Source organism: Staurois parvus, unplaced genomic scaffold (genome assembly GCF_062004578.1).
Source record: "Staurois parvus isolate SC_StPar_1 unplaced genomic scaffold, SC_StPar_1.0 ptg000262l, whole genome shotgun sequence".
Lineage (NCBI taxonomy): Eukaryota > Metazoa > Chordata > Amphibia > Anura > Ranidae > Staurois > Staurois parvus.
The window spans coordinates 6,300,105-6,588,462 of NW_028318058.1; the positions used below are offsets into that span (position 1 = coordinate 6,300,105).

The 288,358-nt window shown below is 42.0% G+C and overlaps 2 protein-coding genes across 3 annotated transcripts; one reads left to right on the plus strand and one right to left on the minus strand.

The window, feature by feature from the left end:
- The first annotated feature begins 33,786 nt into the window (after window positions 1-33,786).
- Window positions 33,787-79,731, plus strand: ECRG4 (ECRG4 augurin precursor). Its single transcript, XM_089681270.1, has 5 exons — window positions 33,787-33,941; window positions 64,136-64,251; window positions 70,901-70,948; window positions 72,344-72,507; window positions 78,561-79,731. Exons 2-5 carry the CDS (start codon window positions 64,164-64,166, stop codon window positions 78,720-78,722), a joined length of 462 nt encoding a protein of 153 aa, XP_089537396.1. The 5' UTR covers window positions 33,787-33,941; window positions 64,136-64,163; the 3' UTR covers window positions 78,723-79,731.
- Window positions 79,732-85,361: 5,630 nt separating this feature from the next.
- Window positions 85,362-172,297, minus strand: UXS1 (UDP-glucuronate decarboxylase 1). Of its 2 annotated transcripts, none has more exons than XM_089681272.1 (15): window positions 172,037-172,297; window positions 163,649-163,676; window positions 158,586-158,634; window positions 157,032-157,075; window positions 153,412-153,472; window positions 153,050-153,230; window positions 150,234-150,338; window positions 149,827-149,886; window positions 146,526-146,647; window positions 129,180-129,299; window positions 121,301-121,344; window positions 118,308-118,368; window positions 116,040-116,097; window positions 99,282-99,385; window positions 85,362-86,322 (listed from the first exon to the last, which is right to left on the minus strand). In XM_089681272.1, exons 1-15 carry the CDS (start codon window positions 172,128-172,130, stop codon window positions 86,191-86,193), a joined length of 1,263 nt encoding a protein of 420 aa, XP_089537398.1. In that variant the 5' UTR covers window positions 172,131-172,297; the 3' UTR covers window positions 85,362-86,190. The 2 variants fall into 2 exon arrangements, with proteins under 2 accessions (XP_089537398.1, XP_089537397.1); XM_089681271.1 differs by having other exon boundaries at window positions 158,586-158,637.
- Between the last annotated feature and the right edge of the window lie 116,061 nt (window positions 172,298-288,358).

The window sequence follows — 288,358 nt, forward strand, 5'->3', positions numbered from 1 at the left end:
CCCGGCCGTCATTTTCCTATAGGCCAGGCGGCGGGAAGTGGTTAATATTTTAATTCACTATCCCTATGGCTAGGTTTACCTTGCTGCGATTCGATTTTGATGTGACTTTCAGTGTGATTATGTAGTGCAACTTGGATGCAGCTTGGATAAGGTTCTGTGGGGACGCGACTGCTGAAATTGCACCAAAGTAGTACAGGGACCTTTTCCAAAATTAAGCTGTGCTGAGCATTGATGTGAATGGGAACCATTGAAAACAATGTGATTTCTATTGTCATTCGACTCAAGTAGCATCTGAAATCGCACTAGTATGACTGGAGTCTAAATAAGCACCAGGTGCTTTACTAAACAGGAAGCAGAGCTTACTTATGAAATTAGTAAATATTGCTTCCTCCATCTATTTATGTAATTCACAGGGTTGAATACATTCATAAAGTCATCCAGGAGATGCAAGTAATGTGCACGTTACACTTAATTCATTAGTGTCCTTTACTAGGTCCGATTCTGTAAAATCTCAGTTCTCTACTGTTTAGCCACTGCCCACATGATACAGCTTCCTTTACTCTGTCCTAAGATGTCAGGGGAAATATATAAAGACTTATATGGTGCTGACTACATAATATAAAAGATGGTTGGAAGAATGTGGGTAGTGGAAGAATTGCAGGGAAGTCTAAAGTTTTACGGAAGAAGATCTGGCAAGGATGTCACAGGATATCGCCAAAGCTGCAGAAAGTGCTTCCTAATACATATTTACCTTGTTTTTCCATGCACATCTTTAAAAAAAAATCTAAACAAACTACTAAACTCTTTCTGGCAATTTTATTTTTTAGATTTGCAATTTTAAAAAGATTTAAATTGCAGCCCTTTTCACCCACAAATGTGCATATTACTGTGCCTTCAGTTTAAAGGCTAAGTTCACCGTTAAGGAAAAATGAATATATTCACATATTTTTGCATTAAAAAATGTGCATATATTCTTCCTAATGATGTCTGCCAAGCATTGCACCCACAAACGGGATTTTGGGTGCAATGTCAGGATCCAGCACACTCTCCCTCCAGCTTTCTGCCTGAACCTCCATACTGGTTTTCAGTCAGGAAACTGGAGGAAGAGTGAATAAAGTATGAGCATGCTTATCAGCAGACTTGTATTCCTTTGAGAACTACAAGCCATCTGCCGCAGTGGCAGACAGGAATTGTAGTTTTTTTTATTCAGAGATCCCTGTGAATGAATGATGCGGGGATGTGTGTTGAGCCCTGCACAGCCGCACCAATTTTAAATGTGACAGCGGCTGTGGGGGAGAAGAATCCCTGCCTATTACATGGGGATGGAGGACTCTGGGTGGGGGAGGGAGCATGCTACCCCCTTTATATACAGGTGTAACATGTTCTAAAGATGAACTTAGCCCTTAAAGAGAACTAATTTGTAAGAATCTGAATTCTATTATAATTGTGCAGTCTTACCTCCAGTGATAGGTGCCATCTGTACACTTCTTTTCCTGCCATAGCAAAATTATCAGCCCAGTGTTGGTCTGTAAGTCCCTCATGGAGACTGTTTCTTGCCCGAGCTCAGCTTTAATAATTGTCACATTGTTTGGGTTGAGGGTCAAACTATCAATCAAAAACCTATAGCTTATTTTCATGTGATCCGAACAGCATGTTTGTTTATATGAAAGTTTTTTTTGAAGTGTCTGTTACCAGCACTGAGCTCAGGCAGGTGATAGGACAGCTTTACAGGCTGACATTTCTGCTTTAACATGGAGAATTCAAGTGATTAAAAGTAAGTCACTTTTGAGAGGCAGCCTGCTCTATTTTCTAGAGGGTAGATTTAGATTAGTACAGATGCTCTTTGGAGACTTATTCTCTGTAACCACTTGCCCTCCAGAGGATTTACCCCCCTTCCTGACCAGGCTATTTTTTGTGATATGGCGCTGCATTACTTTAACTGACAATTGCACGGTCATGCAATGCTGTACATAAATGAAATGTCATTTTTTTCCCCCACAAATAGAGCTTTATTTCAATGGTATTTGATCAGCTCTCCGTTTTTTTTATTTATTGCGCTTTAAACAAAAAAAACAAACCATTTTGGAAAAATTTTTTTGGACACTTTGCAATATTAACATATCTAACATATCCAATAAACAAAATTTAAAAAATCGAATTTTGTCATAAATTTAGGTCAAAATGTATTCTGCTACATCTTTGCTAAAAATAAATCCCAATACATATAAATTAATTGGTTTATGTGAAAGTTATGGTGTTTAAAAATGGTGGTATATATAATGGAATTTTTATTTTTATTTTTTTTTATACTAGTAATGGCAGTGATCAGCAACTTCTAGCAGGATTGTGGTGGTCATTCTGATACTGGGTGGGAACTAACTGCCACTGACATCCCCATTGACACTAATACAGTGATCAGTGCTAATGAGAAGCACTAACACTGTACTAATGACACTGGGCAGGAAGGGGTTAACATCTGGGATGATCAAAGGGTTAATTGTGTGCTGTGTGTGTTTTACATTATGTGCTGTGTGCGTTTTACTACGGAGACATGCTGCTTTGTATTTCTCTGATGTGCAGAGGAATACAAAGCAGCATGACCTTGCTGACAGGAGAGAGACCTGTCAGATTTCCCCAGCGATCACCAGGGAATCGACGGCCGGGACCCAGTGATTGACATCTCTAGCCACCAATAGCGGCGCGGGTAGGGCGGCGCACGTGCACCCCCTATGCTGAAATGCAAATTCTGTATATAAATGATTTCTGCCCTGTAGCAGTACTTCTACTATAGGGAGGTGGGCAAGCGGTTAAGTAGTCTTTGGGAAAAGTTTATCATCTACAACTTTGTGTGTCATAAACTTTCTTCCTACCTAGAATGGTTGAGATAACAACTAGTCCTAATGGAACAATAACAAGAAGAGTTATGATTGTGTTGCCATATATTTGACTCTAAACAGATTTGGCAATAGGTCTTTGGAAGCAAAATTAGGCATTTCATTCACACTTTCCTCAAGATGCAAAATAAATTCAGTAGTTGATTTTTGGAGCCCATTATTGACACAATGCTTTGTCGAAAATATGGATGTATCAGAAAAATGCAAGTGTTCATTATCTGTTCACTGTCAAATACTTGACTTTAACTGTACTGTATATGACCATCTCTCAGGTAATACAACATGTAAATTCTTTAGTCTATATTTGCTGGGTAGTAAAATACTCTGTGACACAGTAGAAAAGGAGCCTGCTGTAAAACCATGTCTGCACATCAAAACACCTCAATATTTTTTAACAATCATAGAAGTCACTGAAGCACAAGATATAATTTATAACTCTACACCTGAGCACCACCTATCCTAATTTTTCCCCAGCTTAATGAAATGATACTTCATTTCAGTTCCTACATTGATTGCTGTGTAGTGAATATAATTTAGCAAGCTTCTTGGACTGCATATCAATTAAACTGAGGTCTGCAAATGTACAGCTGGATGTAATTGCACATCAAAATGAGAAGATGTACTAGTCAAATCTCTTAGAATACTGTTCGCAATTTTTAAAGGGATTTATCTTTTTTTAGTTTAATAGATTTTTATCTCAAAAGAAGTTGAAATATTTAGGCCATTGCATAGACAGACTGATTGGTATTACATCTGTTATGCATATAATGAAATATTCGGATGCAATACATTGACAACCAAGATAATGTCAAAATGTTGGCCTGCATATCAGAATTTGTAATAATTGATAGAAAAAGAGTTAAAGGAAAAGGGAGAAAAAGAATAGGGCAGGAAAGAAAATATGTACTAGAGCCAACGTTCATATGTCGCATACTGTAGGTCCCTGGTCAAAGGAAGAAAATGAGAGACCCGTGGATCCCATATCTATGAAACTTGGGTACTATATCAATAAGTTTCACTGTCAGGCTTCTCATATAAGAGGTCCAGTGTAACCTATTTTTCATTGCCATTGAAGAGAGAGAGTTTGACTGCCAGGCTTTAGCTATAGTTTGCTTGGTTGGTGAGAGAACGTGTCATTGATTTGAATTCACTTTTTGAGAAGCTGTCCAGTTTGAGAGCAATGCTTCTCCAGGTGTTTCAGGACCAATGATACCAAGGTGGCCAAAATGTCATAGGTCCATGAGATGCTGGGCAAAGTCAAATGGTAGAAAATTAGAGATCCATGGATGCCATATCTTATCTATGGATAAACATAGATAACATGTTATTAATTTGATTTGACATGTTGAGAGACCGTCTGGTCTGAGTAATTCTTGTTGCAGGAACACTGGTACCAAAGTTGCCAACATGTTATAGACCTGAGTCCACAGTGTGTGGACAGGTAGGTCCACCATATATAGCTAAAGGTCCCAGGTTTTATCCTCTTTTTTTTTTTTTTTTGTCTTTTTTTTTTTTTTAACCTGATTGTGCAAATTTATGGCAAGTAAATATGCTGCTAAATTTGAACACTCCTGGCAAAATTACATTGTTATTTTTTAAATGAAAAGTAGTGAAAACTACTGCAAGAAAAACACATTAGAATAACATTTCCTGTATTGTCCAGGTTCATTTTATTTTATGAACCTTAAAGCATAGAAACAGAAAATAGTAATTGGGTATTGTGCAAAAGTTTGGACACCTAATTAAGTCAGTATTTACTTAGCCCTCCTTTTGACACAATTCATAGCTTTTTTTTTATTCCTGCTAAAGAGATGTTTTTCCACTTTTCTTTAGCTTTCAGTGTTTGAAGTAGCTCATGGGGGCTTTTGAGAGTTGATGTAGAAACCATCCCCTTTCAGTGTTTGATTTTTGACTGTTTCACATTGACATTCAAAATGTGTTTGTTTTGTATAATGCATTGTTCTCTCCACAAGTACAATGTGTCCTGTGTCACTGGCTGCTACACAATCCCAAAGTCCAATTGATCCACTCCCATGTTTAACAGTTGGCTATTTGTTTTTTTGTTTTTTGTTTTTTTTATTATTAAATACTGTTTTTATTTTTTCCAAACAAACCTTAGGTGATTGTAGCCATGGAGTTTCATTTATACTTTATTAATCCACAGCAATTGTTTCTAAAAGGTTGTGTTTAGACTTGCAGTTGGGGGGCATAAATATAGGTCATTCAGATGTGGTTTGATTGCCATGAATGAGCCAAATGCCAGGCTTGCAGTTTTAGCACAGTATTTCAATTCAAAACCCTGTTTGGCTGTCATGAAAAAAAAAAAAACACATTCAGGAGGCAGCTGTATCTGCATTTTGCAGGCATCATCAGAGGGGGCTCACAGGCTTATTAGAAGGTGTTTATTTCTTGATTAGATACACCATTTCTGGTGGTCATAATAGAGAATTGAGTACAGATCATTGCTTATTTTGATTTTATACTTGTTTTAGTGTAATTAATATCATTGTATCAGAGGAATAAGAGACATTTTTAATGATATTATTGTGCTAATAAAATGTACAGTATACTGTTTAATTACATGAGTGGGTAGTTTTACAAGCCCTTTTGAGTTATTTCTGACACAGCATGCAAAAGCTTCTCTAAAAGTTTTCTTTGGTCTTCCAAATTCTACATGGTCTTCCACAGTTCCCCTTAAAGCAGTAGTAAACTTAGTTTTTTACCTTATATCTACAGGTAAGCCTATAATAAGGATAACCTGTAGGTACTGTAAATATCTCCTAAACTTGTTTAGGAGATATTCACACTGGATGCAGCCAGTGACATTACTGGAGCATGCTGACTTTGCTCTGAGGTGACAGCACAGTGAGAATGCCATTTATTCAGAGTGTTGTGACTCCTGTGCGCATGTGCAAGAGTGATGTCATCGCGACCCAGCCATTCAGATGGCTGGAGCCTGCAAACCTGGAAGGAAGATTAGGTGAATATGGAAGCCATGTCAGCAGTGACAGTGTGCCACTGGAAGGCTTTGTTTTAAGCTATGTCTGCCATAGTGAGCTAGTATGCTAGCATATTATGGCTACATTGTAAGCTCCAAGGATCAGGCCCTCCTTTCCCTCTTGTATTGAACTGCATTGTTGCTGTATTGTCTCCCGTTATATTATAAAGTGCTGAACAAACTGTTGGTGTTATATAAATCCTGTATAATAATAATAATAATAATAATAAAAAACCACTTGGGGTGGGGGTGGCATGTGTTTTTTTGTTTTTTTTCTCTGCAAGAAGTTTACTACTGCATTAACTGCCTTTTTTTAAATATTTACATCAAAGACAGTGGAAAATGCAAGCTGTCTTCGTTGTGCAGTCTTTTTGTAGCCTTCCTTTGCTTTGCAGGTATTGACTAGCTTAATTTTCAGTTCCTCACTTGGAGGAGCTCACGGTTGTTGAATAACAGCCTAACGTTTGGTGTATAAGAGAATTTATTAGGCTCTACAATTGTCATCAGATGACAACTTCTAATAACTATTAAGCCCTAATGATGTAAATCAGGTCAGAGCTTGCAAAAGCAGCATTTATCCCTGGACAAGCGGAAGAGGGTCCAAACTTTTACACATGGCCCCATTTGCTATTTTTTTTGTACTTGTTTTAAAGCTAGATTTCTCTCCTCCTGATAGATTGTGGGTGCTTTAATACTGTGTACTACAGCTCTTCATGACTCCAGCCAAAATATCGTCTGCATCCCAACCCTCAGAGCCAGACAGAAATAAGTCTCTTCTCAAACTGGCCTTATTTTCACCACACAGCCAGTCACAGACTGAAGTCTATCCTTCCTCAACCAATCATTGTGGGAGATTGACAGAAACGTGTACCAAAAGTCTGTCCTGCCTCAACCAATCATTGTGGGAGATTGACAGAAACGTGTACCCTAAGTCTGTCCTGCCTCAACCAATCATTGTGGGAGATTGACAGAAACGTAATAATATTTATATTTATTAATATTAATGTCATCGGAAATGGAAGTTATGAGTGGGTAGTAGGATGTGGTAATTTGTTGCTGTAGAATTTTCGAGCAATAGGGGGAGCAGGAGGGGTGATGGATATGTTCCCTATATTTATATTGTTTATCCCCTTTAGGTTACTAAAAGTATGATTACCTAGGTGAATGATTAGGGCATTTATATATAGAGTTGTTTTTATATGTATTTTAATGTAATTGTAGTCCGCCTTTCCGTATATCGAAGCCGTATCTAGAAGGTATAGGAAGTGGTGGGTGTTGCCATTAGTTAAGATGGAGGCTCGCCCTCTTTGCCAGTGCTGAGAGTAGGATAAGAGGAGCCACACATTAGACGTCCGGAACCCTTGTGAAAAAGTCGGAAGTGACGAAACGCATCAGAAACGTAAGGACGTTACAATAGAGTTTCAAACTGGAAGGAGCGGCACGGCCATCATGGATACTGGAGTTCACCTATGGACTGTGGGAGAGGATGGACGTTGGCGTTTTCTATGTAAGCTGTGAATAAATTTGTGAATTCCTTTTTATATACTCCACTGAGTCTTATATTATCTGCCCCTTTGAGGAACGGGGAAGGTGGATTGGAAGCAGCAGGAAGCTTCCGGAGAGGGGGATATTTTGGATTGCCTTGAAGGAGTTTTTACTCGGTCTGCATTTGAAGAGGGTAATGGTATTTTATACCACAAGAGTGATGGCACTACTCGTTTTGATGCATGTGATCACTATTAGTCCTTATCATCCATGAGAGGGTAATGGTATTCATTACATTTGGATGGTGACATTGGTTGTGGAGTGTTGCACTGAATCACAATTTTTGGAGTGTTGATTTGTCACGGGTGGGAGTATAGGAGGAATCACTTTTAGTCTCACGAGTGTTCTTTTCTGTTGAAACGATAATGCACTATATTTAGTTTATATTTTTTTTGAGGTATCCTGATTTGGGTGTCTTGGATTGAAGAGCAGCAAAGTGGATTTGTCCTCAACGTTTGAAAAAGCACTCTACATGGACTCATATGTGGACATTTGTTGATATATGTTTTTGCACTATTTATGAGGGCAACTGTTGGGGGTGTGACAGAGAGAGCATTGAAAAGATTATATTTTATTTACACTTTCGAGGGTGAGAGTGATACTTTTCGTAGGGATATATAGAGTCTAAATTATATCTATATTTAAAACACCAGGGGGTGTTGGTCACTCTAGGGTGGGGTATTTGGTATTTGGTTTCTGAGTAATTATAATTTTTAGTAAAATGGAAATATTTAATTTTATGGAAAACAGGAAAGTAAATTTAGAAGAAGTGTTCACCACTACACAATCTGTTTTGGATGAAAATTTAGAAGTATTGGTGAAAAAAGTAGGCCATGTAATGGAAAAAAAACTCCAACTCTGGTGGGATATGGTGACCTTCGAAAAATATATTTCGGAAGGGATTGTTCCCCGAAGGCTTAGATGGGAGATAGGACCAAATGATGGTTTATTTGATGAGGCCTCTATGGCAGAGTGGAAAGATTTTCTTCATACATGTGAAAAACAATTGATATACTTACTAATTGAGAGGAAGAAAAGAGGAAGAAAAGAAAGTTGGTGGCAGTAGAATCCAAATTAGGGGAATTAAAGAAAAAAGTGGAAGTATATAAAGAAAGAAAGGAATACAATGATTTAATGAAAATTCTGCATGAACAACTGAACAAAAAAGATGGTGAGATAAAAAAGAAAAAACATAAGAAATTTGTTAGAGACATGGGAGATTTCCAATGTCAGAAGGTATATAAATGGCAGGATGTAAAGACGGGACAGTGTGTCTCAACTGTATCCTCTCCTGCTTCTTCACCTATGGGAGATAAAGCAGGGAATAAGGATGCCCTCCCGTTGGGGGGTGTTTCCAAAAAAGGTCCCCCACCGTATAAAGGCAAACAGAGAGAATATAGATCTCCATTGAAAAATCATGGAAGAAGTAACCAAAGAGGTGGGAGTCCTTCTAGGCAAATGTATAATGTCCCAGTATTTAATAGATTCCAACCTTTTGAAGGATGGAATGGGGAATACTACAGTCCTAGGTATAATCGGAATATGGGAAATGGAAATTTGGGAAATTTTCAAAGTGGATACAGAGGTCATCCACCCTGGGGTCCACCTCCTCAGAGACCACTCAACTTCCCACCTCCACCCCCACCCCCTCAGAGACCATTCAATTGTCCACCCTATTGGGGGAAAGGAGGACCAAGACATCCTCCAAACAATTACAAGGACAATTGGGAGGGACATGTTCCCCAAAATTGGGAAGAGGGAGAGAGGAATTCGGGAAACATGGAAAAGGTGAAAGAGAGCGAAAACAAAAGGAAAAGGAAAGAAACTTAGGAGAAGGGATTTACAATTTAAGTTCCCATCCGCTGACTGAAAATGAAATTAAGGTATTGGATAATGGCTTAAAGTTCGCTCCGAAGGCAAATTTAAATAAGTTCGAAACATATATTGATGTAAATACAGTGGGGATCGAAAGTTTGGGCACCCTAGCTAAAAATTTGTATTAATGTGCATAAAGAAGCCAAGGAAAGATGGAAAAATCTCCAAAAGGCATCAAATTACAGATTAGACATTCTTATAATATGTCAACAAAAGTTAGATTTTATTTCCATCATTTACACTTTCAAAATAACAGAAAACTAAAAAATGGCGTCTGCAAAAGTTTGGGCACCCTGCAGAATTTATAGCATGCACTGCCCCCTTTGCCAAGCTGAGACCTGCCAGTGTCATGGATTGTTCTCAATCATCGTCTGGGAAGACCAGGTGATGTCAATCTCAAAGGTTTTAAATGCCCAGACTCATCTGACCTTGCCCCAACAATCAGCACCATGGGTTCTTCTAAGCAGTTGTCTAGAAAACTGAAAATAGTTGACTCTCACAAAGCTGGAGAAAGCTATAAGAAGATAGCAAAGCGTTTTCAGATGTCAATATCCTCTGTTCGAAATGTAATTAAGAAATGGCAGTCATCAGGAACAGTGGAAGTTAAAGCAAGATCTGGAAGACCAAGAAAAATATCAGACAGAACAGCTCGCAGGATTGTGAGAAAAACAATTCAAAACCCATGTTTGACTGCACGATCCCTCCAGAAAGATCTGGCAGACACTGGAGTTGTGGTCACTATTCCACTATAAAGAGATACTTGTACAAATATGGTCTTCATGGAAGAGTCATCAGAAGAAAACCTCTTCTACGTCCTCACCACAAAAATCATCGTTTGAACTTTGCAAATGAACATATAGACAAGCCTGATGCATTTTGGAATCAAGTTCTGTGGACCGATGAGGTTAAAATTGAACTTTTTGTCCGGAATGAGCAAAGGTACGTTTGGAGAAGTAGGGGCACAGAATTTAATGAAAAGAACCTCTGTCCAACTGTTAGGCATGGGGTTGGATCAATCATGCTTTGGGGTTGTGTTGCAGCCAGTGGCACAGGGAACATCTCACGAGTAGAAGGAGAAATGGATTCAATGAAATTTCAGCAAATTTTGGATGGTAACTTGATGCCATCTGTGAAAAAGCTGAAGTTAAAGAGAGGATGCCTTCTACAAATGGATAATTATCCTAAAAACACCTCGAAATCCACTGGGGATTACATCAAGAGGCGTAAACTGAAGGTTTTGCCATGGCCTTCACAATCTCCTGACCTCAACATCATTGAAAATCTATGGATAGACCTTAAAAGAGCAGTGCGTGACAGACAGCCCAGAAATGAGAACAAGAACTGGAAGACATTTGTAAGGAAGAATGGGCAAAGATACCTCAAACAAGAATTGAAAGACTCTTGGCTGGCTACAAAAAGCGTTTACAAGCTGTGATACTTGCCAAAGGGGGCAGTACAAGATATTAACTCTGCAGGGGGCCCAAACTTTTGCAGACACCATTTTTTTGTTTTCTGTTGTTTTGAAAGTGTAAATGATGGAAATAAAATCTAACTTTTGTTGACATATTATAAGAATGTCTAATCTGTAATTTGATGCCTTTTGGAGATTTTTCCATCTTTCCTTGGCTTCTTTATGCACATTAATACAAATTTTTAGCTGGGGTGCCCAAACTTTCGATCCCCACTGTAGATATATTAGAAAATTGAATATTAAGAAATATTTTGCGTAGCTACCAGGCCCATCCCTATCCGCTAATCATAATAGTAGGTCATTATTTGTGCATAGTGATTTGAGGAATAAATCCACCTTCAATCCTATAAATTCGAAAAATCAGAATTTGGAGGTTTTTAAACAGATGGTGGTTGAGGATCTATATGGATTGAGTCTTCGAAAATTTAGAGAGGAAGAATTATTCCATCAGGGCCTTATGTCACTAAAGAAGAAAAATAATATAGTGATCAGACCAGCGGATAAGGGTGGAGGGGTTGTTATTTTGGATCGAAGCAGTTATGAGGAGGAGATGAGGGTAATTTTAAGTGATACAGAAACATATAAGAGAATAGCCAAAAATCCTATTAACCTCTTGCCGACCGCGCATAGCCGAATGACGGCTTCACCGCGGCCGGCCAGTTCTGAGTGGACGTCATATGACGTCCTCCCAGAACGCGCTCTCCTGCGCGCCCCAGGGGGCGCGCACCCGGCGATCTCCGTGATCGCTGTGTCCTACGGACACAGCTGATCACGTGATGTGGTGAAAGGCTGATCCCACCGGCCTTTTACCACGTGATCAGCGGTTTCCAATGACACGCTGATCACAGGGAAATGCAAGTGCCGGTTCTCGGCTGCACTTTCCTCACGCTGTCAGATCGTGAGGAAAGTACTGCCGAGAACCGGCAGTTGTCAGAGCGGGGATCGGCACCGATCATCAGGGCACTGATGATCAGTGCCCTGATGATCGGTGCCCAGCAGTGACACCCGCAAGTTCCGCCCAGCAGTGCGCCCACTAGCCCCGCCCACCCGTTCCCAGCAGTGCCCCCACCTGTGCCCAGCAGTGCCCCACCTGTGCCCAGCAGTGCACCCACCTGTGCCACTCTGCAGTGCCACCTACCTGTGCCCAGAAGTGCCACCTACATGTGCCCAGCAGTGCCACCCACCTGTGCCCACCCACCTGTGCCCACCAGTGCCACCCACCTGTGCCCACCAGTGCCGCCCACCTGTGCCCACCTACCAGTGCTGCCCACCAGTGCCACCCACCAGTGCAGCCCAGCAGTGCTGCCAGTCAGTGCCACCAGTCAGTGCCCAGGGGTTGTGCCAGTCAGTGCCGCCAGTCAGTGCCCAGAAGTGATGCCAGTCAGTGCCGTCTATCAGTACCCATCATCAGTGTCACCTATCAGTGCCGCCTATCAGTGCTGCATATCAGTGCCGCCTATCCGTGACCCCTAATTAGTGCTGTCTATCAGTGCCGCCTATCCGTGCCACCTCATTAGTACTGCCTATCAGTGCCCTTTAGTGCTGCCTATCAGTGCCCATCAGTGCCGCCTCATCAACGCAAATCAGTGAAGGAGAAAAAATACCTGTTTGAAAAATTTTATAAAAGAAACAAATAAACTTTTTTTTTTTTTTCAAATTTTTTGCACTTTTTTTAATTTATAGCGCAAAAAGTAAAGCGCCCAGTGGCGATTAAATACCACCAAAAGAAAGCTCTATTTGTGAGAAAAAAATGATCAAAATTTCATATGGGTACAATGTTGCATGACCGCGCAATTGTCAATCAAAGTGCGGCAGCGCTGAAAGCTGAAAATTGGCCTGGTAAGGAAGGGGGTATAAGTGCCTGGTAGGCAAGTGGTTAATTTATATAAAAAGCAGCTCCATAAAATAATAAATAAAGCCAAAGAAGATAAGATCTTAAATGAAAAAGAAGCGAGATATCTTATCCCCACATATTGTAAAACACCTTTTATGTACATATTGCCTAAAATACATAAGAGCCTTGAAAAACCCCCAGGAAGACCTATTATAAATGGCATAGATTCCATTCATTCAAGGATTGGGCAATATGTTGATTTCTTCTTGCAGCCAATAGTTAAAAACATGCCCTCATACCTGAAAGATAGCCAGGATGTGATTAACCTTTTGGAAGGAATGGAGGTATCAGAGGAGACCATCTTTATTACTATCGACGTGAATTCGTTATATACTAGTATAAAGCATAATGACGGAATTACAGCTATCAAATGGGGTTTACAGAAATATACGAATCTACATAGAAAACAAAGGAAATTGATCTTGCAGCTTTTAGAATTTAGTATGGGAAGAAATTATTTTTGGTATCAAGGAGATTTTTATGAACAGATAAGGGGTGTTGCAATGGGCGCGAAGTTCGCGCCCAGCCTGGCGAATATTTTTTTGGCAAGGTGGGAATGGAAGGAAATTTATGGAAGACATTGGGAGGGATTAAAGATTTGGAAAAGGTTCATTGATGACATCTTGGTGGTTTGGGAGGGAACGGTGGAAAATTTGGAAAGATTTTTAGATTTTATTGGAAGAAATGAATTTGGATTGGGATTTACACAGAATATTTGTGAACAATCGGCCAATTTTTTAGATCTTAATATCTTCAAATATAATAATAGAATATATTTTAAAACTTTTTTTAAAGAGACAGGAATGGATTTATCCCTTCAAACAGCTGTCATCACCCTCAATGGATTGAGGGAATCCCCAAAGGTCAGTTCTCGAGGATCATGAGGAATTGTTCGAGATTGGAGGATTATATCACACAATCGAATATTATTAAAGAACGTTTTATACAGAAAGGATATGATCCTATAAAATTAGAGAAGATTAGGTTCCAAATGAGTAAAAATTATTTGGGTGAGGGGAAGATCAGAAAAGAAAATAAAGCAAAAGAGGAAAATAAAAAAGTTGAATATGCTTTTATCTCTCGTTTTAATTGCCAGTACAGAGAGGTAGAAAAGATTTTTAATAGGTATTGGCCGATTTTAAAAAAAGATGTCACATTAGGTTCCTTTCTTCCGAGTAGACCACCTTTTATCTATAGGAAAAATAATAATTTAAGGAATAGTTTAGTGAAAGGGGTTATCTCACCTCCCAATCAGAAAAAAATGAGGTTGTTTAATTTGACAGGGTTTTTCCCATGTAAAAAGTGCAAGATATGCAAAACTACGAATATTAAAGACAAAAAGATTGTTGACTTTATGTCATATAGCACGGGGGAAAGATATGAAGTAGAAAAATTTATTACATGTGGTACTAAATATGTCACCTATTTGTTAGAATGTCCTTGTAAATTGCAATATATAGGCAGGACAAAAAGGGCTCTATCTGAAAGATTGAAAGAACATGTAGGAAATATCGCTAAAGGGAAAAGTAACCATAACGTGGCCAGACATTTCAAAAAATTTCACAATTCTGACCCTAGTGGATTGAAGTTCTGTGGGATTGACACGGTAGAATCTCATTGGAGAGGGGGGAATAGAATCCAGATGCTCTCTCGGAATGAAACATTTTGGATTTACCAATTACGCAATTTAAAACCTAGCGGATTGAACATAGAACTAGATCTTAATTGTTTTATTTCTGATTTTTAATATTGATATGGAAGGGGGTGGTTGGCTGTAATTGGAGCTGCGGGAGATAGTGTTAGTTTTTTTTTTTTTTTTTGGACAATTTTGGAATTTCTATGGGTTGTATAAGAATTTTAAACTGCTTTGTGTCCATATTATTTATATGGTGAGAGGGAATTATATATATAATTTTATAACTTTACTATTGTAGTTTATGTAGGTGGTTTCATCTGAGTAAGGTGACCTTAATATCTTAAGTGTAGAAGGTTTAATTTTATCCTGTTTGTGAGTGACAATATTAGGAAGTAATAAGGGAAAATAATATTTATATTTATATTTATTAATATTAATGTCATCGGAAATGGAAGTTATGAGTGGGTAGTAGGATGTGGTAATTTGTTGCTGTTGAATTTTCGAGCAATAGGGGGAGCAGGAGGGGTGGTGGATATGTTCCCTATATTTATATTGTTTATCCCCTTTAGGTTACTAAAAGTATGATTACTTAGGTGGATGATTAGGGCATTTATATATAGAGTTGTTTTTATATGTATTTTAATGTAATTGTAGTCCGCCTTTCCGTATATCGAAGCCGTATCTAGAAGGTATAGGAAGTGGTGGGTGTTGCCATTAGTTAAGATGGAGGCTCGCCCTCTTTGCCAGTGCTGAGAGTAGGATAAGAGGAGCCACACATTAGACGTCCGGAACCCTTGTGAAAAAGTCGGAAGTGACGAAACGCGTCAGGAACGTAAGGACGTTACACTAGAATTTCAAACCGGAAGGAGCGGCACGGCCATCTTGGATACTGGAGTTCACCTATGGACTGTGGGAGAGGATGGACGTTGGCGTTTTCTATGTAAGCTGTGAATAAATTTGTGAATTCCTTTTTATATACTCCACTGAGTCTTATATTATCTGCCCCTTTGAGGAACGGGGAAGGTGGATTGGAAGCAGCAGGAAGCTTCCGGAGAGGGGGATATTTTGGATTGCCTTGAAGGAGTTTTTACTCGGTCTGCATTTGAAGAGGGTAATGGTATTTTATACCACAAGAGTGATGGCACTACTCGTTTTGATGCATGTGATCACTATTAGTCCTTATCATCCATGAGAGGGTAATGGTATTACCCTCTTTTCTGTTCTTTTCTGTTGAAACGATAATGCACTATATTTAGTTTATATTTTTTTTTTGAGGTATCCTGATTTGGGTGTCTTGGATTGAAGAGCAGCAAAGTGGATTTGTCCTCAACGTTTGAAAAAGCACTCTACATGGACTCATATGTGGACATTTGTTGATATATGTTTTTGCACTATTTATGAGGGCAACTGTTGGGGGTGTGACAGAGAGAGCATTGAAAAGATTATATTTCATTCTGTATATATTCTACTCAATATTTGCTGAGACACATACAGCACATTAGATTTTCACATAGATCTTGCTGGTTAATGGCTATCATCCAGATATTGTATATTCCATCTTCGGAGTGTTGCATTCCAGTGGTCAGTTTTATTTTTTAATATGCACTCTGTGTAACAGGGATTTAAAAAAAATGTCTAAACCAGCAAAATGGCTTGGAGTGTGGCTTGTTTTTAGATAGGGCTTAAAGGAGAAGTATGGGTTGGGTTAAATATTTAGCAAATATTACCATCATCACACATCAGCTGCTATTTATTTCATAGCTCCTTTTGTGTTTCCAGCAAGTGCACAGCATCTTTCATGTAGCTACCAGTAAGTTTAGAGGGGGTGGATACAACTTCAGCAATCCACCCCTCTCCCTGTCCCTCATTCCCTGGGAGTTGTGGATGAGTTTCCTGCATGGGCATACATCCAAGCAGCAAACTAGAGTGAGCATGTGTCACATGGTTCTGTTTCCATAGTGTCACACAGAAAACAGGAAACAGAGACTGGCAAGATGGTACATGCTGTGCTGTCTAATTTACTGCTTGGACAGAAGTGTCATAGGCATGTCCGGATCTGGGGGTGTTGAGGAGGGCTTCTGCTCCCCCAGATTTCAGTTGCACCCCCTGTTCCTTCTGTGAACACTGTGGCTGCTGAGCTACTCCTCTCATCCTGTCACTGCACACACTCTCCTCCCCACACTGCAGTTATTGAATTCTCTTACAGACAGCTTGGATTTGCAAATGTGTATACAGACACATCCTAGTTCCTCCTATTCTTTATACAGTCACAGTCTATCTCTGCCCCCTTTTTATATAGAGAGCTTTAAAATATATTGTTTTCATTATGATTTTAGCAGAATTTTTGAGTACATACTCATACACAGCACCTGCAGTGACTTCTCTTACCTTATTGCAGGGGCGTGAAACTGGTGGCCCTCCAGCTGTTGTGAAACTACAAGTCCCATCATGCCTCTGCCATTGGGAGTCATGCTTGTAACTGTCAGCCTTGCAATGCCTCATGGGACTTGTAGTTTGGCAACAGATGGAGCGCTGCCAGTTTGACACCCCTGCCTTACAGTCACTGGAGTGCTGCAGTTGTTGCTGGCTTATGTTTAATGAAGTGTGTATATCTACAGGTGTAGATATACACTCTGACTTATTTAGGTATATCTGTATGTGTAAATTCCAGCTTGAACTATTGAGCTCTATAAACAATAAGAAGCCTAAAGTTCTACCATCTGGTTTAAGAAAGAAATACAGATTATTATGCAAGACTTTATATTTGCCTCAGAAGAACCAACCCACTCAAATGGAAAACCTGAGTCATTAATCGGAATACCTGCCTCCAAGTAAACTCTCTTCAAGGTTTCACTGTCCTAAAGCCTCATATATTTTCTGTCAATGCTTTTGGTTGTTTAAACCATTGGTTCAATGAGGAAAAAGCAATGAAAAATAATGTATTATTCGTTACTTAGCACTGCCTTTCTTAATGTAAATTGTATGAAGGCCATTCACGCAAAAGGCCCGATAATTCTTAAGTATTCACAATGTCTTTCTCACGGTATGTTTGCTCACACACATACTGTATATGCATGAACTATAACTCTCAGAAACCTTTGTCTTTATGCGGTAAGTGGTAAATACTAAGGTTTTGAGAGTATGAAAACCAGCCACACACAGTACAAGATTTTTCCTGAATAATTGAAATTACAATTTCTAGAATGCCTTGCATTTTCCAATGCACTGACTGGAATGGATTTTAATCAACAGCAGTATTAAAACTTAAGCAAATCAGTAATTTTAATAAATGCATAGTTGCTACATTTTTCCATATATATTACCATATCCTAGGCCTAAGTATATGGAATCATGGAGCCACATAAACAACTAAAACTTTTTAGCAGCCTATAAAGCGGTCATTGACACATAGCAGCATCAAGGGGACACACTCTACTTTCCAACATTCCAAATATATGTGGAAAAATTAAATCGGTCCACATCCCACAACCATTACAAAAAACAGATTTCAGATGGAACTCCGGAAAGAAAAGGAAAACAAATAATTCAGCTACAAAATAACTAAAATAAAAACAACCTGCGCCACAAGAACTATATGAAAAATTCAATGCTGCTGTGCCTTGATAAGAATAAAAAAGATTGATAAAAATAAAAAAATCAGTGAAACAATAAAACAGTGCAAAACAGGAAATGAATCAAAAATAATTATATACAAATCATAATAAATTCTGTGGTTATAAAATAAATGTCCAAAACCACCAAAATGAAAAAAAATATAAAATTTGTGTCCAAATACAAAAAGTGATGAAACCAAAAACAAAGTCCCCTTTAAACATGCAAATAGTACTCCAATAACTTTTTAGGGTAAGTGTAATACAGAGAAAAGACTCCATGGATCCACACCTTCCTGTGAATACTGATGTATTCCGCACTCACCAGAGATAAGAATATATTGCACTTTATGGATACAATATTATCCTCCAATTCCCACGGAAAATGTCCTCTCCATAGCCTCCTCCATATACAAGAGCTTCCTTACATCCAACTTCAAAAGGGATTTCCCTCATAATGATGTGTTATATAGGAAGACAAAGGAGAACCAATAGTGCAATATTGCAAAGACTTTTAATTGAATAAAATAGTGCTCAATCTACTCACATTATAACTTAAAATAAGTCACCAATTGACAAAATCCTCCAAAACAGACTTCCTAGTGCAAACCAGCCAAGCTTCACCTCATTTACTAAGCTCCAGGGAAAATTCCCTGCAATGTTCAACTTCCTTTGCAAAGTGAAGAGCCATTTATTTTTAATCAACACCATTGGTCACTTATATCTTAAAGGTTAACTCTAGGATAAGCAAATATTTTCTAAATACAAGAGACATGTATATTCTTACTTTATCCTTGGTGTGCTTTGTGTTTTTTTTCCAGATCTGTAATCCAATGTGAAACTTTCCCTCTGTGCAGGAACTTCCTGTAATAAAGACCGCTCACTACTGCTCTTTCTCCTTGTGCAGGCTGACTGGTCTTGTCTCCGCCCCTCCTGTAGTTTTCTGCAGGTAGCCTGTAGTGGGTGAGGACAGCTCTGCTCTCTGCACAGGCTATGTACAGCACAGTGATGATGTTGGTGCTACTTTTAGAAGGTAATATCTGGGTATGCAAAGTCATTTGGTGCATACAAAGGGGATTTATATCATTACTGGTTGTTGAGAAATATATTTAAATTAAAGATTTTTTTGCCTGGAGTTAAACTTTAAGCATTCAACTGAAGTAATGCAGGATATGTTTCACTGCTCTGCTGGCAACTAACTAGGAAAGCTTTTAAAATAATCCCCAAATCACACATTGCTAGTTTTAGACTTTTTTCATTGTCCTGCTTGCAAACACATCATCATACTCCTGCTGCTTTTGGAACTTCCAGATTCCTCTGCTGACCTACTTAAAGAGCATCTCTGTATTATATTTCCCAAGACCTGACCTCAGTGTGATTCTGCCAACATTTTATGCTGACAATAATGATTTTATAAAAATGTTAGATGCTGAATAAAAATGAATTTCTCTCGTGCCTTACTCCAGCAGAAGTCAAGTTTTATAAATAAAGTACATACATCTCTGTCCAGCTACAAATCTGTTCTTCATTAACAGAGCCTATCTGATATCATTGGATAACAGCATTTATTCTTTTTTTCCAAATGGTCAGAAAAAGGGATGATCGCTTGTGAAGTATGACTTCATCTGGATTTAAATATAGTTATGAAGGGATTTAGGGATAAAATAAGACAAAGAAGTGACAAACAGGAAATGCTGAGAGGGAAGGTTGTCAGATAAGTCAGCTTTCTATTGTGTGTAATGGATTGCTCTGTATTGGCATCCTGTCTATGGCAAAATTCTCTTTTTCCCAGCAGAAAGTGACAAATGTGTGCCCTGCCCTCCACTGTAGTTTACATGGCCTCTGCAGTGTGCATTCCATTTCATTACAGAATGTAAATAGGCTGCTACAGTCATGGATTAATGATGTACTCAAACATGAACATTTTAATGCAAGCTGACTCAGACGTTACAGTGGCATTCATCTTCCCCACTTGTCTGACCTGCTAGCTTAGAGCCTTATACCGGTACCCTCTTGGCGTCCGTCCGTTAGCAGTTTTACCACAGGGTAGTGCAGAATCACGTATATATATATATGTGATTCTGCATTTCTGAGTAAGGGCGCATGCACCCATCGTCCTACTTGCGATTTTATTGGCTCCAGTAGGTGTCAGTCACTGGGTTCCAGACAGCAGATCATGGCTGGGACTCTGCGATCATCGGAGCAGCTGACAGGAGAGAGATCTGAGTGTAAACAACACAGATCTGTCTCCTGTCAGTGGAGACATGCTGGTTTTTTGCAAAGCAGGGGGAATAAAAGCCAGCACATCCCCCAGTAAATCATAACAAAGTACAAAACTAAATCATTCCTTAATAGAAACTTAACCCTTTGATTGCCCCAGATCTTAACACCTTCCTGCCCAGTGTCATTAGTACAGTGTTAGTGCTTTTTTTTTTAGCACTGATCACTGTATTAGCATCACTGGAGATTTCAGTGGCAGTTAGTGCCAGAATGCCGACCATACAGTCCTGCCAGTATATCTACCCCCATTTGTAGATGCTATAACTTTAATGCAAACCAATTAATTTATTAATTTACACCAAAGACATGTAACAGAATACATTTTGGCCTAAATTCAAGAAGAAATGTTATTGTTTTAATTTTTTTCTTGGATATGTTTTATAGCAAAAAGTAAAAAACATATATTTTTTTTTAATTTTGGTCTTTTTTCATTTATGGTGCAAAAAAATAAAAAAAACTCAGTGATGGATCAAATACTACCAAAAGAAAGCTCTATTTGTGTGGAAAAAAATGATATAAATGCTATTTGTGTACAGTGTTGCATGACCATGCAATTGTCAGTTAAATTAGCGCAGTGCCAAATAACAAAAAATGGCCTGGTCATGAAGGGGGATAAATATTTTGGAGGGCAAGTGGGTACACTGCTGTCTTCCAAATGGTGTATATAAAGGTTCACACCTTGCCTCTTGGACCAGTGCACCCTAGACAACACATATTGGAACAAAAGAGGGGTTGTACAATGTCAGCTAACTGTCTGAGTTTTCCAAAAACATAAACACACCAAACATGGCAGGGCAATAAAAAATCAGGCAGAGGTTCTAACCCTTCCTCACTCTAGCCAATAAAACAACATTTTGACCAGAGTTGAGCTTTAACAATGAGACTGCTTTATATTGGGCAACCTGAGATACCTACAAACTGTGTTTCTTTTTTCTAGAACACCCCAGGGCCTCTTAATACCAGGATGCTCTGGTATGCAGCCAGTGTACTGGTTGCCTGCCCTGCTTTTGCTTCCTGTGCCTTACTTGATGAGGCTTCCTACTACACTGCTGGATCAACAGTAAGGCCCAAGAGGTAGGAGTGAATGGGCAGGGATTGCAACCTTGGCAGCTAAACGTTCTTTGGTGCTTTAGAAGAAAACAGTCCAGCATGAAGGCACCTAGAGAAGCGTATGTCTAAGTTTATTTTTTTTTTATCACAAACATAGCTTATTTTTATAGCTGAACTCAGGGCAAAACAAACTTCCATTAAAATATTTTCTGTACTGCATGTGTTTTTTCCCATACATGAACTCCTTTACTCACTATCTCTACTTCTGTTTTCATAAATAATATTTGTAAAAAGTAACATTTCTAGAACATCAGAAAACATGTTTTAGATTGTAAGCTCTCACGAGCAGTGCCCTTCTAACCCTCTTATCTTCTTTTGTATTATAACTGTGCTGCCTTCCTTTATATCATAAAACACTGCACAGACTGTTGTCGCTGTATAAACCTTGAATAATAAGAATATTAATGTTGGTTTTTTTTGTTGCTTGATAACATAATTTACATGCTTACTAAGTATTCATTATTTCACTATTCACTTTAGTTTCTATTTGGTGGCAAGTCATGTCCTGTAGAAAAGTTTTCCTCACTCCTAAGAGGTCATGATCTCTAATACAGAGACATGAGACTGAAATGTTTCCACCCTTAGACTTATTTTGTCTGGTTGAGGGAGAGAAGCCCAGGGGGGGGTTCAGGTGTTGCATTCACATATAAGAATGTTATGGAATCATTACATAGAACCATTAATGATGTTAACAGTTCTATAGAACTCTGAAATTAAAGTCAGGTCATTGTTTTAAAAGCAGGAATTGTTGAATTCTCTAAATCAAACCATTTAAATCAGTGGTCTCCAAACTGCGACCCTGGGGCTGGATGTGGCCCTTTGCTTGCTTTTATCTGGCCCTTGGGGCACTATTCCTTCCACTGATACAACACACTATACTGCCAACTGATACCAACAATGAAGCACCATTCCTTCCACTGATACAAACCAATGATACCAATGACGGGGAATTATTCCTCCCCCTAATACCACATGTGGTGATGTTTACTCCATCTGATGCCAGGAAAACTTCCACTCCCACTGGCCACAGTCTGGCCATCCTAAAGTTACAAGGACAATAAACTGACTATTTGATTAGAAAGTTTGGAGACCCCTGGTTTATACCTATTTTCTTTGTAATGAGTAAAGTCAGATCATTTGCAGTCCAGGGTGTGCGGCCTTGAAAAAGGTTGTGCATGCCCGTCTCATCCACTTCATGACTATGCTGACTGACAGTAGAGCTCACCCCAAGCACAGAAATGTATAATAGAGATTTTACTTTAATTCCTATTTCAAACCTATAATTTATGACATAGGAGGATGAAGACCAAACCTCTTCAAATAAGCCATGCATGAGATCCCTGATGTACAAGGACACCATAAGAAACAAGCTTCTTACAAAGGATTGTAGTGTTTCTAAATTCATGGTGTTGTTGGGATTATCTGTACATTTAGACAAAATACTATTTAGAGAAATGCTGGACTATGAAATAGAAACCCATGGACAGAAAATACTGTACATGTGTTTGTTGATCATGTCTTCTTTTTATTCACCAAGGAAAAAAAAAGAAAAGAAGGATAAACTACAGGTTCATTAAATTGATTTAATATATTGTATACATTTATTGTACTCCAATTTGTAATTTAATGTATACGTCATGCCCCAAAACCTTTTTTCAATTTTGGATATAGTGCTCAAAAGTTAGAACTTCGTTTTTTACTGCAGTGTGTCTCCTATATTTTTCCTGGTGAAAATTGTCACCAGGACTGAAAATGATGGGACAATCTTGAAAAATCACCTGTCATCACAACAGCAATAAAGGGGTAATCTACCAGTTTTACCTGTCTCAAAGACTACATTAAAAAAAAGTTTCAGCTTTACATATACTTTAATGTTTTTAACATTTTCCCTTCTCTTTTCAGTCTGCACTTTCATGTTTAAATAGATGATGGAGCAAGGGATTTGTCAGCACTTAAACTGCTCATATAATTTTAATAAAGACAAAGTACTAAGTAATTATCAATAGCACATGTTAGTAAATTATTTCAATAACCATGTATATGAAATTGTACATTTTAAGAGTTGAAATTAACATGGATGTTTTTGAATATACTTAATTTCTAAATTCTCCAATCAAAAAAAAAAAAAAATACATTTTAACAAGTTAAAAAGGCATTGCATTATGATCACATAAAAATAACTATTTGTAAATAATAATCTGTAATTGTAATTGTCTCCAAGTACCACCCAAAATGTACTCTCCGCTCCTCACAAGACCTCCTACTCTCCTGCTCCCTGGTCTTCTCCCATGCTCATCTCCAGGACTTCTCCAGGGCTTCCCCCATCCTCTGGAATTCCCTACCCCAATCCATCAGACTATCACCAACTCTGCTCACCTTTTGGCGCACCCTGAAAACCTATCTGTTCAGGGAAGCCTACCCCGCCCTCAGCTAATTACTGAACTCCTCCACTCTTCCTACCACTCCATCCCCCACAGCTATTTCCTCCTGTACCACTATCCCCTCCCTCCTAGATTGTAAGCTCCAAGGAGCAGGGCCCTCGAACCCCTCGTGTATTGAATCGTATTGTTACTGTACTGTCTCGTGTACTGTCTCCCACCATAATGTAAAGCGCTGAGCAAACTGTCGGCGCTATATAAATCCTGTATAATAATAATAATAATAATCCATTTCAAATTATTATTATTGTAATAATAATTAAATTAGAGTTGCTAATACCACTGTTTGACCTATATAGCTCCATACTTTCATGTTATTTATGCTAAATTCTGACCCTACCATCTGAATGACACAGCAACCAGCCTGCCCATTCTCCTCTGACCTCTACATCAACAAGGCGGTTTTGTCCACACAACTGCTACTCACTGGATATTTTCTCTTTTTTGGATCATTCTGTGTAAACTATAGAGATGGTTGTGTGTGAAAATCTTAGTAGATCAGCAGTTTTTGAAATAGTCAGACAGCCCGTTTGACACCAACAACCATGCCAGGTTCAAAGTTACTTAAATCTCCTTTCTTCCCCATTCTGATGCTGATTAGCAATTTGCATTACCAAGCAAGATGTACCTAACAAAGTGGCCAAGGAGTGTATATTTTCATGTTATTGCTTGCTACCTCTGAAATCACAAGATGTGACATCAATATGCAGCCCTGGGTGGGGGACAAAATAAAATTGATGACATCATATATCACATGGTCATTGTACCAACAGCTCTGTCACCACTGGGCTCAATACTAGCTAAGGCCAAGTTCTTTGCACAAGAACATTTGTTTTAACACATTTCACTAATTTCCATAAAGATTTCTGACTTTCTGTCCTGATGATGCAACAAGAAGTAATTGCCTTTGAAATTGCAACTGCTGCCCAAAGATTTATGTAATCTATTAATCTTTCAAACTTATTTCCCCTCTTTTTTTCTCTGGTGATCAGGTCAGTAGCACACCTCCTGTATTAGAGTGCCTCCACTCTGGGTGAAGGAGCACAGGAGGAAACTTTGGACAGCAGCATTGCCAATATGGGGGGAAGGGAGTGTTAGATGTACTAGCAGATTTAAATACACTAACAAATTAAAGCTGAACTCCAGCTCAAGCTGCATTTATATAAACAGTTTATTTTCCTTTTGGGATAAATGTTTTCATGAATAAATAAAAGCATTGTAAGCACCCCTGTCAGTGGTATGTGATTTGCCTGGACACTCTAACGTCTACTTTTTCAGGAGAGCTTGTTCTTTTGAAAAACAACAGACTTAGTGGCCAGATCACCAGGTGGAAAGAAAGCCTAAAAAAAGAAAACAAATGTATCTGTAACATCTAAAAACATCTAAAAACTGGTAGCTGCAATATAATAAATGTTTGCTTTTTGGTTTATTATTGCTTTAATACACAAAGGCAATGAAATCACAGGATACATTATTAATAGGTAGACAGGTTGGGAAAGGACATATGTAAATTAAAACTTGTACCCAATGAACCCTAGTTTTACAGCTGGTCCAGCACAGTTGCTTAGCGGTTTGTCCTGATCAGGACACAATCTGTGTGGAGTTTGCATGTTCTCCCTGTGCTTTCGTTAGTTTGCTCACACTTCAAAGACATGCTGGTAGGTACTATATATCGGCTTCTATCCAAAATTGTCCTAGTATGCATGTGTCAAGTATTCATGTAAGGTAGGGATCTTTGATTGTAAGCTCCTTGATGGCAGGGACTGATGTGAATTGTCAGGGTATATAAATACGTATAATAATTAACCCCTTCTCTCTGACAGTATGCATATATACAGTCCCCGTGGACTGGGTTTTTTCCGTGGGGCTGCATATATGCCTATCTGTCTTTGTGCTGGTCTCATCTGGAGTCCCTGGTCCCGTATTAACAATCGGGACCCGGAACCTGATCACTGTGATAGTCTCTGATTGGCCATCCCAGTGATCAGTCACAGTGAAAAGGTAGTCAGGGAGCGCTAAAGCATCGACCCAAATAGGGATTAGGCATTGACCATGGATGGATGCATAAGTAAAAGGTCCATTTGGATATGTAATCCAGGTCAATCTTTAAATGGAGGGCTTGGAGGTATGTAGTCTTGAAGGAGGAGGCAGCCATCTGTGAGAGCTTGTAGACACTCTAGTGCAGCGTTTTTCAACCACTGTGCTGCGGCACACTAGTGTACCGTGAGATATTGTCTGGTGTGCCGTGGGAAAAATTGCAATTTCATCCGTAACATGTGGCCTCGGCTCACAAATAGACCAATCATTAGAACAGCAATGGGCAAACTATGGCCCGCGGGCCGTATACGGCCCGGCGGACCTTTTAATCCGGCCCGCGGAGCGTGATACTGTCAGGATGATCTGTCCCCCTCGACGTATCTGCGCATGTGCCGGAGATCGCCGATCGGCTGCTAATGCCTGAAACTGGCACATGCGCAGATACGTCAAGGGGGACAGATCCTCATAGGAGACAGATTTTCATGCTATACCGGAACGGCGAGAGGAACGCGCGGAGCAAAGGTAAGTGAATTGACACAGGGGGGGCTTGGGGACTTAATATGGGGGATGAATTAATATGGGGGATGAATTACTATGGGGGATGAATTACTATATGGGGGATGAATTACTATGGGGGATGAATTACTATAGGGGGGATGAATTACTATGGGGATGAATTACTATATGGGGGATGAATTACTATGGGGGATGAATTACTATATGGGGGATTAATTACTATGGGGGATGAATTACTATATGGGGGATGAATTACTATGGGGGATGAATTACTATATGGGGGATTAATTACTATGGGGGATGAATTACTATGGGGGATGAATTACTATATGGGGGATGAATTACTATGGGGGATGAATTACTATGGGGGATGAATTACTATATGGGGGATTAATTACTATGGGGGATGAATTACTATGGGGGATGAATTACTATATGGGGGATGAATTACTATGGGGGATGAATTACTATATGGGGAATTAATTACTATGCTTACTATGGGGGAATATTACTATACTTACTATGGATGACACATACACATCATTCATCTACTCTTGTTCCGGCCCCCGGGTCCAATATATGAACCCATTGCGGCCCTTAAGTCAAAAAGTTTTTCAATAAATTTTTTTAACATTTTCTAATGGTGGTGTGCCTCGTGATTTTTTTCATGAAAAAAGTGTGCCTTTGCACAAAAAAGGTTGAAAAACACTGCTCTAGTGCACAGATAGGGGAGAAGAGTAACAGCTGCACTACTCTAAGTGTAGATGGTTATAAAAGCAAGCAGATCTAATGGTTAAAATGCACTCACAAGAGTAGGATATATACAGGCATGTTGTTGTATAATAAGGTCTGGTGATGCTGGCAGTCCTATGCAGTACTCCTGGTGTGTCCCCGCCGCTCCAGTGATTTCCAGGGCTCGAGGGGTAGCAGAGAGAAATTCAGTCCGCAAATGATGCCATCAGACAGAGCCTTCCTTTGCCTCTTTGCTACCCCCTGAGCCATGGAAACCACCGGAGCAGGGGGACACACCAGGAGTACTGCATAGGACTGCCAGCATCACCGGACCTTATAATACAATGACATGCCTGTATATATCCTACTCTTGTGAGTGCATTTTAACCATTAAATCTGCTTGCTTTTATAACCATCTACACTTAGAGTGGTGCAGCTGTTTCTCTTCTCCCCTATCAGTTACCGTGAAGCCTGCCCCTGTATTTTATCTCTGAATGGAGGAGAGAGATACATTGTCCCCCTCTCTTTCTCCTTGCAGAGAAAAAAAAAACATAACTGTGTGAAAAAAAATTAATAATTACAAAAAAAAATATAATAAAAAATAAAGAAAAAAGGCCTCAAGGTTAATCAAGGTTTGGTCAGTGTCAATGTCAGGGTCAGTATATTTTAGGCAGGATTTAAAAAAAAACATTTTTTAAATAGTATCAACATCAGTTAATGTCAGTGTCAGTGTGTTTTAGGTAGGATTAAAAAAAGCAAAATGCACACTAATGTTTCTGGGCTGTACTATGGGTACATACAACAACTAGCATACAAGTATGTAGTATTGATGTGTTCATTGGAAGCAGGAGAGTTTATTTTGGGTTGTTCTTTGGTGGTCGGCTGTGTTAGTAGCAAGAAATATGCAGCTAATTTTAAAAAATATTTTTTTTTACTATTGGGCCAGTTTTCCTTTGATAATAAAAAGAATATCAGGAGATATCCATTACCATTTACCAACAAATTAAAGCCCAATTTGTCCTGAAAAAAACAAGGTATAATCCACCTGGATACACAAAGTAGTTGTGATGATACATACAGTTTTACACATGTCAAAGTTGCAAAATTGTGCTTAGGCATTAACATTTTGTTTACCCTTAGGCACAAAGGGGTTAAAGAAATACACCTTCAGAGAAAGGTAAAAACAGCATAGTCTACTTAGCTACAACAGGGTAAAAGTTGCTTTCTGAACCCCTAAGACATATTTTGGGGATGGGATGCAAAATTTGGGGGACACTTCATCAATATATTTGGTTAATGATCCCTTAAGACAATGGATAATCCTTGATCAACAATCTAAGGTGCTATTTCTTATACGTATTAAAAGATACAAACCTTATGCTGTGTTTCTATGTCTCTCTTTGTGAAACCACAATGCTTGAAGAGCCCTGATCTCCTAAGGCAAAAGTCTTTTTTTAACTCAAGTGATTGTGTAAATTATCTATTAAACATTTGACAGAGGTTTATGACAAATTACATCATTTTTCTCTAAGGGTCAATTTGTTTCAGATCTCCCACTAAAAGCTGACTGCATTCTTTAGATGTCAATAACTTTACTCGTTTAAACTGGTTCTTTCTTGGGGTAGTTGTAAAGTTTCAGGAAAGTTAAAAAAAAATCTCCAGATGACCTAATAGTATTTAATCATCAGCAGGCTTGTTTAAAAACTCAGAATCCTTTTTTCAGATGTGACAAGGTTCTGCATTTCGGTTATATACTGCCTTAGGGGTTATGTGTTGCATGTAGCTTTGTGCTCTGATGAATTGTATAAGATAAAGTAATAAGTTATGAATTTAATAGAAGGGTCCTTAAAGAATTGAGCTCTGTCATTTTAAAGCCATTGTTTCTAATTTTTAGGGACTCTTTAATGACTGGCATAGTACCACTGGATTGGCATAAGGCCAATGTGGTGCCAATATTTAAAAAGGGGTCAAAATCTTTACCAAGCAATTATAGACCTGTTAGTTTAACTTCTATAGTTGGGAAGATACTGGAGAGTTTAATAAAAGACCACCTAGATAAGTTCTTGCTGGAGAAAAATATTTTAAGCAATGGACAGCATGGATTGATGAAAGACAGAAGTTGTCAAACAAATCTGATTTCTTTTTATGAGGGGGTGAGCAAAACCTTGGACAGAGGGGTGGCGGTGGACGTGGTATACTTGGATTTTGCAAAAGCTTTTGACACAGTTCCCCACACACAGCTAATGTGTGAGGTAAAGTCTACAGGCTTGGAAACATCCGTATGTAAATGGATAGAAAACTGGCTAAAAGATCGTCTTCAAAGAGTAGTGGTTAATGATTCATACTCTGAATGGTCTAGGGTTGTCAGTGGTGTACCCCAAGGTTCAGTGTTGGGACCCTTACTTTTTAATATATTTATAAACGATATAGGGTCTGAGAATAAAAATCCCATTTCAGTCTTTGCAGATGACACCAAGCTGTGCAGTGGAATAAGGTCCTTACAGGATGTCTTCAACTTACAAGCCGACCTCAATGCACTGTTTAATTGGGCAAATATGTGGCAAATGAGGTTTAATGTTGAAAAATGTAAGGTTATGCACTTGGGGGCTAAGAATATGCATGTATCATACATACTGGGGGGAGAACAACTGGGGGAATCAATGGTGGAGATCACAAGCTTAATAATGGCATGCAATGGCAAACTGCGGTTTCTAAAGTGAGCAAAATCCTCTCTTGTATTAAAAGAGGTATAGACTCCAGAGAGAGAGATATCATATTACCCCTGAACAAATTATTAGTAAGACCTCATCTGGAATATGCAGTTCAGTTTTGGCACCAATTCACAAAAAGAACATTGGGGAACTGGAGAAAGGGTACAGAGAAGGGCAACTAAACTGATATGAGGCATGGAGGAGCTCAGCTATGAGGAAATATTAGAGGAACTGAATTTATTCTCTCTTGAGAAGAGGAGATTAAGAGGGGATATGATCAACATTTATAAATACATCAGTGGTTCATATAGTGAACTCAGTGTAGAGTTATTCACCCTTAGGTCATCACTCTTTACATCTGGAGGAAAAGAAATCTAATCTCCAAACACTGAAAGGTTTCTTCACAGAGAGCTGTGAAAATGTGGAATAGACTCCCTCAAGAGTTGGTTCTGGCCAGCTCAGTGGATTGCTTCAAAAAAGGCCTGGATTCTTTCCTAGATATACTGAATATAACTGGATACTAACATTTATAGGTAAAGTTGATACAGGGAATATCCAATTGCCTCTCGGGGGATCAGGAAGGAATTTTATTCCCAGCAGGAACAAATTGGATCATGCTTTGCTGGGTTTTTTTTTTGCCTTCCTCTGGATTAACTGTGGGTATAAGATTATAGCTTTTTGTTTTTTTTCTATGGTTGAACTGGATGGACTTCTGTCTTTTTTTTATCCAGACTAACTATGTAACTATGTAACTGTCCATTGTTTACAGAATGTGAGCGGTCAGTGGGCACAGCAATAATAGTCAGGACTGCAACATTTTGGGGTTTATTTGCTAAAGCTGGAGAGTGCAAAATCAGGCTCTTTTCTGCATAGAAACCAATCAGCTTCTAGCCTCAGCGTGTTCAATTATGCTTGGACAATAAAACCTGGAAGCTGATTTGTTTCTAGGCAGAAGTGCATCTGATTTTGCACTCTGCAGCGTTAGTAAATAAACCCCATTGGGTCCATATAAGCTTTTCCCAGTCAGTAATTATTATTATGCTATAAATGTATGTAAAAGAGCTCTTATGAGTATACAACATATAAGTGTCAATTATTTCTCAATAATATTTACACATTTAAAATGATTCAGCAGAAGTAATAGGTACAGTTATTATTCTCTACAAAAGAATATTGAGTGCTATTAGAATTACAAAGTAACTTTGCCCCTAGAGAATATTCCTCATACTGCCCCAGAGTTTGGTTATACTATATATTTTTTATAAAATACTCCATGGGGTGGCCATCAATTTAAACCCTGGGGTGGGGGTATGTACATTTTTCAAAGGCTATTTATCCTGCTTTATCACAAAGCTGTGAATCCTATTTAGATATAATTTATTGCTTTATGATGTGCACAAAAGTAATACCATAGGAACCAAACTCCAGTCATTTGGGATATAAAAGCAACAAGGCATAAAATACTCCAGCGTACCAAAAGAGAGAGGCAAACCCCCCCCAAAGATTGCCCTAGGGCCAAATCGCCATTTCAGGGGGCTGATTAAAACTTACCAATCTAAGACTGACAAAATTATACATAATAGTTGATTGTTATTATATTGGACACATAAATCATTGTCAGTCATTGATTTCTCTAACAGATTGGTTTCCCTTACGCCAGAGAATCAGGGAGGAGTGCAGCATCTTGGTAATGGCGATTTGGGCCTCCAGGAGAGTGTTTGTCTCCTTCCCCCTTTTGGTACACTGGAGTATTTTTATCCCATGTTGCTTTTATATCCCGATTGGCTAGGGTTATGTTTTCATGGTTTAATTAAATGAAAAATGCCTACAAAATGTGTTGATGAATAAAGGGGCCTTCACCCCAGGATTCTTATTGATGGCGACCACATGGAAAAATAAATGAGTATCTTATAAAAAACAAATTTTGGGGGAGTATGAAGGGTATTCTCTGTGGACAAAGTTGATAACTTTGCAATGCTAATGGCTCTCAGTCTTCTTAATTGTACATAAAACTCCTGCTGATTCATTTTAAATGTGTACATTTTTTTTGAGAAATATGAGATAATAAAATGATTTTGTATTAATATATTGGCTTATGTTGTATACTGAAAAGCACCTAAAAAGTATTTTTGTTCTTTCATGGTCTTTTTTGTGTGGATACATACTGTACATTTTAGGGATGTAGTGCATTCACCTTGAAGGCCACCCATTTATAAGCTTTGTCATAGAAACTAAAAGTAAACTGCAGAGGAGAAGCTGCAAAGCATGTAGTAAATCCAGGAAATTGAGGAAAGCAACAGCCAGCAGACAGGCAGCACTCACAACATGAAAGGAGATTTCCAAGTAATCTGGATTGTCAAAAAATGTTTTTGTTTTCTATTAAAATGCTAAAATGTTATAAAATTAAAGAGTATGCTGTGACCATAGATGTCCCAATACAAATGAGTTTACAACAAATTAGATAGGGCCATAGCAGTATACAGAGGAGCCTTGTCATAGGCACTGCGTCTTCCACATATATGTATGATGGGAATTTTGTTTGTGATGTGTGTTGCCCATCCATGTGCATCTTACTGCATGGGCTACTTATAAATGGGGTGGTTGCCATTTTTCATATACCTTCTTCGCTGATTTGGTCTGGGGACACATTAGATGCCTTCAGCTGCCATTGTGCTCTTGCTGGGCATCCAGTGTGTCCCTGTGCTTTTAAGGAAGAGTGGGCTCCCTCCTGGCAAATCTGCCCTTAATGTATCCAACATTATATGTGCTCCAACTTGGAGACTCTAAAAACTATAGAATTAGGACCGCGGTGTACAGAGGAGCTTTGACATAGGCACTGCAGTTTCCATGTATAAAATGTATGCAGCAAAACCTTCTGTTTTAACGTGAATTGTTAGACAAGGTTAATTTGGTATGTTTTTAGGCTGGCTGGTAAGTGTGTTGGGAAATTTGTTTGTGACTTGCGTTGCTCTTCCATGTGTACCTCCCTGAAAAGGCTAGCTATAAATTGGGGCAGTTGCCATTTTTTGTATAGCTTTTTTACTGATTTGGTGTGCAGACACATTGGATGCCTTCAGCTGCCAATGTGTTCTTGCTGGGCGTCCAATATGTCTCTGTGTCTTTAAGGAGGGGTGGGCTCCCCCCAGGCAAACCTACCCTTAATATATCCATCCCTAAATGTGCTCCAACTTGAAACTCTCAAAACCATAGTGTTAGGACTACACTATACAGAGGAGCCTTGACTTAGGCACTGCGCCTTACCCATATATTTGTAAATTATTATTATTATACAGGATTTATATAGCGCCAACAGTTTGCTCAGCGCTTTACAATATAACGAGAGACAATACAGTAACAATACAGTTCAATACAAGAGGGTTAGGAAGGCCTGATCCTCGGAGCTTACAATCTAAGAGGGAGGGGCTAGTGGTACAAAAGGTAGTAACTGTGGGGGATGGACTGGTAGGAGGAATAGAAGATTCCATTATTAGCTGAGGGCAGGATTAGCATCCCTGAAGAGATAGGTTTTCAGAGATCGCCTAAAAGTGAGCAGAGTAGGCGATAGTCTGATAAATTTGGGTAAATGTGTGCAGCGAAACCCTCTATCTTTAACGCAAATTGCTAGACAGGGTCAATTTGGTTTGTTTGCAGGCTGGTTGATAAGTGTGTTGAGAAATTTGTTTGTTAGTGACAAATTAATTTTTGTCTTTGATGAAAATACAGTAGAAACCCCTGCTAAAAATATACTAATAAAATCAAAACTTTATGTTTTATTTATAATTGAAAGAAGGCCACTAACAGCCGAACATTTTAGTAAACAATCCAAATTTGAAATTACATTTATAAAAAAAGTTTAAAATAAATTAAATCTATGCATGCGACTGAGAGATATACCTTTTGTGCACATCTGCAAGTAATCCCAGCTAAGGATGTGGCATTTGTTATTATACAGAAACCTGATTCCTTAGGATGCTTAGCCAGACTTTTTACAGAGGGTCTGGTATTCATAAGTTAGGTTTTTTTTTATGAAAGTGCCTTTCATATGAGTTTTCCTCCTGTCCCTCTAGACACCATTGCAAGTCTTTCAAACACTACCTACAGCTACAGGGTATATAAGGAACACCTTGTGCAGAAGACGAGCACAAGACAGCTTTGTATACTGACAAGCTCTTGGAAAGGACGTAATTTCAGAGGTAAAGTAATAAATAAGCTTGCTCTTTTTTTCAGGAGTGAGAAGCACATTAAGAAAACAAACACAGTCATTCCAGAATAGTTTGGCACGTTTAGAAAAAAAGTTAGAATTTTACATACTGTAAGTTGGTGATGTGTTTAACAAGGCAGCAGTAAAACGGTGAGGGAAGCACTGAGCTGCCTTCAACACAACGTACTTAGAGTGGATTATTTTCTCTGAAATTGCTTATGTACCTATAATGTTTTGCTATTCATAATAAACAATTTTTAAAAATTAAAATAGGACATTGCAAGATTGAATAAACTTTAGTTTAAATTATTCATATTAATTATACAATACATCTAAAATTGTTTGTTAAAAACACTTAAAATGGAATAGGAAAACTTTGGACACATCCATTATGCAGTTTTATTTATCTACATTTATGTTGCTAAAACTCTCATAGAATTATATTTTTATATGTTATGCATGCAATATAACAAAGACCTTTAGAAGAAGATAATGGGTCTCTAATAAAAAAAAAAATATTTTATGTAATGGGTAGCACCAAATGATGGTAGATGACAGAGAACTGCCTATACTCCTATTGTTGTGCCACAACCCACTGCAACAATTACAATAACACTGTAGCTTAAGATTTGGTACTAACACAGTGACATATTCTTTCACATTTTGGAAAGTGCCTTTATACAGTTGTATATTGTGAATGGATCATGCCACGTTTCATACACACTGGCGATAATTGCTTGACAAAAGCGTTAACAACTGTAGTGCTGTATTGATGAAAGCTTGCTATAGGTTACAGCAAGTCATTGTCTTGCACAACATTGTTATTTTTATTATTAAATATTATTTAATTGTTATTATTGTTATTAATATTATTTTATTGCTTTTTCATAACACAATTTTTTTAAAAAGTTAATCTTTACTGGGTGAAATTTACATTATTTTTATTTATTTATTTATTACAGGTACTTGTATAGCACTGTCAATTCACACAGTACTTTACATATATATTGTATATTCACATCTGTCCCTTTAAAAACTGCATCATCCCAGTATTTTTTGCACAGTTCTGTTTGTTGTGTATGGTGTGTAGCTGAATATAAATTTGTCTTCTGAACAATCATGATGTCCTTCAGTCAGAGTGAAAGATTCTCTCTAATGGCCTGCTGTCAGGGATGTCATATTCTGCATTGCAGACTATCATTGACTGAACTGCACAGCAAGCAACACCTGCAGCAGCTACTTTACTTTCATGAGATGAACAGAAGGGAAAAATGCATAGCTAGGGGCAAGGAAACAACTTCAGTGAAATGTGCGTTAAGCAAATGCCTGAACATTGCTTTAGTCTCAATGCTCTTATATCTAGGTTATCATATATTATAAATGAAGAGTAAATGTATAATCTTTTCAATTAACTTTGAATGGCATTACATTGACACTTATTACCCAGGCTGGATTACTTTACACCACAGAGCTATGATGGGTAGTTATACAGCAGGAATTCATTTTGCGGGTTTCTTGTTGACAGGTGATAGAAAGTGGTGTCACCATTTTATAGCAAGCTGAGCAAATATTTCTGAAAAAGGCTTCTTAGATAGAATTTTCAGCTGGTCACAAAATCCCCACCTTAAAATGATGCTGGTGACAAAATGTAGCTGGTGATGCTCACGTGACGCTGGTCATTTGTAGGTTTCTCTTGGAAACATTTATCTGCAGAGGCATGTATTGTAGACTACCCCAGCAGTAATTGCCAGGTGAAAAGCATTAAAATAAGTACCATTTTCTTCTGCAAAATCACTCACCCAGCATCGAAGATCTCCCTTTTTTTTAAATAATTAAAATGTATCCTTACATGTTTGTAATTGTTGAACATTCCCCTTTATATGAGGGTTACCCTGTTTAAACTATAGGATAATCTGCTATGCCTGATTTGCAACAATCTGTTCTAGACATAGGCTGAGATTTCAGAGATTACAATGAAAATCTGATATTTAAAAGCATACAATATGTTTTCCCAATTGTTATTTATTTTTGTATGCACATGCTTTTGTCTTCATGTAGGTGTTTGCAAAGGTAACATGTTATCTTTTTTCTTCGTTTGCTGTCAAATACCTGGTGATCCTGCCAGTCCTGCTTCTTTCCTTTTGCAACCTTGCTGAGAACCATTAGCCAATTAAAGCAGAGGACCAGGAGCATGGATCACGGAAGGGACATCCCTTCTGTGTGTGACATAATTCACTGTCCATCTGTCCGCTAAACAAACACTTCTTCCCCCCGACCCGCTATGGGAAAGAGAGATATGAGATTGTGTGGTCAACTAACTGCAGAATAATGCAAAAAAAGGGTAAATATTTTGAACAAACTAACTGTGATTAGTCTAAAAATACAATTTGTTGTAATATATGTGTGTAGGCAGGTGTAGTTTTGCCTTCCTGCAAGGGTGGCACTGTTAGGAGGCCACTGTGCAGAGAAAACGGAGGAGAAGGGGAGCCCATGTTTCTCTGAGGCCTCCATAGGTGTCTTTAGGGGAGCAGCTGTCCAGTTGGATGCTGCTATCCTGGCTGAGCCAACTTTTGTGTGGCTAGTGCTAATAAACAGCACTATCCCCCTTAGGTAGGTGTGCATTTTGCGAGTAGTCAGGTCAGGGCCAGAACCCCAGCTGGCTAGGGACAAGTTCTCTAGTGTAGGGAGAGGTTCATGTGGAAGAGAGACAGAATAGAGACTGCCATTGTGTCTCAGGCAACAGTCTTCCCTTATTCAAATGCCCCATTGCCGGTCTGCCTTCCAGCTGCCTCCTTTGTCAGATCAGGGGCGGACTGACAACTCATGGGGCCCCCGGGCAATAGGGGATCATGGGGCCCCTGTGTCCTTGCCCAAACTCAAAAAAGCCTATGAAAAAGGTACCAGGGGCATCTCATGGGGCCCCCTACTGACCCCGGGCCCTCGGGCAGTGCCCGAGTTTCCAAATGGTCTGTCCGCCCCTGTGTCGGATGCTGTAGGGTGTCCATAGTGTGCATGGAAATCTTCTGTACGGTTCATTGTAAGAGCTTCGACCCATTGCTGTGCTTGCAAACTCTGTTATACTTCCTCCATACCCCCATGTTAACGTACTTTGCCGCATCAACTGGTCTGAGTTTGAGGTGTGAGTTCTCTTCCCCTGAGGGCATCAAGCCCTGAGCCAATCCACACGTGTATTCACATATACTTTAATTATTCTTTATACAAGGGCTCAGAGACAGAGACAACAGTGGATTGCGTCACATTTACAGCTGAACTCCAGGCAAATACTACGCAGATGAAATACATATAAGAGATTCATTTTACCTTCTAAAGGATTTGTATTTCTGTCCATTCTGTCCTAAAGTTTAACAGCTTAGCCCATAGCACAGCCCTGTCTAGCAGTCTATGAGAACTGGTCTTTCTTTGCTGTATTTTCACTTTCACATATACCCTGTGTCTGGACAATAAATGGAGCAGCAGCAAAATGATTGGCTTATCACTTTGGCTTTTTCACTGCACACCTGAGTAGCTTGTGTTGATCCTTCCTCCCACTCTATGAGCACCTTTTATACAATGGATTTCAAGAGGTTGATATCAAGTCAAATTCAGTTGCTTATACTCTTTGCATTGAAAAATACATTTATTGATGTATTAAAGTGGTATCAAACCCAAAAGTAAACATTCAATATATTGCAGCTTAACACTCCTTAGACTCTCATACAGTAGGCGTGTTACTGGCTAGATCACCAGGTGAAAACAAAGGGAAAAAGCCTTAAAAAAATAAAACTAATGCAGCTACCATATGCAAGGATAGGTAAGCTACAATATATTACATTTATGGTTTGGGGTTTAATAGGATTTTAATGAATAGAGAGCTGAATTAATTTGTGATTTTTTTTATCTGCCTTAACCCCTGCCCTCCACCACATCTTCATCTTTTAAGAGGTTGTAAATGCTGGGAGGCAGGGGCGGGCATTCCTATCATGTGAGCGCTATGATTGGCAGTCACAGCGGTCACATGATCAGAAAGCTCCTGACTGCAAATATGCATCTGAAGTTTTTCAGTACCTGCCTTTTACTGTGCTGGAAGGGTGCAGTTAGCATGCTCTCAGCACAGTAAAGTGTTTACATAGGGATGCATTTATGAGGCTCCTCGGCAGTAAACCCCACCTGCCGAGAGACCACATATATGTCTATGGCCAGTGGGCAATGGTAAAGTTCAGCTTTAAAACATACATATCTGCCTTTTTAAGGTTTAAAAAGTCAATGTCTTGCTCAAAGGCAGACACCACAAAGTACTGGATATTACCTTCATTAAACTGACCCCTAACCCCACTCAGGCTTTATCATTTAGGGCTCCAACTGACCTAATTTTGGAGATATGCCTTTTCTAGTATGTTCCAATGACAGTGCCATCAGAGCATCTGGAGTGATGAAGGGGACCCTTGGAATCCCAGAAAAACATAACATTTTTACAACATAAGAGTCTGAATAAAGTTGAATGTAGATTATATGTGTTCTGCTTTGGTGCTTTCTTCCTTGCACACTGAGCCCCAAATTCATTTTAAAGGAAGTTGAAATACCTGTTTGAGAAAAAGATGGAAAGTAGCATTCCAAAACTCATGGACCAGGGCAATGACTTCCTCAAAAATCTGAAAATGTGAAACCGAATAAGTTCCCCCTGAATGAATCAGAACTGGAATGTTGCACATGAGAGTAGCTGCTTCCATTATATACAGTAGCTTTTTTCACAAAGCTATTTTGGTTTAGGACAGATTCCCTTTAATGTACAGTATACCTGTAAAATAGTGGTAAACATTATGTTGTGAAGGAAGGTAAAGAAGGTAGACATTGTACTTGGTTCTTTTCATAATTAAGATTTAAAGATAGTCTATAAGTATTATAGTGAAACTGTCCTCCACTTTGACTATCTAAAAGTAAAACAACTGCCTACTATTACCTCTCTTGTTCAAAAAGACTCTTCTGTGCCCCTCTTGCTATGGTGGCCTCAGTTTATTGACTTGGTGCAAATACTACTCCCATCCAAGATGCCAAACAAAATGCAGTTCAGTGCAGGTAAACAAATCAGCAATGTAAAGACACAAAAAAGGGCTTATATACACACTCACTTGGTGACTATAAACATTTTAAAAAGCTAATGTGGTTTACAATACAGCCATGCATTATGGCTAAATACATTCAGAACTCATATTGTAGTTTGGCCTGAAAACAAAAGATGAAGTCATTTGATATCTTCCTCTCCTAAATTTCCCCACTGTGATCATTATTGGCTTGCTGAGCTTTAGGCTGTTTAAATTGTCACTCTTACAAAGCTGAATTTCTGTATGAGTTTTGGAGAATTTGGCTGGAGTTTAGTGGACTGACTTCACTCAGGGAAAGGCCAAGCAAAACAATATCTGACTTTGTCAGAGCAGTGGAATGACCTAACTGTTGGTCTTTCAGGAAAGATATAAGAAATTATAAAGAGATTCTCCCTACCTGTACCTACCCAGAATCAATAGTTCAGATTAATTATAAGTTCAGTTGCCAAATGCAAAATGAATGTGAACATCGAAATAAAAGACATACATGTTGGACGTGAACCAGTTTGGTGCTCACCAGGTAAAACTGGTATAAACAGAATTACCCTGAGAGCACTCCAAAGGTATTATACTAGTGATCTTCCTACCTTTAGTGAGCCATTCTCAACCAGGGTTATGTGGAACCCTAGGTTGCTTTCAGAGGTTTTTAGGGGTTCCTCAAGCTGTGACTGACTAACCTACAATTTTATATTTCAATATTTGTATTGAAAAATTGGTATACACAGAAATAGAAACATTGCCCACCGGCATGATGAGTTGGGGTGAACAAACATGTTCATAAAATATATAGGCACTAGTCGATGATGTTGTAAACAGGAAACACCATCCCCACAGGGTTGCAAATGTTCCATCAGTCAGTAAACATAGGTAGTTCCATATAGATATTTAACAACAATAAGAAAAACGAAAAAAAAAAAATTTAAAATAGAAGAATCGAAAAGAAAGATCCAGGATAAGTCAGAAGAGATGGGGGGAAGGGGGGAGAGAAGAGAAAAAAAAAGGGGAAAGAAAAGGAGAGAGGGTCAGCCGTAGTTCTATTAAGTGATAGCGATATATCTGATCCATGGTTCCAACGTCACCTCAAATTTAGAAGTATCATTATTGACAATGCGTGTAAGTTTATCATTTATCATTATCCAATTAAGTTTTTGTTTAACCCCATCTAGCGGAATTGATGATTGTCTCCAGCATCTAGCTATGGTAATATGTGCCGCTAGTAGGAGGTAAAGAATTAATTTAGTTGACTTCTTGGGAATGTCAGCAGGCAGCAAATTAAATAAAGCTACTTCTGGTGATCTACGAATATTAATACCTGTTACCAAGTAAATGAAGTTAAACATTCGGATCTAAAATCTAATCATTACCGGACATTTCCACCAGTTTTGGAGCATAGTGCCCTCTTGTCCGCAATGTCGAACGCAATTAGGTGATACTGATGGATACATTTTAGCAAGGCATGTAGGAACTAGATACCAGCTAAGTAGTGTTTTATAATTGGATTCGATAAGAGCAGTATTAATCGAAATCTTTGATAGAGTAGGGGCCGCATTCTGCCAAATGTCCAGGTCTAGTGAGCTGTTCAAATCCCTTTCCCAATGAGTCATATAAGATAATTTAGTAAGTGGATCGACAAGGGAAGCATAGATAATGGACAAATGACCTTTCATCATCCCAGTAGCCCCACAGGAGATCTCTAAAGGAGTGAGTGTGCAAGGTTCTACGAGTAATTTGAGTTTACTAGTGATAAAAGATATAAGTTGATGGTAGCGGAACAATTCACTGGGGGGCATCTGATAATTAGTCAAAAAGCACTGGAGAGAATGAGGACGAAATCCATCCAGGAAATCTCCAAAACGCAGTAAACCCTTATTTATCCACTACTGAAATGCAGATGGTGATAAGCCAGGAATAAACTCTGGGTTCCAAAAACTGGAGCTAATGGGGTATGTAGAGAGCAGAGAGGTTTGCGTGCCCGCCATTTATACCACACCGTTAACGAATAAGACAATGTAGGACATAGGATAGGAGGACGCAATCGACTGGGGAGCCACATGAGAGTGCCAATAGTGTAAGGATGGCAAGATAAGGCCTTGATGCTAACCTACCATTTTAGGGTGTCTGCATAGTTCCAGGTCCAACTCCACTTGACAAAGCCAACTGCAAGACACCAATAATCGTTTTAGCTGTCTCTTCTGCCCACCTTCTGACCACCTCTGTACATGGGGGCATTCCTCCCACTGGCCACAAAGGTAAGGGACATTTCCTCTCTCCTTCTTCCAATGTATTGGTATTACCAAGGTTCCCCATGACCTGAAAATTATTTCAAGGATTCCCCTAGGGGGAAAAGGTTGAGAGAGGCTAATGTAGAGATTCATGCTAAGTATATGTATATATATATATATATATATATATATATATATATATATATAATTATTATTATTATTATTATTATTAAAGGTACTTATATAGCGCCGTCAATTTACACAGTGCTTTACATATATATTGTACATTCACATCAGTCCCTAACCCTCAAGGGGCGTACAATCTAAGTATATACATATATATATATATATATATATATGTAATATTCACTATTGTACAAGCATAGACAAAGAGAAGATTGATTGTCTAAAATACTGTGTTACTGTTTCATTCCCTACGAACAGAAGAAGGTCTCCTTTGTTGTATCTTCAAGTGTTGCCATTTTATATCATCAATATCTAAATACATGAAGCTACTCATATAAATACAAAACTTTTGTGCCAAATGTTGCAAGTGGAAAGGACTCAACTGAAGGCAAAGTCACATAAGCAATGCACTTGTGATTTCCCAGACAACATAACTTGCTATGCACAGGTTTGGGGAGGAATGCTTAGCAATTGGGTGTCATGAAGATTCTAAATGACATCCTCATGGAAATATGCAATAACATTTACAGACCTGAGGCAGCAAGGTAGTAAAATTTGAATGAACCTACTATATCATCACTTGATGTTGCTAAAACACCAGAGATTTGTTGGTTGTTGGGTAAAATGGGAGATAAAAGGGACAGAAAAACAGGAACATACACTAGAAGCATGTTAAGGAAGGATTGTGTTTTGAAATGTGTTCTACAGTTGGCTCTAGAAGAGCTGCACATATTATGGCTGGATTCAGTCCTTTCAGTACATTTATTCTACCTCTCTGCTAGCCTGTATCTCTTTATGGCCTTTTCTTATGTCTAGTTTATATGTGTAGCACTACCTCCTTAGGAGTCGCTGAATTATTTTTGGGTTCCCTGTCACTTTTGACCCCACTCTGGAAGCCCCTGCTGACGCCAGCGTACACTTCTGGCCAGAGTAACCCTTGTGAATATTACCAGAAAATAGACACACACAGTTTAGAGTGATCTACTGTTTTGTTTATATTGGAATTGAATGTGAGCACAGTAAAGCAACAGAGTAATAGGTGTGCAAATAATAACAGTTATCACTCTTAGTAATTTTTTTACGCAAAAGTCAATACACACAGCAAAAATCTCAATCATTTTTAGATGTCTTGAAATTCAGAATTTGACCCAAGAGACCTCAGCTCTGAGATGTGTCCTTCCCTAGTGAGCAGAAAAAACTACCAAGGAGTAAGGCTAGCTCACTTTGGGGTCCTCAAAAGCTGGTGACCAGGTTCAATTCTGATAAAAAAGAAAGAGCTCTTTAAAACGGAAACGAATGTCCCTTTGACTGCAGTGCACTTGTTGGGCCCAAATTGGTGCACTACAAGAATTTAGATCTTCTTGGATACATTAGGCGGAAGTTCCTTAAAGGATTGATGCAAGAGCAGGCAATATCACTTTAAGCAATATTCAGTGTACAGTATCACTTTAATACACAAGCTGAGTATGAAGATTTCAAACAGGAGGTTTGAACAGTGGGCAGAAGCACTTATTGGTAAATGTTGATCCCTCTCTAGGCCACCATAGCAAGAGAAGCAGTGGTGTGGCTTGGCCCACAGAGGGCGAACACTGCAGTAGGCTCTGATCACTAGATTATGCTGAAGATGTGTTTGCTGATAAGCCGGGTGAACTAGGCCTCAGCTTGTGTAACTGGTGAACAATGTCAGTAACTAGATAGAGAATGGCTGATTTAAGAGAACGTCAGTGACAACTTAATTGGCTGGATAATGAGACTCTTTCACCCAATCTGTGGCATCATTCCGGTCACTGGCAATCTCTCTGTAGATAAGGGGCACCCAGTGGTCCTGCGGTTCCTCCTGCAGAGTTCATTTATGAAAGCAGCACCCAGGTAACTGGCCAACAGGGTAGTTCTCCAGACTCTTTTGCAATGTCAGTGATGTCAGAGATCAGCTATTCTTCCCTTTTTCTCCACTCTCTCTCTCTCTGCGGCCTGGTCTGTTCCTCTGGTGTTCCGCACAGCCTTCTCTGCACACCTTCCTTCCAACTCTCCCCTGCTCACTTCCTGTCCCCGGGTTCCATGGCTTCTACATATGCCTCCACCCACACACTAGTTCCTCTGGGAAATGTAGTCCCCCAGTTCGCTGCCTTCTAACAAAGTCAGCTGTGGTTCGGCCTACAAAATCCATTAAGCTTTTCACCAGAGTGTGGTGTGCCACTGAGTTGCAGGACACTGCCACCTTGTGTCTCTTTTAACATTCTGCAGTCTGAATAATAGCAGGGTGTTACACATGTATCTGACTTTGGTCTGATTATACTCCCTCTTCTTACCATGTGCATTGTCTTGGGAATCTAAAAGGGCAGACTAAGATTCTGTATACATAAATGGCTACTTGTATTGTACGATTTTTGTCTGAAAAGAGACTGTATATAGTGTGATACTGAAACCACTACATGGTCCTTCATCATGTGCCTATGGTGGACTTAACCTTCTGATCCTAGTTGGTGTCTGGGCTAGTTACTGTGTTTCCATTCTATTGTCTGTTCTCTGTTATCTTCAGCTTCAATATATTTTCTCTATTATCCTGGTAATCACTTGGGTGATCTTTTGATCTTTTATTGTTTTGCAGCCAGCTCTGATTTACTTCCTCTGTACTGACTCTACTAGATTGCTACTGGGAATGAGCACATGTCCTGAAACTGGTGATGCAGTGGTTCCTTGCTAGTTATTCTGGCTTCCTGAGTAGCTGAAATGCAATGGCAACACAAGCTGCCTGCCAACAGTCTGATATATTTTACACCCATGCACTGGAACTCAACATTGGCCATGCTGCATGGGACACAAAAGCAGCAGCAGGCCATCAAGGACTATCTGTGTGAGAATGGACCAAGGATAGGCTTTGTGACAGAGAAACGAATATGACTGTGCCCTGACATTGTGGACCTACTCACTTTCATAAAAGTGAAGCAGTCTTAGATCAGCAATGATTAGAAAATCCATGCTGATTCTAATGACCCAATTTTTCCTTGTAATCCAGCCCCCCCCCCCCAAAAAAAAAATGTTGCCTTACATCATTACCAGCACCTGCCACCTCTACTGGTCTGCTACTGAAACCATTACCAGCACCCTCCACCCCCTTCTGCTGCCACCATTTTTATCTCCTGCCACCTGTCTTTGCCTTCCACCATTACCAGCTACTGCCACCCTTTCCAGTTCCTGTCACCTCTGCTGGCCTACTACCATTACCATCTCCTGTCCTGAACATCCTCCATTACTACCCCCTAACTCCTCTCCTGGCCTGCAGCTGCTAACGCTACCAACTTTTGTCACCTCCCCTGACCTGCCACTACCACCTTTACCATCTCCTGCCACCTTTCCTGACCTGCTGCTGCCACCATTACCAGGCCCTGCTACCCTTACCAGCTCCTGCAGTTGCTACTGGCCCGCCTTCATTACTAACTCTGTTGGCCTGCCACTACCAGTGTTACTAGCTCTTTCCACCTTTCCTGACCTGCTACCATTACCAGCTCCTGCTCCTCTTCTGGCCTGCTGTTGCCACTATTACCATCTCCTGCCACCTCTCCTAGACTGCCACCATTACCAATTTCTGCCATCTTTGTTGGCCTGACACCAATACCAGCTCCTGCCACTTTTCTTGACCTGCCACTGTCACCATTACCTGCTCCTGCCAAACCTTCAGACCTGCCACTGCCACCATTACCAGCCTCTGCCACCTCTACTAGCCTGTCACAATTACTAACTCCTGCAGCTTCTGCTGGCCTGCCTCCATTATCAGCTTCTGTCACTTCTGCTGGTCTGCTACCATTATCAGCTTCAGTGGTCTCTGCTGCCTTACTCTAGTGCTCCGACTGTCAGGGATGCCGCATGCAGGCATCAAGCAACAACGATCAGATCAGTTGGCTGTGCCTCAAGGAATCAAGAACCAGCCTGGATACGTTTAAAATAAGTTTATTAAGACAAATTAAAAACTTCCTACACCAACACCAGTAAACCATAAACAATGCAAGTGACAAATAAACATGTTAGTGTAAAAAACCCCAAATAATAACCTAACTAACTAGATACAAAATGGGGGGAGCACACGTGAGCAGGACAAGGTTAGCACAGGGACAGGAGACAAGGGGAGCAGGAAGCAGGGTACAGGAAGCAGGCCACAGGAGCAGGTCTCAGGGTCAGGTAAAAGGATCAGGAACAGGAAGAATACTGAAGCATTGAACTCCAGTCAAGGGCAGGCTTATACACCACCCCTCCCCCTGCGGTCCATATCAGGTGCAGCCTAATGACCTGTACAGTTCAGCTGCTGGGAGACACCCACTGGTAGCCACCGGAAATACGTCCTTCTATTCCATCATGCTCTCATCTCCAAGTTAGCAGTTCACTTCAGTGCTCCAGCACTTAAAATATTTATCACTATTATCTCTTTGAAAAAATACACTCCAAAGTAAAGAAAAATACTGCCTTGCCTCGTCCTTTACATTGTGGCCTAATCAAGCAGCTTGCATACTATCCACAAATTGTACAATCTTTGTGGCTATTGTCTCGGAAACAATTGCACTTCAATTTTTGTCATGATAAAAACTGCCTCGTATCTTCCTATTACATTTTGGCCTAATAAAACTGCTTACATACTGTGCAGCAACTGTACAATATTTGTGGCTATTGCCTCTGAAGTCAAGTCATACACTTTAATTTTTATTTCATGATGAAACTTGCCTCGCCCCTTCTTCTTACAGTGTGGCCCAATAAAGCTACTTTCATTCTGTGCAGCCTCTATACAATATGTGTGGCTATTATCTCTAAATAGTACTCTCTAATTTTTATTTCATGATAAAACCTACCTCATCTCTGTCTCTGACATTGTGGTCTAATCAAGCTACTTTATTCCATGATAAAAACTGTCTTGTCTCTCCATGTTACATTGCTGTACTATACGTGTGGCTATAGTCTCTGAAATAATACACTCAAATTTTTATTTCAGATAAAAACTGCCCTGTCTCTGGAATTTATGGTTGTGGTTTTGAAGTGGTTTTGTGACATTTTAGTAAACTTTTAAGACAATACACTGTGGTACTTTGAAAATGAAGCTTACAAACTATACTATTAATTGTGTTGCCACTGGCCCATTGGTAAAAAGTTGAGGGCTTTAGATATATTCTTTTAAGAGTAAGATTCCACTGGCATCTCCCAAACATGGAATTCAAAGAATTGGTGTTTTTTCCATGTCAGTTTTGAAGTTGCATTAAAAGGAAGGCCCTTTCTCCACAGAACGGCATTTTAAAACTTTTTTTTTGCATTGGTTTATGTCCTCCATGGCAGTGCCAATCTCCCAATGCACTTGGTTAAAAACCTCTTTCCTTTCAGTCTTAAAAAAATGGCTAGAAATGAATTTCAAAATATGCCTATTAAGACTTTAATGAGTTTCAGATTTAAGTTTACAATTTTTTTTTCTACAAATACCCTGGTAATTGAACCCAGATACTTAGCTCATCCCTAATTTCTACCATCATTGACCTAGCAATTATATGAAGCTCTGTCTATTCATTCTAAATTTTGCCTGGTTATTACTGTATGTTCCTGCTTAATGCCCATTTGTAGTCATCAGTGGGACATAACCCTGTGAAACTGTTAAACAGCAAAATGCAAGCTTTTCTGTGATGGGGAAAGGATAACTAACAAGCTCTCATTAGATTCTGTACCTTGGCATGACAAATTCTAGCACCATAGAGTATTCCTTACAGTTCCTGGCCTGACTGCATGAACCATTACCTTCAAAGACAGTTTTTGTCCTCTCTGATTGTTCCCTTAACTTCTGACTCCAGTTTCTGTTCAGTTCATTGATTCCTCAATATTTATGGACACAACTACTGAGAAGGAGAAAGCATAAACTGGTATTCCTTAAACTGGATTTTTGTGCATGCTTGATTTGGGGATTTCAATATGTTACTACACTCTTTGTTGTCTTCCAACTGTAGCAATATTGTTAAACTTAATCAGCTCGTTATAATTCCTTTTTTTTTGTATACTGTTGATTTGATAGTTAATTTTTTCCATCTCTCTTGCATGTGATTAGGTATTCAAATTAAGCACAAATTTACGTTACTTACCATTAACTTATTGAAGTGAACAGCATTTGCTCCTTTAGTAAACCAGCCCTAACTTCAAATGCAAATACAGCATACACTATTGTTTAGCACTCTGCTTCTCTATATGTATTTGGTCCCATTTACTGTATGCTTGAGCTTTGATGTGGTTTATTCCTAAGTAACCCATATAAATTGCATTCCACGTTATATCAGTTCATTCCGAACTTCAGTGCCTTGAAAAAGTATTCATACCCCTTGAAATTTTCCTCATTTTGTCATGTTACAACCAACAACGTAAATGTATTTTATTGGGATTCTATGTGAAAGACAGACACAAAGTGGCACACAAATGTGAAGTGGAAGGAAAATGATAAACGGTTTGCAACGTTTTTTACAAATAAATACGTGAAAAGTGTGGCGTGCATTTGTATTCAGCCCCCCTGAGTCAATACTTTGTAGAAACACCTTTTGCTGCAATTACAGCTGCAAGTCTTTTTGGGGATATCTCTACCAGCTTTGCACATCTAGAGAGTGATATTTGTGCCCATTCTTCTTTGCAAAATAGCCCAAGCTCTGTCAGATTGGATGGAGAGCATCTGTGAAAACAGTAATTTTCAAGTCTTGCCAGAGATTCTCAGTTGGATTTAGGTCTGGACTTTGACTGGGCCATTCTAACACATGAATATGCTTTGATCTAAACCATTCCATTGTAGCTCTGGCTGTGGGGTTGATTTACTAAATGCAAATAGACTGTGCACTTTGAAAAGTGCAGTTGCACTCTACAAAATCAGTTCCTCCAGAGCTTAGTAAATGAGCAAAAGCTCTGCTGACTTCAATCATTCAATCATGTACAAGCAAAAATGCTGTTTTTTTTATTTTATTTTCATGTAATTGGGTATTCTTTGCAAAGTGAAGCTTTACCTCATTTACTAAGCTTTGGAGCAACTGCACTTGCAGAGTGCAACTGCACTTTGCAAAACGCACAGTCTATTTGCCTTCAGTAAATCAACCCCTGTATGTTTAGGGTCATTGTCCTGCTGAAAAACAAACCTCCGCCCCAGTCTCAAGTCTTTTGCAGACTCTAACAGGTTTTCTTCTAAGATTGTCCTGTATTTGCCTCCATCCATCTTCCCATTAACTCTGACCAGCTTCCCTGTCCCTGCTGAAGAAAAGCATCTGCACAACATGATGCTTCCACCACCATGTTTCAGGGTGGGGATGGTGTGTTCAGGATGATGTGCAGTGTTAGTTTTCCACAGAGCAATTTGCTTTTAGGCCAAAAAGTTCAATTTTGGTCTCATCTGACTAGAGCACCTTCTTCCACATGTTTGCTGTGTCCCCCACATGGCTTCTAGCAAACTGCAAACGGGACTTCTTATGGCTTTCTTTCAACAATGGTTTTCTTCTTGCCACTCTTCTATATACCGTGTTCCAAATTATTATGCAAATTATATTTTTCTCATTTACCTAAATAATTGATGTAAATAACAGTCAGCATAATTCTCATTTTATCAACTATTAAGAGTACAATTCAAATTTTATTGAACAAACCTCCTAATGATAACAGTATTTTTTTAAACATAAACTTCCAATGCACTGTTCCAAATTATTACGCACAGTAAGTTTCAAAACACTTTATAGGTTGTAAAGAACTGAAAATTGTCATTTGTTGTGTTTGCAGCATATTTACTGAAATAAAAAGCTATTTCAATCAAACTTTTAAGAACATTTTAACTTTTTAAACATTTTAACAGGTCACGTTACATTGTAACATAGGACCCCTTGTTTGATAGCAGCTTCACAAGTCTTGCATCCATTGAACTTGTGAGTTTTTGGACAGTTTCTGCTTGAAGTTGTTTGCAAGATGTCAGAATAGCCTCCCAGAGCTGCTGTTTGGATGTAAACTGCCTCCCACCCTCATAGATCTTCTGCTTGAGGATGCTCCAAAGGTTCTCAATAGGATTGAGGTCAGGGGAGGATGGAGGCCACACCATGACTTTCTCTCTTTTTATCCCCATAACAGCCATTGATGCAGAGGTATTCTTTGCAGCATGAGATGGTGCATTGTCATGCATGAAGATGATTTTTTTATGGAAAGCATAGTTCTTCCTTCTGTACCAGGGAAGAAAGTGGTCAGTCATAAACTCCACATACTTTGCAGAGGTCATCTTTACACCTTCGGGGACTCTAAAGGGGCTGACCAGCTGTGTTCCCATGATTCAGGCCCAAAACATGACTCCACCACTGCCTTGCTGACGTCGCAGTCTTGTTGGAACAGGGTGGCCGTCCCCCAACCATCCACTACTCTATCCATCTGGACCATCCAGGGTTGCACGGCACTCATCAGTGAACAGGACTGTTTGAAAATTAGTCTTCATGTATTTTTCTGCCCAATGCAGCCGTTTCTGCTTGTGAGCATTGGTTAGCGGTGGCCGAATAGAAGGTTTATGCACAGTTGCAAGACTCTGGAGGACTCTACACCTTGATGTCCGTGGGACTCCAGAGGCACCAGCAGCTTCAAATATCTGTTTGCTGCTATGTAATGGTATTTTAGCAGCTGCTCTCTTGATCCGATGCATGGATCTGACAGAAATCTTCCTCAATGTGCCTTTATCTGCACGAACCCGTCTGTGCTCTGAATCAGCCACAAATCTCTTAATAGTGCGACGATCACGCTTAAGTTTTCGCGAAATATCTAATGTTTTCATACCTCCTCCAAGGCATTGAACTATTTCACTCTTTTCGGCAGCAGAGAGATCCTTTTTCTTTCCCATATTGCTTGAAAATGGTGCTCTGCTTAATAATGTGGAACACCGTCCTTTAGTAGTTTTTCCTTAAATTGGGCTCACCGGCCAATCTAATTATCACAGGTGTCCGAGATTGTTTTCAGTGATCAAAAGAGCCCTGACACACAATGCCATCCATGAGTTAAACTGAAAAACAAAATATTTCATCTTTGTGACACTTAAATAGAATTTGCATAATAATTTGGAACGCGGTGTAAAGGCCAGATTTGTGGAGTGCACGACTAATAGTTGCCCTGTGGACAGATTCTCCCACCTGTGGATCTCTGCAGCTCCTCCAGAGTTACAATTGGCCTCTTGGCTTCTTCTCTGATTTATGCTCTCCTTGCCCGGCTGTCAATTTAGGTAGACGGCCATGTCTTGGTAGGATTGCAGTTGTGCCATACTCTTTCCATTTTGAGGATGATGGATTGAACAGTGAGATGTTCAAAGCGTGGGATTTTTTTTTTAATAACCTAACCCTGCTTTAAACTTCTCCACAACTTTATCCCTGACCTGTCTGGTGTGTTCCTTAGAATTCATGATGCTGATTGTCCTCTAACAAACCTCTGAGGGCTTCACAGAACAGCTTTATTTACACTGAGATTAAATTACACACAGGTTTACTAACTAGATGACTTCTGAAGGCAATTGGTTCAACTAGATTTTAGTTAGGGGTATCAGAGTAAAGGGGGCTGAATACAAATGCATGCCACACTTTTCAGATATTTATTTGTAAAAATTTTTGAAAACCATTTATCATTTTCCTTTGTTTTTGGTTGTAACATGACAAAAATTTGGAAAATTTCTATGATGACACTAATGCTGCTAGGCAGAATTATAAAGGTTGAATACCAACTATCACTCTTCTGTTTATTATGCTTGTTTCAGGGTGACGGAGTTTGCAGCAAGGAGAACAAGCTGCCATAGATCCACATATTTTAAATTTTTTCATAATCCTTAAAATAAAGTCAAAAGAAAAATTACACATATTCCAATTTAGTATAACAGATGTCCAAAACTTAGAATCATGCATGGCCTCTAAGGGATTTAAATACTAAACCTCACATTTTGTTTTTTTTAATGTGACATATTCCAAACCAAATCAAGTTTAAAACATGTTCAACTTAGCCACCTTATTTGAATGTTAAACAAGTAAACATACAAGTAAATAAACACAAAAACACCATAAAATTTAGCTACAACCAAAAAAAATGTCATCCGTTTTATTATGGTTATTGTTTGCAGTATACCTGTATATTTCAAGTTAGTGTGGAGATTTTTTTGCTCATTTACAGTGTGTGATATTAGTTTTTTTAACCTAGAGGACACCAGACTACAAATGCATTGAAAGATTAAATATATTATATGTTTTAGAGATTAGCTAATGTAGCCCAGTTCGGTTTGAAAAAATGTTTACCTTAATGGAGGTCTGTGTGGTCTCAGCATACACCTTCATTTTTTTAACATCATTTTTTTAACATCAGCATTGTAATAACAACACAAACAAATAATCTTACTTGAAAATTTTCCTTTCAGGTTATGAGTGCTGCTTGTCTGTGGGCCATCTCTATCCACAACCTACTGGATTCCCTGTATGCAGCTTCTCTACTATTTACTTTTAGTACTACATATCCAATGGTAGTTGGCTGCCTGCAAGCAGTGATTCCTGTACTGACTCCACCTTTTGAAAATCCTTCTTTCAGCACCAGGGAGAAGGCTCTGTGAAATGCAGCATGACCCAGCAGTGCTTATTCACAGTACATAGTGAAAACATGTCACAGAATTCAAGAAAAATGCGTGGGGATCATCACAAATTAAGTTTTCAAACTTGAAGCTCATTCAGATTAATAGAAGTAGGTTATAAATAATTGAAACATAACGTGGAAATACAATATGATTTTACATTTTGACCATGGATACACTTTAAAAAAGCTCATAGGGGTTCAATCTTAATATTCAATTATGTCAATTTCTAATGCCAGTAGGCAGGTCATGGAGAGCTTGGTACTGTAATGGGAACATGCAAAAACATATTTTTATGCTATTGGAGGATCCTCCTTTTAATGTAACCTCAAGGGTGACATGGGAAAAACACCAATCCTTTGAATTGCAGTCATGAGAGATGCCTTTTACACTGGTTGTGGTTTTTGGGGTTTTTTTGGAACAGTACAATAGCTACACATTGTTCAGTGGCTGGACAGTAAGTAAGCAGCTTTGTGAGACCAGGCCATTTTTATCTTTAAACAAAAATTAGAGTCTATGTAAGCAGTTTTATTAGACCAAAATATTAACAGGAGAGATAAGGCGAGTTTTATTCTGAAGTAAATAAAATAATAATGGTCCCTTTTCTTTATGGCCCAAATCCTGGGGTCCCTTGCACAGGCATTTCAGCATGAAATAGCACATTTACCACAAACTGCCTGGACTAAATAACCCTGAGTCTTAAATGTTCCTGAGTACAACAGTGTTCTTAATAATCTCACCCCATCTGCGTACGGCTCATTGAGTTTGGGTGGGGTGAAGCTGTCCCTCTGAAAGCCTGATGCTTTTCCTCCTCCTCCTTACTGCCAGCATCCCAAACATTCCCATCCCCCTTATACTCCCAGGGATGGAGGCAGCAGGGAAAGGGTCCTGCAAGGTCTGAGACAACAGTAAGTCCTTCTCTTCCTCCTGCTGCTGTGCCTCCAATGCTCGGTCAATCACACAAAGCTATGTGTGCTCCAGTAGGTGCATCAGAGGGATTGTGGCGCTACTGCAGAGCTCAGTGGACCAAACCTGGAAATATCAATGACCTGTACCTGTGGAGAACCTGTGCTGTCTGGTGGAATAGGATGGCTGCTCCCTCCAATCCTCTGCTAGTTTCCCTTGCCCCGAATGAAAGTTTCCCTTACTGCTGTTCTGCCTGTCCCTCACTTTTCTCCTCTCCAATCTCTGGCACCCACATACAGTCTGTCACCTCATCATTCCCATTTCTACTATCACTATAGCCCACTTGGAATATCACTGCTTCTTGCTGCTTCCCTTCTGATGCCTACTCTCTCTCTGTTCCTGGCGCTCTCTTCCTCATCCTTAACATCTGACATGAGAAATTCTTGCACATCCTCCTGTAGCATGTGCTGAAATAATTCCACAGACCTCTCCATTCCAGAGTTCGGGGCTGTTGTGGGATTAGCATAATAGGAAGAAGAAGAAGAAGAAGAAGAGGCCACATTTGTAGCACTTGCAGACATTGCCTGCTCTGTGCCTGGAAATAGAAAAGGAAGGCTTTACGAGTCACTCAACCAGCTTCTCTACATGTTCTGGTTGTATAGTGGGGCCACTCTCAGAAAGAAAATACAGAAGTGCCCTGTCTCTCAGTGTGGTCCAGCTACTGTATTGTCCTTCTAAACCTGCTTGCCCCCAACTACTTCTGTGTGCTGAACATCTGCCTCTCCCTTTAGGCCTGCCTGGTATTTTACATACAAGAGATTTCCTAACTTTAATGTCAGTTAAGACAAAAGGGGAAATAAAGAGGCGATGCTTTGGTGAACCAAACATGTGGTTTGGTGCACAAAGCTTTACCACAGAATACCAAGTAAGCAGCTTGTCTGTGGCCCGTTCACATGAAACAGACTGTTGCCGCACAATTAAACGTAGCAATTTTACTCTGCGGCAGTAAGTCGGCGGTAGCGGGGAGTGTAGTGTACAAATCAACGCATTACATAACTCCCTTTGTTTGTACAAACTTTATTTGAAGTGCACAAAAATGACACTTCATTTATGTTGCCGTACCTTAGCGTGGTGCCTTGCGCTGCTGTACAATGACATGCGATCCTGTCCCATGTGCTGCGATAAAATGCAGCATGTCTGTATTTTATCGCGGATCACTGCAGCACATCTCCAGACTGTGTTTCAATATGAATAGGGCACGTAGAAAACAATTTTGTCTTTTTTTTTTAAACAATATAATCTTATTATTTTTTTGTCAATACATTTTTTTCTGTGTGTCCTAGTGGTGATGCTCATTTTCCAGGGCAGTAAAATGCTAGTCACTTCACTAGTGTGAATTAGGCCTGTATCAGTAACAAGTTCACACTGCTGATCTTAAAATAAAAAAAGCCCCTATTAAAGTTAATTTAAAATAAAATTAAGAATGTCCTAACCCCCCCCCCAAAAAAAAATAAGCATCTAAAAAACTAAACAACAGAGACAAATGTTTTTTAACCCTATATATAAAATATGAAATAAATGAAAATGGAAAAAAACAAGATGCCAAAAAAAAGGCTGCAAGTGCAAGAGGGAAGCCAAAGGCAGCCAAATAGCTTCCAAAGTTAGAAGAGAGTTGCAAATATCTACCAAAGTTAGAAAAGGTTAAAAGAAAGTCTGTTAGAAAGAAAAAAGGTTAAAAAAGTTAGAAAAAACTAAGAGAGGGAAGCCAAAGGCAGCCAAATAGCAGCCAAAGTTGTCACTGACACACGCTACTGTTGGGTCCCTGTGAACACAGGGGGTTACACAATAATATGTAGCCCACCACTCTGCAATTCACAATAATGTACAACAAAACAGCACTATATAAAATCAATGCATATCAATATACAGTATGGCACTATATCTTTCTATAAACAAACTTTCTGTTCTCCCTATCTACTCCAACACACACTGAAAAATACTTTTATAGTAAGGAACCTGGCAGATAACGAAGCCTTTATTATTACGTTTAAAGGAAAAGCAATGCATTATTGGTAGTTGGCTGGTTGGAGAACAATTGCATTAGTTTGCCATTTTCACACAGTGTGATCAACCTGTAACTGTATTATTACAGTAGAACTCCAGTCTAAGAAAAAATTATATTTTCTAAATATTTCTTGACTGCTGAGGAAAAGGAATGATCCCACACACCTCCCAATGTATTTATTTATTTTTTTAAAGTCTTTCAGATGTGCCTAACTGTTACAGGTATGTTGAACTATAAAATGTTTTTTTTTTTTACATTATGTTACACATTCCACATTTAAAGCAAAACTAAGCTCTCTTCCTAACATTAAATATTTGTAATCCTTATGCTGCTAGCATTTAGTCAATAGATAGGAATGTATATTATATATACTTGTTTGTACCTTTTTCCATTTGCTTCCTGGTTTCTGGCCTAGTCCAAATGATGTCATAAATCCCAGGAATCTTTATGGGCATTTTTTTTCTTTCATCTTGGAGGAGGGTAGGAGGGGCTTTTTCAGCTAAGCACACCCTCATGCATGCATGCCTGAGTTAAGGGCAAACAGATTCTAAGAAGTAAATGCTACATGAATAATCTGCCCTTATGCAAGCTAGAAATGCTAGGGGGTGTTTTTAAAACTGATTTCTCAACAAATTAAAGCATGGAGACATGGGGGTTGATTTACTAAAGGCAAATAGGCTGTGCATTGCAAGTGCACTCCAAGAGTTCTAGATCTTAGGGGCACATGCAAGGAAAAAAAACCAGCATTTTTGCTTGCAGATGATTGGATGAAAGAAATCAACAGAGCTTCCCCTCTGATCTAAAACAACTGCACTTGCAGTGCACAGTATATTTACCTTTAGTAAATCAACCTCATAGTTGGATGGGTGAGTTTGCAGTGAATATTAAACATGCATTAAGTAGTGTTTTTGGTTCGTGGTGCTCAGATACAGTTTGGCTTTGCTTTAAACGGTGCTTAAAAGGATTTTTACGAACTATTTTAATTTGTTGGTTCAATTTTTGAAGATATGTTTTAATTTCTTAATTTTATATATATATATATATATATATATATATATATATATCATAATGGTATATATCAACATATCAAATGACATCTTGAATTGGGTTAAGCACCTCTTATGTCCATCCCTGAACTGGTCTCCTAAATTAAATCCAATTTGCCTGTTGGCACAAAACAAGGTTTCATGCATCAATTACTCTTTGCAATTTCTGGCTGACCCAGTTTCAAATAAAGGTTTTTGCAACAGTGCCATGTTTGCAATGGTGCCAAATCCATACAATCATCCATCCATCCCAAAAGAACACACACACACACACACTATATGTATAGGCTTATATGTAAATGCATTTATATATTTTTAGCTTTTATTATTTGTAAACAATATTAAGTTACTTGAGAAAACCAGTGATATAAGCTCCAATCTCAGAAAACAGACTTACGGAGTTTGATGATTTCAGGTGAAAAAAAGAAAAAAACCTGTGAACACATTGAATGCCAATGAGATCAGACACAGAGGATTAAAATTCAGAAATGACCTTGATTAAGAAAGGAGAAATTCACTTACTACCAGGATTGTCTTTTCTTTATTTCATGGCTTGTAGTAGTTCTAGAAAGATGGCAGTTAGCATTCTGTAATGACAAGAAAAGGTTGTAGACATAATTCAGACATAATAAGTTTTCTAAAGCTTTATATTGTCATTGATAAAGATGATAGATAATACTTTTATTAAAGACTTGGAGATTTCGGAAAAAACAGGCATGTCAGAAATATGAGCATGGTAGCAAATATGCTCATTTCTAAAAAGGTTTATTCTGAGCATACCTGCAATTTAAGTACTGTATTAAAGTATACAGTACGTATAGTCAAAACATTTTTGTTATGGATAGAGAGAAGGATTAAGAACATCTGTAGGGTTTTTTTTCCAAAATAATTTCTATTGAAGTTTTCAGTAAGTTAACCACTTGCCTACAAGGCACTTATACCCTGCCCAGGCCAATTTTCAGCTTTCAGCACTGTTGCACTTTGAATGACAATTGCGTAGTCATGCAACATTGTACCCATATGACATTTTTATCATTTTTTCACACGAATAGTGCTTTTTTTTGGTGGCATTTAATCGCCGCTGGGTGTTTTATTTTTTGCAGTATAAACAAACAAAAAGAGCAAAAAAATTAGCAAAAAAGTTTTTCTTTGTTTTTATTATAAAATTTAGCAAACAGGTAATTTTTCTCCTTCACTGATGTGCATTGATGAGGCTGCACTGATAGGCAGCACTGATGGGGACTGAAAGGCAGCACTGATGGGCACCGATCAGGTGGCAGGGATAGGGAGCACTGATGGGCACTGAAGAGGTGGCACGGATAGGTGGCACTGATGACGCTGCACTAATATGCAACAATAATGGGCACTAATAGGCAGCATTGATGGACAGCACTGATGGGTACTGATGGGCGGCAATGACTGGTGGCACTTCTGGGCTGCATTGCTGGATGGCACTGCTGGGCAGCACTGCTGGGCACTGATCATCAGTGCCCTGATGATCAGTGCCAATCTGTTCTATGGAGGGTAGAGGCAATATTCAGGAAAACATCATGGTTAAAAGAAAAGGGAAGAAGACAAATGAGGTGGGAGAATTATAATGGGGCTTTGGGATGCTGGGGAAGAGGATAGGTGCAAGTAGAGCTCTCTGCAGTACAGATGAATATGGAAAATAAGGGCCTCACTTAAGATGGCAAAGAGTACTGGGTGTTAGCTCACATGACAGTTATGCTGTGCTCAAGAATATGTATCCCAATGTTGTCTTATTCAGATTGAAACATTTTAAACAGCAGCCCAGTTTGTGTATTGTAGGTTAGAAACCATTATCTGTTTATAAGTGACAGTGATCGTGTGACGTATGCAGCAGACGTATGACATATGGTCCTGTGACGTATACAGCAGACCCATGTTTGGGTATATATCTAAATGATCTTGTGCTATAGATTTTTCCATTTCAGAGTTTTTTTTATTTTACATAATTCCATAGCAGAGTGGTATGAAAGATATTGGACACTAGCGTTTAGTACAATAAGTTGTTCAATATGGCAGCAACAGTTTGGTAAATTTTTGTCAAGAATGAGGTAAGAAGGGGCTCTGCCACCTTATGTGAAGTAAAGTACCTACATCTTTGTTACAACTCCAGTATTTGTCGGGTATGGAGGGTGAGCGATGGGGTCTTGTGCTATCTACAACAAAGTTTATAAGCAGTCTTCTGAGTATAAAGAGCATTTATGGATAGTAGTATTCATAATTTACCAGTCCTGCTATAACGTAAGATCTAGATCCTCCTCCCAAGCTTTGAAAGTTGGTCTCATATTGGGGGGTGGGGGGGGAGCCAAAAACATACTGGAGTATACAGTGGAGATTAAACATTTTTGGGGAGTTTCTTATGTGCATATTGATTCTAGGGGTGTAGATCAGGGGTCTCCAAACTTTCTAAACAAAGGGCCAACTTACTGTCCTTCAAATTTTTGGGGGCCGGACTGTGGCCAGTGGGAGAAGAAAATATCCTGGCGTCAGTGGGAGTGAAAAGTGCCCCATCGTTGGTATTAGAAGGAGTAATAATGCTCCATCAGTGGTATCAATTGGAGGAATAGTACCCCATCATTGTTGTCAGTGGTAGGAATAGTGCCCCATCATTGGTGTCAACGGGAGGAATAGTGCCCCACCGTTGGTGTCAATGGGAGGAATAGTGCCCCATTGTTGATGTGAATGGAAGGAATAGTTCCCCATCATTGGTGTCAATGGGAGTAATTTTGCCCCATTGTTGGTGTCAATGGAAGGAATAGTGCCCCATTGTTGGTGTCAATGGGAGCAATAGTGCCACATCCTTGGTATCAATGGGAGGAATAATGCCCCATCATTGGTATCAATGGGAGGAATAGTGCCCCATCATTTGGTATGAATAGGCAGAAAAGTGCCCCATCATTGGTTTCAATAGGCGGAAAAGTGCCCCATCATTGGTATCAATAAGTGGAATAGTGACCTTTTGTTGGTGTCAGTGGCAGGAACTATGCCCCACTTTGCTGACAGTGGGAAGAATAATGCCCCAAGGGCCACATAAAAGCAAGCAAAGGGCCACATCTGGCCCCCAGGCCACAGTTTGGAGACCACTGGTGTAGATGATCATATGTAACAATGCACGCCAAGGGGTTGTTGAAGTAGTGTAAAATTTTCAGATAAAACACCATGGGAAATGGGTCTTTGGATATGTTGCCCATTAACACTGCCCTGTTCTGGAAAGATTTTTTTTTTTTTAAAGAATTGGTAGGTTTAGAGTTGGAAGTGGAGCCATTTTTTTGTAAGTTTAAAGTCATTCAAAGTGCATAGATGTGAGAAGGCCTGGTATGGATGATATGGAGAGAGATTTTCAAGCTGCAGAAGAGATTGTCAGTGTAAGATCTATTAGCAAATGGTTAAAAAATTCACTTTTTTAACATGCTTATAGACCATCCACAGCAGGGATGCTGCATATTCTAAACCTACCCAATTTGTATGTACTGAGTGAATATTTCAATTCACTACCCTCATGAGTTGGCATGCCCAAAAGTATTTTTTCAGAACTAGGCTCCCTTTGGCTTTGGTAGTGTTAAGCTTGTGAGGCTAATTTTAGGAGTGGGGTTATTCCAGATAAAAGCAGAAAGGATCTTTGCATTGAAGGAAATAAAGATTTCAGAAGTATTGGCAGGATTTGAAAAACAAGTAGGAACCTTGGTATTTTATTTATCTTTATTATTATTTCAAGTACTTATATAGCGCAGTCAATTTACGCAGCGCTTTACATATATATTGTATATTCACATCCGTCCCTAACCCTCAAGGGGAATACAATCTAAGGTCCCTAACTTACATTCATACATACACATACTAGGGCCAATTTAGATAGGATCCAAATAACCTACCAGTCTTTGGAGTGTGGGAGGAAACCAAGGAAACCCACGCACGCACAGGGAGAACATGGAAACTCCAGGCAGGTGGTGCCATGGTTGGGATTCAAACCAATGACCCTAGTACTGCCAGGTGGAAGGGCTAACCATTTAGCCACTGTGCTGCCCATTATAGCCATGCCAGTGAACCAAGAAAGAAGTAATTTTGTTCAAATCTTGAAGAATGTTACAAATGAGCAGGGTATAGTTGCAAGCATATATTTCTGCCGATTTTGATGGAAGTTGTATACTGAAATATGTATTTGCATCTGCTCCAGAGTGAGTATAAATATTAAAGGAGGTAACAGACACCCCTCTTGGATTCAATTTTGTGTTGTGAAAGCATTGAAATGATGCCTGTTCACCTTTACCATGGCGCTGGGGTTGGAGTAAAGAGCTGAAATTCTGATGACCATGGCATTTCCAATACCATAGTATACTTTCATATCTTTGCAAGTCACCCTATTAAAGGCCTCTTTGACATCCACTGATAGAAATAGCCCTGCTTTGTGATATTTAGATGCTTAATAATGGATGTGTAAAGCTTTCAGGGTATTACCCCAGGCTTCATGCTGAGGGACGAATCCCACATGCATTAGAGTGATCAAGGAGAGTAGTAAAGAGAATGTGCAATTCACCAAAATATTGGCATTCAGCTTGATGTCTAAGTTGAGGAGTGAAATTAGTCTATAATTGGAAACTAGTGTAAGGTCTTTTCTTGGCTTTGGCAGGACCGTAAAGTGGCTCTCAAGAAGGTGGAAAGATATGGGAAATTCCAGAAGGGAGTTATAGGTTTTTAAAAATGAGTAACTAAAAAGTGTTTCAAAGTTTTGTAATATTGACCTGGAAACCCATTTGGGCCTGGACTACTGCCTGTTTTCATCTGTCAAAGTGCTAATGGGAGTTCTTCCAGTTCTGCCGGTCTAATAGATGTGCTTCAGCCTCAGATATGGCAGGGAAACTATATTGTGATAGAAATTCCATAATTTTTTGGTTTCTGGCTAAAGTGGTTCTAAAGCCTAAAGATTTTTACCTTAATGCATTCCCTGCATTACAGTAGAAAATGTTCCAGTATCAGTATCGCCCTTTCACCCTCCGTTATACTTCCCTGTGTCCTCACTTGATCCAGTGCTGTGTCCGTCTGTTGCAGCTCTCTCCTCTCTCCCTGCTTTCACAGGCTTTGTTGAGGCTGTGGGACCCATTGGCCCCTGCTGCTGTCAGCCAAATCCTGTGATGAAGGAGTGGGGGAAGGGGCCGAGCTGCACTGTATGTGTGTCTATGGAAGCAGGCATCATGGCTTGGGATTGAGCCTACACCTGTGCCCGCACAGGAAGCAGCTTCCCATGTGGGTACACGGAGAACAGAAGGAGCCAGAAGCTCTGGTGGTAGACCCCAAAAAAGGAGTTTTGGGGTTGCTCTGTACAAATCCATTGTACAGAGCAGGTTACTATAACATGTTCATTATTTAAAGTGGTAGTAAGCTCACAATGCATAGCTTTCTTCAACATAAACAGTGTGAAGTAACCTGCTGTCCCATGTCCTTTACACCTTTTCCACTTTAGCTTGTCAAATGATGTAGCCTGATTCCTTCCTTATTGATGTCACTGTCTCTTGCACACTTACTTATTCCTTCATCCACGCATGATTATTGTGCTGTCAGTTAAGATGGCCTCCTACCATTCTATCGTCATCCGCACTAGTGGCATTGCAGCGCAATGTTGCGAGAGTGCCGATGCTTGGCTGAGTTCCTGAAGCTTGGCTAAATCTTACTGCACATGTGCGAGATTATGGGCCAGCAGCAGAGAAAGAGGGTGGAAGTGATAGAGCGCTGGATGCAGGAGAGAGGTGCCAATATGGAGCCAGCGTCTGCAGGCATCCGAAAACATGAAAGTAAGCCAAAAATGTACGATAATAGCATATTTAAAAGGATATAGCGATGTATGTTGTGGTGCCTATTTACATACAGGTGGCTGAGTTTACTTTGAAAAAAATGCATTACAACCACTTTAAGGATGAGTGATTGCCATCTGTTAGGTGAGGTTAGTTCGATTGGCTCAGAGCATTCTGACTAATAGTCTCCTTATCTTATTGCCATGTTAATAGAGTAATTTATGGCCTGTAGCGAAATGGTGTAGTTTTTTCCTTAATTCACCAATACGTTTTGGCAGACCTCTGTGAGTCCAGCAATGATGTCAGCTGTTTGCGTTTTCTTATGGGTTTTCAGGAGTCATATGTGGTTGGTAAGTGCGGAAATGTGGGTTTGGTGTTTTTTTTTCTTTATTTGTGCTAAAATGGAAAAAATGGCCATATATGAGGCTCCACTACAGTCATAGGAGCCGTGTCGGGTGTATTATTAAAAATAAAATACTTTGTCTTAAATTGGACTCTGTCTTCCATGGTTTGATAGGGTATCCTAACATGCATGAACTTAGCCCTACAGCCTTAGCAGTCGTATGCTCTTGTTATGGAAGGACTAAGGTCATAGGTGATAGCTACATTTCTTAGGAAATTCCTATGATACTTAGCTCCATCTAGTGGTCAAATACTGTATTTAGGTCAAAGGAAAACATTCAGCCAGAACAGGAAATAAATTAATAACTAGACTATTTTGCGCCCTAGGCAAGACCAGCTACTTGTGCCCCCTCCCCCAAAATAAATAAATAAAAATATTTAAAAACAGTAGTAAATAGTAAGTCAACAAAATATGAAACTGATAAATTAATTTTATTTGCAAAAATAAGTGCCATAGGATGCCACCAGCACCAATATTAAAGACAAAATCAGTGTCACAGGACTGTATCTGTGGCTGGCAGTGGCAGGGTGACAGCTGCAGTGAGTGGAGGATGATGGATCCACACTCTGACTGATCCCAGGATGGAATTCCCCAGGCAATCAGAGGAGATAAAACTCTGTGACAGCAGGCAGCTGAACTGAGCGACCCCACACAGTGACAGATCCAACACAACACACCACCACCAACACTGACACAGATCAGTAGGCACTAGAAGAGCAGGCTGTGGGATCGTGATGATGTCACCACTCACTGACACATGCACATTTGATGGATGCCTGGCCACTTGGGTCACAAAGACACGAGACATCAGAGTCAGACATTACCTTCCTCCACAGGTGCAACTCCGCCTCCGCTGACAAATGGGAAGAGAAAGGCTGGAACTCCACAGTGATCAACAGCCGCCAGTCTGCTTGCAGTAAGAGACTGAGTCTGAGAGGAACACTGGAAGGAGTGGCAGCTCAGCTGCTACACTGGTTCCAGACACCCGGCATCTTCCTCTGTCCTTTCTTCCTTCTCTTTGCTGCCCCTCCCCTCAGCTGAAGGATCATTCATGATGTGGTGGCGTCCCACACAGAGAGAGTGCCAGCCTGTGCTCCTTCCCAGGCGTCTCTAGGGGAAAGTGTGCCCTAGGCAGCTGCCTAGTGGAAGTGTTTTTCCCCCATTTGCACTGGACAAATGTATATCCACTTTCACTGGGTAAATTTATGCAGAGTTTGGTACAACCCTAAATTTGACTTTTTACTGACTTTCTCATAAGGCTTACTTAGATAATCTCATTGATGAAACAGGCCAGGCAGAAAATTAGGTAGTGAACAGACAGGCAGCTAGAAATGATACAATTGGGAAAACTTAATTAGTAGAATCTTGTGATTGGCATACAGTATATAGTCTTTGGAGCCACCCCCTTCTTTTATTACATAGGGAACCACTCAATCACTGCCTTTCTTTTGAAAAAACAAAATCTAAATACAGCCAATGTCATTTAATTTCATAATAAATATTTGAACTGCATAATGATTAAAATGTGTGGTCGTTTATACAAATGTTAGTAACATAATTTGATGCTAAATTTTCCAGTTCAAAATCATACTGTTTGTAAACTGTATATGAATGACTGTATAGTTCCAAGAAAATCAACTACAAGATACTGTATGAATTTCCAGCCAGATGTCATCCGGTACAAGTTCATTACTGGTGGCATTCATCTGAATGGCCTGAAGTAACCTTTCACAAAAAGAGGTTACTACTGAAAAAAAAAAAAATAATTCAATCCTGTGCCTCCTCTTTATTCCCTCCTACTTAACATAGTTTCTCACTATTGCTGATGTTCTAGGTACAGTGAGAACGAGATCTGCCCCAGCATGATGGGTTTACTTACCTTCCTACAACAGAGATTTGGACTCTCCTGCGTGGTCCTTGTACTGCTTGTTGTTGTACTTACATGCCCTGGTGAGTATTGGAGTATTTAACTTATAATAGCAATGTCACTTATCTTTTACAAAATGCGTATACTGCACACCTGTACAAATACTAGCAGATGCCATAAATAATTAATACCCAGAAAATGTTATCATTATCAATAAGAATAATTGATATTAATTGGAACAGAGGATAATTGAGAGGATACTGTAGAATATTGCCCATTACTCTATGATTTGTTAAAGCACAACTCCTGTGTGAGAAGGTTTTGATAGATGCAGCTTTTTGATGACTCAGACCACATAGGTCATGACTTTCCTTACAGAGAAGTTGAATAGGTTTAAACTATTTTGTGGCACATGAGTCAAGCCAGCAATGCTTCCATTGAAGCCTATTTAAATTTGGGAGGCAGTTTTATATACTGAATACACGATTTAATGCAACTAGTAGTTTATTTTATACATTAGATTCTTACTAAAAGAGTCAAGTAAACATTTAAATGCAAATTTAAAAAAGCCTAATGGACAATAAAATACTTCTGAGACTTATTTCATACATGAGGTCTAAATAAAGCCAAAAATAATTTTTTGACTGAATAGAAATATTTTCTGCAATGCCTTCTTTACAGAACCAATTCTGCTTTTCATGTATTAACCACTTATAGCCTAGGCCATATTCTGACACTTCTCTCCAACATGTAAATATCATAATTTTTTGGTTAGAAAATGACTCAAAACCCCCAAACATTTTAGATATACACTATATTGCCAAAAGTATTGGGACTTTTGCCTTTACACGCACATGAACTTTAATGGCATCCCAGTCTAAGTCCATAAGCTTCAATGTTGAGTGTGCCCACCCTTTGCAGCTATAACAGCTTCAACTCTTCTGTGAAGGTTGTCTACAAGGTTTAGGAGTGTGTCTATGGGAATGTTTGACCATTCTTCCAGAAGCACATTTGTGAGATCAGGCACTGGTGTGTTCTGTCGGGTTGAGGTCAGGACTCTGTGCAGGTCAGTTAAGTTCCTCCACCCAAAACTCACTCATCCATGTCTTTATGGACCTTGCTTTGTGCATTGGTGTGCAGTCATGTTGGAGCAGGAAGGGGCCATCCCCAAACTGTTCCCAGAAAGTTGTGAGCATGGAATTGTCCAAAATGTCTTGGTATGCTGATGCCTTAAGTGTTCCCTTCACTGGAACTAAGGGGCCAAGCCCAACCTCTGAAAAACAACCCCACATCATAACCCCACTTCCACCAAACTTTATACTTGGCACAATGCTGTCAGGCAAGTGCCGTTCTATTGGCAACCACCAAACCCAGACACATCCATCAGATCAAGAAGCGTGATTCGTCATTTCAGAGAACACGTCTCCACTGCTCTAGAGTCCAGTGGCGGTGTGCTTTACACCACTGCATCCGACGCTTTGCATTGCACTTGATGATGTAAGGCTTGGATGCAACTGCTCGGCCATGGAAACCCATTCCCTGAAGCTCTCTATGCACTATTGTTGTACTAAGCTGAAGGCAAAATGAAGTTTGGAGGTCTTTAGCTATTGACTCTGCAAAGAGTTGATGACTTCTGCGCACTGACCATGCTCTGTCATTTTCCAGTTGCTGCTGTTCCCAGTTACTTCTGCTTTGTTATAATAATACCACTAACAGTTGACCGTGAAATATTTAGTAGCAAGGAAATTTCATGGATGGACTTATTGCACAGGTGGCAATCTATCACGTTACCACTCTTGAATTCACTGAGCTTCTGAAAGCGACCCATTCTTTCACAAATGTTTGCAGAAGCAGTCCACATGCCTAGGGGCTTGATTTTATACACCTGTGGCCATGGAGATGATTGGAACACCTAATCCCAATGAGTTGGAGGGCTGTCCCAATACTTTTGGCAATATAGTGTAAGTATATATATATCTCCCATGCTCATCAGTCACAAGGGAGACCCTGGAGAGGCTCTGGTGGGCTGCGGGAGGAGAATTCCCGGTGCTAGGATGGCTTTTACATAAAAGGGAATTGCTGGCTGAACAAAAAGATTCTGTAGTAATGCCTGGAGTTACAGGCATCATCCTGGAATAAGAGCTGAAAGCCAAGGACATCATATGACGTCCACCCGGGGGAAAGTGATTAAATGGTTCCAATTCCATTTGCAGACATGCAGCCCCAAACTTGGAAGGAATCTCCACCATGCTTCACTGTTGCCTGCAGACACTCATTAGTTTACCGCTCTCTAGCCCTTCAGTGAACAAGCTGCCTTTTGCTACAGCCAAATATTTCAAATTTTGACTTATCAGTCCAGAACACCTGCTGCCATTTCTCTGCAACCCAGTTCCTATGTTATAGTGCATAGTTGATTTGCTTAGCCTTGTTTCCACGTCAGGGGTATGGCTGTTTGACTGCAATTCTTCCATGAAGACCACTTCTGGCCAGACTTTTCAGGACAGTAGATGGGTGTACCTGGGTCTCACTGGTTTCCAGTTATGTGCGGATGGCACTGCTGGACATTTTCTGATGTTGAAGGGAAGTAAGCATGATGTGTCTTTCATCTGCTGCATTAAGCTTCCTTGGCCGACCACTGTGTCTACAGTCCTCAATGTTGCTGTTTTATTTATGCTTCTTCATCTTTCTGCTTTGAAATCTTTTTTTGAGAGAGGCCTTGCTGATGTAGCACAACTACCTTGTGTCTTGTTGCTGTGCTCAGTCTTGACATGGTGTATGACCTGTGACATGAAACAGTCTTCCACACCCCCACCCTTAGTAGCAGAGTTTGGCTATTCCTCACCCAGTTTTATGCCTCCTACACAGCTGTTTCTGTTTCAGTTAATGACTGTGTTTGAACCTACCTATGAAATTGATGATCATTTACACCTGCTTGGTATAACTGGTTAATCATACATGTGACTTTAATCCTACATAATCCCTGTGTGCAAGTGTAAGAAATGATGCTGGTTTGAATCCAAAGGGTAGTTGCATCAAATATTGATTTGAATTTGATTTTTCTTCTGTTTACTCACTTTGCATCTTGTAAATTGATAAAAACAAACAATTTTATATATATATATATATATATATATATATTTTTTAAAGCATTCCTAATTTTTGACAGTTCTGCACACTTGACTAAAACGTTTGCATAGTACTGTATATTAATAAAACAAAAAAAACCCCATCAGTATAAAAATGTATTAACTTAAAGCACAGCTGCGGGCTTAGTTTCCAGACAGCATATTGTCTCTCCCTCGAGTCCCCCAGGATACCAGATGTCTTCAGCTAAGTCACTTGCCACTTTCTGTAACTTTACAATGCATCCTCAGAGTTATATGATGATGGGCATCACTGAACTTGAAATTTTGGGAACATCTCGTGCATGGGAAAGCTTGGGATTGAAGGTAAGTATTGTGGCAAGAGTTGTGTTTTTTTTTCCTTTATAAACAATAAGTGGAAAATTAAGAATAGAAACAAATTAGTGCAAGTTAAACAAATGTAAATTAAAATTGACCCATAATCATTTTAGTTTTTCTTCAACATAAACTAATAGATGAGTCTGCGTGTATCACTGAAGAATTTATTTATTTGATTTGGATAAGGCATACATATGGCACCCAAGAGCTGTTGCAAGGTTTCATTTACTTACAGTTACAAAATCATTCATTTACAAGTGCACCTGGACCGGATAGCATACACCCACGGGTCCTTAAATAATTGAGCTCTGTCATTTCAAAGCCATTGTTTCTAATTTTTAGGGACTCTTTAATGACTGGCATAGTACCACTGGATTGGCGTAAGGCCAATGTGGTACCAGTATTTAAAAAGGGGTCAACATCTTTACCAAGTAATTATAGACCTGTTAGTTTAACTTCTATAGTTGAGAAGATACTGGAGAGTTTAATAAAAAACCAAATAGATGAGTTCTTGCTGGAAAAAAAATATTTAAGCAACAGACAGCATGGATGCATGAAAGACAGAAGTTGTCAAACAAATCTGATTTCTTTTTATGAGGGGGCGAGCAAGACCTTGGACAGAGGGGTGGCAGTGGACGTGGTATACTTGGATTTTGCAAAAGCGTTTGACAAAGTTCCCCACACAAGGCTAATGTATAAGGTAAAATCTACGGACTTGGAAAAATCCATATGTAAATGGATAGAAAACTGGATAAAAGATTGTATTCAGAGAGTAGTGGTTAATGATTCATACTCTGAATGGTCTAGGGTTGTCAGTGGTGTACCCCAAGGTTCAGTGTTGGGACCCTTACTTAATATATTTATAAACAATATAGGGTCTGAGATTGCAAATCCCATTTCAGTCTTTGTAGATGACACCAAGCTGTGCAGTGGAATAATGTCCTTACAGGATGTGTTCAACTTACAAGCCGACCTCAATGCACTGTTTAATTGGGCAACTATGTGGCAAATGAGGTTTAATGTAGATAAATGTAAGGTTATGCACTTGGGGGCTAAGAATATGCATGCATCATACATACTAGGGGGGTACAACTGGGGGAATCAATGGTGAAGGATCTGGGGGTTCTGGTAGATCACAAGCTTAATAATGGCATGTGATGCCAAGCTGCGGTTTCTAAAGCGAGCAAAATCCTCTCTTGTATTAGAAGAGGTATAGACTCCAGAGAGAGAGAGATATCATATTACCCCTGTACAAATCATTTGTAAGACCTCATCTGGAATATGCAGTTCAGTTTTGGGCACCAATTCACAAAAAAAACATTGGGGAACTGGAGAAAGTACAGAGAAGGGCAACCAAACTGATAAGAGGCATGGAGGAGCTCAGCTATGAGGATTAGAGGAACTGAATTTATTCTCTCTTGAGAAGAGGAGATTAAGGGGGGATATGATCAACATGTATAAATACATCAGTGGTTCATATAGTGAACTCGGTGTAGAGCTATTCACCCTGCGGTCAACACAGAGGACAAGGGGGCACTCTTTACGGCTGGAGGAAAAGAAATTTAAACTCCAAACATGGAAAGGTTTCTTCACAGTGAGAGCTGTGAAAATGTGGAATAGACTCCCTCAAGAGCTGGTTCTGGCCAGCTCAGTGGATTGCTTTAAAAAAGGCCTGGATTCTTTCTTAGATACACAGAATATAACTGGATAACATCTATAGGTAAAGTTGATCCAGGGAATATCCGATTGCCTCTCGGGGGATCAGGAAGGAATTTTTTTTTGTTCCCAGCAGATGCAAATTGGGTCGTGCTTTGCTGGGGGGGGGGGGGAATTGCCTTCCTCTGGCTCAACTGTAGGTATAGGACTATAACTTTTTCTTTTTTTTTTCTATGGTTGAATTGGATGGACTTTTGTCTTTTTTCAGCCAGACTAACTATGTAAGTGTAAGCAGTCCATTCAACTAATGTGAATAAAATAGTATGTGATATTACAAATGACATAGAACATATTTTCACTCTCAGCTAGCAATAGTTTCACTATTTTTAAATACCATAGTACACCATATCCAGTGACTTTTTTTGTACTTGTTTATATGTATGGATCTTTGAGAAAGATCAAAAGGATTCCTGTTACAGCTTAGTGCTTAATGCATGTATTTTTGTTTTCTTACCTGTTATAATAATAGAATATATGTGATAGATGCAACATTTATGTATTTATAATATAGCTAAAACTTTCTTTTTTGTTTTGGATAGAGTAGGGAATAGTTAAAATCATTTGTTTTTGTTTGTTTTTTTGCTGACTGCATCCCATTGGGAAGATTTCCCATAATTTCCTGTTTCAACTCCTGGAGTTGAGAAAGACAACACAACAGGAAATAATAGGAATTCTCTGTAACGTGAGGGAAATTCCTTTGACAATTGGCAGCAGAGCAGGGGCTTCAGGGGGGAGATTTCCTTTCATATCCTGTAAAATTGTGGATTTTCCCTCACCTTTCCTTCCAGTGACAATGATGTAGTCTACCTTTTGTTAAATGTCCTAGGTAGGTCAGCAGGATATACTGTAGGTTTAGCATGGTTGTTGCAGCTGGCTAGAACTAGAAATTCTGGGGGACGTCTGCCCATTTTAGCAACTAAGGGATAAAAGAAATAATGATGTTCAACCTTGATTCAACCTGAACAGCAGTTTATGTTTTGCTCTCAATGAAACCACAAAAGAAGTAAGGTTTACAATACAGCGGTCATAGATGGATTGAAATTTGTCCGCTTCAGCAGGTTCAAGTCTCACCTCTATCAATTGACTTCTCATCAATGATCCTGCTAGAAAATTTCCATTCAATCAGCAATTGCAACCAATTAACTGCAGTGCTGATCAGTGTGTTTTGACAGTGGGGAGTCCAGCCAATGACACAGCATGGAGGATTCCTGTATCTGCATCAAATGTATAGAAGGGGGGAATTAGGTCAGTCTTTTTTATTCAGCCTGCTGGATAAAAGAAAAACTGACCCATGTATGACCAGCTTAAGGGTTCATGCATATGGAGGTTTCTAGGCATTTAAGTATGCATATACTTAGCTTAAATTTCTCAGTTCTTCCTGTGCCACCTGCAGCTCTTCGGGTGCAGGAAAGCACCAGGAAATTTACGCTAAGCATATAAAATGCCTAGAAATGTCCATATGTATGAACCTTGATGAGCACCTGTTTACTGTATGTGTAAAGACAAAACTACTACATATTAAACGTGATCTTGTAATTTTTTTCCTTGTTTCTAGATGTTTCCAGTGGGAATAAACTTCGAATGATGCTACAGAAACGAGAAGGTATGTGAAAAGTAACGTAAAATAAACATGCATTCATTAAAAAAATGAAAAGCAAAGACGGGGATAGCTGACTGAAGGCATTGTTTGAACAGATTCTTTTGATTTTCTTTTATTTCCTTTTCACCCTCTTTATTGTTCATAATGTGTACTCAGATTTGTGTTAGTATTTTGGATGCTACTCTATATTATTTAGTTTTTCATGAGCTTTGAATTATACTTGTGGTTCTTCTTGTCTCTTCATTCAGTACTGTTAAGCATAACTAAGACGAAGATTGGCAATCAAATGTCCTTGGAATCTGAAATATTCCTTTTTATGATCATGCTCAGTGTCACAATTAAAATGCTGACAGTGCAGGAATATATCTTCTGTTCTTCCTTGTTGTCTTATAGTTGCCCTTCTCTTGTAACCCTTTTTGTATCTCTGCTACTTCCCACTTTTTTTCTTATATGTATCGATTTCTATCTTCCTAGATCTGTTTTTTTTAATTTGGTTCCCAACAAGTAGGAAAAAAGCCCTTTTAGCCTTGCAATGCTGAGGTCCTTGTTTTAATTTACTTTAAAGACATTGAGCCTGAACAATTGAGTTCCCTTCAGATGCTCTGGTTTCTTCCCACAGCCCTTATATTATCTGCGTAATTTGCATATGACTAAACTGGTCCTACTCTCAAGTTCTTACTCTGCCATGGATAATTCAACCTTTATATGGCATGATTTCTCAACCAGGGTGCCATGGTGGATTTCTAGAGTTCGTCCAGAGGTTGCTAGGGGTTCCTTGAGCAGTGAGCAATTTCTGTCTCTTAGAGAAGTTCCCAATGACACTATTGATCTTTTTCACCACTTGTAAGGAGGTAATTCTCCCCAATGACCACAAGTATAAGGAACATTTTTTTTTTCTATTGCCCATCACACTAATGTATAATTAGCTGTAGAGATGGTATTTTTAGGAGGGGTTTCCTGTTATTTCAAGGGTTCCTCTGTGTAGAAAGGTTGAGAAAGGCTGGGTTATGGTATTAAAAGAAGACGTTTGGGTGCTGAGATAGAAACCTATTCCCATAAACCTGAAGTGTTCTACAAAATCAGCACAATTGAAGCCTTTGTGCGTAATAGCCAAGGAGGATCCTCTCTTAAGTTTGATAAGAAAAACATAGCACTATTTATTCCCTATTAACTTTGCCCTGGAAGAGAGGAACCAAAGCCATCCAAGATTAATAATTATCTCCACTTTATATACCTGTACTCCTATATATAATTCATACAAGCCATTCTTGACTGAATAACTGCTACTTGCTTTTTGCAGTACCACAATGGAGTATCACCTGTTCTCTTCCTTCTCCACTCAATCCTCTCTTATTTTCTGTTAAGGAGTTATCATACAAATCTCTATTTCTACTTTAGCTGCATCAAAGGAACCAGCAAAGACTGTTGTGGCTGTAGAAGGAAACAAAGCCAACGAGTTTTTAAACACATTAAAGCGTTCTAAACGCCAGCTTTGGGACCGGTCTCGACCTGAAGTGCAGCAGTGGTACCAGCAATTCCTCTACTTGGGCTTTGATGAAACTGTAAGTGATGTCAAGTACTGCTTTTCAAACTAAGATTTTAAAAATACTGTTATGAACATTGGTGTCATGTTATAATCAACTACACAAAAAGAATAATCAAAATCGTTATCGAATCAAAGCACAATTCCAGGTAACAAGTAAAACCCATCAGTGGCAGTGAACTGGCAATGCCATTCAGCAATTACTATACAGTTACAAGAAAAAGTATGTGAACCCCTTGGGATTACGTGGAGTTTTGCATGGATTGGGCATAAAATGTGCTCTGAACGTCATCTAAGTCACAACAATAGAAGAACACAGTCTGCTGAACATAATACTACACAAACATTAGATGTTGCCATGGTTTAATTGCACATAACATGTAAACATTCACAGTGCAAGGAGGAAAAAGTATGTGAGGCCCTAGCTTAATGATTTCTCCCAGAGCTAATTGGAGCCAGGAGTGAGCCAACCTTGACTCCAATCAGTGCGATGATATTGGATGTGTTGCTGACCGATGTCCTGCCCTTAAAAAAAACACACACCTGTTTTGGGTTTACTGGTTTCAAGAAGCACTGTCTGATGTGAACCATGCCTCGCAGAAAAGAGCTCTCAGAAGACCTACGATCAAGAATTGTTGACTTGCATGAAGCTGGAAAGGGTTACAAAAGTATCTCCAAAAGCCTTGATGTTCATGTGTCCACGGTGAGACAGACGGTCTACAAATGGAGAAAGTTTAGCACTGTTGCTACTTTCCCTAGGCGTGGTCGTCCTGTAAAAATGACTGCAAGAGCACAGCGCAGAATGCTACATGAGGTAAAGAAGAATCCCAGAGTGTCAGCTAAAGACCTACAGAAATCTCTGGCACATGCTAACATTTTTGTTGACACATCTGCAATAAGGAAAACATTAAACAAGAATGGAGTACATGGGAGGACACCACAGAGGAAGCCATTGCTCTCCAAAAAGAATATTGCAGCACATTTGAAGTTTGCAAAAGAGCACCTGGATGTTCCTCAGCACTACTGGCAAAATATACTGTGGACAGATGAAACCAAGATTGAGTTGTTTGGGAAGAACACACAACACTATGTGTGGAGAAAAAAAAGGCACAGCACACCAACATCAAAACCTCATCCCCACTGTAAAACACGGTGGAGGGAGCATCATGGTTTGGGGCTGCTTTGCTGCCTCAGGGCCTGGACGGATTGTTGTCATTGATGGGAAAATGAATTCCAGAGTTTATCAAGACATTTTGCAGGAAACCGTCCAAAAGGATGAAAAAGTATGACCAGCTGTCCGCCAACTGAAGCTCCGCAGAGGATGAATGATGCAACAGGACAATAACCCAAAGCATACAAGTAATTCAACAAAACAATGGCTGCAACAGCACAGAATACGCCTTCTGGAGTGGCCCAGTCAGAGTCCTGACCTCAACCAGATTGAAATGCTGTGGCATGACCTTAAGAGAGCAATTCACACCAGACATCCCAAGAATGTTACTACACTGAAACAGTTTTGTGAAGAGGAGTGGTCCAAAATGACTCCAGATCGTTGTGCAGGTCTGATCTGCAACTACAGGAAACGTTTGGTTAAGGTTATTGCTGCTAAAGGAGGGCCAACCAGTTATTCAGTTCAAAGGTTCACATACTTTTTCCTCCCTGCACTGTAAATTTTTACATGTTATGTGCAATTAAACCATGGCAACATCTAATGTTTGTGTAGTATTATGTTCAGCAGACTGTGTTCTTCTATTGTTGTGACTTAGATGACGTTCAGAGCACATTTTATGCCCAATTCATGAAAAACTCCACGTAATCCCAAGGGGTTCACATACTTTTTCTTGCAACTGTAAGAGCAAATAATGTAAACCTGCCATAAATATTTGGCCTGCCACTGTGGACTCTCTTATGGAAATGCTATGTGATAGACTGTTATGGTGACCCAATGGTTTCAATACATTTTATGCTTTTGACCCAGGAGTGTGCACGTCAATATATTATAGAAAACTTCTAGGACCACATATCTGTGTTCATGTTCCTGGTTAGTGCTTTATATGTTTGAAGATAATAAGCACAGCAGCCAGTCAATTAGCATTTTCAAAATGATAGCGCAGCGATGACAACTTCCATGTTTTCTTCATGACAGGTAAACTAAGTGTAAAAGTTCACTTAATTTGAATCAATATTGACAACAAGACCTCTGCACTGGCCCATGGTGAAATCAGAAATGTTTGCATGTAGTCAGGGTTACCAATATTCTTTTTTTTTTTTTCTTCAGTGTATGTATACCCAAAACTTTTTTCAGTTTTACATTGAGGAGGAAAGCCCAGTCTGTGTCCTACTAAGGAAATATCCCTCAACTTCCTGTCCCAGAGATGTGAGGGGAAATCTCTAAAGAGGGGAATTCTCTACTTAGACCATTGTCAGTGAAACAGGTGTGCCCACTGGAAAATGTACCCTCACCTCTTGTTATGGCAGCAACTGTAAAATGCAGCATTTTGCAACACTTTTTTATTTGCTGATAATGGCCACCTGTTCAAAAAATTTGGAGAGGTGGAATATACCCAGCAGGGATGCAGGCAGCAATTAAAATCCTGACAGATTCACATAGTCTTTCCAATAATGGAAAAATGTTTTTTTTAGAAAGCTATCAGATCCATCATCTCCCTCTGCTTGCTCAGGGGTAGGGGTGGAAAATCACACAGTAAAGGGTCTTATTGTATAAGGAATGCTTGCTTGCTGACAACCTAACTGGAAATGTATGTCATTACTTTATATTTTAATACCCGAGTTATGGCTACAGCTAGATACTATAACCCTGGGATTACAATTTTCAAGATCCATCGCTCTCTTTCTGCTAAAAGTTTGAGCAGTTGATTAGCTACTGGATCACTTTTAGAAGCAGTTGGAGGGATTGCAGCAGCTGGCCATAGAGATTAGAAGAAAGATGGCCTCTGCTCATCTCTATGGCCTAGGTCGCAGGAAGAAACATCATGGTGTCACTTTCATTTCATGGCTGATGTACACAAGGCCATTTTTTTTTGTAAAGCATTAGATCAATTTTTTTTTTCTGATCTGATACTTTCCATTGTGATACTTGCCATTATAGAGGAGAGATGTGGTATCTTATTGACCCCAGGAACTGTCCTGCCTTATTTTTGTCACAAGAGATATTTACATTTTTTGTGACAGCACTAAAAGTGATAAAAAAAAAAATAAAAGGGGCAGTGTAAAAAAAAAAAAATATATTTTTAAAGTGCCCCCCTTGTGCTTGACGAGAGCAGTGGCAAACACATATGTAAGTCACGCACACATATGTAAACAGTGTTTGCACTGCACCTGGGAAGTATCGCCGTGAACGTTATAGCGGGAGCAATATTTCTAGCACTAAACGCCCTCTGAAAACTCAACTGGTAACCTGTAAACATTTTTAAAACGTTGCCTATGGCGATTTTTAAATACCGTAGTTTGGTGCCATTCCACAAACGTGCACAATTTTAAAGAATGACATTTACTCGGCGTAACATCTTTCATATTTTACAAATGTTTTTTTTTTAGTTCATTGTGTATTTTTTCTCCAAAAAAAAAAAAAAGAAGTGTTTGAAATACCACTGCACAAATACCATGTGACATAAAACTTGCAACAACTGCCATTTTATTTTCTAGGGCCTTTGCAAAAAATAAATAAATAATGTAGTATGTTTGGGGGTTCCAAGTAATTTTCTAGCAAAAAAAAGAAAATACAGATTTTTTTTACTTGTAAACAAAAAGTGTCAAAATAGTGGTTAGAAGGAAAGATGAAGGCAATATAATAGCTGTCGTTACAGTAACCAGGAGAGAGGGAGGTAGAGTGCAATATTCCTATACAAATAGAGGTGAGGAAGACAGATTTTTTTTTTTGGGGGGGGGGGGGGGGTCAATTACCAAAACTGGACTAATCATAATCTGGTGGAGCTGTGAATGGTAACCAGTTTCTAGCTTCAGCTTGTTCAGTTAAGCTTTGACAATAAAACCTGAAAGTGGATTGGTTTCTATGCAAAGATGCATGATCAATGGAGGTCAATGATCTATAAGACTTGGTTGGAAGGGATGGCAGTGTGATTAGTCGCTGTGTAGGGGAAGGTGTTTTTTGTTTCAATACACTTTCATAAAGAAGACCCTGGTGTGACGATCGCGGCATCAGACCCCAGCCCTTCTCACCAAACTCGTGACCAAAGGACTAGTCACGTGTGTAACAATGCCACGCCCAGCTGCGCCCTGCACAAAGATTTCCCAGCTAATAGACCACAATCTGTGTACTTGCAGCCTGGAAGTGATTGGTATTGGGTCAGGTTAATTATGCAATTAACCCTTCACACTGCCACCACCTCCTTTTTGTACAGAAAAAGAGGAAACTAGGCAATATTAGCAATACACTATGATGTTTGCATAAGAGTCCGTATACCACTGTCACCGCAGGCAGAGATATACAGAAGTTTAAAACACACACAGTAGCGCTCTTCAGAGACAGGGATTCTTAGTTTGCATTAAAGAACTTTAGAAACAGTTCAACACTTTCAGAAAGTAAGATTTATTACTAAAAGGTCAAAAGGGTGCAATAAAAATATTTACAGAAAAAGATGTAGCATATACATATATATATATATATATATATATATAAAAACAAATATACAGAGAGCAATAACACCGCAAAGAGATAACAGAAAGAGAATTAGGGAGGTAAAGTACTTGCCGTCAGCCTTGGTTTAAGCAGATCAAGTTTCAGAGCAGAAGGGCGCCTTATCTCCCAAAGTTGGTTGCTGATGTTAAAAAGGAGATTTCTTCAACTTAGCTCAAGTCAGCTTAGCTTGCTTCAAGCATAACAGCCTTTTTCTAGGAACTCAGCAGGGTGTCTCCTTAAAGCAGAGAACCAATCGCCTCATTTGGGGAGGGGTGTTGTAGGCGGGGAGCTCAGGCTATGACCAAATCCCTCCCAAATTATACTATGGTCAATAACATTTCCTAGGTACATGTAACATTCTATCCACGGGTAGATTAATATGCAGAATCATCTGCTGAACGTCTAGATATGAAATATGACATACCTGCTGGGATGGTTAAGGAGATATTTTCTGCTCTCCTGTTTGTGTCAGCTAGGGGGTGTAATATATCAGACGACTTGTATTAAAGTGACCCGTCTGAATATGTGCCTGGTTTTTATGTAAGTCTTTCATATTGCAAGATATGTAATCATAGGGGAAAATGGATGTTGAATGTGATGTCTGGTTTACGACTACCTGGAATGTCTTTGAGCTCAGTGAAGGGCTTGGTTTATGATTTTACGATCCTTTTCCAAGCAGAGTCTTGCAGACATATGGGGGCCAGGCAAATTGGGGTTTATAGCCATCAGCTCTCCCACTGGGCCTTGATGCCTTTTTGAACTCAGGATCCAGGGACCACGTGTCACTCAACAGAGAGGGAAGGGGGATGAAGGAAGCTGATTTGGGAGTAGAGAATGATAGATGCCTTTGCCAAAATGGAGGTTTGCATCCATCTCTGTGTGCACAATTGCTACACCTGGGACTACTCTAATATACGGTTTTATACTGGACTACTCCTTTCCTGAAATAAATTCAGCGTATTAAAAAAAAAATTGATCAAGTGAACCTCTGAGAATAGTTGGTGTAGCTCATTTTAAACGTTGCAGGCTGCAGGGCTGTCATGCAGATTCTCTAGAAATCAATACTTTCAGTCAGTGATCCAGAAAAAGAAGATAAGACTTTTCTTGGATATACCTGTGCTGCATACATGGTACAGGTCAGTAACCCAAAAGGTATTGGCAACAGGAAAAAAACTAATTTATGCTGCTTATTCCAGCACCTTTTCCCTTGCCATATTAAGCATAATAGTGACTCGAGGGTAGTAATCCCTGGAAAGTGTATAGCCTTGAAACAATTTAAATGTATCAAGCCTAAAGAATGACTCGGTTCATAATGGATGTGTGTGATGTATTGGTATGCATTGAAGATTTAAACCACCTAATGGTCTCCTTACAAAGTTTGACTTCACTGGCAATTTTTCTCTTAATTCCAGAAATATGAAGATGACATGTCTTACTGGATGAACCAAGGTCGTGCTGGTAATGAATACTATGGTGGTTTTCACCAACACCATTATGATGAAGATGCAGCTATAGGCCCTCGCAATCCATATACTTTCAGGCATGGGGCTGGAGTGAATTACGATGATTATTAGAACTCAGCATTGCACTGGAAATGTTGAAGGTTAGCTAAAGCTTTGAATATTTAGAATAAAAAATGACCTTGAATATATGGATAACTAGAAAAGTGCATTGTAGAAGGCTGGCAATTAGGCTAGGTTTACACTATTGCAACTTTGCGGGCCACGTTTGTGTGGGGATGGCAGTCTATTCATTTGAATGAGCTGCTGTGACTGCCTTGCATGCAGGTAAAAGGTTTCTGCAGCATTTGAAAATGCAGCAGCCAGGAAAACTGCCTGGTGCATGGCGCAGATTTGCAGTTCCCTCACCTGCAAGCATGCTGCATTTTTAAATGCATGGGGGTGCTCTTGAAAATGATTGGCAGCCCCACGTGTTTTTAAAGAGTAGCACGTTTTGGCTGCAGAACAGCTGTATTCCCCGCATCCGCAACCACCTGCAGTAGTGTGAACATAGCCGTTAGGAGAATAAAAAAAAAACAAAAAGTGAAATACCAGCCTTTTGCCTTCTCCTGCTGTAGTTCTGTTTAACTCCTTAAAGTGTACATAAACAAAATCTATTTTCTGGTATATTTGGCATCATGCCCCAGTGTATAAACCTTTATTAAGCTGTTCTTTTTTTCCATTTCCAATCTGTAGATCCTAGCAGTAATGAGATGGGTATACGTGATAGAAAGCCCATGGCCAACACAACAGGCTGACAACAATACTGCTAATTGAAATTGCAGGAGCTTAGCGTTGTCATCCTCAACAAGGCTGTGCTGTTATTGGCAGGACAGAAGAAATTCTGCAATAGATTCACAAAAAAAATCATTTGCTTAAAAAAAGACTGTATACAGTGACACAAGATGCCAAAAATATGGAAAAAACTGATTTTGGGTTTACATACTCAATAGTTATATTTAGCAGTGCTAAATACTGTTTATACATGTAGTTCTATTTTAGAAAAAGCATTGACTTATGACACAAAGAAATCAATCATTACAGCTTTCTTCTGTTACCTTAATAAAGTTTTAATTTGAAATTAGGTGACATTTTATGAAATGTTTTCTTTTTCAACTTTACACCTATACAACCGATCTTTACCGTATCCTAAATGCTGTATCTACTGAGTATATTAAATACACATGGTTAAACTTCTCATTTACATAAAATGTCAACATTCATTTTGTCTTGGCAAACCTTTCCTCAGCCTAAAAGGCCAAATTACGTGAAACAAATTTGTGAAGCAGATGTCATATCTCACAGTTTGTACAATTTGGAAGAACACACATTCAAGGTAACCTTTAATGCAAAATGCACATTTATTATAGAGAAACACAGATTTACACCTGTTTGAGCACCTTGGAGAAAACACTGAAAGCATCAAATAGGCAGAGAAGGGCGACTAGCACTTCTGCAACTTGCAAAGTTTAAAAAAAACAAAAACAAAATCCAAGTTAGACTTACCGGTACCTTTTCTAGTAGTCTTTCAGGACAGCACATGAGAGAACGCAGCTCCTCATCCTCTTGCAGGAAACACACACCCACTTAGACTTCAAATTGGAGGCCTCTCTCCACAGTCCTCAGTTGTCAAAGAGTACCTCTGGCCCATCTGAAAAACATAAGCACAATAGCATAAACAATATCAGGGCCGGCAATTATTGCTGTCCTGAAAGACTACTAGAAAACAAGTCTAACTTGGATTTTCTCAAAACCTCTTTCAGGACAGTACGATAAGATGAATGAGAATGTACCCCCTTAGAGAGGGACCACAGCTTGCAAGACCTTCCTACCGAAGGCCTGCTCTCCTGCTGACAACAAATCCAGCCTGTAATGGCATACAAAGATGGACATGTTTGACCACGTTGCTGCCTTACAAATTTGTTCTGGGGAGACACCGGCCTTTTCTGCCCATGTGGCTGCTAGAGCTCTTGTGGAATAAACATGAATGCCCAGCGCCAGAATGAGATCAGAAAGTTCATAGTTGCTTTTTGCCCTTTTTTTAGTCCCTGCAAACAAAATGAAAAAAAGATTCAGAACTCGTGAAATCCTTAGTTACTTCTAGTGTAACATGATTCTTCTTATGTCTAACGAATGAAAATTTCCTTCCTTCTCCCCTGAGGGGTTAGGACAAAAGGTTGGCAAAATAATGTCTTGAGAGCAGTGATAAACCGATCCTACCTGGATTGGTTCTCATTACAATCCTATCTAGATAGATCAATAGAAAGTGTTATCTGACTGATAACGCCTGTAGATCACGAATTATATGTGCGGAGGTGACTGCAATTGATAGAACTGTCTTCAGTATGACATACTTCAGGGTTGCCGAATCCAAGGGCTCAATGGGAGACTTTATCAGAGCTTGCAGGACTAGTGAAAGATCCCATTTAGGGAAAGCTTTTGCTTTAACCGGTCTGGATCAAGACAAGGCCTTGAACAATCTGATAACTAGGGGATCCAGGGAGATCAAACGCTCAAGAAAGACCCCCAAAGCTGCCACTTGGACTTTATGTGTGCTGATTGCTAACTTACTGTCAGCTCCTTGTTGAAGAAATTTCAGGACTGAATTGAGATCTTCCAAAGGACCTTGAATTGGTTAGGCACCAAGAATTATACTTCTTCCAGACTTTCTGATAGATAGCTCTTGTGACCCCCTTACTTGCTAGCAGAGTGTCTACTAAGTGTTTTGAGAAGCCTTTCTTTTCTAGCAGTTGCCTTTCAGATACCATGCCGGGAGGCGTAGATTTTCCACTTTTGGATAACCGAGAGGAAATTGTAGTAGCAGGTCCTTCCTGATTGGAAGTGTCCAATATGGTTTTATTGACAACTGGAGGAAAGCACGACTTGTTCGGCCAGAAGGGAGCCACGAAAATGACCTGAACTCTGTTTCCAGCTTCTTAAGAGACAGAGGAATTAGTTGGAAGGGAGGAAAGGCGTAGAACAGCATAGCTGGAAGATCCACCTTTGAGCGAAAGCATTGATCCCTCCTGCTCCATCTTCCTTGTTCAGGGAAAAGAACTGACTAGTTTTGGTATTCTAACTATTTGCAATCAGATCGATTTGCGGCTGACCCCATTCCTGAACTAAGCTGAGGAAAACTTCCTTCAGCTGGTGTCTGCTCAGGAAGTCGGCTACCAGGTTCAGTGAGCCTTTGAGATGGACTGCTGAAAAGAATGCCAAATTGACTTTCATCAAAGTCCTTCTTCTGCCAGACTTTGAAGACGCTTGCTTCTTGTACCACCTTGCTTGTTTGCGTAAGCTACCGCTGTGGCGTTGTCCGTGCAGACCTGCACATGTTGACCCTGAAGTTCCTGAGAGAAAGCCACAAGAGCCAAAAGCAATCTATTTTAATTCCCTCCAGTTTGGGGAGTTTGACCTTTGCTGAGCCCCTGTGCAAGCTGACCTCCCAGGTGTGAGCCCCAGGAGCTAGCATCCATGGTGAGGATCCTTTCCACTGGAAAGGACCAGGCTAGACCTTTGGAGAGAACCTCCTGCCTCCACCACAAGAGGGATCTCTTCACTCTGGAGGGGACCCTCATCTTCTTGTCCAGTGAGGCCAAGTCCCCATTCCAAACTCTCAGGATGAATAGTTGAAGGGACCTGAAGTGTAATCTTGCCCACTGGACCGCCGGTGTGGAGGCTGTCAACAGGCCCAGAGCTGACATCACATCTGGTGGTTGCCTTGAAGAAGAGTCAAAACCGCCTGTATTTTCTGCATCTTTTCTTCTGGCAAAAAAACTTTCTGCTCTGCCGAAGAGATGCAGAACCCCAGAAACAAAACCTTCTTGGATGGGGTCAGATTGGATCTCTGCACATTGACAATCCAGCCCAGACTTTCCAGATGACTGCAGGCTACCTGAAGGTCCTTCCTCAACTGCTCTTCTGAGATTTCCAGGAACAGAAAGATAATCTAGGTAGGGAATTGCCATAACACCTCCTAGCCTCAAGGGAGCTAGGGCTTCTGCCAACACCTTGGTAAAAATGCAAGGAGAGAATGACAGCCCCGAAAGGCAGTGCCCTGAACCTCGTGTCCTGACCTCAGAGCTAGCCTTAAAAATCTTTGGGCATGCTCTGATTGGGATATGCAGATAGGCGTCCCTCAGATCGACTGATGCAATAAAGCAATCGGGAAACAGCAGGTTTCTGACCGAAAAGATTGAATTAATTAGGAACCGCTTGTATCACTCTGCTTTGTTCAAGGGTTTTAAGTTGAGGATCAACCCAAATTTTCCTTACGGTTTTCCTAGTAGAAATATATGGGAATAAAATGCCATCTGTTCTGCCCGGACCGGAACCACCACTCTTTGGAATATCAGATCCTGAACCAGGTTCTTCATCGCAAGAGCTTTTACCGGATTCTTCAGGATATCCAACGAAAAACCTTCTTGGGGAGACCTCTGCAAACCATCTCGTAACCCCGGCTGACCAGATTAGAGATATACAGGCTCAAAGTTATCTTCTACCATTGTGGAAGGACCGCCTGCAGTCTCCCTCCCCCCACAGGGAGCATGGTTTTCTCTTCACAGGGAAAGACGTTTTCCTGTCTGCTGTGCGATCTAAATTTGACTAAGTCTGGCCCAAAGAGGAGATCTCCTGAAAAAGGGATTCCACACAGCTTAAATTTTGATGTAGAGTCCCCCTACCATGTTTTTAACCATAAGGCTCTTCTTGTTAGACAAGGCAGCTGAGCGAGCTGTCATGCGTATGCATTCCGGACGCATCGGCTATATACCCTACCAGCTCTTGTGATTGCAGCGAAGGAATCTAAAATCTCATCCTTTGGGGTCCCCGCATTGATCAGCACTTTAGCTGGTTGAGCCAATGCTCCAGATTTCTTGCTATGCATGTGAATGCCATAGCTGGCTTCAAATTCTCCATTTTGGAATGCCATGCTCTCTTCAACAGCAAATCCATTCTTTAATCCATAACCTCTTTCAGGCTCCCCCATGTCTTCAAAGGCTAAGTCTGTGCTTTTTGAGACTTGGGAAATTGCAGCATCAACCTTCGGCACTTTGTTCCATAGGGCAGAGGAGTCCTCTTCAAACGGGAACCATCTCTTGTGGGATCTAGAAAAAAAACTAGTTTCCTTTCCGAATCCTGCCATTCCTTTTTTATCATATCTGAAATGGCCGAATGTACAGGAAAACATCTCCCTTTTGGCTCACTAAGACCCAGGTACATTTTATCATGGACTGCAAGGTTGCACTTCACTCAGCCTTCATGGAAGCAAGAAAATCACTAGAAGTTGATGCTGCCTCCTCTCTCACTTAAGCAGAAACGCACTCCTTGCATAAAAGGCTTTTTCCAAGCATCTGACAATTTACACTTGCATGAAGGACATCTCCTCTTGCTAGATTCCTTTTTACTGCCCTTAGCCTACGACAAAGCACAAGGAACATAACCGCTTAGCCACGGTCTGACCTTAAAACACACAAAAGCACCCAGTGCAACCAGGGCCCGAACGTCCACACCACCAGTGCACTGACCCCACACACCCAGGATCCAGAACACAAGACAGGCCCTCAGCCACTAGGGGGAAAAAAAAAAAGAAAACGCAGCATAATACAGTTTGCACATAGGAAGCTCTCTCCTACCTGGGCTTTGCCGATGCCTCCGCCAGTCACTCCTGACTCCTCCCTCCATAGCAGAGCCTGCAGAGGTCCATGTGGCTGTCTCTTGGTTCCAGCACCCTGGAACGCCCGCTGCGCCGGCCCGGGACCGGAAATAGGCACTGGGCTGGGTCCTGCCCCCTCCCCGTGGCCAGAACTGATGCTGCATACCCGACCAGAAGCTCCGCCCCTGCCCGGAAGTGACCACACGGGCATGCCTAGACAATGCTGGACACCAAAAACATGGCCACCGACATTGCGCACACCTGGACACCAGGGCTGCAGGCTACCTGGTTGTACTGGCACTGAAAGGGGAGACTGGAACAGACCTCCCCACCAGGGTCCCTGGAGGACCCCGCTGCAAGAAAAAGAAAGAGAAAACAAAAAAAACAAAATGTAAAAAAAATGGCAGCACCTGAGAGAATGCAGTCCCCACAATTCCTGTATGTTCCTACCTGGAAACATAACTGAGGACTGTGGGGAGACGCCTCCAATTTGAAGTCTAAATGGGTGTGTGTTTCCTGCGAGAGGAGGTGGAGCTGCATTCTCTCATGTGCTGTTCCAAAAGACATTTTGAGAAAAAAAAAAAAAAAAAGCTTACGTTCACATATCTAAAACCATTGTGGAAGTCTTTATAGTGGGTTTTTTAATTTTTTTCTTGACAGTAGATACGAACAGAGTAATCTCAGGTGAGACAGTTCAGTCTACAATAACATATACAATAAGCATTTCAACAGTTTTGCTTTTAACTTTGCAAAGACCCATAAGAGCCAATTATTTTGTAAGTGTTTCCATGCTAACAGTCAAATCTCAGTAGTCCGGTTTGGATTTAGACTAGCTGTTAAAATTATAAAGCTTGCTCATGCTTGGACCTGGCCTACTAAACAGTGAAGAAAGGAAAACCTGTGAGCATAAGTATGGGAACTCACACCCCACCACCTGGAATAAACAGTACTGACAAGTACACCAGTTCTTTTCCGCTCTCACTGTGCTTTGACTGGCACCACTGGCATGACAATAAAATGGAAATCCACATTTAAAAAAAAAATAGCATAAACAAGCCCCAAACAGTAGATATTTTTTATTAAAATAGCATTTTCAACCACCATAAACTGATAATACTTTATTTTTTTATTCAATAGTACACGTGACAACACCATAGTGATTCAAAATAATCTTAATAGCTGCTTTAAAATCCAAATTTACAGCTCAGTGAAACCTTGAAGAAAATAATCATCTTTACAGTAAAAAAAAAAAAAAAACCACATACAAAAAAATAACAAAACAAAACAAAAAACAAATAAAGCTTTCTGACATACATTTTAACTTTTCATCCCATTACTCTTCAAGGGATTTACCTTATATCAATAATATTTCAGAGAGGCTCCACTGGCACTGTTGCCTCCATTTTCTGCATAGAATACATCTAAAATGTAAAAGTACCCATCATACTATTATTACACATAAATAATATTCTTAAACATTTTAGCTTCAAAAAGAAACCATTTATTTGAACCCGTTGTACTTGGCAGGGTCGAAACGACTGAATGACAATGCTTAGCTGGCCCCACCACTGGCAACAGGGCTGACCTGTCCAGAGACAGTCAAAAACAGTCAAAGCAAGATATATAAAATGTTGAGACTTCCATGTGTTCTACACTACTGTACATAGATAGACAAATTTTAAAAAGTGCAAGGCAATATCTGCAGTTCTCATTGTTATTAGGCACATCCATTCCTTTAAAGCAAGCTTTGTAGGGAAATTCCAGTTTTTTTTGTCTTCATGATGCCCTCTCAGAAGTCTTGTTCTCTTAGAAAAGGACCAAACGGGAGAGGCAGAACAAAAATTACATCTTGTAAACCATCAAGTGATCCCAGTTTATTTTATGGAGTGTTCAGCTGTGTCGCATTCTGCTTTTCTTTATCCTTGCAGGTTTAGGCTTGGGGATATATTGATTGTTTGCTTGATATTCAAGTTCCTTCCTAAAGTAGTGGATAGTTTTGTTCAAGCCTTCCTCCAGTGGAACCTGCAGAGGGGAGACAAATACATTTTTATGATATACACCTTTTAACAATTGCTGTTCTTGAGGCCACTGAGAATTCTATTAACAAATGTCTACAGGAAAATGCCAGAATAGGTGTTGGGTCTTAAAAAGAACTTGTGCTGCCACTGATGACCTTGCTGCCTGGTCTCAGTACTTTCCTACTGACCCGGAAAAAGTATGAAGAGTGACAGCTGACTTCACTGGCTGCATACTTGCTCCCGAACATTAAAGCCAGAGGAAAACCATGCAAGCCACACAGCTACAATTCTCAGAATAAGGTCAGTGCTTCAAACCTCCAGATTTTTCTTTAGGTTTCCGTTCACTGCTTTAAAAATCCAAACTTTTATATTCCATAAAAATATAGTAATTTGAAAAAGATTTACAGGCAATTTTAGGTAATAAATATGCTGGTTAAATAGATCTAAATAGTACTTCTAGTTTGTGAACAAAAAACACAAAACAGCTTTGCTGTATAAGTATACGTGAACTCTGATGTTGTAAAACAACCCATTCACTTAAAATAGAAAAGCAGTGGAAAACATTTGTGTGTGTATATAATAAATAAAATAACTTATTCATAAGTGATCACATGAACTCTGTTCTCAGCTGCATAAGAAGTGGGGGTGGAGACTGCAGGATGCATTGAAATAGCAATAGACTGCAGGTGCGGAAGAGGTTTCAGCACAAGCTTGGCCCCTGGAGGACAGGCAGGCTGCTCTTCCAGCACAGCCAGAAAACTGACCACACTGGGAAGGATCTGCTTCTATGCCTTGTGTGGTCAGTATAAAATAGGAAATCAGGAGGAGTGGAAGGATCATGAGGTATTTCACACAAAAGGAAGTAATGAAAACAGAACAGGATATCTTTTACACACAAGTACATGGTACCTCAGGCATATATCAGGAATATTAACCGCCTCCCACCCGCCATATAGTCCAATGACGGACGCAAGGCGGTTCTCTTGTTCTGGGAGGAAATCGTATGATGTCCTCCCATTCTCACCGCACAGGCGCGGCTCCGGGAGTGCGCAGCGTCCCTCGGACACAGCAGATCACCGATCACGGAAAGAGCCGAAGATGTCGGCTCGGTCATCCGATCAGCTGTGTCCAAATCACAGCTGATCACATGTAAACAGGGAAATGCCGGTTATCGGCATTTCTCTCCTCTCGAGCTGTCACGCTGACAGCTCGAGAGGAGAGTAGAGCCGGTAATCGGCATTCCTCGGAGGGGACATGTACACTGATCATCAGGGTACTGATGATCAGTGTGCCCTGATGATCAGTGTAGCGCCAGCAGTGCCACCTGTCAGCTCTCATCCACGCCACCTGCCAGTGCCCATCAGTGCCACATCAATGCCACATATCAGTGCCTACCAGTGCACATCAATGCCACATAGTGCCCATCTGAGCTGCCTTTCAGTGTCACCCATCGCTGCCAGTCGGTGCCGCCTACCAGTGCCCCATCAGTGCCGCCAGTCAGTGCTGCATTTCACTGCCCATCAGTGCTGCCTTTCAGTGCCCATCAGTGCCACCTACCAGTGCCTCCCATCAGTGCCCATCACTGCAGCCTATCAGTGCCCATCACTGCAGCCTCATTAGCACACATCAGTGAAGAAGAAAAATCACTTATTTACAAAATTTTATAACAAAAACTAAGCAAAACATTTTTTTCCCCAAAATTTTCAGTGGTTTTTGGTTTAAGAAAAAACCCAGAGGTGATTAAATACCACCAAAATAAAGCTCTGTCACAAAAAAATGATAAAAATGTCATATGGGTACCGTGTTGCATGACCGCACAATTGTCAAAGTGTGACAGCGCTGAAAGCTGGAAACTGGCCTAGGCAGGAAGGGGGTATAAGTGCCCTGTAGGCTAGCGGTTAAATGTTGGGGTATCAAACACTATCATAGATACCAACTGTATATTGTGATCTTAACCAACATTAGATCCCCTTAGTGCAAACCTAAATACAGATGTGGGGATCTGACTCAACCCTCAGTATGTGTTCTTGAAAAGTCTTTTCACCCAAGATTTATTAACAATTTCTGTCTCACAATGACAGAACAATGAATCTAACAACAAAAGTAAACAAAGTATAGGTATATCCATGTTGTTTTAGTTTTGGATAGAACATGTAATGGTTACCTGTCAGTTTTTTTTTTTGGTGACTGTTCCACTAGTGAAATTTCTGTTCACTTCCTGTCCCAGACAAAAAACAATTACAAGGAAATCTATCTCATGAGGGGGGAAAATCTCTTGATATCTGATAACAGCCGAAATTTTTTTAGTATGAATCACATTTTGTCTTGGTCACAATGATCACAAGGACAATAGCAAGAGTATATGTCCTCAGCAGAGGACATGGATAGCAATAAAAACCTAATAGGCTCTCTAAACCTTTCCTGTTCTATTCAAAGCTGAAAAAGAAATTGTATCTGATTTATATTATTGCAGGAGTTTTATACAGGGAACAGAATGTGCAAGAGTTAAAAGACATAGCAATACATTTACTAACTTTTAATATTTAACATATGCCAATTTGTAAAACATGTATAAGTTTTAAGAACTTTACTGGAAAACTATACTTTGATCTGTTTCTACATGCAAGTGACTCCTCATCAGTAATTTCACTGAAGCATACTGAAGTCAGCCTCTCCTGCAATGGCTGATAAAAATAAATCAATACGCTGTGCTCAGTTGTAAACCCTGCTGTATGTAAATGCAGCATCAAACTTCTCAAGTTCACCACAGGTATGGGAACATCTACATACATATTTATGAATGTCATTGGCAGCATGTTTCTACCATATGATGTGACCTACATTTCACTTGCCATTTTCTGCTAAATAGAGAAGATCTACTTACAGGAATATGGACAAAATATCTAAAATAACATTCAAACAACCGATGTTATACATCAGAAATACATTCACTTGGCAGGCAATACTGATGGCACACATCCACTCTGTAGAGAAAACCTGGCAATGCACACACTGGGATACCGGTAGTAATCTGGGGTGGGGATACTGGGGCACCATACGTCTGCTCTGGGGTGGGGATACTGGGGCACCATACGTCTGCTCTGGGGTGGGGATACTGGGGCACCATACGTCTGCTCTGGGGTGGGGATACTGGGGCACCATACGTCTGCTCTGGGGTGGGGATACTGGCACCACACGTCTGCTCTGGGGTGGGGATACTGGCACCACACGTCTGCAACAGCTAAAGACTTACACTTAAGGCTAAAGTCAGACCAAGGAAACCACTCACCTGCACTGTTCTGGCCAGGGAGGGAGCAACGCTGAAGAGGCAAGTGTTTTTATAGCATAAAAATGTTAACAGGTGCCTTAGTAAAACTATACAGTCATATTTATGGTTTGACTACACATACAAACAAAACTCTTGACCTAAACTTTGGAATGCTGGTTCTTCAACATACTAGGCCCATAAAAAGCATGGGCAGGGTTTTATACTTGATCATACATAATATGCTGATAATGCAGTCTTTTACAGTACATTGTAAAAAGAAGATTTTTGGCTTATTGTAAAATAGTCTTCAAGTACATTAAAAGGACACAGGCTGAAGTATTTCAGGTGCATGATGTTAAGCTGACGTCTCCAGGAGATGAGACACTGGCAAACAAGGCTGTAACCCCTCCCACTCCCTTTGTACCACCTTTGTTTTTAGCAAGATCATATATAGTGGATCATAAAGTGTCTCAATGTACTCCAAGAAAAGGATTTTATGGGAAGCCAAAAATAATGTTTTCTTAATCAATATATTAGGGGCACAGGGTGAAGTAATTCAGGTACAATGAGATGTCCAAATGCAGCCCAACTGAGGGGTTTGCAACACAGCAAACAAAACGCTAACAGGCCCACAAGTAAACAAAAGGGGCTCAACACATCTTAAAGCGGAACGTCACTCTCTCAATCAACATTGACTATTTGTAATCCTTATGCTGCTAGCATTGGTAAATACATAAGGAAAACATATAATATTTACTTGTTTTAAGCTTTTTTTTTTTTTTACATTTCTTCAGTTCCTTCTTAGTTTCCATGCCAAGGCAATAGATGTCATATATCTCAGGAGTCTTCAGGAGGAGAGGGGGGGTTTTCTCAGCTAAGCACACCCTCCTGCCTGCATGCTTGAGCTAAGGGCAGATGGATTCCAGGAAGTAAATGCTACATGAAACATCTGCCCTTACTCAAGATGGCCACTGCCAGAAATGTTAGGAGGCATTTTACAAAGTGATTTCCCAGCACTGCAGTATCACTTGGTGGCGTGGCGAGTCCCATAAGTGCAGTACAAGCTGGTGCGGTGGCGAGCACAAGTATTGTCCCACAACCAACAAGAATTTAGACACAGGCCTGTAGAGCCCCTAATATCCTTCCGGATGAGCTTGCAAATCCCGACTGGCAGCCCACAAATTCTGCAGCAACCAGACTTCCCCCATTCACTGCCCAACTTGGAATTCAGGTGAAAACAGTAAATTTAACTACTCCCCTTGATTTTTTGGAGCCGTTCTTCATGAAACATCTGTATGCATTGATTGTGGATCAAAGCAATTTATATGCACAACAATTTATCGCCGCCAACCCAAATTCAAACCTTGCCAGACCATTCGCATGGAAACCCATTACGGTTTCCAAATTAAAATATTTTTTGGGCATAACCCTCAACATGGGCATTACTAAAAAAAAAACGAATTGCAGTTGTATTGGTCCACAGACCCGATTCATCATATGCCGGTGTTCTCTGCTGCCATGGCCAGACAGATATGAGAGTATAATGCGTTTTATGCATTTCAATGACAAACTGTTGTCATCGGGGTGACCCTGAATATGACCGGCTCCACAAAATTCGGCCCCTCGTAAATAACCTTAATCAAAGATTTGCAAATGTCTATACTCCCGAGCAAAACATCTGCGTTGATGAGTCCCTCATTAATTTTTCTGGCCGCCTTGCATTCAAACAATTTCTTCCCAGCAAGCGTGCCAGATATGGGGTCAAGATGTAGAAGACATGGACTTTGAATGGTTATACCAGGATGATGCCTACAGCTGCAGGCATCATCCTGGTATTGTTTTTTTCATCTGGCGATCGGCTTTCATGTAAAAGCAATCCTAGTGGCTAATTAGCTGCAGGATTGCTTTTAAAAGCAGTGGAAGATGCCTCCCCTCCCCCGCTGCCTTCCACAGCCTTCTCGGGCAGTCCCGTACCATCGGGGGAACATGAGAATGCAGCCAGTGTTTCTGCAAGCTGACCCTAGAGCTGTTTGGTGACCGGAATGGTGCAAATCATCTCTATAGTCTAAGAAATCGGAAGCTATGAACATTTCTTCACTTCAGTTTTGCAGGATATAAACAGAGCCATTTGTAAATTGGAAAAGCATCTGATCAAATAAAAAAAACAAAAACACCCTCGCATCTCCCCCCTTCCCCTGCACGAGCGCTGACCCTGTGACGGTATGTAAACAGCGGTTGCACCATGCATGTGAGGTATCTTGGCGAACGTCAGATCAAGGGCAGTAATTCTAGCACTAGATCCCCTCTGTATATCTAAAATGGTAGCTTGTAAAGGCTTTTAAAGCGTTGCCTATGGATTGCACGGGGCATGCACAGTTTTAAAAGCATGTCATGTTTGGTATCGATTTACTCGGCATACCATCTTTTATATTTTACCAAATAATTGGCCAATATATTGTGTTTTTGTGCATTAAAGTAAAAAACGTTTATTTTTTTTAAATTTGAGGTTGAAAAATTGCTGTGCGAGTACTATGTGACATAAAAAAATTGCAGCCCCACCATTTTATTCACTAGGGTGTCTGCTTTAAAAAATATATAATGTTTGGGGGTTCAAAGAATTTTCCTAGCAAAAAATACAGATTTTTTTCATGTGAACAAAAAGTGTCAGAAAAGGCTTGGTCTTCAGGTGGTTAGAAGAGCGATTGATGTGTGGCATAAATTTCTAATGCTGAGCATAAAATGCCCCCACCCCCCAATACGATCCCTTTTTTGGAAAGTAGAAAACACCACAAACTATTTGCTGAGAGGCATATTGAGTCAATAGAAGAATTTTTTTTTTACCACAAGATTTTGGAAAATGACCAAAAAAAAAAAAAATATAAATAAATATATATATATTTTTTTTTTTTACACAAAATTGTCACTTAAATGATTTATTGCTCACACATGCTATGGGTATATGTGGAATTACTCCCCAAAATACATTCTGCTACTTCTCCCGAGTATGGGGGTACATGTGAGAAACCTTTTGGCAGTCTAGCCAAGTACAGAACCCCAAAATCCAATAAGCACCTTCAGGCTTTTAAAGAGCTTTATTTCCCCATTACACTTCCTGACTACCCATCACAGTTTCGGAGGCCCTGAAATGCCAGGATAGCACTTAACCCCCCCAAATGACCTCTTTTTGGAAAGTAGACACCCCAAGGAATTTGATAAGAAGCATGGGGAGTATTTTGCAGATCTTATTTGTTGCCACAAGTTTTTGGAAAATGAAGAAAGAAAACAAGCATTTTTTTCTTTTTTTTTATATTTCAAAACCTTGTGAGAAAAAATGAGATCTGCAAAATACTTACCATGCCTCTTTTTAAATACTTTGCGGTGTCTACTTTACAAAAAGGGGTCATGGGGGGGAGGGGGGGGGGGGGTATTTGGTGCTATCCTGGCATTTCAGGGCCTCCGAAACGGTGATAGGTAGTGAGGAAGTGAAATGAGGAAGTTGCGCACCTTCAGGCTTTCAAAGTGGTCATTGGATTTCAGGCTCCTGTATGTGGCTAGGCTCCCAAAAAGTGTCACACGTGGTATCCCCATACTCGGTAGATGTATCAGAATGTAAAAAAAAAAAAAAACATTTTCCATGGACTCAATATATCTCTCTTAGCAAATAGCTTAGGGTGTCTACTTTCTGAAAAGGGGTCATTTGGGGTTGTTTGTACTGTCCTGGTATTTTAGCACCTCAAGAAATGTGATGGGCAGTCAGAAAGTAAAAGCTGTGTAAATTCCATTATCTATACCATAGTTTGTAGATGCTATAACTTCCACACAAAGCAATCAATATACACTTAGTGGGATTTTTTTAACCAAAAACATGTAGCAGAATACATTTTGGCCTACATTTATGAGTTTTTTGGATATTTATGACAGAAATGAGAAAATGTTTTTTTCTAAATTTTTTTCGTTTATAGCGCCAAAAATAAAAAGCGCACAGATGATCAAATGCCACCGAAAGAAAGCTCTATTTGTGTGAAAATTATTTATGTACTGTATTACATGACTGCGCAATTGTCAGTTAAGCTATAGCAAAAAAAATGGCGTAAATTGCAGTATCTATACCATAGTTTGTAGACGCTATAACTTTCACACAAAGCAATCAATATACACTTATTGGGATTTTTTTACAAAAACATGGAGCAGAATACATTTTGGCCTAAATTTATGACTAACTTTGAGTTTACTATATATTTTTTAAAAAACAAAAGGAATTATTGTGGTGCCAAATACTAAAAGTGAACTAAAAAATTATATAATAATAAATTGGTGTTTACTTATTATTTAACCCCCCAGGGGGTTTTGCAGCTGCCCATAAAAAGAGAAAGAGACACTTGTATGTGAACTAATAGTGAATACTCTGATGGGAATACATTAGACCTCGTTTTCTCCCATCTTTGCACTCCCTACAACCTCACAAACACCCCCTTTCCTCTCTCTGATCACAACCTCATCACCTTCACAGTTTCCTCATCTTCAAACACCTATCCTTCCAAGCAGCAAACAATTACCCGCAGAAACCTTCACAACTTGAACCCTGCTCCTTTCCACTCTGCAACTGACCGCCTCTATGACAGAATCTCTCCCCTGTCCTGCCCTGACCTGGCCACTGCTGTCTACAATAGTTTGCTTTCATTCACACTAGACTCACTTACTCCTCTAACACGAAGCATTAGGCCCCGACCATTACAACCTTGGCAGACTGAACACACCAGAAATCTTAAGCGACATAGTCGTGCGCTGGAGCGATTGTGGCGTAAAACCAAATCTCACCAAGCTTTCACCCTATATAAATATCTGCTTTCTTAACATACAATTCCTCCCTCCATGCTGCCAAACAAGCCTACTTTGTCACTCATCACTAGCTTGTCATCCAGTCCTCGTCGTCTCTGCTCTACTTTTAACTCTACTTTCTCCCGCTCCACCCAGTACCTCATGAGATTGCAAATCATTTCAAAAACAAGACTGATGCAATACGTAGGGGCATCGCCACTGCACAGACATCCATCCCACTTAGCATACCTTATACTAAACCTCCCTCAACATTCTCCTTTTGACCTTGCTACTACTGAAAAGGTCACTAAGGTTTTCTCAGAAGCCCGTCTCACTACCTGCCCCCTGGATCCTGTCCCCACACAACTACTACGGTCACCCTCTTCTTCCATCCTATGCTCCCTCAGTCACATCTTCAATCTCTCCCTCTCCAACGGTGCCTTCCCCTCCCCTCTAAAGCATACACACATCACTCCCATACTTGGATCCCACCAACCTAAACAACTTAAGACCCATCTCCCTGCTTCTGTTTACCTCTAAACTCTTAGAACGCTTAGTCTACAATCGCCTGAGCTCCTACCTCACTGACAACAACTTTCTTGACCCTTTACGTTCTGGCTTTCGCTCACTACACTACACTAAAAACGGCCCTACTAAAACTCACTAATGATCTACTAACTGCTAAAACCAATGGCCACCACTCCATACACTTACTACTTGACCTCTCTGCGGCTTTTGATACGGTTGACCATCACCTCCTCCTCAAAAAACTCCACTCTTGGCCTCCGAGATTCTGCTCTCTCCTGGTTCTCCTCCTACGTATCGCAGCGCTCCTTCAACGTTACCTATAACTCGCTCTTCCTCTTCACTCCCTCTTTCTGTAGGGGTCCCTCAAGGTTCCGTCCTTGGACCCCTACTCTTCTCCATCTACATCTCCTCCCTTGGTCACTTGATAAATTCCCATGGCTTTACGTACCATCTCTATGCTGATGACACACAAATCTATCTTTCTACCCCTCACCTCACCCCTTCAGTCGCCTCTCGCATTACTAACCTACTAAGTGACATATCGGCGTGGATGTCACTCCACTTCCTCAAACTAAATCTTTCCAAAACTGAGCTCTTAGTATTCCCTCCAACCCGTGCCCCCTCCCCTGACTTCTCCATCACGATCACTAACACCACCATCAGTTCCTACCCTCACGCCAGGGTGCTAGGTGTAATCCTAGACTCTCATCTGTCCTTTGAGCCCCAAATCCAATCGCTGTCCAAATCTTGTAGACTTCACCTCCGCAACAACTCCAAGATACACCCGTTCTTAACCTCGGAAACTACTAAGCAACTTATTCACTCCCTTGTTATATATCGCCTTGACTATTGTAACTCCCTCCTGATTGGCCTACCTCATCGCAGGCTATCCCCTCTTCAATCTATCATGACTGCTGCTGCCAGACTCATCCACCTCACTAGCCGTTCTGTATCAGCCACCCTTCTCTGCCAATCCCTCCACTGGCTTCACGTTGCCCAACAGATAAAATTCAAAACATTAACAATAACATACAGTTGTGTTCCAAATAATAGCAGTCAGACATCACTAACCTGATCAATCACTGTTTTTGGTAGAAATATTTCTAAACGGCAAATAATTTACTAGCAGGTGTAGTAGAGTAATAGAAATCCAACAGACCCAACAGTCATAACATGCATGCTGCTGATTCTGTGTAACTGAATCACTAATTAAAAGGGGCATGTTCAAAATAATAGCAGTGTGGAGTTCTATTAGTGAGGTCATTCATTCTTTGAAAAACAGGTGCCAATTATTGCCCTTATTTAAAGGAAGGAAGGCAGCAAATGTTGTACATGCTGGTTACAGTGCATTTCTCGCTGAAATTTTGAGGGAAATGGGTCGTTCCAGACATTGTTCAGAAGAACAGCGTACCTTGATTAAAAAGTTGATTGGAGAGGGGAAAACATATAAAGAAGTGCAGAAAATGATAGGCTGCTCAGCTAAAATGATCACAAATGCTTTAAAATGGCAACCAAAACCTGAAAGACGTGGAAGAAAGCGAAAAACTACCATTCGAATGGATAGAAGAATAGCCAAAATGGCAAGGACTCAGCCAACAATCAGCTCCAGGAAAATCAAAGAAGGTCTCAAGTTACCTGTGAGTACTGTTACAATTAGAAGACGCCTATGTGAAGCCAAGCTATCTGCAAGAAGCCCCCGCAAAGTCCCACTGTTGAAAAAAAGACGCGCTGAAGAGGTTACAATTTGCCAAAGAGCACATTGACTGGCCTAAAGAGAAATGGTGCAACATTTTGTGGCGTGATGAAAGTAAGATTGTTCTTTTTGGGTCTAGTGGCCGGAGACAGTTTGTCAGACGACCCCCAAACACTGAATTCAAGCCACAGTACACTGTGAAGACAGTGAAGCATGGTTGCGCAAGCATCATGATATGGGGATGTTTCTCATACTACGGTGTTGGGCCTATTTATCGCATACCAGGGATCATGGATCAGTTTGAATACATCAGAATACTTGAAGAGGTCATGCTGCCTTATGCTGAAGAGGAAACGCCCTTGAAATGGGTGTTCCAACAAGACAATGACCCCAAACACACCAGTAAACATGCAACATCTTGGTTCCAGACCAACAAGATTGACGTTATGGAGTGGCCAGCCCAATCCCCGGATCTTAAACCAATAGAAAACTTGTGGGGTGGCATAAAAAAAAATGTAGTTTCTGAGGCAAAACCAAGAAATAGAGAAGAACTGTGGAATGTAGTCCAATCATCCTGGGCTGGAATACCTGTTCACAGGTGCCAGAAGTTGGTTGACTCCATGCAACACAGATGTACGGCAGTTCTCAGAAACAGTAGTTATACAACTAAATATTAAGTGATTCAAAGGAAAGCAAAATCTTCTTCAAACATTTTTCAGTTTATATAGTGAATGTTTGAGTTTGTAAAGAAGAATACAAATACTGCTATTTTTTTGAACAGTCTAATATTCACTTTTCTTAAATTTTTTTTTAGAGGAACAACACAAATTTTATATATTTTTCTTCATGTTTTGATTTGGAATAGAATGTGTAGTGTTCCCAATGCATTTGTGTGTATGGAAATAAAAGCTATTAGAAGGATTTTGAGCTTTATTCACTTTTTTTCAAACACACTGCTATTATTTTGAACACAACTGTATAAAGCCATTTATAACTTTGCCCCAAATTACATCACCAATCTTATCTCCAAATATCACCCAAACCATACTCTCCGCTCCTCACATGACCTGCTCTCTAGCTCCCTGGTCTCCTCCTCCCATGCTCGTCTCCAGAGCTTCCCCCATCCTCTGGAACTTACTACCCCAATTTATTAGACTATCGCCTACTCTGCTCACTTTTAGGCGATCTCTGATAACCTCTCTGCAGGGAAGCCTACACTCAGCTAATAATGGAATCTTCTACTATTCCTACCATTCCATCCCCCACAGTTACTACCTTTTGTACCACTAGCTCCTCCCTCCTAGATTGCAAGCTCCAAGGAGCAGGGCCCTCCAATCCCTTTTGTATTGAACTGTATTGTTGCTGTATTGTCTCCTGTTATATTGTAAAGCGCTGAGCAAACTGTTGGCACTTTATAAATCCTGCTCTGGTGGGAGAATCTGTCCACAGGACAACTATTAGTCATGCACTCCACAAACCCGACCTTTATGGAAGAGTGGCAAGAAGAAAGCCATTGTTGAAAGAAAGCCAGAAGAAATCCCGTTTGCAGTTTGCGAGAAGCCATGTGGGGGACACAGCAAACATGTGGAAGAAGGTGCTCTAGTCAGATGAGACCAAAATTTAACTTTTTGGCCTAAAAGCAAAACGCTATGTCTAACGGAAAACTAACACTGCACATCCTAAACACACCATCCTCACCGTGAAACGTGGTGGCAGCATCATGTTGGGGGGATGATTTTCTTCAGCAGGGACAGGAAAGTTGGCCAGAGTTTAAGGGAAGGTGGATGAAGCAAAAAACGACAATAATTTGCTCCCTTCTCTTTAGAAAGTTATTGACTTGTATTGGTTAATCCAGTATGTTAGACTAAATAGGACTCTTGCCCCCGCAAATACCTCAACCCACTGTTATAATGGAGTTTATAAGTTTTTATAGGAATGTTGCTCACCTTTGTATTTGTTGATGTTACCGTACAACCTTGTATACTTGGCCGAATTGTTTCTTCTGTGCTGATTAATGGACTTGCAATGCACATTGCAACATTTTACAAATAAAGACTTTTTTTTAAATGAAAATTAGACATTTGTCTGCAGACAGACACCCCTCATGCACTAACTCCTCTAGCAGGAATAGTGTACAAACCCACTCATCCTCTGCCGACTATGTAGAAACAGTTGCAGCCACAGAGAAACAAGGTGCAGGCTTGCAACCCCAGTGTTCTCAGACATAGTTGTTGATAATTCCTCCTTGGACAAGATAAAAGAGGGAGCAACTCCTGAAGGAGATAATGAAGACTGAAACGTGGGCAGAGGACAGTAATCGAGACTACTGGTGACAGGTCCCATGGGAGGTACACTGCAAGCTACCATCTCTCTCGCTCTCTCTCTCTATATATCTATCTATATCTCTATCTCATTTATTTATTCTTTCTTTATTTCATTTCACCCCCACTCTCGTCTAGACAAGAATGATGTGTTCCTGCACCAGGACAATGATGGACAGGTAAGTTGTGAATTGAGGACAATCCAGCCTAACAGGTAATAGGGGCAAGTTTAAAAAAAAAAAAACCCCCAAAAAGAAACAAAAAAAAAAAAAACAAACAAAAAACTGACTGAATGCCACAATTTCAACAGAAAAGTATATTCCAGTTATACATACCACAGGTTCCCAACCAAGCAGAAGTTTAGCTTTTCTGATGTCTGGCTTTCGCCTTTGAGGATCATCTTGAGCTTCAGAAAGAAAGTTGATTTCCCCTCCACTACCTATAAGGGCAAAAAAAGATCTCACTACATGCACAACTAACAGAGTTTCACATGACCATAGCATAGCACACGCTTTTATTTGCAAATCCAATTTCATTAAGTTTTACATGTAACAACATATTCATATACAGCATGCATCACTAAATGGTGGACCGAGTTCACTGTCCCATCTGGACCCATGCAGTCCTGTCATCCCTACAAGTGAACAAAAATACCTTGGCATCTGCCAGATATGTACTCCTAAGTCTTGTTGTGGGATGACAACATTCAGCATTTCTGTGGAGTGGTGTCAGCCCTGCCCAGTGTCAAAATGCTCCGAACCATCTACTCTCCCTTTCCCACAATAAAGGCTAGTCTTATAAAGTAGTATACAAGGACTGGGAGGGCTTACAAACACAGAAGTGAACACTGAACAGCTATGAATTTCTAGCAAATACAATCAGATAAAACGAGCGCTGGATAAACATACAAAAGGAGCAGCTAGCAAGAAAAGGTAAAAACCTCAAACCCTCTCATCAATAATAAAATAAAACTCATGCAGTGCTAAAAGTATGAGAAAACACATAAAATCATAAATTATATGATACCAATATAACGAATTTAAAAAATATGAAAGTGACCAAGTTCAATGACCTTATCTATTATAGTGACATAACTAGATATTAATATAAAATTACAAGATATAATATCCACAAAAGTTTAAAGTGCCAGAAATCAAATACACGCACTATGGCGTATGGTGAAGTGCAAGTATACCCACCAAAACATATGGTGAAGTATAGATGTGATAAGAACGTCCCCAAGTGGCATTTCCAGGTGCATATGTGATTAGTCTCTGATTAGTGTAGATCCGTGATGGTGAAAGAAAATAAATGGCCATAGATTGCACTCACTAGAGAGCGCAAATGAATGCGCATTTGAGTATTAAGGACCAACTCCTGGTCATCAGCATCAGGTTACTTAAAACATCAGGTCATCTGGTGGGCATCAGAAAGGGCAGACAGCACACCATCAGGTAGTATTCAGCACCGAGGATGGATTAGCCACCAGGGGAATCACAAAGGCCTTTGAAAAAGGAACATGTCAGGAAGCCTGCCTCATTGCCACAGTATGGTTGGTACAGTTTCTTATGGACACCAGACTACCAGATCGTTACTATTTGGACATAATTTTTCCATTGTGAGTTTATTTTATCTTTTCATTTAACCTTGAATAAAATTAAGTTACTTGATTAAGGGAAGTCTTTTTGTTTTGGCTCACTTCTGGTGAGTCTTTTCCACAAGGATACCCATTGTGACCTGACTGAAGTTACTAGTGTGATTCCCCTGGTGGCTAATCCTAGTGGCTAATTAGCTGCAGGTTGCTTTTACAAGCAGCGGGAGACGATGCCCCCCCTCCCCCACTGCCTTCCAGGGCAGTCCCGTGCCATCAGGGCAACCTGAGAATGCAGCCGGCGTTTCTGCCAGCTGACCAGAATGGTGCCAATCACCTCTATAGCCTAAGAAATCGGAAGCTACGAGCATTTCATCACTTCAGTTTCACAGGATATAAACAGCGCCATTTCTAAATTGGGAAAGTATCTGATCACACTGATCTTGGTTTGATTAGATAATGTAAGGGCAGAGGAGATATCTAGAGTCTGATAGACCCCAGATTTCTCAAAAAAGAATATACGACAATGCCCATTGAAGTTATAGGGGATATTTGCATTCCCTGTGATAGCATTAACAGTGATCAAAAAAAAAAAAAAAGTACCCTCCCCCCCCCGCGCACATCTGCATTTGTAAGAGTTGACCCTGTGCCAGTATGGAAACAGCGGTTGCACCATGCATGTGAGGTATCGCCACAACCATCAGATCAAGGGCAGTAATTCTAACACTAGACACTGTAAATCTAAAATGGTAGCTTGTAAAGGCTTTTAAAAACTGCCTATTAAAAACGTATGCAGTTTGTCGCCATTGTATGGGGCATGCACAGTTTTAAAGCATGTCATGTTTGGTATCTATTTACTCAGCATACCATCATCTTTTATATGTTACCAAATAATTGGTCAATATTTTGTGTATTTGTGCATTAAAAGTAAAAAAGTGTATTTTTTTTTTTTTTTTTAAATTGCGTTTGAAAAATTGCTGCGTGAGTACTATGTGATATAAAAAATTGCAGTACCCACCATTTTATTCACTAGGGTGTTTGCTTAAAAAAAATATGTTTGGGGTTTAAATTAAATTTCCTAGCAAAAAATACAGATTTTTTTCATGTGAACAAAAAGTAATCAGAAAAGTCTTGATCTTCAGGTGGTTAGAAGAGTGAGTGATGTGTGGCATAAATTTCTAATGCTGGGCATAAAATGCCCCCCACCCCCCAAAACGACCCCTTTTTGGAAAGTAGACACCCCAAACTATTTACTGAGAGGCATTTTGAATCAATAGAAGAACTTATTTTTTTTACACAAGTTTTTGGAAAATTACAAAAAAATTTATTTTTATTTATTTTTTTTTTTTTTTTACACAAAATTGTCACTTAAATGATTTATTGCTAACACATGCCATGGAAATATGTGGAATTACTCCCCAGAATACATTCTGTTACATGGGGGTACCACATGTGAAAGATATTTTGGCAGTCTAGCCAAGTACAGGACCCCAAAATCCAATAAGCACCATCAGGCTTTTAAAGGGCGTTATTTCCTCATTACACTTCCTGACTACCTATCACAGTTTCAGAGGTCCTGAAATGCCAGGATAGCACCAAACTCCCCCAAATGGCCACTTTTTGAAAAGACACCCCAAAGAATTTGATCAGAAGCATGGTTAGCATTTTGCAGATCTCGTTTGTTGCCACAAGTTTTCGAAAATTGAAGAAAAAAAAAACCAAACATTTCTTCTTTTCTTATTTTATATTTCAAAAGCCTGCGAGAAAAAATGAGATCTGCAAAATACTCACCATGCCTCTTTTTAAAATTCCTTGGGCTGTCTACATTCCAAAAAGGGGTAATTTGGGGGGTTTGGTGCTATCTTGGCATTTCAGGGCCTTCGAAACTGATAGCTAGTGAGGAAGTGAAATGAGGAAGTTACGCACCTTCAGGCTTTCAAAGTGGTCATTGGATTTCAGGCTCCTGTATGTGGCTAGGCTCCCAAAAAGTCTCACACATGTGGTATCCCCATACTCGGTAGAAGTAGCAGAATGTATTTTGAGGTATAACTCCACATATACCCATGGTTTGTGCGAGAAATATATAATCAGAAAGCTTAAGGTGTCTACTTTCTGAAAAGGGGTCATTTGGGGGTGTTTGTACTATTCTGGTATTTTAGCACCTCAAGAAATGTAATAGGCAGTCAGAAAGTAAAAGCTGTGTAAATTCCATTATCTATACCAGGGGTCCTCAAACTTTTTAAACAGGGGGCCAGTTCACTGTCCCTCAGACCGATGGAGGGCCGGACTATAGTTTAAAAAAAAAACAAACAAATGCGGACACAGTACAGGAGATGACCAGAGACTGCGAACATACAACGGCGACGGGAATACTGGGCCGGCTGCTCCATAAGACGCACAGACATTTCCCCCCAAGTAAGTCTTATGGAGCGAAATAGTGCCCCATCATTGGTGTCAGTGGGAGGAATAGTGCCCCATCATTGGTGTCAGTGGAAAGAATCGTGCCCCATCATTAGTGTCAGTGGGAGGAATCGTGCCCCATCATTGGGAGGAATCGTGCCCCATCATTGGTGTCAGTGGGAGGAATCGTGCCCCATCATTGGTGTCAGTGGGAGGAATCGTGCCCCATCATTGGTGTCAGTGGGAGGAATCGTGCCCCATCATTGCTGTTAGTGGGAGGAATCGTGCCCCATCATTGGTGTCAGTGGGAGGAATCGTGCCCCATCATTGGTGTCAGTGGGAGGAATCGTGCCCCATCATTGGTGTCAGTGGGAGGAATCGTGCCCCATCATTGGTGTCAGTGGGAGGAATCGTGCCCCATCATTGGTGTCAGTGGGAGGAATCGTGCCCCATCATTGGTGTCAGTGGGAGGAATCGTGCCCCATCATTGGTGTCAGTGGGAGGAATCGTGCCCCATCATTGGTGTCAGTGGGAGGAATCGTGCCCCATCATTGGTGTCAGTGGGAGGAATCGTGCCCCATCATTGGTGTCAGTGGGAGGAATCGTGCCCCATCATTGGTGTCAGTGGGAAGAATCGTGCCCCATCATTGGTGTCAGTGGGAGGAACAGTACCCCATTAATGTCAGTGGGGGGAAGAATAGTGCCCCATTATTGGTGTCAGTGTGGGGGGGGGGGAATAGTGCCCCGTCATTGGTGTCAGTGGTGGAAGGGGATCGTGTCCCAACATTGGTGTCAGTGGGAGGAATAGTGTCCCATCATTGGTGTCAGTGGGAAGAATAGTGCCCCATCATTGGTGTCAGTGGGAGGAATAATGCCCCATCATTAGTATCAGTGACACCAATGATGGGGCACTATTCCTCCCACTGACACCAATGACACGTAACTTGTTGACCCCTGCTCCAGCCTAGGTGCTACTGCAGCCAGCATACCTGGTTGCAGCAGCACCATCAGCACGGCACACTTACCTGTCAGCTGTCCTTTACTCCGGCCTCTCTCTCACTCGATGTTCATGGGGCTGCTCGGCTCCGCCTCCTCGCAGCTGATTGGCCGCCTGTGTGCTTTTCCTGAGCTACAGTTTTGGTGCCCAATTACCGGTGAGGAGGCGGAGCCGAGCGGCAGGAGTGACCGGAGTGAATGAAGGAGCAGCACTTCCTGGACTGGATTGTCGTGGGACTGGGACCGGAGCCAGGTAAGGCACAGCAGCCCCCTGCCCGCCCCTGTACTTGGTGTCCCTTCCTGTCCCGCCCCTGCCGGCGGGCCGGATAAATGGCCTCGGCGGGCCGCATGTGGCCTGCGGGTCGTAGTTTGAGGAGCCCTGATCTATACCATAGTTTGTAGATGCTATAAACTTTCACACAAAGCAATCATAATACACTTAGTGGGATTTTTTTAACCAAAAACATGTAGCAGAATACATTTTGGTCTAAATTTATGATGAAATTTTAGTTATTTTTTGTTTATAGCGTGAAAAATAAAAAAAAGTGCACAAGTGATCAAATACCACCAAATGAAAGCTCTATTTGTGTGAAAAAAAGGACAAATTTCATTTGGGTACAGCACTGCATGACCGCACAATTATCAGATGAATTAGTGCAGTGCAGAGTAGCAAAAAGAGGCCTGGTCATTAGGGGGGTAAATCCTCTACAGAGCAAGTGGTTAAATCAAAAGGAAGGAAATAAGAGAAGGTAATTATTAAGCTTTACTTGCAATTTAAAATCAGTGTTCAGGAAACAAGCCCATTAAAATGAAAGTGAATTATTCTGGCACAGAGGACATGGTGGGGATTGGGACAGTGATACCACAGACTGAAGGTGGTGAGAACACTGAAACTGAAAGAGGAGGATTATGTGAGTGGAGTTGGGGACAATGGAGATGGAAAAGGAGACCCCAAAATGTAATCCGGTTATAGCAAGGACTGTCCAAGAACAGGGGAGTCAGTGCTGGGGACATGGGGGATGGAGCAGGGCTTTGTTGTGGGTGATTTTTTTTAACAAATATATTTGTGGGATATACAATTCTCAGCAAGAAGAAAATTACATAAAATTTGTCCTTCCCCATTTCCCTCTTCCCTGCTTGAAACCTTCCAGGACACGCCACACATCCCAGGAGGCTGCACAAAGATCTTGGGCATGTGCAGTGAGGAGCCAGCCGTCAAGCTCCAGGAAGTCTAGTTTGCTTCCACAACCAAAATTGCATTGATGGGACTCTGAAAACCAGTAAAGAACTGGCCCAGGTGAAGTCAGCGCTGGACTCCTTTGCTGGTGTCTTTAGGATTCCTAAAAATCAGCAGCTACAATATTTGTACATGCAATAGAGAAATCAGCGAGCGCTTAAAATGAAATCAGCAGCAAATGCACTACAAAAGGAACCAGAAACCTTCAATAGCATAAATATTCAAAAAGTGCAGCGCTGTAAATTAAACATATCCAAGAGTAATATTATAAAACCAATGATTGTGCAAATCGTCTATATAGTGCAAAAAACCATAAAGTGTAATTGTAAAGTGTCAATATATGCAACAATTTTATATATATGTATATAAATGGATGTAAGTCCATGTGGAAGTAATATTCTGTCACCAGTTAGTGATGTTAAGTGAAGATCCCGTGCTCAGGTGATCTCAAATACATTCCATGTGATAATTATTCCATTCGGTGAAGTGCAGGGGATATGGTAAAATGCACACTCACCAGATGTGCATTTTAAATACGCAGTTTGCACAAATGATGTGATCTACCAGAGGTCCCCTTTAAGATGGAAGGGGTGTGCAGCCTGGAAAGGATTGCCCTCCTCTGGGTCCGGACCTGCTCTGAAGCTGTATTTCACATGGAACTCTGAGGGTGCCCATAGCGTAGTATTTTAATGATTTATTGCAGAAAAGCATATCATCCATGTGGAGAAAGATAAATGTAAAAACAAAGCTGTGGAGTAATCACACTGACCAGCCACTCTCTAAGATGGCTGCCGGACCTTCGTGAGGCTCCGGCAAAGTGATGTCATGGCGTACGGCTCCTCCTTGATGTGTTTCGTGCCACGCACATTTTCAAAAGGAGTGTGCCTGTAGTGCCGGACGTCTATCATTTGCCTTATATAGCCCACTCTGCGTGAGCACATTGTCGGGCGCCATTTTCTTGGAGACCCAGTATGCGCGTACGCATGAGTGGGCGCCATTTTCCCGAAGATCATAAATAAATGGTGTCATTACTGAAGATCAGGAGATACCAATCACAATACTGGTGCATAAGTTATTATAATGGAATTGTCTACATGAAGTTAATTATGCAGCCCAGTTATTAGGTACTAATTGTTAGATACTTTATACATCACGCTAAATATGGCTATATTTGGACATACATAGTCAAACATGGCATTGCTTATTATATTTAATGAAACCTTAATAATTAATAGCCGCTGTCCAGCATTGTATAATTATAATAAATTATAAAAAAAGACACTGCATTGTGATTGAGTATAATGATCTGTTACCACTTAAATTTAGGTCAGCTGGTTAAAGATAAATGAAATTAAATAAAATGAAATCACTAACATATATTACATGCTAAAATAGCAAAAACTTACATCCAAAAATTAAGTGATTTGTAGCTGATGACCTAATTTTTTTTTTTAAATGTCTTGAATTCCACTTTAAAAATGTGCTGTTTATAAAGGATTAAGTCCAGCAAGGTGTAGGTCACCTATTTCAGACAAGTTTGGTAGCAAATTCAGGTAGTTCTAACTACTGCCACCTTAAGAAATTGTTGCCACGGCAACAGATTCTTAAAAAATTACCGCCAGCTCGCAGACTTAATACCCAATTCCTACACATGTTCCACTGTACCCTCCTCTACATCTGTTCAGCCACAGTACCCCCTATGCACATCTGTTCCATCACTGTACTCCCTGCACATCTTTTCCACCACTGTAGGTCCCCGAAACCCGTTCCACTCCTGTGCATCTTTTCTGTCACTGCACCCTCCTGCATACCTGTTTCATCACTGTAGCCCCATGCCCCCGTGTTCTGCTGCTGTACCTCCATGCGCACTGTTGTACCCACTTCCACATTCTTTCCAGCACTGTAACTCCTTGCAGATCTGTCTCGCTGCTTTACCTCTCTTTGTAGCTCTTCCACCACTGTAACTCCTTGCACATCTGTTCCACTATTGTACCCCCCTGCACAACTGTTCACCACTGTACCACCCTGTACACCTGCTCCAATACTATACACCTCTACACACCTGCTCTGCTGCTGTACCCCCCCGCCGCATAGCTATTTCACCACTGTACCCTCTGGATGCCTGCTTTGCCGCTGTATCCCACTCTATCGGTTCCACCACGTCTTGCTGCTGTACCTCCCTGCAATGTGTTCTACATATTGTTATTTTCAAGAACTACTTACCGTCTGTACGTCCATACTCCACTGCTATAGCTCCCTCTGTATGCCTATTCCACCACTCTAGCTCCCCCCCACGCATGTTCCTCTAAAGTAGTCCTCTGCATGTCAGTTCCATGACTGTAGTTCCTGCCTTGCACCACTAAAAATAAGCTGGCGTGACAAACTTGACAGCAGATTCCACATTTTTAATTGACCAGGTGATGGGCTGCAGCATCAAGTGCAATATGCTGCCTGTCCCTCCACTACATGAGCGGAGGGTGGCAACCTCACCTGGAGGAGAGTGGCGCTACTGCCCGTCCTGCCACTACAGATTCCTAATGACACAGGGAGAAGGAGGTGGGAGGGAATATCGCAGCAAGCTAGGATTTACATGCTTGAGGCATGGTGCCAAAAACAAAAAAAGCAACTGCTTCCAGCTGGCCAGGTCCATACACTATACGGCCCTGACATTCCACCTTCTATTAGCTCATGGTCACTTCAATGACCATGCGCTTATAGCAAAATTGTTCAGCAGACTCAGTTGGACAGACAGCTCTGATGAACAGATAATAGGCCTCTGATCAGAGCTATTCAACCAACACCTGTAACTCTACCCTATATTTTTCACACGAAGGTACTGAGCAACCTTCCTGTCTCAACTACACAACCCAATAGCCAATTAGAAGGCTTCTCTATGCACAGAAGCTTGCTTTGTCAGTATTTCCATGACAGGCAGATGCAGAGAAGAAGTTGGTTTTGCCAGTATTGATATAAGAGTTATTGTTTAACTGGAGAAATGCGGGAGCACCTCTTCACCCCTTAGTTGTTGAAGGTAAAACAAACCTGAATGCAGTTTTACAACTTTGATTTGTATTATTAAAACTGCACATATCGGGGGGTGTGGCCGGCTGAGGATCGGAATGGCTGCTTGAGCAGTGAGCTTCGGGAACCGAGCTGTGCAACACCGGGGCAGAGGAGATTGTCCTTCTCACCCCTGGCTGCTGTCCCATAGTCCCTGGGCTCGACCTGTGCTGATGGGGTAGAGTAAAATCAAAGAGGGGCCCCGTAAAATAAACAGTTTTTCACTCCGGCGGGTGGCCCCTCCCACCAAGATGGCGCCGGCCCTAGTGTCTCTCCCTCCGTGCAGCAGCAGGCAGCAGAGGAGAGCCCTCGCTCCAGCTCCCAGAAGACAAGCCCTGCACATACAGAGGGGACTACACCTCCCAGCAGCCCGCAAAGCTAAGCAGCGCTGTTCTCCTGACCACCAGCCTCCAGGTGAGCAACCTATGATTTCAACTTCTCATACTGCTGCAAAGGAGTTTGTTAAACATTGGAAGATTACCCTGCTGACACTCTGCCTTTGACCGCATCAGTATTGAAAGATATGCTTGTTACCCTTAAAAGCTCATTACATAAAGATATTCTGAGTTTTGTGTCTCAAGTAAATGCAGAGGTTGAGAGTCTGGGGGAACACGTCAGTCATGTGGAAACTAAAATGGGCGAGTTTGCGTCCGCCCACAACGAGTTAGCGGATGTTCACAATGATGCGGAAGAGGAATTGAAAGCGCTGAAACTAAAAGTGGCGGTTCTTGAGGACCGCTAGAGCAGGAACAAAATCAAATGTTAGGAGGGGGGAGCGAAACTGTCCCTGCTGCGGATCTTAGACGGTATATCTAACAGATGATCAGTGCCTAACACATGCATCAGAGGGAGATGTAATAGTGGATAGAGCGCATAGGCTGCCGAAGCCTTCCTTTCTTCCCGATCATGTTCCTAGGGACATTATCGCTAAAATCCACTTCTACCATATAAAAGAGGAATTGATGATCTTTGCTAGAACACACAATCCACTACCGACGCCATATAATGGAATATCCCTATTTGCGGATCTCTCGAAATATACCATCATTGCTCGTAAAAAGTTAATCTCCTTTACGAAGTTACTCTGCAATAATAATAATATAAAATATCAATGGGGTTTCCCCACAAAATTGCTGATAATATGGGACAATCGTTTACGGACTTGTCAGCTCGGAGGAGGAGGGTTTCCGACTGGCGAAGAAGTGGGGGATTGTATCTGCAGGAGAGGAGTCACCGGCCACCAAATCTTCCCCTAAGAAAGTCACTTCGGAATGGGACAAAGTAGCTGGTTAGCCTTATGTACTCCCATGCTTTGATAGTGCCTTGAGAGGGCGTCTACCTGGCCCAGTACTGCATAAAAATGCCAAGCGTCATTGCTCGCGGTTCCCGGATATTACCCCCCAATACGTCGAAGTGATTTGGTTTACTTGGTTATTTGCCATTTGTTTATACTGTTTATGTTTTGTTTCTTCTGTTTCTCTAAGTTTTTCCAACAGATTATCGGCAACTGCTTTATCCCAGGAATCGCTACGGGGCACTCCAATGATTTTGATTTCAGGTTTGCCTATGTATCCAACTCAAAGAGAGCGTGAAGAGTAAAGTGAGTGGCTTCAAGCAGGTTAGCGGTAAAGGGCCGCTGCTGTTTTCTCTTAAACCACTAGATGGCGAGCATGCATTATCTATATTATATACTTTAGTATGGTGCTGAATATTGTATCTATGAATGCTCACGGTCTCAATAGACCTTACAAATGTAGTATGATGTGGAAAGAGGCACAGAAATTGCATGGGGATATTGTTTGTGTGCAAGAGACGCATTTTTTCCACTAACAAACCTCCTTGATGCTCCCACCACCTGTACCCACAGGTATTCAGGGCTAATGCCTCTGAAAAAATATGGGGTTCGAATAGCCTTTAAAAGCTCTGTAACATTTTCCCTCCACTCCCTGGAGTGTGATTGGAAGGGACGATACATAATAATGGTGTGTGCATTGAATAATGTTCTCTACACGATAGTGAATCTATATGCCCCTAATGTCAACCAAATTTCCTTTTTCAACTCCCTGAAGAAGAAAGTCATGAAAATCCAGAGGGGTTTCTTACTCTACTGTGGTGATTTTAATGTGGTTATCCACAAATTTTTGGATGTCTCGGGCCAGTCCCTTGGAGTAAGGTATTCTATAGCGCCAACTATACAGGAACCAAATCTTTATGATCCTTGGAGATGCCTCCATGACTCGGAGAAAGATTTCACATATTACTCAGCTCCGCATGAGTCTTACTCTAGGATTATATTTTAACGGATATACACCTTCTGCAACATGTTACTAAAGCAACAATCCATCCCGTGACATGGTCAGATCATGAGCCTCTCTCTTAGTATTGAGGAGTCATTGCGATTTTCACCAGTATGCCTGTGGCGTAACGACACCTCTATGTTCACTAACTCTAATACTCGCACATACATTTCTAAATCTTTGCAGCAATATTTTGATATCAATGCCTCTTCAGATGCGGATGTCTTTAATATTTGGTGTGCACATAAGGTTTGCTGCAGAATACTAACATCGACACAATTCTAACATTTTTGGCTCTATACACCACCACAATGGATTTGAAATGAAACGAACAAGATGGGCTTTAACTGCAGACTGTCAGCTTTAATTTGAGGGTATTTACATCCAAATCAGGTGAACAGTGTAGGAAATACAACAGTTTGCATATGTGCCTCCCACTTGTTAAGGGACCAAAAGTAATGGGACAATTGAGTTCTCAGCTGCTCCATGGCCAGGTGTGTGTTATTCCCTCATTATCCCAATTACAATGAGCAGATAAAAGGTCCAGAGTTCATTTCAAGTGTACTATTTGCATTTGGAATCTGTTGCTGTCAACTCTCAAGATGAGATCCAAAGAGCTGTCACTATCAGTGAAGCAAGCCATCATTAGGCTGAAAAAACAAAACAAACCCATCAGAGAGATAGCAAAAACATTAGGCGTGGCCAAAACAACTGTTTGGAACATTCTTAAAAAGAAGGAACGCAACGGTGAGCTCAGCAACACCAAAAGACCCGGAAGACCACGGAAAACAACTGTGGTGGATGACCAAAGAATTCTTTCCCTGGTGAAGAAAACACCCTTCACAACAGTTGGCCAGATCAAGAACACTCTCCAGGAGGTAGGTGTATGTGTGTCAAAGTCAACAATCAAGAGAAGACTTCACCAGAGTGAATACAGAGGGTTCACCACAAGATGTAAACCATTGGTGAGCCTCAAAAACAGGAAGGCCAGATTAGAGTTTGCCAAACGACATCTAAAAAAGCCTTCACAGTTCTGGAACAACATCCTATGGACAGATGAGACCGAGATCAACTTGTACCAGAGTGATGGGAAGAGAGGAGTATGGAGAAGGAAAGGAACTGCTCATGATCCTAAGCATACCACCTCATCAGTGAAGCATGGTGGTGGTAGTGTCATGGCGTGGGCATGTATGGCTGCCAATGGAACTGCTTCTCTTGTATTTACTGATTATGTGACTGCTGACAAAAGCAGCAGGATGAATTCTGAAGTGTTTCGGGAATATTATCTGCTCATATTCAGCCAAATGCTTCACAACTCATTGGACGCTTCACAGTGCAGATGGACAATGACCCAAAGCATACTGCAAAAGCAACCAAAGAGTTTTTTAAGGGAAAGAAGTGGAATGTTCTGCAATGGCCAAGTCAATCACCTGACCTGAATCCGATTGAGCATGCATTTCACTTGCTGAAGACAACACTGAAGGGAAAATGCCCCAAGAACAAGCAGGAACTGAAGACAGTTGCAGTAGAGGCCTGGCAGAGCATCACCAGGGATGAAACCCAGCGTCTGGTGATGTCTTTTCGTTCCAGACTTCAGGCTGTAATTGACTGCAAAGGATTTGCAACCAAGTATTAAAAAGGGAAAGTTTGATTTATGATTATTCTGTCCCATTACTTTTGGTCCCTTAACAAGTGGAAAGCACATATGCCAACTGTTGTAATTCCTACACCGTTCACCTGATTTGGATGTAAATACCCTCAAATTAAAGCTGACAGTCTGCAGTTAAAGCACATCTTGTTTGTTTCATTTCAAATCCATTGTGGTGGTGTATAGAGCCAAAAATATTAGAATTGTGTCGATGTCCCAATATTTATGGACCTGACTGTATATTATTACCCCATATCAAGGTGGTGTTCTTGCAGGCGGTACAAAATACTACTTTTCCCTCAGAGATGCTTAAAGCAATTATGGTCACCTTGCCTAAACCGGGGAAATCCCCAGACTGCCCCCAAAATTTCCATTCAATATCCTTACTCAATACGGATCTTAAGATTTACGCTAAAATTTTAGCTAGCAGATTGTTAACCGTGACTCCTTCTCTTATCCAATCAGCTCAAGTAGGGTTTGTTAAAGGTAGGCAAGCAGCGGATGGCACGCACAGAGTACTTAATCTATTGTGGATTACTAAATTGCGTAAATCGCAAACTGTTTTCCTGGCATTGGATGCTGAAAAGGCATTCGATAGAGTTCATTGGCAGTATCTCGACTCCACTCTTTGCAGTTTTGGTATCAATGGATATATCAAATCGGCCATATTGGCATTATATACAGTGCCCTCCGCACAAGTTTTTACGTCCAATGCCTTGTCAGACCCCTTTCTTATCACAAATGGACCCAGACAGGGATGCCCCTTTTCCCTCTAGTGATGGAACCCTTAGTGACTTCAATTAGAGCGAACCCCTTGCTCTCGGGTATACGAACTGCAAATGTCGCTCACAAAATTGGTCTCTTCGCCAATGATGTGATACTTACCATAACGGATCCATTGACTTCCTTAACAGCATCCACTGACTTCCTTAACAGCAGTCTCCTCTACATTCCAAATGTTTGGCGACATCTACTACAAACTCAATGTTACTAAATCCTGTGCACTCCCTGTAAATATACCAAAAGGTCTTAAAAATAAATTTTTGTATAGCTGGTCCACAACGCGTCTGGAATATCTGGGTATCCGGGCGTCTTCTTCTTCTAGCATGTTCAAGGCTAATTATGAGGAACTATACAAGGTGATCTTAACAGATCTATTAGCAATTGGTAAACATGAGCTTTCGTGGTTGGGCAGAATAGCGGCCTTTATGATGTTGATCCTGCCCAAACCTTTATCCTATTTTAGCACAATCCCGATACTCATCCCTCATTCTTACTTTAGTAAACTAGATATTGCATTGAGAAAATTTGTTTGGGGGGAGGAGGCCCAGAGTCCCTGTTTTCGCCTCTCATTAAAGCATAAATCTAGGGGGGTAGAGGTCTCCCTCAACTTCAGTACTGATTGACCCAATCGGATAAGTTATGGGTACAAATAGAGAAAAGTTAATTTCCGGCTGGAGATCTTCAGGCTCTACTACTTGCGAAAACCATTTCCCCGAAATTCATACCTACCTTCCTTCTGTCTCTGCATCATTGAGTGCATGGGTAATAGGATTATCTAAATCTGCCCCTTCTACCCCGAAGGTTAAGCTAGACATACCGTTAACCTATGAACACCATATTCCCAATCTTACTGTAAAATCCCTGAGAGATGTGGGCTATTTCAAGTTTACCGACATCCATGCTTCTCAAGTGCAGGGCAATATATACCCATTTCTTCAGATTAGGGCCTACAGGGGCACCAATTATAACTTGGATGTAGAAGTGGATGCATTCATTATCAAACCCTTCTGGGCTAAAAAAGGGCATTTCATGGTTTTATAGATTTTTGCAGTATGATTCTGACAATTCCGTGATAGCATGCGTTGAGAAGTGGGAAAGGGAGCTGGGGAGAACCTTCACTCAGGAAGAGTGGCAAGCAGCTTGGTCTTGCAATATCAGCCTTTCGAAGTGTACTAACCACTGGGATAGCTCTCTTAAGATCCTGTATTGCAGCCATCTCACCCCATATAAAATAGCAAAAAGTTACCCCGATGCATCACCTTCCTGTTGGAGGGCTTGTTGTGAGGTTGGAAGCTTACTGCACGTTTTGTGGGAATGTGCAAATATACAGGAATTTTGGAGTTATGTTTTTGCTTTAATCTCTCGGGTGTCAGGAGTACAGACGAATCCCAATCCTCATCTAGCATTACTAAATATTACACTGAATTTATTTTCTGCTCAATTTCAAACAATTATTGCCCACATTCTAATAGCTGCTCGGCTAACTATTGCTAAAGCGTGGAAATCTTCTACATCCCTTCCTATTCGGGAGGTGATTAATAGAGTACACTCCCACTATCTGTATGAGAGAGCCTACACACTTTCAAATCACACTATACGGGTATTTGAAGTTAAATGGCAACGTTGGAACACTTTATTCAAAATCTCTGATCTATAAGAGTAAGGGACCATATGGCAAGGATGTTGGGAGTCTGGTTGAATTCTGTTGGATATGCTGAACCTCTATTTTTCTTTTGATCTTTTCCTCTTTTCATTCCTTTTCTCTGTTTGTCTTTTTTTTCATTTTTGTTGTATTCTATTCGACTGTATTTGCAATGGATAAAATTTTGTCCCATATGTATCACATGTGCCAGCTTGGATAATGAAGTGTGCATCCCTATATTCTGGTTTATATATCAGATAACGTTCTGTAAATGCTGAATGTACTCTGCATAATTTGGACAATGTGTGATGTTCCTAAGGCTACTGTTACAGCCGGCTACTTTTTTCCCCGTTATTGACTTGAAAAACCTTAATTAAAAAAAAAAAAGTTGAAAGAAAACTGCACATATCAGAACTACTTAGCATATTCAGGTGAATTACACCTTGTTTGTTTCAGGATAAATTATGTCGTCATTTAGTGGTAAATAGCAATAGGTGCATTGCTGCAGTTTACTTCCATCCTACCTAAAACACACTGACCATATAAACACACACACACAAATATTTACACAGTAGTAGGGCCACCAGCACTGTGCCTGGCCAATGCGAGCTTAGTAGGGGCCACTGGTGCTGTGTCTGGCATACAAGCAGTAGGGACTTAAGCCTTTCTGAAATTTGGTTTATGCAAAAGTACTGTGCTTTGTAGATTAAGCACAGTACTGTGCATGTGCTGGCTAGACACAATGTCATCGGCCTCTTACTGCCTGTGTTCCGACCAGTCACAGCACCAGACTTCAGAAAGACAGTAACACCTACTGCGCATGCACCAGCAAAACAATGCCAAAGCCCCGAATTGTGCATAGAACCAAAATACTGAATAGCAGTTGTCTTCTACTACACATGCTCCAGTCAGGCAGAGAGCTGGCGCCCCCTACTGTACAAGCATCCCACATGCATGACACCATGCAACAAGATCATGCATCTTGGGTTATCAACTGGGAGACACTGGAGACCAAGAAGACACTTTTTAGAAGGAAACTCAACTGGTGGAAACTTTCATAGGCTTGTAATATTGTAAAGACTGTACAAAACTAGGAATGGGAAGGTATGGTGACATAGGCTATGCAGCAACATTTATTAGTTTACTTTTGCTAGAGGGATTCATATCACTTTGAGTAAGGCAAGGTGTAATCAGAATTTAATTTACTCTTATCTGACTGAAATCTGATTGGTTCCTAGGAGTTATTGTAATTTTCATTTTGCAAAGCTTAACTAACTATGGCCAGCAATTGAAGATATTTGTGAGCAAGATATTTTTGAAGCACTGTCGCCAGGTACTCTGTTCCGATTACAGTCCCTGAAGTCACCGTGTAATTAACCACCTCATGATTACAAATCTAATCAACAACTGGCAGGATATCTCAAGGGCAAAGAACTCACCAACAAGGTGTTTAATTAATCTGGCAAATTCCAGGATAGTGTGTTCTTCCGGGTTCCCCTGTGGAAGAGATGAAGGAAGATTACAGCATTAATTGCAAATTGCAGTTATTAGTGTCTCCACTGCTCTGTTGAATGCAAAATTAGGCACCTTGCTGTCAAACGTTTCTGATCTCCCACAAACAAACATGTTTTTGTTTTAGAACATTTATTTAAATTTGGTGACTTACAGTGGGGAAAATTATTATTTGATCTCCTGCAGATTTTGTAAGTTTGCCTACTTACAAAGAAATGAAGGGTCATCATAGGTGTATTTTAAATGAAAGACAAGGAATATCAACCAAAAATTCAGAAAAAACACGATACAAATGTTATAAATTGAGTTGTAGTTCAGTGAGTAAAATAAGTATTTGATCCCCAAACAAAACATGACTTAGTACTTGGTGGAGAAACCCTTGTTGGCAAGCACAGAGGTAAGACGTCTCTTGTAGTTAGTTACCAGGTTTGCCCACATCTCAGGAGGGATTCTGGTCCACTCTTCTTTACAGATCTTCTCTAAATCCTTAAAGTATCTTGGCTGTCACTAGGCAAGTTTCAGCTCCCTCCATACATTTTCTAAAGGATTAAGGTCTGGAGACTGGCTAGGCCACTCCATGACCTTAATGTGCTTCTTCTTGAGCCACTTTTTTGCCTTGACAGCATGTTTTGGGTCATTGCCATGCTGGAAGACCAATCCACAACCCATCTTCAATGTTCTGGTTGAGGGAAGAAGGTTCTCATCCAAGATTTTACAATACATGGCCCCTTCCATTGGCCCCTCAATAAAGCAAAGTCAGCCTGTACCTTTAAAAGAGAAACAGCCCCAAAACATAATGTTTCCACCTCCATGCTTGACTGTAGGGATCGTATTCTTAGGGTCATAGTCAGCATTTTTCTACCTCCAAACACAGCGAGTCGAGTTAATGCCAAAGAGCTCAATTTTGATCTCATCTGACCACAGCACTTTTTCCCAATCCTCTGAATCATTTAGATGTTCATTGGCAGACTTCAGATGGGTCTGTACATGTGCCTTCTCAAGGAGGGGGGCCTTGTGGGCGCTGCTGGATTTCAATCCATGGTGGCGTATTGTGTTACCAACGGTTTGTTGACTGTGGTCCTAACTGCCTTGAGATCATTCACAAGCTCCTCCCGTGTAGTTCTGGACTGATCCCTCACTTTTCTCATGATCATGCTTACCCTATGAGACAAAATCTTGCATGGAAGTTCCAGACCAAGGGCGATTAATGGTTTTGTATTTCTTCCATTTGCGAATATTCGCTCCAACAGTTGTCTCCTTCTCACCAAGCTTCTTGCAGGTGGCCTTGTAGCCCATTCTAGCCTCGTGCAGGTCTACAATCTTGTTCCTGGTAGTGAGGTTTGAATGGAACAGATTCTGTGGACAGGTGCATTCATACAGATAACGAGTTGTCATGGAACACCTTCTTAAATTGACAGGAATAATCTGTGTACTACAATCAAATTTTTTATCATGTGTTTTTTTCTGGATTTTTTGTTGATAAAAATTATAGATCCTTTGATTCTTTGTAAGTGGGCAAACTTACAAAATATTCAGGTGATCAAATAATTATTTTCTCCGCTGTATAAGAGTTCCAGGATAAAATCTCAGGGCACTTGTGTCAGGAAACAAATTTAAAAAGCTAGTGTAAAGTTTCTGTCAAATCTCCACTACTGTAATGTAGATCCAACCATCCCTAAAAACAGTCAGATACTGCTCTGTATAGGATATTTACCTATTTATTTATTACAGGTACTCATATAGTGCTGGCAACTTACACAGTGCTTTACATATATATTGTACATTCACATCAGTCCCTAACCCTCAAGGGGTGTACAATCTAAGGTCCCTAACTCACATTCATACATACACATACTAGGGCCAATTTAGACAGGATCCAATTAACCTACCAGCAGGTCTTTGAAGTGTGGGAGGAAACCGAACCAGAGTACCAGGAGGAAACCCACACAGGTACAGGGAGAACATGCAAACTCCAGGCAGGTGGTGCCATGGTTGGGAGTCGAACCAACGACCACAGTACTGCCAGGCGGAAGTGCTAATCATTTAGCCACTGTGCTGCCCAATATTTGTGCTGACCTATATTTGCATAACTCTTATTTGAGCTGTAAAGACTGACCTGCTGGTCATACAGCACAAGGGAACATACAATGTGACATAGAACAGATAAAAAAAAGTGACAGATGAAGTGGACTCACCAGATTAACAGGGCTGCTGACATTACTGTTCATTAAAGCTACAAGTCCATTAACCAAGTCACTGGAAGAGAAAAGGTGTGGTTCTTTATTTTGTTGAAGACTATACAGCACATGCAAGTGTAAACCTACTGAAAAAGTGGTAAAATTCCTAAGGAAAAGGAGTGGGGAAGCCTAGGAGATTTACTACCACTACTACTTTTTCTCTTAAAATGGAAAACATAAAAAGGAAAAAAAAAAGGCTGTGGGAAAACTGGAAAATGCTTTTTATTTATGTTTGGTTTGTGATTCTGATTCATAGTCTGCTGAGCCAACCCTTCTGAAGAATTTAAAGAATAAATGAACAGGACCCAAAAAGGTAACAGCAGCACTGGACGTTGAATGTACACACAAAACATATGGTGTGAAAGATTCATATTTTATACAAAAGCCAACAATAATTACAAACAATAACCAGGGCAGTGAAAAGATAAAGGTTATAGAGATTTAATGCTTGGCTTCAAAGTGGTCACTAAAATGGCTTCCATGCAGTACCAAAACTTAAACAAAACAAGCCATACTGATGAAATGTCCACAATGTCTGTGGAGTACAGCACACAAAATATTAACACAAGTACTGTTTTTTACATACTTTCTAAGGCCCCTGGCTGCGTGGCATAAGCAGGTGGTTGAGGTGAGGTTTTAAAACCTGGAAATGGCAGCCAGATGCCCCCATACACACTGTTGATACTGCCTGCCCATGTACCCCAAAGAACTGAATGGGGCCACGCTGCAACCACATCTGATAGACACAGTTGTGGCACTGTAAACAGGGATTTCAGTGTGAAATCTCTATTCAAACAGCTGTATGGCAGAAGGCATATCACCTCCCGATTGCCTGCTAACCATGGGCCTGCTGCTGCAGACAAAACAATCCAACACGGGTCATGAGTCAGCAGCACTGTCCATGTGAAAGCAGGCTAACTCATTATTTAAAACCTAAAAGCATGTTTGCACCAATAACATACACTAACATGCTGTAAACAGTGCAATGCATTGTGACATTTCATTCGGTTTGATTGGCTGCAACACACCAAGGCGCACTAAAAAAGGCTGTATTCTGTCTGTGCCTGACATGAACCTAGCCTGACCTGTATGTGGAGGAGTTTGCTACCTTTGCTGTATATGCGCATTGTACATGCGCTTCTGATGAGTGCATTGTAAAGAAGTCACTTTCACGAATTCACTTATCACTGGAAGTCATGTTTCTTATTGGGACTCATTTTATGTGGTCTTTCATTGGACTCTTTATTCTGCATTAATTTATCATACTTGCATATTTATTTCACTACAGGCACTATGTAGTCACTATTGCACAGTTGGTGGCGTAACGCGTGGGGGCGGAGTCTAGTGAAGTCATTACCGGATTTTTACACAGTAGGAGTTTTGAATTGCAAATCGATATGTTACTGCTTCTATCATGTGAGTGACACTGGAATTATTTTATGTGGAATTAAAACAGTATTACACTATGGAAGATGTTCTCTGTTCTTTCTATATGTGGAGTAAAGCTGAGAAGAGTCCCGTTTTATGCTGTCATTGAAGGAGTGCCTGTCATCAGTTCTCTGCTGTCATCTAGAGCATAGTTTTGGAATTACCATGCTTGGTTGACCTGTATTAATTTATGGGTCCACAGTAGGAGGTAAGCGGCCATCCATATATATTTTTAGGTTGAGGAACATTGAGTTAAGGTGGAGCACATCGTAGTTATTCTTCATCATTCAAGCACCTTATTTGATTTTCACAATTCAAGCACTTTATATGTATATTTCATATTTTGATTGAACTATCACATTTGAATCTGTTTATGGACTATTATGTCTATATGAGTTAGCGCAACAATATTTATGTATGGTTTACTATTGCACTGTTACTTCAGTATTCCACTTTATCCATAATATTATTCATTTATGTCACTTTAGCGCCAACCAGTGTGCTTCACTCTGATTGCATTATTTGTTGCCTATACGCTTTTCAATCACCTTCATTTGCTTAGATCACGTTTATTCTTTTGGATGTTCAGCTTAGTGTTTATTTTTATTAGCACTGCACCTTTACTACACACATTATACCATTGAGGATACAGAGGGTGGTCCTTTTGTGCTAGCGGCTTATTTTTTTCCCTGTGCACTCACTGACACCTGACACCTTTCACTAAAAAAGGCTGCTGATCAGTTTTTCTTCAGTTTTTTAGCTAAAAAAAAAAAAGCAGATGAAAAATGTATGATCATAAAATCCTTTGGAATTCTTCACACTAGTCAGTTGCGGGTTCATTGCATTATATAAAAGTCCTGCTTGGTGCATTTTTCGCACATGTTTAGCAGCAAAAACACATCTCTCCACTGAAATGAATGCTGAACGCATAAAAAAATGCACCTGCAATTTTTTTTTTTTTTTTTAGGTACAAAACCCAACAGTAATGTGGCAAAAAAGCATATGTGTTTTTACTGCATTTTGCATCTGAGCAGTGTGAAAGTAACTTAAGGTGGTGTAAACTGCCATGACAGAGAACAACACGCAGGCCTTGTCTATGTGTGGGTAAGGCTGCCCAGCACATATGTCAACAAACCCTAAAACCTATAGGAACTCCCTCCTTTCAAAAAAAAAAAAAATAAAAATTAATGTATTATTTTAACAGATGCGATCCTCTCCTAACAATTCCAAAAAAACCCACACTACTACTGGTAATAGAAATATAGTAACAGTGTAACCAACAAATCTTTTTTGTTCACAAACATATGTCTGCATTGATTTAAAAATGGTTTAGAAAAGCTAAAAACCAACTGTAATGTTTAAGTACAGTGGGGTTTGTCAGGTCCAGGCAAAACACATATCTACACTGTATGCAGCTTCTAAGTTAATTAAAAAGCAGTGCAATCCATTATGTTAGAGCAAAAGTGCAAGTGCATTTCCCAACCATGGTACAAGAGACAAGAGTAATGGTAAAATCAGCCTACCTGACATACTGAAAAGCTCTGGTTTGAGATCCGGATCCGTATACCTATTATAACAAAAACTACAATTATAACAGCACTCCAGAATCACTTGAACAGTAACATTCACATCTGGTTAGTTTGACATTTTAAAAAGGACAGCATTTTGACCACAAGAGGGAGACATTACATAGAAATAGCCCATTTATAACCTAGAGCAGTGATGGCGAACCATTTTGAGCCCGAGTGCCCAAACTGCAACCCAAAACCAACTTATTTCTTTCAAAGTGCCAACACTGCAATGAAACCTGAATATCGAGCTTTTGGTTTAGAAAAAACAACTCGTACAGTAGTGCAAACTAATTAACAGTACAGGGACGACCAGAGACTGCGGACACAGTACAGGGACGACCAGAGACTGCGGACACAGTACAGGGACGACCAGAGACTGCGGACACAGTACAGGGACGACCAGAGACTGCGGACACAGTACAGGGACGACCAGAGACTGCGGACACAGTACAGGGACGACCAGAGACTGCGGACACAGTACAGGGACGACCAGAGACTGCGGACACAGTACAGGGACGACCAGAGACCGCGGACAGTACAGGGACGACCAGAGACCGCGGACACAGTACAGGAGATGACCAGAGATTGCGGACACAGTACAGGGATGACCAGAGACCGCGGACAGTACAGGGATGACCAGAGACCGCGGACAGTACAGGGATGACCAGAGACCGCGGACAGTACAGGGATGACCAGAGACCGCGGACAGTACAGGGATGACCAGAGACCGCGGACAGTACAGGGATGACCAGAGACCGCGGACACAGTACAGGGATGACCAGAGACTGCGGACACAGTACAGGGATGACCAGAGACTGCGGACACAGTACAGGGATGACCAGAGACTGCGGAAAGTACAGGAGATCACCAGAGACTGCGGACATAGTACAGGAGATGACCAGAGACTGCGGACACAGTACAGGGATGACCAGAGACTGCGGACACAGTACAGGGATTACCAGAGACTGCGGACACAGTACAGGAGATGACCAGAGACTGCGGACAGCACAGGAGATGACCAGAGACTGCGGACAGCACAGGAGATGACCAGAGACTGCGGACAGCACAGGAGATGACCAGAGACTGCGGACAGCACAGGAGATGACCAGAGACTGCGGACAGCACAGGAGATGACCAGAGACTGCGGACAGTACAGGAGATGACCAGAGACTGCGGACAGCACAGGGATGACCAGAGACTGCGGACAGCACAGGGATGACCAGAGACTGCGGACAGCACAGGGATGACCAGAGACTGCGGACAGCACAGGGATGACCAGAGACTGCGGACAGCACAGGGATGACCAGAGACTGCGGACAGCACAGGGATGACCAGAGACTGCGGACAGCACAGGGATGACCAGAGACTGCGGACAGCACAGGGATGACCAGAGACTGCGGACAGCACAGGGATGACCAGAGACTGCGGACAGCACAGGGATGACCAGAGACTGCGGACAGCACAGGGATGACCAGAGACTGCGGACAGCACAGGGATGACCAGAGACTGCGGACAGCACAGGGATGACCAGAGACTGCGGACAGCACAGGGATGACCAGAGACTGCGGACAGCACAGGGATGACCAGAGACTGCGGACAGCACAGGGATGACCAGAGACTGCGGACAGCACAGGGATGACCAGAGACTGCGGACAGCACAGGGATGACCAGAGACTGCGGACAGCACAGGGATGACCAGAGACTGCGGACAGCACAGGGATGACCAGAGACTGCGGACAGCACAGGGATGACCAGAGACTGCGGACAGCACAGGGATGACCAGAGACTGCGGACAGCACAGGGATGACCAGAGACTGCGGACAGCACAGGGATGACCAGAGACTGCGGACAGCACAGGGATGACCAGAGACTGCGGACAGCACAGGGATGACCAGAGACTGCGGACAGCACAGGGATGACCAGAGACTGCGGACAGCACAGGGATGACCAGAGACTGCGGACAGCACAGGGATGACCAGAGACTGCGGACAGCACAGGGATGACCAGAGACTGCGGACAGCACAGGGATGACCAGAGACTGCGGACAGCACAGGGATGACCAGAGACTGCGGACAGCACAGGGATGACCAGAGACTGCGGACAGCACAGGGATGACCAGAGACTGCGGACAGCACAGGGATGACCAGAGACTGCGGACAGCACAGGGATGACTGCTGACCTTTGGGGAGGGAGGGGGAGCGGGTACCTGAATTTGACAGGTACCCGCTCTTACTTCCGCAGAGTTTTTTTATTTATCTTACCTGTTCCTTTATCCAGCCGCGCGTTGTCTTCCCGGCTTCTGTAGTGTGGGCGCTCGTCGGACAGCCGGATGCCCAGTGCGCATGCGCATGCGCGTGATTGGTCCGGCGGCTTCTGGGATCTGTCATGTGTCCCAGGTACCGCCTTACCATTCACAAAGAGCACTGCTTCTTGTGCATGCGCACTTGGGACCCGGCTGTCACGCACACTACAGCCGGGAAGACAGCGCGCCGCTGGATTCTCCTGGCGTGCCCACAGATAAGGCTCGGCGTGCCGGCTGTGGCACGCGTGCCACGGGTTCGCCATCACTGACCTAGAGCAATGTTTCTCAACCTTTTTTCAGTCAAGACATCCTTTAATCCAAAATGTAAAAACTAAACTAATAGTTTTACATAACACAGAAATATTAACACCTAGGACACCCAGAGTTAGAGATTGCAAAGCAAACATGCCTTTGCACACCGATACTGACTAGAATTCAGTTTCTCTTTTCCCTCAGTTTTTCCTTCCTCACTCAGCGAATGTGACCTCAGTGCTAATGGTGTGGGGCAGGGGAGAGGCAAACAAGGATGCTGTGTCCAACGTCCTTTTTTTATCAACCGATGACATCATTGGTTGTTAGGACACTGGTGGCTAGAATGTTGTAATGGTGCACAATGAAAACCTGTGGCTTCATGTAGCTAAAAAGGCAGGCTTGATCCACCTGCTGGTTTGTATACAATTTGTGGGCAATTTGTAGGCATTTTGCTAAGGCACCCCTGAAGAAACCTGAAGGCACTCCGGGGTGCCTGGGCACCCTGGTTGAAAAGGGCTGACCTACACAATGAGCTTTATAAAATGCTTTCTCCCTTCCCCACCAAAGCAGTCTGATGAGAACCTGATGACTACTTCTGAAAATGATATTTCCCTAGTTGTAGCACTAACTCACTTAATCAATGCCCCAGAATAAAGTGTAGACATGAGGAAGTTGCAAAGTTTAAAGGCTTTATTTTTACCATATTACTAACTATTAAACCTCGAGTATCAGCGTGAAAGCCAGACAACTAGTATTTGAAGGAGATGCCAACATTAGCAGCCTCTTTTTCCCCTCCTTGAAAAGAATGGGTCGCTCTCAGGAACTCCGTGAATTCAAGCGTGGTACCGTGATAGGTTGCTTCCTGTGCAATAAGTCCATCCAATTTCCTTGCTACTAAATATTCCACGGTCAACTTTTTAGTGGTATTCTAACAAAGTGGAAGCAACTGGGAACAACAGGAACTCAGCCACAAAGTGGTAGGCCACGTAAAAAAAAAAAATGATAGAACAGGGTAAGCGCATGCTGAAAAGCACAGTGCGCAGAAGTCGCCAACTGTTTGCAGAATCAATAGCTAAAGACCTCCAAACTTCATGTGGCCTTCAGATTAGCACAACAACAGTGTGTAGAGCAGTGGAGATGTGTTCTGTGAAGTGACAAATCACACTTCTCTGTCTGGCAATCCAATAGACATGTCTGGGTTTGGCTGGTTGCCAGGAGAACAGTACTTGCCTGACTGCATTGTGCAAAGTGTAAAGTTTGGTGGAGGGGGGATTATGGTGTGGGGTTGTTTTTCAGGGGTTGGGCTTGGCCCCTTAGTTCCAGTGAAGGGAACTCTTAAGGCATCAGCATACCAAGACATTTTGGACAATTTCATGCTCTCAACTTTGTGGGAACAGTTTGGTGATGGCCCCTTCCTGTTCCAACATGACTGCGCACCAGTACACAAAGCAAGGTCCATAAAGACATGGATGAGCAAGTTTGGGGTGGAGGAACTTGACTGGCCTGCACAGTCCTGACTTCAACCCGAGAGAACACCTTGGGGATGAATTAAAGTGGAGACTGCGAGCCAGGTCTTCTCGTCCGACATCAGGGTCTGACCTCACAAATGCACTTCTAGAAGAATGATCAAACATTCCCATAGACACACTCCTAAACATTGTGGACAGCCTTCCCAGAAGAGCTGAAGCTGTTATGGCTGCAAAGGGTGGGCCAACACAATATTGAACCCTACGGACTAAGACTGGAATGCCATTAAAAGTTCATGTGCGTGTAAAGGCGTCCCAATACTTTTGGCAATATAGTGTATGTATACAGTTAGGTCCATATATATTTGGACAAAGGCACAATTTTTGTTTATTTCAGGTATTTACCAAAACATATTCAAGCTATAGTTAAATAATGGATATGGGCTAAAAGTGCACACTCTCAGGTTTAATTTGAGGGTATGTACATCCAAATTGGAAGATGTATTTAGGAATTACAGCTCTTAAGAGTCGCCATCCTCCCTTTTTCAAGGGACCAAAAGTAATTGGACATTCGAAATCAAAAGCTGTTTCATGGCCAGGTGTGGGCTACTCCATTAAGTCTTCATCAATTAAGTAGGTAAAAATTCTGGAGTTTATTCTAAGTGTGGTATTTGCATTTGGAATCTATTGCTGTGAACTTGCATCATGCGTACAAAGGAGCTATCCATGCAAGTGAAACAGGCCATTGTACGGCTTCAAAAACAAAACAAATCCATCAGAGATAGCAGCAACATTAGGAGTGGCCAAATCAACAGTTTGGTACATTCTGAGGAAAGAAGAAAGCACTGGTGAGCTCAGCAACATAAAAAGGCATGGACATCCATGGATGACCACAGGATCCTCCCTCTCTATGGTAAAGGAAAATCCATTCACAACATCCAGACAAGTGAAGGACACTCTCCAGGAGGTGGGTGAAATTGTCAAAGTCTACAATCAAGAGAAGACTTCACAAGAGCAAATACAGAGGGTTCACCACAAAGTGCAAACCATTCATAAGCCTGAAGAACAGAAAATCCAGATTAGACTGTGCCAAAAAACATCCAAAAAAGCCAGACCAGTTCTGGAAAAGCATTCTTTGGACGGATGAAACTGAGATGAATCTGTACCAGAATGACGGGAAGAAAAAAGTGTGGAGAAGGCTTGGAACAATTCATGATCCAAAACACACAACGTCATCTGTAAAACTTGGTGGAGGCAGTGTGATGGCATGGGCATGCATGGCTTCCAGTGGCACTGGGTCATTGGTGTTTTTGATTATGTGACAGAAGACAGAAGCAGCCGGATGAATTCTGCAGTGTTTAGAGATATACTGTCAGCCCAGATTCAGCCAAATGCAGCAAAGTTGATTGGATGGCACTTCACAGTACAGATGGAGAATGATCCAAAAACGCACTGCAAAAGCAACCCAGGAGCTTTTGAAGGAAAAGAAGTGAATTATTTTGCAATGGCTGAGTCATTCGCCTGATCTCAACTCAATTGAGCATGCGTTTCACTTGCTGAAGGCAAAACTAAAAAGGCAGAAAAACCCACAAACAAAGACTAACACCCAACAAACTAAAAGACAGCTGCAGTTAGAGCCTGGAAAAGCATCAGAAAGAAGGAAACCCAGTCTTTGGTAATGTCCATGAGTTCCAGACTTCAGGCAGTAAAGGATTCTCAACAAAATATTAAAAATGAACATTTTATTATTGTTATATTCATTTGTCCAATTACATTTGAGCCCCTGAAAATGGGGGGACTGTGTATAAAAAGGTTTGCAGTGCTTGATATTTATGTTCAACCCCTTGAATTAAAGCTGAAAATTAATTTGGATTGTTTCGTTTTAATTTATTCTGGTGGCATACAGAGCCAAAAGTATGAAAATTGTGCCTGTGTCCAAATATATATGGACCCAAGTGTATATTCAATGGGGGTAAAGATATTTACTCACTGCAAACATAGGCTGTACTAATGGTTGTGCTTTGGTGCTACCTCCCACAATAGAAGTCTACGGGACAGCTGCTTCACACAAACAATGCAAGTCCTGTATGATGGATATCTTGACCATTATTAATTACAGAGTTATTACTCTACAATAACATGGATGAGCTAGGATGAAAAAAGGATGAGGAGGTCATATAAAAACCGACAAATACAAACATGTATGCTATGCACAACGTACACAAGGAGAGTTTAGGCAAGTGATCAAAAAAGCACTTTTGAAACACTGAAATAGTTTTTTTTAGGAAGAAAGAGTTAAACACCTTAAAGCGAACCTGTCACTAAAAAAACAAAACAAAAACAAAAACAAAACAAACAGACAGCAGCACAGTGTAAAAGAACATGCTGAAGTGCGCCTAAAGATTTCCTATTTAACTATACATGTAGAGCTTTTCTTATACTTTCACCAGGGGCGGACTTGTCCATTTGGAAACTCGGGCACTGCCCGAGGGCCCGGGGTCAGTAGGGGGCCCCATGAGATGCCCCTGGTACCTTTTTAATAGGCTTTTTTGAGTTTGGGCAAGGACACAGGGGCCCCATGATCCCCTATTGCCCAGGGGCCCCATGAGTTGTCAGTCCGCCCCTGACTTTCACTGAATAAGCCCACAAGTACATGCTTAAAGTTCCCATTTTGAAAATAGTGCTTTGCTCATTGCACTCTTTAAGCCCACCAAAACAAGTTTAAAGGTACTGCTTGGCATACCCAGTGCAGTAATCCACATCAACCAAATGTCACTTTTCTGAGGACAAACTGGTACAAGATTAAGTCTCATTGCTTGTAATCATGCAATTTGCACTTCGTGGTTTGTTCACTGTACTGTTTTACAGGATAAGACATTATCATTTCAATTAAATGTAAAGTGGAAATAAACCTTGTTTTTCACGTTTTACCTACAGGTAAGCCTTTAATAAGGCATACCTTGTAGGTACTGTAAATATCTCCTAAACATGAACTGTATAGGAGGTGTTTACTGTGGCAACGCCGGTGATGCTACCCACGCATGCGCACTGCACTCTCAATGAATGGCGTGCTGTCCATTGAGAGCCGTGCCAAGGCCGAGACTCCTGCATACATACACGGGTGTGACATTATCAGCGGTTCGGACAGTCAAACGGCCGCTGCTCGCACACCCAAAAGGAAGCCTTAGAGAGTCATGACAGTGCTCTGCTGAAGGGCTTCGTTTTCAGGTAGGTCTTTCATAATGTGTGTGTATGCGATGAACTGAACAGATGTGAGTAGCAAGAAGACATTGTACAACCACTTAAAAAGGAATAGTATGGGTATTAGAAGTAAGGGAACTTGCATGTACATTAAATAACCATTTTCCAAAATTACATTTATTTCTGCCAAACTAAGTAATGCGGCTGGACTGCAAATTTGGCAACATAAGACGTAAAACAGTGGGCTTCAAGTATCTGTTCATTAACAGAAGGACCATTAAAAGTAGTGTTCATAATGCTTGGATGGTCGCCCTACAATTGGTGCACAATATTTTACGAAGGGAACAGAGGATTTGTCCAACAATTTTGGTTTCATTGTATTCAGAAGCAAACTGACAGCTGCAATATTAGGGCTCATTTACAGAATGGGATTCATCGCTCAAATCTCAGAAAATTGCAAAATTTTAAAGCAAAAGTGGATAGCAACATCTGCTGGAACGGGCTCAGTTTAAGACAATTTCTGGTGTCTGGGTAAAAATCTTTCCTAGTTTTTTTTAATTTAATAAGCAAGTGTAAATATCTGTTAATCACGACAGCATAATGTACGTACAGTTAAAGGCTCTCCCTGAAGTGCCTGCAGGATAAAGTTACTGACGACTCTTCCATCATTCATGTGCATCCGGGGGCCAAATGTATTAAATATCCTAGCCACTCTGACCTCCACACCTTCCTGTTAACAATAAAGACAACAGTTCAGGGAAAGGGTGTAATTTCATAAACAGCTGTGTCCAATATAAAGAGAAATATGTATAAAACTTTAAAAGAAAAAAAAACAAAACACCAGACTCCTGTAAATGTAGCAATTTTTAAACCCAGTGTGCATGAGATCTAAAGATGCACAGCTATGCAGCATGAGAATGCATGTCAACCCATGTTAACCCTTTTGCTGCCAGGCCCTGTGCTCCAATTTTAAACTCAGGTGGCCAGACCATTTTTTCAATTTTTCCACTGCTTTATTATTTTTTACTTACAGCTTTCAGAGTTTGTAAAATAACCCCCCCCCCCCCCCCCAAACCATACATTTTTTGAAAGCACATGATCAGTAGAATAAAAGGAAGGTGCAAATGATTTTTAGGGCCCCATGTTATTTGCACAAATGTTTATCAAATCAGTATTTTCGCTAACAATACACTAAAATCATTATTAGCAGATACAAAAACAGCAGATTTTACAACATTACCGCTAAATTCCTACTGAATATAACAGTTTAACCTGTATTGAGTTACTAAATAACAAATATTTGCAAATTTTAAATTGCGCCTTTTTGTGACATGGAAGCAGTGTGCTTACAGTGACACACACACAGTTGACCCTTTGATTGCCCCACATGTTAACCCCTTCCTGCCCTGTGCTATTAGTACACTGTCAGTGCTTTTTATTAGCACGGATCACTGTATTGGTGTCACTGACATTCCCAGTGACACCAAGTCAGTTTGCTCCAGTATCAGATTACAAACCGCAGTCCGGCTAGAAGTCTCTGATCGCCGCAATCCCAGCATATATACCGTCATTTGTAAATGCTATAACTTTCACGTAAACCAGTTTACACGTATTGGGATTTTTTTTTTCCCTGCAAAGACATGTAGCAGAATACATTTTGGCCTAAATTTATGATGAAATTTGATTTAACATTTTTTACTGTTTACATGCTTAATAGCAAAAAGTAAAAAATATTGTTTTACTTCTCAAAATTGTCGGGTGTTTTTTTCTAGAGCAAAAAAAAACAAAAAAAAAAAAAACACACAAGCGATCAAATACTACTGAAAGAAAGCACAAGTTGTGGGGGAAAAAAAAAAAGTACGTAAATTCAATGTACAGTGTTGTATGACCACGGAATTGCCAGTTAAAGTAACGCAGCACTGTAATGCAAAAAATGGCCTGGTCAGGAAGGGGGGTAAATCCACTGGAGGGCAAGTGGTTAATTGCACACAAAACCACAACATAGCTTTAAAAAATTCCTACGAAGGCCTCGTTCCATGGGCTGTGCTAAAGCATACACCAATGAAGAGCTGTGTAACAGGTACATGGGGAAACAGGTGTTCTGTGCATCCCTGTGCAGGCAGTCCTATTCATGTCAACTGAGACGCAACAGCTGCAAAGACAGTTCTGACATTCATGCGGGTATAGATGCATGGCCCCAAACGCAGGCAGTATGAGTTCAGGAACATACAACCACATGGATGTCAAGTTTGGAGCAGTGGTTGTGTTGATGAAGCCACTGCGTCCCAATTGATATCGATGGGAATGCCTGCACCAGAATGCATGGAACACCTGTACATTCCTGTATAGTCGCTGTGTCCCAAATTACATCAATGGGACTGCCTGCATGGAGATGAAAGGAATACCTGTGAAGATTATTATTATTATACAGAATTTGTATAGCGCCAGCAGTTTGCGCAGCACTTTAGAAAATTAAGGTAGTCATTACAGTTACAATACAATTTGTTACAAGAGGAAACAGAGGTCCCTGCTTATTAGAGCTTACAATCTAGGAGGAAGGGTTGAGTGATACAAAAAGGTAATAGATGTGGGGGATGAGCTGATGAAGAAAATAAATAGCAGTTTACTAGTTAGAAGCAGGATAGGCTTCTTTAAAGAGAAAAGGTTTTCAGGGATCGTCTAAAGGTGGATAGATTAGGAGATAGCTGTACATATTTGGGTAGGGAGTTCCATAGAATGGGAGAAGCTCGGGAGAAGTCCTGGAGGTGAGCATGGGAGGTGGTGACACGAGAACTAAACAGTAAAAGGTCTTGGGAGGATCAAATAGAAGTGGTTTGGTTGATCTTTTGAGACCACGTTGGTGATGTAGCTGGGGGCAGATGGCTTTGTAAGTTGTTAGTATTTTATTCGTTGAGCGAGCGGAAGCCATTGGGAGGGATTGGCAGAGAGGGGTAGCAGACACTGAATGGTTGGTAAGGTGGATGAGCCTGGCAGCAGCATTCAAGATAGACTGGAGGGGGGATAGCCTATGTAAAGGTAAACCAATAAGGAGGAAGTTGCAGTAGTCGAGGTGAGAGATAACCAGGGAGTGAATTAGGAGCTTTGTGGTATCATTGGTTAAAAAGGGGCATATTCTGGAGATGTTGGAGGTTGAAGCGGCATGATTTGGACAGGGATTGGATGTGGGCCTGAAAGGATAGTTCAGAATCCAGGGTTACCCCTAGCACCCTGCCATGCGGGGATGGGTTGATAGTGGTGCTATTGATCCTGACCAAGAAATCAGGGGAAGAGGCACGTGGGGGAGGAAATATTATGAGCTCAGTTTTGGATAGATTGAGTTTTAGGAAGTGGAGTGACATCCAGTCTGATATGTCTGTTAGTAATACGTAATGATACGGATGGGAGTGAGCTGAGGAGTAGAGAGATAGATATGTGTTTCATTAGCATAGAAATGGTATTGGAAACCATGGGAATCTATCAGCTGACCCAAGGAAGAAGTGTAGATCAAGAATAGGAGAGGTCCAAGGACAGAACCTTGGGGGACTCCAACAGTAAGAGGAGGAGGTAGAGTTGTAAATGACACTGAAGGTGCGGTGAGATAGGCAAGATTCGAACCAATGGAGAGTACAGTCACGGAGACTAAAAGTAGAGTTTGAGGAGGAAGGGTTGGTAAACTGTGTCAGAGGCAGCGGAAAGGTCCAATAGTAAGAGTACAGAATAGTGGCCATTGTTTTTAGCGGTTAGTAAGTCGTTTGAGTTTTAGGAGAGCAGTTTTTGTGGAGTGTTGTGGGCAAAATCCAGACTGAAGGGGATTGAGAAGGTTATTCTCAATAAAGGTGGCAGCTCAGCCGGTTGTAGACTAGCTGTTCAAGGCGTTTGGAGGCAAAAGGGAGTAAGGAGACGGGTTTTAGGCTGCCAAGATTGGTGGGGTTCGGTGAGGCCTTTTAAGTATGGGGGTGACTAGCGTATGCTTTAGAGAATTGGGAAGATGCCAGTAGAAAGGGAGAGATTGAAGATATGAGTTAAAGAGTGAAGGATACAGCCAGAGGGTGACCGTAGTATTTACAAGGGGACAGGTGGTTAGGTGGGCTTTAAAGTTTACCAACCTCCTCTATAATAGCTGGGCTAAACAAGGGAAGTATAGATTGTGCAGGTGGACAAGGAGTGTAGGGTGAGGGAGATATCTGTACAGTGGAGATTTCATCACAAATTGTATCAGTCTTATTCTAGAAGTGATTAGCGATTTCCTGGGCAGGGAGTGAGTTAGTGAGTGGAGGTAAAGAAGGACGAAGTAGAGCGTTAAAAAGGTAGAAAAGAGTTGACAGGGATTGCAAAAGAAGGTGTTAATGAGAGTGATAAAATAGATCTGTTTGGCAATGTAAAGACAGGAATTGTATTTTTGAAGGGCAGCTTTATATTGCTCGAAGTTTTGCTGGGTCTTAGTCTTACGCCATAAATGCTCAAGAGCATGGCTACATTTTTTGAGGCATCTGGCATTGTCTGTTTGCCAAGTTGACCCAACTTGTAGCGATGCCATCCGCCCTGCAACCTCGTGCAATGCAAGTGGTTGCAGCGCATTTGTTGGTAAAATGGAGTTACAACAGGCTGTGAGGAGGCGTCGCATAGTTTCCTCATCACCGGTCAGCAACAGGAGCACGATCCAACAATAGATAGGGCTTCAGAGGCAAGGAAGATTTAAACAGGCATGGCTAAATCTACCTTGTGTTTTTTTTTTACAACTCAATTTTTTTTGCACAGGCACATATTTAGTTTTAATTAAAAACAATGGGCGGGGGGGACTTTGGAGCGACATCAGGGGTCTAAATCTTTTGAAACAGAGAAAGGGACTGAAGACAGTCTATTCTCTGCAGCCTAAGTTACACTGTAAATGAATTAGATAGGAGTCTGTATAGAATCTTATTCATTCACAAAATGGAACATACTGTAGTACATTTAATATGTTTCCTTCACAAACACTGCTACACAGTAAATACAGTATACTATGTCGAAAGATGATGAAAGTTGATGAAAGAATACAGGAGCGATATGTAGTGATCGCTGACTGTATTCTTTCAAGAAAGGAAGGGGGCTGGTAAACACATGTTTACCAACCCCCCTGCTCTCAATCCTGACGATCTGACAGCATCTTCAGCGGGAGGGAGAGCTGGCTAGCAGCTGCATTGAGAGGGCACCCAACAATCAGGGAGGTGGGGGGCAGGAGGGAATCAGAATAATGGGGGTGAAGCAGCAGTGAAAAAGGACAGTTGGGGGGGTCAAATTAGTTGACAACACAGACAGGTAGAGAGGAGGGTGACACAGCACAGTAAAGCGGCAGCAGATGTGGGGAAGGGGGATACCCATCGGTTTGTTCAGCAGTGTCCATGAGCTTATAGCAGATGCGGAATGCAGCCAGCTAGAAGCAGTGCTGTAGGTCTGGCCATACAGGCCCGACACAAAAAGGGTTAATGCACATATTGCAGTGTGAAACCCTTGTAATGAAAAGGTTAGGGATTTTTTGCCATGTTTTTACTGCTGTGATTCCACTAGGGAAATTTCCCCTCATATCCTCCCCCAGTTATATCAGGAGAAGAAATTAATTGAATGGGAGACACCATGGCATGAACGCACAAAATAAAAATTAAAGAAAAAAGAAAAAAAAAAAAAAGGGGAGGTTTTAACCTTTCCATACTCAACTAAAAAAAAAAAAAATTTACAGTTTCTGCCTCTGATCTCCCAAAACTTCCTGTCCCTGTTACCCTTTAACCACTGGGATATGAAGTAAGGGAAATTTCCCATGATGGGGACAAATATTACAATACAAATCTGACCACTGATAGCTGATCTAATCCTTCCCCCTTCTAAGAATGTGGCAGGGAGAAAAAAAAACAAAAAACAAAACAACAAACACCCTGGTGATTCATATAAAATATGTAGCATATAAGTGATAAATCATGGTTTTCAAATTAAAAAAAAAAAAATCATAATCAAGATAAATAAAACAATATAAGTGCAGCGCTACAAACAATATTCAAATGACAAAAGGTGTAAACGATTGTCAGATGTAGGAATGTTGAAGATGATAAACAGTTCAGTGCAGGGGGAATCACAGGGCATATAGGTGTAATCCAATCCCAGGAATAGATAAATTGCCTGCTTACCAGAAGCGCAATTTGAATGCGCATGTACAGATTGCATGTAGCCGGAATCCCATGTAGGCGCTGCTTTCTAGTACCCAGATGGTCCGTCGGTGGTGGGACGATGCTGGCCTGGTCGGAACACACTGCACCTTGGATCCACACAGAGAGCCTAAAAATTGCTGGGGCTATAGGAGGAGCCTTTGCACGCCTTGACGTTACGCCGCCGGGTCAGGAGATCCGGCGGCCCACCCATGGTTTTTACTGGTCAGTGTATAGGATCATCTTTTTTGAAGCTGCATTTACTGGCTACAGGCTGCAGGCATGCGTTTTTGTAAATTTATATGGCTTTACGTTTTGACTAAATAATTTTAAAACATACTACACTATGAGTATTTTTACTCCTTGCACCTGGTACTGAGTTCCCATACCTCAGCCCCAGCAATTTTTAGGCTCTCTGTGTGGATCCAAGGTGCAGTGTGTTCCGACCAGGCCAGCATCGTCCCACCACCGACGGACCATCTGGGTACTAGAAAGCAGCGCCTACATGGGATTCCGGCTACATGCAATCTGTACATGCGCATTCAAATTGCGCTTCTGGTAAGCAGGCAATTTATCTATTCCTGGGATTGGATTACACCTATATGCCCTGTGATTCCCCCTGCACTGAACTGTTTATCATCTTCAACATTCCTACATCTGACAATCGTTTACACCTTTTGTCATTTGAATATTGTTTGTAGCGCTGCACTTATATTGTTTTATTTTGGTTGGAAGGGCTTGTAGTTCCTTTTTGTGCACTTGTCGCTCACTGGAGTGCGCTCACTTTTTTTCCATATTTTATATAATCAAGATAAACAGTAGCATTGTGAGGAGAGGTTTAGCTTTAAAGCTGAATTCACAAATTCAGCAACTTTGCAACAAGTGCAGGCACATCATGAGTTAAAAAGTATGCAAACCCAACATTTCATATTCTTGATATGTGCCTGCTGTACCATGTTCTTATATGAAAGAGTATTCTTTTCTGTTTGTATTGCTTCCTTTGTGTGAAACCCTTGATATTCATGCCAGTTCCTCTGCTTTCCTATTAAAAACTGACCACAAAATCAAATCATGTAGGATCGGCAACAAGGTGAAGAGGAGTTGTAGAAATGTTATTCAGATGCGGAGTAAAAATAGTTCCAGAATGTAAGCAACACTTAAAGCATTACAGTCAAACAAGACCTTACTCAGTTTGTCACTTGTAGTGCAGCACACCATTATATAGTGGTCCCTCACAACCTTAGGAGCCAATTATAAGGGATAGCTATCAGCTGTTGCATCTAATGCAAAAGGATGAGTGATCACCACTACTCAATGCACGTATTCAATAAAAAACAAACTGCAAATCTAACACAATATGAAAACATTATAATAAAACCAAAACTATATAGAATCAACAACCATGATTGTAAAATGTATCACTCGAAAGACAACAGAAATTTTCATAAAAAATGAAAATGTGGCAAAAGGAGGAGATGATACTCTAGGTAATAAATATCAACCTAGATGCATATCTAAATCCCATCTGAGGTTTAACCATGAGGTGATCTAGTTTGTAACCTATGTATCCATCGTGCCTCTTTCTGTAATATACGATGCTTGTTCCCACCTCGAGGAGGGGCAGTAACTTTATCAATGCCACAGAATCTAAAAGAAGTAGTATGTCCAGCATGAAAATCTCTAAAGTGCCTAGATACACTAGAAATCTGTTTTGCTTGCAAATTACTTGAAATCACAAAATGATATCCAATAAGTATTCTTAAGGGACGTATTGTACAGCCAACATATTGCAAACGACAACTCTTACAGTAAATAAAATACACTACATAGGTGGAATTACAATTTATGTAGTGTAAGATTTTAAAACTCTCTCCTATCAATAAAGTCAAAGGTTTTTGTGCACAGGTTCAGACTGACCACACTAAGCAGGAGAACACACTGTTGTCAGTTCTGAAGCTGTGCCGGGAACTCTGTGTACTATCCTCCAATGGTCAGACATGTCCTGACACCCCTTCCCCTTGCACAGCCATTAACTGGAAAGATCGGTGTACTTCTGCTTCTCTAGCTCTTACGCAGCTGAGGGCAGAGAGTATGTGATCACTTATAAAATAGGGGGTAAATAAAGGTATTAATACGGTTTTCACATCTATACACAAATGTTTTGCCTTTCATTTCTAACTGAATGGGTTGTACTACAAGGTGAGGGTTTACTTATACTTTAAGTCCTAATAGATGCCTGCCACATTCGTTTCTCTGTTATTTATATCCGACAGGTTTATGGCTCTGCCTGAGGATACACTACACACTTGAGTCTGTGAGAGAGGAGAGAAGCACAGAGAGCAATTATACCCATCCCTACCCTCTGCTGCCCATTCACAGAAGACTTTGTATTTTGTGAATGAGTTTATACACTACAAAGGCTTCTATGACTGAGCAGGAGGAGGAGAGGTGCTGGCATAGTAGCTGCACTAACTCTACAATTGAAAAGGCTGAGACCAGTTGAGTTCAGCAAAGCTATGCTGCTGGAGCACAATAAACCTGTCAGATATAAATAATAGAGAAATGCCCAGGAGATAGAAGGCACCTTGTTGGACTTAACTCATGCCTTCATTTTTTAAAAAGTTACTAAATTCCTGGAATTCAGCTTTAACTGGGTAATAAATAACCACAATCAGAATATCATGCCATCTACATTTTGTTTCCCACAGGTATGAGTACTGTTCTATACATACCTGTTCATATTAAAAATAACTTTATATTAAGTAACTTGAATGTTATGTACACTGGTGATTTATTTGAATTCACATGTAAAACAATTCAGTTCCAGGATAAGGACACTTTAAAGTCATCAAGTCCTAGAGCCACAAATTAAGCTCACACCTGGTGCCCTTACATAAATAAAACATTAACAAAATGAAGAGTGTAATTAAATACTTCAAGCATATCTTTGTCCCAAACACCACCTGTTCCCTACTACTTGCCAAAAGAGGAAATGTCAAAATCATTACATGAAGCAGGGTCAGTCATATGTTATGTATAACTGAAATGATGAAAACATATTGGCCAGAGATATTCCAAAGTAGTAGAGGACATCATAGCATAATGTATACACAAATATTACTAGTGGATATATGCAATGGTCTAACCATCTAACAAATGCTATACCATGCGATACACACACACTTTTGGATACTATATACAGTTGTGCTCAAAAGTTTCCATACTCTGGCAGAAATTCTGAAACTTTGGTATTGATATTGAAAATATGACTGATCATGCCAAAAATGCTTTTATTGAAGAATGATGATCATATGAAGCCATTTATTATCAAATAGTTGTTTGGCTCCTTTTTAAATCATAAAGGATAACAGAAATCACCCAAATGGCCATGATCAAAAGTTTACATACCCTGGAATGTTTGGCCTTGGTACAGACACACAAGGTGACACACACAGGTTAAAATGCCAATTAGAGGTTATTGTCCCACATCTGTGGCTTTTTAAATTGCAATTAGTGTCAGTGTATAAATAGTCAATGAGTATGTTAGCTCTTACGTGGAAGCACTGACTAGGCTAGAACTGAGCCATGGGGATCAGAAAAGAACTGTCAAAAGTCCTGCATAACAAGGTAATGGATTATAAAGATGGAAAAGGACATAAAAAGATGTCTCCATACTGAAAAAGTAGGTCACAAGTCCTAGCAGATGTTGACAATCTGAACCACATTCAGACAATGTAAGGTAATTTCCTATTCAAGTTTTGGGGCAGGACAAAGGGACGGGAGAAGGATGTCCTCATTGAGATAGAAAGAAGAGACCACCTTATGTAAAAAGGAAGGTTTCAGTTTCAAAACCACCTTACTTTTTGTGTAAAACAAAAAGAGGTGCTTTACAAGATAGAGACACCAACTCAGAAACACGCCTACCAGATGTACTGGCAACCAAGAAGGCAACCATAAAGTATTTCAACTAATGCAAGCCAAAATTGGGAAAACGCCAGTTTTAGGTTTGCTACATTTCCCCATTCACATAGCATCACATAAAAACGTATTTAAAAATTACTGCTTACTTTTTTATATGCTCCATTCTGGACACTCCAGCAAGAAAAAAAAAACATAGTTAGCTCTCTTTGTTCATGAGAAAGCAAGGCAGCTGTGTTTGCCATAAATAACCCTGCCTGTACTATGCAGGCAGATCATCATTATCAATTATAACTAGATTTGAACACTGTCTGTCCTAACAGTGTTAAAGGTCTGGGCTTCTTGCATTGTATGTTAATGAGGACAGACTTGAGGCAGGCTCACTGTAACATTTAAAAAAAAATAAAAAATTTGTGGCGCTAGAGAAAATTGCCTGGAAGCCTTTCAAGTATGCTGCAATAATTTTTTTGGGAACTACAGAGCACCAAAACTACATTCAGATGGTTGACAAACGCCTTACAGCATACCAGACTATGAAGTGCACCATGTTTTTTAGGAAGCAAATCTTTTGAAGAAAAAAAAGGATGCCCAGTTTAACCTGAAGGAAGCAACATATGACCCACTGTCCATGTGTCCTCTACTGTATGAATAAGAGAACATGAATTCTAAGATGTCTTTATACAGTTTATGTCAACTACACTAGTTAATCAGCAAAATATTTCACAACAACATGAAATAAAACAATGTAAACAAGGAAACTCTGATGGCGTTTCTCTCTGGAAACAGAATACGTGAATGTTGAAATGTCAACCTATATCCCAGAATTCGGTAAGCTTGAATTACTTATTTGCTAAAATGGTCTGGGCACCTGTTACAGTCAAATGATTTAATGAATACTGATGTCATTCTGCTTATCCCAGAGACAGCATTAAATTCTAATCACTTGTCACCTCTTATTACTTAGCATTCACTCAACACTTTGCAGCAAATGCTCTGGTTAATGGAAAAAAAAAAAAAAAAGAAAAGTTTATCAAATGGAAACCCAAAAGGAACAAATCTGGAAAAAAGAAGGAGTATAAGAAGAAAAAAAGAAAAGAAAAAAAAAGAGATAATACAAGAAGGATTTATGCACACAGCAGGATCTCTGTATGCATGTAATGTGTGAGCAACATTTGCAGAACAGTGGTACAGCATGAAAGGACTATTAGCTGACACTACTGCTAAGGCCTGAAAATATGATTACACACTGCTGATAGAAGAAGCTGTCTAGTGTTCTACTGCTAGGACTCAGCTTTTGTTGTAAAGCATCCTTCTGTTGCTTGGTTGCAGGTCACTTCTACCACTTAGCATTCTTCTGTTGCTAAGATGCAGTACAGATGTACATAGTACATTTGCGCTGTACACATGTAAAGATTTGTGCAAACATTACATGTGTACAGTGTAAAATACAGTTCATGTACAGGATCACTGACAAAGATTTTTCAATTTTGAAATTAATGATCTGAAGAAAAACAGTGCATTTTTTGAAGTCATCATGTGCACAGTTCCTACTATGGATGAGCAAATTGGGTCAGGTTCGATTTTTGGGCAGATCGAACCCAAAGAAATGTCCACAAACCTCATTCAGGACTATTGGATGTGACTCAGAAGGGAGAGTGTCTCTACATTCAGTTTAAAAGGGCCACTATGAAAATAGACAAATCCTTTAAACAACATGCTTTGGTGATGCAGTTTTATGCCAAGTAATGACAAAAGTGGTTTGGTCCATAGGCAGTGAACAGCTCTGAGTTCCCTTAAAATTCCAGGTAGGCCCTTATCCAGGCATGCAACCTGGGTGGCTAGAAAAGGGAAGGCAGTAAACATGGCCAGCCACAAGCCCCCCTCCCCTCGTGATTCAGATCAAGCCATACGCCTTTCAACATTAGGAGGGTACCTTGCAAGGGGGGGGGGTGTCCAAGCCTCCCACTCTCAGCTCAATCCTCTTGCAGGGCACCTAGTCCCACTATTAGGGACAGTCCATTTTCCTACATCCAGACTCCAAGAGCATGGATGGGGAGATTGGGGGGACTGTTAGAGCAGGGGTATAATTTTTGCTTTTGAACCTGTTGAGCTTGCCAGGCAGCACCACCAAACATGCTGTACATGGTTGCCCAAGTTATTTAGAGTTAAAATAGAAACGGTCTCCAAGTAGCCTATCAAATGCCTCTAAAAAAATGATGCATCTTAGATTGATTTTCACAGACGTGACAAAGGTTGCCACATGTGTAAACCAAGCCTAAAAACACCTTTAACTGCTTCCTGTCCAATATACGTATAAATATCCATGATGAAAAATGGTTATACCCACTCCGAGTGTCGTATTCTAGATCAGCTTTCTTGTACAAGTGATCGGGGTGGCTGAACAGGTGCCTGATCAGCGCTGCTTATCCTGGGCTCCAACAGTCCACCAGGGAGCCTGGGACTGCTACAAGCAGTTGGGGTCAGCTGCCCACAACAGAGAGTGAGGAACATCCTCTCATCGGTGATCAAAAAAGCTGAATGTAATGAGGATTTTGTCACTTCCGGTCTCTGTTTGATCGGTTTCCTTGGAGGGCAGAGGAGGTATCAGGGTCAATAAAGAGTACCTGTCACTGCCCAAGCTATCACAAAGGATGTTGGTTCATCTCTTGTGATAGCAGTAAAGTTGAATGAAAAACATTTATTTTTAAAAAGTGTTAAAAAAATTAATTAAAATACAATACAAGGTAAATACATTTTAAAATCACCTCCCCAATTCGAATGAGCACTTCGTTCCCACACACATATGTAAACAGTCAGTGCACCAGATATGTAAGGTATCACCACAAACATCAGAGTAAGAGCAATAATTCTAGTGCCAGAGCTCACATTTTAACTCTCAACTTCTAAGCTGTAAAGGCTTAGAAAGCACTGTATATGAACAATTCTAGGTACCATAGTTTGTCACCATTTCACATGCATGTGAAATTTAAAATTTTGACATGTATTTACTTAGCGCAACATAATTTTTTATATTTTAGCAAATAAAAAGGGTTTTCTATTAAGTTTGTGTGCACTAAAATGTAACTAAATGTATTTTTTCCTGAAAATTTGGCAAGAAACATCGTTGATGCTTCACACTCCTATTGCTGGTCACAAGCAAAAGCAGAGATTGATTTTTGTTGAATGGGACAATCAGAGTTCAGAGTGGCTGATTTTTCTTTAAGAAAAAAACAAAACAAAAAAAGGTCCCAATAGAAAGAAAAAAACCAAAAAAAAAAAACCACCTCTTTGCATTATATATTCTCGTATTTACTAAACTGTCAAAGTACAAAAATACTGTGGACAATCATAATCAAACCTCAAAAAAAGCAATTATAGAAAAAAAATCAAAAAAACAAAAAACTTTGCTACATTTTTACACAAAGTAAAGACCACAAAGTGTGTCAGAAGATCAGCTGAAGAGCAGTCAGTAGCAGTTGTGAAATATGTAGGGTTTTTCTAGGCACAACCTTTTACTCAGACTCCCCTTCCTTGGCCAAAGCTAAGTGTCATCTGTCACGGATTGTCATCTTCTTTCCTACTCTTGCTTCTACTTTCCCATTTCTAGGTTTCTCTATAGAAGCTTTTGGCTGGATTTATCTTAAAATATTTACTTACACACACACACACACACACAAAACTTTGCTGAAGAGGAAATGTCCCCTGTAGTGGAGAATAAGGTAAATGCAGCTGGGATACTAATTTTTTTCCTGGAACCCAAAAGACTATGCTGGATGGAGGTGGGAGGGACTGAGCAAGGCTTTAAAGTGTTACTAAACTCACAATACTAAATATCAGTCTGCATATGCAGTAAACTATCCTTGTTATACTCCCTGTGGAACCTAAGGTGTTAATTCTCCACAGCATGTACACAGGCTTGTTGATCCTGCTGTTCTCTGATGCTCCCCTTCTTATACTGTCCCCAATCCATCTGCCAATTGTGGGAAATCTACACATGCTCTGTTTTGTGTGGATTGCTAGAGATAATATCCTCTATGATCAGAGCTATTCAGGTCACATGACTGACATCACGCATTAGGGCATGTATACAGATTCTAAATGACAGCCCAGTCCCTCCCTCCTCCTTCATGCCCAGTAACATAAAAAGTACACAGTGGATGGGATTTCATATCTTAATTGATGGAGGCACCGCCTCCCATAAAAGCATGTGGACACAGGCTTTAGTGGAGAGTGCTCAACATAGGGTCATGCAGCCTCTGCAGGGAGAAGAATGAAAACAGCACTCAGTCGGACACAGAAAACACATGACCATTGTATACAGCTGCTGAGAAAAAAAAAAAAAAAAAAAAAAAAAAAAAAAAAGAAGAAGGTATTTAGCAGTTTCAGTTTACTAAAATAAATGCATTACCATGTATTATGTACTGTGGGAGACTTACATTGTTAGTTCAGTGTAATGAATTTAGTATCACTTTAACATCATTTTCCTAAGCCTCTGCAACTAGAGAAATGTACTGTCAATCTAAAGAGCTACAGCAAAGCTAACCATAGCTATTCACCAATAGGCTGTCAATCGTGACAGCATTAAGCAGCAGCAAAGGTGAAAACGCCACAATGAGCCTATCACAGGAAGTGCTCATTTAAAAGGTTCTACAGGCATGAATAAGAGATATATACACACAATGCAAATGTAAAGGGGGTACTTCTGTTCTGGTATCTAAGCAGCAGCAGTAAGGGTGACAACACTGCAATTAGTTTTTTACCCCCATCGTGATCCTTTTCTAATGTTTTTTACGGCTATACTAAGCAGTAACCACAAATGGCATACTGGTATCTGAAAATAAATTAAATCCTAACGGTGTTGACTGCTAGATATGGAAAATGTTGTGTAGTCCAATCATTTAACTGGCATATGTGATTTTAAAGTTTCTACTTAACTTAGAAAAGTTGTAATTTAATTTCTTTGTAGCATGTTGAATAAAATTTTGGAGCTGGCAATGTAAAAAATTCTTCCTGCATAGAAACTACAATTACAGAATAAGCTAGGAAGACTGAGAGGTGTCCTTCTTGGGCTGCACAACAGTACACATTATGCTAGTAATAGAAATTTCATTACTACTATCAATACAGCAGGTAAAATAAGTATTGAACACATCACCATTTTTCTAGGTAAATATATTTCTAAGGGTGCTATTGACATGAAATTCTCACCAGGTCGGTAACAACCCATACATACAAAAGAAAACATAACAAATAAGTTCAGAATAAGTTGTGTAATAAAATGGAATGACACTGGGAAAAAGTATTGAACACGCCAACTGAAATTTATTTAATATTTTGTACAAAATCTTTTGTTGGTAATGACAGATTCAAGACACCTGTATGGAGAAACTAGTCACATGCATCGCTCATGACAGAGGACAAAAGTACTGAACACATGAAGAAAGGGAGGTGCAAAGAAATATCTCATGATGGGTAAAAGCAAAGAGGTCAACCAAGACCTTTGCAACCTTATTATTGCAAAATATACTGAGGGCATTGGTTACAGAAGGATTTCTAAGTTTCTCAATGTTCCAGTGAGCACTGTTGGGACCATAATCCAGAAGTGGAAAGAACATTTCACCATAAATCGGCCACGGCCAGGTGCTTCTCGCAAGATTTCTGACAGAGGAGTGAAAAGAAAACAGAAGAGTTGTCCAAGAGCCAATGACCACTTGTGAAAAGCTTCAGAAACACCCAGAAAAAGCATGTTGACGTTCGTTCAAAGTCTGTTGCACAACATTTAGACAAGCCTGTGAAATACTGGGAGAAGATAGTCTGGTCAGATGAGATCAAAATGTAACTCTTTGGATGCCATAATACACACTATGTTTGGAGGTCAAATGGCACTGCACATCACCCCAAAAACACCATACCAACAGTGAAGATTGGAGGTGGGAACATCATGGTGTGGGGCTGTTTTTCAGCATACGGTACTGGCAAACTTCATGTCATTGAAGGAAGGATGAATGGAAAAATATAACAGACATTCTTTATAAAAATATTCTGCCATTTACCAGGATGATGAATTAAACGAGGGTGGAGGTGTCAGCAAGATAATGATCCCAAAAATAAAGCCAAGAAAACTCTCAATTGGTTTTAAAGAAAGAAAATAAAGCTGCTAAAATGGCCCAGCCAATCACCTGACTTGATTCCAATAGAAAATCTATGAAAAGAACTAAAGATCAGAGTTCATAGAAGAGGCCCACGGAACCTTCAAGATTTGAAGGCTGTATGGAAGAATGGGCCAAAAACTACACCTGAGCAACGCATGTGACTAGTTTCACAGGAAGGGAGACACAGGGAGGTGTCTTTAAGCTGTCATTACCAACAAAAGATTTTGTACAAAGTATTAAATTTCAGTTTGTGTGTTCAATACTTTTTCCCTGTGTCATTCAATTCTATTACACATAACTTATTTCTGAACTTATTTGTTGTGGTTTCTTTGTATGTATGGATTGCATGGGTTGTTACCGACATGTGGTGAAAATTTCATGTCAATATCACCCTTAGAAATATATTTACCTAGAAAAATGGTGACATGTTCAATACTAATTTTACTTGCTGTATCTGCTATTATTCTTGGTCTGTAACCCTGTCCCGCTGACAGTACGCATGTGTGTGGCATCACTGGACTTTATGTGCGGCCGCAGAGATGCCAGTCTTTGTGCTGGGAGCACCACCGCACGGCACGCTCCAAGCACAGAGACCGGGCTCCCACCAGGAGCACTGGGTCCCACAGTAATGATTAGAACCCAGGACTCCTGATTCTGGTGTCACCTATTCGCGGTGATAGCCACTGATTGGCCATCACAGTGATCAGTCACTGTGCAACCACCACTGTTTTTACTTTCTCTCTGAATGGAGAGAGAGATACATTGCATCTCTCTCTCCTTGCATGGAGATGTGTAAACAAATGCGTGTTAAAAAAATAACATTTAAATGAAAACAAATAAATAATAAAATTAAATAAAAATACCTACATCAAGCTTTGATCTAGGTCAGTGCAGGGTTAGTGTTTGGGTCATGTAAGGGTCAAAGGTCAAGCCCAGGTCATGGTCAGTATTTTTTGGGTAGGTTTAAAAAATACAAAATTTTTTTAGTATCAGTGTCAGAATGTTTTAGGTAGGATAAAAAAAGCAAAATGCGCATTATAGTTTCAGGGCTGTACTACAGGTATAAACAGCAAAAACGCAATGTGGTGTCACGGCAATCGTCAAGAGCAGGAGAATGTATTTTGAGTTATTTAGTGGTAGGTTATGGTAGTAGCAAGAAATGTACAGCTAAATTTAAAAAAAATATATTTTTTTTTATACTATTTTGGGCCAGTTTTCCTTTGATAATAAAAACAAACCAAAAAAAAAAAAAAATCATGAGATAGTCAATTACCATTTACCACTAAAAGAAAGCCCACTTTGTTCTGAAAAAAAACCAAGGTATAATCCACCTGGATACACAAAGTAGTTGCGATGATATATACAGTTTTACTAACACACGTCACAGTTGCAAAATTGTGTTTGGGCATTAACATTTGTTTTACCATTAGTCACTAAGGGGTTAACAATTCCCTTTTACAATGAATCATGCTGAAAGAAGGTTCATATATGCTCAGACAGACAGCTCTGGTCCCCTTATTAATAATGGGAACCAATCAGTAGCTCCCAATCAAGTGAGTAAGATCACATGTAGACTGAAGGCTTCCATGGGAAAGGGGAGGGGCAGGGCAGGGTTTTCAAAGGTGAACTTATCCTTTAAGGTTTCCTAGAACACAATAAATCTTCACTTTTTAGTGCCACTTTTAGGTTTTACACCAACATACATCTAACCTGTTTCATGTAAGCGTAGCACATTGTTTCTGCCACTCTCTTCCCTTCATCATAACAGGCACGCGGACCAATGGGGTTGACATGTCCCCAGTAGTCTTCATTTTGTGGATGTACTTCAGGATCTGTAAAGATAAAAAAAAGCCAGTATGCAGATATGCCTAAATATTTATGCTATCATAAGATGATGTTGCCAAGCTTGTGTTACGGCATATCATGAAGCATTGTAAAGACTGGAATGGCCCCTTTCTACATAAGCAAAAGAACTATATAATATAATGAATATACAGGAATCCACAAACAACCATTAGAAAGTACTTATAGCTAACAGTCAATCATACTACATATTTTTCAGCAGACTGTTCAGGCCAGAACTTGTACAATTGTGACTGCTTAGCAGATGCCCAATCAGCAGTGCTATGTAAAAGTGGCCTAATAAGAGATTTATAACAAGGCTGCAGATGTCATACTGCCAGAGTATACACAACTGGCATGGTATGCTTTTCATTTTAATCTTTCTGCCTTCTATCATATTAACTTCTTGCCGACCAGCCACTGTAGAAATACTGTGGCAGGTCGGCACGGCTGGGCAAAACCACATTTTAAAACGTGTGTTTGCAAAACAGGTAGGGGGCATGCACAAGGCGCGTGCCAGCCATACCTGTCCCGCCGATCATGGCCGCGGGTGTCAGTCGCCGGGTCACGGCCGGTCATTACCTACCGTGTCTTGGCGATTAGCGGCAATCACTGACAGAGGACGGCTGCAGTGTTTACACTGCAGCTGTGCTTTCTGTCAGTCCCCTGTCAGCTCCTGACATGCTAATCCGGAGAGAAGAGTTTATCTCTCCTGATCAGCATGTTCCCGTGCAGTCCACACCCCCGCCCCCTAGTAAAACACTCCCCTCAGTTAACCCTTTCAGTAAATAAAGTTAACCCCTTCCTCCCCAGTGCCATTAGTACAGTGTCAGTGGTTTTTTTTTTTGCACTGATCACTGTATTGGTGTCACTGGGGATGTCAGTGACCCCAAGTCAGTTCCCCCCCAGTGTCAGAATGTCCGCCGCGGTCCCGCCATAAGTCGCTGATCACCGCCATATTCGTATAAAAAAAGAAAAAAAATTTAAAATCCCAGTACCTTTCCCGCCATTTGTAAACACTATAACTTTCACGTAAACCAATTAATTTGCTAAAAAAAACAAAAAAAAAAACCCAATTTGTGTAAAGACATGTCGCAGAATACATTTTGGCAGAAATTTATGACTAACTTTGATTTTTGCATTTTTTTACTGGACATGTTTTATAGCAAAAAAGTCCACAATATTGGTTTTTTTTCCTCAAAATTGTCAGCCTTTTTTTTTTATAGCGCAAAAAATAAAAAACACACAGGCGATCAAATGTCACCAAAAGAAAGCTCAATTTGTGGGAAAAAAAGGATGTAAATTTAATTTATGTACTGTATTGCATGACCGCGCAATTGGCCGTTAAAACTAATGCAGAGCTGTATAGCAAAAAAATTTCGTAAATTGCAGTATCTATACCATAGTTTGTAGATGCTATAACTTTCACACAACGCAATCAATATACACTTATTGGGATTTTTTTTACCAAAAACATGTAGCAGAATACATTTTGGCCTAATTTATAACCAACTTTGAGTTTACTATATATTTTTTATAGCTGAAAGTAAAAAATATTGTTTTTCTTCACAATTTTTGGTCTTTTTTTGTTTATAGCATGAAAAATAAAAAGCGCACAGGTGATCAAATACCACCGAAAGAAAGCTCTATTTGTGTGAAAAAAAGGACGTAAATTTCATTTGGGTGCAGCATTGCATGACCGCGCAATTATCAGTTGAATTAGTGCAGCGCCGAGTAGCAAAAAGAGGCCTGGTCATTAAGGGGGGTAAATCCTCAGGAGGGCGAGTGGTTAAAAAGAGGTCAGCGACCTGAATAACAAAGATTTAGGAATCTTACATATTTGTCAGAGAAGATTTGGAAATTTAAACGTGACCTGTAGCCTTTTTTAAAATATGATGTGGCTGGACAAGCTCTTTCTGAAAAAAAAAAAATCATCCCTAAGTTAATCATGTACCTTTTTTGGCTTCATTATTTGTTCATCCATTGTCTACTTGTCAAGCTGTCTGGCAGCTAGGTGGGCACTATTTTAGGTGAGGGAAAGGAAAACATCTGACAACTCAGTAACACCCTGTACATGGTCTGTAAATGAGAGAAAGGGGAGTGCTGGTGCTTGCACTGTTCAGACTCATAGGGGCTTATGTGCACAGCAGTCACAAACATTCTCCTGCTGCCCTGTAAATAGGGAAACTATGTGTGATTTTAAATGTAATTAATCGGAATTTACAAAGCACATTTGCACAACATAATTGGGAAACATAAATAAAACAATACCAATGTGACTACCGATTGATGTTAACCCCTTCACGCAGACTACGTTAACTGATGCTAACCCCTTCACGCAATTTGCCCCACTGGACTGGACTGTTTTCCATAGGGCCGCTAATTTGTGTAGCACTCTCCCTGCACAGAGACCGGGGTCTCACTGAAAGCCCTGGGTCCCGTTCCAACGATTGGGATCCGGAACTTCTAATTCTAGGTCACTTGATCGCTGTGATAGCCTCTAGTTGGCTATCACAAGGATCAGTCCCTGTGAGGCCTACCCCTGTATCTTCTCTCTCTGAATGGATCTCTCTGTGCTTTCAGAGAGAAGAAAATTAAAAAAAAAACAAAAAAAAAACATATGGTATCGCTGCGATTGTCAGGAGCAGGAGAAATTATTTTGGGATGTTCTTTGGTGGTAGGTTATGGTAGTCGCAAGAAATATACAGCTAAATTTATAAAAATGTTTTTTGTTTTTTTTTTACTATTTTGGGCCAGTTTTCCTTTGATTTTAAGATCAGAACATATCTATCCATTTACCACCAAATGAAAGCCCAATTTGTCCTGAAAAAAAACAAAAAAACAAAAAACAAAACAAGGTATAGTCCACCTGGATGCACAAAGTAGTTGTGATATGTACAGTTTTGCTAACACACTTCAAAATTGCAAAATTGTGCTTAGGCGTTAAGATTCGTGTTGCCCTTAGGTGCGAAGGGGTTAAAGTGCACAAAAAAGTTATAACAAATAATTTCATTTTTGTAATAAAGACTAAACAGCATGGCACAGGCTTGTTTTGAAACTGGGAGAAAAAAAGCCAGTGTATACTGTATGTTACTAAAAATATTTTTACCAACGTTGAGGGTTACATTAAAATATAAAAAAAAAAAAAAGGTTATTAAGAGCTCATTACCTCCATAGACCTCTGACGTAGAAGCCAGTAGAAGGCGGGCACCAACGCGTTTTGCTAATCCTAGAAAACAAACATGATCTCTCAAATTCTGCAATACCTCTAAATGTATACTTTATGCAAAGAATGAAAAATACAGAGCTCAAAATTAAGCTCCCAACCAAAGTTTTAATGGTCAAATATGGAAATTCTCTTACTGTCAAGAGACAACAGAGAGTTAGGAAATCTCTTGGCAATACATACCAGAGGTTCTAACCCTTCACAACTTCAAAAATAAACTATAAATGCTTTGGTTGGAGTTTTTCTGGAAATTCTTAATTAGCAGGTTAGCAGGTAATAAGCAGGTTAGACAGTAGGAAAAAAAAAACAAAAAAAAAAAACACAACAAATGCATGTGGCGTCACACTCACCCAACATGTTAAGTGTCCCAATTGTGTTGGTTTTTAGTGTCTTGATAGGGTTATACATATAATTTGGAGGAGAAGCCGGAGAAGCTAAGTGGTAAATCTGGTCCACTGTATGGGAAAGAACAAAATTCTTATGAATATAGTCCAGTGAAACTACATACAGAAACTACATAAAGTCTGCCCAGGATTTTCTGTTTTTATTTTAACATTATCTGAATACACGCCAGATATACCGATCTATAAAGTTCTTTGGCTGCTAGTAACCTGGTTCTATAGTTTGGCTTGGTGAGAACCCTTGCCCTGCACAGTTAGAATCAGTTTATCCCAGAAAATAATGCACAGCCCTGAGAATCTGGAAATTATTAATTTTCTACCCACTGCAGTCTAGAAGCAATAAATGCAGAATAAAGGCATGTCTTAAGGCTGGGCAGCATAGTCCCCAAAGGCTGCACTTAGTGGTCTGTATGAAGTCATGTGAAATTTGTATAAAAATGTAAAAATTTTACATACACACTTTCTGAACACAGGACAGTTACATGAATGTGTCATGATAGAAATGTGTGCTACCACTTAATCTTATTCTGAAAATGCGGATTTCCCACAGATCATTATTCTGATTCTCCACCTTCACTGCCTAGAAAACCTTTGAGCATATACAAGTGTTTCTAGGTCTTTTAGACCCTGGATGTCTCAAAGAAACCTGTCACCAAAAATCATTACATAGAGGACTTTTTGTCCTCTATGTGATGGGGAAAAAAAAAAAAAAGGTTTAAATTGTAAAAACGAAAAAATAATATATTTTGTGCTGCCCCACATATATACGCACATACAAACCTGCACACGCTGGGAAGCCTACATATGAAGACGTCTATTGCGATACGCATGTTACATATCGCTGCGCATACCAGATTGAGAGCAATAATTCTAGATCTCCTCCGCAACGCTAATAAACTATAAGGGGCTTTAAAAGCATCGCATATAGGGTACTAAAATTTGTCACCATTTCACGAGCGCACGCAAATGTAAGGTTTGACATTTTAGGTATCGATTTACTTGGTGCAATCTCATCTTTTATATTGTACTAAAAAATGGTGTAATTTATTGCAAAAAAACAACAAATGGCTATGGCAGTGAAAAGTATAAAGGATAAGCCCTAAATTCCCCTTTCCTGACGAGCACCCAATCGGTGCTCATTACACTGCATTACACTCTCTCTTCTCTGCTGGTCCCTGGGTGCACTGCTGGAGACAGACAGGGAGGCAAGGAGGAGATAAACCACCCAATGTTAAAAACATTAAACATTTAAGTCATCATAAAGCCCCTTTTGTTTTTAAAAGTCTCCGACATTCCTAAAAGCACCTCAGATTTAAATACGGTTTTGGCTAAAAAAAAAAATTTTCTTATCTGGACAAGTAGATTGTCAAGAGGGACAAGTAGATTGGGACACCGATTTAGTCCCTGGACAAGTAGTTTTTTCAAAAATGTCCACATCCTTAAAAAATTCACATATTCTTGCTGCTGAAAATTACAAGATGTACTAACTGTCCAAGTAAATTGATCCTTACAGGCAGTGAAAGCAATGTTTCTTAATGGAAGTGGAGGGAGGGGGTCCTCATTAGGAACTTTTTCACAGCAGCTTCACAGAAGAAGCAAAGATAAAACCCCTGCAGCACTGGAAGTTCAGAGACATGAAGATGATGGGACATTCCTGCAGTTAAGATTTCTACAGTATCTAGCTGCCTGTACAACATGAGACAGACATAATAAATTCAAGGTAAGTTAGCTCACTATAGCTATAGAGATTTTTTTTGTTATGGCTAAACTTGAGCTTAAAATTACTAAATTTAGCACACCCTTTGTCTAGCGTTTTATGCATTAGGTTTCATTTATACAAATTCTCACTTGAACTCCACAAGTTGAGAATTAACCTGCATGTCACTCTCCTGCCTCACATGCCTCTCCAAATTGGTCCATGAGTGTAAAAGGCAATCTTACAGACCAAGACAGAGGTGCAAATTTCTCAGCTCAAGTCAGAATTTTTATAAGGTGCTCCAAGTTTGTGGTGTTTAGGAGGAGGGATTTGAAGGTATGCAAGTTTTTTTTTTTTTAAAGATATACAAAAAAGACATGCTCTCAGACGTTGTGTGAAGATGACAAAGGGTTTTCCACATAAATCAAACATTTGATCCTGCCTGGGGTTATAAAAAAAACAAACAAACACGCAGATAATGATAGTTGTTTATGACAATCACAGCAAAGTATTAAACAGCAGGTTCATTAAAACGAGATTGGAAAATAGCATTAGTATGTAACACTTGACCATAAAATCAACTATTCCAAGATGACTATACCACTGATCCATATAACTGTTGCAGGATGGCATGACAGACATTGAAAAGTAAGATTTAGGAGACTGAGTTGACTGCTTTCAGAAACATAGCACAAATATTATTTGAACATGTAAAGAATTACATTTTTTTAAAATTAGAATATTGGACAAACCGAAAGAAGTTTCAGCAGACATTTAAAGTGAATTATACAATTTTAGGATCCTTGGTTGTTCTTTCCAATAATTTATGCTTTGTAGTAGTTATTTTAAAAGTGTGCCTATACTCTGCCAAAAAATATAAAGCACCAGTCTGCTCTGTAGGCTCCCTGCAGCTTATCTTTCCCCCAAAACTGGCTTATCATGCCTTGTTTCACAATAAGTTTCTTTGTGGGGACAGAGCTGCTCTTTAATTTATCATGCTGTTCATGTTCAGACTAACCATAAAGATTAGACTTTAATGTGTCTGCATGCTAGCAAAGAGTGGTGTTACCTTCAATGTAAAGTGGTTCAACCACGTCATGATTAATCAGCTCAAAATTCTCATGACCGATCCAGTGCTCCACATTTCTTTTACGGCCTGTGAAAAAGTTGTCAACGACAGTGACTTCATGACCATCCATCATCAATTTGTCTGTAAGATGTGACCCTACAAATCCAGCACCTCCTGTTATCTGCAAAGATAATTCTCAATTAAACCTCACAGCCAACCCAAACATCAGTTCCTATGTAGAGAATCTAGAGATTATAAAACATGTTACATTTAAAAAACAAATACTCCCCCTGCTGATATTACATGAAACAAATGAATGAGTGCGTTGTACCACACAGAGACCTTTATCTAGCTGCACTTACCAATATTCTCTTTCGATCTTTTTCGGATAAGAATTTCACAGGAGGGTATTTTTGTGTGAAGCTGTAACAAAAAACAAAATTATATTGTGTTCCGAATAGTTAAAGGTAGTAAAGAACCTCAAGAATATAAATAAATGGAAATGGTTGCAGCTCCACAGTTTTAACACACAAACCTCATATCCCTTTAAGCATAAGAAAATCTAAACAAAGCACAATCCTTAAAGCACGCCTATGGGGACTCCATAAAAGTTTCCTCTAACGGACAGCTGACAACAAAAGACTTAAGTACAGATTTCTTGCAGGTTTAAGAAGTGCATATGTTGCTGTCTCTGTCCCCAATAGAGACAAAGAACAGGGAACTCTATAAACAAAGTTATGTCAGGACTGAAAGAACAGTAGGGCACCATTTTCTCCATGGAAGGTAAGCGCTTCGGACCTTTTATTACTCTGTAGCCATCCCAGAAAAATATCATGGCTTATAAAGTTAAACTTATAAAGTTAAAAGAACTCCAGACCAATTATTTTTTGTATACTGCCTTAGGAAGAGAGGAGGAGTCATTCCCAAGAACAAGGGTTGCAGTCTGGAAGATGCTGCAGCACGTCTTTTCAGTGCATAATAATGTAAATCGAAGCAAAGTCTTTTAGTTTCAATACATTCCCTGCTTTTTTGTTGCCTGGGAAATCTAAGTAGCAGACTAGTTTTCCATTTTGACAGTCATGTAAAGAGAAATATAAGCATTTTTTTCTTAAAAAGTGTTTGAATGAAAAGATTGAGAGAAACATAATAGAGCCAAATCAAAATGATCTCTTGTTGCAACCGTAACAAAGGGATTCTCCATACAATTCTCCCAATATAGTTCTTTCTTCAGACACTGATAAATTAAGCCCACTTTGTTCCAAAGAGCACAAAGTCCCTGGTGTAAATCACAAAGCCACAGAACTGACTGTACACATACATATGACAAAACAGAATCAAGTGAGACATATGAAGCTCAAAGCTTGCTAAATACTATATTACAGACAAACTGCCAAGCTACAGAAACCTGCAATAACCAAGGACGGCACACAGTCAATGCCAATGACAAACAAAGCTTTCCTGGAACAGATTTTTTGATGTTGCAACACAGCTTTCTGGTGTCCCAACTGTACAGTCTGCTGTATTACTTAGTTTAAAATGAAGCAGGCCACAAAATGTTTCTATCATGTGCTAAGCCAGGGAAACAGCCTATATCCTTGTTACTTACATATCTGCAACGTATTGATTTTTTTGGGCATAAACCTTAGGAAGTGATGTTTGGGATAGAGGTGGAATGGGAAAAAGCCACAACCATGACATACACTAGAAAGGCCTATCCCTTAGTAAGAAGGAGTAAGCCCCCTTCCTACCCATAGAGGATAGTATCTTAGCAGAAGTTTGTTGCTATGCTGTTGCTTGCTGTGATGCAAGCTATTTAGCTACATCTCCTTAGGACGGCCACCAATACTGCTGCTATCTAAACAGCATATATGAAGGCCCCACCACTTTCTGTGGCTGGCCAGCCAAATGACTGGGTGTTTCCTACACTGCCATTCTGTTGCTTGCTTTGGTTTGTAAATTGATTGCTAGTCTTCATACTGGCACTGCCCATCACCTCTCTTGCTGTCCTCCAGCTGTAGGGAAGTCTATATGTCTGAAAAAATGCCAAGATCAGGAAGTAATCATTAGTGCTCATTTACCAGCAGGGCAATTTGTACAAAGTGCATGTCATTCTGTCCTTTACCATCACACATAGCAAACACTAGGTCATGATCTTCTATCCTCTCTCCACACATTTTCTCTGCTCCCATTCACTGTCCAACAGTTCCTTTCTTGTGGCATTCTCACAGGCACTGCAAAGTCCCTGGGTCACAAGTTTCTACAGTCAATGGAGACATTTTTGCAACATGTGAGCTAAATAGCTTATCTCCTGTTGTGGTAGTAGTGTCCCCTACACTATGCCAAACAGCATTCACAGTTACTGCACATGCTGGTCAGAAATACCTAACAAAGATGGTGGAATCAATTCTGTCTTCTTGTCAGTCCTAGATTTTCAAGATTTGATACTGGATTTTTTGGACACTAGAATCAATTTGTAATTATCAGTCAGTATTTACCGTCTGTTCAATTTTTTTTCTTTTAAAGTAGAAGTTTTTGTACTGAGACTGGGCCTTATAGCACACATTGCAATGCATTTTAATAACACAGCATAGTGTTTGTTAACATCACACAACAGTGCATGGGTTATGCGCACCTTTTGTGTGGTGTGAATTGGCCCTAAAGTTTATATTAATCAATAGTATCGCTTCATATTTAAAATAATCTTATTGCTCATCACAAAGGCAAACATAATACTAAGTGCATGCAAATAGTGAATGCACTGGAAAATACGTAGCATATCCAGGAAAAAAGTTAGCTCAGTGTAGTCAAAAGGGGAAAGTGGTGCTTATATTGGGTACAAATTACTTACTTTATTTTATAAGCTATTGATCTGTCTTTAAATATTTGATTTGACAAATATCCATGCATCTAAATCACACTCTCTCGACAGGGTTTTGTGGTTACCTAGGGCTCCTTCTGAGGTTGGTAAGGGTTCCTTAAGGAATGAGCAACTTTTGCTTCTCAAATAAGGAACGACTGACACCAATGATCTTTTTTAGCTACCTGTAAGGGGGCAATTCCTTCCCAATGACCAGAAATGTACTAATATAGAAATCAAGATGCAAAATGCTACATCTACCTTTATTAAATGTAGAATGATTTTATTTTACAGCTTGGGGTGTTTTCATAAATATGGCTATGTCCAGGTTACATATATCATAATTCATTTTCCACCCCCCACCCACTATGATCTTGTAATCCTGACAGCTGACATTAACACTTACTGTCCTTCAGTGACAATGATTACTCACAGTATTTTATCTAGAGGAACAGCAATGTTACCCTAGGCCAGAAAGATTGTTAGAAGTTACTGAACACCACCCTCCCGATTACCTTAAAGCAGTAGCAAAGTCCAACCCAAAAAAATAAATAAATATTGGACCCCCGGGTGGTTTAAGTCATAATGTATTAGTATGCACTGCATAATAGCACATTAAGAAAGACTTGCCATAAAGCGAAGCCCTTAAATGGTGCACTGTCACTGCCGTCAGTGCTTACATCTTCACCCTGTCTTTGTTCCAGGTTTGCGCTCTCCAGCAGTTTAAATGGCTAGCCAGCAAGGACGCCACTTCTTGCATGTGCATGGAAGTTACAGTTGCAGCACAACTCTCTCAATGGATTTTTAAACATTTTTCGATGATCTACTTACATGCCCCAATATCTCCCTGACCTACTGCTGCTAGTTTAGCTAGGATCTTGACTGAAATAACAAATTGATATGATTTTTGTTACCCCATGCATGGAGTCTATGTGACCTGTGAAGGTGAAGAAAAACAGGGGTCAAAAATACATTGCCACTATGAGCACATAAGCAGGCAGAAGTTCCCTAGCCTTTTTTCTCCACAGGTGCCTGCGCTACCAATGCCCGCTACTGATCTCTGATATCAGCACCATTACTAAGATAACATTTCAGGATGAAGCAGTTTCACACGACAGCACTTACCTTTTTTCTAAATCCCTTATCTTTTCTCTTAAAGGTGCAATCACCTGTACGGGAGAGAGAATACAATTATTTTTCAGAATTTAGTCTGTTGGCTTTAACACAGATTTTACTATATTCAGCGACAGTATAGTATATACAATATGCCCATATACAGACTCATTCTCTAGGACTCTGGTACAATCATACAACAATCTGACTGTGTATGTGCATGTCAGGTGAAAAAACAGCATCTTCAAGGGTCCCATTGTCTTCTGTGGAAGAATCAAAAAACCTTTGTGCATGGGTATGTTAAAGGGAATCGGCTAAATATTTCTATAGGATATCTGAGATAGAAGCTGTCATTCCTGACTCTTGGCCTGCATCTGAGTTGAGGTAGAGATCCTTTACAGGGTCAGCTTTACTGTTCAGGATTAAAATATGGACAGGAATTTAGTAAATGGTAGCTTCCACTTGGAATCTCACAATTGGATTTCCTTTGTAGCAGATATTGATTTTCTCACTGGAAATATATATTAAAAAAAATTAAAAAAAAGTTACAAACAGCAGCTTTTAATATACAATTGCACATTACTTCCTGTTCAAAATACCCTTTTGACGGAACATGATAACTGCTAAAGTAAATGAACAAGAATAACTGATCTTTGTGATAAGGTGGTCTATTTGTCAAGTCCCTTGATGTAGTATGCAGCTAAACATAAATACATAGTTTTTTTTTTATGCAGGCGCAAGTTTTTCCATTCAGCAGTGATTGTACATTGCCGAGTAGCAACTTGCTAAAACATAATGTCCTTTAGCAGGGAACATACACTCCACATTAATTATACTATCAAAATCAGTGTGTGCTGTAAATTGCCTTCACCATTGTTCTGGATTCTATTTGCTGGAGGCTACCATTTTGCTGAAGCCCAGAGCAGCAATAAATCTTTAGTCTGTCAGCAGACTGGCCTCTAGTGGCTCTGATTTTAAAGTGATTCTAAAGTCTTCTTAAGATTCCTACATTTGTTTTGAAAAAAATATAACAAACATGTCTATGCTTACCTTCTGTGTGCAATGGTTTTGTACAGAGCAGCCCCAATCCTCCTCTTTTTGGGTCCCCTGCCTGTGCTCCTGGCCCCTCTCTCCTCTCGGGTGCCCCCACAGCAAACAGCTTACTATGCAGGCACCCAAGCATGCGCACTCCCTAGCTGCTGCTCCATGTGTCCCCTCTCTCTTCTATTTGGCTCACTAGCTGTGATTGACAGCAGTGGGAGCAAATGGCTAATGCTGCTCTCTCAGCCAATGAGGAGAGGGAGACCCGGGATAGCTGAGACTCCAGCGCACATCACTGGATCGAGAGGGGGCTTAGTTATTAGGGGATGCTGCACAGCGAAGGTAAAACAAACCTTGAGCCTTTACAACCACTTTAAGCACAGTGCCACAAAATATAGAGCAACAGAGCATATGCAGAGCAAGGTGAGACAATGTATTACTGGATTTTAACCAGCCAGCAAAAAAAAAAAAAAAAAAAAAAAAAAAAGAGAAAAAAAAAAAAAAGAGAAAAAAGTGATAACGAACCTCTTCTATTTTCTTGTCCATTTTCTGCTCTCCATTATCTTGGAGTGACCTGCTGAGAATAAGAATGCCGATATGGAGGGATGACCATACGTAAATAAGTCTCACATTCAAAATAAACATGTTATATTTCTGCTACTTGAAAGTTCTAGTATGACTTGGGACACTTCCCGACTAAATTAAAGCAGAATTCCAAGTAAACCTTTATTTATTTTTTTTATTTTTTATTGCCACGGGCCAAACTTTTGGCTGTTCAGAAAACATGTCCATACAGACCAGTGCATATTTGAAAGATCCTGACTTGGGTATCTGGCTATATCCTTTTGTAATCTCTGGAAAAGATGTTAAGTTAACAACAAGTTAATGTTCCTGAGATACATTACTTGTAGAGTCATAATTATATTTTCAGCCATGCCAGACAGTATGACTTACTAGAGTTCCGGTTTGCTGCAGTAAATTAATATTCGTGCATTTGTTTATTTATTGCGTTGCAAAAGGTGAACTCAGGCTTTAACCTTCCTGGTTTAGCTATTTGGTTTCCTATGTCACCTCTTCACTTCCATCTTCTCTAGCAGATAGTAAATCAGAATGATCACCTCCATCCAGTAAGGAGGGAGCCAACTCTGCATTAATATTATATAGCACCAGCATTTTGCCCAGCTCCTTTAAAAAATGTGGGCAGACAGTACAGTTACAATACAATTTAATACAAGAGGAATCAGAGGGCCCTGCTTGTTAGCGCTTACAATCTGAAGGGGGGTGGGGAGAGTGAAGTACCCTACAAAAAGATAACCAAGGGATAACTTGGAGAAAATAAAGTTTAGTTGTTAGATGGTGGCAGAATAGGGCTTCTCGATTTATAAGTTATATATGGTAAAAAAAAGTAGGAGAGTGATCTTCCTAACTATAGGTGTATGTGAAGGTTTTCCCTTATCCAGGCCATGGTACAGCTAATAGTAGTTACCCACTATCAACTCGACTTTTGTAATGTTGAAATAATTTTAAAAATATTAAACAAGTCCAGTTGAATGTGACTGGTATAAGTTATAACATGACCTGGATAAATGAGAACCTTCGCACCTCTAGTAATCAATGTTCTGGACATTAATACTGAACATTTTATAGATAGGCAACTCCTAATCTCATATTGATTAGTGGTTCAAAATTAACAAGAGCGCTGGGATCGAGGTAAAGCTGAGAACTACCGAGTGGCGGCTGGTGGCGAGGTTTTTTTCAGCACCCGTATTAGTGTTTTTTTTTTTCATTTCAGCCAATGGCTGAAAGGGGCTTTTCAGCAGAAACGTTTCGGCCAACGAAATTTCAGTGCATCCCTAATAACAAGGGGCGTTACATAGGCGGGCCAAGTTCTGATCAGGACTTGAAAGAAGGCAAACGTGTAATGAAAACATTAGTGCTGTGTGCACAAGGAGTGCAGTGTACAATGCATAGGCAAAGCATACAAAATAAAATACAATTTTATACAGAATTTCTTTTACAATCTCCCCTTTTTTGATCAATAATTTATATGTTGATCACAGACCACACCTACTATGACCTGTACCCTCCTTACATTTAGGCAGAGCTGTCCTAGCCCAGGAGGGAAACTCCACTAGGGAGAATCTAACAGCTGAGAGCAGCTACTGTATATTACAAAATGACCTTTTATTGGGACTAAAACTCACATAAAAAAAACCAAATGATTAATAAGAAATATTTACAGAGTAATTGGCTGTACACTCAGATCCTGTGGCCAGAATGGCCTTGTAGCTTAATTGTGGACATACTGGCTTATCAGCATAGTTAAAACACAGACAATTCTACATAGAATGGAAGACATATAAAAAGACAATATGACTTCAACATGGCTGACCTATTTTTCAAACCATACTAAATATACATATATCCCTTACCAATATATTTTTTAAAGCATTCGAATAAATAGTACCCCGGACTATGATTCCAAGAGGAAACCAAATTACTTTCATATAATAATTTTTGTAGTGTCTGGTGTGGATCCAGGTGACCTTTCCGTCAAGTTTTGTAAACTGTACATGAAATAGAAGCTGTATTGTGTCTCCAACCATTAAAAAAAAAAATAAATAAATAAAAAAATAAAAAATGTATATATATATATATATATATATATATATATATATATATATATATATATATAAATAAATAAAATGTATTTATTTTTTGTTTGGTTTTTTTTTCCTAGTTCCTGACATCCCCTTAGTTACTGTTTTTTCCACTACATTGTGGACGGTAAGTGCTGTAAAATAAAACAAGAAAAAAAGAATTTCATATGGGTACAGTGTTGCATGACCGCACAATTATCATTCAAAATGCGACAGTGCTGAAAGCTGAAAATTTGGCAGGAAGGAGGTATAAGTGTCCGGTACGCAAGTGGTTAATGAAGCCACACATAATGTTGTGAAAACTCTTAGTCATTTCTACTCTTCCAACCAGTCCATCCCCCACAGTTACTACCTTTTGTACCACTAGCCCCTCCCTCCCAGATTGTAAGCTCCAAGGAGCAGGGCCCTCCTAGCCCTCTTGTATTGAACTGTATTGTTGATGTATTGTCTCCTGTTATATTGTAAAGTGCTGAGCAAACTGTTGGCGCTATATAAATCCTGTATAATAATATCATGGGTGTCATTGGTGTCCTGTCTCATCCCAGCACAATCTTCTCATGGGAAAGAGAAAGAGGGAGGAGGGAAATCTACACAGAGCTACAAGACAAAGGATTGTAGGACCAAAAGGCCCAGCACACCCATTCACACACACGATTCTCTCTAAATCGCTTACATTTTTCCCCACACATGCATATTCTCTCACTTTCTTTTAACACTCTTCAAAATGTCCCTGCTTAAGCTAGTTTTACCTCTCTAAACTCTGCTTTCCTTATTTTGTTCTCCGATATCCTTTCATCCCATGTACTGTAATCCTGCATTCAACTTACTCCAGCTCTTATGATCAGATGGGCAGCCATAGTGTTCATCTCATTTTCCTTCTCTGACCACATATATAGTATTCTGTTTGGGCCAGGGCCAAGAATTATATTATTTCTATACAATTGGACTTTCATTTCTCTGTTTTGGCTTGTCCCCATGTCTTAGAATTTACTAGTTGTGGTGACTTACTCTAAATTAATTGCACAACTTAACAAAATTTCCCCTCAGGTCTAATGTTACATTGTCTGTCATCCTTCATCCATCCTGCACAAATAGATAGCTGTTGCTCTAGCTGTTTAACCACTTGCCTACCAGGCACTTATACCCCCTTATTTACCAGGCCAATTTTCAGCTTTCAGCGCTGCAGCACTTTGACTGACAATTGCGCGGTCATGCAACATTGTACCAATATGAAATGTTGATCATTTTTTTCTCACAAATAGAGCTCTCTTTTGGTGGTATTTAATCACCACTGGGCGCTTTACTTTTTGCGCTATAAATAAAAAATTGCCAAAAATGTGAAAAAAAAAAAAAGTTTATTTGTTTCTATTATAAAATTTTTCAAACAGGTAATTTTTCTCCTTCACTGATGTGCGTTGATGAGGCAGCACTGATGGGCACTGATAGGCAGCACTAAAGGGCACTGATAGGCAGTACTAATGAGGTGGCACGGATAGGCGGCACTGATAGAGAGCACTAATGAGGTGTCACGGATAGGCGACATCTTACAGCAGATGTGTGCCTCATAAGATCACTCTCCTACTCTGCCGTTTACAATTACTTACTGGGTCTGTTCCCTCCTAACTGGACAGAGGCGATAATGCCGATTTGCTGTCTACTGAGAAAGATGGAGGTGAAGAGGTGAAACGGGAAGCCAAATTGCTGAACCAGAAAGATTAAAAAGGCCAAGTCCACCATTTGAAGGAATAATAAATGCACCTATATTAAATAGTAATTGGAATAATTTTTTGTATAGGAGCTTAGAAAGCACTGCAACTGCAGCCTTGGGTTACAGAATTGAAGGAAATGTTATCAGTGACATCATAGAATTTGTCTATTGAGAACTACAGTCTCTACTGCAGTGGCAGCTTTTTTCTCCCCATTCAGATTCTAGTGAATAAATGATACTGTAAGGGGTGGGGTGGTCTGAGGGCAAGGGGCTGTGCATGCTAAACGTGTTTCATGTTACACCCTCCTCAGAGCCGTGGTAGTCCATTGAGGACTACAATCCGGCAGAGCAGTGACGCAGCCGGATCCCCGCACGGGCACTTTTTTTTTTTTAAGCCTGACAGTTAGTGGGGGGCGAGTTGTGGATCCCCCACTAGCTGTCAAAGCATGGGATCACCGAGGAGCGGGGGCCGGTGCTTTCATAAAATGTTACACCCTGAATATGGGTGTAACATGTTATGAAAGGTGAACGTATCCTTTAACTAGGTGTTCAGCCATTTGCCTGGGGTTTCAAGTAATTTTAGCACAGGTTTTTGAAAACAAAATGCCTAGTACTGCAGCAGAAAACAAAACAATATCCAGTAAACAAGTCACAACTACCATCTATTAGAATTCAGAAGTACTAGTCAGTGAATGAAAGATGCCTCAGAGTGACCCTGCCACAAGAGCTATGGTGCCCAGAGAATCTACTTCATCCAAAACACTTGTGTGAACTTGGCAGGGGCCCAGGAGATCATTGCAGGACACAGCATTGACAGCGGTGGTGGAAAGAACTATGGCACTCAACAGGGGACCAGAACTTCATTTAAGGACAGAATAGTGGCTGGTTGAAAGACTCCAGCACTCTCCAGTGTACCAGGACATCACTTTAGGACACAGCAGCTGGTGGAAGTAGCTAAATCATCCGGCAGAGGACCAGGGCATCACTGCAGGTCAGATAAAGAGGATTCTCTTTGCACTGTAGCTCTTAGAGAAAGCAAGAAAAAAAAAAAAAAGTGATGTGGGCAGCGGGAGAAATAAGTATGCCACTTCTCCACTTCAGGGAAATCCTTTCTAGTTTTAAAACTGTGACAATGTTCCTTTTATTTTTTTAGAATAAATTGGATATAAAGCTTTCTGCCAGCAGTTTACACAAAATCTAAAATTGTTTACTATTCTTACCTCATGTTGACAAAGTTTCCCCAAACAGCTGGAAAAAAAAAAAAAAAGAACAAAAATATATGAGATCTTAATGTCTCAAGTGCTGTGCAGAGTAATACTATGGGCAGTAGATGACCACCTGTTACGGAAAACCCACAACACAATGATACATTACAAGCTACCAATTCCCATCCTTCATTTCTCATGTATATTTCTAGAGACATTTTTCACATGCAAAGGGTGGATGGTTTTAAAAACAAAAAATATATACAGGGCATTCATAAAGTATTCTCAAAGTACTGACAAAGTAAAAACAGAATTTTAGAAATGTCTGACGTTATTAAAAAGGAAACAACCTGAAACATCACATGTATTCAGACCTTTTGCAACAGCACTTGAAATTTAGTTCAGGTGCTTCCCATTTCTCTTGTTCGTTGCTGAGATGTTTCTACACCTTGACTGGAGTCCGCCTGTAGTAAATAAATTAATCAGACATGATTTAGAAAGGCACACACCTCTCTATAAAAGGCCTCATAGCTGACAATGCATACTGTATCAGAGCAAAAGCCATGAGGTCACAAGGACTGCCTGCAAAGCTCAGAGACAGGATTATTGCAAGTCAAAGATCTGGGAAAGGGTACACCTTGCCAAACTGAACAATTGGGGGAGAAGGGCCTTAGTAAGAGAGGAGACCAGAAATCTGATGGTCACTTTGACTGAGATCCACAGATCCTGTGTGGCGATGGGACAAAGCTCCAGAAAGACAACCATGACAGAGTGAATAGACGGAAGCATCTTCTCAGGACCGACTGTGAGGAACAAGATTTAACAGTTTGGCCTCAATTCTAAATGTTATGTCTGGAGGAGCCAGGCACCGCTCAACATCTGCCCAATTTCATCTCAACAGTGAAGCATGGTGATGGCAGTATCATACTGTGGGATTTTTTTCAGCAGCAGGGACTGGGAGATTGGTCAGGGTTGAGGAGAAGCTGAATGGAGCAAAAGTACAGGAATATCTTCAATGAGAACCTGTAACACAGCACTCAGGACCTCAGACTGGGTCGAAGGTTCACCTTCCAACGTGACAACGATCTTAAGCATAGAGCCAAGGCAACACAGGAATGGTTTAGGAACAACTCTGTAAATGTCCTAGAGTGGCCCAGTCAGAGTCCTGACTTGAACCCTATTGAACATCTCTGGAAAGACGTGAACACATCTGTCCACCGATGGGCCCCCTTTAATGCTCTACCCCCCCCCCCCAATCCAGGTGTGCAAAGTTTGTTGCATCATACCCAAAAAGACTCAAGGCTGTAATTGCTGCCAAACGCGCTTCAACAAAGTACTGAGTAAAGGGTCTGAATACATAAGTACATGTGAATTTTCAGTTTTTCTTTTTAAAAAATTGACATTTCTAAAAACAGGATTTGTTTTTACTCACCATAAAATCCCTTTCTTGGAGTTCGACGGACACAGTGTCTTTTATTCTTGATCGTAGGGTTATATTGCCACCTACAGGAGCAGAACACTAGGCAGAAAAAAAAGAAACAAGGCACCGCCTATGGGCAGTCCTGGCTGATATAAACCATCACTGCATAGGCAATCCAGTTAGTCACAAGCAGTGCCCAAATTAAAAGCCATAGAGGGGTGGGTGCTGTGTTCATCAATGAACTCAGAGAGAGGGATTTTACGGTAACAAAAAATTCCTGTTTTCTCTTTCGTTCATTGATGGACACAGTGTCTTATATGCTTGACCATAGGGACATCCCAAAACAGTGCCAAACAAGTAAGGGGTGGGAGAAACCAAGGCCAAAAAGGCAAAAAAACAGGCCAGCAGGAGCTCTACAAGAACACAGGAGCCCAGAACATACACCACCCCCAGGAGGAAACAGAAGCACCAAACAGCTGGTGTGCACTGTGTAGGGGTGGTACAATGTGTTGTTCCAATACATCACATGGTTTACTTTTTTTTTTTACTTTCTTGAAGTGCCACAAGATGATACCTTATTTCATTCTGCACTGCAGAGCGTTGTGGTGACATGCGGTGAGGTGCATTATACTGCACAAAAATGTAGACATGCTGCACTTTGGTGCAATGCAGCTCAAAGCAACATTATGGTGTTAGCAGGACACATAGAAAACAGGCTTGTGTTGAGCTTGGGGGGGGGGGGGGGGGGGCAGGAGAAGTCTGATCATTAGAGGAGAGCAGACTGAGTTCCCAGCATAGTGTGTACTCCTGCTTAGTGTGGTCAGTTAATAGAAAAGCAGAGGGACTGGCAGGAACACCAGGAATTTCACACAAAAGAAGCAATACAAAGAATAGGATACTTTTTCATACAAGTACATAGTACAGCAGGCACATATCAGGAATATAAAATGTTGGGCTCACACACTCTTTAAGAATACTAACTTAAAAAGAATATATACTTATTTTTAACCAGAGTTTAGTATCATGTTAAGTATAATGAATCAGCTACAGTGGAGAGTAAACTACTATACAGAATTGATCCAATGTTGCAGAGATCAACTCCATTGTTGACACTGAAGCCGCATTAAGGCCCCTTTCACACCGACAGTCTGATCGGGTCCACCTGTTAGTTTATCCAGTGGACCAGATCAGACCATCCATAGACCCTTATGGACCGCCAGGTGTAAGCAGACAAGTACCCGCTGACACCCTCCGCCATCCAATACGATACGCCAAAAAAACAGACGGATGGGAGTCTGTTCCTCATCCATCTGGTGGATTGGATCGGATAACAGTTGGGTGGTAATGGACAGGTGGTCCGTTTCATTCCAACCACCCCATAGGGAAAAGCAGGCTGTGTCTGCTCTGCAGCAGTGGAGCAGACACAGACCTGTCATCTGCTTGCTCAGCGGAGAGATCCCCCACTGAGCAAATGGATCTGACCCATCCGAAAGGGGCCTCAAACTTTGCAATTTTGAATTGCGGGCAGAATCACAGTGATTCTGCCCGCAATTCCAAATCACACTGCAATCATGGCAAAATGCACCACGTGTGTCTGGCTGTCATTCATTCTCAATGACACCTCAAACGTAGTGAAATTCTGTCACGAATGCTGGGTGACAGAATCACACTGCAATTGCAGCAAAACATCACACAAAGCTGTCGCCCCAAAAGATGCTCCTGCTCTTTTTTTGGTGACAAGCTTTGCTATGATTGCAGCTTGATTCTGTCACGTGGCAAAATCTCACTGCGCTTGAGGTGCCATTAAGAATGACTGGCACCCAAACACGCATGGTGAATTTTGCCACTATTGCAGTGCAATTTGAGAATTGCAGACAGAAGCACAGTAAATGCGGCCTGAAATCCTTTACAGATCACCTAAGGTAAACAACAGAATTCTGTCTCTGCAACATTGTATATAGCAGTTCACTCTCAACAGTATCTTATTCATTACACTATCAATGGCAAGCACAAGAATCTCCATACACTTTTGTACACAGTGCAGAATAGTCCCTCATATTTCCTCTTCCAGTCAAATGTTCTTAGCCTATTTTCTCTATTGGTCAAATGTCCTTTAACTCCTCTGGTTTAATGTTCTTCTCTTAGGATAGAATGTTACATTTGCCCAGCGAAAGTAGAAACTGACATTTCACACACATTACAAACATTATGGGGATTAGTGAAGACTTTCACGAGAACAGTAAAAAATTAAAAAGGGAATTAAAGGCTTTTGAAAAAAATATTTATACTCACATAGGTGGATGCAGTTTTAATCCGATGCTGCATCTGTCCCCCGCTGGCTCTGCAGTGAGAACTGAGTGGTCAAACAACGCAGATCGTTCTGAGCAGAGTGATGACTGTCATTCTCCAGCTCTCTGTTCTGCCCATCCAGCGCTCACTGGAGTGCTGAGCAGTGTAGGGGGTAGAAGAGGATGGCTCAGGTTCTCAGTGGCATGTTGATGCTGAGGGACAGACCACTGCTAAAGCATGGGGGAGCACAGTCTACCAGGGCAGTGGAGGATCAGGCAAGCAAAAGTGTTTCTCCTCTCCCCTAGATAAAATGAGCAATCAACCATGGTGTTGGGGGCAGAGCCCCACTGCAAAGGATAATTATCTGGAGAAAAAATGTACTTACCCATTTGCCATCCACATCCTGGTTCCCCTGAAGCCACTAGTGATGTAGCCCCAGGTACACAGATGCCCCTAGAAAGGCAAGTTACTACTGCCTTCAGGGAGATCCTGTACCAAAGCTGAGAATTTTGCAATATTCTAATACTGTGCATGGGAGGGATGACATGCATGACATCAGACAGCATTAGGCCTCATGCGCATTGAATATATTTAACAATACTCTAAGGGGCATTTTTTTTTGTTTCTGCCTCTAAACACCCCTGCATGTTAGTCTGTATGTCCATGCACACAAAGGCATTTAGAAGTAGAAAAAAAAAACCCACTACCAGTGCGTCCACCACCAAAAATTGCTTGACGCCTGCAATCATGTGTAAACTCTTCAAAACGAGCCTAAGTGCTAGACATGTTTAGTGCTTGAGCATTAAAGGATAAGTTCACCTTTTGGAACATGTTACATGCTCTACCCATATTTAGGGTGGAATATGTCCCAGCTCCTGCCAGTTCGCCCAATATCACCCTGTGACAGCAGGTGGGGGATCTTCTCAGTTTACCCACTGTCACAAATAACTGTCCACCCACACATCATTCATTCACAGTTTCCAGTAAATGAATGAACAACAACTCTCATGTAGTTCATTCATTGTAGTTCTGAATGATGAGTGCTCTTAGTTCATTCACAAGCCCTACAGCTTTCAAACTGACAGGCCGTATGCAAGTACAGGCTGAAAGCTGCAGGGCTTGTCTGCAGAAGCCAGACATTGCACCCCTGATCACGGATGCTATGCTTTCCGGGCTCCTGCATGAAAAAATAATAAAAGCACATTTTTTCTGCACAAATTTGTGCATTATTATTTTTAATAAAAAAGTGAACTTATGCTTTAAATTTCAATGGCCAGAAACAAAATGTTATTCTGGCAACAGAACGAATTAATACAAAAGTTCTTGAAACGCCTAAACACATTACATGGGTTTACTCTGCCAAAACACCACTGGCACGAGGAATGGTGTCTAGGAGTAAAAAAGTCCAGTGTGAATAAAGCCTTAGGCCCCTTTCAGATGGTGCGGACTTCATCAAGCGGATCCACGTGCTCAGCAGGGGATCCCTCCACTGAGCAGGGGGATGACAAGTTCGTGTCTGCTCCACTATGCAGAGTGGACATAGCCGCTGTTTTCTATGGCGCAGTCCAATGGAAACGGACCGCCTGTCAACCGCTGTCAACCGATCCGCTGGATGGATGGGAAACTGATCACAGTACGTTTTTAGGATACAGGATCAGATGCCGCCACTCCATAAAAAATTATGGATGGCCTGATTGGATTCGTCTATAAAACTGACAGGCGGACCCAATCGGACCGTTAGTGTGAAGGGGGCCTTAAACTTCACGAAATATTGGACAAAGGCTTTTTTTTTTTTTTTTAAACAGATGAGTGTAATTTTGTATGCACAAGAAGAGGCGCGCGCACTCCATTTCTCATAAGTGCAAGATGACACTCTTCAAAATGTATAGACAGCTTAAAGCAATAGTAAACGTTCACCAAAAAATTTCCACTTGCAAGGCAGTATCATAATGTCCTAGTATGCGATGTGTACTAGCTAGCACATTATGAAACACTTACCTTGAAGCAAAACGTCACCCAAAAGGGGAAGTTCCGCTTCTTTAGATCCTCCCCCCTTCATGTTCCACTGTTAACACTTTTTAGGTGCCCAGTGATCTGAGCAGCAGTTTGACCATCCCCTCCCTGCAGCCTTCTGGGACACATCACAGGTCCCAGAAGACTGCGGGACCATTCACAAAGTGCAGTGTGGCTTGTGATTGAGTAATGGGAACCAGCTGTGAAGCTGCAAGACTTCACTGCCAGTATTCCCTTCTTAAGATGCTGTCACCTGAACTTGAAGTCGATTGAAGAATCGGTTCGGTTGAGAGCAGTGCTGGATCCCTGGACAGGTAAGTATCCTTATATTAAAAGGTCAGAAGCTACAGTATTTGTAGCTTCTGATTTTTAATTTCTCTGGGGGAGACCAGAGTTTCTCTTTAAAAAGTACCCTCCAGTGTCATGCTGTCACTGCTGACAGGTTCTGGGTTCACAGGCTCCGGCTGTTTGAATGGCTGAGCCGCGATGAAGTCACTCATCACGCACAGAGCTCTCAAGGGATGGCATGGGTATGCTGTCCCCTCACAGCACATGCACCAGTGATGTCGCCAGCTGCAGAAACACTGATTATTATACAGTATTTATATAGCGACAAAAGGTTTTCTCAGCGCTTTACATTATAGTGGGGGATAGTACATGAGACAGTACAGTAACAAAAAAAAAAACACGAGGGGTTCGAGGGCCCTGCTCTTTCGAGCTTACAATCTAGGAGGAAGGGGACAGTGGTACAGGAGGAAGTGGCTGTGGGGGATGGAGTGGTAGGAGGAGTGGAGGAGATCGGCAGTTAGGTGAGGGTGGTGTAGGCTTCCCTGAAGAGATGGGTTTTCAGGGTGCGCCTAAAGGTGAGGAGGGTAGGTGGCAGTCTGATGGATTGGGGTAGTGAGTTCCAGAGGATGGGGGAAGTCCTGGAGAAGTCCTGCAATCGGGCGTGGGAGGAAGAGACCAGGGAGCTAGAAAGTAGGAGGTCTTGTGAGGAGAGAAGATTACGGGTTGGGTGGTATTTGGGTATCAGGTCAGTGAGGTAGTTTGGGGCAGCGTTATGAATGACTTTGTATGTGTTAGTAGTTTGAATTTGATGTGTTGGGCAATTGGGAGCCAGTGGAGGGGATAACAGAGGGGGGTGGCAGAAGAAGAGTGGTTGGTAAGGTGGAGGAGTCTGGCCGCTGAGTTCAAGATTAACTGAAGCGGGGATAGTTTGTGATGAGGTAGGCCGGTGAGAAGGGAGTTGCAGTAGTCCAGGCATGAGATAAGGGAGTGAACGAGTTGTTTAGTAGTGTCTGGGGTTAGGAATGTACATATTTTGGAGATGTTATGGAGGTGGAGCCTGCATGAGCTTGCTAGCGATTGGACATGGGGTTGGAAGGACAGGTTTGAATCTAGAGTGACACCTGGGACTTTGGCTTGCGGGGTGGGACTGATGGTGGCGTTGTTGGTCGTGATGGAGAGGAAGGGGGGGCGCGCGGGCTGGGGGGAAAATTAGGAGCTCGGTTTTAGAAAGGTTCAGTTGAGGAAGTGGAGCGACATCCAGTCTGAAATGACGTTCAGCAGGTGGGTGATACGGGTGAAGACTGAAGGGGTAAGTTGAGGGGTGGAGAGGTAAATTTGCGTGTCATCGGCGTAGAGGTGATAGCTGAAGCCGTGGGAGTTTATCAGTTTGCCAAGGGAGGAGGTGTAGATGGAGAAGAGAAGGGGCCCAAGGACAGAGCCTTGGGGGACCCCGACAGAGAGGGGGAGGTGGTAGCGTTATAGGTAACGCTGAAGGAGCGTTGGGAGAGATAGGAGGAGAGCCAGGAGAGAGCGGAGTCTCTGATGCCGAGGGAGTGTCGTTTTTCAAGGAGGAGGGGGTGGTCGACTGTGTCGAAGGCCATGGAGAGGTCACTCCTAAACAGTGCACATTTAGGGGATATTCCTTGTACCTACAGGTAAGCTTTATTGGAAGCTTAACTTTAGGTTTAGGCGGTGTTTACAAAGGCTTTAAAAAGGGGTCTGAAAGAAGTAAACGCAGCAAGGACACAAGAAAATGTACCTGTTTATAGGCAATGTACTCTATATTACTGCCATTTACTTGCAAGGGGAGGAGGTCTTCTTTAAGTAATCTATGTAGTGCAGCATCTCGTAGATATAAAAAGAGGAAAATGCCTTAAAATCTACACAAGTCTGTATAATAAAAGTGGTCCATGCTAGTACACCATGGTTGGAGAGCAGCATCCACAATGTGCAGAAAACCAGGAACTCCTGGAGACAGCCAAGTGCTGCTAATTCAGGCAGCCTGTTGAGAGTGGCCGAGACTTCGAAAACTTCCAGCTTGGCACATCCCGCTCTCTAATGAGCTGAGGGAGAAGAAAAGGGGTGCTTTGTACTCGGCCTGGGACGTCATCATGTGCACTGTGAGGGGAGCTGGGATCACACTCTTCTGTCTGTATAGCTGGGTGCTATGGATGGGCCTGGGCCACACATCTCCTCACCACTGAACCTGGCATGACTGGGGGCTAAGGGCACCCAGCCTGGAGGAACACTGCACCTCATAGCTGTCCTGTGCCATAGAGAGGAGCACACACAGCACCCTTCACCCAGTACAGCCCCCTCACACAGTCCTGACCCCACACAGCACCCCCTCTACCCACCCCACACATCCATGGCAGAAATGAATGGGCACTCACAGGCAACATAGGCGATCAAGGCGAGTGCAATGAGCAGCTTCATCATCCTCCTATTGATTGCAGTCAGCAGCCGATGCACTCTGTTGTTTACCATCCCCGGCCGGACAGTGTTCCGTGCCCGAGCTCGTACCCGGGGACATGGAACCCGGCGTCACAGACAGACCAGAAGGGAGGTGGGGGGGAGCTCTGGATTAAGGGGACAAGCGAGAGTTCCTTCCCGGCCAGGACACCGCACATGCGCACCACGCGTCCACACTTCACGAGCAGCTTGGAACAGGAAGCAGAAAAAAAAAATGGAACTAGAATCCGCGCATGTGCAATGATATATATGGTCTTGCGTTTAGCACGGTGTCATGGCGAGAGAGTTATAATCTGTTTACTAATGACACCGAGCTGTGCTGTTCATGGGTATATCAGACGTGTGTAGAGGACTGACAAGGTGTATATTGTCCAGACCAATAAAGCTTGTCTAAAAGAGACGTTCAGTGCTGGGCGTCAATTTAGGGTTGTCACCTTATCCCTTTAGAAGCGAACACGTTATTTGCACAGGTACTGAGGCCAATTTAATGCAGATAAAGCACTAGGTGAACTTAATTGCCACCTTAATCAGCCACAGGGCTTGTGTTATTAATATGTGTTTGGTTCTACCCTCCAGAGGAGTTACCCCCCCCCCCCCCTCCTGACCAGGCCATTTTTTGCGATATGGCGCTGCGTTACTTTAACTGACAATTGCGTGGTCATGCAATGCCGCACCCAAATGAGATTTACGTCCTTTTTCCCATAAATGGAGCATTCTTTTGGTGGTATTTGATCAGGTGTGCATTTTTAATTTTTTGCGCTATAAACAAAAAAAGACCAACAATTTATAAAAAAACTATATTTTTGACTTTTTGCTATAAAAACATATCCAGTAAAAAAGTTTAAAAAATCTAATTTCATCATAAATTTAGACCAAAATGTATTCTGCTACGTCTTTGCTAAAAAAAAAATCCCAATACGTGTAAATTAATTGGTTTACGTGAAAGTCATAGCGTTTACAAATGGTGGTATATATACTGGATTTTTAATTTTTTTTAATACTAGTAATGGTAGTGATCACCGACTTATAGCAGGACTGTGGTGGGCATTCTGACACTGGGGGGGGAACTAACTGGCACTGATATCCCCGGTGACACTAATACAGTGATCAGTGCTAATAAAAAGCACTGACACTGTACTAATGACAGTGGGCAGGAAGGGGTTAACAGCTGGGACGATCAAAGGGTTAACTGTGTGCTGTTTTACTGTGTTGTCTGTGTGTGTTTTACTATGTAAGAGCAATACAAAGCACCATGCTGGTGCTGACAGGGGAGAGATCTGTGTTGTTTACATACAAGTGTTCCTCGCTGATCACCGGGTGCTGGTGAGGAATATCCGGCCAAGACCCGGGGATCAACAGCTGCAGCTGTATTTCCCCCTACCCAGAAATGGGGTGGAAACCCTCCTTCCATTGTGTACTTCCTCAGTTTTGGATTCAATTTTATGGAAAAGCATTTTTGGTTTCTAGTGGAATTGCCACCCTTCTCAAATGACACCCAATGATTTATCATTTGAGTAGTCTCTATGAATTTAGATATTCCCACTAATTACCAACATTTTTCATACCTTTCATGTCTGTAATCATTTCACCAGTTTGATGATGATCAGTTCTTTTGATGGTATCAATAGGGTTTTAGGATTCTTGCCCGTGACGTTCTCACAGAGTCTTTGCCCATTATTATTTCTTTATATTTTTGTTGACTCATTATGTATGTGCCTACATGGGTGTTTGTCTTGCTTACCACTCTGTGTTTTTTTTTATAATGTCATAATAAAATATGCTCTATTTTATCCAATATTGTTTATGATTTTGCATCTTTATACCTATAATGGTATGGTACCTTTAAATGCCCCATTATTTTCTCCTACTAGGGTTTATTTTCTTCATTGTTCCGATAGGGGGGTGGTACCTGTAAAACCTTCACACAAGGACAGGTGAGACCTAGCATCTCTCCAGCTCCCATCAATCTCCAATCTTGTGTACTTCCTCACTGGTCACAGTGGCTGAGAAGAGGGGCAATGGATGTAAAGTGTGCTTATAGCTGGGTCCATTCCACCACTGAGCTCAGCAATCAAAGGGTGTACTTATGATGACTGATGTACGTGTGCTACAAGGCGCTAAGCATGTCATGCATTATTATTATTTATCATTTATAGGCATTTAGGCAACAAGTAAACTGTCAATTTAACCCCTGTGCATCAAAACCTAGCATTTTCATGCACCAGAGAGGCACATGTGCAGGGTCCAGTCTTCTGCCTGCATCCTGCCTAAGTTTATGACTAGCTTCAATTTGCTGCTGGATGCTGTACTGAGTGGTACACACTTTTATTTTCCAATGATTTTTATTGAAAAGTTTTCAAAATACAAAAAACATCAAAGGCGTCATGATATATCACAGAAATAAGACTCAATACTTGTATCTGCATGAAGCGCATTAAATAAGCATTAAGACAAACATTAAAAGTAAAATTGGGCTTACCCAACCACGTTACATGGAGGCGTGAGAAAGGACATAATAAAGAAGAATAAGAGTAGAGAAAAAAGAAGAGGCTAAAGAAGGAGAAGCAGAACAGGAAGAGGGTCACCTCGGGACAGATCAAGGTACAGAGATATATTGAATCCATGGGTCCCACGTTTTGTCAAATTTAGTAGTATTGTTGTGTAGAATGCAGTTCAGTTTGTCATTGATCATGATCCAGTTTAATTTATTCTTAACATATTCAAGTGGAATAAGAGAACTCTGCCAATGTCTAGCTATAGTAATTTTTGCTGCTAACAGCATATAGGTAAGCAGTTTAAGGGAGTTCTTTGGTATCGTAGTGGGATATTTATGGAAGAGGGCCGTCTCTGGAGCCCTAAGGACATTCACCCCCATCACTGTATAGATTAAATTAAATATGTGGATCCAAAATCTAGTTTCTATTGGACATTGTCACCAGATGTGAAACATAGACCCATTGTGGCCACAACACCGAAAGCACAGTGGGGAAGTAGACGGATGCATCTTCGCAATCCGAGTTGGGACCAAGCACCTCCTCAATAAGGTTTTGTAATTCACTTCAATAAAGGTGGTGTTGATAGAAACTTTGGATAATGCTAAGGCTATATCTCGCCAGTATGATATATCTGGCATACACCGTAGGAATACAGCCTCTAGAAAAATTGTTACCTTGACAAGAGATTTCAAAAGAGGTAAGAATAGGTGGTTCATCTAACGAAGCAATTTTTGAGCAGATAAAAGAGGCAATTTGATAAAATTAAAAAATTTTGGTGGGAGGCGTCTGCAATTTATCTTTAAAATATTAAAGAGGGTAGATTCTGGCACCCTGGAGGAAGTCACCTATCCTCAGTAACCCTTTGTTAATCCACCATTGGAACACAGACGGGACCAGGCCAGGTATAAATTCAGGATTACAGAACAAAGGCATGTGCAAGGAGGCTAGGGATTTACAATGGCGTACCCTATCCCAGACCGACAACGAGAAAGATAATGTAGGACATAATATAGGAGGGCGAGAGCGACTAGGAAGCCAAAGTAGAGCACCAACCGCCAAGGGTAGACAGGAAAGAGCTTCAATAGAAACCCAAAGGGGAATAGATCCCTTAGAGGTGGTATAGGCCAATTGTGCAATTTGGACGGCTTGGAGGTATGTGTGAAGATTAAGGAGGCCAAGCCCACCATGAGATTTCAAGGCGTATAATGTTTTTTGGTTCATCTGGGGCCTTCTATTGTTCCAAACAAAATGAAGCACCTCGGCCTGTAAGTGTCTTAGCTCATGTTTCGGAATCGTAATTAGTAAGATCCTAAAATAATATAATAGTCGGGGCAAAAAAGTCATTTTAATAGAGTTGATCCTGTTAAACCAAGAAACAGAGTAAGTAGCCCAGCGACAGAGGTCCTCTTTAAGGTGCTTGAAAAGAGGAAGATAATTAGCTTGGAAAAGTGTCTCAATGGAAGCCGTCAAATTAATTCCTAAATAGGGTAAGGAGTTGGTGGTCCATTGAAAATCATTCATATTGCTAAGTTGCTGTTCCATGGAAGAGAGCAACGAAATATTACGTATGCCGATATGCAGCTTCCGGTGTAGGACGCCATATTAGTACACCCAGGAAGTACCACATGGATGCAGCATACCCACACACAGCAAGAGGAAGGGAACTGCATTGAAATGTGAGTGTACTTCTGATTCAATTAAAGGACTGTCTTGCTTAAAAATACTGCACTATGGAGGATCTCTTTTATTGCTCACTGGTATAGTGAGTAATATATTCTGCAGAGTACCTATACAGAGGTTCCTGGAGATTGCAGTGGAAAGGTATTGGAGGAGGATCATTATCAGGGGATCTTAGGTGATCCTGAAGGCTTGCTGGAGAGATATTGAAGGAGGAGAGCTATTAGCCGGTGATGTGAAGGATCCAGGGTGATCCTGAATGCTTTTCGGCCCTTTGGGGGTTGCATAAAGGAGGTGCGGAGGCACTGCAGCTGGAGTGGAAAAAGTGTGCTGGCACTTTCACAAATGAATCACGAATTGCATGTTGCATGTTTTTAAGAAACACTTATTTCTACATTTGATGGACTATTAGAGTTAGAGATGAGCGAATCGAAGTAGCCGAAGTGGAATTCGAGTCGAATATCGGAAAAATTTTGATTTTCGCGCCGAATCCGAAAAATAGCCTAATTCGGACGCGCGAATCGAAATTTTTCCGAAAATGGCGGCTGACATGTGCGGCGACGGAGCGGGGATGTCTGGGAAGGCGCGCAGACAAGGCGCGCTGACCCATAATGCATTCCTCAACGACATGTGATCGCATCAGCCAATCAGCAGCCAGCCAGCTAGCACTGTGTAATGGTCGAGCTATAAATAGCGGCCATTTTGGAATTCTTCATTTGCCTGCAGTCATTGAACAGAGGCAGACCGCTCTGTATTAGGGACAGGGACAGAGTTAGGGCCACAGAAACGATACTTGGGGACAGAGAAACGATACTTAGGGACAGAGAACTATTACTCAGGGACACAGAATTGTTAATTAGGGCCACAGAATCGTTACTTAGGGACAAAGAAACGCTAGTTAGGGCCACAGAATTCATACTCAGGGACAGACAGAATTGTTACTGAGTGCCAGAGAATTGTTACTTAGGGCCACAGAAACGTTATTAGGGCCACAGAATTGTTACTCAGGGACAGACAGAATTGTTACTGAGTGCCAGAGAATTGTTACTTAGGGCCACAGAAACGTTATTAGGGCCACAGAATTGTTACTCAGGGACAGACAGAATTGTTACTGAGTGCCAGATAATTGTTACTTAGGGCCACAGAAACGTTATTAGGGCCACAGAATTGTTACTCAGGGACAGACAGAATTGTTACTGAGTGCCAGAGAATTGTTACTTGGGGCCACAGAAACTTTAGTTAGGGCCACAGAATTGTTACTCAGGGACAGACACAGAATTGTTACTGAGGGCCACAGAACTGTTACTTAGGGCCACAGAATTGTTACTCGCACAGACACAGAATTGTTACTCGCACAGACACAGAATTGTTACTGAGGGCCACAGAACTGTTACTTAGGGCCACAGAATTGTTACTCGCACAGACACAGAATTGTTACACAGGGACACAGAACTGTTACTGAGGGCCACAGAACCGTTACTTAGGGCCACAGAATTGTTACTCGCACAGACACAGAATTGTTACTCGCACAGACACAGAATTGTTACTCGCACAGACACAGAATTGTTACTCAGGGACACAGAACTGTTACTGAGGGCCACAGAACTGTTACTTAGGGCCACAGAATTGTTGCTCGCACAGACACAGAATTCTTACTCGCACAGACACAGAATTGTTACTCAGGGACACAGAACTGTTACTTATGGGCCACAGAACTGTTAGTTAGGGCCACAGAATTGTTACTCGCACAGACACAGAATTGTTACTGAGGGCCACAGAACTGTTACTTGGGGCCACAGAAACGTTAATCAGGGACACAGAATTGTTACTGAGGGCCACAGAACTGTTACTTAGGGCCACAGAATTGTTACTCGCACAGACACAGAATTGTTACTGAGGGCCACAGAACTGTTACTTGGGGCCACAGAAACGTTAATCAGGGACACAGAATTGTTACTGAGGGCCACAGAACTGTTACTTAGGGCCACAGAATTGTTACTCGCACAGACACAGAATTGTTACACAGGGACACAGAACTGTTACTGAGGGCCACAGAACCGTTACTTAGGGCCACAGAATTGTTACTCGCACAGACACAGAATTGTTACTCGCACAGACACAGAATTGTTACTGAGGGCCACAGAACTGTTACTTGGGGCCACAGAAACGTTAATCAGGGACACAGAATTGTTACTGAGGGCCACAGAACTGTTACTTAGGGCCACAGAATTGTTACTCGCACAGACACAGAATTGTTACTGAGGGCCACAGAACTGTTACTTGGGGCCACAGAAACGTTAATCAGGGACACAGAATTGTTACTGAGGGCCACAGAACTGTTACTTAGGGCCACAAAATTGTTACTCGCACAGACACAGAATTGTTACACAGGGACACAGAACTGTTACTGAGGGCCACAGAACCGTTACTTAGGGCCACAGAATTGTTACTCGCACAGACACAGAATTGTTACTCGCACAGACACAGAATTGTTACTGAGGGCCACAGAACTGTTACTTGGGGCCACAGAAACGTTAATCAGGGACACAGAATTGTTACTGAGGGCCACAGAACTGTTACTTAGGGCCACAGAATTGTTACTCGCACAGACACAATTGTTACTCAGGGACACAGAACTGTTACTGAGGGCCACAGAACTGTTACTTAGGGCCACAGAATTGTTACTCGCACAGACACAGAATTCTTACTCGCACAGACACAGAATTGTTACTGAGGGCCACAGAACTGTTACTTGGGGCCACAGAAACGTTAATCAGGGACACAGAATTGTTACTGAGGGCCACAGAACTGTTACTTAGGGCCACAGAATTGTTACTCGCACAGACATAGAATTGTTACTCGCACAGACACAGAATTGTTACTGAGGGCCACAGAACTGTTACTTGGGGCCACAGAAACGTTAATCAGAGACACAGAATTGTTACTGAGGGCCACAGAACTGTTAGGGCCACAGAATTGTTACTCGCACAGACACAGAATTGTTACTCGCACAGACACAGAATTGTTACTGAGGGCCACAGAACTGTTACTTGGGGCCACAGAAACGTTAATCAGGGACACAGAATTGTTACTGAGGGCCACAGAACTGTTACTTAGGGCCACAGAATTGTTACTCGCACAGACACAGAATTGTTACACAGGGACACAGAACTGTTACTGAGGGCCACAGAACCGTTACTTAGGGCCACAGAATTGTTACTCGCACAGACACAGAATTGTTACTCGCACAGACACAGAATTGTTACTCAGGGACACAGAACTGTTACTGAGGGCCACAGAACTGTTACTTAGGGCCACAGAATTGTTACTCGCACAGACACAGAATTGTTACTCGCACAGACACAGAATTGTTACTGAGGGCCACAGAACTGTTACTTGGGGCCACAGAAACATTAATCAGGGACACAGAATTGTTACTGAGGGCCACAGAATTGTTACTCGCACAGACACAGAATTGTTACTCGCACAGACACAGAATTGTTACTGAGGGCCACAGAACTGTTACTTGGGGCCACAGAAACGTTAATCAGGGACACAGAATTGTTACTGAGGGCCACAGAACTGTTACTTAGGGCCACAGAATTGTTACTCGCACAGACACAGAATTGTTACTCAGGGACACAGAATTGTTACTCAGGGACACATAATCGTTTAATTAAAGAGTATGTCAGACAACATGCAGAGGAGTGGCAGAGGAGGCAATGTTTTAGGAGCGAGCAGACGTGGCAGCAGAGGAAGGGGTCGAGGCAGCACTATTCGCAGCCAGAGGCCAGTGCTCCCGGTGTCATCCAGCGGTCGTGTCTCCACCGACAACCCTGCCGTCATCGATTGGTTGGCTCGGTCGTCTTCCTCTTCCCAGGTCACCTCTGACACCTACAGCCAACGGTCGGTGGGTACGTCAGACACAACCGTTAGTTGGCATGGCCCGGGAGCAAGCCCACTGAAATCACGTGTCCTCGACCTGCCCCTGTCCTTTGGTGTTCCCTCACCAAGCGAAGTATCGCATGCTGTGGGCTCAGCCCCACTGTACAGTGAGGAAGAGCTAACAGAGGGCGGTCAGGAACGGGGGGAGACATCCGCCTTTTCAGCAGCCAGGCGAAGAAGTAGTGGCGAGGAGAGTGGCCCGGTAGCCGGTCTAGAGACAGGTCTGTCTCCTGACCCAGACACAGCCGAGGGGGGCTAGTAGTGAGGCGGAGACCCTACTTGATGATGAGGAGGTTGATCGCACTTGGCAGCCTCGTCGTTATCAGGCAATTTCTTCCGCATCATCAGGAGAAGAGGGTGGCAGCTTGGCAGTGAGCGAAACAGTCGGTGGGTTGCCCAGGAGACAGCAGCAGGGTCGCAGCAGTGTCAGTGGAAGCAGTGTCAGTGGAGCCAAACGGCACGGAGTAGAGCACCAGCTCCACTGCAGCCTACCACCACGGCCAGTAGTGGTGCCGGTGTGCACGGAGGAAGCAGCAGTCAGCCAGTGAGGAGTATCGGGGGCAAAGTTTCCTACTCGGCGGTGTGGCAATTTTTCGTCAAGCCGCCCGAGGAAGTAAACGTAGCCGTATGTCGACTATGTGGCCAGAAAGTCAAGCGTGGCCAGGGGGCCCATGTTGGGACTACAGCGTTGCGGCAGCATATGCAGCGTCGCCATTTGGTGGCCTGGGAAAACCGTGATAAAGATACGGCGGTTCTGCCCGCCCCAGCCCCCGCTCCATCACCCGCTCCGTTACTTGCTCCGTCACCCGACGTCAATCGCCCTCCATCAGCCAGTCAAGGCTCCAACACCTCTGCTGAGGGGAGTTGTCGCTCGTTGGCATCTTCCGCTCGTTCAGATGCTCCTTCTCCTGCTACTCCTCTTCACGGATTCCGTCAGCAGTCTTTCTTGGAATCCGTTTCCAAGAGACAACAGTTTGCGAGCACGCACCCGACGGTGCAAAAGCTGAACGTCCTCCTGTCCAAGTTGCTGGTGCTGCAGTCCCTCCCTTTCCAAGTGGTGGACTCAGCACCTTTCAGAGAAATGATGGCTTGTGCCGCGCCGCGGTGGAGAGTGCCAAGCCGTCATTTCTTCGCCAAAAAGGCAGTGCCAGCCCTGCATTCACATGTAGAAGACATGGTGGGCCAGTCTTTGAGCATGTCGGTCTCTGCCAAAGTGCACGGCAGCGCCGACGTGTGGAGCTGTAACTACGGTCAGGGACAGTACATGTCATTTACGGCCCACTGGGTGAACGTGGTGCTGTCACAGCCGCACCAGCAACTTGGACAGGTCACGCCGCTTTTGCCTCCACGTTTGCACGTCCTTGGTCCGGCAAAGATGTCCGCCTCTACCACCTCTTCTTCCGCCGTGTCCTCAGCCGCCACCCCCGTGCCAAGTCCCATTACCCGACCGGCATATCACATGTGCAGGGCGCAACGGTGTCACGCTGTTCTGCACCTGGTATGCCTTGGCGAACGTAGTCACACAGGGGAGGAACTTCCGAGTGTAATGAACAGAGAAATCGACAGATGGCTGTCTCCGCGCAAACTGAAAATCGGAACCATGTTGACCGACAACGGAAAGAACATGGTGTCTGCTCTGCGTCAAGGAAGGTTGTGCCATGCGCCATGCATGGCTCACGTGTTCAATCTGGTTGTCAAGCGGTTCCTAAAATCCACCATCCCACTGCAAGACATCCTTAAAATGTCACGTAAACTTTGCATGCATTTCAGCCATTCCTACACCGCAAAGCACACCCTCCTTGAGCTGCAGCGGCAGAACGGAATTCCACATCATCGCCTGATCTGCGACGTTGCAACAAGGTGGAATTCAACCCTACACATGTTAGACCGCCTTTACGAGCAGCGAAAGGCCATCACCGATTTCCTGATGTTACAAGCGGATAAAGGTACTCCCCTGTGTAACTTCGATGTCAGCCATTGGCAGCTCATGCGTGACACCTGCCGCTTGCTCAGGCCCTTTGAGGAGGCCACGCTATTCGTGAGTCGGCAGGACTATGGGATGAACGACGTCATTCCTCTGTTGCACGTCCTTGAACAAATGCTGTTAACAATGGCTGGTCAGGGTGCGGTAGACATGGCGCACAGATCTCAATGCCACATGACCCCTGTGGGGGCAGGACAGGAAGAAGAGGAGGAGGTAGAGGAGGACATTTGTGCTCAGGAATTATTGAGTGAAATGGGTGGTTTTTCCACTCAGCGGACAGGAGTGGAGGAGCAGGAGCATCTGGTAGAGGAGGAGGAGGAGGAGACAGAGGACCCAGATGCACCGTGGCAGTATGCTGTGGAGATGGAGGCAGGGAGTCCCTCGCATTCCTTGGCACAAATGGCCCATAGCATGCTCGGTTGCTTGCGTAGCGACAGCCGAATAATAACCATCAGACAGAGGGATGACTTTTGGCTGTCCACCTTGTTGGACCCTCGCTACCGTTCAAAAATGGTGGCCTTTTTCACACCTGCTGAGAGGGAGGCCAAAATAACGTACTATAAAAACCACCTATGTAGTCAGTTGGTCTCTGCCTTTGTGCGCCAACGTCCATCCTCAGACACTGTGGGCCCTGTGCGCTCGCGTTCCGCTGCCATGGCAGCAGGGGAGGGGTGGGGTGGTAGGAGCAGTGGCAGCTCCACCCTGCAGCGGCTGCCTCAGTCTGCAGTTGATGATGAGTAGCTTTCTTCACCAGCGCAGTGAGGAAACTACTAACCAGCCGCAGCAGCAGCAGCAGCAGCAGCAGCAGCAGCAGCATCAGGTGGACCTGGAGCAGGACCTCAAACAACAGGCTTGGGCCTACTTGGACAGCACCCTGCCAACCGAGGTAGACAATCCCCTTGACTACTGGTCAACGAAACTTGACCTTTGGACCCAACTAGCTGAATTTGCCCTTGAAAGGCTGTCATGCCCGGCCAGTAGCGTGGCATCGGAGCGCGTGTTTAGTGCGGCAGGAGGTATTGTAACTCCGCGGAGGACACGACTGTCCACCCAAAGTGTGGAGAGACTCACGTTTGTGAAAATGAATCAGGCGTGGATTAGTCTGGATTTCAAACCACCAGTTCCTGACACAACTGACTAAATCCGCCATGAATCATGCCTCAAACATGTGCCACTTTGAGGTCTCCTCACACACTGCTGGTGTGTTGAATTTTTTGACATAGGGTGCTGGCAGATTACGGGCCTCCCATTGCTGCTGCCAGGCCCCTAATCTGCCATGGGCCCCTATACCGCCTCCTCATGCTGCTGCCAAGTCCAGGGTCTCTCATGGGTCCCTGTACGGCCTCCCATTGCTGCTGTCTCCATCGCCACACTCTGCCATGTGCCACTTTCAGGTCTCCTCACACTGCTGGTGTGTAGAATTTTTTGACATAGGGTGCTGGCAGATTACGGGCCTCCTATAGCTGCTGCCAGGCCCCTAATCTGCCATAGGCCCCTATATACCGCCTCCTCATGCTGCTGCCAGGTCCAGAGTCTCTCATGGGTCCCTGTACGGCCTCCCATTGCTGCTGTCTCCATCGCCACACTCTGCCATGTGCCACTTTCAGGTCTCCTCACACACTGCTGGTGTGTAGAATTTTTTGACATAGGGTGCTGGCAGATTACGGGCCTCCCATTGCTGCTGCCAGGCCCCTAATCTGCCATGGGCCCCTATACCGCCTCCTCATGCTGCTGCCAAGTCCAGAGTCTCTCATGGGTCCCTGTACGGCCTCCCATTGCTGCTGTCTCCATCGCCACACTCTGCCATGTGCCACTTTCAGGTCTCCTCACACTGCTGGTGTGTAGAATTTTTTGACATAGGGTGCTGGCAGATTACGGGCCTCCCATAGCTGCTGCCAGGCCCCTAATCTGCCATGGGCCCCTATATACCGCCTCCTCATGCTGCTGCCAGGTCCACAGTGTCTCATGCCATGTGCCACTTTCAGGTCTCCTCACACTGCTGGTGTGTTGAATTTTTTGACATAGGGTGCTGGCAGATTATGGGCCTCCTATAGCTGCTGCCAGGCCCCTAATCTGCCATAGGCCCCTATATACCGCCTCCTCATGCTGCTGCCAGGTCCAGAGTCTCTCATGGTTCCCTGTACGGCCTCCCATTGCTGCTGTCTCCATCGCCACACTCTGCCATGTGCCACTTTCAGGTCTCCTCACACTGCTGGTGTGTAGAATTTTTTGACATAGGGTGCTGGCAGATTACGGGCCTCCTATAGCTGCTGCCAGGCCCCTAATCTGCCATAGGCCCCTATATACCGCCTCCTCATGCTGCTGCCAGGTCCAGAGTCTCTCATGGGTCCCTGTACGGCCTCCCATTGCTGCTGTCTCCATCGCCACACTCTGCCATGTGCCACTTTCAGGTCTCCTCACACACTGCTGGTGTGTAGAATTTTTTGACATAGGGTGCTGGCAGATTACGGGCCTCCCATTGCTGCTGCCAGGCCCCTAATCTGCCATTGGCCCCTATACCGCCTCCTCATGCTGCTGCCAGGTCCAGAGTCTCTCATGGGTCCCTGTACGGCCTCCCATTGCTGCTGTCTCCATCGCCACACTCTGCCATGTGCCACTTTCAGGTCTCCTCACACACTGGTGGTGTGTAGAATTTTTTGACATAGGGTGCTGGCAGATTACGGGCCTCCCATTGCTGCTGCCAGGCCCCTAATCTGCCATAGGCCCCTATATACCGCCTCCTCATGCTGCTGCCAGGTCCAGAGTCTCTCATGGGTCCCTGTACGGCCTCCCATTGCTGCTGTCTCCATCGCCACACTCTGCCATGTGCCACTTTCAGGTCTCCTCACACACTGCTGGTGTGTAGAATTTTTTGACATAGGGTGCTGGCAGATTACGGGCCTCCCATTGCTGCTGCCAGGCCCCTAATCTGCCATTGGCCCCTATACCGCCTCCTCATGCTGCTGCCAGGTCCAGAGTCTCTCATGGGTCCCTGTACGGCCTCCCATTGCTGCTGTCTCCATCGCCACACTCTGCCATGTGCCACTTTCAGGTCTCCTCACACACTGCTGGTGTGTAGAATTTTTTGACATAGGGTGCTGGCAGATTACGGGCCTCCCATTGCTGCTGCCAGGCCCCTAATCTGCCATGGGCCCCTATACCGCCTCCTCATGCTGCTGCCAGGTCCAGAGTCTCTCATGGGTCCCTGTACGGCCTCCCATTGCTGCTGTCTCCATCGCCACACTCTGCCATGTGCCACTTTCAGGTCTCCTCACACACTGCTGGTGTGTAGAATTTTTTGACATAGGGTGCTGGCAGATTACGGGCCTCCCATTGCTGCTGCCAGGCCCCTAATCTGCCATGGGCCCCTATACCGCCTCCTCATGCTGCTGCCAAGTCCAGGGTCTCTCATGGGTCCCTGTACGGCCTCCCATTGCTGCTGTCTCCATCGCCACACTCTGCCATGTGCCACTTTCAGGTCTCCTCACACACTGCTGGTGTGTAGAATTTTTTGACATAGGGTGCTGGCAGATTACGGGCCTCCCATAGCTGCTGCCAGGCCCCTAATCTGCCATAGGCCCCTATATACCGCCTCCTCATGCTGCTGCCAGGTCCAGAGTCTCTCATGGGTCCCTGTACGGCCTCCCATTGCTGCTGTCTCCATCGCCACACTCTGCCATGTGCCACTTTCAGGTCTCCTCACACTGCTGGTGTGTAGAATTTTTTGACATAGGGTGCTGGCAGATTACGGGCCTCCTATAGCTGCTGCCAGGCCCCTAATCTGCCATAGGCCCCTATATACCGCCTCCTCATGCTGCTGCCAGGTCCAGAGTCTCTCATGGGTCCCTGTACGGCCTCCCATTGCTGCTGTCTCCATCGCCACACTCTGCCATGTGCCACTTTCAGGTCTCCTCACACACTGCTGGTGTGTAGAATTTTTTGACATAGGGTGCTGGCAGATTACGGGCCTCCCATTGCTGCTGCCAGGCCCCTAATCTGCCATGGGCCCCTATACCGCCTCCTCATGCTGCTGCCAAGTCCAGAGTCTCTCATGGGTCCCTGTACGGCCTCCCATTGCTGCTGTCTCCATCGCCACACTCTGCCATGTGCCACTTTCAGGTCTCCTCACACACTGCTGGTGTGTAGAATTTTTTGACATAGGGTGCTGGCAGATTACGGGCCTCCCATAGCTGCTGCCAGGCCCCTAATCTGCCATGGGCCCCTATATACCGCCTCCTCATGCTGCTGCCAGGTCCACAGTGTCTCATGCCATGTGCCACTTTCAGGTCTCCTCACACTGCTGGTGTGTTGAATTTTTTGACATAGGGTGCTGGCAGATTATGGGCCTCCTATAGCTGCTGCCAGGCCCCTAATCTGCCATAGGCCCCTATATACCGCCTCCTCATGCTGCTGCCAGGTCCAGAGTCTCTCATGGTTCCCTGTACGGCCTCCCATTGCTGCTGTCTCCATCGCCACACTCTGCCATGTGCCACTTTCAGGTCTCCTCACACACTGCTGGTGTGTAGAATTTTTTGACATAGGGTGCTGGCAGATTACGGGCCTCCTATAGCTGCTGCCAGGCCCCTAATCTGCCATAGGCCCCTATATACCGCCTCCTCATGCTGCTGCCAGGTCCAGAGTCTCTCATGGGTCCCTGTACGGCCTCCCATTGCTGCTGTCTCCATCGCCACACTCTGCCATGTGCCACTTTCAGGTCTCCTCACACACTGCTGGTGTGTAGAATTTTTTGACATAGGGTGCTGGCAGATTACGGGCCTCCCATAGCTGCTGCCAGGCCCCTAATCTGCCATAGGCCCCTATATACCGCCTCCTCATGCTGCTGCCAGGTCCAGAGTCTCTCATTGGTCCCTGTACGGCCTCCCATTGCTGCTGTCTCCATCGCCACACTCTGCCATGTGCCACTTTCAGGTCTCCTCACACACTGCTGGTGTGTAGAATTTTTTGACATAGGGTGCTGGCAGATTACGGGCCTCCCATTGCTGCTGCCAGGCCCCTAATCTGCCATGGGCCCCTATACCGCCTCCTCATGCTGCTGCCAAGTCCAGGGTCTCTCATGGGTCCCTGTACGGCCTCCCATTGCTGCTGTCTCCATCGCCACACTCTGCCATGTGCCACTTTCAGGTCTCCTCACACTGCTGGTGTGTAGAATTTTTTGACATAGGGTGCTGGCAGATTACGGGCCTCCTATAGCTGCTGCCAGGCCCCTAATCTGCCATAGGCCCCTATATACCGCCTCCTCATGCTGCTGCCAGGTCCAGAGTCTCTCATGGGTCCCTGTACGGCCTCCCATTGCTGCTGTCTCCATCGCCACACTCTGCCATGTGCCACTTTCAGGTCTCCTCACACACTGCTGGTGTGTAGAATTTTTTGACATAGGGTGCTGGCAGATTACGGGCCTCCCATAGCTGCTGCCAGGCCCCTAATCTGCCATAGGCCCCTATATACCGCCTCCTCATGCTGCTGCCAGGTCCAGAGTCTCTCATGTGTCCCTGTACGGCCTCCCATTGCTGCTGTCTCCATCGCCACACTCTGCCATGTGCCACTTTCAGGTCTCCTCACACACTGCTGGTGTGTAGAATTTTTTGACATAGGGTGCTGGCAGATTACGGGCCTCCCATTGCTGCTGCCAGGCCCCTAATCTGCCATGGGCCCCTATACCGCCTCCTCATGCTGCTGCCAAGTCCAGGGTCTCTCATGGGTCCCTGTACGGCCTCCCATTGCTGCTGTCTCCATCGCCACACTCTGCCATGTGCCACTTTCAGGTCTCCTCACACTGCTGGTGTGTAGAATTTTTTGACATAGGGTGCTGGCAGATTACGGGCCTCCTATAGCTGCTGCCAGGCCCCTAATCTGCCATAGGCCCCTATATACCGCCTCCTCATGCTGCTGCCAGGTCCAGAGTCTCTCATGGGTCCCTGTACGGCCTCCCATTGCTGCTGTCTCCATCGCCACACTCTGCCATGTGCCACTTTCAGGTCTCCTCACACACTGCTGGTGTGTAGAATTTTTTGACATAGGGTGCTGGCAGATTACGGGCCTCCCATAGCTGCTGCCAGGCCCCTAATCTGCCATAGGCCCCTATATACCGCCTCCTCATGCTGCTGCCAGGTCCAGAGTCTCTCATGGGTCCCTGTACGGCCTCCCATTGCTGCTGTCTCCATCGCCACACTCTGCCATGTGCCACTTTCAGGTCTCCTCACACACTGCTGGTGTGTAGAATTTTTTGACATAGGGTGCTGGCAGATTACGGGCCTCCCATTGCTGCTGCCAGGCCCCTAATCTGCCATGGGCCCCTATACCGCCTCCTCATGCTGCTGCCAAGTCCAGGGTCTCTCATGGGTCCCTGTACGGCCTCCCATTGCTGCTGTCTCCATCGCCACACTCTGCCATGTGCCACTTTCAGGTCTCCTCACACACTGCTGGTGTGTAGAATTTTTTGACATAGGGTGCTGGCAGATTACGGGCCTCCCATAGCTGCTGCCAGGCCCCTAATCTGCCATAGGCCCCTATATACCGCCTCCTCATGCTGCTGCCAGGTCCAGAGTCTCTCATGGGTCCCTGTACGGCCTCCCATTGCTGCTGTCTCCATCGCCACACTCTGCCATGTGCCACTTTCAGGTCTCCTCACACTGCTGGTGTGTAGAATTTTTTGACATAGGGTGCTGGCAGATTACGGGCCTCCTATAGCTGCTGCCAGGCCCCTAATCTGCCATAGGCCCCTATATACCGCCTCCTCGTGCTGCTGCCAGGTCCAGAGTCTCTCATGGGTCCCTGTACGGCCTCCCATTGCTGCTGTCTCCATCGCCACACTCTGCCATGTGCCACTTTCAGGTCTCCTCACACACTGCTGGTGTGTAGAATTTTTTGACATAGGGTGCTGGCAGATTACGGGCCTCCCATTGCTGCTGCCAGGCCCCTAATCTGCCATGGGCCCCTATACCGCCTCCTCATGCTGCTGCCAAGTCCAGAGTCTCTCATGGGTCCCTGTACGGCCTCCCATTGCTGCTGTCTCCATCGCCACACTCTGCCATGTGCCACTTTCAGGTCTCCTCACACACTGCTGGTGTGTAGAATTTTTTGACATAGGGTGCTGGCAGATTACGGGCCTCCCATAGCTGCTGCCAGGCCCCTAATCTGCCATGGGCCCCTATATACCGCCTCCTCATGCTGCTGCCAGGTCCACAGTGTCTCATGCCATGTGCCACTTTCAGGTCTCCTCACACTGCTGGTGTGTTGAATTTTTTGACATAGGGTGCTGGCAGATTATGGGCCTCCTATAGCTGCTGCCAGGCCCCTAATCTGCCATAGGCCCCTATATACCGCCTCCTCATGCTGCTGCCAGGTCCAGAGTCTCTCATGGTTCCCTGTACGGCCTCCCATTGCTGCTGTCTCCATCGCCACACTCTGCCATGTGCCACTTTCAGGTCTCCTCACACTGCTGGTGTGTAGAATTTTTTGACATAGGGTGCTGGCAGATTACGGGCCTCCTATAGCTGCTGCCAGGCCCCTAATCTGCCATAGGCCCCTATATACCGCCTCCTCATGCTGCTGCCAGGTCCAGAGTCTCTCATGGGTCCCTGTACGGCCTCCCATTGCTGCTGTCTCCATCGCCACACTCTGCCATGTGCCACTTTCAGGTCTCCTCACACACTGCTGGTGTGTAGAATTTTTTGACATAGGGTGCTGGCAGATTACGGGCCTCCCATAGCTGCTGCCAGGCCTCTAATCTGCCATAGGCCCCTATATACCGCCTCCTCATGCTGCTGCCAGGTCCAGAGTCTCTCATGGGTCCCTGTACGGCCTCCCATTGCTGCTGTCTCCATCGCCACACTCTGCCATGTGCCACTTTCAGGTCTCCTCACACTGCTGGTGTGTAGAATTTTTTGACATAGGGTGCTGGCAGATTACGGGCCTCCTATAGCTGCTGCCAGGCCCCTAATCTGCCATAGGCCCCTATATACCGCCTCCTCATGCTGCTGCCAGGTCCAGAGTCTCTCATGGGTCCCTGTACGGCCTCCCATTGCTGCTGTCTCCATCTCCACACTCTGCCATGTGCCACTTTCAGGTCTCCTCACACACTGCTGGTGTGTAGAATTTTTTGACATAGGGTGCTGGCAGATTACGGGCCTCCCATTGCTGCTGGCAGGCCCCTAATCTGCCATGGGCCCCTATACCGCCTCCTCATGCTGCTGCCAAGTCCAGAGTCTCTCATGGGTCCCTGTACGGCCTCCCATTGCTGCTGTCTCCATCGCCACACTCTGCCATGTGCCACTTTCAGGTCTCCTCACACACTGCTGGTGTGTAGAATTTTTTGACATAGGGTGCTGGCAGATTACGGGCCTCCCATAGCTGCTGCCAGGCCCCTAATCTGCCATGGGCCCCTATATACCGCCTCCTCATTCTGCTGCCAGGTCCACAGTGTCTCATGCCATGTGCCACTTTCAGGTCTCCTCACACTGCTGGTGTGTTGAATTTTTTGACATAGGGTGCTGGCAGATTATGGGCCTCCTATAGCTGCTGCCAGGCCCCTAATCTGCCATAGGCCCCTATATACCGCCTCCTCATGCTGCTGCCAGGTCCAGAGTCTCTCATGGTTCCCTGTACGGCCTCCCATTGCTGCTGTCTCCGTCGCCACACTCTGCCATGTGCCACTTTCAGGTCTCCTCACACTGCTGGTGTGTAGAATTTTTTGACATAGGGTGCTGGCAGATTACGGGCCTCCTATAGCTGCTGCCAGGCCCCTAATCTGCCATAGGCCCCTATATACCGCCTCCTCATGCTGCTGCCAGGTCCAGAGTCTCTCATGGGTCCCTGTATGGCCTCCCATTGCTGCTGTCTCCATCGCCACACTCTGCCATGTGCCACTTTCAGGTCTCCTCACACACTGCTGGTGTGTAGAATTTTTTGACATAGGGTGCTGGCAGATTACGGGCCTCCCATTGCTGCTGCCAGGCCCCTAATCTGCCATGGGCCCCTATACCGCCTCCTCATGCTGCTGCCAAGTCCAGAGTCTCTCATGGGTCCCTGTACGGCCTCCCATTGCTGCTGTCTCCATCGCCACACTCTGCCATGTGCCACTTTCAGGTCTCCTCACACACTGCTGGTGTGTAGAATTTTTTGACATAGGGTGCTGGCAGATTACGGGCCTCCCATTGCTGCTGCCAGGCCCCTAATCTGCCATGGGCCCCTATACCGCCTCCTCATGCTGCTGCCAAGTCCAGAGTCTCTCATGGGTCCCTGTACGGCCTCCCATTGCTGCTGTCTCCATCGCCACACTCTGCCATGTGCCACTTTCAGGTCTCCTCACACTGCTGGTGTGTAGAATTTTTTGACATAGGGTGCTGGCAGATTACGGGCCTCCTATAGCTGCTGCCAGGCCCCTAATCTGCCATAGGCCCCTATATACCGCCTCCTCATGCTGCTGCCAGGTCCAGAGTCTCTCATGGGTCCCTGTACGGCCTCCCATTGCTGCTGTCTCCATCGCCACACTCTGCCATGTGCCACTTTCAGGTCTCCTCACACACTGCTGGTGTGTAGAATTTTTTGACATAGGGTGCTGGCAGATTACGGGCCTCCCATTGCTGCTGCCAGGCCCCTAATCTGCCATGGGCCCCTATACCGCCTCCTCATGCTGCTGCCAAGTCCAGAGTCTCTCATGGGTCCCTGTACGGCCTCCCATTGCTGCTGTCTCCATCGCCACACTCTGCCATGTGCCACTTTCAGGTCTCCTCACACTGCTGGTGTATTCCATTTTTTGTCATAGGGTGCTGGCAGATTACGGGCCTCCCATAGCTGCTGCCAGGCCCCTAATCTGCCATGGGCCCCTATCCCGACTCCTCATGCTGCTGCCAGGCCCGTAATCTGTCATGGGCCCCTGTTGTCGCTTGTTGGCATATTCCGCTCGTTCAGATGCTCCTTCTCCTGCTACTCCTCTTCACGGATTCCGTCAGCAGTCTTTCTTGGAATCCGTTTCCAAGAGACAACAGTTTGCGAGCACGCACCAGACGGTGCAGAAGCTGAACGTCCTCCTGTCCAAGTTGCTGCTGCCAGGCTCGTAATCTGTCATGCGCCCCTGTACCGCCTCCTCATGCTGCTGCCAGGTCCAGAGTGTGTCATGGGCCCCCGTACCGACTCCTCATGCTGCTGCCAGGCCCGTAATCTGTCATGGGCCCCTGTACCGCCTCCCCATGCTGCTGCCAGGTCCAGAGTGTGTCATGGGTCCCTGTACGGCCTCCCATTGCTGCTGCCAGGCCCGTAATCTGCCATGGGCCCCCGTACCGACTCCTCATGCTGCTGCCAGGCCCGTAATCTGCCATGGGCCTCTGTACCGCCTCCTCATGCTGCTGCCAGGTCCAGAGTGTGTCATGGGTCCCTGTACGGCCTCCCATTGCTGCTGTCTCTATCGCCACACTCTGCCATGTGCCACTTTCAGGTCTCCTCACACTGCTGGTGGTTTCCATTTTTGTCATAGGGTGCTGTATGGCCTCCCATTGCTGCTGCCTCCACCGCCACACTGTGGCTCCACACTCTGGTTTTGGCCCCGTGACTGCCCAAATGAGTGAAGTGTGCGGTGATTCTAAGATCGACGGCACTCATCTGCATGTCATACTGACTGACAGTATTATTTCTCTTCCCCAGCAGACTCCAAGGGCATTTAAATTAAAGGTACAATGTTCAGCACTAATATTAAGTCTCTCTGAAGCCTAGAAACACCCTTTTTTAAGTTAAATTCACAGCGAATATATTCGACTCGAATCGAAATTTTTCCACGAATTCGCCGAATCAGTCGAATCGAATTTTTGAATACTTCGCTCATCTCTAATTAGAGTGTTTGATATGTTTATTTATGAGATTTGAAGTGACACTATCACGTTTTTTAATTTATTCATTATTTATTTTTGTGTGTGTCACTAGTTTAGGTCACTTAGGTGACCCCAGCACTATTATTTCTCACTGAGTTATATGGATGCATATGCATATACAGTTGTGTTTAAAATAATAGCAGTGTGTTGAAAAAAGTTAATAAAGCTCAAAATCTTTTTAATGGCTATTATTTCCATACACACAAATGCATTGGGAACACTACTCATTCTATTCCAAATAAAAACATGAAGAAAAATATATCAAATTTGTGTTGTTCCTCTAAAAAAATTGAAGAAAAGTGAATATTAGTTCAAAAAAATAGCAGTGTTTGTATTCTTCTTTACAAATTCAAACATTCACTATATAAACTGAAAAATGTTTGAAGATTTTGCTTTCGTTTGAATCACTTAATTAATATTTAGTTGTATAAGCACTGTTTCTGAGAACTGCTGTACATCTGTGTTGCATGGAGTCAACCAACTTCTGGCCCCTGTGAACAGGTATTCCAGCCCAGGATGATTGGACTACATTCCACAGTTCTTCTCTATTTCTTGGTTTTGCTTCAGAAACTGCATTTTTGATGTCACCCCACAAGTTTTCTATTGGTTTAAGATCCGGGGACTGGGCTGGCCACTCCATAACGTCAATCTTGTTGGTCTGGAACCAAAATGTTGCACGTTTACTGGTGTGTTTGGGGTCGTTGTCTTGTTGGAACATCCATTTCAAGGGCATTTCCTCTTCAGCATAAGGCAGCATGACCTCTTCAAGTATTCTGATGTATTCGAATTGATCCATGATCCCTGGTATGCAATACATAGGCCCAACACCGTAGTATGAGAAACATCCCCATATCATGATGCTTGCGCAACCATGCTTCACTGTCTTCACAGTGTACTGTGGCTTGAATTCAGTGTTTGGGGGTCATCTGACAAACTGTCTCCGGCCACTAGACCCAAAAAGAACAATCTTACTTTCATCAGTCCACAAAATGTTGCGCCATTTCTCTTTAGGCCAGTCAATGTGCTCTTTGGCAAATTGTAACCTCTTCAGCACGTCTTTTTTTCAACAGTGGGACTTTGCGGGGGCTTCTTTCAGATAGGTTGGCTTCATATAGGCGTCTTCTAATTGTAACAGTACTCACAGGTAACTTTAGACCTTCTTTGATCTTCCTGGAGCTGATTGTTGGCTGAGTCCTTGCTATTTTGGCTATTCTTCTATCCATTCTAATGGTAGTTTTTCGCTTTCTTTCACGTCTTTCAGGTTTTGGTTGCCATTTTAAAGCATTTGCGATCATTTTAGCTGAGCAGCCTATCATTTTCTGTACTCCTTTATATGTTTTCCCCTCTCCAATCAACTTTTTAATCAAGGTACGCTGTTCTTCTGAACAATGTCTGGAACGACCCATTTTCCTCAGAATTTCAGAGAGAAATGCACTGTAACCAGCATGTACAACATTTGCTGCCTTCCTTCCTTCCTTAAATAAGGGCAATATTTGCCACCTGTTTTTCAAAGAATGAATGACCTCACTAATAGAACTCCACACTGCTATTATTTTGAACATGCCCCTTTCAATGAGTGATTCAATTACACAGAATCAGCAGCATGCATGTCATGACTGTTGGGTCTGTTGGATTTCTATTACTCTACTACACCTGCTAGTAAATTATTTGCCATGTAGAAATGTCATTTCTACCAAAAACAGTGATTGATCAGGTTAGTGATGTCTCACTGCTATTATTTTGAACACAACTGTATATTGATATCACTTTCACTAGTCATAACAGTGATTGTAGTATTTTATCTTTGATTCTTTACACAGCATCATTTATTTATTCTTAGTTTGAAGCGCTACACTAATTTTTTACATTTGTCACACTGGTTTGGTATCAGGTTTGAGTGTTAGCAGCTAGCGATTAGGGCTTACTTCCTTATCAGCGCATGAGGTTTCTTTGTTAATATTGAAATATTAAGGGCTGTCGTCTTTTGAGAGTTCAAAGAGAGCCCAGAGAGTTCATAGAAACGTTGCAGAAGAGACCATAGATTAGGAATGGTAGTAAATTAGGAGGGGAGGAAATGTACATTAAAACGTTGTCAGCAAATAAAGCGCATTTATGTTCCTGAGGACCGTAGTGGACCCCATGAATACCAGAGTGAAAGCGGATTGCCAAAGCTAAGGGTTCTATGGCCAGAGCAAAAAGTAAGGGGGAGAGTGGACAACCTTGCCTAGTGCCACGACAAATTGGAAATATGGGGGATCTGTAACCTCTAATGGACACTTGAGCCGAGGGTGTGTGGTACAAGGACCGTAATAGAGGAAGAAATGTAGGACCAAATCCAAAAGCTTTCAAGACAGTAAACAAATAGTCCCAGGTTAAGCTATCGAAAGCTTTATGAAGGTCTAAAGAGAGGAGCAGCTCACGAGAGAGAGGGGCATCCCAATTAAAGCGGACAGCAGGAATCAAAGCTGCGGATTTGTTCTACCGTTTGACGACCATATATAAAACCCGACTGATCTTTATGAATATATTATACCAAAAAAGAATTAAGGCGCAAGGCCAGAAGTTTTGTCAGGATTTTCAGTTAATAAGTGAAATAGGCCTATAGTTAAGATTTTCATTGGGGTCCTTGTTAGGTTTAGGGTTAACACTAATGTAAGCCTTTTTTTCATCCAAAGGAATCACACCGTTCTGTCTCAGGGAATTGAAGTAAATAGCCATATGGGGGAGAAGCTGTTCAGAGAAAATTTTATAGTAAATGTTCGGTAAGCTGTCAGGGCCAGGGGATTTATGTGATGTCAGCAGTTTAAGAACCTTACCTAATTTTTCGCTAGTTATAGGCTGTTCCATAAGTTCCCTTTGAGCTTCGGTAATGCCTGAAAGCCGTAACGGTCCCAAAAAATTGTGAAGCAAAGAGGACTCAACGGGCTGGGGTTAACTATATAAAGTAGTATAGAAATTATTAAATTCCTGAAGGATTTTCTGAGGATCCTGTGAGATGTGACCTCCAGGAAGCTGAAGTTTAGGAAGGGCAGAATAGGTGTGTTTAGGAAAAAGCTTAAGCACTAAGAGAGAACCAGGTTTGTCCCTCCATGTAAAAAATGTATGGTTCAGCCATTGTAGCTGTTTTTCCGCTACGTGTTGAGGCATAGATTAAGTTCTGGTCAAGCATGTTCCACCTTAAGTAACCCGATCCAGGGATGGGATATTTTGTGTTGAGCTAGAGAAGCTTCATATTCCCTAGTTTTGGCAGAAGTCAACTCTTCACGATATCGCTTAAGTCTAGAGGATAGCTGAATAAAAAAACCTCTGACAAAGACTTTATGAGCTGCCCAGTTAATAACAGGAGTCATATCTTCCGCTTTATTGATAGTAAAGTAAGATTGTAAGTGCTCTACGTCAAGGTGGATCGACTCAGTGCTAAGAAGGGACTCATTTAATCGCCAACTTTGCTTAGCCAAGCTGACAGTTAAATTGGAAAGCATTAACATCACCGGGTCAGGGCCTGACCACGGTGTTGACACAATTTTAGCCTAAATCAATTTAGACAGCATCTCTGTAGGGAGAAAAACGTGGTCAATACTCGAGTAGCAATTTATGAGCTCTAGAAAAATGGGTGTAGTCTCTAGAGGCAGGGTTGGCCTCCCTCCACACATCTATCAAGTTACGATACAAAAGTGCAAATGCACAACTTCATTTCGGAGGGGCTCTAAGTTTAGTTGTATGTGACTTATCAAGCGTTTGATCTAAGGCCAAATTCAAGTCTCCCACCAAAAGTATATCGCCGTACAACTCCGGGGATAAAGTTTGAAATAGAGATCGAAAAAATGGCCTTTAACAAGTAAATATCGCCCTTCTTTGTCCCGTATCACTTTAGATTCGGTAAAAGATAATCGTCGCGATGGACAGAACGCTACCCTTGGTTTTTTTTTCAGATGCATTAGTAAAGAAGCATACAGGGAAGTCCCCATGGATATATCTACAGTTGCAAGAAAAAGTATGTGAACCCCTTGGGATTACGTGGAGTTTTGCATGAATTGGGCATAAAATGTGCTCTGAACGTCATCTAAGTCACAACAATAGAAGAACACAGTCTGCTGAACATAATACTACACAAACATTAGATATTGCCATGGTTTAATTGCACATAACATGTAAACATTCACAGTGCAGGGAGGAAAAAGTATGTGAGGCCCTAGCTTAATGACTTCTTCCAGAGCTAATTGGAGCCAGTAGTGAGCCAACCTTGACTCCAATCAGTGTGATGATATTGGATGTGTTGCTGACAGCTGTCCTGCCCTTAAAAAACACACACCTGTTTTGGGTTTACTGGTTTCAAGAAGCACTGTCTGATGTGAACCATGCCTCGCAGAAAAGAGCTCTCAGAAGACCTACGATCAAGAATTGTTGACTTGCATGAAGCTGGAAAGGGTTACAAAAGTATCTCCAAAAGCCTTGATGTTCATGTGTCCACGGTAAGACAGACTGTCTACAAATGGAGAAAGTTTAGCACTGTTGCTACTCTCCCTAGGCGAGGTCGTCCTGTAAAAATGACTGCAAGAGCACAGTGCAAAATGCTGCATGAGGTAAAGAAGAATCCCAGAGTGTCAGCTAAAGACCTACAGAAATCTCTGGCACATGCTAACATTTTTGTTGACACATCTACAAAAGGAAAACATTAAACAAGAATGGAGAACATGGGAGGACACCACGGAGGAAACCATTGCTGTCCAAAAAGAATATTGCAGCACGTTTGAAGTTTGCAAAAGAGCACCTGGATGTTCCACAGCACTACTGGCAAAATATACTGTGGACAGATGAAACCAAGATTGAGTTGTTTGGGAAGAACACACAACACTATGTGTGGAGAAAAAAAGGCACAGCACACCAACATCAAAACCTCATCCCCACTGTAAAACATGGCGAAGGGAGCATCATGGTTTGGGGCTGCTTTGCTGCCTCAGGGCCTGGGCGGATTGTTGTCATTGATGGGAAAATGAATTCCAGAGTTTATCAAGACATTTTGCAGGAAAACGTACGACCATCTGTCCGCCAACTGAAGCTCCGCAGAGGATGGGCGATGCAACAGGACAATGACCCAAAGCATACAAGTAATTCAACAAAACAATGACTGCAACAGCACAGAATACGCCTTCTGGAGTGGCCCAGTCAGAGTCCTGACCTCAACCCGATTGAAATGCTGTGGCATGACCTTAAAAAAGCGATTCACACCAGACATCCCAAGAATATTGCTACACTGAAACAATTTTTTGAAGAGGAGTGGTCCAAAATTACTCCAGATCGTTGTGCAGGTCTGATCTGCAACTACAGGAAACGTTTGGTTGAGGTTATTGCTGCCAAAGGAGGGTCAACCAGTTATTAAGTCCAAAGGTTCACATACTTTTTCCTCCCTGCACTGTGAATGTTTACATGTTATGTGCAATTAAACAATGGCAACATCTAATGTTTGTGTAGTATTATGTTCAGCAGACTATGTTCTTCTATTGTTGTGACTTAGATGACGTTCAGAGCACATTTTATGCTCAATTCATGCAAAACTCTACGTAATCCCAAGGGGTTCACATACTTTTTCTTGCAACTGTAGGTGTAAAAGAGGAAACAAAATAGGTTTCCTGTAATGCCACTATATCAGCTCCCAAGGATTTATAATGAGCGAACACCTTGAGATGTTTAGGAGGGGGATCCCAGACCTTGCACATTATGGGAAGGAAGACGAACCACACTTCTAGTAGGTCTTAGTGTAGACATAGAAAAAAAGGTAAAGCTACAATGATGTGACCCATATTTCTACACATATGAATATCATGGATCCTGATCCAAATAAAAGAGCTCGAAATGACCCTCACATAGAAATCGTAAAAAAAAGTGGGAAAAAGAAGAAAAAAAAGAGAGAAGAAACAAAAAATGCAGAGTCCAAAAAAGGCTAGCATCCAATGAAGTATCCAATTAACAATATACATCATAAAATAATTGAAATTCAAGTATCCCAGACACAAAGTCAAGGAACGGAAGAGTCTCCACCAAAGCTAATCTATAGGGAGAGTCTTTCAATTAGAGAGAGTGCATAGACTCTTCCCGGCACTATGGGGTCTATGAAAAAAAGCAAGACCACCAAAAAATTCCTGACACCAAAAGCTAGAATACCAGGCACAAAAAAGGGACTAGCCCAGAACACTAAAAAACCAATACGGCTAAAGTGCATAATTCAAATATCAATAATGCAAAAACAACAAAGGTGGAGGCCATGTCCCCAAACAGGACCACGGAGAGGTCCCCACCAACTAGAAAATTGTGTGATAACTGGCAAGTTCCCTAGGACGTGGGCGTGGAGTAGCAGATTCCTGGGAGATGGAGACCATAAAGGCAAAAGTGGAGGAGGAGGGCCGTCAGCCTTGGAAGGATTCGGTGATGGGGACTAAGAGAAATAAAGCCCAAATTCAGCAAGATTTTCTCCCTTTCAGAAAACATAGAGAACGCATAGGATTTGCCATTGTAAATAAATTGCAAGCGGAATGGATAGTTCCATCTATAGTGGATGTCTCTGAATCAAAGATGAAAGTAACGGTTTGAACTCCGTTTTTGAATAGTAACTTGCGAAATGTCAGTAAAGACTTGAATCATATAACCGTTGATTTCCAAGTCTGGATGTTCCCTGGTGTAGTGCATCACTGCTTCTTTAATTCTGAAGAAGTGAGGTTTGACGATTATATCTCGGGGGGGTCCGTCAGGCTTTAAGGGGATCAGAGCTCTATGGATGCGGTCAATCTCCGTGTGAATTTCATCAGTACCTGGAAATGCTGACAAGATGAGGGAGTGGGCAAATATAGTGATATCTTTAACTGTTTCTGGCAGGCCTCTAATTCTAAAATTGTGTGGGTGATTATCAAGGTCATCTATCTTTGTATAAGCTTTTTCAAGGTGATCTTGTAGGTCTGAATCTTAGTAGAATTCTGCGACACTCTGTGGATAGTATCATCAGCTTTATTTTCAATATTCTCCAGGCGGTTTCCGATCTCCCTAAATTCCTGTCTGAGGTCAGAGGTTAGTTTAGTGGTAGCTTTTTCTTATTTTCTAACTGGACCATCTGGAGCAGAATCTTGGCCACTAAACTGACTATTAAATATCTCCACCTATCAAGTAGGGAGGAAGTATGAAATTCCCAGCCTGGTGACAGGGCCACAGCTGGAGGGGGAGATCTGGCAGGGCTGGATTTGGACCCAGAAGAAACAGAAAATGCACTCACATGAGCCTGGGAGCCTGGAGAACCATCACTGCATGTGCCAGGGTTAGATGGGGAGAGCTGAGCCCGCTGTGACGAAGGCAGCTTCCCCTCTGAAAATGGAGGAGCTCTGGGATCTGGCGCCAGTCGCCACCTTGCCCCCTCCTCCATTTGCTTAATGCGGCAGTGTGGGCCCCGCCCACTGATCTTCCAACCGGCTGGGTGAGCATCAGAGGTCCCCCGCCTACTCTCCAGGATGATCGGGTGAGTGGGCCGGCAAGACGGTATAAGAGTGCGCTGTACGTCCCCCCTAAAGCCCTGGGAAGGTGCGGAGCAGTGTTCACACTTTTAAAGGGTTAGTTCACCTTTATAAAAAATGTCTTTGCACGTAAGGGGTGTTTATACACCCTGACCGCAAGGCCGGATCTAGCTGGTCTGGTGTGGGGGTGCAGTAAAAAATGTTAGCAGAGCAGAAGATAGGGTCAGCAGTTTGCAGGTTACTGTACAGGGGTCAGCAGGGCAGAGGATGGGGAAGCAGGGCAAAGGATGGTAAGTCAGTAGAACAGCATATATGAATCAGGGGCCCATAGGGCAGAGGGCAGTGGTCAAAAGAGCAGTGTACAGGGTTCATCAGAGTCGAGAACAGTGGTCACTGCTGACAGGGCAGAGCCAGGGTACATGCAACAAAGCTCCTCCTCCCCACAAAGCAGATAGGTGAAATTGGATTCCCTTACACAGCCACTTTCTGCAAAGTGTGTAGCTGGCTACTGCGCTAGCGTTCCGACCTAGGATTTTCACAGGTCAGAATGACAACATATTGTAGCAGCCAGCTATACACTGTTGGAATCATGGCTGTATAAGGGAATCTGATTTCAGCCCTGCGCTGTGTGGGGAGGAGGAACCTGTGCCCAGTGCAGTGCAGGGATGGAAGAAAGAGTTCAGCTGCCTGGCACAGCCTCTGGGGTGGAGGGGGTGCAGGGTTGCCAACTCTTGCCATCTTTTTTATTGACAAAAATGTACGAACAGAAAACAATTTTTATGGATAACCTGAAAAAATGACAGAACAGAATAATGGCATCCAAATGCGCTTTGCAAGAGACTGCAGACCTACTACAGGACACAGTCAGAGACTGCACACCTACTACAGTATAGGAGACATTCAGAGACTGCAGACATAGTAAAAGAAACGGTCAAAGACTGCAGACATAGTACAAGAGACGGTCAAAGACTGCAGACATAGTACAAGAGACGGTCAAAGACTGCAGACATAGTACAAGAGACGGTCAAAGACTGCAGACATAGTACAAGAGACGGTCAAAGACTGAAGACATGGTACAGGAGATGATCAGAAACTGCGGACATAGTACAGGAGATAACATGATATAAACCTTATAGTTCAACCTTTAAATGGTGTCTGAATAAAATCATTCAAAGACCACCATTTAGATTAAAACATTGCACCTATGTATATAAATGTTGATATTTAAACTCAGGTAGTTGCTGCTATTATATATCTACTACAACTAATATCCACACTTTGTGATAAATAAATAAATAAAACCACAAATAATAGCGCAACTCTTACACCTCAATAATTAAATAAAATTTAAATTAAATTAATTAAATTAATCCACCACCGTGCATGTGCACAAATATTATAACATTAATTAAATAATTAAATCCTCATAAAGTTCATTCACAAAAGTCCATATATATTCCAATATGATCCTCAATAAATGAAGTTATGACATCTTCCTTCACCAATGTGACATCCAGTGCTTTAACACCCCATCAGAATACACACTCACCAGATACTGGTGAAAAACCAGCATATCTGTGTATAACCAGCACTCCACCACTGAGTTCCAGCTTATGGATATCCGTAATACTCTACAGTAACCATGTAGATAAAAAAGACATTCGCCATAGTGCAAATAACGTTTTAAAATTTATTCCAATCAATTCCCCCCTTAAAACCGCACTCACAATGAATAATATGTAAACCAGCGTTTTTTGTTACACAAGAGCACAGAGCTCTCTATCCAGCGTCTCACCAGCCTGCCTGCAACCAAGATGGCGTTGTTGCGATCACGTGGTCTGGAGCCGAGAGTTGGCATGCGTGGTGACGTCACTGGATAGCCACGCCCTAACGCGTTTCGTCATACGACTTCTTCCGAGGGACTGGCCAGCAATGCGATACTTCTTAAAGTGTAATGGAACACTATGATATTTATATCCCTTACTGATATTCTTTAAATGTTCAAGTACCCTAACTTTGAGTTGTCGTGTGGTCCTCCCAATGTAGGTCAAAACATATGGGCACTCAAGACCATAAACCACATGAGTTGAGTCACAGGTCAAAAGGTAGAGATATCAAATTCTCTCCCATTTGACTTGGAGGTTAAGTCTTTAGAGGAACATAAGGATATCATTATACGCCCTGCTGATAAGGGTGGTGGAGTTGTGTTAATGAAGAAATCTTTCTATCATGATCAAATTATTGAAATGTTAGCAGATACCAGCACCTATGTGATAATGGGAAGGGACCCTACAAATAAATATAGAGAAGAATTAAAATCTCTGGTTAAACGGGGTTATAGAACTAGAGTATTGAATAAGAAAGAGAAACAGTATTTGATTCCGAGTGTAAGTAGGATTCCCATCATTTATACTCTTCCTAAAATTCACAAAAATAGGGACAATCCGCCTGCTCGACCAATTGTCAATGGTATTGGCTCAGTCTCTGCTAGACTGGGCCAATACCTAGATGTATTTCTGCAACCTAGTGTATCCTCCACTAGGGCATATCTGCGTGATACCAAACATTTATTGAAATTCATTGAGGGAATTAAGATTACTAATTATTCTACAATATATTTGGTCACAGCGGATGTATCATCCTTATACACCATCATTCAACACGAGGATGCCCTACTGGCACTTAATTGGGCCCTAAGTAGGAGGGATTTAATTATTTAATTAATATTATAATATTTGTGCACATGCATATTAATTAATTAATTAATTTAATTATTGAGGTGTAAGGGTTGCGCTATTATTTGTGGTTTTATTTATTTATCACAAAGTGTGGATATTAATAGTACAGGAGATGGTCAGAGACTTCAGACATACTACAGGAGATGGTCAGAGGCTGCAGACATATTACAGGAGATTATTATTATACATGATTTATATAGCGCCAACAGTTTGCGCAGCGCTTTACAAAATGAAGGCAGACATTGCAGTTACAGTACAATTTGGTACAAGAGGAAACAGAGGGCCCTGCTCGTTAAAGCTTACAATTTAGGAGGTGGTAGGAAACTGCAGACATGGTACAGGAGATGGTCAGAGGCTGCAGATATGGTACAGGATACAGTCAAAGACTGCAGACATGGTACAGGAGATGGTCAGAGACTGAAGACATACTACAGGAGATGGTCAGAGGCTGCAGACATATTACAGGAGATGGTCAGAGACTGCCAGTATAGTACAGGAAATGGTCAGAGACAGCAGACACACTACAGGAGATGGTCAGAGACTGCAGACATATTACAGGAGATGGTCATAGACTGCAGACATACTACAGGAGATGGTCAGAGACTGCAGACATACTACAGGAGATGGTCAGAGACTGCAGACATAGTACAGGAGACGGTCAGATACTGCTGACATAGTACAGGAGATGGTAAGAGACCGCAGATATACTTCAGGAGATGGTCAGAGACTGCAGACATAGTACAGGAGACGGTCAGAGGCTGCACACATCGTACAGGAGACGGTCAGAGGCTGCACACATCGACATTCAGAGACTGTAGAGTTACTACAGAGACTGCAAGCATGCTGTAAGTGTGTATTAGCAGTGACCGGTGTTCTCCCAGTGTGGAAAAACACCAGTCACCGCATGTGTGGACAGAGTTTTACAAAATATAACAAAGTGGCAGAAAGCCGCAGCAGTTCAAATTTCTATCTTACGGTCAATTGCTCAAGCACAGTTAGGAGGGCAGTAAGTGGTTAACAAGTATGTGAAGCTGCCAGCCTGACCAGCCTAAATCGTGCAAAGACAACATGAAAGGAAATCATCAAATAAATCATGGAGGGCTAACACAAGACTCTTATCATAAACAGCTGAAATTCATCACTAGAGATGTGTGACACCCTCACATGTAATGCCAGCTTCAGTGTCTTCTAGAAGTCTCCTGATCGGTATTCCCCCTCCGGTGTGCAGTGCTAGTGTACAGACAGAAAAAAGGAACCCAGCGGGACAAGAGCCAGGGAGTTGTTTCCTAATCAGAGTGATCATTACCTGAGCCGCACACTGCAGGCTAGAAGGGTGAACACACTGATCAGTAGACTTCTTGAAGATGCTGCAGCCGACATGTCAGTCTGTTAATGGTGATTTTCAGCTGTTTGTATTGAGCTGCTTGTGTGATTGTTTGCTCTGATTATTATCATACCTTCTAGGGAGTCTATACGTCCTGTATCATCTCCCCCCCGCTCTGGCTTCCAGCATCATCTCTTGAATCAAATGTGGCGGGTTGGGTAAGGGGTAGATTACAATGCTGTGCTGACTGGCTAATGAGGCGGTGGGAGGCAAAGCAACTCATTAGGAGTCCCTCCCTCCTACTCAGATGAGCAGAGCTATTGGTTGATACACTGCTCATCTAGAATTACAGTAATTTTACAGATGGTCGGCAACGCTGGGGGGGGGTATTGGCTCAGGGGGGAGGCACAAATGAAATCTGGAGGCATGCCTGCCACCCCAGCACCCCTCTAGATCCTGGTCAAAAGTTTTGAGAATGACACAAATATAAAATTACCTGCAAAGAAACACATGCAGTCATCATTGCTTTGCACAAAAAGGGAATCATAGGGTAGGATATTGCTGTTACTAAGATTGCTCCTAATTCAACCATCTATAAGATCATCAAGAACTAAGATAGAACGAGCCCAGAGATGGGTAACAAAAACGGTGAAAGGTCTGGGGGATAAAACATATCAAGAACGACTTCAAGAACTTAACATGTATAGTCTGGAGGAAAGAAGGGAAAGGGGAGACATGATTGAAAACTTTAAATACATCAAGGGGGTGAGTTAGGTTCAGGAGGGCAGTATTTTCAACACAAAATCAAAATCAAGAACATGGGGACATGACCTTAAACTAAGTGGGGGAAAGCTAATCTCAGAAAGTATTATTTTACTGATAGAGTAGTTGATGCTTGGAATAAACTCCCAGCACAGGTAGTGAGGCAGTCAACAGTAAATAGTTTCAAACATGCTTGGGACAAGCATAGATCAAAAGAGTCAACAAAAAACCCCCCTAAAAACAACAACAACAAAAAAAGCACGCACACACAAAATAAAAAAAACGGGCAGACACGATGGGCCACTCTGTCTTTTTCTGCTATCACTTTTCTGTTTCTATTAACTTTAAGGAGAGAGGTTCACTTGTTGTGAAGAGAGCTTCAGGGTGCCCAAGAAAGTCCAGCATGCGCCAGGACCATCTCCTAAAGTTGATTCAGCTGTGGGATCGGGGCACCACCAATGCAGAGCTTTCTCAGGAATGGTAGCAGGCAGATGTGAGTGCATCTGCATGCACAGTGAGGCGAAAACGTTTGGAGGATGGCATGGTGTCAAGAAGGGCAGCAAAGAAGCCACTTCTCTCCAGGAAAAACATCAGCGACAGATTGATATTCTGGAAAAGGTACAGAGATTGGACTGCTGAGGACTGGTATAAAGTCATTTTCTTTGATGAATCCCTTTTTGATTGTTTTGGGGCATCCAGAAAAACATGGTCTGGAGAAGAAAAGGTGAACGCTACCATCAGTCCTGAGTCATGCCAACAGTAAAGCATCCTGAGACCGTTCATGTGTGGAGTTGCTTCTCAATTTTGCTTAAGAACACAGCCATGAATAAAGAATGGTACAAAAACATCCTCTGAGAGCAACTTCTCCCAACTGTCCAAGAACAGTTTGGTGACGAACAGTGCCTTTTTCAACAAGATGGAGCACCTTGCCATAAGGCAAAAGTAATAACTAAGTGGCTTGGAGAACAAAACATTGACATTTTGAATCTATGGCTAGGAAACTCCCCAGACCTTAATCCCATTGAGAATGTGTGGGCAATCCTCAAAAGACGGGTGAACAAAAAATAACTGGCCTAGCAGTTGAAATTTGGCTTGTGCATTTCTGTCGTTACTCCTCATGCCAGCTGCTGGAGGTTATATACAGTATATATATTCAAGTTTCAGCATCAGTTGACAAGGTCGATGGACAAGCACCTCCCCGGCCACCCTCTCACCACTTGTGCCATGGTACTTATGTAATCTGCCACTTCTTAATAAAAGTGGACTAAAGACTTTTTAAAGTGGACTTTCTTCCAGAAAGAGTTCAAACTGATACAAAGTGATACAGTGTCCAAAAAAATACAAATGTTGCAAAGCTTAGTTCTTCACTCCCATGTGATGGTAACATATATCCACCCTTAAAACTTCAAAAGAAACACCACATGCTGTCCTCCACTTACATGAATCAGCTCTCACCAAAGAAATTGCCACACTTTCAGAAATATGGCAGTGGCACTTATGAGATCCCACAAAGATGAAAGCCACCTGTAATCTCTCCATCAGTAAGCATACAAAGGAATGCACTGATGAGAACTTTCGTGTGAATGTCCGTTCCAACATTTGTTTTAAAATCTACTTGTGTATGGACAACTTTAGGGTGTACTCCCACTGGCCAGGCACAGTTTATCCACTTGGTCTGGTTCATTAGCGTAGTGTTAGTATGCGTGCTCCAAACTGTGCCTGGGAACTGTACGTTTACCATGTCTGGAAAAAGTGGTTCTGAGAGTTCATTTGTGGTCTGGAATGATTTTCTTCAGTGAGAGTGCAAACCGTACCAGAACTATGGCAGAAAAATTAAGCAGAGTGCGCTGACATTAATGGGCACTGGTCACATGGGCAAACATGGCATTTAAAGACTCCCTATGGTCTGGGGCAGAGGAAGAGTGCTTACTACAAATCTGAGCAGACAAGAGCATACAAGAACAACCGGATAAAACACACAAGGACATGGAACACAAAAATCCACAGAGCAATGTCGTGGAATACTGAAAACCCGTGAATGGCACACATCATCATTATGGAGGACACAGGACTGCCAAGCCATCAGTAGTAAGCAACATTAGACCATTCTAACAAGCCCACACAATGATTCTGTGTGATATGCAGTGCCCTAACCCCCTTGACCATTATGAGATGATTTTTTTATTTGTGTTTGCTATTTTATATTTAAGTTATGGCATAGAACATTATACCCATAAAGAACATGACATTGCAGATTCAGCATAACAGAAGTCTTGTCTCCAGTGTGTAAAAATGCAACAGCATCATCACTCAAAAATAAAGTTTAATTGATCAAAAAAATGCATACCATGTCAATAGAGGTTTCACAATTAGTTCCTGGCAACATTCCAGATGGGTAGTTACCATTTAATGAGGTCAATGGGGATGGATATAATAATGTGCTAAACTAATACTACTCACAATGTACAGCACTTCTATAATGAATATTTAAAGTGCATCCAAATACTCTATATGTCTCTCAGCAGATAGCTTAGGGTGTCTGCTTTCCGAAAAGGGGTCATTTGGGGGTGTTTGTTCTATCCTGGTATTTTAGCACCTCAAGAGATGTGATGGGTGGTCAGAAAGTAAAAGCTGTGTAAATTTCAAATTATCTATACCATAGTTTGTAGACGCTATAACTTTCACACAAAGCGATCAATATACACTTATGGGGATTTGTTTTACCAAAAACATGTAGCAGAATACATTTGGGCTTAAATTTATGACTAACTTTGAGTTTACGATATATTTTTTATAGCTGAAAGTAGAAAATATTGTTTTTTTTCAAAATTTTTGTGTTTTTTTTGTTTATAGCGCAAAAAATAAAAAGCGCACAGGTGATAAAATACCACCAAAAGAAAGCTCTATTTGTGTGAAAAAAAGGACGTAAATTTCGTTTGGGTACAGCATTGCATGACCGCGCAATTATCATTTGAATTAGTGCAGCGCCAAACAGCAAAAAAAGGCCTGGTCATTAAGGGGGGTAAATCCTCAGGAGCTCAAGTGGTTAACCACTTCCAGTCCGGACTCTTGTACCCGCACTGGGACCATGAAAGGCTTTCCAAATAGATAAAATGAGAGAAAATGAATGTTAAAAAAAATAAACAAAGCCCCAAAAAAAAAAAAATTTGGTAACATCCATTTATCTCATGTCCAGTACATACATAGAAGCACTTGGCAGAGGTAAGCCTCGAACCTACGACCATGCACTCTTTGGACGGGCACTCTCACTACTGTGCTATGTCTGTTACCAGGTATAGACTCTGTCAAACTGACCCTTGTTTTCAAAAACTGCCAACTGTCACCTGCCCAATGTCAAGTAGCTATAGTGCAGTGCTAAACCGCTTCCATACTGGGCACTTTTACCCCCTTCCTGCCCAGGGCAATTTTCAGCTTTCAGCGCTCTCACACTTTGAATGACAATTGCGCGCTCATACAACATTGTACCCAAACTAAAATTTTACCATTTTTTTCACACAACTAGAGCTTTCTTTTGGTGGTATTTAACCACTTGAGCTTCTGAGGATTTACCCTCCTTAATGACCAGGCCTTTTTTTGCTGTTTGGCGCTGCACTAATTCAAATGATAATTGCGCGGTCATGCAATGCTGTACCCAAACGAAATTTACGTCCTTTTTTTCACACAAATAGAGCTTTCTTTTGGTGGTATTTTAACACCTGTGCGCTTTTTATTTTTTGCGCTATAAACAAACAAACACAAAAATTTTGAAAAAAACCAATATTTTCTACTTTCAGCTATAAAAAATATATCGTAAACTCAAAGTTAGTCATAAATTTAAGCCAAAATGTATTCTGCTCCATGTTTTTGGTAAAAAAAATCCCAATAAGTGTATATTGATTGCTTTGTGTGAACGTTATAGCGTCTACAAACTATGGTATAGATACTGTAATTTATGCCTTTTTTTGCTATACAGCACTGCACTAATTCAAATGATAATTGCGCGGTCATGCAATGCTGTACCCAAACAAAATTTACGTCCTTTTTTTCACACAAATAGAGCTTTCTTTTGGTGGTATTTTATCACCTGTGCGCTTTTTATTTTTTGCGCTATAAACAAAAAAAACACAAAAACTTTGAAAAAAAACAATAATTTCTACTTTCAGCTATAAAAAATATATCGCAAACTCAAAGTTAGTCATAAATTTAATCCAAAATGTATTCTGCTACATGTTTTTGGTAAAAAAAAAATCCCGTGCATTAGCGGGCAAACTGGCGCTATATGGGAAGGGCGCTAACACTATCGGAAGTCACCAGTGACACTAATACAGTGATCAGTAAAAATCTGTTCACTGTAATCAATGACACTGGTGACAGGGCAGTGAAGGGGTTAACTGGGGGGGTGGGGGGTGATCAAGGGGTTAAATGGGATTACTGGTGTACTAGCGGGCAAACTGGGGCTATCTGGGAGGGGCGATAACCCTATCGGAAGTCGCCAGCGACACTGATACAGTGATCAGTAAAAATCGGTTCACTGATCCGTGACACTGGCGGCAGGGCAGTGAAGGGGTTAACTGGGGGGGGATTAAGGAGTTAAACGGGATTACTGGTGTACTGGCGGGCAAACTGGCGCTATCTGGGAGGGGTTAACTGGGGGGGTGGGGGGGCGATCAGGGGGTTAAATGTGACCTAGGTGTGTTCTAACTGTAAATGTGTAGTGTTTTACTCACTTTTACTGTTTCTTCTTCTCTGTCTGGAACGGAATGTGTCCAGGCAGAGAAGAATGACATCATATCTTGTCCTGTGTAAACTTCAACACAGGACAGGATAGGACAGGGACCGATCATCTGATTTCAGTCAGACATCACTGGCTGAAATCTAATGATTGATCCCTCCGGGATCGAATGGTGTCACCCGCGGGTCGGCGGGAGCGCGCGCGCCCCCTGCGGGCGAAAACGTCGGGAGCGCGGAACCCGTTTTAAAACGTGATTTTTGCGCCTGAGTTCCGCCCTGCACACGTATATATACAGTGGCAGGGCGGCAAGCGGTTAATCACCACTGGGGTTTTTATTTTTTGATAAATTAACAAAAAAAAGACCGAAAATTTTGAAAAAAAAAACACGTTTTTCTTTGTTTCTGTTATAAAAGTTTGCAAATAAATTATTGTTCTTCATAAATTTAGGCCAAGATATATTCTGCTACATGTCTTTGGTGAAAATAACCCAAATTAGAATGTATTTTTTAGTTTGTAGGAAAGTTATAGAGTTCGCAAACTATGGGATAGATCTGAAAATTGATCAATCCTGAAGTACTGACGGCCAATCTAATATCTTGAGGTCCCAGAATGTCAGAACAGTACAGATATCCCCAAATGACCCCTTTTTGGAGAGTAGACAGTCTGACGTACTTCATAAGAGGCATGGCGAGTTTTTTGAAGTTGTATTTTTTTTGTCATCATTTTTTGGAAAATGAAAAAATGCAAAAAATAATTTTCACAATTTTTTTTTTTTATATACTGTCACCAGTGCAGTACAGCGTCATCATATTACTGGCATGGCGGTGATCAGGGACACTGACTGGTGACAGTATGAAAAAAAAAATATACATTTTTATTTTTTTTTATTATTTTTCATTATTTATTAAATGTTTTTTCTTTTTCTATGATTTTTTTTTCATATTTCACTATGTCCAAAATAGTACAATGTTACCATAGTAACATTGTACTACTTTGGAGAAGTGATCAGTATTTTTATTTTTTTTTTACTCAGTTTGCTTATAGCGGTGGTCGGCAAGCCGCGGCTCGCGAGCCACATGCGGCTCTTTACACACTTCAATGCGGCTCTTCTGTGTGCCGGGCGCCCGCTCCCCTCCCTCCTCTCGGGCGGCCGCCCCAAAAGTCAGGACTCTGCAGCTAGCCCAGCAATGGGCAAACTACGGCCCGGCGGACCTTTTAATCCGGCCCGCGGAGCGTGGCAAACATTGGCTGTCAGGATGTAGGCGGGGCAGCCAGGATGTAGGCGGGGCAGCGTGACGAACTCCTCTCCTCTCACAGTCCACCCTGAAGACCGGAACGGCGCGGGAACACGGCGAGAGGAACGCGCGGAGCAAAGGTAAGTGAATTGACACAATATGGGGAATGAATTACTATAGGGGGGATGACTTACTATGGGGGATGAATTACTATATGGGGGATTAATTACTATGGGGGATGAATTACTATATGGGGGATGAATTACTATATGGGGGATGAATTACTATATGGGGGATGAATTACTATGGGGGATTAATTACTATGGGGGATGAATTACACTATGGGGGATGAATTACTACGGGGGATGAATTACTATATGGGGGATGAATTACTATGGGGGATGAATTACTATATGGGGGATGTATTTTCAGTTTTAAAAATGTGGCTCTCAAAATAAATTTCAATCGTGGTTTTGGCGAGATTTGGCTCAGTTGAAAAAAAAAGGTTGCCCACCACTGGTTTATAGCAAAGAATTACTTTGCTATAAGCAAGCATTTACCTGAATGACATCGATTCATTCAGTTTTTTTTTTTTTTGTGCTTAGCTGTGATTTGGCCACAGCTAATCACATGACATGTGCATGTGATCTGTGGGACCATTCACAGCTAGACACTAGTATACAATGGATGGCATGAATGAAGCCATCCATTGTATACAACTGTTATGTGACCTGCTGTGATTGGTCACAGCAAGTCACATGGTACCGGCAACGGGGGCCAGTACTCAGATCTGTCATAGGCCGTGTCCGAGGTACACTGCCAGTGACAGATCGCGCCGCTGTGATCTAGTGCGTTTTTCCTGCCGCCATTCGGCTGTTGGCCAGGAGGGAAGTGGTTAACCTCTTCAGCCCCAGCCACTGCATATGTACGTTTGCAGGGCGGCACGGCTGCGCAAAACCACGTTTTAAAATGTAGTTTTGCAAAACAGGTAGGGGGCGCGCGTCCACCCTACCTGTCCCGCGGGTGTCAGCAGCGGGTCTCTGCCGCCGGGTCACGGCCGGTCATTACCGGCCGTTTCCCCGCGATTCGCGGTGATCGCTGATCGAGAGTAGGGCTGCATTGTTTATACACAGCCCTGCTATCTGTCAGTTCCCTGACAGCTCGTGACAAGCTGAAGAGGGAGAGAAGAGTTTCTCTCTCTCGATCAGCTTGTCCCTGTCCAGCACACACCCCTGCCCCCTAGTAAAACACTCCCTTCACACAGTAAACCCTAAAAATGTTAACCCCTTCCTCCCCAGTGCCATGAGTACAGTGTCAGTGGGTTTTTTTTTCACTGATCACTGTATTGGTGTCACTGGGGATGTCGCTGATTGCCGCCATTATTAGCATAAAAAAAATTAAAAATCCCAGTATCTTTCCCGCCATTTGTAAACGCTATAACTTTCATGTAAACCAATTAATTTACACGTATTGGGATTTTTTTTAGCAGAGACATGTCGCAGAATGCATTTTGGATGAAATTTGTGACTAAATTTGATTTTTTAATTTTTTTTACTGGACATGTTTTATAGCAAAAAGTCCAAAATATTGTTTTTTTTTTCTCAAAATTGTCAGCCTTTTTTTTTATAGCACAAAAAAATAAAAACGCACAGGCGATCAAATACCACCGAAAGAAAGCTCAATTTGTTGGGAAAAAAAAGGATGTAAATTTAATTTGGGTGCAGTGTTGCATGACCGCGCAATTGTCAGTTAAAGTAACGCAGCGCCGTAACACAAACCTCTTCTGTTACCGCTTCCTGGCCACCCTACAGCAGAAATACTGCCACAGGGCGGCATGGGTACGCAATATCATATATATATATATATATATATATATATATATATATATATATACGTGATTTGCGCTCCCGTGGTTTTCACACCCTTCCCAGATAGCGTCAGATTGCCCGTCAGTACACCAGTCATCACATTTAAACCCTTGATTGCCAGGAGTACGCTCATGTACAATAAACCTCCATTGCTAGTATAGTGTCTGAACGGGTCAATATCTTTGATCAGGTCAGCACTATACCAGCGTTCACATTAGTAAAGCGTCCCCAAAAACGCAGCGTTAGCGGGATCAGCCCCGGCACCTGCCAACACCTGCGTTTAGCCCCTACGCTTACCCCCCCTTCTCCCCAAGCAAGTGCAGTGTCAGTAGGTCACTGTCATTTGATACATTGCACACAAAACCGCAGTGTTCGCAGAATCAGGCCTGATCTCTGTTAGCACTTGTCGGTAAATTTTGATGACTCTCACATGCAGCAGAGTGCCAGTGCTAGTGCCGCGCTACCTTTTGGTGAACTGTCGAGTACCAGCGGTCTAGTACATACTAATCTTTCACATACCTCCTTGATTTTTGGAGTTGTTTTTCACGGAATATCTGTATGCGTTGATTGTGGATCAAAGCAGTTTATATGCACAACAATTTATTGCCGCCAACCCAAATTCAAACCTTGCCAGACCATTCGCATGGAAACTCATTACGGTTTTCAAATTTACATTTTTTTTGGGCCCAACCCTCAACATGGGCATTACTAAAAGAAATGAATTGCGGTTGTATTGGTCCGCAGTCCCGATTCATCATATGCCCGTATAATGTGTTTTATGCATTTCTCATCCTCGGAGTAACCCTGAATTTGACAGGCTCCACAAAATTCAGCCCCTCGCAAATCACCTTAACCTAAAATTTGCAGATGTCTATACTCCCCAGCAAAACATCTGCGTTGATGAGTCCCTTATTTATTTTTCTGGCCGCCTTGCATTCAAACAATATCTCCCCTGCAAGCTTGCCAGATATGGGGTCAAGATGTAGAAGAAATGTGAGAGGACAACAGGCTATACCAGGGGCGGACTGACAACTCATGGGGCCCCCGGGCAATAGGGGATCATGGGGCCCCTGTGTCCTTGCCCAAACTGAAAAAAGCCTATGAAAAAGGTACCAGGGGCATCTCATGGGGCCCCCTACTGACCCCGGGCCCTCGGGCAGTGCCCGAGTTTCCAAATGGTCAGTCCGCCCCTGGGCTATACTTATAAGTTTCGGATTTATGAGGGAAAAGATAGTCACGTGGAGCCCCCTCCCGGATGCCCAGACTACATGGGGAGCAGTGGCAAGATAGTTTGGGACTTGGTGTCATCATTTCTCCATATGGGGTACCACTTATACGTGGACAATTTTTATTCAAGCGTGCCACTATTTAGACATTTATTCAATCTTGGAACTGGCACTTGTGGCAAAGTGTGACCTAATGTGTGCCCACCATTAGAAGTGGGTGGATGCAGGGCGGTATATTCTAATGGTGGGCATACCACACACTTTTTCTGGCAGAGATTTCTTCTCATTTTTTCATTCAGTCCACTGGCTGCATACAAAAAAAAAATGTAAAAATAATTTTAAAAAAATCAAAATAACTAAAAAAAAAACAAATTTGCCCCTCCCATGCGAGCACGCCTGTGTGCACAAGCCTTGACCCTGTGCCGTTATGTAAACAGCGGTTGCACCATGCATGTGAGGTATTGCCGTGAACATCAGATCAAGGGCAGTAATTCTAACACTAGACCTCCTCTGTAAATCTAAAATGGTGGCTTTTAAAGGCTTTTAAAGCGCTGCCTATGGATATTAAAAATGTTTGCAGTTTGTCACCATTGAACGGGGCATGCGCAGTTTTAAAGCATGTCATGTTTGGTATATATTTACTCGGCATACCATTATCTTTTATATTTTACCAAACAATTGGCCAATATATTGTGTTTTTGTGCATTTAAAGTAAAACAAGTGTATTTTTTTTTTTAATTGCTTTTGAAAAATCGCTGCGCGAGTACTATGTGCCATAAAAAATTGTAGTACCTACCATTTTATTCACTAGGGTGTCTGCTTTAAAAAATATATAATGTTTGGGGGTTTAAATTAATTTCCTAGCAAAAAATACTGATTTTTTCATGTGAACAAAAATGATTGGTTTTCAGGTGGTTAGAAGAGTGAATGATGTGTGGCATAAACTTCTAATGCTGGGCATAAAACACCCCCACCCCCCAAAATGACCCCTTTTGGGAAAGTATTCACCCCAAACTATTTGCTGAGAGGAATGTTGAATCAATAGAAGAATTTATTTTTTTACCACAAGTTTTTGGAAAATGACAAAAAATAAAATTACACAAAATTGTCTTTGAAATAATTTATTGCTCACACAAGCCATATGTATATGTGGAATCACTCCCCAAAATACATTCTGCTACTTCTCCCGAGTATGGGGGTGCCACATATGAGAGACTTTTTGGCAGTCTAGCCAAGTACAGGACCCCAAAATCCAATAAGCACCTTCAGGCTTTTAAAGGGCTTTATTTCCTCATTACACTTCCTGACTACCTATCACAGTTTCGGAGGCCCTGGAATGCCAGAATAGCACCAAACCCCCCCAAATGACCCCTTTTTGGAAAGTAGACACCCAAAGGAATTTGATAAGAAGCATGGTAAGTATTTTGAAGATCTCATTTGTTGCCACAAGTTTTTGGAAAATGAAGAAAGAAAATAAAAACATATTTTTCTTTTCTTTTTTATATTTCAAAACCTTGTGAGAAAAAATGAGATCTGCAAAATACTTACCATGCCTCTTTTTAAATTCCTTGGAGTGTCTACTTTCCAAAAAGGGGTCATTTGGGGGGGGGGGGGTTGTGCTATCCTGGCATTTCAGGGCCTCCGAACCTGTGATAGGTAGTGGGGAAGTGAAATGAAGAAGTTACGCACCTTCAGGCTTTCAAAGTGGTCATTGGATTTCAGGCTCCTGTATGTGGCTAGGCTCCCAAAAAGTGTCACACGTGTGGTATCCTCATACTTGGTAGAAGTAGCAGAATGTATTTTGGGGTGTAATTCCACATATACCCATGGCTTGTGCAAGAAATAAATCATTTAAATGACAATTTTGTGTAAAAAAACAAAAACAAAAAAAAGTTTGTCATTTTCCAGAAACTTGTGGAAAAAAAAATAAATCTTCCATGGACACAATGGGGTTTATTTACTAAAGCTGGAGAGTCCAAAATCAGACTCCCTTCTGTATAGAAACCAATCAGCTTCCAGGTTTCATTGCCAAAGCTTCATTGAACAAGCTGAGGTTAGAAGCTGATTGGTTTCTATGCAGAAGGGAGTCTGATTTTGGACTCTCCAGCTTTAGTAAATAAACCCTAATATGTCTCTCAGCAGATAGCTTAGGGTGTCTGCTTTCTGAAAAGGGGTCATTTGGGGGTGTTTGTTCTATCCTGGTATTTTAGCACCTCAAGAGATGTGATGGGTGGTCAGAAAGTAAAAGCTGTGTAAATTTCAAATTATCTATACCATAGTTTGTAGACGCTATAACTTTCACACAAAGCGATCAATATACACTTATTGGGATTTGTTTTACCAAAAACATGTAGCAGAATACATTTGGGCTTAAATGTGGTTCTGTGGTGGACGCATGTTTGGCTGAGGATGTGGCCCCGGCACTATACAGGAGTGTAGGTTGGAGCACCCTTTCTTTCTTTGCACATGTGGTGATGGTGTGACTCGCAGATGCATGTGCAGGAGTGACGTCATCACACAGCGGCCAACCAAGCGGCTGAACAGACAGGAACTGGAAGGAAGGGGAAGATGGGAGCGGTGAGAGCGCGGAGCTGGAGGGCTTCCTGTGACGGGTAAGTCTGTCATAATGTGCTAGTGTGGGGGGCATAGCAGAACATTATGGCAGAAACCTGCAGGGGGCTGGCTAGAAACATTTCTAGAGCAGAGTTTAATATGGCTTTAGTGATTGGCCAACCCCGGGGATGTCGCTGGTCACATGGGGTGTGAAGAAAGGAAACCTAGAAAGGCTTGTAAGCGTGAAGGCCTCTGCAGGAGATCTGGGATGTCATGACAGCAAATGTGCTCCTCACATCACAGCATGGAGGAAAAATCCAACGTACCTCTTTTACCTCACAGGGGCCACCTCTAAGGCTGCTTTCACACTGATCAGGAGCAAAAATGCAGTAAGCTGGAGCTGGTGGTGAGCGCTCAGTCTTCCAGCTGGGGGCGCACATTGGAGCACGCTCCCTGGATACACTTTTCTGTATTTGTACTGCAGCTAATGTAAATGGCTGATTTTAGCTTGGTATTGATTTTAGAATTTCCTGTCCAGCTGCATTTAGACTGGAAGAGAGAGGGACAGCACTATAGGCTGATCAGGTGTTCTGCATCAGCATGTGCTCTCAGTATTAGAGAGCAGAGAGATGACCTGATCAGTCTACTATTGCTCCTTTGGGCCTGGCTCACACTTGTGCAGTTTGCTTTTCATATGTTTTTGCATTGCTTCTTGCAGTGCATTTTGCATTTTTGTTCACTCATTTTTCACACGTTTTTTGATGCATTTTTTTTTGTTTTGTTTTTTCTTAATGCTTTTTGCTGTTTAGGCAGATTAAAAAATGCACTTTATACGTATCTGCAGTGTGTCCATTGAAGTCTATTGACCTAAAAATGCACCGTGTTGTGTTTAACAAAAGAACAATCCGTGATCGTTTCCAAACACGCAGCGGCTGAAAAACACGCAGATGTGAACGTGTCCCATGGGAAACCATTGCATAGGAGAGATGTGGGGTCTTATTGACCCCATATCTCTTCATAAAGAGGACCTGTCACTAATTATTTCTATCACAAGGGATGCCTGCATTTCTTGTGATAAGAATAAAAGTGATTAAAAAACATATTTAAGGGACAGGTCAAAAAAAAAATGCAAAAAATTAAATTAAATTAAAAAAAAAAGAGTTTAATTTGCCCCCTTCCCCCCGTGCTCGAACAAATTGGTGAACGCGTATGTAGGCCATGGCCACATATGTAAATGGTGTTCAAACCACACACGTGAGGTATCGCCACGTACGTCAGAGCAATAATTCTCGCACTAGACCTCCTCTGTAACTTTACACTGCTAACCTGTAGACATTTTTAAAGCATCACCCATGGAGATTCTTAAGTACTGCAGTTTCACGCCATTCCACGAGCGTACGCAATTTTAAAGCGTGACATGTTGGTTATATAGTTTCTCGTCGTAACATCCTCTTTCATATTTTAACAAAAAATTGGGGTTCATATTGTTTTTTTGGGGTTTTTTTTTTTAATCAAAGTGTATTTTTTTCCAAAAAATCTATATTTATTTTTAAAAACTGCGCATCTCGGTTTTGGTTTTTGGCCATGTGCATTTTGAATTTTCGGTACCAGAATTTTCATTTCGGTGCACCACTAGTATTTAGCTGTTTTCCTGGAGCTAGGCTTTAACCAGGAGTCTGAGCTGTGACTACACTGTCCATTCCCCTTATAGAAGGACAGCTCTAGTAGTAATATCTCTCTATAGCTCGTTCAGGGAGGGTTCCTCCTTCCTGTCAGTGGTGGGGTGGACAGCTGTGCTGTAACCTGCATTATGTACTCCGTATGCTGCTTCGTATGCCAGGCTGTGGATTTGGGAAATAAATGCACCAATCAAATACTTAATAAAATACAATGTTACTAGTAAAGGTATGCAAGTTATTGCCAGAAAAATCACATCCTTTTTATTTTTTTTCTAGATGAAGACGTACTCCTTGATGTACATCAAATATTCAGTAGTGAATCCTACGTGGCTACAACACCCAGTGTACTCTGCAACCATCTATTGAGCACTTGTTACGTGGCGACTGAGAACTCCTGTTCTGAGACTCGAGAGAGCCAGCATGCTGTCACAGCAAATAGGTATGTACCTGAGAAGAGCAGAAGACATAACAGTGGTCCTGCATGTAATAGATCTAGGTACAAATGATCACAAACAATTGCTTAAAGTGGTTGTAAAAGCTCAAGGTTTTTTACTTTCATGCATTCTATGCATGAAGGTAAAACAACCTCTGTGTTCAGCAGCCCCCAATACCTACCTGAGCCCCATCTTGATGCAGCAATATGCATGAGAGCCTTGGCTGTCCCGGGTCTCTCTCCTCATTGGCGGCGACAGCAGTGTGAGCCATTGGTTCCCGCTACTGTCAATCGCAGCCATTGAGGAGGGGGTGGGGCGGGGCTGAGCTATGAGACACAGAGGTGGCTTGGGAGCAAGCATGCATAAGTGTCCCCCAGAGCAAGCAGCTTGCTCTGGGGGCACTCAGCAGGGGGGAGGAGCTAGGAGCATCGGCGGGAGACCCAAGAAGAGGAGGATCGGGGCTGCTCTGTGCAAAACCATTACACAGAGTAGGTCTGTGTACCATTGGGGAATTTACCTTGTCCCAGAGACTCAACAGGACAGAGAAAATCATTAAAAGTGAGGGAAATTCCTCTTAGACATCCCTGGAACAGGAACCCCATTGGATGATCTACCCTTGCCTCTTTTATTGGGGTCAACTTGAAAATGTTGGATTTCCCTTCATTTTCTTAGTAATAATTAGGGATGCACCAAAATTTTAGTGGCTGAAACGTTTTGACCGAAAACACCACTATCGGCCTTTGGCTGATATTATAATAAGCACCAATACAGGTGCTGAAAGTAACCCCGCCCTCCGCCGCCCGGTGGTTCTCAGCCTTACCTGAGAAACCATGCAACGATCCTGGCGCTGGGCATAGAGGTAAGCAAAGGAAAGATGGCCTTCACTCATCTCTATGCCGTTGGAGGACCGGAGTGACATCACTTCCGGTTTTAGCACCTTGTAAACAAGGCCATTGTTTTTTTGTTTGTTGTTTTTTTTTTATGCACTAGATCAATGCTTTTTTGATGGAATGATTTACATTGTAGAGGAGAGATGTGGGGTCTTATTGACCCCTTCTCTCTCCATAAAGAGGACCTGTCACTGCTTATTTATATCACAAGGGATGCATGCATTCCTTGTGGTAGGAATAAAAGTGAATACAAAAAAATCTTTTAAAGGGACAGTGTAAAAAAAAAAAAAAGTTTAAAGTGCCCCTTTAATGCAGAATTCCAGGTATGGGTATTTGTACCTTATTACATTGGTCCAGCTTAGATAAATATAACTCTGCATATACCATATCTGTGAGATCCCTCTAAAAGCTGTAAATCACTGTAGAAGACATTGGTACTTCAGTGATCTCCACTTGTTTCCGAGTCCCATGCCGAGCGGCTGGCCCGCTGCAATCTGAACACATTTAGAAAAGGAGAAGCATTCTCTGAATGGCTCTTGAGCCCAGCGACAGAGCCCCTGTGTTCCCAACACAGCAGGGCAGCCGTTTAGCGTGGGGCCCAAAAGCAAGTGGAGATCCCTGGAGTTCCAATATCTACTACAGGGATTTCTAGCTTCTAGAGGAATCCCACAGGTATGGTATATACATCAATATATTGGTCCAAGCTAGACCAATGTAATTCTGTTTAAAATGCCATACCTGATATCATTCGGCTATTTCTTTGAGAGTTGTCACCTGACCCCAGCCATTGACACTGCTGTGAAGGCTGTTATTGGCATATTTATCTTTATAGATAATAAAAGGAGCAGCGCTAAAATATTAAATATTGACACTTAAAAGGATAAATAAAGATATCAAAGTTAAAGTGACAGTATGTGGTAAAGTGCTGGGTAAAAGGCTGATAGTAACTTCAAACTTCAGTGATGTGCCAGAAGTGTAGTAACAATATGCGCTCACCAGATGCGTGCTTCCTGAGCCGCGCATGCGCGGTGAGAATGGGAGGACGTCATATGACGTCCTTCCAGAACGAGAGAACCACCTTGCTATACTATATTACTATATGGTGGGCGGCAGGTGGTTAAATACGCATGTGAACAATATAGCCAGAGGTCCTCTTCTCGGGATGGGATGGATGAGATATGCCGTTTACGGATTCTCCTCCCTGGGTGGTATACAGCCTTAACCACTTCCATACAGGGCACTTTTACCCCCTTCCTGCCCAGGCCAATTTTCAGCGCTCACACTTTAAATGAAAATTGCGCGGTCATACAACATTGTACCCAAACTAAAATTTTATCATTTTCTCCACACAACTAGAGCTTTCTTTTGGTGGTATTTAATCACCGTTGGGGTTTTTATTTTTTGCTAAATTAACCAAAAAAAGACAAGAAATTTTGAAGAAAAAAAAAGTTTTTCTTTTGTTTCTGTTACAAAAGATTGCAAATAAATAATTGTTCATAAATTTAGGCCAAAATGTATTCTGCTACATGTTTTTGGTGAAAATAACCCAAATTAGTATTTATTATTTAGTCTGTAGGAAAGTTATAGAGTTCACAAACTATGGGATAGATCTGAATATTGATCAATCCTGAAGTACTGACAGCCAATCTAATTTCTTGAGGTTATGAATGTCAGAACAAAATGACCCCTTTATGCAAAGTAGACAGTCCGACGTATTTCATAACAGGCATGGCGAGTTTTTTGAAGTTGTAATTTTTTTGTCATAATTTTTCAGAAATGAAGAAATAAAAAAAATGTTTTTCACAGTTTTTTTTTTTTTTTACATACTGTCACCAGTGCAGTACAGCGTTCGGCATGGCGGTGATCAGGGACACTGGTTACAGTACAAAAAAAAAATTATAATTTTTGATTTTTTAAGATTTTTTTTTAAGATTTTTTTTTTTTATATTTCACTATGACCAAAATAGTATAATGTTACCATAGTAACATTGTACTACTTTGGGGAAGTGATTTTTTTTTTTTTACACAATTTGCTTATAGCAAAGAATTACTTTGCTATAAGCAAGCATTTACCTGAATTAAATCGATTCATTCAGGGTTTTTTTTTTTTTTTTTTTGTGCTTAGCTGTGATTTGGCCACAGATAATCACATGACACAGCTGGGCTGTGATTGGCCCAGCTTCTGCATGTGATCACTGTGACCATTCACAGCTAGCCACACTTGTATACAAGGGATGGCATGAAAGGAAGCCATCCATTGTATACAACTGTCATGTGACCTGCTGTGATTGGTCACGGCAGGTCACATGATACTGGCAATGGGGCCTTTACACAGATCTGTCATCGGCCGTGCCTGAGGTACACGGCCGGTGACAGATCGCGCCGCTGGGCGGCTCTGCAGGCATGCAAACTGCGCATGCCTGGAAGGACGCCATATGGGGACGAGGTGCGGGAACCGGTTAAAGGTGTCTCCTTGGTGGGCGCAGGTTGGATCCAGCCAGAGGCCTCCTTAGTGGATGAATGGATGCTTTACAGCCAAAGTTAATGGAAAAGCTTCCTCCTCTGGATAAAATGGAATATTGCCACTCTAACTCCTGCCACTGTACCATCCGGGATGGGCTCTGGAAATAAATTTTAGCTGGACGTAGAGCCAAACAGAAGATAGCCCATAGTGCAGTATTTTGTAAGCAAATAATTTATTAAATAAAGATTCCACGTGGTAAAATATAACCGCAAATAAGTGGAGAAGCACTGATCATCCACAATAGAAAGATGGCCGCCGGACCTACACTAGGCTCCGGTGGCGTGACATCACGGCGTACTGGCTCATACTTTGATGCGTTTCATGCATATGCACTTCTTCAGAAAGGATCGCCATTACTGCAGTGCTTCAGATCAATATATACTGCATGAGCCTTTTGAGTCATCAAAATTTACCGACAAGTGCTAGCAGAGATCAGGCCTGATTCTGCCAACAGTGTGGTTTTGTTTGCAATGTATCAAGTGACAGTGACCTACTGACACTGCACTTGCTGGAGGAGAAGGGGGGGGGTAAGCGTGGGGGCTAAACGCAGGTGCTAACTGCCAACTGATCCCGCTAACGCTGCGTTTTTGGGGACTCTATACTAATGTGAACGCCGGTATAGTGCTGATCTGATCAAAGATATTGATCCGTTCAGACACTATACTAGCAATGGAGGTATTGTGTATGAGCGTGTTCCTGGCAGTCAAGGGGTAAAATGTGATTACTTGTGTACTGACGGGCAATCTGACGCTATCTGGGAGGGGCGTAAATCACGTGTGTGTATGTATATATATGTAAGGGACCGCCCGGCGGTACCACTAGCACTCCACTGAATAGGCGTCCCCAGCGCACGGAATCTAAGTCCCAGGGTGCTTGTTCACCAGGGCCCCTGATGGTGGGGATGGACTTGGAGCCCCCCGAGACCAGGTCGTGGCTACTGGGTACGTCCGCCAGTGGTAGTGGTATGCGCCAAGGGCTCCCACGGGAAAGAGTCTGATATGAGGAGGTCAGAAGACCCCACTGCGAGGGATGGGCGGATGGATGGATGAGCAATGTCAGACGGGCCGGGTCGGTAACAGAGAGGACGGTAAGGTACAAGGCAGCGGGCAGAGAATGGTCGGGTCACACGCCAGGTCAGCAACAGCAGGTCAAATCCAATAGGGGGCATCCAGGAGAGAGGTCAGGCAAAGCAAGGGTCAGGACAGGAGAAAATAGCAAGGTCAGGTACAATCCGGATCAATAACTTACAGGGTACAGGTTCGCAGAATCACAGGATGCAGGAAAGACCAGAAGGCACTGAATGACAGCTCAGGGCCATTTAAATATCCCGCCCTGCACTGCCATTGGTGCCCAGCGGGCGACCGCGGCTTCTACTGCACATGCGCGAACTCGAACGCCGCGGCCGGCCCGGACCTAGTGCCCGTGTCCCTGCACGGGGCGGTGCACTGCGCCTGCGCCGGGACCATGGCGGCGGGGATCGGAGAGATCCCTGACACCTCCTCTGTAAATCTAAAATGGTGGCTTTAAAAGGCTTTTAAAGCGTTGCCTATGGATATTAAAAATGTTTGCAGTTTGTCACCATTGAACGGGGCATGCGCAGTTTTAAAGCATGTCATGTTTGGTATATATTTACTCGGCATACCATTATCTTTTATATTTTACCAAACAATTGGCCAATATATTGTGTTTTTGTGCATTTAAAGTAAAACAAGTGTATTTTTTTTTTTAATTGCTTTTGAAAAATCGCTGCGCGAGTACTATGTGCCATAAAAAATTGTAGTACCTACCATTTTATTCACTAGGGTGTCTGCTTTAAAAAATATATAATGTTTGGGGGTTTAAATTAATTTCCTAGCAAAAAATACTGATTTTTTCATGTGAACAAAAAGGATTGGTTTTCAGGTGGTTAGAAGAGTGAATGATGTGTGGCATAAACTTCTAATGCTGGGCATAAAACGCCCCCACCCCCCAAAATGACCCCTTTTTGGAAAGTATTCACCCCAAACTATTTGCTGAGAGGAATGTTGAATCAATAGAAGAATTTATTTTTTTACCACAAGTTTTTGGAAAATGACAAAAAATAAAATTACACAAAATTGTCTTTGAAATAATTTATTGCTCACACAAGCCATATGTATATGTGGAATCACTCCCCAAAATACATTCTGCTACTTCTCCCGAGTATGGGGGTGCCACATATGAGAGACTTTTTGGCAGTCTAGCCAAGTACAGGACCCCAAAATCCAATAAGCACCTTCAGGCTTTTAAAGGGCTTTATTTCCTCATTACACTTCCTGACTACCTATCACAGTTTCGGAGGCCCTGAAATGCCAGAATAGCACCAAACCCCCCCAAATGACCCCTTTTTGGAAAGTAGACACCCAAAGGAATTTGATAACAATCATGGTAAGTATTTTGAAGATCTCATTTGTTGCCACAAGTTTTTGGAAAATGAAAAAAAATAAAAACATATTTTTCTTTTCTTTTTTATATTTCAAAACCTTGTGAGAAAAAATGAGATCTGCAAAATACTTACCATGCCTCTTTTTAAATTCCTTGGAGTGTCTACTTTCCGAAAAGGGGTCATTTGGGGGTGTTTGTTCTATCCTGGTATTTTAGCACCTCAAGAGATGTGATGGGTGGTCAGAAAGTAAAAGCTGTGTAAATTTCAAATTATCTATACCATAGTTTGTAGACGCTATAACTTTCACACAAAGCGATCAATATACACTTATTGGGATTTGTTTTACCAAAAACATGTAGCAGAATACATTTGGGCTTAAATTTATGACTAACTTTGAGTTCACAATATATTTTTTATAGCTGAAAGTAGAAAATATTGTTTTTTTTCAAAATTTTTGTGGTTTTTTTGTTTATAGCGCAAAAAATAAAAAGCGCAAAGGTGATAAAATACCACCAAAAGAAAGCTCTATTTGTGTGAAAAAAAGGACGTAAATTTCGTTTGGGTACAGCATTACATGACCGCGCAATTATCATTTGAATTAGTGCAGCGCCAAACAGCAAAAAAAGGCCTGGTCATTAAGGGGGGTAAATCCTCAGGAGCTCAAGTGGTTAACCACTTCCAGTCCGGACTCTTGTACCCGCACTGGGACCATGAAAGGCTTTCCAAATAGATAAAATGAGAGAAAATGAATGTTAAAAAAAATAAACAAAGCCCCAAAAAAAAAAAAATTTGGTAACATCCATTTATCTCATGTCCAGTACATACATAGACGCACTTGGCAGAGGTAAGCCTCGAACCTACGACCATGCACTCTTTGGACGGGCACTCTCACTACTGTGCTATGTCTGTTACCAGGTATAGACTCTGTCAAACTGACCCTTGTTTTCAAAAACTGCCAACTGTCACCTGCCCAATGTCAAGTAGCTATAGTGCAGTGCTAAACCGCTTCCATACTGGGCACTTTTACCCCCTTCCTGCCCAGGGCAATTTTCAGCTTTCAGCGCTCTCACACTTTGAATGACAATTGCGCGCTCATACAACATTGTACCCAAACTAAATCTTTACCATTTTTTTCACACAACTAGAGCTTTCTTTTGGTGGTATTTAACCACTTGAGCTTCTGAGGATTTACCCTCCTTAATGACCAGGCCTTTTTTTGCTGTTTGGCGCTGCACTAATTCAAATGATAATTGCGCGGTCATGCAATGCTGTACCCAAACGAAATTTACGTCCTTTTTTTCACACAAATAGAGCTTTCTTTTGGTGGTATTTTAACACCTGTGCGCTTTTTATTTTTTGTGCTATAAACAAACACAAAAATTTAAAAAAAAAACAATATTTTCTACTTTCAGCTATAAAAAATATATCGTAAACTCAAAGTTAGTCATAAATTTAAGCCAAAATGTATTCTGCTCCATGTTTTTGGTAAAAAAAATCCCAATAAGTGTATATTGATTGCTTTGTGTGAACGTTATAGCGTCTACAAACTATGGTATAGATACTGTAATTTATGCCTTTTTTTGCTATACAGCACTGCACTAATTCAAATGATAATTGCGCGGTCATGCAATGCTGTACCCAAACGAAATTTACGTCCTTTTTTTCACACAAATAGAGCTTTCTTTTGGTGGTATTTTATCACCTGTGCGCTTTTTATTTTTTGCGCTATAAACAAAAAAAACACAAAAACTTTGAAAAAAAACAATAATTTCTACTTTCAGCTATAAAAAATATATCGCAAACTCAAAGTTAGTCATAAATTTAATCCAAAATGTATTCTGCTACATGTTTTTGGTAAAAAAAAAATCCCGTGCATTATCGGGCAAACTGGCGCTATATGGGAGGGGCGCTAACACTATCGGAAGTCACCAGTGACACTAATACAGTGATCAGTAAAAATCTGTTCACTGTAATCAATGACACTGGTGACAGGGCAGTGAAGGGGTTAACTGGGGGGGTGGGGGGTGATCACGGGGTTAAATGGGATTACTGGTGTACTAGCGGGCAAACTGGGGCTATCTGGGAGGGGCGATAACCCTATCGGAAGTCGCCAGCGACACTGATACAGTGATCAGTAAAAATCGGTTCACTGATCCGTGACACTGGTGGCAGGGCAGTGAAGGGGTTAATTGGGGGGGGATTAAGGAGTTAAACGGGATTACTGGTGTACTGGCGGGCAAACTGGCGCTATCTGGGAGGGGTTAACTGGGGGGGGGGCGATCAGGGGGTTAAATGTGACCTAGGTGTGTTCTAACTGTAAATGTGTAGTGTTTCACTCACTTTTACTGTTTCTTCTTCTCTGTCTGGAACGGAATGTGTCCAGGCAGAGAAGAATGACATCATATCTTGTCCTGTGTAAACTTCAACACAGGACAGGATAGGACAGGGACCGATCATCTGATTTCAGTCAGACATCACTGGCTGAAATCTAATGATTGATCCCTCCGGGATCGAATGGTGTCACCCGCGGGTCGGCGGGAGCGCGCGCGCCCCCTGCGGGCGAAAACGTCGGGAGCGCGGAACCCGTTTTAAAACGTGATTTTGCGCCTGAGTTCCGCCCTGCACACGTATATATACAGTGGCAGGGCGGCAAGCGGTTAATCACCACTGGGGTTTTTATTTTTTGATAAATTAACAAAAAAAGACCGAAAATTTTGAAAAAAAAAACACGTTTTTCTTTGTTTCTGTTATAAAAGTTTGCAAATAAATTATTGTTCTTCATAAATTTAGGCCAAGATGTATTCTGCTACATGTCTTTGGTGAAAATAACCCAAATTAGAATGTATTTTTTAGTTTGTAGGAAAGTTATAGAGTTCGCAAACTATGGGATAGATCTGAAAATTGATCAATCCTGAAGTACTGACGGCCAATCTAATATCTTGAGGTCCCAGAATGTCAGAACAGTACAGATATCCCCAAATGACCCCTTTTTGGAGAGTAGACAGTCTGACGTACTTCATAAGAGGCATGGCGAGTTTTTTGAAGTTGTATTTTTTTTGTCATCATTTTTTGGAAAATGAAAAAATGCAAAAAATAATTTTCACAATTTTTTTTTTTTTATATACTGTCACCAGTGCAGTACAGCGTCATCATATTACTGGCATGGCGGTGATCAGGGACACTAACTGGTGACAGTATGAAAAAAAAATATATACATTTTTAATTTTTTTTATTATTTTTAATTTTTTATTAAATTTTTTTTCTTTTTCTATGATTTTTTTTTTCATATTTCACTATGTCAAAAATAGTACAATGTTACCATAGTAACATTGTACTACTTTGGAGAAGTGATCAGTATTTTTATTTTTTTTTTACTCAATTTGCTTATAGCAGTGGTCGGCAAGCCGCGGCTCGCGAGCCACATGCGGCTCTTTACACACTTCAATGCGGCTCTTCTGTGTGCCGGGCGCCCGCTCCCCTCCCTGCTCTCGGGCGGCCGCCCCAAAAGTCAGGACTCTGCAGCTAGCCCAGCAATGGGCAAACTACGACCCTGCGGACCTTTTAATCCGGCCCGCGGAGTGTGGCAAACATTGGCTGTCAGGATGTAGGCGGGGCAGCCAGGATGTAGGCGGGGCAGCGTGACGAACTCCTCTCCTCTCACAGTCCGCCCTGAAGACCGGAACGGAGCGGGAACACGGCGAGAGGAACGCGCGGAGCAAAGGTAAGTGAATTGACACAATATGGGGAATGAATTACTATAGGGGGGATGACTTGCTATAGGGGGGATGAATTACTATGGGGGATGAATTACTATATGGGGGATGAATTACTATGGGGGATGAATTACTATATGGGGGATGAATTACTATGGGGGATGAATTACTATGGGGGATGAATTACTATATGGGGGATGAATTACTATATGGGGGATGAATTACTATGGGGGATGAATTACTATATGGGGGATGAATTACTATGGGGGATGAATTACTATATGGTGGATGTATTTTCAGTTTTAAAAATGTGGCTCTCAAAATAAATTTCAATCGTGGTTTTGGCGAGATTTGGTTCAGTTGAAAAAAAAAGGTTGCCCACCACTGGCTTATAGCAAAGAATTACTTTGCTATAAGCAAGCATTTTCCTGAATGACATCGACTTCATTTAGGTTTTTTTTTTTTTTTTTTTGTGCTTAGCTGTGATTTGGCTACAGCTAATCACATGCCATGTGCATGTGATCTGTGGGACCATTCACAGCTAGACACTAGTATACAATAGATGGCATGAATGAAGCCATCCATTGTATACAACTGTTAAGTGACCTGCTGTGATTGGTCACAGCAAGTCACATGGTACCGGCAACGGGGGCCAGTACTCAGATCTGTCATAGGCCGTGTCCGAGGTACACTGCCAGTGACAGATCGCGCCGCTGTGATCTAGTGCGTTTTCCCTGCCGCCATTCGGCTGTTGGTCAGGAGGGAAGTGGTTAACCTCTTCAGCCCCAGCCACTGCATATGTACGTTTGCAGGGCGGCACGGCTGCGCAAAACCACGTTTAAAAATGTAGTTTTGCAAAACAGGTAGCGGGCGCGCGTCCGCCCTACCTGTCCCGCGGGTGTCAGCAGCGGGTCTCTGCCGCCGGGTCACGGCTGGTCATTACCGGCCGTTTCCCCGCGATTCGCGGTGATCGCTGATAGAGAGTAGGGCTGCATTGTTTATACACAGCCCTGCTATCTGTCAGTTCCCTGACAGCTCGTGACAAGCTGAAGAGGGAGAGAAGAGTTTCTCTCTCTCGATCAGCTTGTCCCTGTCCAGCACACACCCCTGCCCCCTAGTAAAACACTCCCTTCACACAGTAAACCCTAAAAATGTTAACCCCTTCCTCCCCAGTGCCATGAGTACAGTGTCAGTGGGTTTTTTTTTCACTGATCACTGTATTGGTGTCACTGGGGATGTCGCTGATCGCCGCCATTATTAGCATAAAAAAAATTAAAAATCCCAGTATCTTTCCCGCCATTTGTAAACGCTATAACTTTCATGTAAACCAATTAATTTACACGTATTGGGATTTTTTTTAGCAGAGACATGTCGCAGAATGCATTTTGGATGAAATTTGTGACTAAATTTGATTTTTTAATTTTTTTTACTGGACATGTTTTATAGCAAAAAGTCCAAAATATAGTTTTTTTTTCTCAAAATTGTCAGCCTTTTTTTTTATAGCGCAAAAAATTAAAAACGCACAGGCGATCAAATACAACCGAAAGAAAGCTCAATTTGTGGGAAAAAAAGGATGTAAATTTAATTTGGGTGCAGTGTTGCATGACCTCGCAATTGTCAGTTAAAGTAACGCAGCGCCGTAACACAAACCTCTTCTGTTACCGCTTCCTGGCCACCCTACAGCAGAAATACTGCCACAGGGCGGCATGGGTACGCAATATCACATATATATTTATGCACGTGATTTGCGCTCCCGTGGTTTTCACACCCCTCCCAGATAGCGTCAGATTGCCCGTCAGTACACCAGTCATCACATTTAAACCCTTGATTGCCAGGTGCACGCTCATGTACAATAAACCTCCATTGCTAGTATAGTGTCTGAACGGGTAAATATCTTTGATCAGGTCAGCACTATACCAGCGTTCACATTAGTAAAGCGTCCCCAAAAAAGCAGCGTTAGCGGGATCAGCCCCGGCACCTGCCAACACCTGCGTTTAGCCCCTACGCTTACCCCCCCTTCTCCCCCAGCAAGTGCAGTGTCAGTAAGTCACTGTCACTTGATACATTGCACACAAAACCGCAGTGTTCGCAGAATCAGGCCTGATCTCTTTTAGCACTTGTCAGTAAATTTTGATGACTCTCACATGCAGCAGAGTGCCAGTGCTAGTGCCGCGCTACCTTTTGGTGAACTGTCGAGTACCAGCGGTCTAGTACATACTAATCTTTCACATACCTCCTTGATTTTTGGAGTTGTTTTTCACGGAATATCTGTATGCGTTGATTGTGGATCAAAGCAGTTTATATGCACAACAATTTATTGCCGCCAACCCAAATTCAAACCTTGCCAGACCATTCGCATGGAAACTCATTACGGTTTTCAAATTTACATTTTTTTTGGGCCCAACCCTCAACATGGGCATTACTAAAAGAAATGAATTGCGGTTGTATTGGTCCGCAGTCCCGATTCATCATATGCCCGTATAATGTGTTTTATGCATTTCTCATCCTCGGGGTAACCCTGAATTTGACCGGCTCCACAAAATTCAGCCCCTCGCAAATCACCTTAACCTAAAATTTGCAGATGTCTATACTCCCCAGCAAAACATCTGCGTTGATGAGTCCCTTATTAATTTTTCTGGCCGCCTTGCATTCAAACAATATCTCCCCTGCAAGCTTGCCAGATATGGGGTCAAGATGTAGAAGAAATGTGAGAGGACAACAGGCTATACCAGGGGCAGACTGACAACTCATGGGGCCCCCGGGCAATAGGGGATCATGGGGCCCCTGTGTCCTTGCCCAAACTGAAAAAAGCCTATGAAAAAGGTACCAGGGGCATCTCATGGGGCCCCCTACTGACCCCGGACCCTCGGGCAGTGCCCGAGTTTCCAAATGGTCAGTCCGCCCCTGGGCTATACTTATAAGTTTCGGATTTATGAGGGAAAAGATAGTCACGTGGAGCCCCCTCCCGGATGCCCAGACTACATGGGGAGCAGTGGCAAGATAGTTTGGGACTTGGTGTCATCATTTCTCCATATGGGGTACCACTTATACGTGGACAATTTTTATTCAAGCGTGCCACTATTTAGACATTTATTCAATCTTGGAACTGGCACTTGTGGCAAAGTGTGACCTAATGTGTGCCCACCATTAGAAGTGGGTGGATGCAGGGCGGTATATTCTAATGGTGGGCATACCACACACTTTTTCTGGCAGAGATTTCTTCTCATTTTTTCATTCAGTCCACTGGCTGCATACAAAAAAAAAAATGTAAAAATAATTTTAAAAAAATCAAAATAACTAAAAAAAAAACAAATTTGCCCCTCCCATGCGAGCACGCCTGTGTGCACAAGCCTTGACCCTGTGCCGTTATGTAAACAGCGGTTGCACCATGCATGTGAGGTATTGCCGTGAACATCAGATCAAGGGCAGTAATTCTAACACTAGACCTCCTCTGTAAATCTAAAATGGTGGCTTTTAAAGGCTTTTAAAGCGCTGCCTATGGATATTAAAAATGTTTGCAGTTTGTCACCATTGAACGGGGCATGCGCAGTTTTAAAGCATGTCATGTTTGGTATATATTTACTCGGCATACCATTATCTTTTATATTTTAGCAAACAATTGGCCAATATATTGTGTTTTTGTGCATTTAAAGTAAAACAAGTGTATTTTTTTTTTAATTGCTTTTGAAAAATCGCTGCGCGAGTACTATGTGCCATAAAAAATTGTAGTACCTACCATTTTATTCACTAGGGTGTCTGCTTTAAAAAATATATAATGTTTGGGGGTTTAAATTAATTTCCTAGCAAAAAATACTGATTTTTTCATGTGAACAAAAATGATTGGTTTTCAGGTGGTTAGAAGAGTGAATGATGTGTGGCATAAACTTCTAATGCTGGGCATAAAACACCCCCACCCCCCAAAATGACCCCTTTTGGGAAAGTAGTCACCCCAAACTATTTGCTGAGAGGAATGTTGAATCAATAGAAGAATTTATTTTTTTACCACAAGTTTTTGGAAAATGACAAAAAATAAAATTACACAAAATTGTCTTTGAAATAATTTATTGCTCACACAAGCCATATGTATATGTGGAATCACTCCCCAAAATACATTCTGCTACTTCTCCCGAGTATGGGGGTGCCACATATGAGAGACTTTTTGGCAGTCTAGCCAAGTACAGGACCCCAAAATCCAATAAGCACCTTCAGGCTTTTAAAGGGCTTTATTTCCTCATTACACTTCCTGACTACCTATCACAGTTTCGGAGGCCCTGGAATGCCAGAATAGCACCAAACCCCCCCAAATGACCCCTTTTTGGAAAGTAGACACCCAAAGGAATTTGATAAGAAGCATGGTAAGTATATTGAAGATCTCATTTGTTGCCACAAGTTTTTGGAAAATGAAGAAAGAAAATAAAAACATATTTTTCTTTTCTTTTTTATATTTCAAAACCTTGTGAGAAAAAATGAGATCTGCAAAATACTTACCATGCCTCTTTTTAAATTCCTTGGAGTGTCTACTTTCCAAAAAGGGGTCATTGGGGGGGGGGGGGGTTTGTGCTATCCTGGCATTTCAGGGCCTCCGAACCTGTGATAGGTAGTGGGGAAGTGAAATGAAGAAGTTACGCACCTTCAGGCTTTCAAAGTGGTCATTGGATTTCAGGCTCCTGTATGTGGCTAGGCTCCCAAAAAGTGTCACACGTGTGGTATCCTCATACTCGGTAGAAGTAGCAGAATGTATTTTGGGGTGTAATTCCACATATACCCATGGCTTGTGCAAGAAATAAATCATTTAAATGACAATTTTGTGTAAAAAAACAAAAACAAAAAAAAGTTTGTCATTTTCCAGATACTTGTGGAAAAAAAATAAATCTTCCATGGACACAATGGCCCTGATTCACTATTGGGCGTGGGCGCATATTTATGGGCTTAAGCCCAATTTTCATGGGCGTCCGTCATTTTTTTACCCTGCAACCTAATTCACTATTGAGCAGAGCCCATAAGCAGATGCCCAATCTAATTCACAAACAGACACACGCCCGAAATCAGACTCACAAAACAGACTTGCTAAGAAGCAAGTCTAAAACCATGAAAAATCACTGCAGAGACATGTTCACTTAGAAATTTGCTTTGCCAAATATCAGGACTTCACTTTAAACAATATCTGCTATTTCCAAAAAAATTAAAAATGTGTTAAAAATCGTTTTTTTCAAGGAAATCGACACAGTAAAAATCTAGAAGCCCGTGCAGTGTCTTTGGCAGATACAACTGAGCATGTGCAGAACACATTTTAGACTTCTGCCATGGGCGTTTGCTTTTTAGCCACTGACTAATAGTGAATCGGATTGTGGATTCCTCTGAGAGCCAGCACTCGCTTGCGACTATTGTGTTTAATAAACAGCACTCGGCATATCTTCATGTAATCTAACTAGATTTCCTTAGTTCTAGTGATTATATTTTTGTTTCTTATCCTTTATAATTATTTCTGTAATGATTTTACTTATTTCAAAGGTCTAGATAATATTTATTTTGACAGCTGAATGTAAAAATAAAGGTCCACATTAAAAAAAAAAAAAAAAAAAACAGCGTGGGTCCCCCCTCTCATCCATACCAAGCCCTTCAGGTCTGGTATGGATATTAAGGGGGAACTCCACGCTGAAATTTAAAAAAAAAAACAGCGTGGGTCCCCCTCAATATCCATACCAGACCCTTATCCGAGCATGCAGCCCGGCAGGTCAGGAAAGGGGGGGGACGAGCGAGCGCCCCCCCCCCTCCTGAACAATACCAGGCCACATGCCCTCAACATGGGGGGGTGCTTTGAGGCAGGGGGGCTCCCCCCCCCCAAAGCACCTTGTCCCCATGTTGATGAGGACAAGGGCCTCTTCCCCACAACCCTGGCCGGTGGTTGTGGGGGTCTGCGGGCGGGGGGCTTATCAGAATCTGGAAGCCCCCTTTAACAAGGGGGCCCCCAGATCCCGGCCCCCCCCCTACGTGAACGAGTCTGCGGTAGATGCTCCCGCAGACTCCTTCACAAAAAAAAAAAGTGTGGTGTAAAAAAAACACAGTACAGGGTCTTTGACAAGTCCTTTATTAAAACAATGTCCCCCGAAGTAGATCCAACGTCAATCACGGCGGCGGCGGCAGGGACCCGAAAAAAGAAAAAAAAAAAAAGGTTCCGCTCCCGTCGGAGGCTCCCAGCCTTGTGAAGAAGAGGCTAGCTGACAGTTCTTATATAGGTATGGGGCGGGGCCAGCCGGGCACATCATCCCCGCCCCTTACCTATTTGAGAAATGTCACCCTGTCTCTCCACTGAGGCTAACTAGCTGAATGCAGGAGACAGTCTGACATTTCTTATATATAGGTATGGGGCGGGGCCAGCCGGGAACAGCAAGCATGTGACATGGGGCGGGTCACTCGGATGATGTCCCCGGCTGGCCCCGCCCCATAGCTATATAAGAAATGTCAGACTGTCTCCTGCATTCAGCTAGTTAGCCTCAGTGGAGAGACAGGGTGACATTTCTCAAATAGGTAAGGGGCGGGGATGATGTGCCCGGCTGGCCCCGCCCCATACCTATATAAGAACTGTCAGCTAGCCTCTTCTTCACAAGGCTGGGAGCCTCCGACGGGAGCGGAACCTTTTTTTTTTTTCTTTTTTCGGGTCCCTGCCGCCGCCGCCGTGATTGACGTTGGATCTACTTCGGGGGACATTGTTTTAATAAAGGACTTGTCAAAGACCCTGTACTGTGTTTTTTTTACACCACACTTAGTTTTTTTGTGAAGGAGTCTGCGGGACCATGTACCGCAGACTCGTTCACGTAGGGGGGGGGGGCCGGGATCTGGGGGCCCCCTTGTTAAAGGGGGCTTCCAGATTCTGATAAGCCCCCCGCCCGCAGACCCCCACAACCACCGGCCAGGGTTGTGGGGAAGAGGCCCTTGTCCTCATCAACATGGGGACAAGGTGCTTTGGGGGGGGAGCCCCCCCTGCCTCAAAGCACCCCCCCATGTTGAGGGCATGTGGCCTGGTATGGTTCAGGAGGGGGGGGGGGGCGCTCGCTCGTCCCCCCCCTTTCCTGACCTGCCGGGCTGCATGCTCGGATAAGGCTCTGGTATGGATATTGAGGGGGACCCACGCTGTTTTTTTTTTAAATTTCAGCGTGGAGTTCCCCCTTAATACCCATACCAGACCTGAAGGGCTTGGTATGGATGAGAGGGGGGACCCACGCTGTTTTTTTTATTATTTATTTAATTCACGGAAATAATTTAAAATTCAGCTGTCAGTGGGAAACCCCGATGACAGCTGAAACATTCCTTCTGTCCCTGCAGAGAGCTCCGCTATTATATTTGACATTAAAAAGTATAGAGACTGCAACATTGTATCCATTTGTATCCATTCCGGATATAGATGTTTTTATTCGGATACAAATAGATACAATGTTGCAACCTTTATACTTTTTAATGTCAAATATAATAGCGCAGCTCTCTGCAGGGACAGAAGTAATTACTTCGCTATTATATTTGCAGGCCGTAGATGGGGCGAAAATCGAACAATTTTTTTGCCATTGGTGGTAACGTCGGCCCATTGAACAACCGATTTTTTTTTTTTTAAAACGGTCAGTTTTCGCCCCATCTAAGGCCTGCATTTTTCTTTTTCTTATTCTTTTTTTTTATTCTTTTTCTTGCAGGTCATGGCTCATGTGCAGATTATTTATCTGTTAAAAGATCAGCCAATTTGCCGATCATTGCAGCTAAAATCGGCCGATCTGCAAAATCGGCCAATTTTTATCCAAATTTACCAATTAAAAAAAGTTGCAAAATCCCCAAAAATGGCTGACCAATTAACCCACTAACGGGCTGAAAATCAGCCGATTTTTTTTGCGGACGATTTTAGACCCATCTAAAGCAGGCCATAGATGGGTCTAAAATCGGCCGATTTTTCTGCCGAAAAGAAAATCAAACGATTTTCGGGCCGTTAGTGGGTTAATTGGTCAGCTGTTTTTCGGGATTTTGGCAGATTTTTTTTATCAGTAAATTTGGAACAAAAAATTTTCAACTTTACTGGTAAACAAAATATGCTAAAATCCCAAAAAATGGCTGACCAATTATCCCAATAACGGAAGAGGCCCTTGTCCCCATTAACATGGGGACAAGGTGCTTTGGGGGGGAGCCCCCCTTCCCCAAAGCACCCCCCCATGTTGAGGGCAGGTGGCCTGGTATAGTTCAGGAGGGGGGGCGCTCGCTCGCCCCCCCCCTTTCCTGACCTTCCGGGCTGCATGCTCGGATAAGGGTCTGGTATGGATTTTGGGGGGATCCCCAAGCTGTTTTTTTTATTTCAGCGTGGAGTTCCCCCTTAATATCCATACCAGATCCGAAGGGCTTGGTATGGATGGGAGGGGGGACCCCACGCTTTTTTTTTTTTTTTTTACATTCAGCTGTCAGTGGGGAACCCCGCTGACAGTTGAAACATTAACACATGGCTGTCGCTCCTACAATCCCGCATGAGTTATGTTATCAACTCATGCAGCATTTTAGTAGCGAAAACCAATGCAGAGCTCATGTTTCAGCTGTCGGCGGAGTTCCCCACTGACAGTTGATGTAAAAGTATTGCAGGGAATTATAAACAATTTGTAGAAAACCCGGCGTGGGGTCCCCCCTCCCATCCATACTAAGCCCTTCGGGTCTCGTATGGATGTTAAGGGGTAACTCCACGCTGAAATTAAATAAAAAACAGCATGGGGTACCCCCCAAAATCCATAACAGATACTTATCTGAGCATGCAGCCCAGCAGGTCAGGAAAGGGGGGGGGGGACAAGCGAGCGCCTCCCCCCCTCCTGAACCATACCAGGCCACATGCCCATACCAAATTATTCAAACATTTGTAAACAGACCAATTAACTGAAATGGTTTGGCATTTGTACCCCAAATATGACGTTCCCTGAGGCATTGGTAAACCGAGGTACGCCTGTATTAGTATTGCAATCCTTTGTATTGGGATACATAGAACCATCATACATGTGAATTGGCAACATAGCACAACATTTGTGTCACATTGGAGATATCTGGTAGTTACACTGAACTTGCCCAGGGACCTAAGATTGATTCACAGCACAGAAATACAGGCTGGGTTAGCAATGTAGCTCCGTGGATTAGTGGTTAGCACTACTGCCTCACAACTCTAGGGTTGTCGGTTTGAATCCCAACCACGGCAAGTGAAGTAGTATGATCTCCGTGTGTGGCTGTCTTCAAATAGATGTTCTGGCAACATCTTTGCTTTCTGTCTAAGTGATCCCTAAAATGTGAATTAGAATGAGGCCTTGTCTGTTGAAACACCTTCAAAGCTGTACCTCATGTGAATGTCATACAATGGGGTAAGATAAGAGCCTGGAGCACTAATAGATTTGATAATGATGGTTTACACTCAACCCACTTTTGTGAAGGATTTGGCAAGCAAAGAGCTGACAGAGAGAGAGAAGAGCGAGCCAGTGAGATGAAGAAGAGTGAGCGAGAAAAACATACTGAAGAGTGATAAAGAGAGACATACAGAAGAGTGAGCGAGAGAGAAGAGCGAGCCAGTGAGACAAAGAAGAGTGAGCGAGAGAGAAAAGACTTGGTTGGTGAATCCACACATCAAACTTGTCACAAATACTGGTATGGATTTTTCCACCAAATGCAAAGCAGACCGCACGCCTTCAAAGATTTATTTCCTTTGTTAATTCTCCTGCTTCGTTCACACTATATGCAAATGAAAATTACTGTTTAAGTTGCCAATTTTACTGTGTTTTCTAGAGAATTACTAACTAGTTGTGTTTTCAATTGTGTGTAGCATTGCGATTTCTATTTGAGTCTAGATGTTAAATTGCTAATAAATGGCCAAAATCTTCAAATACCTTTGAACTCTCACTGCAACAAATGGCGTACGTTAATACACTCACATTCACATTCATTATATCCAATATCAGGTACCATGTCAATTCACAAATCGCACCTGAAATTGCACACCCTGGATGCGACTTGTCATGCGATTGGCATGGCCAGCAACTTCCCCTTTGCATGGCAAATTGCACACAATGTTACTGGGGGCTAACACCACTGTCACATCTAATCCGATGCGGCAATTGCCCAACTTACAGTGAAGTTGCACGAGTTCACAATCCAATTGGATGTGAACAGAGCCTACAGTGGCCAATAGGGTGCGACTTGGTCTACGATTTGCAAGTCGCCTGTCATGCCAATTGCATGGCAATCGCAAACAATGTTACTGGGGGCTACCCGGTCACATTAAAGCAGATTTCTAAGTGGTGTTATTGACACCACAGTCACATCATGTGACTTGCATAGAAGTTGCATGATTTCAAAGTTAGGGTACATGGTGATTTCAAGTGCAATTTGCAAGACAATCGACATCGATCTCTCAGCAAATTGCATGAAAAGTAGTGTATTCATTACTCTATTATTACTTGCGGCTCCAACCAAGTTTGAACCACAACAATATGAACGCTCCAATAGCGTGCACATTGAGTGGGACTTGGCATGTGATTTGCACAACATGCAAGTTGTAAATCGTCTGCAAAGTCGCACCCTATTGTCTGCTATTAGAGTGACCACATGGGTGCATTTCAAACACTGATTTCTATAGTAGTACATGTACTACTTTAGTGGCAATTTGCATAGAGATCTGTGTCAGATGTCTTGAAAATTGCATTAAAACGGTCAACTTTACTGTAAGTCGCAGGATTTGTAAATCAGCTTTGCCCAGAGTGTAATGTTTGGTGATGTTTGATTTCTGGAGTGTTTTGCCAATTGATGGGAAATTCACCATACTAGTCAAATCGATTTGTCATTTTCAGTATTGCATACAAGATGTGGTCATGTGACTGTCTTAACTCATGCGAGAATCTGGAGGGAATTGTGACCATAGTAGCAATAACGGTTCCAATTGGGGTTCCCTTTCACATCCCTGCTCAATGTTCTGTGGTATGCTGCACACGTACATTTCACTGTATATATCTTTCTGATTTGTGGGGCCTGTATACCAAGGGTTAATGCAGGTAGGAAGCGGATTCATCAGGTGAAAACACTTTCACTGACCAAACTAAGGTCAGTGGTGGGTGTGGCTTCATTGGGTGTGGGGCCTTGTTTGGCACGCTCCAAATACAACCTAGCTTATATAAAGATGTGCAGTAGGGAGTGATTTGGCCTGTTACTAGGCCGGGTGGTTTGTGACTAAGTCCTTGCTTGTAGTGGTTTGGGGGAAGAAGAGATTTTGTGCTGAATTGCCCCAGACACCACTCAGGCTGTGTTTGGAAGTGGGCTGGAAATGTTTGCATATTTTTGGCCTTGTAAAGTGTTTGTGTGTTATTGCACAATGATTGTGTTTTTTCTCTTTGCATTGAAAGCCTCACACATGTCAATCGTTTTGTTTAAAATCTGCTCTTGTTTTAATTTTGTTTGCTTATTTAGACTCCAATGCATTTTTCTGACAAACCTGCTGACAAATGTATGTGTAGGGGATTTGTAGAGGTGGGAGGGGATTTGTAGAGGTGGGAGGGGATTTGTAGAGGTGGGAGGGGATTTGTAGAGGTGGGAGGGTTTTTTTTCACATGCTTTGTTTTCTTGATATTTTGATCTGAAGACTTTTTTTTTTTTGAATGGATCTTTATACTATGTGATTGTGTAAGTAAATCCTATGTGCATGAAAATGTTACTTGATTCATCTTCCCCTTTGTTTCCTGCTATAACCTGAGCACGCACCGTTCACTAGAAGTATCTTTAGATTGTAAGCTCTTATGACCAGGAGTGTTTTATTTTTGCCACATCAATCCTATTTTTGTGACTCACCAAGATATTGACTGTACCTACTTGTTCCTGCTGACCAAATAAATGACGATATATTTGATCAATAAATATTTGACCGATGTTTTTGTGTTTATTTTATGTTCAATATATGAACAACCTTAATAGTTACTTTGTATACTTATATAATCTGCTCAAATGTAGCTTGTAAGAGCGTGAATATGCAAGTGGGTGCAAACTGACTTTTTCAAAACCAAAAAAAAAAAACCCACTTGCACCACAATATTGTTATGTACTAATGAATGTCACATTCACTGTGCAGCCAGCTACAGGTTTTCTACAATTCGATTTACAGTAATAAAATAGTCCACACTTTGTTGATTTTTGGCCTTTGGCAACAAATATTAGCCAAGGTTAAAAAAAACAAATCAATAAGAAACACACATTTGCGAAAGCTATCATAGCCGCACATAAAAATGCGCGATTGCAAACAAATAAGCACCAAACAGGTGTCCGCATGGCGCATGAACGGCTATCCTAGAAGTCCGTCATCACGTGCGCACGCACCCGGAAGTGGTTGTGGGGAGTGTAAGTGGATGACAAGTGGTTGGAGGTTTTGTGTTGGTTGAAAATTTTGATAACCTTATTGGCATTTGGACATGGCGAGAGCACAGTTCTCAACTGAGGAGATGATCCTTATATGTACAGTAAGTGTGGCCATTGCAAACATGTTAATAACATGTGAGGGACAGGTAATTGCAATTTTGTGGGTGGGGCCTAGCAGAATCTCACTTGGTGCACATGCTACTTATCTGTACATTAGCTCCTGGGTATTGATGGGTCAATGATATTAACCACTTGCCTACTGGGTACTCCTACCCCCTTCCTGTCCTGGCCAATTTTCATCTTTCTGCACTGTTACCCTTTGAATGACAATTGTGCGGTCATGCCACATTGTACCCATCTTAAATTTATATCAGTTTTTTCAGACAAATAGAGCTTTCTTTGGGTGGTATTGACTTGCTGCTGTGTGTTTTACTTTTTGCTCGATAAACCACAAAATAGCTCATAATGAATAAAAATCTGTTTATATTATAACATTTGGTAAACTGGTAATTTAGCAACACTGATGTGCGTTGATGAGGCAGCACTGGTGGGTGGCACTGCTGGCCACAGGTGGGCGTAACTGTTGGGTGGCACTGGTGGGCACTGATCATCGGGGCCGACCCCTGCTTTGATAACTGCTGGTTCTCGGCAGTACTTTCCACACATTCTGATAGCGTGATGAAAGTGCAGCCAAGACCCGGCAAATGCATTTCCCGGTGATCAGCGTGTCATTGGACATGGCTGATCACATGGTAAAAAGCCGCTGTGATTGGCCTTTACCACATCACGTGATCAGCTGTGTCCTTAAGACACAGCAATCACGGAGAGCGCGTTCTGCCAGGATGTCATATGACACCCTCCCAGAGCTGCCTGGATGCAGTGTAGCGTTATTCGGCTATCTGCGGTCGCCCAATAGGTAACCAGCTAGGCCTTCATGGCTAATCTTTGAATATCTGGACATGTATACTGCGTATAATGCATTACATTCTACAATGTGTTGGTGTACATGGTATTACAGTGTGCAATGCGTTGCTGGATTCTGCATGACAGTGGACAGCGTATCACAGTGTGCAATGCGTAGCTCCATCCTGCATGACAGTGTACAGTGCATTACAGTCTACAATGTGTGGGTGTACACGGTATTACAGTGTATTACAGTGTGCAATGCGTTGTACACTGCAGTGTGCACTAAAGCATTTTACACTCATGCACTGTACACACTAAAGCATTTTACACTCATGCACTGTACACACTAACGTATTTGACATTTTTAGTGTGCAATGCGTTAGTGTGCAATGCGTTAGTGTGCAATGCCTTGGACAGTACAATACATGTGCATACCCTGAAAAAGGGTCCTGCACATTTTTGGCCCGGATGCGGTGCAATTTGAGGTGTGCAAAATGTTTGTCTCTAATTGCAACGCACACAAATTGCATGTGATTTGCCCAGGAGTGCGGTGTTAGACCACAATGCATGTATGTGAAGCCAGAATAAAAGGATGTGGATTTTGTCTACTTTTACTTGCGCATGTTAACATTATGTAAGTGCATTTTTTTTCTGTTTAACATGCTATAGAAATGCAACATGCATTTGGATGGAGTGTATTTGTATGTGCATTTTGGAAGTATTCTAAACACACATTGACCCTAGGGCCACACCATATCTTATGCAGGCCATAGATGGGTCGAAAATTGGCTGATTTTTCGTCCGAAAATAAAATCGGCCGATTTTCGGATCGTTAGTGGGCTATTTGTTTGGCCGTTTTTCGGTATTTTGGCAGATTTTTTTTTTCGGTAAAGTTGGAAAAAAAACCGGCCGAATTTGCCGATCGGCCGATTTTCGCGGCAATGATGGGCAAATTGGCCGATTTTTTACTGATAAAAAATCTGCACATGAGCAGTGACCTGCAAGAGGAAGACAAAAAGAAGAAAAAGAAGAGGATGAAGAAGAGGATGATGATGAAGAAGAAGAAGAGGATGATGATGATGAAGAAGAAGAAGAGGATGAAGAAGAGGATGATGATGAAGAAGAAAAAGAAGAGGATGATGATGAAGAAGAAGAAGAGGATGATGATGATGATGAAGAAGAAGAGGATGATGATGAAGAAGAAGAAGAGGATGATGATGATGATGAAGAAGAAGATGAAGAAGAGGATGATGATGAAGAGGATGAAGATGATGAAGAAGAAGAGGATGATGATGATGATGAAGAAGAAGAGGATGATGATGATGAAGAAGAAGAAGAAGAAGAAGAGGATGATGAAGAAGAAGAAGAAGAGGATGATGATGAAGAGGATGATGATGATGAAGAAGAAGAAGAAGAAGAAGAAGATGATGATGAAGAGGAGGATGATGATGAAGAAGAATAAGAGGATGATGATGAAGAAGAAGAAGAAGAAGAGGATGATGATGATCAAGATGATGAAGAAGAAGAGGATGAAGAAGAAGAGGATGAAGATGATGAAGAAGAGGATGAAGAAGAAGAGGATGATGATGAAAAAGAAGAAGAGGATGATGATGAAGAAGAAGAAGAAGAAGAGGATGAAAAATGAGAGGAATTCCAGTATGGCAAAAAGTGTCCCTGCAGAGAGCTCCGCTATTTCTTTGACAGTTCCTTGACATTTACAGCGGTTGCAACATTGTATCTATTTGTTTCTGAATAAAAACATCTGTATCCTAAATGGATACAAATAGATACATTGTTGCAACCGCTGTAAATGTCAAGGAACTGTCAAAGAAATAGCGGAGCTCTCTGCAGAGACACTTTTTGCCGGCTGTAGACGGGATGAAAATCGGCCGATTTTTTTTTTTACCATTGCTGGCAACGTCGGCCGCTTGAACAACCAATTTTTCATTTTTTAAAAGAAAAATCGGCCGTTTTTCTCCCCGTCTATGGCCTGCATAAGCATTAGTGTGCCTGGGGGAGGGGGGGACCTTTGGCCTTTCCAAACACAGTAGATGCTCCAAGAATGTTTCCTTGAACTCTTGAAATGGTTAAAAAGGAAAGACACTCTAGATAGCCTGCACTGAGAATTGACTGTCATGATGACGTGTCAATGATTATTTGCTCTCATTTTTCAGGAGTGGTACTGCTTGCGGTTGAAGCTGGTAGAAATCCACCATCACGTCCTCCACTCACCTTCACTCGTGGCCAGTGGATATTTTGTGGCCGCAGGCAAGAACTGGCATCGAGGACCTGCATAATGACCCTGGCATGCCTGAGGTGGTTTGGAAGCAGCACAGCAATTTGACCATCCCTTTCCTCTATGTTGGTTTTAGGGGTGCAGAATTGCTTCTCGTTCGTGAACGGACTGTCGCCGGATATCAGAGTCCCCATATTTTCAAGATATGTTTTAGCCATGTTGGCTTATTTTTATGTTATTTTCCAAGTGTGTCGCACCTAACCGCACAGTAGTGTGGTGCCATGCGTATTTGTGGCTGTGAATGGGGCTGTTTTTAATAGACGTGTGTAGGTGCAACAACGTTTTCATCATGGTACCTGCGCACATCTACATAGGGCATTGCATTTCTTTGCTGTGCTGGAAAATGTGTGTTCTTGCATGTGTTTCTGCACCACCAATGGTGTGAACAAGTCCTAAGGGCCGGTTCACACTATAGAAACAGTCTAGATGTGTTCCTGATGGGTTTTTTTCATGCCCTTTTGGCATGCATGTTTAGTGTGTTCCAGTACATTTTGAATGCGTTTTGGACATGTTTACATTGCATTTTTATATCCCTTCCACTTATTTTTTTCTATTTTCTTTGTATTCAATGTAGTTAGGGACATGTGCGTTTTAGTACATTCAAGGACGTTTCAATGTGTTCCAGTACAGTTCTGTGCAGAAACAATGCAGCGTGGTCAACTTTGTTTACAGCACCTGCAATGCACTGAAAATGCAAGTGCTGATGTGAACTATGACATTGACAACCATATAACCTTCTTTCTGTGCGTTTGTGATGCCGAAAAAGCAACTGAAACACATGTAGTGTGAACTGGCCCTAAAGTTTATTAGAGGTCAGGGAACGGGACTGACCAGGAATTGTGAATTCAATCAGACTAGTGGTGAGATACAATCAGCAATTGTATAATAATGTGAGATCTGAGCTGTAGCTGATAGAAAATGAGACACATTCACTTGATCAGTAAATAGATAGTTAAAGAGTGGGGCGGTGATCCATAGATTTGCATATGGGACAGGTGATGGCGGGGTGGGGGAGGGGGTCAAGTTGTATAAGGAGACAGATTTAAAAGAGAAAAATGTTACAATGAAATATACACGGCATGAAACTTGCACATTTCCTAATTGGCAGAAGAGTACATTCATCCACTTTCTAGTCATTAGGCAAAATCATAATTGTTTGATCAATATTCCTGGCACTGACACAACCCAGAAAATTGATCTCCATTTTTTAGGATGCAGCCATGACCGGGATTAGAACCCATGACCCAAGTGCTGTAAGTTCTGAGCTCTAACCACTAAACCACTGTGGGAGACACAGTTTGAGTTATAATGTAGAATAGTTCCATTGTTTGAAAATGATAGAGCGAGCGCTGGTCAAATGATATAGACTAGTAAAATGGTATTACACAAGATAAATATAACCACGAACAGTAGTGCATGAACTCGTGAAAGGTCATCCACCCCTGTGACAGTGTACTACACTATTGAGCACCTTTCTGGCTCCTGTGGCTGAGCTAATTCCTCCCCAGGACCATTTGGGCACCCACCCTGATGGATGGATGGATGGATGGATGGAGCTGGATGACTAACCCATAACTGCCAGCATACCGCTGCACCCCCAGATGTGTGGAGTGTATAACCCATACACATTAATACTTTTGTTCTGGTGAGTGTAGACCAGTCCCAAGGGTGGTTTACCTTTCACGAGTTCATGCACTACTGTCCGTCACGGAGAGACCACACGTGCCATTCATAGGCACTCTCTGAGTTGGTACTCTCACACGAAGGACATTCCATTATTCAGGAATGATTCTATGAACTTATTTTAGCACCATTTACAATATTACATCATTGTTGCAATTCTTTGCACTTTTTGGTTTTTACATGCGTTCATTATTGATCACATGCATTTATAGCGCTGCACTTGTCTTTACCATAGAATAGTTACGTGATTAAAGAGAATGAAGATATATAATTATATTGGGAAATTAGAAGTATATAAATTATTTGAGATATAAGTGTGTAAATGTTTAACATTTGAGTACAGAATGTTTGACATTCATTAGTAAATGCATTAGTTTCCTGATCATTTTGGAGACACAGCAAGAAAATAAATAGAAGAAAATAGAAAATTCTAATACAGGTGTACAGGTGTATTTATAACATTCTAAGAATTCTTTTGCCATCATGAAAACGCCAATGTTAATAAAGCCCGCGCTTGTGCGCCATCTAGCGAACATATCCGGTATTGCACCTAAAAATGTGCCAGTGATAGCAAAGTAGTCAATAGACGCTCGTCAATGAGCTTGCTAGACGCTGGTCAGACGACTGATTGATTGACCGGAGTCTGCCTGAATGGTCAGTCTCTGCTATTACACTCACATCTTAGTGAATCAGGGCCAATATGTCTCTCAGCAGATAGCTTAGGGTGTCTGCTTTTTCCGAAAAGGGGTCATTTGGGGGTGTTTGTTCTATCCTGGTATTTTAGCACCTCAAGAGATGTGATGGGTGGTCAGAAAGTAAAAGCTGTGTAAATTTCAAATTATCTATACCATAGTTTGTAGACGCTATAACTTTCACACAAAGAGATCAATATACACTTATTGGGATTTGTTTTACCAAAAACATGTAGCAGAATACATTTGGGCTTAAATTTATGACTAACTTTGAGTTTACGATATATTTTTTATAGCTGAAAGTAGAAAATATTGTTTTTTTTCAAAATTTTTGTGGTTTTTTTGTTTATAGCGCAAAAAATAAAAAGCGCACAGGTGATAAAATACCACCAAAAGAAAGCTCTATTTGTGTGAAAAAAAGGACGTAAATTTTGTTTGGGTACAGCATTGCATGACCGCGCAATTATCATTTGAATTAGTGCAGCGCCAAACAGCAAAAAAAGGCCTGGTCATTAAGGGGGGTAAATCCTCAGGAGCTCAAGTGGTTAACCACTTCCAGTCCGGACTCTTGTACCCGCACTGGGACCATGAAAGGCTTTCCAAATAGATAAAATGAGAGAAAATGAATGTTAAAAAAAATAAACAAAGCCCCAAAAAAAAAAAAATTTGGTAACATCCATTTATCTCATGTCCAGTACATACATAGACGCACTTGGCAGAGGTAAGCCTCGAACCTACGACCATGCACTCTTTGGACGGGCACTCTCACTACTGTGCTATGTCTGTTACCAGGTATAGACTCTGTCAAACTGACCCTTGTTTTCAAAAACTGCCAACTGTCACCTGCCCAATGTCAAGTAGCTATAGTGCAGTGCTAAACCGCTTCCATACTGGGCACTTTTACCCCCTTCCTGCCCAGGGCAATTTTCAGCTTTCAGCGCTCTCACACTTTGAATGACAATTGCGCGCTCATACAACATTGTACCCAAACTAAAATTTTACCATTTTTTTTCACACAACTAGAGCTTTCTTTTGGTGGTATTTAACCACTTGAGCTTCTGAGGATTTACCCTCCTTAATGACCAGGCCTTTTATTGCTGTTTGGCGCTGCACTAATTCAAATGATAATTGCGCGGTCATGCAATGCTGTACCCAAACGAAATTTACGTCCTTTTTTTCACACAAATAGAGCTTTCTTTTGGTGGTATTTTATCACCTGTGCGCTTTTTATTTTTTGCGCTATAAACAAAAAAAACACAAAAACTTTGAAAAAAAACAATAATTTCTAATTTCAGCTATAAAAAATATATCGCAAACTCAAAGTTAGTCATAAATTTAAGCCAAAATGTATTCTGCTCCATGTTTTTGGTAAAAAAAATCCCAATAAGTGTATATTGATTGCTTTGTGTGAACGTTATAGCGTCTACAAACTATGGTATAGATACTGTAATTTATGCCTTTTTTTGCTATACAGCACTGCACTAATTCAAATGATAATTGCGCGGTCATGCAATGCTGTACCCAAACGAAATTTACGTCCTTTTTTTCACACAAATAGAGCTTTCTTTTGGTGGTATTTTATCACCTGTGCGCTTTTTATTTTTTGCGCTATAAACAAAAAAAACACAAAAACTTTGAAAAAAACAATAATTTCTACTTTCAGCTATAAAAAATATATCGCAAACTCAAAGTTAGTCATAAATTTAATCCAAAATGTATTCTGCTACATGTTTTTGGTAAAAAAAAAATCCCGTGCATTAGCGGGCAAACTGGCGCTATATGGGAGGGGCGCTAACACTATCGGAAGTCACCAGTGACACTAATACAGTGATCAGTAAAAATCTGTTCACTGTAATCAATGACACTGGTGACAGGGCAGTGAAGGGGTTAACTGGGGGGTGGGGGGTGATCAAGGGGTTAAATGGGATTACTGGTGTACTAGCGGGCAAACTGGGGCTATCTGGGAGGGGCGATAACCCTATCGGAAGTCGCCAGCGACACTGATACAGTGATCAGTAAAAATCGGTTCACTGATCCGTGACACTGGCGGCAGGGCAGTGAAGGGGTTAACTGGGGGGGGATTAAGGAGTTAAACGGGATTACTGGTGTACTGGCGGGCAAACTGGCGCTATCTGGGAGGGGTTAACTGGGGGGGTGGGGGGGCGATCAGGGGGTTAAATGTGACCTAGGTGTGTTCTAACTGTAAATGTGTAGTGTTTTACTCACTTTTACTGTTTCTTCTTCTCTGTCTGGAACGGAATGTGTCCAGGCAGAGAAGAATGACATCATATCTTGTCCTGTGTAAACTTCAACACAGGACAGGATAGGACAGGGACCGATCATCTGATTTCAGTCAGACATCACTGGCTGAAATCTAATGATTGATCCCTCCGGGATCGAATGGTGTCACCCGCGGGTCGGCGGGAGCGCGCGCGCCCCCTGCGGGCGAAAACGTCGGGAGCGCGGAACCCGTTTTAAAACGTGATTTTTGCACCTGAGTTCCGCCCTGCACACGTATATATACAGTGGCAGGGCGGCAAGCGGTTAATCACCACTGGGGTTTTTATTTTTTGATAAATTAACAAAAAAAAGACCGAAAATTTTGAAAAAAAAAACACGTTTTTCTTTGTTTCTGTTATAAAAGTTTGCAAATAAATTATTGTTCTTCATAAATTTAGGCCAAGATGTATTCTGCTACATGTCTTTGGTGAAAATAACCCAAATTAGAATGTATTTATTAGTTTGTAGGAAAGTTATAGAGTTCGCAAACTATGGGATAGATCTGAAAATTGATCAATCCTGAAGTACTGACGGCCAATCTAATATCTTGAGGTCCCAGAATGTCAGAACAGTACAGATATCCCCAAATGACCCCTTTTTGGAGAGTAGACAGTCTGACGTACTTCATAAGAGGCATGGCGAGTTTTTTGAAGTTGTATTTTTTTGTCATCATTTTTTGGAAAATGAAAAAATGCAAAAAATAATTTTCACAATTTTTTTTTTTTATATACTGTCACCAGTGCAGTACAGCGTCATCATATTACTGGCATGGCGGTGATCAGGGACACTGACTGGTGACAGTATGAAAAAAAAAATATACATTTTTAATTTTTTTTATTATTTTTCATTATTTATTAAATGTTTTTTCTTTTTCTATGATTTTTTTTTCATATTTCACTATGTCCAAAATAGTACAATGTTACCATAGTAACATTGTACTACTTTGGAGAAGTGATCAGTATTTTTATGTTTTTTTTTACTCAGTTTGCTTATAGCGGTGGTCGGCAAGCCGCGGCTCGCGAGCCACATGCGGCTCTTTACACACTTCAATGCGGCTCTTCTGTGTGCCGGGCGCCCGCTCCCCTCCCTCCTCTCGGGCGGCCGCCCCAAAAGTCAGGACTCTGCAGCTAGCCCAGCAATGGGCAAACTACGGCCCGGCGGACCTTTTAATCCGGCCCGCGGAGCGTGGCAAACATTGGCTGTCAGGATGTAGGCGGGGCAGCCAGGATGTAGGCGGGGCAGCGTGACAAACTCCTCTCCTCTCACAGTCCGCCCTGAAGACCGGAACGGCGCGGGAACACGGCGAGAGGAACGCGCGGAGCAAAGGTAAGTGAATTGACACAATATGGGGAATGAATTACTATAGGGGGGATGACTTACTATGGGGGATGAATTACTATATGGGGGATTAATTACTATGGGGGATGAATTACTATATGGGGGATGAATTACTATATGGGGGATGAATTACTATGGGGGATGAATTACTATGGGGGATGAATTACACTATGGGGGATGAATTACTACGGGGGATGAATTACTATATGGGGGATGAATTACTATGGGGGATGAATTACTATATGGGGGATGTATTTTCAGTTTTAAAAATGTGGCTCTCAAAATAAATTTCAATCGTGGTTTTGGCGAGATTTGGCTCAGTTGAAAAAAAAAGGTTGCCCACCACTGGTTTATAGCAAAGAATTACTTTGCTATAAGCAAGCATTTACCTGAATGACATCGATTTATTCAGTTTTTTTTTTTTTGTGCTTAGCTGTGATTTGGCCACAGCTAATCACATGACATGTGCATGTGATCTGTGGGACCATTCACAGCTAGACACTAGTATACAATGGATGGCATGAATGAAGCCATCCATTGTATACAACTGTTGTGTGACCTGCTGTGATTGGTCACAGCAAGTCACATGGTACCGGCAACGGGGGCCAGTACTCAGATCTGTCATAGGCCGTGTCCGAGGTACACTGCCAGTGACAGATCGCGCCGCTGTGATCTAGTGCGTTTTCCCTGCCGCCATTCGGCTGTTGGCCAGGAGGGAAGTGGTTAACCTCTTCAGCCCCAGCCACTGCATATGTACGTTTGCAGGGCGGCACGGCTGCGCAAAACCACGTTTTAAAATGTAGTTTTGCAAAACAGGTAGGGGGCGCGCGTCCACCCTACCTGTCCCGCGGGTGTCAGCAGCGGGTCTCTGCCGCCGGGTCACGGCCGGTCATTCGTGGTCCCGATTCATCATATGCCCGTATAATGTGTTTTATGCATTTCTCATCCTCGGGGTAACCCTGAATTTGACCGGCTCCACAAAATTCAGCCCCTCGCAAATCACCTTAACCTAAAATTTGCAGATGTCTATACTCCCCAGCAAAACATCTGCGTTGATGAGTCCCTTATTAATTTTTCTGGCCGCCTTGCATTCAAACAATATCTCCCCTGCAAGCTTGCCAGATATGGGGTCAAGATGTAGAAGAAATGTGAGAGGACAACAGGCTATACCAGGGGCGGACTGACAACTCATGGGGCCCCCGGGCAATAGGGGATCATGGGGCCCCTGTGTCCTTGCCCAAACTGAAAAAAGCCTATGAAAAAGGTACCAGGGGCATCTCATGGGGCCCCCTACTGACCCCGGGCCCTCGGGCAGTGCCCGAGTTTCCAAATGGTCAGTCCGCCCCTGGGCTATACTTATAAGTTTCGGATTTATGAGGGAAAAGATAGTCACGTGGAGCCCCCTCCCGGATGCCCAGACTACATGGGGAGCAGTGGCAAGATAGTTTGGGACTTGGTGTCATCATTTCTCCATATGGGGTACCACTTATACGTGGACAATTTTTATTCAAGCGTGCCACTATTTAGACATTTATTCAATCTTGGAACTGGCACTTGTGGCAAAGTGTGACCTAATGTGTGCCCACCATTAGAAGTGGGTGGATGCAGGGCGGTATATTCTAATGGTGGGCATACCACACACTTTTTCTGGCAGAGATTTCTTCTCATTTTTTCATTCAGTCCACTGGCTGCATACAAAAAAAAAATGTAAAAATAATTTTAAAAAAATCAAAATAACTAAAAAAAAAACAAATTTGCCCCTCCCATGCGAGCACGCCTGTGTGCACAAGCCTTGACCCTGTGCCGTTATGTAAACAGCGGTTGCACCATGCATGTGAGGTATTGCCGTGAACATCAGATCAAGGGCAGTAATTCTAACACTAGACCTCCTCTGTAAATCTAAAATGGTGGCTTTTAAAGGCTTTTAAAGCGCTGCCTATGGATATTAAAAATGTTTGCAGTTTGTCACCATTGAACGGGGCATGCGCAGTTTTAAAGCATGTCATGTTTGGTATATATTTACTCGGCATACCATTATCTTTTATATTTTACCAAACAATTGGCCAATATATTGTGTTTTTGTGCATTTAAAGTAAAACAAGTGTATTTTTTTTTTTTAATTGCTTTTGAAAAATCGCTGCGCGAGTACTATGTGCCATAAAAAATTGTAGTACCTACCATTTTATTCACTAGGGTGTCTGCTTTAAAAAAATATATAATGTTTGGGGGTTTAAATTAATTTCCTAGCAAAAAATACTGATTTTTTCATGTGAACAAAAAGGATTGGTTTTCAGATGGTTATCAGAGTGAATAATGTGTGGCATAAACTTCTAATGCTGGGCATAAAACGCCCCCACCCCCCAAAATGACCCCTTTTTGGAAAGTAGTCACCCCAAACTATTTGCTGAGAGGAATGTTGAATCAATAGAAGAATTTATTTTTTTACCACAAGTTTTTGGAAAATGACAAAAAATAAAATTACACAAAATTGTCTTTGAAATAATTTATTGCTCACACAAGCCATATGTATATGTGGAATTACTCCCCAAAATACATTCTGCTACTTCTCCCGAGTATGGGGGTGCCACATATGAGAGACTTTTTGGCAGTCTAGCCAAGTACAGGACCCCAAAATCCAATAAGCACCTTCAGGCTTTTAAAGGGCTTTATTTCCTCATTACACTTCCTGACTACCTATCACAGTTTCGGAGGCCCTGGAATGCCAGAATAGCACCAAACCCCCCCAAATGACCCCTTTTTGGAAAGTAGACACCCAAAGGAATTTGATAAGAAGCATGGTAAGTATTTTGAAGATCTCATTTGTTGCCACAAGTTTTTGGAAAATGAAGAAAGAAAATAAAAACATATTTTTCTTTTCTTTTTTATATTTCAAAACCTTGTGAGAAAAAATGAGATCTGCAAAATACTTACCATGCCTCTTTTTAAATTCCTTGGAGTGTCTACTTTCCAAAAAGGGGTCATTTGGGGGGGGGGGGGGGGTTGTGCTATCCTGGCATTTCAGGGCCTCCGAACCTGTGATAGGTAGTGGGGAAGTGAAATGAAGAAGTTACGCACCTTCAGGCTTTCAAAGTGGTCATTGGATTTCAGGCTCCTGTATGTGGCTAGGCTCCCAAAAAGTGTCACACGTGTGGTATCCTCATACTCGGTAGAAGTAGCAGAATGTATTTTGGGGTGTAATTCCACATATACCCATGGCTTGTGCAAGAAATAAATCATTTAAATGACAATTTTGTGTAAAAAAACAAAAACAAAAAAAAGTTTGTCATTTTCCAGAAACTTGTGGAAAAAAAAATAAATCTTCCATGGACACAATGGCCCTGATTCACTAAGATGTGAGTCTATCAGCAGAGTCTGACCATTCAGGCAGACTCCGGTCAATCAATCAGTCGTCTGACCAGCGTCTAGCAAGCTCATTAACGAGCGTCTACTGACTACTTTGCCATTAGTGAATGAGGTATCCCGTCTGGCACATCTTTAGGTGCAATACCGGATATATTCGCTAGATGGCGCATAAGCGCGGGCTTTATTAACATTGGCGTTTTCCTGATAGAAAATTCTAATACAGCTGTACTATTACATTCTGAAAATTCTCTTTTGCTATTTTTTTTTTTTTGCTGTTTCTCCAAAATGATCAGGAAAGTATTGCATTTACTAATGAATGTCATACATTCTATATTCAAATGTTAAACATTTTCACACTTATATCTCAAATAATTTATATACTTCTAATTTCCCAATATAGTTATATATCTTCATTCTCTTTAATCACATAACTATTCTATGTTAAAGACAAGTGCAGCGCTATAAATGCATGTGATCAATAATGAACGCATGTAAAAACCAAAAAGTGCAAAGAATTGCAATAATGATGTAAACTGGTAAATCGTGCTAAAATAAGTTCATAGAATCATTCCTGAATAATGGAATGTCCTTCGTGTGAGAGTACCAACTCAGAGAGTGCCTATGAATGGCACGTGTGGTCTCTCCGTGACGGACAGTAGTGCATGAACTCGTGAAAGGTAAACCACCCTTGGGACTGGTCTACACTCACCAGAAAAAAAGTATTAATGTGCATGGGTTATACACATCGCACATCTGGGGGTGCAGCGGTATGCTGGCAGCTATGGGTTAGTCATCCAGCTCCATCCATCCATCCATCCATCAGGGTGGGTGCCCAAATGGTCCTGGGGAGGAATTAGCTCAGCCACAGGAGCCAGAAAGGTGCTCAATAGTGTAGTACACTGTCACAGGGGTGGATGACCTTTCACGAGTTCATGCACTACTGTTCGTGGTTATATTTATCTTGTGTAATACCATTTTACTAGTCTATATCATTTGACCAGCGCTCGCTTTATCATTTTTAAACAATGTAACTATTCTACATTATAGCTCAAACTGTGTTTCCCACAGTGGTTTAGTGGTTAGAGCTCAGAACTTACAGCACTTGGGTCATGGGTTCTAATCCCAGTCTTGGCAACATCCCAAAAAAATGGAGATTAATTTTCTGGGTTGTGGCAGGAATATTGATCAATCAATTATGATTTTGCCTAGTGACTAGAAAGTGGATGAATGTTACTTGCGTACTGTTCTTCTGCCAATTAGGTCATGTGCAAGTTTCATGCCGTGTATATTTCATTGTAACTTTTTTCTCTTTTAAATCTGTCTCCTTATACAACTTGACCCCCTCCCCCACCCCATCATCACCTGTCCCATATGCAAATCTATGGATCACCGCCCCACTCTTTAACTATCTATTTACTGATCAAGTGAATGTGTCTCATTTTCTATCAGCTACAGCTCAGATCTCACATTATTATACAATTGCTGATTGTATCTCACCACTAGTCTGATTGAATTCACAATTCCTGGTCAGTCCTGTTCCCTGACCTCTAATAACCTTTAGGGCCAGTTCACACTACATGTGTTTCAGTTGCTTTTTCAGCATCACAAACGCACAGAAAGAAGGTTATATGGTTGTCAATGTCATAGTTCACATCAGCGCTGCATTGTTTCTGCACAGAACTGTACTGGAACACATTGAAACGTCCTTGAATGTACTAAAACGCACATGTCCCTAACTACATTGAATACAAAGAAAATAGAAAAAAATAAGTGGAAGGGATACAAAAATGCAATGTAAACATGTCCAAAACGCATCCAAAATGTACTGGAACACACTAAACATGCATGCCAAAAGGGCATGAAAAAACCCCATCAGGAACACATCTAGACTGTTTCTATAGTGTGAACCAGCCCTTAGGACTTGTTCACACCATTGGTGGTGCAGAAACGCATGCAAGAACACACATTTTCCAGCACAGCAAAGAAATGCAATGCCCTATGTAGATGTGCGCAGGTACCATGATGAAAACGTTGTTGCACCTACACACGTCTATTAAAAACAGCCCCATTCACAGCCACAAATACGCATGGCACCACACTATTGTGCGGTTAGGTGCGACACACTTGGAAAATAACATAAAAATAAGCCAACATGGCTAAAACATATCTTGAAAATATGGGGACTCTGATATCCGGCGACAGTCCGTTCACGAACGAGAAGCAATTCTGCACCCTAAAACCAACATAGAGGAAAGGGATGGTCAAATTGCTGTGCTGCTTCCAAACCACCTCTGGCATGCCAGGGTCATTATGCAGGTCCTCGATGCCAGTTCTTGCCTGCGGCCACAAAATATCCACTGGCCACAAGTGAAGGTGAGTGGAGGACGTGAAGGTGGATTTCTACCAGCTTCAACCGCAAGCAGTACCACTCCTGAAAAATGAGAGCAAATAATCATTGACACGTCATCATGACAGTCAATTCTCAGTGCAGGCTATCTAGAGTGTCTTTCCTTTTTAACCATTTCAAGAGTTCAAGGAAACATTCTTGGAGCATCTACTGTGTTTGGAAAGGCCAAAGGCCCCCCCCCCTCCCCCAGGCACACTAATGCTTATGCAGGCCATAGACGGGGAGAAAAACAGCCGATTTTTCTTTTAAAAAATGAAAAATCGGTTGTTCAAGCGGCCGACGTTACCAGCAATGGTAAAAAAAAAATCGGCCGATTTTCATCCCGTCTACAGCCGGCAAAAAGTGTCCCTGCAGAGAGCTCCGCTATTTCTTTGACAGTTCTTTGACATTTATAGCGGTTGCAACAATGTATTTGTATCCATTTCGGATACAGATGTTTTTATTCGGAAACAAATAGATACAATGTTGCAACCGCTGTAAAAGTCAAGGAACTGTCAAAGAAATAGCGGAGCTCTCTGCAGGGACACTTTTTGCCATACTGGAATTCCTCTCATTTTTCATCCTTCTTCTTCCTCTTCTTCTTCCTCTTCTTCTTCATCATCATCCTCTTCTTCCTCTTCATCATCTTCTTCTTCATCATCATCATCCTCTTCTTCATCATCTTCATCATCATCATCCTCTTCTTCTTTTTCTTCTTTTTGTCTTCCTCTTGCAGGTCACTGCTCATGTGCAGATTTTTTATCAGTAAAAAAATCGGCCGATTTGCCCATCATTGCCGCGAAAATCGGCCGATCGGCAAATTCGGCCGTTTTTTTCCAACTTTACCAAAAAAAAAAATCTGCCAAAATACCGAAAAACGGCCGAACAAATAGCCCACTAACGATCCGAAAATCGGCCGATTTTATTTTCGGCCGAAAAATCGGCCGATTTTCGACCCATCTATGGCCTGCATAAGATATGGTGTGGCCCTAGGGTCAATGTGTGTTTAGAATACTTCCAAAATGCACATACAAAAACACTACATCCAAATGCATGTTGCATTTCTATAGCATGTTAAACAGAAGAATAACGCACTTCCATAATGTTAACATGCGCAAGTAAAAATAGACAAAATCCACAACCTTTTATTCTGGCTTCACATACATGCATTGTGGTCTAACACCGCACTCCTGGGCAAATCACATGCAATTTGTGTGCGTTGCAATTAGAGACAAACATTTTGCACACCTCAAATTGCACCGCATCCGGGCCAAAAATGTGCAGGACCCTTTTTCAGGGTATGCACATGGGTGTGAATAGGCATGCCATCCAATTTGGCAAATCGCAATACGCTTTGTGTACCAATATTGGTGTGTTGGTAACTTCACCTAGAAAGCCGCAGCAGGTGGCATGAAGGGGTTGCGGTTGTGATGCGGTGCAGCGCTTGCACAGAAAACACTGCAAATTTCACATCGCATCTGTGTGACACCAGAATGTGCCAATATGTGGCTTGACAAAGCACAGTGGTCAGTGCAGATTATTTTCAATCCATGTTTTTTTACACTTTTCATTCACTGGTTTAACTCAGGTGATCATTAATCACAATTATCTCCGGAGATCACATGCAGCCCCTCAACCATCTACACATATCTCTGGAAATCTATACAGATCTCCTTGAAAAAAAGTCTCCTCTCCTCTTCGGAAAACAATTGTCCTCCACCTCATAAACAGGGGGACAGAGAAGACTTCTCCTTGATAACTAAAATCAGATGAATTATCTGTGCTTAATAAACATACACCAATACTGCAAATGCATTGTACTGTCCAAGGCATTGCACACGAACGCATTGCACACTAGAAATGTCAAATGCGTTAGTGTGTACAGTGCATGAGTGTAAAATGCTTTAGTGCACACTGCAGTGTACAACGCATTGCACACTGTAATACTCTGTATAAAGTAATACCGTGTACACCCACACATTGTAGACTGTAATGCACTGTACTCTGTCATGCAGGATGGAGCAACGCATTGCACACTGTGATACCGTGTACACCCACACATTGTAGACTGTAATGCACTGTACACTGTCATGCAGGCTGGAGCTACGCATTGCACACTGTGATACGCTGTCCACTGTCATGCAGAATCCAGCAACGCATTGCACACTGTTATACCATGTACACCAACACATTGTAGAATGTAATGCATTATACGCAGTATACATGTCCAGATATTCAAAGATTAGCCATGAAGGCCTAGCTGGTTACCTATTTGGCGACCGCAGATAGCCGAATAACGCTACACTGCATCCAGGCAGCTCTGGGAGGGTGTCATATGACATCCTGGCAGAACGCGCTCTCCATGATTGCTGTGTCCTAAGGACACAGCTGATCACGTGATGTGGTAAAGACCAATCACAGCGGCTTTTTACCATGTGATCAGCCATGTCCAATGACACGCTGATCACCGGGAAATGCATTTGCCGGGTCTTGGCTGCACTTTCATCACGCTGTCAGAATGTGTGGAAAGTACTGCCGAGAACCAGCAGTTATCAAAGCAGGGGTCGGCCCCGATGATCAGTGCCCACCAGTGCCACCCAACAGTTCCGCCCACCTGTGGCCAGCAGTGCCGCCTCATCAACGCACATCAGTGTTGCTAAATTACCAGTTTACCAAATGTTATAATATAAACAGACTTTTATTCATTATGAGCTATTTTGTGGTTTATCGAGCAAAAAGTGAAACTCACAGCAGCAAGTCAATACCACCCAAAGAAAGCTCTATTTGTCTGAAAAAACTGATACAAATTTAAGATGGGTACAATGTGGCATGACCGCACAATTGTCATTCAAAGGGTAACAGTGCAGAAAGATGAAAATTGGCCAGGACAGGAAGGGGGTAGGAGTACCCAGTAGGCAAGTGGTTAATATAATTGACCCATCAATACCCAGGAGCTAATGTACAGATAAGTAGCATGTGCACCAAGTGAGATTCTGCTAGGCCCCACCCACAAAATTACAATTACTTGTCCCTCACATGTTATAAACATATTTGCAATGGCCACAGTTACTTTACATATAAGGATCATCTCCTCAGTTGAGAACTGTGCTCTCGCCATGTCCAAATGCCAATAAAGTTATCAAAATTTTCAACCAACACAAAACCTCCAACCACTTGTCATCCACTTACACTCCCCACAACCACTTCCGGGTGCGCGCGCACCAGATGACGGACTTCCAGGAGGATAGCTGCTCGTGCGCCATGGGGGACACCTGTTTGGCGTTTATTTGTGCACGATCGCGCATATCTATGCACGATCGCTCATTTCTATGCACGGCTATGATAGCTTTCGCGAATGTGGGTTTTAGTGATTTTTTTCTTTTTAAACCTTGGCTAATATATATTTGTTGCCAAAGGCCAAAAATCAACATACAGTGGGGACTATTTTATTACTGTAAATCAAATTGTAGAAAACCTGTAGCTGGCTGCACAGTGAATGTGACATATTCATTAGTACATAACAATATTGTGGTGCAAGCAGGTTTTTTATTTTTTTGTTTGGTTTTGAAAAAGCCAGTTTGCACCCACTTGCATATTCACGCTCTTACAAGCTACATTTGAGCAGATTATATAAGTATACAAAGTAACTATTAAGGTTGTTCATATATTGAACATAAAATAAACACAAAAACATCGGTGAAACATTTATTGATCAAATATATCTTCATTTATTTGGTCAGCAGGAACAAGTAGGTACAGTCAATATCTTGGTGAGTCACAAAAATAGGATTGATGTGGCAAAAATAAAACACTCCTGCTCATAAGAGCTTACAATCTAAAGATACTTCTAATGAACTGTGTGTGCTCAGGTTATAGCAGGAAACAAAGGGGAAGATGAATCAAGTAACATTTTCGTGCACATAAGGTTTACTTACACAATCATTTAGTATAAAGATCCATTCACAAAAAAAAGTCTACACATCAAAATATAAAGAAAACAAGACATATGTGAAAAACCCCTCCCACCTCTACAAACCCCCTCCCACCTCTACAAATCCCCTACACATACATTTGTCTGCAGGTTTGTAAGAAAAAAGCATTTGAGTCTAAATAAGCAAGCAAAATTAAAACAAGAGCAGATTTTAAACAAAACGATTGACATGTGTGAGGCTTTCAATGCAAAGAGAAAAAAACACAATCATTGTGCAATAACACACAAACACACTTTACAAGGCCAAAAATATGCAAACATTTCCAGCCCACTTCCAAACACAGCCTGAGTGGTGTCTGGGGCAATTCAGCACAAAATCTCTTCCTCCCCCAAACCACTACAAGCAAGGACTTAGTCACAAACCACCCGGCCTAGTAACAGGCCAAATCACTCACTACTGCACATCTTTATATAAGCTAGGTTGTATTTGGAGCGTGCCAAACAAGGCCCCACACCCAATGAAGCCACACCCACCACTGACCTTAGTTTGGTCAGTGAAAGTGTTTTCACCTGATGAATCCGCTTCCTACCTGCATTAACCCTTGGTATACAGGCCCCACAAATCAGAAAGATATATACAGTGAAATGTACGTGTGCAGCATACAACAGAACATTGAGCAGGGATGTGAAAGGGAACCCCAATTGGAACCTTTATTGCTACTATGGTCACAATTCCCTCCAGATTCTCGCATGAGTTAAGACAGTCACATGACCACATCTTGTATGCAATACTGAAAATGACAAATCGATTTGACTAGTATGGTGAATTTCCCATCAATTGGTAAAACACTCCAGAAATCAAACATCACCAAACATTACACTCTGGGCAAAGCTGATTTACAAATCATGCAACTTACAGTAAAGTTGACCATTTCAATGCAATTTTCAAGACATCTGACACAGATCTCTATGCAAATTGCCACTAAAGTAGTACATGTACTACTATAGAAATCAGTGTTTGAAACGCACCCATGTGGTCACTCTAATAGCAGACAATAGGGTGCGACTTTGCAGACGATTTACAACTTGCATGTTGTGCAAATCACATGCCAAGTCCCACTCAATGAGCACGCTATTGGAGCGTTCATATTGTTGTGGTTCAAACTTGGTAGGAGCCGCAAGTAATAATAGAGTAATGAATACACTACTTTTCATGCAATTTGCTGAGAGATCGATGTCGAATGTCTTGCAAATTGCACTTGAAATCACCATGTACCCCGACTTTGAAATCATGCAACTTCTATGCAAGTCACATGATGTGACTGTGGTGTCAATAACACCACTTAGAAATCTGCTTTAATGTGACCGGGTAGCCCCCAGTAACATTGTTTGCGATTGCCATGCAATTGGCATGACAGGCGACTTGCAAATCGTAGACCAAGTCGCACCCTATTGGCCACTGTAGGCTCTGTTCACATCCAATTGGATTGTGAACTCGTGCAACTTCACTGTAAGTTGGACAATTGCCGCATCGGATTAGATGTGACAGTGGTGTTGGCCCCCAGTAACATTGGGTGCAATTTGCCATGCAAAGAGCAAGCTGCTGGCCATGCCAATCACATGACAAGTCACATCCAGGGTGTGCAATTTCAGGTGCGATTTGTGCATTGACATCGTACCTGATATTGGATATAATGAATGTGAGTGTATTAACATACACCATTTGTTGCAGCGAGAGTTCAAAGGTATTTGAGAATTGTGGCCATTTATTAGCAATTTAACATCTAGACTCAAATAGAAATCGCAATGCTACACACAATTGAAAACACAACTAGTTAGTAATTCTCTAGAAAACACAGTAAGATTGGCAACTTAAAGAGTAATTTTCAATTGCATATAGTGTGAGCGAAGCAGGAAAATCAACAAAGGAAATAAATCTTTGAAGGCGTGCGGTACCTGCCTGCTGGAATAAGGGTCTGCTATGCATTTGGGGGAAAAATGCACGCCAGGATTTGTGACAAGTTTGATGTGTGGATTCACCAACCGAGTCTTTTCTCTCTCGCTCACTCTTCTGAATGTCTCTCTTTATCACTCCTCAGTATGTATCTCTCGCTCACTCTTCTTCGTCTCACTGGCTCGCTCTTCTCTCTCGCTCACTCTTCTGAATGTCTCTCTTTATCACTCTTCATATGTATCTCTTGCTCACTCTTCTTCGTCTCACTCTTCTCTCTCTCTGTCAGCTCTTTGCTTGCCAAATCCTTCACAAAAGTGGGTGGAGTGTAAACCATCATTATCAAATCTATTAGTGATTCAGGCCCTTATCTTATACCATTGTATGACATTCACATAAGGTGCAGCTTTGAAGGTGTTTCAACAGACAAGGCCTCATTCTAATTCACATTTTAGGGATCATTTAGACAGAATGCAAAGATGTTGCCAGAACATGTATGTGAAGACAGCCACACACGGAGATCATGCTACTACCTCGCCGGGGTTGGGATTTGAACCGACAACCCTAGAGTTGTGAGGCAGCAGTGCTAACCACTAACCCACGGAGCTACATTGCTAACCCAGCCTGTATTTCTGTGCTGTGAATCAATCCTAGGTCCCTGGGCATGGTCAGTTTAACTAGCCAGATATCTCCAATGTGACACAAATGTTGTGCTATGTTGCCAATTCACATGTATGATGGTTCTATGTATCCCAATACAAAGGATTGCAATACTAATACAGGCGTACCTCGGTTTACCAACGCCTCAGGGAACGTCATATTTGGGGTACAAATGCCAAACCATTTCAGTTAATTGGTCTGTTTACAAATGTTTGAATAATTTGGTATGGGCATGTGGCCTGGTATGGTTCAGGAGGGGGGGAGGCGCTCGCTCGTCCCCCCCCCCTTTCCTGACCTGCCGGGCTGCATGCTCGGATAAGTATGTGTTATGGATTTTGGGGGGTACCCCATGCTGTTTTTTATTTAATTTCAGCGTGGAGGTACCCCTTAACATCCATACGAGACCCGAAGGGCTTAGTATGGATGGGAGGGGGGACCCCACGCCAGTTATTTAAAGAACTGTTTCTAAATCCCTGCAATACTTTGACATTCAACTGTCAGTGGGGAAATCCGCCGACAGCTGAAACATGAGCGCTGCATTGGTTTTCACTACTAAAACGCCGCATGAGTTGATAACATAACTCATGCGGGATTGTAGGAGCGACAGCCATGAGTTAATGTTTCATCTGTCAGCGGGGTTCCCCACTGACAGCTGAATGTAAAGTAATTCCCTTTATTGCATAAATAATAGAAAAAAAGCGTGGGTCCCCCCTCCCATCTGTACCAAGCCCTTCGGATCTAGTATGGATATTAAGGGGGAACTCCACGTCGAAATGTAAAAAAAAAACAGCGTGGGTCCCCTCAATATCCATACCAGACCCTTATCCAAGCATGCAGCCCGGCAGGTCAGGGAAGGGGGGGGGGACGAGCGAGCACCCCCCCTCCTGAACCATACCAGGCCACATGCCCTCAACATGGGGGGGTGCTTTGGGGCAGGGGGGGCTCCCCCCCCAAAGCACCTTGTCCCCATGTTGATGAGGACAAGGGCCTCTTCCCCACAACCCTGGCCGGTGGTTGTGGGGGTCTGCGGGCGGGGGGCTTATCAGAATCTGGAAGCCCCCTTTAACAAGGGGGCCCCCAGATCCCGCCCCCCCCCCCCCCACGTAAATGATTCTGCGGTACACGGTCCGCAGACTCATTCACAAAAAAACTAAGTGTGGTGTAAAAAAAACACAGTACAGGGTCTTTGACAAGTCCTTTATTAAAACAATGTCCCCCGAAGTAGATCCAACGTCAATCGCGGCGGCGGCAGGGACCCGAAAAAAAAAATAAAAGTTCCACTCCCGTCGGAGGCTTCCAGCCTAGTGAAGGAGAGGCTAGCTGACAGTTCTTATATAGGTATGGGGCGGGGCCAGCCGGGGACATCATCTGAGTGACCCGCCCCATGTCACATGCTTGCTGTTCCCGGCTGGCCCCGCCCCATACCTATATAAGAAATGTCAGACTGTCTCCTGCATTCAGCTAGTTAGCCTCAGTGGAGAGACAGGGTGACATTTCTCGAATAGGTAAGGGGCGGGGATGATGTGCCCGGCTGGCCCCGCCCCATACCTATATAAGAACTGTCAGCTAGCCTCTTCTTCACTAGGCTGGAAGCCTCGGACTGGAGCGGAACCTTTTTTTTTTTTTCTTTTTTCGGGTCCCTGCCGCCGCCGCCGCCGCCGCCGTGATTGACGTTGGATCTACTTCGGGGGACATTGTTTTAATAAAGGACTTGTCAAAGACCCTGTACTGTGTTTTTTTTACACCACACTTAGTTTTTTTGTGAATGAGTCTGCGGACCGTGTACCGCAGAATCATTCACGTAGGGGGGGGGCGGGATTTGGGGGCCCCCTTGTTAAAGGGGGCTTCCAGATTCTGATAAGCCCTCCGCCCGCAGACCCCCACAACCACCGGCCAGGGTTGTGGGGAAGAGGCCCTTGTCCTCATCAACATGGGGACAAGGTGCTTTGGGGGGGGGAGCCCCCCTGCCCCAAAGCACCCCCCCATGTTGAGGGCATGTGGCCTGGTATGGTTCAGGAGGGGGGGGGGCGCTCGCTCGTCCCCCCCCCCCCTTTCCTGACCTGCCGGGCTGCATGCTCGGATAAAGGTCTGGTATGGATATTGAGGGGGACCCACGCTGTTTTTTTTTTAAATTTCAGCATGGAGTTCCCCCTTGATATCCATACCAGACCCGAAGGGCTTGGTATGGATGAGAGGGGGGACCCACGCTGTTATTTTTATTTTATTTTTTTTTATTGCGGACCTTTATTTTTACATTCAGCTTTCAAAATAAATTTTATCTAGACCTTCAAAATAAGTAAAATCATAACAGAAATAATTATAAAGGATAAGAAACAAAAATATAATCACTAAAACGAAGGAAATCTAATTAGATTACATGAAGATATGCTTAATGCTGTTTATTAAACACAGTAGTCGCGACCGAGTGCCGGCTGTCAGAGGAATCCACAATCAGATTCACTATTAGTCAGTGGCTAAAAAGCAAACGCCCATGGCAGAGGACTAAAATGTGTTCTGCACATGCTCAGTTCTATCTGCCAAAGACACTGCACGGGCATCTAGATTTTTACTGTGTCGATTTCCTTGAGAAAAACGTTTTTTAACACATTCTTAATTTTTTTGGAAATAGCAGATATTGTTTAAAGTGAAGTCCTGATATTTGGCAAAGCAAATTTCTAAGTGAACATGTCTCTACAGTGATTTTTCATGGTGTTAGACGTGCTTCTTAGCAAGTCTGCTTTTGTGAGTCTGATTCCGGGCGTGTGTCTTTTTGTGAATTAGATTGGGCGTCTGCTTATGGGCTCTGCTCAATAGTGAATTAGGTTGCAGGGTCAAAAATGGACGGACGCCCATGAAAATTGGGCTTAAGCCCATAAATATGCGCCCACGCCCAATAGTGAATCAGGGCCAATATGTCTCTCAGCAGATAGCTTAGGGTGTCTGCTTTCCGAAAAGGGGTCATTTGGGGGTGTTTGTTCTATCCTGGTATTTTAGCACCTCAAGAGATGTGATGGGTGGTCAGAAAGTAAAAGCTGTGTAAATTTCAAATTATCTATACCATAGTTTGTAGACGCTATAACTTTCACACAAAGCGATCAATATACACTTATTGGGATTTGTTTTACCAAAAACATGTAGCAGAATACATTTGGGCTTAAATTTATGACTAACTTTGAGTTTACGATATATTTTTTATAGCTGAAAGTAGAAAATATTGTTTTTTTTCAAAATTTTTGTGGTTTTTTTGTTTATAGCGCAAAAAATAAAAAGCGCACAGGTGATAAAATACCACCAAAAGAAAGCTCTATTTGTGTGAAAAAAAGGACGTAAATTTCGTTTGGGTACAGCATTGCATGACCGCGCAATTATCATTTGAATTAGTGCAGCGCCAAACAGCAAAAAAAGGCCTGGTCATTAAGGGGGGTAAATCCTCAGGAGCTCAAGTGGTTAACCACTTCCAGTCCGGACTCTTGTACCCGCACTGGGACCATGAAAGGCTTTCCAAATAGATAAAATGAGAGAAAATGAATGTTAAAAAAAATAAACAAAGCCCCCAAAAAAAAAAAATTTGGTAACATCCATTTATCTCATGTCCAGTACATACATAGACGCACTTGGCAGAGGTAAGCCTCGAACCTACGACCATGCACTCTTTGGACGGGCACTCTCACTACTGTGCTATGTCTGTTACCAGGTATAGACTCTGTCAAACTGACCCTTGTTTTCAAAAACTGCCAACTGTCACCTGCCCAATGTCAAGTAGCTATAGTGCAGTGCTAAACCGCTTCCATACTGGGCACTTTTACCCCCTTCCTGCCCAGGGCAATTTTCAGCTTTCAGCGCTCTCACACTTTGAATGACAATTGCGCGCTCATACAACATTGTACCCAAACTAAAATTTTACCATTTTTTTCACACAACTAGAGCTTTCTTTTGGTGGTATTTAACCACTTGAGCTTCTGAGGATTTACCCTCCTTAATGACCAGGCCTTTTTTTGCTGTTTGGCGCTGCACTAATTCAAATGATAATTGCGCGGTCATGCAATGCTGTACCCAAACGAAATTTACGTCCTTTTTTTCACACAAATAGAGCTTTCTTTTGGTGGTATTTTAACACCTGTGCGCTTTTTATTTTTTGCGCTATAAACAAACAAACACAAAAATTTTGAAAAAAACCAATATTTTCTACTTTCAGCTATAAAAAATATATCGTAAACTCAAAGTTAGTCATAAATTTAAGCCAAAATGTATTCTGCTTCATGTTTTTGGTAAAAAAAATCCCAATAAGTGTATATTGATTGCTTTTTGTGAACGTTATAGCGTCTACAAACTATGGTATAGATACTGTAATTTATGCCTTTTTTTGCTATACAGCACTGCACTAATTCAAATGATAATTGCGCGGTCATGCAATGCTGTACCCAAACGAAATTTACGTCCTTTTTTTCACACAAATAGAGCTTTCTTTTGGTGGTATTTTATCACCTGTGCGCTTTTTATTTTTTGCGCTATAAACAAAAAAACACAAAAACTTTGAAAAAAAACAATAATTTCTACTTTCAGCTATAAAAAATATATCGCAAACTCAAAGTTAGTCATAAATTTAATCCAAAATGTATTCTGCTACATGTTTTTGGTAAAAAAAAAATCCCGTGCATTAGCGGGCAAACTGGCGCTATATGGGAGGGGCGCTAACACTATCGGAAGTCACCAGTGACACTAATACAGTGATCAGTAAAAATCTGTTCACTGTAATCAATGACACTGGTGACAGGGCAGTGAAGGGGTTAACTGGGGGGGTGATCAAGGGGTTAAATGGGATTACTGGTGTACTAGCGGGCAAACTGGGGCTATCTGGGAGGGGCGATAACCCTATCGGAAGTCGCCAGCGACACTGATACAGTGATCAGTAAAAATCGGTTCACTGATCCGTGACACTGGCGGCAGGGCAGTGAAGGGGTTAACTGGGGGGGGATTAAGGAGTTAAACGGGATTACTGGTGTACTGGCGGGCAAACTGGCGCTATCTGGGAGGGGTTAACTGGGGGGGTGGGGGGGCGATCAGGGGGTTAAATGTGACCTAGGTGTGTTCTAACTGTAAATGTGTAGTGTTTTACTCACTTTTACTGTTTCTTCTTCTCTGTCTGGAACGGAATGTGTCCAGGCAGAGAAGAATGACATCATATCTTGTCCTGTGTAAACTTCAACACAGGACAGGATAGGACAGGGACCGATCATCTGATTTCAGTCAGACATCACTGGCTGAAATCTAATGATTGATCCCTCCGGGATCGAATGGTGTCACCCGCGGGTCGGCGGGAGCGCGCGCGCCCCCTGCGGGCGAAAACGTCGGGAGCGCGGAACCCGTTTTAAAACGTGATTTTTGCACCTGAGTTCCGCCCTGCACACGTATATATACAGTGGCAGGGCGGCAAGCGGTTAATCACCACTGGGGTTTTTATTTTTTGATAAATTAACAAAAAAAAGACCGAAAATTTTGAAAAAAAAAACACGTTTTTCTTTGTTTCTGTTATAAAAGTTTGCAAATAAATTATTGTTCTTCATAAATTTAGGCCAAGATGTATTCTGCTACATGTCTTTGGTGAAAATAACCCAAATTAGAATGTATTTTTTAGTTTGTAGGAAAGTTATAGAGTTCGCAAACTATGGGATAGATCTGAAAATTGATCAATCCTGAAGTACTGACGGCCAATCTAATATCTTGAGGTCCCAGAATGTCAGAACAGTACAGATATCCCCAAATGCCCCCTTTTTGGAGAGTAGACAGAATGACGTACTTCATAAGAGGCATGGCGAGTTTTTTGAAGTTGTATTTTTTTTGTCATCATTTTTTGGAAAATGAAAAAATGCAAAAAATAATTTTCACAATTTTTTTTTTTATATACTGTCACCAGTGCAGTACAGCGTCATCATATTACTGGCATGGCGGTGATCAGGGACACTGACTGGTGACAATATGAAAAAAAAAATATACATTTTTAATTTTTTTTATTATTTTTCATTATTTATTAAATGTTTTTTCTTTTTCTATGATTTTTTTTTCATATTTCACTATGTCCAAAATAGTACAATGTTACCATAGTAACATTGTACTACTTTGGAGAAGTGATCAGTATTTTTATTTTTTTTTTACTCAGTTTGCTTATAGCGGTGGTCGGCAAGCCGCGGCTCGCGAGCCACATGCGGCTCTTTACACACTTCAATGCGGCTCTTCTGTGTGCCGGGCGCCCGCTCCCCTCCCTCCTCTCGGGCGGCCGCCCCAAAAGTCAGGACTCTGCAGCTAGCCCAGCAATGGGCAAACTACGGCCCGGCGGACCTTTTAATCCGGCCCGCGGAGCGTGGCAAACATTGGCTGTCAGGATGTAGGCGGGGCAGCCAGGATGTAGGCGGGGCAGCGTGACAAACTCCTCTCCTCTCACAGTCCGCCCTGAAGACCGGAACGGCGCGGGAACACGGCGAGAGGAACGCGCGGAGCAAAGGTAAGTGAATTGACACAATATGGGGAATGAATTACTATAGGGGGGATGACTTACTATGGGGGATGAATTACTATATGGGGGATTAATTACTATGGGGGATGAATTACTATATGGGGGATGAATTACTATATGGGGGATGAATTACTATGGGGGATGAATTACACTATGGGGGATGAATTACTATGGGGGATGAATTACTATGGGGGATGAATTACACTATGGGGGATGAATTACTACGGGGGATGAATTACTATATGGGGGATGAATTACTATGGGGGATGAATTACTATATGGGGGATGTATTTTCAGTTTTAAAAATGTGGCTCTCAAAATAAATTTCAATCGTGGTTTTGGCGAGATTTGGCTCAGTTGAAAAAAAAAGGTTGCCCACCACTGGTTTATAGCAAAGAATTACTTTGCTATAAGCAAGCATTTACCTGAATGACATCGATTCATTCAGTTTTTTTTTTTTTGTGCTTAGCTGTGATTTGGCCACAGCTAATCACATGACATGTGCATGTGATCTGTGGGACCATTCACAGCTAGACACTAGTATACAATGGATGGCATGAATGAAGCCATCCATTGTATACAACTGTTATGTGACCTGCTGTGATTGGTCACAGCAAGTCACATGGTACCGGCAACGGGGGCCAGTACTCAGATCTGTCATAGGCCGTGTCCGAGGTACACTGCCAGTGACAGATCGCGCCGCTGTGATCTAGTGCGTTTTCCCTGCCGCCATTCGGCTGTTGGCCAGGAGGGAAGTGGTTAACCTCTTCAGCCCCAGCCACTGCATATGTACGTTTGCAGGGCGGCACGGCTGCGCAAAACCACGTTTTAAAATGTAGTTTTGCAAAACAGGTAGGGGGCGCGCGTCCACCCTACCTGTCCCGCGGGTGTCAGCAGCGGGTCTCTGCCGCCGGGTCACGGCCGGTCATTACCGGCCGTTTCCCCGCGATTCGCGGTGATCGCTGATCGAGAGTAGGGCTGCATTGTTTATACACAGCCCTGCTATCTGTCAGTTCCCTGACAGCTCGTGACAAGCTGAAGAGGGAGAGAAGAGTTTCTCTCTCTCGATCAGCTTGTCCCTGTCCAGCACACACCCCTGCCCCCTAGTAAAACACTCCCTTCACACAGTAAACCCTAAAAATGTTAACCCCTTCCTCCCCAGTGCCATGAGTACAGTGTCAGTGGGTTTTTTTTTCACTGATCACTGTATTGGTGTCACTGGGGATGTCGCTGATCGCCGCCATTATTAGCATAAAAAAAATTAAAAATCCCAGTATCTTTCCCGCCATTTGTAAACGCTATAACTTTCATGTAAACCAATTAATTTACACGTATTGGGATTTTTTTTAGCAGAGACATGTCGCAGAATGCATTTTGGATGAAATTTGTGACTAAATTTAATTTTTTAATTTTTTTTACTGGACATGTTTTATAGCAAAAAGTCCAAAATATTGTTTTTTTTTTCTCAAAATTGTCAGCCTTTTTATTTTATAGCACAAAAAAATAAAAACGCACAGGCGATCAAATACCACCGAAAGAAAGCTCAATTTGTTGGGAAAAAAAAGGATGTAAATTTAATTTGGGTGCAGTGTTGCATGACCGCGCAATTGTCAGTTAAAGTAACGCAGCGCCGTAACACAAACCTCTTCTGTAACCGCTTCCTGGCCACCCTACAGCAGAAATACTGCCACAGGGCGGCATGGGTACGCAATATCACATATATATATATATAGATATATATATATATATATATATATATACGTGATTTGCGCTCCCGTGGTTTTCACACCCCTCCCAGATAGCGTCAGATTGCCCGTCAGTACACCAGTCATCACATTTAAACCCTTGATTGCCAGGAGTACGCTCATGTACAATAAACCTCCATTGCTAGTATAGTGTCTGAACGGGTCAATATCTTTGATCAGGTCAGCACTATACCAGCGTTCACATTAGTAAAGCGTCCCCAAAAACGCAGCGTTAGCGGGATCAGCCCCGGCACCTGCCAACACCTGCGTTTAGCCCCTACGCTTACCCCCCCTTCTCCCCAAGCAAGTGCAGTGTCAGTAGGTCACTGTCATTTGATACATTGCAGACAAAACCGCAGTGTTCGCAGAATCAGGCCTGATCTCTGTTAGCACTTGTCGTTAAATTTTGAATATCTGTATGCGTTGATTGTGGATCAAAGCAGTTTATATGCACAACAATTTATTGCCGCCAACCCAAATTCAAACCTTGCCAGACCATTCGCATGGAAACTCATTACGGTTTTCAAATTTACATTTTTTTTGGGCCCAACCCTCAACATGGGCATTACTAAAAGAAATGAATTGCGGTTGTATTGGTCCGCAGTCCCGATTCATCATATGCCCGTATAATGTGTTTTATGCATTTCTCATCCTCGGGGTAACCCTGAATTTGACCGGCTCCACAAAATTCAGCCCCTCGCAAATCACCTTAACCTAAAATTTGCAGATGTCTATACTCCCCAGCAAAACATCTGCGTTGATGAGTCCCTTATTAATTTTTCTGGCCGCCTTGCATTCAAACAATATCTCCCCTGCAAGCTTGCCAGATATGGGGTCAAGATGTAGAAGAAATGTGAGAGGACAACAGGCTATACCAGGGGCAGACTGACAACTCATGGGGCCCCCGGGCAATAGGGGATCATGGGGCCCCTGTGTCCTTGCCCAAACTGAAAAAAGCCTATGAAAAAGGTACCAGGGGCATCTCATGGGGCCCCCTACTGACCCCGGACCCTCGGGCAGTGCCCGAGTTTCCAAATGGTCAGTCCGCCCCTGGGCTATACTTATAAGTTTCGGATTTATGAGGGAAAAGATAGTCACGTGGAGCCCCCTCCCGGATGCCCAGACTACATGGGGAGCAGTGGCAAGATAGTTTGGGACTTGGTGTCATCATTTCTCCATATGGGGTACCACTTATACGTGGACAATTTTTATTCAAGCGTGCCACTATTTAGACATTTATTCAATCTTGGAACTGGCACTTGTGGCAAAGTGTGACCTAATGTGTGCCCACCATTAGAAGTGGGTGGATGCAGGGCGGTATATTCTAATGGTGGGCATACCACACACTTTTTCTGGCAGAGATTTCTTCTCATTTTTTCATTCAGTCCACTGGCTGCATACAAAAAAAAAATGTAAAAATAATTTAAAAAAAATCAAAATAACTAAAAAAAAAACAAATTTGCCCCTCCCATGCGAGCACGCCTGTGTGCACAAGCCTTGACCCTGTGCCGTTATGTAAACAGCGGTTGCACCATGCATGTGAGGTATTGCCGTGAACATCAGATCAAGGGCAGTAATTCTAACACTAGACCTCCTCTGTAAATCTAAAATGGTGGCTTTTAAAGGCTTTTAAAGCGCTGCCTATGGATATTAAAAATGTTTGCAGTTTGTCACCATTGAACGGGGCATGCGCAGTTTTAAAGCATGTCATGTTTGGTATATATTTACTCGGCATACCATTATCTTTTATATTTTACCAAACAATTGGCCAATATATTGTGTTTTTGTGCATTTAAAGTAAAACAAGTGTATTTTTTTTTTAATTGCTTTTGAAAAATCGCTGCGCGAGTACTATGTGCCATAAAAAATTGTAGTACCTACCATTTTATTCACTAGGGTGTCTGCTTTAAAAAATATATAATGTTTGGGGGTTTAAATTAATTTCCTAGCAAAAAATACTGATTTTTTCATGTGAACAAAAATGATTGGTTTTCAGGTGGTTAGAAGAGTGAATGATGTGTGGCATAAACTTCTAATGCTGGGCATAAAACACCCCCACCCCCCAAAATGACCCCTTTTGGGAAAGTATTCACCCCAAACTATTTGCTGAGAGGAATGTTGAATCAATAGAAGAATTTATTTTTTTACCACAAGTTTTTGGAAAATGACAAAAAATAAAATTACACAAAATTGTCTTTGAAATAATTTATTGCTCACACAAGCCATATGTATATGTGGAATCACTCCCCAAAATACATTCTGCTACTTCTCCCGAGTATGGGGGTGCCACATATGAGAGACTTTTTGGCAGTCTAGCCAAGTACAGGACCCCAAAATCCAATAAGCACCTTCAGGCTTTTAAAGGGCTTTATTTCCTCATTACACTTCCTGACTACCTATCACAGTTTCGGAGGCCCTGGAATGCCAGAATAGCACCAAACCCCCCCAAATGACCCCTTTTTGGAAAGTAGACACCCAAAGGAATTTGATAAGAAGCATGGTAAGTATATTGAAGATCTCATTTGTTGCCACAAGTTTTTGGAAAATGAAGAAAGAAAATAAAAACATATTTTTCTTTTCTTTTTTATATTTCAAAACCTTGTGAGAAAAAATGAGATCTGCAAAATACTTACCATGCCTCTTTTTAAATTCCTTGGAGTGTCTACTTTCCAAAAAGGGGTCATTGGGGGGGGGGGGGTTTGTGCTATCCTGGCATTTCAGGGCCTCCGAACCTGTGATAGGTAGTGGGGAAGTGAAATGAAGAAGTTACGCACCTTCAGGCTTTCAAAGTGGTCATTGGATTTCAGGCTCCTGTATGTGGCTAGGCTCCCAAAAAGTGTCACACGTGTGGTATCCTCATACTCGGTAGAAGTAGCAGAATGTATTTTGGGGTGTAATTCCACATATACCCATGGCTTGTGCAAGAAATAAATCATTTAAATGACAATTTTGTGTAAAAAAACAAAAACAAAAAAAAGTTTGTCATTTTCCAGAAACTTGTGGAAAAAAAATAAATCTTCCATGGACACAATATGTCTCTCAGCAGATAGCTTAGGGTGTCTGCTTTCCGAAAAGGGGTCATTTGGGGGTGTTTGTTCTATCCTGGTATTTTAGCACCTCAAGAGATGTGATGGGTGGTCAGAAAGTAAAAGCTGTGTAAATTTCAAATTATCTATACCATAGTTTGTAGACGCTATAACTTTCACACAAAGAGATCAATATACACTTATTGGGATTTGTTTTACCAAAAACATGTAGCAGAATACATTTGGGCTTAAATTTATGACTAACTTTGAGTTTACGATATATTTTTTATAGCTGAAAGTAGAAAATATTGTTTTTTTTCAAAATTTTTGTGGTTTTTTTGTTTATAGCGCAAAAAATAAAAAGCGCACAGGTGATAAAATACCACCAAAAGAAATCTCTATTTGTGTGAAAAAAAGGACGTAAATTTCGTTTGGGTACAGCATTGCATGACCGCGCAATTATCATTTGAATTAGTGCAGCGCCAAACAGCAAAAAAAGGCCTGGTCATTAAGGGGGGTAAATCCTCAGGAGCTCAAGTGGTTAACCACTTCCAGTCCGGACTCTTGTACCCGCACTGGGACCATGAAAGGCTTTCCAAATAGATAAAATGAGAGAAAATGAATGTTAAAAAAAATAAACAAAGCCCCAAAAAAAAAAAAATTTGGTAACATCCATTTATCTCATGTCCAGTACATACATAGACGCACTTGGCAGAGGTAAGCCTCGAACCTACGACCATGCACTCTTTGGACGGGCACTCTCACTACTGTGCTATGTCTGTTACCAGGTATAGACTCTGTCAAACTGACCCTTGTTTTCAAAAACTGCCAACTGTCACCTGCCCAATGTCAAGTAGCTATAGTGCAGTGCTAAACCGCTTCCATACTGGGCACTTTTACCCCCTTCCTGCCCAGGGCAATTTTCAGCTTTCAGCGCTCTCACACTTTGAATGACAATTGCGCGCTCATACAACATTGTACCCAAACTAAAATTTTACCATTTTTTTTCACACAACTAGAGCTTTCTTTTGGTGGTATTTAACCACTTGAGCTTCTGAGGATTTACCCTCCTTAATGACCAGGCCTTTTATTGCTGTTTGGCGCTGCACTAATTCAAATGATAATTGCGCGGTCATGCAATGCTGTACCCAAACGAAATTTACGTCCTTTTTTTCACACAAATAGAGCTTTCTTTTGGTGGTATTTTAACACCTGTGCGCTTTTTATTTTTTGCGCTATAAACAAACAAACACAAAAATTTTGAAAAAAACCAATATTTTCTACTTTCAGCTATAAAAAATATATCGTAAACTCAAAGTTAGTCATAAATTTAAGCCAAAATGTATTCTGCTTCATGTTTTTGGTAAAAAAAATCCCAATAAGTGTATATTGATTGCTTTGTGTGAACGTTATAGCGTCTACAAACTATGGTATAGATACTGTAATTTATGCCTTTTTTTGCTATACAGCACTGCACTAATTCAAATGATAATTGCGCGGTCATGCAATGCTGTACCCAAACGAAATTTACGTCCTTTTTTTCACACAAATAGAGCTTTCTTTTGGTGGTATTTTATCACCTGTGCGCTTTTTATTTTTTGCGCTATAAACAAAAAAACACAAAAACTTTGAAAAAAAACAATAATTTCTACTTTCAGCTATAAAAAATATATCGCAAACTCAAAGTTAGTCATAAATTTAATCCAAAATGTATTCTGCTACATGTTTTTGGTAAAAAAAAAATCCCGTGCATTAGCGGGCAAACTGGCGCTATATGGGAGGGGCGCTAACACTATCGGAAGTCACCAGTGACACTAATACAGTGATCAGTAAAAATCTGTTCACTGTAATCAATGACACTGGTGACAGGGCAGTGAAGGGGTTAACTGGGGGGGTGATCAAGGGGTTAAATGGGATTACTGGTGTACTAGCGGGCAAACTGGGGCTATCTGGGAGGGGCGATAACCCTATCGGAAGTCGCCAGCGACACTGATACAGTGATCAGTAAAAATCGGTTCACTGATCCGTGACACTGGCGGCAGGGCAGTGAAGGGGTTAACTGGGGGGGGATTAAGGAGTTAAACGGGATTACTGGTGTACTGGCGGGCAAACTGGCGCTATCTGGGAGGGGTTAACTGGGGGGGTGGGGGGGCGATCAGGGGGTTAAATGTGACCTAGGTGTGTTCTAACTGTAAATGTGTAGTGTTTTACTCACTTTTACTGTTTCTTCTTCTCTGTCTGGAACGGAATGTGTCCAGGCAGAGAAGAATGACATCATATCTTGTCCTGTGTAAACTTCAACACAGGACAGGATAGGACAGGGACCGATCATCTGATTTCAGTCAGACATCACTGGCTGAAATCTAATGATTGATCCCTCCGGGATCGAATGGTGTCACCCGCGGGTCGGCGGGAGCGCGCGCGCCCCCTGCGGGCGAAAACGTCGGGAGCGCGGAACCCGTTTTAAAACGTGATTTTTGCGCCTGAGTTCCGCCCTGCACACGTATATATACAGTGGCAGGGCGGCAAGCGGTTAATCACCACTGGGGTTTTTATTTTTTGATAAATTAACAAAAATAAGACCGAAAATTTTGAAAAAAAAAACACGTTTTTCTTTGTTTCTGTTATAAAAGTTTGCAAATAAATTATTGTTCTTCATAAATTTAGGCCAAGATGTATTCTGCTACATGTCTTTGGTGAAAATAACCCAAATTAGAATGTATTTTTTAGTTTGTAGGAAAGTTATAGAGTTCGCAAACTATGGGATAGATCTGAAAATTGATCAATCCTGAAGTACTGACGGCCAATCTAATATCTTGAGGTCCCAGAATGTCAGAACAGTACAGATATCCCCAAATGACCCCTTTTTGGAGAGTAGACAGTCTGACGTACTTCATAAGAGGCATGGCGAGTTTTTTGAAGTTGTATTTTTTTTGTCATCATTTTTTGGAAAATGAAAAAATGCAAAAAATAATTTTCACAATTTTTTTTTTTTATATACTGTCACCAGTGCAGTACAGCGTCATCATATTACTGGCATGGCGGTGATCAGGGACACTGACTGGTGACAGTATGAAAAAAAAAATATACATTTTTAATTTTTTTTATTATTTTTCATTATTTATTAAATGTTTTTTCTTTTTCTATGATTTTTTTTTCATATTTCACTATGTCCAAAATAGTACAATGTTACCATAGTAACATTGTACTACTTTGGAGAAGTGATCAGTATTTTTATGTTTTTTTTTACTCAGTTTGCTTATAGCGGTGGTCGGCAAGCCGCGGCTCGCGAGCCACATGCGGCTCTTTACACACTTCAATGCGGCTCTTCTGTGTGCCGGGCGCCCGCTCCCCTCCCTCCTCTCGAGCGGCCGCCCCAAAAGTCAGGACTCTGCAGCTAGCCCAGCAATGGGCAAACTACGGCCCGGCGGACCTTTTAATCCGGCCCGCGGAGCGTGGCAAACATTGGCTGTCAGGATGTAGGCGGGGCAGCCAGGATGTAGGCGGGGCAGCGTGACGAACTCCTCTCCTCTCACAGTCCGCCCTGAAGACCGGAACGGCGCGGGAACACGGCGAGAGGAACGCGCGGAGCAAAGGTAAGTGAATTGACACAATATGGGGAATGAATTACTATAGGGGGGATGACTTACTATGGGGGATGAATTACTATATGGGGGATTAATTACTATGGGGGATGAATTACTATATGGGGGATGAATTACTATATGGGGGATGAATTACTATGGGGGATGAATTACTATGGGGGATGAATTACACTATGGGGGATGAATTACTACGGGGGATGAATTACTATATGGGGGATGAATTACTATGGGGGATGAATTACTATATGGGGGATGTATTTTCAGTTTTAAAAATGTGGCTCTCAAAATAAATTTCAATCGTGGTTTTGGCGAGATTTGGCTCAGTTGAAAAAAAAAGGTTGCCCACCACTGGTTTATAGCAAAGAATTACTTTGCTATAAGCAAGCATTTACCTGAATGACATCGATTTATTCAGTTTTTTTTTTTTTGTGCTTAGCTGTGATTTGGCCACAGCTAATCACATGACATGTGCATGTGATCTGTGGGACCATTCACAGCTAGACACTAGTATACAATGGATGGCATGAATGAAGCCATCCATTGTATACAACTGTTGTGTGACCTGCTGTGATTGGTCACAGCAAGTCACATGGTACCGGCAACGGGGGCCAGTACTCAGATCTGTCATAGGCCGTGTCCGAGGTACACTGCCAGTGACAGATCGCGCCGCTGTGATCTAGTGCGTTTTCCCTGCCGCCATTCGGCTGTTGGCCAGGAGGGAAGTGGTTAACCTCTTCAGCCCCAGCCACTGCATATGTACGTTTGCAGGGCGGCACGGCTGCGCAAAACCACGTTTTAAAATGTAGTTTTGCAAAACAGGTAGGGGGCGCGCGTCCACCCTACCTGTCCCGCGGGTGTCAGCAGCGGGTCTCTGCCGCCGGGTCACGGCCGGTCATTCGTGGTCCCGATTCATCATATGCCCGTATAATGTGTTTTATGCATTTCTCATCCTCGGGGTAACCCTGAATTTGACCGGCTCCACAAAATTCAGCCCCTCGCAAATCACCTTAACCTAAAATTTGCAGATGTCTATACTCCCCAGCAAAACATCTGCGTTGATGAGTCCCTTATTAATTTTTCTGGCCGCCTTGCATTCAAACAATATCTCCCCTGCAAGCTTGCCAGATATGGGGTCAAGATGTAGAAGAAATGTGAGAGGACAACAGGCTATACCAGGGGCGGACTGACAACTCATGGGGCCCCCGGGCAATAGGGGATCATGGGGCCCCTGTGTCCTTGCCCAAACTGAAAAAAGCCTATGAAAAAGGTACCAGGGGCATCTCATGGGGCCCCCTACTGACCCCGGGCCCTCGGGCAGTGCCCGAGTTTCCAAATGGTCAGTCCGCCCCTGGGCTATACTTATAAGTTTCGGATTTATGAGGGAAAAGATAGTCACGTGGAGCCCCCTCCCGGATGCCCAGACTACATGGGGAGCAGTGGCAAGATAGTTTGGGACTTGGTGTCATCATTTCTCCATATGGGGTACCACTTATACGTGGACAATTTTTATTCAAGCGTGCCACTATTTAGACATTTATTCAATCTTGGAACTGGCACTTGTGGCAAAGTGTGACCTAATGTGTGCCCACCATTAGAAGTGGGTGGATGCAGGGCGGTATATTCTAATGGTGGGCATACCACACACTTTTTCTGGCAGAGATTTCTTCTCATTTTTTCATTCAGTCCACTGGCTGCATACAAAAAAAAAATGTAAAAATAATTTTAAAAAAATCAAAATAACTAAAAAAAAAACAAATTTGCCCCTCCCATGCGAGCACGCCTGTGTGCACAAGCCTTGACCCTGTGCCGTTATGTAAACAGCGGTTGCACCATGCATGTGAGGTATTGCCGTGAACATCAGATCAAGGGCAGTAATTCTAACACTAGACCTCCTCTGTAAATCTAAAATGGTGGCTTTTAAAGGCTTTTAAAGCGCTGCCTATGGATATTAAAAATGTTTGCAGTTTGTCACCATTGAACGGGGCATGCGCAGTTTTAAAGCATGTCATGTTTGGTATATATTTACTCGGCATACCATTATCTTTTATATTTTACCAAACAATTGGCCAATATATTGTGTTTTTGTGCATTTAAAGTAAAACAAGTGTATTTTTTTTTTTTAATTGCTTTTGAAAAATCGCTGCGCGAGTACTATGTGCCATAAAAAATTGTAGTACCTACCATTTTATTCACTAGGGTGTCTGCTTTAAAAAAATATATAATGTTTGGGGGTTTAAATTAATTTCCTAGCAAAAAATACTGATTTTTTCATGTGAACAAAAAGGATTGGTTTTCAGATGGTTATCAGAGTGAATAATGTGTGGCATAAACTTCTAATGCTGGGCATAAAACGCCCCCACCCCCCAAAATGACCCCTTTTTGGAAAGTAGTCACCCCAAACTATTTGCTGAGAGGAATGTTGAATCAATAGAAGAATTTATTTTTTTACCACAAGTTTTTGGAAAATGACAAAAAATAAAATTACACAAAATTGTCTTTGAAATAATTTATTGCTCACACAAGCCATATGTATATGTGGAATTACTCCCCAAAATACATTCTGCTACTTCTCCCGAGTATGGGGGTGCCACATATGAGAGACTTTTTGGCAGTCTAGCCAAGTACAGGACCCCAAAATCCAATAAGCACCTTCAGGCTTTTAAAGGGCTTTATTTCCTCATTACACTTCCTGACTACCTATCACAGTTTCGGAGGCCCTGGAATGCCAGAATAGCACCAAACCCCCCCAAATGACCCCTTTTTGGAAAGTAGACACCCAAAGGAATTTGATAAGAAGCATGGTAAGTATTTTGAAGATCTCATTTGTTGCCACAAGTTTTTGGAAAATGAAGAAAGAAAATAAAAACATATTTTTCTTTTCTTTTTTATATTTCAAAACCTTGTGAGAAAAAATGAGATCTGCAAAATACTTACCATGCCTCTTTTTAAATTCCTTGGAGTGTCTACTTTCCAAAAAGGGGTCATTTGGGGGGGGGGGGGGGGTTGTGCTATCCTGGCATTTCAGGGCCTCCGAACCTGTGATAGGTAGTGGGGAAGTGAAATGAAGAAGTTACGCACCTTCAGGCTTTCAAAGTGGTCATTGGATTTCAGGCTCCTGTATGTGGCTAGGCTCCCAAAAAGTGTCACACGTGTGGTATCCTCATACTCGGTAGAAGTAGCAGAATGTATTTTGGGGTGTAATTCCACATATACCCATGGCTTGTGCAAGAAATAAATCATTTAAATGACAATTTTGTGTAAAAAAACAAAAACAAAAAAAAGTTTGTCATTTTCCAGAAACTTGTGGAAAAAAAAATAAATCTTCCATGGACACAATGGCCCTGATTCACTAAGATGTGAGTCTATCAGCAGAGTCTGACCATTCAGGCAGACTCCGGTCAATCAATCAGTCGTCTGACCAGCGTCTAGCAAGCTCATTAACGAGCGTCTACTGACTACTTTGCCATTAGTGAATGAGGTATCCCGTCTGGCACATCTTTAGGTGCAATACCGGATATATTCGCTAGATGGCGCATAAGCGCGGGCTTTATTAACATTGGCGTTTTCCTGATAGAAAATTCTAATACAGCTGTACTATTACATTCTGAAAATTCTCTTTTGCTATTTTTTTTTTTTTGCTGTTTCTCCAAAATGATCAGGAAAGTATTGCATTTACTAATGAATGTCATACATTCTATATTCAAATGTTAAACATTTTCACACTTATATCTCAAATAATTTATATACTTCTAATTTCCCAATATAGTTATATATCTTCATTCTCTTTAATCACATAACTATTCTATGTTAAAGACAAGTGCAGCGCTATAAATGCATGTGATCAATAATGAACGCATGTAAAAACCAAAAAGTGCAAAGAATTGCAATAATGATGTAAACTGGTAAATCGTGCTAAAATAAGTTCATAGAATCATTCCTGAATAATGGAATGTCCTTCGTGTGAGAGTACCAACTCAGAGAGTGCCTATGAATGGCACGTGTGGTCTCTCCGTGACGGACAGTAGTGCATGAACTCGTGAAAGGTAAACCACCCTTGGGACTGGTCTACACTCACCAGAAAAAAAGTATTAATGTGCATGGGTTATACACATCGCACATCTGGGGGTGCAGCGGTATGCTGGCAGCTATGGGTTAGTCATCCAGCTCCATCCATCCATCCATCCATCAGGGTGGGTGCCCAAATGGTCCTGGGGAGGAATTAGCTCAGCCACAGGAGCCAGAAAGGTGCTCAATAGTGTAGTACACTGTCACAGGGGTGGATGACCTTTCACGAGTTCATGCACTACTGTTCGTGGTTATATTTATCTTGTGTAATACCATTTTACTAGTCTATATCATTTGACCAGCGCTCGCTTTATCATTTTTAAACAATGTAACTATTCTACATTATAGCTCAAACTGTGTTTCCCACAGTGGTTTAGTGGTTAGAGCTCAGAACTTACAGCACTTGGGTCATGGGTTCTAATCCCAGTCTTGGCAACATCCCAAAAAAATGGAGATTAATTTTCTGGGTTGTGGCAGGAATATTGATCAATCAATTATGATTTTGCCTAGTGACTAGAAAGTGGATGAATGTTACTTGCGTACTGTTCTTCTGCCAATTAGGTCATGTGCAAGTTTCATGCCGTGTATATTTCATTGTAACTTTTTTCTCTTTTAAATCTGTCTCCTTATACAACTTGACCCCCTCCCCCACCCCATCATCACCTGTCCCATATGCAAATCTATGGATCACCGCCCCACTCTTTAACTATCTATTTACTGATCAAGTGAATGTGTCTCATTTTCTATCAGCTACAGCTCAGATCTCACATTATTATACAATTGCTGATTGTATCTCACCACTAGTCTGATTGAATTCACAATTCCTGGTCAGTCCTGTTCCCTGACCTCTAATAACCTTTAGGGCCAGTTCACACTACATGTGTTTCAGTTGCTTTTTCAGCATCACAAACGCACAGAAAGAAGGTTATATGGTTGTCAATGTCATAGTTCACATCAGCGCTGCATTGTTTCTGCACAGAACTGTACTGGAACACATTGAAACGTCCTTGAATGTACTAAAACGCACATGTCCCTAACTACATTGAATACAAAGAAAATAGAAAAAAATAAGTGGAAGGGATACAAAAATGCAATGTAAACATGTCCAAAACGCATCCAAAATGTACTGGAACACACTAAACATGCATGCCAAAAGGGCATGAAAAAACCCCATCAGGAACACATCTAGACTGTTTCTATAGTGTGAACCAGCCCTTAGGACTTGTTCACACCATTGGTGGTGCAGAAACGCATGCAAGAACACACATTTTCCAGCACAGCAAAGAAATGCAATGCCCTATGTAGATGTGCGCAGGTACCATGATGAAAACGTTGTTGCACCTACACACGTCTATTAAAAACAGCCCCATTCACAGCCACAAATACGCATGGCACCACACTATTGTGCGGTTAGGTGCGACACACTTGGAAAATAACATAAAAATAAGCCAACATGGCTAAAACATATCTTGAAAATATGGGGACTCTGATATCCGGCGACAGTCCGTTCACGAACGAGAAGCAATTCTGCACCCTAAAACCAACATAGAGGAAAGGGATGGTCAAATTGCTGTGCTGCTTCCAAACCACCTCTGGCATGCCAGGGTCATTATGCAGGTCCTCGATGCCAGTTCTTGCCTGCGGCCACAAAATATCCACTGGCCACAAGTGAAGGTGAGTGGAGGACGTGAAGGTGGATTTCTACCAGCTTCAACCGCAAGCAGTACCACTCCTGAAAAATGAGAGCAAATAATCATTGACACGTCATCATGACAGTCAATTCTCAGTGCAGGCTATCTAGAGTGTCTTTCCTTTTTAACCATTTCAAGAGTTCAAGGAAACATTCTTGGAGCATCTACTGTGTTTGGAAAGGCCAAAGGCCCCCCCCCCTCCCCCAGGCACACTAATGCTTATGCAGGCCATAGACGGGGAGAAAAACAGCCGATTTTTCTTTTAAAAAATGAAAAATCGGTTGTTCAAGCGGCCGACGTTACCAGCAATGGTAAAAAAAAAATCGGCCGATTTTCATCCCGTCTACAGCCGGCAAAAAGTGTCCCTGCAGAGAGCTCCGCTATTTCTTTGACAGTTCTTTGACATTTATAGCGGTTGCAACAATGTATTTGTATCCATTTCGGATACAGATGTTTTTATTCGGAAACAAATAGATACAATGTTGCAACCGCTGTAAAAGTCAAGGAACTGTCAAAGAAATAGCGGAGCTCTCTGCAGGGACACTTTTTGCCATACTGGAATTCCTCTCATTTTTCATCCTTCTTCTTCCTCTTCTTCTTCCTCTTCTTCTTCATCATCATCCTCTTCTTCCTCTTCATCATCTTCTTCTTCATCATCATCATCCTCTTCTTCATCATCTTCATCATCATCATCCTCTTCTTCTTTTTCTTCTTTTTGTCTTCCTCTTGCAGGTCACTGCTCATGTGCAGATTTTTTATCAGTAAAAAAATCGGCCGATTTGCCCATCATTGCCGCGAAAATCGGCCGATCGGCAAATTCGGCCGTTTTTTTCCAACTTTACCAAAAAAAAAAATCTGCCAAAATACCGAAAAACGGCCGAACAAATAGCCCACTAACGATCCGAAAATCGGCCGATTTTATTTTCGGCCGAAAAATCGGCCGATTTTCGACCCATCTATGGCCTGCATAAGATATGGTGTGGCCCTAGGGTCAATGTGTGTTTAGAATACTTCCAAAATGCACATACAAAAACACTACATCCAAATGCATGTTGCATTTCTATAGCATGTTAAACAGAAGAATAACGCACTTCCATAATGTTAACATGCGCAAGTAAAAATAGACAAAATCCACAACCTTTTATTCTGGCTTCACATACATGCATTGTGGTCTAACACCGCACTCCTGGGCAAATCACATGCAATTTGTGTGCGTTGCAATTAGAGACAAACATTTTGCACACCTCAAATTGCACCGCATCCGGGCCAAAAATGTGCAGGACCCTTTTTCAGGGTATGCACATGGGTGTGAATAGGCATGCCATCCAATTTGGCAAATCGCAATACGCTTTGTGTACCAATATTGGTGTGTTGGTAACTTCACCTAGAAAGCCGCAGCAGGTGGCATGAAGGGGTTGCGGTTGTGATGCGGTGCAGCGCTTGCACAGAAAACACTGCAAATTTCACATCGCATCTGTGTGACACCAGAATGTGCCAATATGTGGCTTGACAAAGCACAGTGGTCAGTGCAGATTATTTTCAATCCATGTTTTTTTACACTTTTCATTCACTGGTTTAACTCAGGTGATCATTAATCACAATTATCTCCGGAGATCACATGCAGCCCCTCAACCATCTACACATATCTCTGGAAATCTATACAGATCTCCTTGAAAAAAAGTCTCCTCTCCTCTTCGGAAAACAATTGTCCTCCACCTCATAAACAGGGGGACAGAGAAGACTTCTCCTTGATAACTAAAATCAGATGAATTATCTGTGCTTAATAAACATACACCAATACTGCAAATGCATTGTACTGTCCAAGGCATTGCACACGAACGCATTGCACACTAGAAATGTCAAATGCGTTAGTGTGTACAGTGCATGAGTGTAAAATGCTTTAGTGCACACTGCAGTGTACAACGCATTGCACACTGTAATACTCTGTATAAAGTAATACCGTGTACACCCACACATTGTAGACTGTAATGCACTGTACTCTGTCATGCAGGATGGAGCAACGCATTGCACACTGTGATACCGTGTACACCCACACATTGTAGACTGTAATGCACTGTACACTGTCATGCAGGCTGGAGCTACGCATTGCACACTGTGATACGCTGTCCACTGTCATGCAGAATCCAGCAACGCATTGCACACTGTTATACCATGTACACCAACACATTGTAGAATGTAATGCATTATACGCAGTATACATGTCCAGATATTCAAAGATTAGCCATGAAGGCCTAGCTGGTTACCTATTTGGCGACCGCAGATAGCCGAATAACGCTACACTGCATCCAGGCAGCTCTGGGAGGGTGTCATATGACATCCTGGCAGAACGCGCTCTCCATGATTGCTGTGTCCTAAGGACACAGCTGATCACGTGATGTGGTAAAGACCAATCACAGCGGCTTTTTACCATGTGATCAGCCATGTCCAATGACACGCTGATCACCGGGAAATGCATTTGCCGGGTCTTGGCTGCACTTTCATCACGCTGTCAGAATGTGTGGAAAGTACTGCCGAGAACCAGCAGTTATCAAAGCAGGGGTCGGCCCCGATGATCAGTGCCCACCAGTGCCACCCAACAGTTCCGCCCACCTGTGGCCAGCAGTGCCGCCTCATCAACGCACATCAGTGTTGCTAAATTACCAGTTTACCAAATGTTATAATATAAACAGACTTTTATTCATTATGAGCTATTTTGTGGTTTATCGAGCAAAAAGTGAAACTCACAGCAGCAAGTCAATACCACCCAAAGAAAGCTCTATTTGTCTGAAAAAACTGATACAAATTTAAGATGGGTACAATGTGGCATGACCGCACAATTGTCATTCAAAGGGTAACAGTGCAGAAAGATGAAAATTGGCCAGGACAGGAAGGGGGTAGGAGTACCCAGTAGGCAAGTGGTTAATATAATTGACCCATCAATACCCAGGAGCTAATGTACAGATAAGTAGCATGTGCACCAAGTGAGATTCTGCTAGGCCCCACCCACAAAATTACAATTACTTGTCCCTCACATGTTATAAACATATTTGCAATGGCCACAGTTACTTTACATATAAGGATCATCTCCTCAGTTGAGAACTGTGCTCTCGCCATGTCCAAATGCCAATAAAGTTATCAAAATTTTCAACCAACACAAAACCTCCAACCACTTGTCATCCACTTACACTCCCCACAACCACTTCCGGGTGCGCGCGCACCAGATGACGGACTTCCAGGAGGATAGCTGCTCGTGCGCCATGGGGGACACCTGTTTGGCGTTTATTTGTGCACGATCGCGCATATCTATGCACGATCGCTCATTTCTATGCACGGCTATGATAGCTTTCGCGAATGTGGGTTTTAGTGATTTTTTTCTTTTTAAACCTTGGCTAATATATATTTGTTGCCAAAGGCCAAAAATCAACATACAGTGGGGACTATTTTATTACTGTAAATCAAATTGTAGAAAACCTGTAGCTGGCTGCACAGTGAATGTGACATATTCATTAGTACATAACAATATTGTGGTGCAAGCAGGTTTTTTATTTTTTTGTTTGGTTTTGAAAAAGCCAGTTTGCACCCACTTGCATATTCACGCTCTTACAAGCTACATTTGAGCAGATTATATAAGTATACAAAGTAACTATTAAGGTTGTTCATATATTGAACATAAAATAAACACAAAAACATCGGTGAAACATTTATTGATCAAATATATCTTCATTTATTTGGTCAGCAGGAACAAGTAGGTACAGTCAATATCTTGGTGAGTCACAAAAATAGGATTGATGTGGCAAAAATAAAACACTCCTGCTCATAAGAGCTTACAATCTAAAGATACTTCTAATGAACTGTGTGTGCTCAGGTTATAGCAGGAAACAAAGGGGAAGATGAATCAAGTAACATTTTCGTGCACATAAGGTTTACTTACACAATCATTTAGTATAAAGATCCATTCACAAAAAAAAGTCTACACATCAAAATATAAAGAAAACAAGACATATGTGAAAAACCCCTCCCACCTCTACAAACCCCCTCCCACCTCTACAAATCCCCTACACATACATTTGTCTGCAGGTTTGTAAGAAAAAAGCATTTGAGTCTAAATAAGCAAGCAAAATTAAAACAAGAGCAGATTTTAAACAAAACGATTGACATGTGTGAGGCTTTCAATGCAAAGAGAAAAAAACACAATCATTGTGCAATAACACACAAACACACTTTACAAGGCCAAAAATATGCAAACATTTCCAGCCCACTTCCAAACACAGCCTGAGTGGTGTCTGGGGCAATTCAGCACAAAATCTCTTCCTCCCCCAAACCACTACAAGCAAGGACTTAGTCACAAACCACCCGGCCTAGTAACAGGCCAAATCACTCACTACTGCACATCTTTATATAAGCTAGGTTGTATTTGGAGCGTGCCAAACAAGGCCCCACACCCAATGAAGCCACACCCACCACTGACCTTAGTTTGGTCAGTGAAAGTGTTTTCACCTGATGAATCCGCTTCCTACCTGCATTAACCCTTGGTATACAGGCCCCACAAATCAGAAAGATATATACAGTGAAATGTACGTGTGCAGCATACAACAGAACATTGAGCAGGGATGTGAAAGGGAACCCCAATTGGAACCTTTATTGCTACTATGGTCACAATTCCCTCCAGATTCTCGCATGAGTTAAGACAGTCACATGACCACATCTTGTATGCAATACTGAAAATGACAAATCGATTTGACTAGTATGGTGAATTTCCCATCAATTGGTAAAACACTCCAGAAATCAAACATCACCAAACATTACACTCTGGGCAAAGCTGATTTACAAATCATGCAACTTACAGTAAAGTTGACCATTTCAATGCAATTTTCAAGACATCTGACACAGATCTCTATGCAAATTGCCACTAAAGTAGTACATGTACTACTATAGAAATCAGTGTTTGAAACGCACCCATGTGGTCACTCTAATAGCAGACAATAGGGTGCGACTTTGCAGACGATTTACAACTTGCATGTTGTGCAAATCACATGCCAAGTCCCACTCAATGAGCACGCTATTGGAGCGTTCATATTGTTGTGGTTCAAACTTGGTAGGAGCCGCAAGTAATAATAGAGTAATGAATACACTACTTTTCATGCAATTTGCTGAGA

Coding starts and splice junctions, on each gene's coding strand:
- ECRG4 (XM_089681270.1), top strand. CDS start 64,164: ATGATGGGTTTACTTACCTTCCTACAACAGAGATTTGGACTCTCCTGC. Junction 64,252..70,900: donor TGTTGTACTTACATGCCCTG/GTGAGTATTGGA, acceptor CCTTGTTTCTAG/ATGTTTCCAGTGGGAATAAA. Junction 72,508..78,560: donor ACTTGGGCTTTGATGAAACT/GTAAGTGATGTC, acceptor TCTTAATTCCAG/AAATATGAAGATGACATGTC.
- UXS1 (XM_089681271.1), bottom strand. CDS start 172,130: ATGGTAAACAACAGAGTGCATCGGCTGCTGACTGCAATCAATAGGAGG. Junction 157,076..158,585: donor TGGACAAGAAAATAGAAGAG/GTTCGTTATCAC, acceptor TCTCCCGTACAG/GTGATTGCACCTTTAAGAGA. Junction 118,369..121,300: donor AGAGCTTTTCAGTATGTCAG/GTAGGCTGATTT, acceptor TTTCTCTTCCAG/TGACTTGGTTAATGGACTTG.